We start from the raw sequence: 288,358 nt of genomic DNA on the forward strand, positions 1-288,358 counted from the left end.
CTCCTTTCTTCTGAGCGGCAGCCAGAGATCACTTGTTGGTTCACAAGAATAAGCAGGGTTAGTCTGAATTGCAGGAAAAAAAAAAAAACTCAAAAACAACTGATGAGACTAGAATCTAGTAACAGGTATACCACAGTTTTTGAAACATAATTTTTCTCTCTCCAGTCTCCCATTTTTACTAAAGACAAATCATGGTAAGACTAATATGCTTTGTTCTCACTCATAGGTGGGAATTGATCAATGAGAACACTTGGACACAGGGTGGGGAACATCACACACCAGGGCCTGTCATGGGGTAGGGGGAGGGAGGAGGGATAGCATTAGGAGATATACCTAATGTAAATGACGAGTTAACGGGTGCAGCACACCAACATGGCACATGTATAAATATGTAACGAACCTGCACGTTGTGCACATGTACCCTAGAACGTAAAGTATAAAAAAAAAAAGACCGATATGCTTTATTATGCTTGGCCTGATTATTTGTATACAGTACAGCAAGAATAATTATTTTTCACATAGGCTTTTTCAATTGGCTTTGATGGAACTCTGTTTCATAAGGAATCTCAGAAAAGACTTTTTTTTCAAAGCCAAGCCCAGCCATGGGTTTGTACCCTCAAATACCTATGAGTTGGGTAACTTCCTCTCCTCTTGAGGTCCCAAGGTAACCTGAGGTTCCTGGGCCTGTAGGAAAGTGACATTCTTTACCTATCACACGTCAGGAACCCTCTACAGGGACTGTGTAGACAAGGTATGCGGCCAGTTTTCCCAAGGGACTTTTATTGGCTCTGTAAGTCAAGTTAGATTCCTTAAAGGAAAACACACAATTTCAGTCAAAGCCTTGGTAAAATAACCAGTTTCTCCAATTGCATCCTGTTGCAAAAGAAAACATTCTTATTGCACTTATGCAAATAATTATATTTCCATAAGTTAAGGATATTCAAATAGTCTTCAAATTCTGGAAAAATCAGGTAGAGAGAAGCAAATATGCTCCAAATTTTGTTCATGGGAGTATACTTTATTCAATTGCTAAAAGCTGCCAATAGCTCAAAAGTTCTCTTGACTCTGAAAAACAAAACCAAGGATTACAATATTTTAAGCAAAAAGTAAAAAAAAAAAAACTTCAGCCTTGTACTGGTTCAGTCCATGAATATTCATGAACATTCCAGCTCTCCATGAAAGTCCTGAAAGTTTTTCCTCTATTCTAATGTCACAATCTCCAAAGTTATCAGAAACCTGCATTCAAGAGCACCTGTCAAAGTCCTATAGCTGACTATAAACTATCTTTTGAAGAGAATCTAAAAAAGACAATAACTGTCTGTGGATGACAAAAAGTCCTCGGACAGCCATTATTAAAACCACAACTGACTAGAAATTTTGGTTACTTCTGTGGCATAAAACAGTTTTACGTAACAATGATAATTATTAATAACATAGACTAAGTCATATCAGAATTATAGGAGTTTCCCATAATTTTGGAACACATACCAGTAACATATTTATACAATACAACCCAAAGAAAGCCAAACACCATTTCATATTTAACAATGTTTCCTGTATGATTTTTATACCAAATAAGCCACATGTCATTTTTGGACAGGGACCCCCTAATATCTAAAAGATTAATTACATCAGAAAAAGTCACAATTTACAATTTGATTTTGGAAAGTTTCTCAAATATCAAATCCTAGGTTACCAAAAGTCACTCATTTAGCCAAAATGGGAGCTCAAAAAAAAAATTTTTTTTTTGAGATGGAGTTTCACTCTTGTGAATCAAGCGATTCTCCTGCCTCAGCCTCCTGAATAGCTGGGATTACAGGTGTCTGCCACTATGCCTGGCTAATTTTTGTATTTTTGGTAGAGATGGGTTTCACCATGTTGGCCAGGTTGGTCTTGAACTCCTGACGTCAGGTGATCTGCCTGCCTTGGCCTCCCAAAGTGCTGGGATTACAGGCCTGAGCCACTGCGCCGGGCCACAAAAATTTTTAAAAGACAAAAACGTTTACTCATCAATAGAGGGAAGACTTAACTTTCCAAACAATCTGTCTCTTTCCTTTCTTTTTTTCTACAGTTTATTCAAAAGAGTAGACAAAAAACTTTCATTTTTTAAAATATTACATGAAAATCTTGTTCGAGAGAGAGCCAAATTTACCCTTGCCTCAGTGCACTATTGATGTCAAACCTAATTCTTAATAAAACCTTACAAACAAATCTGTCCAATCTTAATCATTATGACCATAACGCTAAGATTCTTATAAACCTTTTCTAATCCTTTACAATTTTTGTGACAGAGCAGACCAGTGTTGTAAGAAAAAATCTGTTGTGCTTTTATTCCAATGTTCAGTTTATGAAAAAACTAAATAATACTCCTTTAACTTTTAGCTAATATGTTCACATACAGAATTTCTTTTACAAGATTAATTTTTCACAAACATTCCACAACTTGCCCAAACCTTCAGCTTTTTCCTATCTAACCTAAAACAATCCTTTAACCTTTTAATCTAGGCAAAAAATCCACATTCCCATGATTTCTTATATAATCTTTACCGAAAACACATTTCACTTTCCTTACACAACTTGCATGTAAAACTGTTTTTATTTCCCAAAGATTACTTAAGTTATGTGAACTAAAAGGCATTACACTTCTTACTTTTCTGATGAAATGTTTGGTTTAAGCACTTATTATTTTTTAAGCCAATTAATTGGAGCTCTTGTATATATAAACATCACATGCGCAACACATATAAATAGAAGAAGATCTAGAAGTTGTAAGATTTTTCATTTGCCAGTGTTTCTTAATTGAATTACTGGCTTCAGGGGTGGAACAGGGACAGGAAAACAGGCAGTTTCTACAGCCTAATAAGCAGGCATAGCTGGAAGGCAAAACAGATCCCCCAAAATTAAGGGTCCCATTTTATACCAGATCTTGGATCTCAAAAAAGAGAAATGCTTTGGAAAAAGACGGTACAATGATTTTACTGTGCATTTCATTGCAAAGCAATCTAAAGCCAATCAGCCTATTCTGTGATTAGCCCATCCCTCATAGGAGTCTTATCTCTGGGTGTGTGGGGGCTGGGGAGACACATCTGCATACCTTCCAGGTGGCCAAGAACATGCTTCTCCAATCCAAACACCAAAGAGTCAAGTATTCGCCTATAACTGCCATTAGCCTTTCCTAAAATATATTTCCTACCTAGTCATTATACACAAAGTAGTTTTTGATACTCCCAAGAGTCAAAACATCAGATTATGCAACGCAAAACAGAACAGAACCTAAGATTTCGAGAGGGATCTATCCACTTTCAATTCCTGAGTTCTCTGAGGAAAACAGGTTTTTCCCAATACTGGGTCTGTGGCGTCTCCTCTGATTCTCCCAAGGAATCCCAGGCTGTTAGAACTTGAATATCCACTTTTAATTAAGCGGACTTTTCACCATAGCACTCCTTTTTTTTTTTTAAGTCCTTTTAAATCTCTTACTACCACCTTTAGCTACGCCAAACTGCCAATATTTCTGGCTTTTAAACTTTATCACAAATAATCTCACAGGTGAAACCCATAAGCCTTAACTATTAAGCTACAGCATTGGGACATTTCCATTGCACTTCCCAGAAGGAGCCTAGAGCAGCCAATTTTGAGCTTGCAAAGGCATAAATTTTGGGAATAACTATGACATGAACCCCCAAATTCCTGTTCCCTGGATGGTGGAGACCAAGAGAAAGTACCGCCACATGGTTACAAGGTCAAGCTCCCAAGGACATTTTTCAACATGTGGTCTCTGGGCAAGATGAAAGAGTGAACAGTTAACCTAACAGCAAAGTTAGAAAAGAGAAAGAAGAGAAACACAACTAGGAAACAGCTGTCCTGAGGTTGTCATAAGAACCAACTCAGATCAAGTATATGAAACTTCTTCAAAAACTATTTCTTGAAATGACACAAATGCATCACATGTAGTACAGAGGCAACTAGAATTTTAAAATAGGGCTGGGCCTGGAAAGTGATACCGTAAATCAATGAATAATGAATCAAACACAATGACAGAATAAGGGTGAAAGCCTGGATAGGAGAGAGCCTGCTTGCCTCAATAGCATGCCTAAAGAAGGAATCGCAGGACAATGGTAAGTTTTATCAGAAATGGAAATTAGAGAAAGGCCACTTTGGGAGGAAAGTGTTGACTGCCCTGCTGAGCTCTGCCACAGGGGGGAGGGGTCTGACCTTTGCAGCCTAGCTGTTCAGTGCTTGTGGCAAAAATATCCACATGAGGGTGACAAAGACTCTCTGTGACCAAACAGTCAAGCTCCCCTGAGCCTTCTTTTTATCTAGGCCTTGTCCTTGAACCCTGTCTTTGGCCTGCCTAGTCCAGCTTTAGCAAGAATTCTGCTAAGTTAATTCAGAGCGAACACTCCACCCTCTATATCGGATCAAGTTTCTCCTCCCTTATCTCTGACATGTAAGTCCTTGACCTGCATTCAGCAAGAATCCCATTAAACCAATTTACAAGAATCCCCTCTACCCCTGATGTCTCCTCCTAGTGATTTTTCATCATGGACCCCCTCACCCTGCCCACTGGTTAGAAATCCCTGAATTCAAAGTTGAGCCTGATTGCTCCTCTATTGCCGTAATCTTGACACCTACTACAATGCAAATCTGAACAAGTTTCTACACTTTCCCTGCTTCCCACTACCCCCCGGGAACCCTGAGATCCTGCTTCTGCCTCCCACTCTGTATTCAGGCTCAAGTTTACTGATAAAGTAGGCTCAATCTTTTTTTTTTTTTTGTTTGTTTTTTTGAGGCAGAGTCTCGCTCCCACTCTTCGCCCAGGCTGGAGTACGATGGCATGATCTCGGCTCACTGCAACCTCTGCCTCCTGGGTTCAAATGATTCTCCTGCCTCAGTCTCCTGAGTAGCTGGGATTACAGGCACCCACCACCATGCCTGGCTAATTTTTGTATTTTTAGTAGAGATGGGGTTTCTCCATGCTGGCCAGGCTGGTCTCAAACTCCTGATCTCAGGTGATCCACTGGCCTTGGCCTCCCAAAGTGCTGGGATTACAGGTGTGAGCCACTGTGCCTGGCCAGGTTCAATCTTTATAAGCACCCTGTGATCTCTGTTTCTGAGCTTTTAAAATAATATCTTTTCCTTGTCTGACAAACATTGTTTTCCTTCTAATTAATATATTCACTTCTCCCAGGCCCTGCCAGACTTTTAAAATCCAGGTTATATGCCCTTCTTCTGTGATTCCATGGTACCCTGTACCTCTTCTATCACTATGCCTATCAATCTCTATAATTCATTTTGTCTGCATAATTAAATTTCCCAAATTTTTATTATTAGATCATAAATGAGGAAGAGAAGGTATTTATTTTTATTGTACTGCCGTCATGTTGTTTCACATATGGAAAATGTCTAAAACATTGGGAATTACAATTGAACTTGCGATTTGGGTGGGGACACAGATTGAAACTATATCAGACATCTATAAGGGCTTCAGTTTTATAGCTCAGATAGTTTTCTTCATAGAGTCACAGGCAGGGTTACTAAATGTTAAGGATAAATTGAATTAGGTCATTGAACTGGACTACAATCTATTTTGAAGCTGTCTGTTTAGAATCATACTAGGTTTGCAGTTCTGTTTAAATTCTGTCTTACCTAAGCAAGACAGAACACATAATTTATAATATAAAATAAGGCAGCTCCTGACCAGCTGTTATGTATTTTTACAGAAGAGCTGGCAAATGTAAGCATAAATTGCAGTAAGATATGCAAAATAAGGACTGGATGGCAAGTGGGGGAATGGGTTAGAAGTGAAACAGCCTATGAGAGACACTTCCCTAGAGATATTTCCCATCTTAGTATGTGAAAGCTTTATAGATAGATCCTAATAAGTATAATTTTTCTTAATGGAACTTGGTTCTTAGATTCCATCATGCATCATTTTAAAAAATCAAAATGGAATCATCTCAAGATTAAAACAAGTATATTAATTCAACAAGGCTTATTTCATTGTATTCAAAAATATACTGTAGTTCCAGCTACTCAGAAGGCTGCGGCAGAAGGACTGAGACCAGGAGCTGGAGGCTGTAGTGCACTATGATCAGGCCTGTGAATAGACACTGCACTCCAGCTGGGCAACATGGTAAGGCCCTTTCTCTAAAAATGATACATACATATACATATACACGTATACACACACACACCCCAGGTATATATATTTGATAATCTGTTGTATTTTCACATTTTTCTTTTATTATGATTTTCTTAACTAGAGATTTTATATTTCAAGGAAGGAATGGCATGATGAAATCAATAGGATCTGGCTGGTCTTTCTGTTTCTTCATTGTTACCAGATCCTAAATCTTTCCCCTTATCTGGCTCAGGATTCAAGTGTACAGCAGATAATTCCATTCCCATCAAGGTACTGACTGAGATAAAAAAAAAAAAAGGTCACCCCTGAAAGCCCACCTGCCTCACATTATGAATTCCTCACTGGCAAACAATACTCCCCATTGTCTTTGCTTCATTCATAGCTCACAGTGTCAAACCTGTTAGAGCCTGGAAGCAGCTGCCCAAACTCACTTAGAAAGAATGAGGAGAAATAAGAAAAAGGGAAAACTGAAGTTAGAAGGAGATTCAACGTATCAAAGTGTCGTTTTATGTTTTTGAGTGTAAGAATACTCAATATTTTTATGGGTGTGAATTTACTTTCTGTTAAAAAATGATAAAACCTACCATTTATTAGGTACTTTCTCTACATGCTAGAAGCTAATATACACGTTCAGTTAGGTACTTTCTCTACATGATAGACCTTAATATACAAATTCAGTATACACTTAATATACACATATATACCCAGTTTGATTCTGGACCTCAGCTTTGTTGAAAAGCTGAGGTCCAGAATCAAACCGGGATCCCCTCCATTTCTAAAGCCCAAGTTCTTTCATCTAAGATATGCTGCCTCAGAGAAAGCAAAGCCCCAAAGACAATCTCATTTGAGATTTTATCAGCTTGTTTAGTTAAAAAAAGAAAAGGAAGAGCAAAAAAGGAACGCATGTATGAAATGAGTCTGTCCAGGGTATCCAAAGATCACGAGGGGCCAATATTTGCCATTGGAGGGGCTGTTGCTTCCTCTCCGCCTCCATGCTTCCCTGAGCTGCACCTCTAGGTGAAACTTCAGCGTGCTGCGCGGTGGTGCGAAGGTGAGGGCAGCGCGCAGAGGAAGTACACGGGGACTGCAGGGGACCAGAGACGTGAGATAGTCCTTAAAATACATACCTAATCTGTCCTCGTCACTTTCCTCTGCCACCACCCTATACAACTACTCGGTAATAACCCTGTAATTCTCCACTCTCCAATCTGTCCTCCCCAAACCCTTCTCCGCAACTCCTCAGAGGGTCATCGGGTGGAGTCCTTCCCCCTTCTGAACCTTCCGTGGCTGCTCACCGCTCCGAGGACCAAGTTAAACATCCTTTAGGTTGTTTAGCTGCACGTCCTGGCCCCTACTCTGTACACTAGCTTCTACATCTGGCGGTGCACCCACCTGTTCACTGCGCTCCAGCCACCTGGCCCTTTCCTCCTTCAGCTTCTTTGCACAACTTGTCTGTTTTGGCTCCTGTTTTAATCTCAGCTTTGATGCCACTTAGGCCTTTCCTAGCTGATTCCCGCCCTCACCCCCGTTACCCGCCATCTAATTACAGCTCTCTAAATGTGCTTCAACAGCACCTTTCATGTCACTGATTGCAATTTGCATTGAATACTTGCTTGATTATTTTTAATGTCTGCAAGTGCCACATGGATTTAGCCCTACTCCTGACAAGCACACTGCTGAACTGAGTAACTTTTGAATGAATGAATGAATGAATGAATGAGTGAATGAATGAGTGAAGGTCCTACTTGGCACCGTCATCATCCTAACATCAAAATATTTCGAGTCCCTCTGTGTTGCTATCCCTGGCATGCCCATCCCCGCGGGCTGGCAAAACCCTGGAGGGGGCAGCCTCCCAAGGCACCGCCGCGGGCTCAGCCCCTCCAGGAAGGACTCCCGCACCATGCGGCGAGGGGCGGGTCCGGCGGCGAGGTGTCCTGCTGCCTAGCAGGTTCACGTGTACTGGCGCAGGTGGGGGAGGAAGGGAAGGAAAGAGCGCAGCAGGGAGCGCCAGATACTTGGAGGGGAGCGCGGGCGGCGCCTGGCTTGCCTCCGGCCTCGCCGTCGGTCACTGCCTGGGAACGCGACTTCCTCCTCTGGGGGCCGACGTGCGGGGCGGGGCGGGGCCGGGCGGGAGACGCCCCCGCAGGGCTGGGCTCAAAGCCGCCCCAATGGGATTCGGTGCGGGGCAGCGACTGCGCCCCGTCCTGGCGCCGCGCTCGTCCGCGGAGGAGGCGGCCCGGCCCTGGCAGCTGCGGCTCGGGGTCCGTCGAGGGGAGGCCGAGCCTGCCAAGCTGGCGCCCAGCGGGGTCATCGTGCCCGGCGCCCGCGGCGGCGGCGCGCTGGCGCAGGCTGCCGGGCCGGGCCTCCTGGCCCTGCTGCTCGCGGTCTCCGCCCCTCTCCGGCTGCAGGCGGAGGAGCTGGGTGAGTGGAGCGCGTCCAGCTGGCGGCGGGACCCGGGGCGCTGGGGGCGGGCTGAGGGCTGCGGCGTGGGCCGGGCCTGGGGCCACGGAGCGCGGGAGGAAGTCGGGCTCGCCGCCTGCCACCCGCGGAGTCCGGCTCTACCCGCGGGGCTAGGGGTGAAGTAGGTTACTGCATTCCGTGTCGCTCCCCCACCAAACTCCTTCCTTCCCCCAAAACCAGAGAATTAACCTGGCGTCTCTGCACTTTGTCTCCGCCGCCCCCCAGCCCATTTCACTTAGTTTCCAGACTTCCTGACTCTGCTGGCCCCGTGAGAAGTGACCTGACCCCGAGGGTCGCCTTAGGGGACAGCCGTGTGCAGGGCCGGTTCTCTCCAGCCGCCTTTTGACAAAGCTGCTCCTCGGCCGGCGCTGGGCCCTGCCCTCCTTGCCGCCGCTCCTCCCGCGCGGAGTTGGAATCCCGGCGTGTGCGTTCGGGGCTCGTGCGGAATGGCCGGGGCACGTTTGCCGAGGTTGGCCTTGGACGCGGGCGAGCAGGAGGTGCTGCCACCTCCTCCCGAGTGTCCTGCTGGCGCCGCAAGTTGGAATCGTGTGGCTTCCTGTGTATTTGAGCGGGTAGACTCTCAACCAGGCTGCTTTTTCTCTGGAGCTGGTCTTTGACTTGGAGTTAGACCTAATTAACCCACAATCGAGTTTACCCTCTGCCTGTCCAGCAGATTAAAGCAGCAATCCCCTTTACCAGCCCTGGGTGTCCCTATTTCATTCGTCCTCATTAATTAGTGCTTTTTTTTTTTTTTTTTTTAATAGCAAGGGCCAGCTTTCTGCAGAGTTGTTTCAGTGTTTCCTCTCCTCCCTTGCTCCTGGCCCTATATGCCTGAGCTTATTTAATGGCGCTGAGTCTATCCGGAGTACTTTGACAGCTCCCCCAACCACCATGCTTTCTGGTGAAACAGGAATCAAAACTAAAATCAATGCTGGCATTTTTTTTCACTGAACTATGCCTCCATTCTGAAACATTGATACTCGAGATGTTGGTGGTGGTTCCTAAGTTTATATTACATACCAATTTGTTTAAAAAAACAAAATCCCCAAAACCCTGAAGTTATTTTGTCTGGTACTGTAGCACAATACTAGGCAGATTGTAAAATTGTAATAAATACGTAAGATTTTGTTAAATGCGTAGGACTTTTATAATGGATGTTTTAAATATTTTTACTTTTTTCTCAACTCACTGTTTGAAGGTGCACCTTTAATACTATACGTCTGTGAGAATCAGTCCATCAGTATGTTCCTGTACTAATCTGGCCAAAGCTGTCACTTATCTTTCCCAATAAAGATTTAGATTTTGTATGGTCATCTAGGCTGTTAACTGGGCACTTTGTGAGAGCAGCTCTCTAGGAACAAGTGTGATTGCTTAGATTCTTTTTAAAAAACTATTGTCATTATTATTATTTTTGAGACAGGGTCTCACTCTGTCGCCCAGGCTGCATTGCAGTGGCACAATCTCAGCTCACTGCAGCCTCAACCTCCTGGGCTCAAGCAATCCTCCCACCTTAGCCTCCTGAGTAGCTGAGACTACAGGTGCATCCCACCACACCTGGCTAATTTTTGTATATTTTGTAGAGACAGGGTTTAGGCATATTACGCAGGCTGGTTTTGAACTCCTGAGCTCAGGTGATCCGCCCACCCCGGCCTCCCAGAGTGCTGGGACTACAGGCATGTGTGGTTGCTTAGATTCTTAGTGGGCTTCAAATCTTTATAATTTTATAATGTTAGGGTTGTGATAAAATGCTACCATCTGTGTTATAGGCAATTTCGTATTAGACTTTTATTTATTGTGTGGTTTTAGGAAACAAATGTCATAACCGGAATGTTTATAAGCCTAATCAGTACAATTAATTAAATTTTTTTGTCAGAGTCTGGTGACCCCATAAAGCTATACTGGGTCCTTTGTAGGGCAATTGCTTGCCTATCTGGTGTTTTTCTTGAATTAAATTTTTAAAAAAGTATCCACCCCTCCCGTTGTTTGCAGCCAGCCAGGTCCCAGGCATTTGGATTTAGTGGCCAGAGCTTGGGATTATTTCGGCTCCTTATGCCCTGTTCTTCTGGATCCACTTAACTAAAGGTACATATTTACATAGATTGTTTCACATAATTTTGACCTTTCATACTAAGACATCAAGTTGATCATTAGTTTTTATTCCACTTGTATAAATTCATAGGTTTGGATTTAGTCCAGATTTATTACCTTGATTTACGTTTTTGTAGAATAAAATACCCTTCATTTGTGTAATGAATTTTTGCAACCTAAAACTCCCTGCTTCTCTCTCCACCACAAGATTTGCAAATGGTTATTAGCTAAAGCTTTCCCCCTTGTGATTTAAGTGAAGAATCAAAATGAGCGCTTGATCTCTGAGGAAACTTCTAAGTGTAGATTCAAATCTTGCATACTTAAAAATTGCTTCAAAACCCTCTGCCCAACTCTCAATTTGTTATTTAGAAGGTCTGCTGTTAAATCATCTGTCATTTATTTTGGGTTACACATAGGATCAGCTGATAGATGAAGTTTTAGGCGAGTGGCTTTTTTAAAAGTCAGCACAAGTTTATTCTGCCACCTTCTGTACGAGTGTGTGCACTCATCCTTCTCTTGTCTCATCTGAACAGCCAGCCTTGTAGACTGTAAGATCCTGAGGGCAGAGACTGGGACTATATAGTCTTTGTCTTCCTAGTATCTGACAAAGGTACCCAGTGTTCCCTGAGTTGAACTGAACAATCTCTTTGTGTTTAGGATATATTTTCAAATTACTTCCTAACTAGTGGAAACCAAGTAATAAAGAGCCTACTGACATTCTTTATAAAGGTGTACATCTGCTGCTTCTACTAATTAATTTTGTTTATCAAGCCCAGCTCTCTTGGCATGCATATTTCTATATGTAAGGATGCCTTTTAAATGAAAATACAGCAGAAAGAAGGGAACATGCCAGCAGAACAATATGTACAATATCTTTTGGCTCTAGTAGATATAATTTGTAACACTCAGAAACAGTAAGTTGTATATTAATATTTCAGAGAAGAAAGAGGTTATGTTAAAAAATTCATTAAACAAATCAAATGATATGTTTAAAGCAGAACTTGAACTCTGAATAATGTCCCAAACTGCTTCTATTAACTTTACATGTTACAATTTGAACTCTTTAACCTTGTGGAACTGACACAGACTTGAAAATCATTTGTAAAAACCACAACTTGGAAATTAGTAAGGCATCTGACATTTATGAGGAATTATGTCTTATTTTTAACACACATGGGGGCATTAATTTAATTGCAGCATTTAGCAAAGGTTTTAGTTGTGTTAAAGCAGGAAAAAAAAGTTTGTTCTGGGAAATACACCCCATAGCGTTTACACCTATTTCTACGTGTGTCTTAAAGCATAAAGTCAACTCTGTACATATTAGGGCAATTAGTTGTTTTTCTTCATTAAAACAAATCAATAAATGTTAGCTATCTTAGTATTCATTAATGTTTATTACTATTGATTTGACAAATATTGAGGCCTCTTTGTTCTGTCTCCTCCACTGCCTCTCCGACCTCATTCCCTAAAATGCTCCCCCATACTCAGGCCTCTCTAGCCGTTTGGTTTTTTTGCTATTTCTCCAAAATGACAGGCACTGTTCTACCTCAGAACCTTTGCACATGCTGTTCTCTGCCTGGAATAGTCTTGCCCCAAATATCCACAAAGCTTGCTCCTCCTTCAGTGTTTGTTTAGATGTTGCCCTCTCAGGGAGAACTTTCCTAACCACTTGAAACCCTCTCTTCATTCCCAGAACTCCATATTCCCCTTCTTAGCTTTCAGTTTTCTCTAGAGCAGGGAACCCTAAGCCCTGGGCTGCAGACTGGTACCTGTCAGTGGCCCGTTAGGAGCTGGGCCACACAGCAGGATGTGAGCAACAGGTGATGGAGCATTACCGCCTGAGCTCGCCTTCTATCAGATCAGCTGGGCATTAGATTCTCATTGGAGCTTGAACTCTATTGAGAACTGCATGTTTGAGGCATCTAGGTTGCCACGCTCCTTATGAGAATCTAATGCCTGATGATCTGAGGTGGAGCAGTTTCATCTGGAAACCATCCCCCTCTAACCCAGCCCCATACACGGAAAAATTGTCCTTCATGAAACCGGTCCCTGTTGCCAAAACGGTTGGGGACCACTGCTCTGGAGCACTTACCCTCTTCCAACAAAGTGTATAATTTACACTTTAAATTGTCTGCCTTCCTCCTACTAGATTATAAGGTCCATGAGTTTTGTGCCTTGAACAGTGGCCATATTGGGAGCTCAATAGGGGATGGGTGCTTAGGGAGGATGAGGTGAGAAGGCAGTGAAAACACAATTCCTGCCCTGTAAGACTCAACCTCACTCTAGTTAAGAAATCAAAACTGGCCAGAGGTGGCTCACACCTGTAATCCCAGCACTTTGGGAGGTTGAGGCAGGCAGATCACTTGAGCTCAGGAGTTTGAGACAGCCTGAGCAACATGGCGAAAACCCATCTATAGCGAAAATACAATAAAACTAGCCAGGTGTGGTGGTGTCCTGTGGACCTGGCTACTCGGGATGCTGAGGTGGGAGGGTCTTTTGAGCCTGGGAGAGAGTGGTTGCAGTGAGCTGAGATTGGGTCACTGTACTCCAGCCTGGGCGACAGAGCAAGACCCAGTCTCAAATAAAAAAAGAAAATTAAAACCTGGACATGGCAAAGTAATGAAATTGTATGTCTAATCCAATGTTGAATGTAAAAGTCTGAAAGTATGTATGTAAAATAGAGAAATTCATTCTAGCATATTAGAAATTTGGCATTGAGGGTGAAGGGAAAAATATAGCCAGAATTTCAGATTATTTTTTTCATTAGACTGAGGAATAGTTTTGCCTTTTTGCAAACTGAGGAGTCACGTGGATGTCATCTTCCAGATGTTCATTGTCTGCTTTGTACGTTAAAAAAATAGTTGTTTGCCTTACTGGGTGAGGGAGACTTAGTTTATGGGAAAAATAAAACAAACGCACGTGATGACTTCTTACCCGACGTGGAAATAGAGTCGTGACTGTGAGCCCTGGTATGCTGAACCTAGAACCAACTGCCAAACTTGCCTTTCAGTGGGATTTGAAGAGGAGGGGTTTTGGGGGATTGTGGGGTAAGCATTGGAGGATTCCCTAAGATCCATGAAAGCAGAGATGAATCTCAGCCTCTTCTTTCACCACCCAGTACGGTGCCTGGCACATAGCAGGTTCCAGATAACTACTAGTTCCTGAGTCAGCATATGAATGCTGTGGTTGAGGTTTGAAAGAATTGAAAGGAGGGTAATATTCATGTTATTTTAAACAGAAATTGTATATATGACTATTGTGGAGCGTTGGGAAACACTGCAGGTATTTAAGAAAATAACTAGGCTGGGCAGGGCGGCTAACTCCTGTAATCCCAGCAGTTTGGGAGGCCGAGGTGGACAGATCACTTGAGTCCAGGAGTTCCAGACCAGCCTGGGCAACATGGCGAAACCCCCGTCTCTACAAAAAATACAAAAATTTGCCAGGCGTGGTGGCACACGCCTGTAGTCCCAGCTACTCGGGAAGCTGAGGTGGGAGGATCCCTTGAACCCAGGAGGCAGCTGTTGCAGTGAGCTGTGATGGTGCCACCGTACTCCAGCCTGGGCAACAGAGTGAGACCTTGTCTCAAAAAGAAAATAACTAAATTCAACTCTGAAAAGAACCGGGAATCTCTGAGACGCTTTTACAGGCAACAGCAGGAAAACTGCCATGAGTGAGGGGCCGGCAGTCTTGAGATTAGAGGGGGGAGCAAATGATCCACTGATTTAGACCAGGGATCCCCTATGGTCTGCTAATGCTTACACATTTAGGGTATCAGGGGCCTACTTCACCTCAAAGATCATTTGGGGACAGTGTCTAGGCATTTGTGACATTAGCACTGTGTTAAGTCATATTGTCGTGTATGACTTTACTGCCATTTCTACTTGATTTATTAATCTGGTTCTTATTAGCTATTTCTTCAGGAGCTACATGCTGTGTAATAATATACCCAATATTTACAGAAATGTCTTGTGTCTTGTGTATAATTATATATGATTGTATTAGTTTGTTCCGTGTTGCTATAAGGGAATATCTGAGGCTGGGAAATTTATAAAGAAAATAGGTGTATTTGGCTCAAGTTTCTGCAGGCTGTACAGGCATAGCATAAGCATCTGCTCGGCCTCTGGTGAGGGCCTCAGGAAGCTTGCAATCATGACAGAAGGTGAAGGAGAAGCATGTGCATCACACAGTGAGAGACAGAGAAAGAGAGATGCTCTTAACCATCCAGCTCTTGTGTGAAGTAATAGCAAGAACTCACTCATCAGCAAGGGGATGGAGCCAAGCCATTCATGAGGGATCTGTCCCTATGATCCAATACCTCTCACCAGGCCCCACCTCCAGCATTGGGGATCATATTCCAACATGAGATCTGGAGGGGACAAAACATCCAAATCATATCAACAATAATTTTAGGCCAGGTAGATTTTTTTGTAGGAAAAGCTGCAAAGGATAATACTGAAATAAGGTAACAGCTTAAATAGCTCTGTGTTACCCCCATACCACCCCCCTTTTAAAAATAGAGTTGTGCTTGAGCTTCTTTTTTAAAAAACAAAAAAGAATAAATTTCTCTTAGGTTGGAGCTTTCTTCCCTACCTTCCCTAATGCTTACAACAGAAGCAGAACAGTTGTGAAACAAAGTAGGATGTCAATAAATAACATTGTCCTGATATATCATAATCATGGAAAATGTTACACATAGAACCATTGAGGACATGTTTTGATTCTATATATTTTTATGTAAACGCGCACACACACACACACACACACACCCCTATAGCAAATATAGGTGTGTACACACACGTTTACTATTTTTATTAAATATTGTGTAGACACAAAATTATAGACTATAAATAAAGGTATAAAGAACAACAATAAAACTAATACCTGGGTTCCCCCCTCTGCTACCTAGTCTGTGTGTGCTTTTATATTCTGCTTTTTTAAACCTATGTTTTATTAAAAGTTTTTTATTATATTACTTGGAAAAATTCCATATTTATATTTATTTTAGAATGTGCCTTGAAGTAAACCAAAAACTTATTTCTAAGTCATTTATTTGCTACTGAGAAATATCTAATGGGAAAGTGGAATTTTTGTCCAGGCTAACTTATAATTGATGTGTCTTATCAATGTTTTTGTTTTATATTATTCAAATTACTCTCTCTTACTAATGGAGTCAAATAATTTGCCTATTCATACTTTATTTGAGAAAAGTACATAAGTTTAAATATACTAAGTATCAGAAAGGTAAGGTGTATTTTTTTAATCCTTCTTTGGTGAGATTCTTAATTTGTATTGAATGGATCAGGCTTGTTCATTATTAGACTATTTGGAGTTTATTGAGACTCACGTTAGTTTTTATAGTCAGCATCTTCAAACTCATTATAACCGCTATTGTAGCCTTTTTATTCAGTGTTCAACATATTTACATTTACTGAAAAAGAATAGTCTTTGTTTTCTTTCATCACAAAATTAAAATCCTTGAAAACTAATAATATATATATAGCTCCCTTTTTGCATTTGAGCATGTTTAGTGGTTGTGCTTAAAGGCTGTGTGTAAATGATTTTTATGAAGCACGGTATTCTTGAAAAACAAAGGAAACAAAAACTTTCTTTCACTATTATTTCTGACAAAAAAACAAGACAAAAAGATATTAAAAGTGTGATGTCCAGTTAAATTTGAATTACCAAGGCATAAAATTTCCTACAGGGAAAATAGATAAACATCTATGCGTTTGTTGCCTAACTTTTAAATGGCTGAGTGGTTTTAATTCAGCCTTTTTATTGCTTTTCACAAAAGCAAGTTTACCTCATATTAAAATGTGGTTGATTTCAGCCCAAAAGAGAAAACTGTAGAGGCTTAATGACCCATGGGACCACTGGAACATGAGATTCATATATTGAATTGCTTCCATTCTGAGGATTTTAGAATGGAGGCTGCTTGTTTTGAGAATAAAATGAACCAAGGTTTGCCCCCACCCCGCCCACCATTTTTTTGGGATCCCTGGAAAGCTCCTGCTTTGCCAAGAGACTAAAATAGGAGATGGCCTATTGCAGACAGAAAAATGGCCCTGTACCTACTGTCGCTGCCAGCTCAGAAGGGTCTACAAGTCTTTTGAGACTTCAAAATCTATTAATAAACTAAAAATTTATTAAGGATTTCTTGACTTTTTTCCTATTTCATTTGAATCTCTAAATATTTTCTTACATAGCCACAATGTTATGAGCACACCTAAGAACACTAATAGTTTTTCTTTAACATCATCTAATACTCAAGTCATATTCAAATTTCCCAAGCTATCCTAAACATGTCTTTTAACCTTTGGTTTGTACAAACAAGGATCCAAATAAGGTCTACATATTAGTTATTATGTCTCTTTAGTCACTTTTAATCTATCACTGACCCCCACCCACATACTTTTTCTTTTCCTGCGAGGAAACCAGGTTCAGTTGTTCTGTGCCACAGCTCACGTCCTAAAGTGTACTCACCGCTTCGGAGTAGTTTATCTTTTACTTGGTGCACTATACCTGTATTTCTGTATAAGCCCGAAATTTGACCTAAAGACTCGATTAGATTCAGACTCAGTGTTTTTGGTAAAAGTACTCAAAGGTGCTATGTACTTCTAATTGTGTCACAATAGGACGCATATGTTATTATTGTTGTGATTATTGCTCTACTTTTAGTGATGCTCAGAATCACCAGTGACTTTAGGAAGTGATACATTGATCTCTCCATTATAAAACCGCTGTTTCTCTATGACTTACAAGTAATCTTTGGAATGTTAGTTTCTTACTCAGTAAAAGTATTTCCTCGTCAACAATTCACTGTATGGTTTAAGCATCCAATTACTGTTGTTGCTTGTCCAGTCTGATTTTTCATATAGACAAATTTTAAACTTCTATCTTCGTATGTATTTTGAATCGTTGTATGTTTTTTACATCGAATTTAATCCCAACAATTCTGAGAGCTATTGAGGGAACTGAGATTCAGAGAAACAATTATTTACCCAAGACACATTTACTTTGTGTGCCCAAAGTGGGACCCAAGCACATATCTTACAATTGTGAATGCCTTGAAATGGTTTCCTGCCCTTTGTCTCCAAGGATACCCATCATATGTTCCTATCCAGGGGAGAAAAAGTTAGAAAAGAAGTCATGGGGGAACACAGTTTGAGGGGGTTACTTATGCAATTAAGCCTGAAATTCATAGTCTTTGGTTTATATTTGAGGTGATCACATTTGCCATAGAAATATTAAGATTTTTTAAAGTCCTAACTGGTAGCTAACCATTGCTTTTATAGCATTGCAATACATCCAGCAGTGCAGAATATGGAATGTGCAAAAGCAGTACAATTATCAGGACTGGACTGTGATATGAGTTTTATGAGGTTTATTTTTTCTCTCAACTCTCATGTTTCATACCTTATTAGATGTATGATAAGATACCATCTGTCACCCCACTGAGATTTGCTATTTTCTTGTCAGTAAACATTGATTGCTTGTTCCGTGGATATGGTGCATAAACCTACGCTTGCACAAACCTTCCCATCCTATTTCTTTGTTTATTTTCCACAGTATGCTGAAGTAATTCCTGAATTGACACTTTTATCCAGGTTTCAGAAATGCCATTTTGGCTTAACTATAGATCCTGGAACTTATTGTTGCCTGTCCTAGACTTATAAATGAAATCTGGAGTGAAAATAAGCATCAGATACAGATGTGTTCTAATTTTAGGAATAGATACTAAAATTAAACCATACAAAATTTTTATCTTGAGGATTTTCTTTCACTTTAAAAAATATTCATGGCAATATCCCTCATAATAATAAGGGCTTTTTAAGCCTGTTGCTACTCAGAATATATCTTACAGGATCCAATAGAATGGTCACTAATAAGAGCTTTTTGGAAATGTAGAATTTCCAGACCCTGCATTTTGACAAGATCCCCAGGTGATTAGTTTGCATACTGAAGTGTGAGAAGCAGCACTTTAATACACTGACATCTTCTTTTACAAAGCATCTTTCAGGAGCTAAGCAAAGTGAACAACCTTTGTTGGAAGTGAAATAGGCACCTGTCATTAGACCTTTCCCTTAATAGTCTAGTAAAGAGTACTTCGATCATTAAAAAAGGGGGATGACAGAACTTCGCATATCATAGTTTTTACAAAAAAAAAAACAACTCCTAATTAAACATGACTATATTTCTCATGTTAATTTTGAGACAAAAAGAGTATGACTACAAAAAACTAAATATCAGTTATGCTGCTCAGCAGTAATGTGAGGTTGGGCAGTGTCTTAAATATCGCTCCCTCAGTTCTGTCAACTCTAAAATGGGTGACTTAGGCAGTAGTGGCATTAGAGCACGTGATTCCATTCCATCGTCTTTGAAGTCAGACTAGCTTCAGGTTAGGATCTGATCCCAGCCCAGCCACGTGGGCTGAGTTATGCTGCATCTCAGAGCCTTGACTCCTTCACACACAGAATAGAGATAATAAGAGGGATGTGTGGTGAAGAAAGAGTATTGTGGGCTTCAGTTTTGTTGTATAGGAGATGTCCTATCTTATAAGCTACTGGGTATACACTTTGATGTTTGTGAAATTACTCTTTGTATATGTGTATCTCTATATATGTGTGTGTATATATGTGAAATAATTTGTAATCAATTTTTAAAAACTATCATTATCAGATATGGTTGTCACGAAGGCTAAATAAGGTAATATAAAGTCCTTAGAACACTGTATCTGCTACTTTTTACAATGAATGTTTAGTAAATGCTAGTTTTTAGTAAGGGCCCTTTCATAATTTTATTTTTTTCCTTTCCCAATAACTTTTTGGCTCTCAATTTTTAAAAAACTATTATCTGTGAAAGTGAAAGCTCACATCTATGCGCAAAGGAGAAATGTTTACAGTTTTAATTTATAAAACTCAGTTTAACTTTGTCTTTACTTGGTAATATTGGATTTTCTGGACTCCAGAGAGAAAAGTCGGTATCAGTATTACACTTTATCTGAATATTGGCATTATGCATGTTTAACATGAAACCAAGGTGAGAGAAAGCTAGCACGTTCTAGTGGCAGGAAAGATTTCTTGACTTATCTTCAACTGAAGCAGTGGCAGCTTGGATATTACATCAGCATCCTGACATTATTAACAAAGGTCAGCAGCCTCTTTTCTCTGACTTCCTTATTCTAGGCGTCTATTCAACAGAGATAAAACAGTTGTCTTAGAATTGTTTTACTGTACAGACAAGTTTTTTTTTCTTAAAAGTCTTCTTTGAAATTAAGAAACTTATCTTAACCAATGTGTCCAATTTGTTGTAGATGCCCACAAAGCAATTGTAACTTAATAACAACAGTGAGAAAAGTCTTGCTTTGGAATCAAGTCACATTATATAATTTCAGTATCATTTTTAGAACTCCAGAGGCCAAAGTCCACTTCTCCACATAACATCTTTAATCCCAGAAGCCCTATCATGGGATCTCTCTGTGTGTCCCACTTGTGAGAGTCTAACCCAGGAGTTCACCAGTAGTATGTCTCACATCCCAGGAGATGCCCCAAGAGGAAAGAGTTTTCTGGGAAATGCTGTAAACTGCAACACGCATCAGAGCTTCACTATGCACTGTAAGGGCTTTGAGATGTTCTGTGGTAAAGAAAAAGGTGGGATTCTGCAAGCTTACTGACCTTGCAGCTCTTTTGAGGAGGTTCAAAGCATAACCTCCTGGTAAACCGCCCAGACTAGTACCACAGTGTCTACTTCAGGACATGCTGACATAGCAGTAAGTGGGCATTAGATAAATACTGGGAAATGCATTCTAATTAGACTTTCTCAGCCGATTAAAGCACACACACACAGCCTTATTCATCTTCACCACACCCAGTTATGGTTGGTAATTTTACAGATGAGGAAAATTGATACACACTAAATGGGGGATTTCTTAGGATCATACAGCCAATGGGTGATGGAATTTGGACAAAGTCAGCTAATTCAAAGCAATATTTTTGATACTTTAATAATGTGTAGAATTTTAAGATAAAAATAGTAGCAGTTAATATATTGAATTTTTACTATATGGTTGCCTCTTTGCTTGATACTTTGTTTTTATTAGCATTCTCCCGTTTAATGCTCATGAAATTAGGCACTATTGTTGTCTTTGTATTACAGATGATGGAATTCAGTTTTACCTTAGAGAGGTAAAAAGACTCACCCAAGGCCACAAAGCCAGTGTTAGGCAGGGCTGTGCCAGAATCAAGGTTGTAACCATTATGCTCTGTCACCTCCCAAGTTTATGGAAATAATTTATGAATTAGGAAATGATAGGTGTGTCAACTGTCCTCCCCCACATCCACAAGCCTTCTAATAATCTTTTGCTTTTCAGCAGAAGTCTCAAGACTGGAGAGTGACCAAGAACTGCAGTGTTCACTGATTTTATGTATAGCACATTAAAGAATAGCATTGGCTAGATTTTGAGATTTTTTTCCATTGGCAGCAAATTATGAATCTTTTAAATATCTTAACATGGTAATTATTGATGTCTTTGGACACTGATGGAAGTAATCCCACGTTATATAGGGAATCATAGAGGAATCATAGGATCTCTTGAAATGATTTGGTTCATTTTCATACATTCAGACTGATTTATTTTAAGTGGTACTTTTAGCTGATAGGAATGTTGAAAGTTTCCACAGAGAGACTTTTGACATATTCCTTGTGTTTCCTTTTATTTTACTTTCAAATGTTTCATCTGCTGAGTCAACAGCATTATCATCCTTATTAGATCACTAGTCATATCATTAGCATCTATTTTATATGTGGTGAGAATAAAGTTGAGAGAGATTGTCCAACAGTTTTATAAAACATGGTCATGTGTTTCTAGTCGATAGCTGTAACTTCTTTCAGCATATTATTATCATCAGTATTCCTTTCAGAAAAACTAAAGATTTTGAATATTTTGTTTTATCATTACAAGTTCTGTTTTGCCTTTGTTCATTCTCACATAGCAACTGAGGCCCTTTTACTCCTGTTTTTCTTTTGCTTCTGGCAGCCTGCAAGGTAAAAAGCTAAGCACAATTGAAGAAGAGCAAAGTTGCTAAGAGAATAAGGCTGAGAGTGGAATTAATGATATCCTGGAAAATCGGTTTGCCTTACCATCAGACAAAACTGTAATAATTGCAGGCTCTCCTTTGTGGTTGAAAAGATTGTAGTCATCAAGAGCTCACTTGATCTTAGACATGGGAAGAAATTTTCTCACACCCACACATGGATGATTGTATATGTGTTGAGACCTGTTGTAACTTGAATATTAGAAGAGCAAGGATACAACTAATGAAATCACGTTTCTAGAAATGGTTTTACTCTTGTGATATTTTAGAGCACTCTTTCCCAAGTTGCAGGTTAGGACCCATTAATAGGTAATGAAATCACTTCAATAGACACAACCAGTATGCTTTAACAAAGACAAAAATGAAACTGAATAGAATAGGAAATAATCACAATGCATTACATATAATAAAGTAATTGTATCATTTAACTTCTGTTCATTGTTTATACATGTGTATGCATATGTGATTACTTGGGGTGTGATAAAAAAATCTGTGTTCTAACTATAGGCCATAATAATAATTTAAAAAAAGCTTGAGGTTTCTGTCTTGCTCTAAGGACTAGTTAATAATCAATCTAAAAAGTATATTTGATTAGCCGGGCTTGTTGCTGCATGCCTGTAATCCCAGCTAATCGGGAGGCTGAGGCAGGAGAATTGCTTGAACCTAGGAGGCGGAGGTTGCAGTAAGCCGAGATCGCGCCACTGCACTCCAGCCTGGGTGACAGAACAAGACTCCATCTCAAAAAAAGAATTAAAAAAAAAGTATATTTGCACTATTCATTTTACTCCACCCAGATCATTTTCCAACAAGTGCAATTCAGTTACAAGTTTTCTTCTAAAGTCTAATCATGCTTTCTAGTATTGCAGAACTTAGTCCATACCAGGTATATCTTATTTTGCTTTTCTTTTAGTGGAACATGATTTCTTATCAAAGGGAAATAGCCTTTTAAGGAAGTTATTGTTTTCCTTTCGTAGTGGATGGAATTCAAGTAGACTAAATAAAGGATTGGCTTGTGTATACAAGCATCTAGGATTTGTTCTAAGCTTATTTAGAAAGTAGCTTGTATATCGACAACTCCTGAATAGCTAATGTTAAAGGCTAAAAGGTAGAGACCTATCCATTAATTTCAGGCATTTGGAGAATAGATACTGAGTCCATATCTCTGTTTTTGTAAGTGTCAAGAATTTACTTGTTAATACATCTTTCTTCTCTTGACTGTGGACTTCTTGAAGTGAGAACTACAGTGTACTAAGTTCCTAGTTGTTTGTTTCCTGAATTTTTAATGACAGTCCGAGACTTCTTCCTATCTGTGTTATGAGGCTGATGTTGAAAGTAGCCTTTAGTGTTACAAAGAATATTAGGTGAATTTGGTAGTTTCAATTATATTATTTTTCTCCTTTATATGTATTCATATTGTAGAATGTTTAGAAGAAAACTGTATAAATAAAATGAAAATCACTTGTAAACTTATACCATAGAAGTAAACACTTTAAATATTGCACATCTATGTGTGTACAATATATTCTGTATTAAAGTGTTTTCATGTTAAATATTCTTCTAAAACATGAGTAACTTCCTTAACATCACACTGCTTGGAGATATCAGTTTGGCTATTCTTTTCTAATTTAGATTGTTTCCAGATGTTCAGAATTAAAATCTGTGTACTTAAATTCTGTACATAGATCACTTTGGGAGTTCTGAAATATTCATGAATACTGGCACCTTTTTCCAGAATCTAAGCTTCATGCATCTAGTTTTGTTCTTGTAAATTGTTTTGAGGAAGTGGTGGTCAGTGTCACAAACCAGCTGTGGCTCCAAACAGACACCAGGATTTAGGCCCATTACAGAGAGACCACCCTGGAAATATTCTACAGTCAAGAGGAGCTTTCAGTCTAGAAGAGGAGGAAGTGATACTTAGTTTAGTCATCATGTGCTTTGGCAAGAAATTACAGTCGAAAGGAAGGAACAGATAAACATTGTGTAGTAGCCACTTTGAAGAGTGGTCAAATTCCCTATGGCAAAACTTCCTCCTCCCCTCCTCATTCCCCATTCCCCCTGTTTTGATGTTAGATAGGTGGCACTTTACTGTGTTACTCCCCGCCTATCCTCCCCACAACATTACTTGGAGTTTAATCATAAGATCGTGGTTTTATTTTTTTCCCTTAAAGATGGATCTTTATTTCTTTTAATTTTTAATATTCTTAGAACTGTGAGCCCTCATCATCCAGCTATAGCAACCATCAACATTTCTCCATATTTTTTCATTTATTCTGCATCTCCTCTTTTTTGCCAGGTATTTTAAGGCAAATCCCAGACCTTATGTCATTTCAGCCCTACATATGTCAATAGGCATCCCTCAAAAAAATGGCATTTTCTTATGTAGCCTCAATGCCATTGTCTCACCTAATAAAATTAATAATTATCTGAAATTATTTAATATCCCAATTATCTATTTAAGAGATTTTATAAGGTTGGTTTTTCAAATCAGGTTTCAAGCAAGTCTCACTTGTTATGGCACATAAGTGTCTTTTAAATCTAAAATAAACACTTTTTTGTGTATGCCCCTTCATTTAATTCATTGCTGAAGAAAGTAGGTCAACTGTATTTCACAGAGATCTTTTTATTGCAGATCTGTTTAAATGCTTTAATTAAAAGAATTTTAGGCTAGGTGCAGTGGCACACACCTGTAATCCCAGCATTTGGGAGGCCAAGGCAAGAGGATCACTTGAGCCTAGGAGTTCCAGACCAGCCTGGGCAACATAGTGTGGCCTCCATCTCTACCAACAACAACAAAAAAAAAATCAGCCAGGTGTGGTGGTGTGGGCCTGTAGTTGCAGCTACTTGGGAGGCTGATGTGGGAAGATTGCTGGAGCCTCAGAGGTCGAGGGTGCAGTGAGCTGTGATCGTGCCACTGTATTCCAGCCTGGGTGACAGAATGAGACCCTGTCTCAAAAAGAAAAAGAAAAAAAAAATTAAGAGAAAAAGCATACAGGATAACAAAATGCAAAGAGTATAAAAAAGTACAAAATAGAAAAAGTAAAAGCCTCCTCACTTCCATCCCCACCCAGACAAACTTGATTGACATTATTTTTTCAATTCTTTAGTTAACCTTTTTATTTTCAGATCATTGTAGATCACATGCAATTGGAAGAACTAATACAGAGAGATATTGTATACCTTTTACCTAGTTTCCCTCAATTATAACATCTTTGCAAACTACAATACCATATCACAACCAGGATACTGACATTGATACATGAGACAAAGAAGATAAACTGATAGTTTTTAAAGTAACTTTTGTCTTCTTTGTCAGTGATTGTTAATTAGAGAGTCAGGCTATGAGAGGTAGGCTACCTGAGTGTCAGAATGAGGTAATAAGAATAATGCTTCTCCTCATCTCTACTAAAAATACAAAATTAGTTGGGTGTGGTAGTGCATGCCTGTAATTGCAGCTACTCAGGAGGCTGAGGCAGGACAATCGCTTGAACCTGGGAGGCGGAGGTTGCGGTGAGCTGAGATCACGCCACTGCACTCCAGCCTAGGCAAGAAAAGCGAAAGTCCGTCTCAAAAATAAATAATACTTGTCTATTTTCATGTGTATACATCTGCCTTCTTCAACACATGACATTGTAGGCGTTTTCTCTCCCTAGCAGTTTTTCATTTTACCCTTCGGTATCTTTCTACTTAATCCTTTGAAATCACCCAAACTGTGGAAGCACAAGAGAGTGAAAATTCCTGATGTAGTTAATACCCATGGAATAAACTTATTATATTAGTCTTGCCACAGAAAACTCCATAGTCTACTTCCATAGGTTAGAGTGATATTAGAACTTTTGATGACAGTTTGCTTTTTAATAAATTAGTACTCAGCACTTCCTTTGCAATTCAGGTTCTTTGGCAGAACAAAGACTCATGGAGTTTTGTTCTGATAGTTAATGGAAGAGAGAAATTTCCCCAAGGAGGTACAGATCCCCAGGCAAAGTAACGATGGGAATGTTGACGATTTGAACTTGCCTGCATTGTGCCAGCATTGCTGGGTGAAAGAAGTTTCCTCTTGGGCCTTAGAGTGGAAGTGGTCGGAAAGAAATACAATTAAAGGGCTGAATAAAAGTGATACCCTGACCGGGTGCGGTGGCTCACGCCTGTAATCCCAGCACTTTGGGAGGCTGAGGTGGGTGGATCATGAGGTCAGGAGATCGAGACCATCCTGGCTAACACGGTGAAACCCCATCTCTACTAAAAATACAAAAAATCAGCCGGACGTAAATGCACCTGTCGTCCCACCTACTCGGGAGGCTGAGGCAGGAGAATCGCTTGAACCCAGGAGGCAGAGGTTGCAGTGAGCTGAGATCCTGCCACTGCACTCCAGCCTGGGCGACAGAGCGAGACTTCGTCTCAAAAAAAAAAAGTGACACCCTAAGATTTTCCTTTGCTGACACATGTCACTTTAAAAAAATAAAATTTAGAATATGATAGTCACATGTAGGTTGACTCATATAATTGCTCCTTATTTTATATTTAACTGTGTTTTCTGAAAAAAAAAATGTTTTTCTCTTCCTCTTCTTTTATGAAAGGAGAATTTCATAGTCCTAAGAAAAGTGACATTTAAATATTTGACCAGGAGATTTCTTGGTGGCTTGGAGAGGTTGTGTTGTGTTTATATTTAGATGCATATTTGTTTGTACTAATTACCGTAGGATTGCTTTATGAGGGTGCTCAAAATAAATGCTTACAAAGGTAGGGCAGGTAACAGAAATGAGTAACAAGGACCTGGTGAAGAACTAGGATGTTTGGCTCCTTTCAAGGGACAGCCACTGTATCACTAGCCCTGTGAGAATGCCTGATCATGTGGTTGTCAACGTCTTTCAGTTGTTGTTGTTGTTGTTGTTGTTGAGATGGAATCTCACTCTGTTGCCCAGGCTGGAGTGCAGTGGCAGGATCTCAGCTCACTGCAACCTCTGCCTCCTGGGTTCAAGTGATTCTCCTGCCTCAGCTTCCCGAGTAGCTGAGATTACAGGCTCGCGCTACCATGCCCACCTAATTTTTGTATTTTTAGTAGACACAGGGTTTCACCATGTTGGTCAGGCTGGTCTCGAACTCCTGACTTCAGGTGATCCGCCCGCCTTGGCCTCCCAAAATGCTGGGATTAGAGGCATGAGCCACTGCTCCCAGTTTGTCCTTCAGTTTTAAAGAGAAACTATAAATTGGATTTTTTATTAAAGCCCTTTAAAGCCGACAAATCAGATTTTAAATCAAAACCCTGTGCACTGTGTGCTCCTGCACACTGTGCTTCTCTCTAGTATCATTTTCATTTAATTCTTGGCAATTTTGTGTTTACCAACTGCCAGGGAGCCCAAGGAATTTAGTTGTCACCTCAAACTTAACCAACCTTACAACCTTTGTCCCCAAACCTCCTCCCTCTCTGGACTCTTTCTGCTGTCTATATTGGCCTCTGTGTTGCAATCATTTCTCGACTGAACAAGGCCTTGGTGTTTTCTCTCCTTTGTTCTTCCCACTATAGTTCCCCCAAACCTGAATCTGTTGATTTTGTCTGAAGAATTTGCCTGTTTTCTGTTCCCTTCCTTCCTGTTCCAGCTACCCCCATTGCTAGCCTGCCTACTGCTCCTGTGATCCAGATTCTGTCCCCATTCTAGTTCCTGTAGCATGGTCCAGCCAGGTTGATCATCTTTTTCTAATACCTCTTTCGTTATCTTCCTACTCAAAAAATTCTATGTGTCCTTGTTGCCTACCACGTAAATTTCACTAATTCTGCCTAGATCTCAGGGCTTCATGGTAGTTTTATCTTGGCTGTCTGAAGCTCCCCCCGGCACTCCTTAACCCATGGGTCCATTAAAGCCAACTCTATTTCCCCAATTCAGCCCCCTGTCAGGGGCTGCCAGGAATCTTGTGGGAGTTTCTGGATAATGGGTAGATCCTTTCCCTAGGTCTTGGCTGTTGAGATGATGTAGATTCTAGAGTTTTCAAATCTTTTTCTTTTTTTTTTTTTTAATAAACCTCTATTACCATTTGGCCCTGACACCTCAAGGCAAGAAGGAAGTGGAATAAAGGAAGACTCCTCAATCCAACTCTAACTGGGAAAGAGGCTGGGAGGGAAGAGGGCTGCTTTGAGGTCCTCAGATTCACAGTATACCCAAGTTGAGGCTTCTCCATCAGAGACTTTGGGATGGAGAGGCCTTCTTTTACTACCTTTGAGAGTTCCTTCTTCAACAGCTTTCTGCTTCTCTCCCTCCAGCTGAGACCAGAAATTTTTGCTTTGTTTATGTGAAGCTGTACTAACCATAGACATTTTGCAATCTGAATGCAACGTATGCTCATTCTCCTTGCAGCCCACCCAGTTGTGCATGTCCTTAGATAGTTGTGTGATTGACTAAGTCACTTTAATCAACCAGAGCAACTTGTAGGTTAATAGGTAAACTTCCCTATTCAGAAAAGTCTTCAGATAATTTCTTGTTTTGATGAAATGCTGGTAATTCGCTGAAACATTCTTTCTTGCCTCTCTCCTTTGCATTTTGTTTAGACCCCTGATGTATATATAACACATAGCACCTAGAATTATAGTTATTTGAATGTGTGACTATTTGCCATTTTACTCTGAGTTCTATGAGACAGCAAGTGCTGCTTTTGTGTTTCCAGCTTTTAATACCATGTCTGGTTATGAAAAGCACTCAACATAGTAGATCCTTGACATTTTCTGATTGTACATCCCAAGTCTATGGAGAACCTTAGAATCTGTGACTGTCATTAACTAAGACATACATTTCAAATGATTATTAGGTTCAGTCCCCAGCTAAGTGACTTGTAGCTAAACAAAGTTGTGTCAGCTTAAGCCTCAGATTCTAACAGGAGCATTTTCTATACATTATCTCATTTAATCAGCACAACCACCTTCTAAAGTGAGTAATATTTTTTCTCCATTTTGAATTATTACATGACATTGACTTTGGGAGTGGCTTGGCAAATGCATGCAAGGCCTGCTGAGCAAGTTTGGATGGGTGAATAGATAGATGATTAGAAAAAATAATGATTAAATGATTTGTTTCCTAAGGGCTTTCCGTTCTAATATGTGAAACATTTTGGTCAACAAGAAGATAAAACTGGAAAACAAGAGATGAAATAACCTGAAACAATAGATATTGTTTAATAATTCAATCTTCTTCTTTTGTTTTTTGGTTTTCCTTCTCCCCCAAAACAGTAAAATATGTAACTTGGCGATTGTATTGGACTCTCAGTCCTCAGTAAGAATTAATTACCCCTTCTTCTTTTATTCCTCCCTTCTTTTTTTTTTTTACCAGGTGATGGCTGTGGACACCTAGTGACTTATCAGGATAGTGGCACAATGACATCTAAGAATTATCCTGGGACCTACCCCAATCACACTGTTTGCGAAAAGACAATTACAGTACCAAAGGGGAAAAGACTGATTCTGAGGTTGGGAGATTTGGATATCGAATCCCAGACCTGTGCTTCTGACTATCTTCTCTTCACCAGCTCTTCAGATCAATATGGTAAGAAAAGAGAACTAGGTTTCTCTGAGCATCAAAATTTTCGATATTTTCAGAGAAGGGCAAGTGGTGTGTTAATTAATGCTATATCCTGAGAAGATTAGAAGAGAAACTTGCTTGTGTAAACTCTGGGGGTAACTTAGAAGGATACATTTGCTTCATAAGCTGAAACAGCAAAAGACATCTAAGGAGATGTGAGCCTTGTGTGTGTGTCTCAGAACCTTTGTTAGAGTTTCAGTGCTGCTGGGAAGAGAATTAGAGATACGTGACATTTGGTAAACCATCTACAGTTCATTATTCATTTGACAAATATTTATTGAATAGAACAGTGACTATGTTTCAGGTACTCTGTCAGGAACTGGGATGTAACAGTGAAAAAACAAAGTTCCTCTATGAAACTTGCATCTGCGGGGAGAGGAAGGCAGAAAATAAGCAAATGCGTCTGTAGTGTGAGAGATGGTGAGAAAGAAAAGGAATAATGAAAACGAAGGCATCCAAAGGTGAGGTAGAGCCTGTTTGAGTGTTTTTGTGCCACTTCAAATGGGATGGTAGGGAGGCATCATCAGTAAGTGGACATTTGAGCAGAGACCCAAAACGAGGTAAGGGAATGGACTGTTCTGGTATGACTGAGGTCAGAATTTTCTGGGGAAGAAAACAGCAAGTGCAAAGGTCAGTTTCCTAAATAGCCTTTGAAATTTAGTGTTTTATGCTTTGAGATGTGCTGTTAGCGCACTGGAACCTGAAATCAGAGTAACAATGACCCTTTGATCCTAAGCGCAAGGAAATAGCTCGGGTTGGACAATTTGAAAACGATAACAAAATCTTAACATACATTTTTTGAGTATAGAGATTTTCTGAAATTCTCTGTGCACACAACTTTAAAAATGATATAGGTTTTAGGTAAAATCCTGTCTGCCTGCTAGCTCTACTGATAATTTCTCAAACACACACAGCCTTCTCACCTGTCTTGACCTTTGCACCCAGAGTTGCTTCCTCACTCCTGCTGCCTCTTCCTACAGTTTAGAAGCCCAGATCAGCCCTGAGACGATTCAGAAACCTAAACTAGCTCCCATGGGATAAAAAGATCTAAGATTGTTTTTTAATCCCTAGGAGCATTGTCTATTTAATGATGGTTGAGTTACTCCGACAAAGTCAAGATGGTAGTTTCCATATAATTGTTGGTAACTTTTTAACTGTAGTTTGACTCAAATGGGCAGGATGACACTTCCAGGGATGCTGAAGGCCCCTGAGAACACTTATTGTTCCATTACCTCTGGTAATCTAATGTGTATTAACTTATGGAGGCATTTGTCAGGAAGACCCTCATTAGCCAGGAGATTTCTTTGAGATTCTGAGGAGGGGGTGAGTGTCAGAGCTGCAGTGTGAAAAGTGATGCAAAGTGCTGCAGGGCCGGAAGCAGCTTTTCCACACGGGTCTCTTGGGGGAAGCATGTGCCTTGCCCGGAAGATGAGCATTTCATTCCACCTGCTGACATAACAGTGGAGGAATCATTTTGTTGCATAAGACTGTCATGTCAGAGGCTAAAGTGAGAGCAACTAAGGGAAGCAAATCCTCCCAAAGCAGGATGTGGCTTTCCCACACCAGGGAGTTTCCTCCACCATCTTTGAGGTATATTCATAAATATACACAAAGGCAGAAAAGGTCAGGGGCGGTGGCTTATGCCTGTAATCCTAACACTGGGAGGCATAGGAGGAATGACCACTTGAGCTCAGGAGTTCAAGCGATCCAGCCTGGGCACCACAGTGAGACCCCCATCTCTACATTATAAGAGAAAAAAGGCAGAAAAGAATGGAATTAACTACGCATCTCAAGCTAGCTTGCAAGGTGATCATGGTCTGCCTCAGGGTGTTATCCTCCCCATTTCTAGATTCTTGAGCTGTCAAGCTTATATGCATCACTAAAAGATGAATAATGAATTGCAATTCATTTGCAGCAATAAAGCCAATTAATTTTTCTCCTTGAATTTTTTTCTGTATAAATTGAACGTTTGTCTTTTGAAAATAAAATGTATGCTCATCTTTATTATTATTATCATTCATTATTATAGAAATAAACATATTTAGTGCCTATTGTATGCCAGGCACCTGCTTGGCTCTTACATGTATTTTCTAGAATCCCCTAATCACCTTCCAAGGTAAATATTATCAGTGCCTTTCCACAGATAGGGAAACCGAGGCATGGTGTGATTAGGTGAACATGCCCAAGATCCCAAGAGTGTACAATTAGGGGTGAAAGAGTGATTTATATCTGTGTCTCTGTAGCTGCAAGATACCTACTCCCACTGCTGTTGTCTCCTGGTTAAAACCACATTGCACTATCATCCTTCCCGGGTGGACTGGCCCATTATTACATTATACAGCAATTTCGTCTAAAACACAAGAAGTAGGTAGTATTTTTGATTGAGGATGTGCTTAAGATAAACTATGTAATGATGCTCAGAATTTCTGTTGTGGCTACCTTAAAGATTTCCTTTGACCAAAAACACTAACCAGACCTATATTTTAACTTAGTTAAATAAACTCCTGGTCTGTTTGAACATCCTCCAGGAATGCAGAAGGAGGAGGAGACAGAAGTTCTTTGTCTTTCAGTGGCTGGCGCTCAGAGAGTGGACATTCCTGTGCAGCTGTTGCCCAGCTTCCTGGAAGGGTGGAAGGGTGGGAGGCATCTCTGCAAGCTGATGTGGCCACAGGATCTGGCATGGCTGCAGAGGCAAGGCCCTAGTGCCCTTGCAGGGTCCCAAGGATCCAGAGCTATATTGCCTGAAGCAGTAAAAGAAGGGAATGTCTGCTGAAATTCAGCAGGGAGAGAATGCATGTTCTGGAATACCACCTTTAATTCCAAAATATGGTGGCTTCTAATGATTATATGTGTGGCTGAAACAGAAGAATCGTTTTAGTTTATCCTGCCCGATATTTTTTATTAACCAACTAATTGTTAAAACCCACTGCCAAAGGATTTTAAAACTTAAAACTATCAGAATTTGAATATGGAGTTAATGTTTTGAAAAAGAATAATGTTTTCTGGCATTAATGTTTGCAATGTCTGCCAAGAGTGGACATACTTGGAATGTGATTACATTAACCATTGTGAATATGCTAAAGTTGTATAGTGTTCATCATTATGCAGTTAATTTTTAATGGTTCCCCACCGTGTCAATTTTGTTTTAAATATTTGGTTTATATACTTTGGGTATTTTGATAATTCACATTCTTGCTAACAAAAATGCATTGTAAACAAGTGTAAACACCCACAACAACTTTCACAGTAATCCAGCAAAATATGCACTTGATCTCACTATTTCCTAATACAGACAAAATGGGATTATTCTTCTTCTGTTTGTCATGTATTATAATTACGGCTGATCTTTCAGATTCAAGAATCCATTAGAAGAATGTACTTGTACGCCTATGGCTGAATTAAGACACTGAGATATGTGTGCTATTAATATTATCCTGGCCAAAACAAAACAAAAAATCTTTAAGAAGTATCATACTTTTCTTAGTAGACTTCATTTTCACTATAGCTAAGGGAATTCTAGGTTTTTGTTTAACAGACCAAAGTAACTGAGACTCCCTTTGAAAAAATGCTAATATCCCTTTTCCAGTCTGTGATCCAGTTCAGGATCATAAAGCAGTTAATTGTCCTGACTTCTCAGTCTTCCTTTATCTTTTGAGAATACTGACCAGTTATTTTACAGAATGTCTGTCAATTGAGTTGATTTGATGTTTCCTCATGATTGAATTCAGATTATATATTCTGCGCAGACATAATACTACCACATTTTAAAGTAATATTTAAAAGGCTTGCTTATAACAGTTTCTAACGTTAGAAATTATGAGGTCATGTGTCCCTTCAAGAATGAGAACTAAATCTGCATTACATTTCTTTGCTTCCCTCTTGACTATTTGATTAAATGACTCTTCTTTTTTTCAGTCAAAACTGCATTGATTTTTAGGTTATTTCAAGCTGAAGTGTCTTCCTGGAGCAGTTCTTTGTTCTTCAAAGAGGCCTATGTAATATGAAACTTTGAAAGGACTCAAATATAAGGTGTTGCCTTTTTGTAGAAGACAATTTTGGAGAAATTTGGGCACATGAGATAATAGAAAGTTGATTAAGGTAACCTACCCAGGCTGTTCTAGGATTGAACACACTTTGAAACCTGGACTTTGGAGATTCAGACAAGTGGTTTATTAAATAACATCTCTTTAAATTTAAACATATTGTGTAAGACATTTAAGATGACTGCCTTGGTCTTGTTCTCAGTTCCCCCTCCCTCATTTTACATATATGTGGTAAAATAACAGGAGGTTAGTTATATAAAACACTGAAATATCTTACACTTTGAGGAAAAATAGCTGCTGATTCAGGCATTGTGTCACACTAATACACACAAATTTAAAATATTAACTATATAATGTTTATTTATAACATCGAAGAGGGAAGGCTTTGCATTCATACTGAAGATACTACTCTTAACTTTACAGCTCTTTAGTGACCGTGTAACCTTGACTTGCCCTCTGGGTAAATTCCATTTCCAGTCTTGCTGACCAGAATGGACTTAGAGATTTGAATTCATTCAGAGGTTTGTTTCCCCCACCTCCGCCTGTAGGGACCTCAGAGGAGGTCATTTCTGTTTTCCTGGTCTTTCAAGAAGGTTGGGTCCGAGTTTTCCCTTGAAAGGTGACCTCCACACTGGATGGAGTTTGGGGTGGTTCCGGGACTGCCTGAAGAGCTGTTGGAGCAGTCTTGGCAGGAACCAGACACTGGCCAGTCTTCATAGGCATCTCAGGGTCTCAAAGGAGGTTGTTCTGATGGAGACTTCTAGACTTTACCACCTGGATCAGTGTAGATCAATAAAACCAGGCTAGCCTTGAAAATGGGTTGAAACTTTTGTTGCTGCCTAGATATTACACGTGTGTTTAAGAGCAAAAACTCTGTAATTAGACTCCCTTGCCTCAAATTCCTGCCTACTCACAGGTGTGAGCCACTGCGCCTGGCCCTGACTGCTTATTTCTAAATTGCTTGACCTTGAGCAAATTATTTAAACTTTATGTGTCTCTATTCCCTCATATTTAAAATGGGCAGGCCAGGTGCGACATCTCATACCTGTAATCTCAGCACTTTGAGAGGCTGAGGCGGACGAATCACTTGAGCTTAGGAGTTTGAGACTAGGCTGGACAACATGGCAATCCCCCGTCTCTACAAAAAATACAAAGATTACCTGGGCGTGGTGATACATGCCCGTAGTCCCAGCTACTTGGGAGGTTGAGGCAAGAGGATCACTTGAATTCAGACGGTCAAGGCTACAGTGAGCCATGTCATGCCACAACACTCCAACCTGAGTGACAGACGGAGACACTGTCTCAAAATAAAATAAAACAAAATGGGCAAAATAATAGTATCTACCACATATAGGTGACTGGCACACTTACATATGACTTTAAAGGATGATACCTGGTACACAGTAAGCAGTTAGTAAACGTTAGCCATTATTTTTCCTCCTCCTCCCCTATCCTCTGCCCCTCTACTCTTCCCCTCCCTCTTCCCAGCCCCCTCTTCTTCTTCCTCCTCCTGAGGTGTCTTGCATACTGTCAATATTGTTTGTCTAAGATGTGCCCTTGTTCCCCTCGTAATATCCTGAGCACTCTGTTCACCAGGCAGAGGCTGAGCTCCAGCAGCACACCCTACCCTACTCCTCCTGGTGGATTCCTGGTAATCCAAGAGTTTGCCCAAATCATGCCAAGCTGGTGGCAAGGGTTCACTGAGCCAGAACTAGCTCCATATACAGATTTTCTCCAGCCTCATGGGATGAACAGAGAACACATATTCTCCAAGCCACAGTATATTCAGTTTGGTTGTTTTATTTACTTCACTGCCACTGCCAGTCTGCATCGTCTTTGCATCTTTTTCTCCTTGAAGAACCTCTTGATTTTTCTCCTCTCGCCTTTCACCAGTCTCAATTCCTTCCAGGCCATCTAATGTTGTGTAATTAAAAATAGTTGCAATAATTTCTTTCCTTAGTTCAAAAATTGTTAATTGTGCCCCACTGTCCACAGAAACTTGCTAGCTTAGCGTTGACGCATCGTCTTGCTTTCTTCTTCACTCATTTCTAGCCTCATCTCTGAGTCCTTCATCTCCATGCCGTTTCCCAAATGCATCATACAGTTTCATGGCCTAGTACATTTTTACAGTCACTGATGTTATTCCTTCCATGTCCCCCTCTTTTTCTTCTTTTCCTGCTTTTTCTGTCCCTTCTAACACACACACACACACACACACACGTAAAAGTAAACCCTTCAAGTTTCAAATTCAGGGCTGCCTACCCTAGAACCTTTTCTGATGTTCATCAGTTTGTCCCTTTTCTGTGCGCGTGTTCTCTTTCTAAAGTTTCAGCAGAGCATCAGTTTCGGGTTGTGATAATTATTTTAGCTTCTCTGTCAGATACGGGGTGCCCTGAGCCAGGAATTACGTTTATTCATCCTCTTTTATTCACCTAATATTTAGTATAGTCTTACAATTGCAGATGTTCAGTCAGTGTTTAAGGACTGAGATTATAAGTAGCTTGGTTTTGGCAAACATACTTAAAAATCTGGATTTTTACAAAAGATAAATTGGTGTGTCATTATTCACACTGTAGGGAAATTTACACTAAGATTCCTCTGTGAACATTCCCTCTGCATTTAAAGAAAGCTTTGGTTTACATAAAATTTTAAAACTATGCCTATTATGTGGAAAAGACCATGTAATAATGTGGAAGGTGCCTGTGAGTGAGCATTCAACTATGTGCAATGCACTGGGCTTAGTACCTTAGCGTTACTAACTCATTTAACCCTTATAACAGCCCTGTGAGACAGGTCCTGTTACCAACCTTTACACATAAAGAAACTGAAGCTCAAAAAAGGCCAACTAACATGCTTATAAGATCACTTAGCGGGACCTGGGATTCAAGTCTGGGCATTTGAGGCCCTGCTCTTCAGCACTGCACCATCCGATTCAGTGTTTGTGTTGAAAGCCATCTGTTCCTGTGGCTTGTGCATAGGAAGACCTGAGGTGTAGTTCTTGTTTGTCACTTGCTGGAAGAAATGGAAACTTCTCCAGGCCTCTCTGCAGGAGTATCCGGAGAATAAAGTGGGAGTCTGAGAAATCACTTACGTAGAGTTCCAGTATAAGTTTAAAGTTCAAAAAATGTTTCTTAGTCAAAATGCTAAGAGGAGGCATGGTGGCCAGTGATAGAAAGAAACTCTTTACTATAGGATCCTAATTGTAGTCAGTTAAATTGGTTGTGTTCTGCATAATGATTTACACCAGGAAGTTCAAAAATTGTTCTCCTACGTTTTCTGTACTTCCACTTCCAATCACAATATTTTTTTAAGCATTGTCAGTGACTTAGAAGTACAATCATGTGAAGTCAACCGTTAATGTTTATGTAACACTAGGAACGAGAGAAATAGGAATAGTTGGAAATAATACTAAGTGGTTAGACTCATAATCACAACAGGTGTCTGCATGTCATTTTTTAGAATGATACATATCTGACATATTGCAATGAGATCTAATAATTATATCTCATCTGTTGAAGTTTTTTAAATCCCAAAGAGGGAAAAGCACAAGATTGACAGTCTCTGTTTTACAAATGGTTTGTATGTCTCTCAGACATATTATGAAGTAGAATGAAAAATTTTTATGGCTTTTAAAGATAAAACAAATAGACTTCAAAGAAATTTCCAGCTCACAGAGAGCTGTTTTGGGCTGCAAACACCCTAGAAGTGCGTCCTCCTCTATGGTTGAGGCTACTTTGGTGGAAATTATTGAGAAGGACTTTTTCTTTGTTTGTTTTGTTTTGCCTTTTATGCCAAGATAGAATTCAGAAAGAATCTTGAACATATAAAACGTTATATCAGCCAGAATGCTTTACTCTAGGTATTTTTTTAACACAACCATAAGCCTCAAGGAGAAAAAGCTATTGGGTTCCTCCTCCTCTTTCCCCATAAATATTTCCCTGGAGACTCACTGTGATTCAGTTTCAGTAATTGCCATCTTTCATTGGGAGAGAAGTAATGGCTTAAGTGGGTAGTGAACTCCCAGTGTTGACACACTTCTTGACCTGGGTCCTGTAGCCCCAAGGAAAGCCACACCTTTGTCTAAGAATCCGCCTGCTTCATTTATCATCTGTCACTGATTTTTGTGTGGGAATGAGCGACAAAAATTCTCCAGGGATACCACTTACTGTTACATGACTATGCTTTTAATGGCACAGTCCAGGAGTATCCCTTTTTTATGCTAATTTCTCTCCTTTTCAAATAAAATGGCCTTGAAAATTCTGTAATGTTGTACAATGACCCTACTGCAATTAGCAAGCAAGGACAAATCTGCGATTTGACTGCATCAAAAACAAATCGAAAATGGACACAAATCTAATGGTGTTTGCAGCTTCAGCATTTCTGGAGATTGTTTTATCAGCATACCTCTGAGCACAGATCTGGGCCACAAGGAGTACCACTCGCCTGGCAGCCAAATTTCCATGTGGCTGGCTCCACCCACATGTACTCCCAAGGAGGGTCACTTAGGTCAATCAGGCATGTTCTTATCTGTCATAAGAAAGAATGATGTGCTTCAGATGATGCTCCAGAAGGTTAATGAGGGTTTTTTGGAGGTTTTGTGTTGTTGTTGTCGATTTATGACAGACCTTTCAGGAGTTAGGTTTTTATTTGATCTCTCAGTGGTTTTTACCACTGACAGTATGGTAGTTAAAAAAAAATCAGAAATAATACTACTAAGGGAAAGAGGTTTCTTTGTTTCTCTAATGACATGCATACTATTTTTTAAACACGTCCCTTTTATATATAAAACAATAAATTAGTTTTATCAGTTTTAAGATCAAAACCTTATACCCATCTCAAGTGACCTGGAACAAACAACTTTTAACCAAACCATCATTGTCTTGTAATTCCTGGAGTCTTGGGCACACAGTCCAGGAGAATAGAGAAGTGCTATACATTGCTTACAAATTGTCAGATTGCCAGAGAATCAAGAGGATTTCAGACTTGGCTTGTAGCAGACAGTTTATTCTTCCTTATTGGACAGCTTTCTTTTATTCACACATGGAAAGATAAAGGGTTTCCCTTGCAGCTACTAATGAAATAGTAGCCCCAAACAGGGAATGTGCTGAGAGGAACTGGCCTACTGTGCTCAAAGAAGGCAACTCCTACAGTTCCTGGCCCTTTATTCCCTTTGTCCAAGGAATCAGCCCATTGTCTGCTGGAGTCTCATGTCTGGTGCCAAATGCCACAGTGCTGTTCCATTTGGTATCTCTGATAGCTCTTCCCACAATACAGGGCCGCCAGTTACATTCCACAAAAGATAAAAGTTTTTCTTTTTTCCTGATTTTTCTGCCTACTTGATTAACTGCTGTGCCCCAGTGTGATGGGAATTTGTGACTGCAAAGTAAGATGGAACCTGCCTTGCAGACAGGGATAGATAGAAGTGAGACAATGTAGGAAGTTAGGTGGCAAGTCCAAGTGCTATAAAACACGTAGCACTGCTGGTTCTGAAGCAAACATCCATGCAAAACTGTGCGTCCTATTTTTAGGGAGGGGTTGGATTTCAGTCTGACTGAATTGAAGTATGTTTGCCAATCTAAGAACACTGCCTGAGCCCAAGAATATAACCACAATCAAAGTTAGAAGTCACTGAGCTCTCATGTGGGTATCCAATGAAATTGTCTTTGTAAACATTTAAATGTAGGTGTTGATCCTTTTTAAAAGTCAGGAGACCTTTGGGGAGTACCAACAGTGAAGTATATCACGTGGGCAGGGGTGAGTGGAGAAGGATTTTCTTTCATAAGACAAGAGATTATCCTTGAAGGAGTCTGGCGGAGCACTGAGGACATTGCTTAGGACAGACTCCCAGGGTCTTTCCATGGTTTCCCATTAATTATTTTTCCCTCTCACTGCTATCATATTTTTCCATTTTTCTCTCTTGCCTTTTAACTCTAGGAATGTAATTATTAACTTCTAGTCTATGAAAGGAATTTTCATCTGTCAGACCTTGAGACAGGCAATAATTTGGATGCTTTGCCATAGGCAATACTACGGCCAGTATTCAACTGTTATCCCCCACCCTGAATTAAAACTCATTCTTGCCATTCTGATGTTTGTGATTATGATGAAATGATCAAAATAACTCTTCAGACCAGGCACTGTGGCCTATGTTTGTAATCCCAGCACTGTGAGGAGGCTGACACGGGAGGATTGCTTAAAGCCAGGAGCTTGAGACCAACCTGGGCAACATAGTGAGACCTCATCTCTACAGAAAAAACCAAAAAATTAGCTGGACATGGTGGCACACACCTGTAATCCAGCTTCTTGGAAGGCTGAGGTGGAAGGATTGTTTGAGCCCAGGAGGAGCCGTGATCACACCACTGCACTCCAACGTTGGTGACAGAGAAAGATCCTGTCTCAAAAAAAAAGAAAAAAATCCTCTCAATGATGATATTTATATAGAGAGAGTATCTCCTACCCCTCTAGTTACAATTTTGCAGCACAGTAATAAAAATATGAAGGGGATTGATGTCTGTGTGGTAAGGGTAATTAAAGGGGTATGTGTTTACATTTTCCTTCTTTGATCTGCGAAATAGTTACATGCCTATCATAACTGGGAGGATGAAACCAAATTAGAGTTTTACTCTATTTATATGTTTTTGGTCTAGGAAATCATATATATTGCACAACAACTTAGTATGATGGTATACACTCTTATTTGTGTAAAATATGTATACTTTTTGCAACTTTTCCTTTCAACTGTTTCATAAAATCTAAAAAAAAAAACTAAACAAGTTCTCACTGATAATCAATTTAGACTTGCTTACCTTACAGTTTGTGGGGTTTTTTTGTTTGTTTGTTTGTTTTTTTGAGATGGAGTCTTGTTCTGTCACCCAGGCTGGAATGCAGTGGTGGGATCGTGGCTCACTGCAACCTCCACCCCCCAGGTTCAAGCAATTCTCCTGTCTCAGCCTCCTGAGTAGCTGGGATTACAGGCACCCACCACCATGCTCGGCTAATTTTTTTTTGTATTTTTAGTAAAGATGGGGTTTCACCACGTTGACCAGGCTAGTCTTGAACTCCTGACCTCCTGACTCCGCTCACCTTGGTCTCCCACAGTGCTGGGATTACAGGCGTGAGCCACTGTGCCTGGCCACCTACAGCTTTCATTAGAACTCATTGGAATGCTATAGAAATTTAAGGAGAGATTACTATCATCATCACCGTTTGGGGAGGGGTGTATTAGTGGGTTAATATAAAAAATGTGATTTGAAAACATTCTAACTTATTAAAAGCAACAAGTTACTAGTTACGTCACAATATTCATCCTTAGGTTTACAAAGCAAGTGTCTTCACCCCTCTTATCTGTGCAAAGAACAGAGGAATTTCAAACATCTAAAACAAACAGAATTAGTTGGAAAAGGCAAGTATAGCAATCTGACTCACCTTAACTTTGCAAAAATGCTTATCATTCTACTTATTTAGTCGGAATTGCCTTTCTGCTGTGCTTGTGAGCAAGAGTAAAGTTTATAAAAATCCGTATTATTCATTACACAAATTTTTTTCTTGCTTCTTTATACTTCGCTTCCTGACTTCTCCATAGTATTTAAAAGTCACAAGATTAAAAATATTTTATGAATCTCTTAGTTGGATTTGGCTTTTAGAAACTGTTGTAAAAAGAGCATTTCAGTTAATTCAAGCAGTTTTTGGGAGGCTGTCACCTGCCAGGTACTATGCAGTCTGTTGGAGATAAAGGGATGGATATAAAAGTTCCTTGCACTATGGAACACAGTCTGAAGAGAAAATAGGTATTACTTATTTTTTAATATATTCATTTTTAACAAGCACTTATATAGCTCTTACTATGTGCTAGGTACTATTCTAAGTAATTTGAAAGTATTGGCCAGGCACGGTGGCTCATGCCTGTAATCCCAGCACTTTGGGAGGCTGAGGCGGGCAGATCACGAGGTCAGGAGATCAAGACTATCCTGGCTAACACGGTGAAACCCCATCTCTAATAAAAAAAAAAATACATAAAAAATCAGCCAGGCATGGTGGCGGGCGCCTGTAGTCCCAGCTACTCAGGAGGCTGAGGCAGGAGAATGGTGTGAACCCGGGAGGCGGAGCTTGTAGTGAGCCACGATCGTGCCACTGCACTCTAGCCTGGGGACAGAGCGGGACTCCATCTCAAAAAAACAACAACAACAAAAAGAAAGTATTAACTCATGTAAGTAATTGCATATTACTTACATGAGTGTTTCTAAAGAGGGAAGTGAACATTTTTTATTTAGATTTCACTATAATTTATTAATAGGAAATACTAGAAATTTGGCATGTGAGGGTAAGCATATAGCATTTCTTTCTTATTCTGTCACATGTTCAGTATGTGAAACTTGGAACAGAGAGAAATTGGATCCTTTATACCAGAAGGGCAATGCTTAGTTGTGTCATGATCGTCTGACTCTTTAGCATGTGTATTAGTCCATTTTCATGCTGCTGATAAGGACATACCTGAGACTGGGCAATTTACAAAAGGTTTAATTGGACTTACAGTTCCATGTAGCTGGGGATGCCTCAAATCATGGTGGAAGGCAAAAGGCATGTCTCACATGGTGGCAGACAAGAGAAAAGAGCTTGTGCTGGGAACTCCTTTTTTTAAAACCATCAGATCTCATGAGACTTATTCACTATCATGAGAACAGCATGGGAAAGACCTTCCTCCATGATTCAGTTACCTCCCACCGGGTCCCTCCCACAACACATGGGAATTCAAGATGAGATTTGGGTGGGGACACCCAAACCATATCATTTCGACCCTGGCCCCTCCCAAGTCTCATGTCCTCATATTTCAAAACCAATCATGCCTTCCCAACCGTCCCCCAAAGTCTTAACTCATTTCAGCATTAACTCAAAAGTCCACAGTCCAAATCTCATCTGAGACAAGGCAAGTCCCTTCTGCCTATGAGCCTGTAAAATCAAAAGCCAGTTAGTTACTTCCTAGATACAATGTGGGTACTGGCATTGGGTAAATACAGCCATTCCAAATGGGAGAAATTAGCCAAAGGGGCTGAGGCCCCATGAAAGTCTGAAATCCAGTGGGGCAGTCAAATTTTAAAGCTCCAAAATGATCTCCTTTGACTCCATGTCTCACATGCAGGTCATGCTGATGCAAGAGGTGAGTTCCCATCCTTGGGCAGCTCCACCCCTGTGGCTTTTCAGGGTACAGCCTCCCTCCCCACTGCTTCCACAGGTTGACATTGAGTGTCTGCAGCTTTTTCAGGTGCAATGGATCTACCATTCCGGGGTCTGGTGGCCCCCTTCTCACAGCTGCACAGGATGGTGCCCCAGTAGGTACTCTGTGTGGGGGCTCTGACCCCACATTTCCCTTCTGCACTGCCCAAGCAGAGGTTCTCTATGAGGGCCTCTGCAGCAAACATCTGCCTGGGCATCCAGACATTTCCATACATCTTCTGAAATCTAGGTGGAGGTTCCCAAACCCCAATTCTTGACTTCCATGCACCCGCAGGCTCAACACCACATGGAAGCTGCCAAAGCTTGGGGCTTGCACCCTCTGAAGTCATGGCCCGAGTTCTACGTTGTCCCCTTCCAGCCATAGCTGGAGCAGCTGAGACACAAGACACCAAGTTCCCAGGCTGCACATAGCACAGGGACGCTAGGCCTGGCCCAGGAAACCACTTTTTCCTCCTAGGCCTCTGGGTCTGTGATGGGAGAGTTTGCCTTGAAGACCTCTGACATGCCCTGGAGACATTTTCCACATTGTCTTGGGGATTAACATTCGGTTCTTCATTGCTTATGTAAATTTCTGCAGCTGGCTTGAATTTCTCCTCAGAAAATGGGATATTCTTTTCAATCGCACTGTCAGGCTGCAAATTTTCTGAACTTTTATGCTCTGCTTCCCTTATAAAACTGAATGCCTTTAACAGCACCCAAGTTATCTCTTGAATGCTTTCCTATTTAGAAATGTTTTTCACGTGATACCCTAAATCATCTCTTTCAAGTTCAAAGTTACACAAATCTCTAGGGCAGGGGCAAAATGCCACCAGTCTCTTTGCTAAAACATAACAAGAGTCACCTTTGCTCCAGTTCCCAACAAGTTCTTCATTTACATCTGAGACCACCTCAGCCTGGACATTATTGTCCATATCGCTATCAGCATTTTGGGGAAAACCATTCAACAAACCTCTAGGAAGTTCCAAGCTTTCCCACATTTTCCTGTCTTCTTAGCCCTCCAAACTGTTCCAACCTCTGCCTGTTACCCAGTTCCAAAGTCATGTCCACATCTTCGGGTATCTTTTCAGCAGTGCCCCACTCTACCGGCACCAACTTACTGTGTTAGTCCTTTTTTATGCTGCTGATAAGGACATACCTGAGACTGGGCAATTTACAAAAGAAAGGTTTAATTGGACTTGCAGTCCCACATGGCTAGGAAAGCCTCAAATCATGGTGGAAGGCAAAAGGCATGTCTCACATGGTGGCAGACAAGAGAAACGAGCTTGTGCAGGGGAACTCCTTTTTTAAAAAACCATGAGATCTCATGAGACTTATTCACTATCATGAGAACAGCATGGGAAACACCTTCCCCCATGATTCAATTACCTCCCACTAGGTCCTTCCCACAACACATGGGAATTCGAGATGAGATTTAGGTGGGGACACAGCAAAACCATATCAAGCAGTTTTGTCCCTATTGGTTCTGGTTAATATAACCCCGGTTTTATTCATATTGACTTGGAGCAGTCTTTTTCTTTGATTCTTCTTCCTTGATCATGATTGTTGTTGCCACTGACTATTTCCATACTGTTTTGAGAGAAGTTAATAAATAATACCTCTCTTCAAAATTTGCTAATCCCCATTTCATAGAGATTGTCTTGCGTATGTTACTTCAAAATGACAATTTAAAAGCTAAACTTTAGTTTGAGTAGTCTTAGGAAGAGTTTTTGTTATTTTAAGCTCCAAATGTAATTTTGCCCTTTGAAAGTTCATTGAGATCCCTATTGCTTTTCAAGCAACTTATTTTAGAAACAATGTTTTACCCTTAATTGTCTAATTTTGTACTATAATATTTCAAAATGTTTTAGAGGTTTTTCTGCTTTTGTACACATTTTATAAATCAAAATGAATTTTGGGGATTAACCAGAAGTTACTGTGAAGGAAAATCAATGTGTATGCTGCATGTGAATACAATTCTTACCATGCTTTGCAAAGTCTTTTAACCTTAAAACTTCCCTGAAAAAAAAATGATTTTTTTAGTTTATTTGAACAAATTTAGGAGGCCCCTAGAATAACATTTTTGTAATAAAATTTTCTTTACTACCTAATGTGTTTGACCTTTGTCTTCTTTTTACAAAAAACAAAAGCTATCTCTTGGGTTGCTCACAGTTAACTAGTTCCAGCCTATTGCTTGTCTACAGTAAGCCACTTTCCCCCTTGGCTTAGTTCACAATCAGTCAGAAATTATCAGTCTGAGCGTCAAGCTAAATTTCAGTTGGTAAAGATTATGATCATACATATGTATTGTCTAGTAAATTTGGCCTTTCAAGGAAAAAATGCCATATACCAATCATTCGTGCTAGTATAAATTTTGAAATGTGCCACAAGTGTGCTTTGTTTTTAGGTCCATACTGTGGAAGTATGACTGTTCCCAAAGAACTCTTGTTGAACACAAGTGAAGTAACCGTCCGCTTTGAGAGTGGATCCCACATTTCTGGCCGGGGTTTTTTGCTGACCTATGCAAGCAGCGACCATCCAGGTATAACAGAAGAATCAACACAAATCTCTAAACGTTATCTAAGAATTCCTCTTGCCACTTATCCCCATCCCTGGACATAATTATGGACTCAGATACAGAATTAAGATATGAGGAAGAAGAGGAACATTGTATCTTTGTAAATGGTTAGGTCTGAACTGAATCATATTGTGACACAGGTGTGTCCAATCTTTTGGCTTCCCTGGGCCACATTAGAAGAAGAATTGTCTTGGGGCCACACATAAAATACACTAACAATAGCTGATGAGCTAAAAAAAAAAAAAAATTGCAAAAAAAATTTATAATTATGTTTTACAAAACTTTAGGAATTTGTGTTGGGCTGCATCCAAGGCCATCCTGGGCTGCATATGGCCCAAGGGACATGGGTTGGACAAGCTTATTAGCATGTTAGATTGATCAGTTGACTTATATGGGATAGGATTCATCTCATTTTTCCTAAAAACCTTGGATAGCACACCTTTGTGTTCCCCTCCTGACCCTTCGAAGTCCTCACTATTCTCTGGAGCCCTCCCCCATCCTCCTTCCTAGCTCAGGGGCAAGGCTTTTCACCAGTGAGCCCCTCCCCAACACACACCAGTACACCAGCACGGGAGGCATGCACAGTGTGTGCAGGATGAGGAAGTCAGTGTCACACAGTGTAATAAATGTAAAGCTGAAACTCATATGGGAGAGAAGGGAAGGGAAACACGAACACTGATGAGAGAGAGAAGCATGGGCTCCTGTCCTGGGCTCTTGTGCTTCAGAGTAATTACTGTGCAGCCCATACCATGTCTGGCTATGGTCGTAGAGGTTTCTGCTCTCAGTCCTCTCTGGCAGAAAAGCCCTGGGAATGAGGTGCGCCATTCATTTTCCTCTTAGCCAATCAGCTCTGACTAATCACAGCAGATGCCTGCATGGCCAGTGTTCACCATATACTGCTCCCAAAGAACTATTACAGTAAGTGTGCAATATTTTGGAAACCATCTTATGTTGATCTAAATGCATCAAGATCCACTGTATCTTAGCCTTTATTGCTGAATATTACTTTGGTTCTGTAAATTACTCCAGAGAGCACCTTCTTTTTTAAAATGCTTTGTCCTGGTTGATGAAAGCTTATGTGCTGTAGGTTTTCTTGGTAAAGATGTGCTTCTCTGTCATCAGATGCCACTGGCTAAATTGTTGAATTAAAATGTTTGTGGGAACCTTCCCTATGAACTATGTTGGGCTTTTGAAATTATTTTCTTCCTGCCAGGACACTATACACCTGGTCTTTGTAGGCACATAGTGGATAGCAACTAGAGTATTGTTTTTTTCTGTTAACTACAGATTCTGCTATCATTTACTAGATGATTATGTTGAAAAACTATCATTGGTGGCAGAAAAAAGAAATGAAAGGAACTCATTAAATACTGGAGACAGTGATTCTCAGTGTTTATTTTTAAAAGGAAAATTCTGATAACTACATAGTGAATAAATGCTTTTTTAAAACTCTCTTTTATTTTAAAAGAAAGCTTTGCAGCATGAGTGTCCTAGTTTTTATTCATTCTATTAATTGCAATTATCTTTATTTATGACAGATTTAATAACGTGTTTGGAACGAGCTAGCCATTATTTGAAGACAGAATACAGGTAAATATAGGTATCCTAACTGTGTTGCAGTCGTGTATTGCTGAACATTTTGTTTTCCTTCACGTTAAACCAGATACATTTGTACTTAAAGCTCTTTTTACCATTCATGTTGTAACTAATGAGGAATATCTGAAATAGTTTCTTATATAGCAGGAAGTCAGCAAACATTTTCTGTCAAGGGGTAGATAATAAATATTTCAGGTTTTCCAGGCCATACAATCTCTGTTGCATTTATTCATGTAATCTCTGTTGCTCTTGTAGCAAAAAAGCAGCCATAGACTCTATGTATACACTAACAGACATGCTGTGTTTCAATAAAACTGTATTTACCAAAACATCAGTAGGGCGGATTTGGCTCACAGGCCATAGTTTGCTGACCCCTGAGTTCCACTATAGGGCCAATGAATCATTACCAAGTCTAGACTGTACTTTTTTTCCTGGCTGGTATTTGGGAGTGACTTTTAAAATTCTTTCATTTGGGAGGAGGTGCATTTTGTCTTTACCACTAGAGAAAAACCTACTGCAAATAAGAAGATGAAAGTTTTCAACCCAGCTTTAACTGGAAAAACTACTTAGCCACTTTGATGTACATTTCCTCATCTATCAAGTAAACAGTCTAAAGCAGAATTTCTTAGCCTTGGCACTATTGATATTTTGGGTCAATAATTCTTTATATTGCAGGGCTGTCCTGTGCGTTGTTAGATATTTAGCAGCATCCCTGGACTCTATGTCCTAGATGTCAGTTGTGATAACCAAGAATGTCTCCAGACATTGCCAAATGTCTCATGGTGGGCAGAATCGCCCCCAGTGGAGAACCGCTAGTCTAGAGATCATTGTCAACAACACTAACAAAAACTATGACTGTTTTTTTTTCTCTCTTTTTATGAAAGAGGGTCTTGCTCTCTTGCCCAGGCTGGAGTGCAGTGGTACAATTATAGCTCACTATAGCCTCAAACTCCAGGGCTCAAAGTATGCTCCTGCCTCAGCCTCCAAAGTAGCTGGGACAACAGATGTGCACCATCATACCTGGCTAATTTTTAAATTTTTTTAGAAATGGGTGTCTTTCTATATTGTCCAAGCTGATCTCTAACTTCTGGACTCAGCTTCCCAAAGTGCTGGGATTACAGGTGTGAATCATGGCACCCAGCTATGACTCTCTAGAGTGCTTTCCTAGTGCCCAGTATAGCTCTCTGCACTTAGCACAGAGTAAGTAGCTCTTGTGAACATTTCAACATGTCTGCAAGGAAGGTTCTGTTACATCCTAAAAACCAAAGTACAAACCAGTTAAGACTTGCTGAGGGCTACACACCTCATAAGTGTAGCCAGGAAGTCAGGCTTAAGAGCCCGTGGTCCTATCTCAGACATTTGGACATTCTAATGAATGAAATTATTTTATGTGCAGAAACAACTCTAGTGTTAACTAATATTATGTCTAATAGGGGGAAAAATGAAAATGAGCAATAATTAAATATTGCTTTTAAAGTTACTGTTCATCCAATATACACATATGCCAGTATTATCTATTCTAGCTATACCTCTACAGTCCCAGTTGGTGATAGGGCCTCTGGACATCAAATGGTCATTTCCTGTTCTCCTAAAGAAAGGGAATATATCCAAGCTTACAGGGTGTCATTATGGTGCCAGATTATCTCAGCTTTAGCCCAGCCATTTTGTAGTGTTTAGATTAAAGATAAGGCCTGGTGACTAATAAAGGTCCACAAGCCCTCATCCATAATTATGAAGTATAGAAAGTTTTGAAAGCCTTTTGTAACTCATTTGGTGGTGATTCTTGATTAATGTGACCTTAAATTCGTTTGACAGCAAAATTGGACTAGATTAACATGTCTTTACATATGTTATTTAATATGACTATTAAGGCATTTGACACAAGTATTTTAATGTTTTTTATTAATGTGTGCAGACCCCACCAGCATATTACATCATATACATCATTAGAACTGTTTTACTTTTCTAGAATCCAAGAAATTCTGAATTCTGAAATACAGCTGATTGTAAGGGAATTGGCTCCAGGGAATTGTTACCCTGTAATGGGAATTCCCATTATTTTTATTTCTTAATTCCATGAGTACTGCTGCAATGCAGGGACTCCAAAAGGTCAATGGGAAAAAATTATAGAATATTTATTTGGATAGTTTTGATAATTAGTTGTTACATATATAATTTGCCAAGTCAGCAAGAGGACACTGAGAGGAAATGAAATAAAAACAAATTCTATTCTGGAATCTGTTTGGGCTGGTACATTCTTTTTAAACAAACCAAGTAAACATTATGTAAAGTGGTGTATATATAGAAGTAAGGGCACATGGCATGCATCTTCAAAGCTGACAACATTTTTATAATACTTTGGCTTCCTTTTTGTGTGTTTTTTATAGATGTTTATAGCTGTCATCATATCTTGTTGGTATGTTGACACTTGAAGGGACTCGAGATGAAGAAACAATCTAAGAGAGATTATATGCAATATCAGGATCTCACTGCTAGCTAGGTAGTGCCGGAGCCTGTGTCACTCTGCTCCTAGCACTGACACCCTTCAGCTGCACCACATGCTATGACATGTTTCTGGAAAGTTTCTTGAAAGATGACTGTTAAGTAAATTGAATCCTATTTTTTTTTTTTTTTTTTTTTTGAGATGGAGTTTTGCTCTTGGTCCCCAGGCTGGAGTACAGTGGCATGATCTAGTCTCACTGCAAACTCCGCCTCCCAGGTTCAACCGATTCTCCTGCCTCAGCCTCACAAGCAGCTGGGATTACAGGCGTCTGCCACCACACCAGGCTAATTATTTTTGTATTTTTAGTAGAGACGGGGTTTCACCATGTTGGCCAGTCTGGTCTCGAACTCCTGACCTCAGGTTATCCACCCGCCTTGGCCTCCCAAAGTGCTGAGATTACAGGCGTGAGTCACTGTGCCCGGCCTTGGAATCCTGATTTTAAAATATATCCTTTTTCTCTGATTACAAAAGTATTTCATAACTAATGTAGACCAGACCATCTAATACGGTAGCCACTAGCCACGGGTGGCTGATGAGCACTTGAACTGTGGTGAGTGCAAATTGAGGTGTGTTGTATAAAATGCACCCCAGATTTTGGAAGTTAACAAAAGAGAAAATATCTTATTGGTATTTATTTCTGTTTATTACATTTAGAAATGATAAAATTTGAACATGCTGGATTAAATAGAATATATTATTAATTTTGCATATTTCTTTTTACTTTTTAAAAATGTGACTACTAGAATATTTAAATTTGTATATGTGGCTCCCATTCTATTTCTATCAGACAGTGCTAATATAATGGCAATATTACAGTATGTATAACACAGAAAGTGAAAGTTCCTCACAGTCCTACTCCCAGAGAGAATCTAGGGATATTCTTCTTTGTCTTTTTTATCCATAGAAAACAAAACTGTTACATATTTTAAACATTTCTTACAGAAACAAGATTATATAATGTTTAGAAATGTTCCTATTTCTGAAAAATATTTATTGGAAGTCTTAGAAACAAGTAAAACGCATTAGGGAAGCTCACTGTTTAATAGACTTTATGGTGAATCCTTATATAAAACAAATAATTATTGTGTAAAAGTTGCCTTCAGATGAACATTGTAGATCAATCTGTATTTTCACAAATCAGGTTTCTAATTTGCCATTAAAGCAAGATATTATATGGAGGCCAGAAAATACTTTAAAAATTTAAGTACAGTTTAATTTTTTTGGTTGTGTAATTTAATAAAATATAAATTATTTATTTTTCTTTTTCCAGCAAATTCTGCCCAGCTGGTTGTAGAGACGTAGCAGGAGACATTTCTGGGAATATGGTAGATGGATATAGAGATGTAAGTAATTGAGGGTAATGGCAGAGAATGAATTAAAAGGAGTAAGTGCTTTACTCTGCCTAAATTAATTACTGAGTAATTAAATGAGATATAAAATGAGATATAAAACTCTCGACAGATGCATGAGTCTCTCTCCTCTGAGAATAAATGAAATAAGTATAAAAACCAAGGTTACCCATGCATTCACTCCTATTTCTAGCATTTCCAGCTAAGCTTACTATAAATGAAATGAAAAACAAAACTTCACTATCTGAGAGTATTATTCCATCCACTTTTTGCAAGAGGTTATAGATTTGCATCCTTTTTGTCATGGTTTATTTCTTTAACATTCCAACTGGTTCCTGTAATACAGCAAAGAACATGAATATTCATATCATAGAATAGTGACATTGTGTCTGGGGCCAGTGAAGCCATCCACCCTGCTCTTATTCCCCTCTCTCTTTGCAAACCAAGTTCTTATGTCCAGTAAGACTACCTGGGTTCTGTAGTAATACATTGTTCCTGCATGTCCTATCTCAGATACATAATCCTCCACTTGTTTCTATTTACAGATTTCTGTCCTGGAAATCTAGTATCTGATTTTTTTAAAATTTACATTGCTATTTGAAGTAGTTGGGTTTATAGCCTAGTTTTTGGGAAGTACCTGAGTTATTAGAAATCTATAGCAAAAACCTATTGTTGTGAAACTGTTCTTAAAGTTATTAACGTGTATTTTTATGCCTGTGGGAAAACAACCTTTATCTACTTGTTCTAGGTGATTGATAAATCCTCTGTGGCATGAGGAAAACGTTTGACTGTGATTTTTTCTTTTAGCACATTCTGATTCTGGGAACAGCAGATTTTGTTGTTATTTTGCCTTTCGTTCCCCTTTTCTGTATTTTTATTTACAAGATTGACACAGGATACTCATTTGACCTATAAATTGACTCTTAAAATGTTTTACACGGTTTCAGTTTGAAGATTTACTTGGCTCAGGCAATTCTTAAATGACTACAGGGAATTAAGAGAAATAAAAAGTTGACATTTTTTCCCAGCAATAGAAAGTTTTTATTTATTATTTTCCTGTTCTATGCAAGAAATGTAAGAATTATGTACAATAAGGGAAATAGCATAGTTTTTTCTTACTGTAGATGTTTATCTTACCTCCTTCTGACAGAGCTATATTTTTTAGCGTAACAGGTAAATGGTTTCCTGCATGGTAGATGGGAGTACATGATCCCTAAGTGCTGGCAAACAGGTTTCCTATTTGACTCACTAACTGATTGTGCACTATTCGCTTTTAGAATGATTTTATCTGCAAGGAAGTTTTGTGTTTTGAAAACTACTCTCTTCAAAGAACTCGGATTAGTGCCTTTTTTGTATATGTCAATGTCATGGATGTATTAGATATTTATTGCTGCATAATAATATCACCATAAACGTAGAGGCTTAAAGTGGCACATATTTATTATCTCATTTTCTGTGGGTTAGGAGATTGGACATGGTTTAGCTGGGTTCTCTGCTTCAGGGTCTTATAAGGGTGCAACAAAGGTGTCAGCTGGGTCTGCAATCTCATTGGAGGCTCAGCTGGGGAAGGATCTGCTTCTAAGCTCATGTGGTGTTGACAGCATTCAGTTACTTGTGGGTTATTGGAATGAGGGCCTCGGTTTCTTCCTGGATTTTGGCTGGAGGCCATCCTCAGTTCTTGCCATGTAGACCTTCCCAACGTGGCCACTTGCATCCTCAAAGCAAACAAGAGAGAGTCTTTGAGCAAAGGGATCTCCTCCCAAGATAGATTACACTCTTATATAATGTTATCATGGGAGTGGTATCCCATCACTTTTGCGGTATTCTTATAGACTTAGAAGAAAATCTCAGCCCCCACCCACACTCGGGGATTCAGAGGGATTCCACAAGAGGGGATACAGGGGGCAGGGATCATGGGGGTTATCTTAGAGTCTGCCTCCACAGTGCCTTCATCTTGAGAAATGTGTTCAGTTGTAGCAAGTCTTTTCAGAAGAATCTTTGCAAAACCAAAGCATATCCTGTAGGTCAGGATAACAGAATATGTAAAATAAATAACTAGAGGAGCTGTTGAAGAAGGAGGTACCCTGTCTCAGGGAAGAATATGTTGTCTTACAGAGCTATTATAGAAAAGGCATTGGTTTATTCTGTGTTGCTCCAAAAGGCAGAACTGGGATCAGTGGATATAAGTTATAGGGCTGCCAATTTCAGCTGCATATAAGGAATAATTGAACAATGCAAAATGGGATAGGCTGTCTCGAGAAACAGTGATTTCCTAGTCACTGGAAATGTCAGGTGTAGATGTTAAAACCATTTGTCAGGGATAGACTGTCTTTGTGTGGGAAGGGTGCTGCGGGGTGGAGACGGGGGTGGTCTGTCAAGAGGTGTGAGGGGAGAACTTTAAAGTCCTTTTTGAATTTTTGAGATTCTGTAGTTCTGTCTCCTACTGACAAATTAAGGCATCCAAATTGGTGTATGTTTCCAATGCCAGTGAAGGAATATGGGCTTCTCTTAAGATCTGCCTCACCTGCCCCCAGAACAGTTTTTCTCTTGGCACCTTCTCCCCAGCCTGCTAACTAAACCATCTGTTTTTAAACAGAACACATCACTTAATTAATTTGTTTCAGCAATTCTCCTCTCCCCAAAATGTTCAAGAAGTACTGTAAAATAGAGACAGTAAACATGTAGTGCGCTGCAGTTTAGGAGAAGGGGAGAAACTGGGCCTCTTGTACACACCCAGAAAAAGCCAGAAGGAAATACATTATAATGGCAAGTGATTATCTCTGGGTAATGACAATATGAGTGATTTTTTTTCATTATTTCCAACATTTCTATAAAGAACGCACATTTTATGAAGAAAACATTATTGATATGCTAATTAGGAGGACTGTAACAGCACAGAAATAATTCATATGATGGAAAGGGACATACATTTGATAATTTAACATTTTGCTATCATTCCACCAACATTTTTAAGCATGTGGTTTATTCTACCTTACTGGTTTTGGTTCATGTTTTATTAAATGCAAACTAAAATGTTTACTTTTTTATTACACTTCCTTTTAAAACATTGTCAACACTGTTTTAGTACAAGTTGATTTTTCCTAAAGGAAGAGTTAAGAAAATTCTGGGATGATTTGATAGTTGCTTGAAAGTTTTTTAGCCTTAGTTCACACTAATCTGTTTGGCCATCATTTGTGGCTTAGTGAACTTCAGAAATGTTTATTATAGATAATGCCATCCACCTGCAATTGCCTGAGCCATGAAGGTATTCTCTTCAGCTGGCCATTGCATTCCCTTTCCTAAAGAATTATTACATTTACATTATTCTGTTTAAGTATATTTTGTTTAAGATAATTTACTAATTAAAACCATTTGTTAGGGACAGCTGAACGTCTTAGAATCAAGTAAAATGCATTAGGGAAGCTCGTTGTTTTTTGTTTGTTTGTTTGTTGAGACGGAGTCTCGTTCTGTCGCCCAGGCTGGAGTGCAGTGGTGTGATCTTGGCTCACTGCAAGCTCCACTTCCTGGGTTCACGCCATTCTCCTGCCTCAGCCTCCCGAGTAGCTGGGACTACAGGCGCCCGCCACCACGCCCGGCTAATTTTTTGTATTTTTAGTAGAGACGGGGTTTCACCGTGTTAGCCAGGATGGTCTCGATCTCCTGACCTTGTATCCACCTGCCTTGGCCTCCCAAAGTGCTGGGATTACAGGTGTGAGCCACTGTGCCTAGCCAGGAAGCTCATTGTTTAATAGACTTTATGGTGAATCCTTATATAAAACAAATAATTATTGTGTAAAAGTTGCCTTCAGATGAACATTGTAGATCAATCTATATTTTCACAAATCAGGTTTCTAATTTGCCATTAAAGCAAGATATTATATGAAGGGCAGAAAATACTTTAAAAATTTAAGTACAGTTTAATATTTTTTGGTTGTGTAATTTAGTAAAATATAAATTATTTTTCTTTTCCAGCAAATTCTGCCCAGCTGGTTGTAGAGACGTTCTGCTCTACAGAGCAGAATGTGCATAGGCTAGGTACATATGCTAGGTAATATGTACCCATGTAAATAGGCTAGGTAATATGGCTTTCCAATATTTACATTTCAGTGAGACTTAGACTTCAAAATAGCTGGAAAATAAACGTATAAATGGTACCATCTGTTCAAAAGAGAATTTTCAAAAATCAGGTTCAATAAATGTGAATTTTAAAAATCAATACCAAAAAAGTGACAAATAAACATCAATTTCCTTTAAGTTGGATGGATGAGGGAGTGACTATTTGAAAGAAAATAATCCTGGAAAATGTTGGTAATTTTATCATCATAATATGATAGACTTGATGGGTAGTCTTTTGGAGATGTATCCTATAGCCTACAATTAATATTAAAAGAAATGGCAAATACCGCAATTACTTTTGCATCAACCTATTATGGAAAGCCATAGCTGCAATTAAATAAAAATTTTATAAAAAGGGTATTCACCATTGAATTCCTTCAATACTGGGTACTGTGAGAAATGAGAATATTTGTTGGCCAATGATACTGTTAGATCCTGTTGCTCGTTGGCCTGTGAACCTGTCATCTTACAGCCAAAGAGGCCCTGGGACATGCCAAGTCCAGTGAGAGCTCTCAATAGGCAGTGTTCCTAGAATGAAGACCAGTGATCCCAAGGACAGTGGGAATAGCTGCTCAGCAGACCACTGAACTGATTTGGTTTTCATTCAGGGGTTTAGCGAGGGAGACAGGCCTGCATGGGTCCTATAAAAGGTGCACTGGGTACCCTTTAGAATCACAAGGTGACAGACCTTCAGAAAAGACACTAGACCAGCAGTCCCCAACCTTTTCCACAGACGGGGTGGGGGATGGTTTCAGGATGAAAGTGTTCCACCTCAGATCACCAGGAATTAGATTCTCATAAGGAGCACACAGCCTAGATTCCTCACATGCGCAGCTGTCGTAAGATTTGCACCCCTGTGAGAATCTAATGCCTTTTCTGATCTGACAGGAGGTAGAGCTCAGGCCGTAATGTGTGCTCGCCCACCGCTCATCTCCTGCTGTGTGGCCCAGTTCCTAACAGGCCACTGACCAGTACCAGTCCACAGCCTGGGGGCTTGGGGACCCATGCACTAGACAACATCCAGTCCAGGCTTGTCATTGTCCAGAGGAATGGGAAGTCAGATCAAGAGCAGTGGAATGACTTGCATATACTTTGTGGAGTTAGAGGCAAAGCCAGGATGACAAGATAAGTTGCTAAATTTAAATTCAGGACTTTTCCTCTTCAACTGGCTTCTCCATTTTGTTTGGACCCAAGAGTCCAAACTGATGATAAGAAAGCTTTTTAATGAGGCTGGGCGCGGTGGCTCACGCCTGTAATCACAGCACTTTGGGAGGCCAAGGTGGGTGGATCACGAGGTCAGGAGATCGATTCTGTCTTGGCTAACACGGTGAAACCCGGTCTCTACTAAAAATATTTAAAAAATTAGCTGGGTGTGGTGGCAGGCGCCTGTGGTCCCAGCTGCTCGGGAGGCTGAGGCAGGAGAATGGCGTGAACCCAGGAGGCGGAGCTTGCAGTGAACTGAAATTGCGCCACTGCACTCCCGCCTGGGCGACAGAGCGAGACTCCATCTCAAAAAAAAAAAAAAAAGCTTTTTAATGAAAGAAAATTCAGGAACAATATACAGAAAATTCAGGAAAGATAAAAATGCAACCTGCATTCTTATTAAAGAGTACGATCTTTTTCTCTTCTAATTTTAATTCTTTTTTTCCTCCAAAATTAGGGGGGTAGTATTTGCATCTCTATTTCAGCATTCTCATTTTTTTCTTTCTGTCGTGAAATCTTTCCTCTCTTTTGTTATGATAGCAGTTGTTGCAAAACTGACTCACTTTGCCAAACCTAATCTAGTTTGGGAAATATGAACTCTCTAAATTGAAGATCACAAAGTTCTCAACTTTATTGCAACTGTATTGCAAAATATTATTTGTCTCATTAGTCCTTACACTGTTGTAACTTAAGTCTAAGGGAACTTTTCCATTGTAAATAAGGTAAGCAGCATTGTCATTAACAAAAAGAGAAATTCTTGAGTCCAGTTATTGAGACACAATTTCATGAGCTGCCTTTCTATGTTGGCATTAATAGTCATGAAGAAGTGGAGCATAGCTAAGGTTTATTTAGGAAATTATGTTTCTTATCCCCTCACTCCTGGGTCTGAGTGCCTTATCACCCTTCCACAGAGGTCTGCACTTGGGGACCTACAGGCCTGGGCACCCCATAGAAAGTTCTAGTCTTTTCTGTAGCCCCACTTCCTGACAGAGCCGATTCCAATCCCACAACTGCCTGTAAATCAGAGCCAGTCTGCTGCTCCTGCTGCATCTGTCAGAACAGCCAGCAGCCTGCTGACACCTCACACTGAATATCGCAGGGCTGAGCTGGCACTGGCTTTTTGATGCCTCCTGAGGGGATTCAGGAAGTGAGATGGAGGCTGTCAGCCCTGAGTTGCTCATCATCCCTCTAGGAACTTCGTTAAGCTTTCTGTTCCATTTAATGTTCTGTGGCTGTCATTACCATTGTGGTTTTGGTACCTTGATAAATCTCTAATTTAAAAATGAACATGTGGAATTGAAAATTCAGCTTCTTAAATGATAACTTGGCATGTGTGTCTAACAGCCTAAGTATAAGAAACTGGATCTGTTATCAATTTCTGCTTAACAAGCCACTCCAAAACTTAGTGGCTTAAAGTAGCAGACATTTTATTTGCTGATGAGTTTGAGGGTGAGCAATTTGTCTCCACCCACACTGGATTGGATTAGTAAGCTCCCTTAGCCTGGAATCACTCTCGTGGCAGCCATGATATGGCAGGTTAACTGGGGCTCAAGAGTCTAAGGTGGCTTCACTCACATATGTAGCAGTTGGCTAGGCCCTGTTATCTGCAGCAGAACAAAGCAAGCCACATAGTCCAGAGTCAGTGAGCGAGGTGACCACTCCAGGGCATGGCCATTGGAAGGCTTTATTCACTGGGGCCACTACTATAAATTAACCACAGAAACAAAACAGAAAACTCCAATTATATTTTAACTGTGTTCTTTTAAGTTCTGCATAATGATGTTGCTGTGTTTCAGACCTCTTTATTGTGCAAAGCTGCCATCCATGCAGGAATAATTGCTGATGAACTGGGTGGCCAGATCAGTGTGCTTCAGCGCAAAGGGATCAGTCGATATGAAGGGATTCTGGCCAATGGTGTGCTTTCAAGGGAGTAAGTACTTTTTTTCAGTACCGTTTGTTCTGAGTAGAAGGTAATCCTGAAGGATAATTAACCAGCTCACAACTTTGAAAAGACAGCAGGGATGTGATAGCAAGGGTTTGTCAACTGGAAAAATATGCATGAGTGCTTAGAGCAGCATTTCTGGTCTCTGCATGGATGATAAATGTAGCAATCAGAAAGCTCACTGGTTATGCTGACATGTAAATTAAAATGGCGCACTCTGAAGCCCTGGGGCAGAGGAGTGTTTTTACTCTCAGGTGCTTTTGTGGGAGAAGATAAAGGCTTAATCCTTTTTGGGTTTTTACAACTTCTGTAAATTACTGGTTGTCTCCAATATTACCATCATCTGAAACCCTTACAGAACCACTGAGCTCCCTAGAAGACTCCTAGAGACAATCGTTTAGTGATGAGTTTGGGAAGTGAAGAAAGATGGCCTTTGTTAACACTGTTTAAAAATATGGCCTTTGTTAACGTTATATTCTTCGTTTGTTTTTATCCTGTGCTCTTTTAGCTTCATGAGAAAAAAAAAAATGTGTTAAGTGCTTTAAATGGTTCAACTTAAGCTTTTCTTTTTTTTTTTTTTTTTTTTTGAGACGGAGTCTCGCTCTGTCGCCCAGGCTGGAGTGCAGTGGCGCAATCTCGGCTCACTGCAAGCTCCGCCTCCCGGGTTCACGCCATTCTCCTGCCTCAGCCTCTCTGAGTAGCTGGGACTACAGGCGCCCGCCACCACGCCCGGCTAATTTTTCGTATTTTTAGTAGAGACGAGGTTTCACTGTGGTCTCGATCTCCTGACCTCATGATCTGCCCGCCTCGGCCTCCCAAAGTGCTGGGATTACAAGCGTGAGCCACCGCGCCTGGCCTCAACTTAAGCTTTTCATATTTTCAGATTTCCTCAGCCACTAGAAGGTGTAAAACTAGAGCTATGTAGAACTCAGTGTCAGCCTACCCTGTGGTCCAGACGTCCACACATATAAACAGGCAGCTCAGAATGGCCAAGTGGGAGACACTCCTGGAGTGGAAACCTAGTGAGAGAAAAGTGCTCCTCAAGCCACTGTATTTCTCTCTCTCATTCTCTCCTTCTGCCTTCTGCAACTCTGTTTTTTGGACAGGTTTTCACATGGCCTGGGTTCCAAGAATAAGGCACAAGACAGAGGTTTTAGGCATTTTGGGATCCAGAAGTGGGGAAAAAAATGTCAGGACCTATATATTCTATCACTCATTAATCTGTATGACATTCTTCCCCTGCCCCTGCTATTTTGTCCTAGCCCCCTCTTGCATCAGAAAGAACATGGTCATATTTTGCTGTTCCATTTTCACAATGGATGGTGGGCCATCTTATCTTGGATAGGTTCTCAAGTTAGTCAACATAGATATGGTGACTCTGATGTTATTTTGATAATTGTATAGTAGTATTTTCCTTCCCCCTCCTACTTTTTATTTAAGTGTATTATAGTTAGCAATGTCATAGGTCAAATAGGTATCCTGACAACAAGTTATAACATTGCTTTTATTGGAAAATGTGTCTTAAGTTCTGAAGAACCAACTTATGAACTCACATATAAACTTTGGGACTAACACCCATTTTGTGATTGAGGTTGTTGGCCCATGTTCATAGGCAGTGGCATTTAGAAGCAGTAACTGAAGTTAAGGGAGAGGTGGTTAGGTCATCTTCACGAAGGAGGTGAATCTTGTGTTTGATGGAAGGCAGGAACGATGCTTAGAGGGAGTACGAGGGTAGAGTCAAGACTGAGGAGCAATGTTAGAGAGGGGTGGTGGTGGCCATCGGCACACCATGCTCACGGCCAGGAGGCTGGCTGGTGGGTGTCTGTGGAGAAAAGGCAGAGCCTCTCACTGGCAACTCTGAGTTCAGGGGTCGGGGTGGGGGTAACTAGAGAAGATGTTCCAACATAACTCTTTCATAAGCAATGCAAGTAGTACTGTACGTAATCCACAAAAGACTTCCATCCACCAAGGACAGCAGTGCATGCCGTGCACTTGGACATGCAGGCTTACCTCATGATATTTGTGTTTTCTGCCTACCATGACCCTCCCATTTCCTTTCCCCTTCTGGATAGATTTTTAGCTATGAGAGGACACAAAGTGTTTTTTTCATATTACCTGAACATTCAAAGACAAATTAGTCTCTAAATTTGTGCCAAGGTTTAAGATCCAAAAGTTTAGTAACAGTATGCTATTAGAAATTAAAATCTTTACTCAAATGAATAAAATTATACATATATACACACACATACGTATAACATTTTTCACATAAATATTTGCCACATTTTCAGAACATTAAATTTTATTTTAAAGTTTACATACTGATTTATAGTAAAAGGGATCACTTATGCACAGTAAACCTTTAAATGCCAACTTGACCTTGACTTTTGAGAATGTATTCCTTTTTATGTTTTTTGATGGTTTCTTCTGTTGATACGAGGGTGCTACTTCAGGAAGATAACAGGCTCTAGCCTGAATGTGTTAGGTGCTACCACCTCCAAACAGGAACAAAGAACTTCCCTTTGGCTTTCAATCTGTTTTTTGGAATCATTTGTCTGTATTTGTATACATTTGAATGCTCCTTTTGTAGGAAAACAGGATAACAAAAAGTTTAACTTGGATTTTGTCTTACTTTTGAACAAACATTATTAAAACTATTGAATAAATTAGACTGTGTTCTCAGTTAACTTCTGCTACATCAACTGGACTTAATATATACATATATAATATATTTTATATAATTTGAAAAGTATATATTATATATTTTATATAATTTGACATTAAACTTCCATGCAAAAAGTAGAGTACAGAAATCTAAACCGTTAGTGAATTAGAAAGGGTTTTGCTTCATATTCCATATAGTTGTTTGTACTAATTGTCTGATTTTTATTTTGGGGGGAGTAGATAGAAAGTTCAGAATTATATCAAGATCTCTTCTTATTTCTAGATCTGTGATTTTGCACCGAGCAAATAGTTAACTGTATGTTCACACAGCCTCTTCCACTCATTTAGATTTGAAATCTTCAGGGAGCAGTTGTTTTTGTCTGTGTTGTTTTACTCTTGGGGAAACACTGTACATGCGGTCATTGAACTTATGTTCCCACACATGATTGTTTGGCATTCAGGAAAAACCAGAGAAGGAAGTATTGCAGCTGAGGAAGGAGTCCCTAAAGTAAATATCCAGGGCTCTTCTGGGGTTCATCTCCGGTCAGGTCATTTCCTTGATTTGAAGAGACCAGAATGGTATCAGGAAGAGGGACTGACCTCATACAGAGGACGATGGTGCTAACCATCAGAAGCGAAAACCTTCTTTCTGTTTCCATCAGATTATTCTTGATTGCTTCTGTAGCCCTCTGGGAAAGCTCCTTATTCATGTAATCTGATTGAATTCATTCACTCTAATGTGTGAATGCTTCAGAACCCTAACCTCCCTAGGGTGTTTTTATTTTCAAAAGAGTAGGCTTATTAACCTGTAGAATTCTTTAAGTGGTCTGTAGTTAATTCCTTCAATGGAATGAAATGGAAAAACATTTTCCAGTTGATAACAGAGGAAAGCCAGGCAGAGAGCTGTTAGAAGCAGAGCTTTTCCTGGTTTCTTCTCAGGATTAACTCCAAAGTTATCCTCTCCATACTTTTTGGTCAACAACAAAACTGTTTCATGGCAATGGGAGTGAGCTTAGTTTCTTAGGGTTGCCGCAGCATTATTTAGGCTTATTTGAGCCACATTTCAAATTTAACAGCATAGGAACATTAGAGAAAATGGAAAAAGAGACAAAAGAGAGGCTCTACATAAATCTTAATACAATTTTAATATGATTAGCGCCTTTCTTTAAGTGTCAGGAGAGTTGAGTTCTCATCCAAGCTTTTTTTGCTAACTGTGAACTTAGGCAAGTCCCAGGACCCATGTGGGTCTGAGTTTTCTCACGTAAGTAATGATTGGTGCCTGCATTATATTCAGTGCAGAGATCATAGAAGAACCTATATGTGGAATACCAGGGTTTATGGAGTCTGCCAAGCATAGACAATGTGAAAGAGAAAATCTATTCTAGAGAGTTTTACTACCCATTACTTCTAAAAAGAGCTTTTGATGGGAAGGTACTTAAACTCTTGGCCAGAATACTTTGGGGTTCTTTGTGGATTTCATGTTTTAGTACTCTCTGTGTCCATTATTCCCATCTATAATTCAGAATTAAACATTTAAAATAATAAGCAGCACTCTGAGATTGTAAAATAGTTGTAAAAAGTTGGACACAACAGGGGCATCTACCTTTTGGTGTTTACCTCTAGTATCTAATACTGTGCACATAAAGCTAATGTTGAGGCCCCCAAATTTTCCATTCGTTCTCTGTATTTTTCATACCACTGACTTTGTGAGGGATTATTTTAAAGGTTGATCTGGTCTTCAAAGATAGATAAGGACATTCCTGTGGCCTTAGGAATCTCTTCTGCACTGAAGGAGACAACTGCAGAATGAGGCTGATGCGATCATTTCTCCTGTGATAGCGATAGAAGCGGCAGTAAGGCCAGCTCACTGACATGCTGTGTGTTTTCTCCAGCTGTACCTTGTCATCCAGAAGCAGGAGCTGGTTCAAGGCTTGGTGCTGGTTGCTACAGTAGGTTAGGAGTGTGGCCGTGGAGAGACAGGGCAGAGACTGTCCCCAGAGTAACACTGCTGAAACATCCTCAATGAGAGTCGAAAGATCTGTGGGGAAGGCAGGTGGAAATGAGTGGGACACTTTAAGGTGACTACTGAAACAAAGGGAGATTTCAGGGCAGTAATCTTTCCTGTCTTCATCATCTTGCAATAATTAATTGAGATGTAAGTTTATTCCTGAGACTGTGTATCTATACATTCCTTTCCGATAAATTCAGCATGGTGGAAATAGCACGGGATTCAGATTCAAAAGCAGCATCTCAGAGTCCCAGCCCCTTTCCTAGCCCCTTGTCACTTATATGAATTTAGGGAAGTTGCTTACCTTCCGTGGGCCTAAGTTTCCTGTTCTATAATATACTGATGATGAGGATAATAGCAGTAGGTTTGCAGGGGTGTTGTGAGGATCATGTAAGGAAGCACAGGTGGGAAAGCTCTGTGAGCCCTGGGATGTAGCTATATTAGTCACTAAGATCTACGTAAGCAACTCACCTTCTCATGTTTGTCTTTATTGTTTCAGTGGTTCCCTGTCAGACAAGCGATTTCTGTTTACCTCCAATGGTAAGGATCATGCTTTCCTTAAGAATTTGATATTTTCGGTGGCTCATGCCTGTAATCCCAGCACTTTGGGAGGCCGAGGCAGGCGGATCACGAGGTCAGGAGATCGAGACCATCCTGGCTAACACAGTGAAACCCCGTCTCTACTAAAAATACAAAAAATTAGCTGGGCGTGGTGAGGGGGCGCCTGTAGTCCCAGCTACTCGGGAGGCTGAGGCAGGAGAATGGCGTGAACCTGGGAAGCAGAGCTTGCAGTGAGCTGAGATTGTGCCACTGCACTCCAGCCTGGGTGACAGAGCGAGACTCCATCTCAAAAAAAAAGAATTTGACATTTTAAAAGTCTTCGGTAGTAGTTTATTCCTCCGTACCTTCAGATTATATAGTTTAAAAGGTTGGGTTTTTTTTTCTTTTTTCTCAGGTTACATAGCACCTTTTTTTTTTTTTTTTTTTTTTTAAGGAGGCAGAGTCTCATGTTGCCCAGGCTGGTCTCAAACTCCTGGGCTTACGCGATCTTGCTTCAGCCACCCACACCAAATCTTCTTGACTTAGCCATCCACAGGATAATAAGCCTAATTAACATTAAGCAGAAAATATGTTTCTTTATAATCTAAACTCTCTCAAACTTTTGCCAAAAAGAATAAAAAGTGAAATATTTGTTTTAAAATAAATCCCTTTATCTTAGATTTTAAGAGAAAAAGCTTTCAAATATTGCAATTTTTGGCTTGTTATTATTTTGAATAAAGTTACTGAAAATGAGTATATAAAATAAAGGCATTTTAGCTTCTCCATCATGGAATGTATTCTATGTAAATATTCTCCCTTAGCATAAACCATTTCAAGGAAAACACTACAAATATTTCTTCTTTGCCTTTATTTGCTGCCTTCACATTGGTATATTGGGCATAGTATAGTTAAGGTCCTTTGGATGAATATTGGGTACAACTTACTGATGTTCAGAGGACTTAGACACATCTGCTTTTCAAGTATGTGGAAAAAATGGGGTTCCCCTCTGATTCTAAATCTTTTAAAGTGAGAAGGAACACAGCATTTTAAACCTTTAACACAGATTGCACTTTGTTGAAATCAGGATGAATTTAGAAAGTTAGAAAATGAAATCTACAGTGGGAACGAAGAGATGTCACTTATAAAGGATGTGACTTGGTCTATTAAAAAGAAAAGCAGTAACGGCTTCAAGGCATGGTAGTACAAATGAGTGAAATGCAAGTCAGGACCATTTAAAAGCTGGTAATTAAACACTTGATTCCATATCAGAATAAAAGTCAATCAGTTGAATATTTCTAGGTGAGATGTGGTACTACTTTTTTTTTTTGCTGTTATTTTATGTCTGTATCTAAAATATCTTACTGCACTCTTTTTTCAGGTTGCAGCAGATCCTTGAGTTTGGAACCTGACGGGCAAATCAGAGCTTCTTCCTCATGGCAGTCAGTCAATGAGAGTGGAGACCAAGTTCACTGGTCTCCTGGCCAAGCTCGACTTCAGGACCAAGGCCCATCATGGGCTTCGGGTGACAGTAGCAACAACCACAAATCACGAGAGTGGCTGGAGATCGATTTGGGGGAGAAAAAGAAAATAACAGGTGCAGAAAATAACACAAGTGCAAAGTGCAGGAGTAGTTTCATGACTGTAAATGACTCGCAGTTGAGAATATGCTTATTGTTTACATAGGTGCCTCTCTACCTACCTCCAAGTTCTTGAAATATTCGAAAATGTAACAAATCTTTACAATCTTTCTGTGAAAAGAATCTGTATGCAAGTTGTAAATATGGATATATGGATTAGAGAGATAATTCTTCAATGGTGAAATCTTTATATGGTGTATTGTTAGTGTGAAAACATTAATCTATGAAGAGATTTTTAAATGCAACTAATATAAGTTGGCTTGTGAGATGATTTGAGGTTTCAGATGAGGGAGAAAAAAATGAAACTTGAAATTATAATAGATGTTATATTTAACAAACTTTTAAAAATAGCTTGTAAATATTATTTTCTTACAAGGAATTAGGACCACAGGATCTACACAGTCGAACTTCAACTTTTATGTTAAGAGTTTTGTGATGAACTTCAAAAACAATAATTCTAAGTGGAAGACCTATAAAGGAATTGTGAATAATGAAGAAAAGGTAAGAGGTAACCCTAGAGGCAAGAGAACTCAGTAGGAGAACAGGCCTCTATATATTTTCGTCAGTGTGTTTACATTAAATATCTTATTAATAAAAGACAGTGAGGCCAGGCATGGTGGTTCATGCCTGTAATCCCCAAGCTTTGGGAGGCCAAGGCAGGAGGATCATTTGAGACCATCCTGGGCAACATAGCAAGACCCCACCATTACAAAAAAAAATTTTTTTTTAATTACCCAAATGTGGTGGTGCACACTTGTAGTCCTAGATACTTGGAAGGCTGAGGCAGGAAGATCACTTGAGACCAGGAGTTCAAGGTTACAGTGAATTATGATTGTGCTATTGCACTACAGCCTGGGCAACAGAGTAAGAGCCTGTCTCTAAAATAAAATAAAATTTTTAAAAAGATGATGATGGGCTGGTCGCGCTGGCTCACACTTATAATCTCAGCACTTTGGGAGGCTAAGGCAGGTGGATCACCTGAGGTCAGGAGTTCGAGACCAGCCTGGCCAACATAGTGAAACTCCATCTCTACTAAAAATACAAAAACTAGCCGGGCGTGGTGGCTGGTGCCTATAATCCCAGCTACTTGGGAGGCTGAGGCAGGAGAATCGTTTGAACCTGGGAGGCGGAGGTTGCAGTGAGCCGAGATTGCACCATTGCACTCCAGCCTGGGTGACAAGAGCGAGATTCCATCTCAAAAAAAAAAAAAAAAAGATGGGGCTTTCTTGGCATCCAAGAATAAGAAATGTGTCAATAAAAACCTTGAGAGATCTTTGTGATTTAATTCTTTTCTACTTCAGGAATGAAATACTTGTGATTTTCTTGGAAAGTGAAAATTGGCCGTTTGAAATGGCTGTTTCAGTATAAGTATGGTGGATGTTTGAATTGGACATTTGTCTTGGGATCCTGTTAGTGGCAATGAGAATTCGGAAGGAAGTTGCAAAAGTGAGAGAGCTGAAGCCTTGTGCTCTTGAAGTTGCTTGTTTGTAGCACCAGTTGAATGTAGAAATATTAAGGTCAAATAATACAACAAGGCATTTTTAGCTTCTTTATCCAAAATGAAATTTAAATCAGTAAACAGATGAGCAGCACCACCTTAGTTAGATAAATTGGCCCTTGTTTGCAAAGCCTCATATAGTCAATATCAAGAGTGTCTAGAAAAATGCAACAGACATAGAATCCTTGCCTTGGTTTCATATAACCAGGTATAAGTGGGATGATAAACAGCTAAAAACTCGCTAATAGAATCTTAAGGTAAAAATAACTTCCTTCTGTAGGTGTTTCAGGGTAACTCTAACTTTCGGGACCCAGTGCAAAACAATTTCATCCCTCCCATCGTGGCCAGATATGTGCGGGTTGTCCCCCAGACATGGCACCAGAGGATAGCCTTGAAGGTGGAGCTCATTGGTTGCCAGATTACACAAGGTAGGGCTCAGGGCAAGCCAGTGAGTTACTCAAGTTTGGTCATATTTTTTTTTTTTTGCCTATCATTGTTACTAATGTGGTTTTCCCGATGTTCCTCCCCTCTCAGGTAATGATTCATTGGTGTGGCGCAAGACAAGTCAAAGCACCAGTGTTTCAACTAAGAAAGAAGATGAGACAATCACAAGGCCCGTCCCCTCGGAAGAAACATCCACAGGTAGAGCAGTGATTGTTTTGTGGTTTCCTAAGGAGCATAACTGGTAACCCACCCAATATCAGTAACTTCAACAAAATTTCTTTTTCTCTGTCATATAAATACTGGAGGCAGATGATCCAGTGGTATTGGCACATATGTAAAATGATGTATGTTTACAGCTTTTCATTGCGGTATTATAAATAGAAAAAAATTAGGAATTAACTTATGTGCCCTTCAAACACTAGGTACATATTTTGTGGAAAAATAAAATATTAGCACATCCATGCAGTGGAACACTCTGCAGCCATACAAAAAAAAATTGGTAATATAGAAATTGGTAATATAGAAAGCTCTCGCTTCCTTCCTTCCTTCCTTCCTTCCTTCCTTCCTTCCTTCCTTCCTTCCTTCCTTCCTTCTTTCTTTCCTTCTCTTCTCTTTCCTTTTCTTTTCTTCTCTTTTCTTTTCTTCTCTTTTCTTTTCTTTTCTTTACTTTTCTTTTCTTTTCTTTTCTTTTCTTTCCCTCTGTGGCCCAGGCTCCAATCTACTCAGCTCGCTGCTGCCCGCGCCGCGGACTGCCTGGGACTGCCACCGCACGCCACCGCTGCCTGCTTTTTCTCGTTTGGCTGCAGGCGCGCGGTCGCCATGTTGGCCACGCTGCTCGCCAGCTCCTGACGCCGAGTGCTCTGCCCGCCTCAGCCTCCCGAGCCCCTGCCCGGCCACCGCCCCGTCTGGGACGTGGGGAGCGCCTCTGCCCGGCCGCCCCGTCCGGGAAGAAGTGAGGAGCGCCTCTGCCCGGCCGCCCCGTCTGGGAAGAGGTGAGGGGTACCTCTGCCCGGCCGCCCCGTCTGGGAAGTGAGGAGCACCTCTGCCCGGCCGCCCCGTCTGGGAAGTGAGGAGCGCCTCCGCCTGGCCGCCCCATCCGGGAAGAAGTGAGGAGCGCCTCCGCCCGGCCGCCCCGTCCGGGAAGAAGTGAGGAGCGCCTCCGCCCGGCCGCCCCGTCCGGGAAGAAGTGAGGAGCGCCTCTGCCCGGCGCCGCGGGGGGGGGCCTCGCCGGCCCGTCGGGGGGAGGAGCTGGGCGCGGGGGGGAGGCCTCTGCCGGCCGCCCGTCTGGGAAGTGAGGAGCGCCTCTGCCCGGCCGTCGCGCCCGCCGCCCCGTCTGGGAAGTGAGGAGCGCCTCTGCCCGGCCCCCCGTCAGTGAGGAGCGCCCTGCCCGGCCCCACCGTCTGGGAAGTGAGGAGCGCCCTGCCGGCCACCGTCTGGAAGTGAGGAGCGCCCTGCCCGGCCACCCCGTCTGGGAAGTGAGGAGCGCCCTGCCCGGCCACCCACCGTCTGGGAAGTGAGGAGCGCCTCCCGGCCACCCCGTCTGGAAGTGAGGGCGCCTGCCGGCCCCCCGTCTGGGAAGTGAGGAGGCCTCGCCCGGCCCCCGCTGGGAAGTGGGAGCGCCTCTGCCCGGCCACCCATCGTCTGGGAAGTGAGGAGCGCCTCTGCCCGGCCACCCATCGTCTGGGAAGTGAGGAGCGCCTCTGCCCGGCCCCCTCGGGGAGTGGGAGCGCCTCTGCCGGCCGCCCCGTCGGGGAAGTGAGGAGCGCCTCTGCCCGGCCGCCCCGTCCGGGAAGAAGTGAGGAGCGCCTCGCCCGGCCGCCCCGTCGGGAAGTGAGGAGCGCCTCTGCCCGGCCGCCCCGTCTGGGAAGTGAGGAGCGCCTCTGCCCGGCCGCCCCGTCTGGGAAGTGAGGAGCGCCTCTGCCCGGCCGCCCCGTCTGGGAAGTGAGGAGCGCCTCGCCCGGCCCCCCGTCTGGGAAGTGAGGAGCGCCTCTGCCCGGCCACCCATTGTCTGGGAAGTGAGGGGCGCCTCTGCCCGGCCACCTATCGTCTGGGAAGAAGTGAGGAGCTCTCTGCCCGGCCGCCCCGTCTGGGAAGTGAGGAGCGCCTCTGCCCGGCGCCCCGTGTCTGGGAAGAAGTGAGGAGCGCCTCTGCCCGGCTGCTCCGTCTGGGAGGTCTACAATGGAGGCCAGAAGCAATGTGGGGGCTGGACGTGGTGGCTCACGCCTGTGGTCCCGGCACTCTGGGGGGCGAGGCGGGTTGATCACTTAGGGCTAGGAGTTCGAGACCAGGCTGGCCAACTTGGCGAAACATGAAAAATACAACAGACAAACCAACCAACCAACTCAGTGACAACAAAACAGGTCTACCCTGGAGTCATACTCTAATTTTTTCTATTTTCCTCCCTTTCTGATCCTTTATCCCACTTTCTTTTTCTTCCTCTTCTTTCTCCCTCTTCTTTGTCAAATAGAGGATTGAGTTATTATCACTGATCCACATAAAGTCCCTCTCTACCTTATTTTAACTCCCACCCCCCATTTCTATTCCCCGACTTCCCATGTGTAACCTTCCTAATATGTTTGATACGCATCTTTTTGTTTGTATGTATTTTTAGAAAATGTTTATTGTTTTTGTGTGCAAAAAAAAATTAATTAAAAAAAATATATATATATACCAAAAAAAAAAAAAAAAAAAAAGAAAGCTCTCTGAGATATAGTGGCAACTTTAAAAAAATAAGCAAAATACAGAACTATCAAAGTAGCACGCCACCTTTTCTGCAAAAAGGAGAAATAAAGAATAAATATTCATTCCAGTATCTCTAGAAAAATTTCAAGAAACATAATGCGGCTTTCTGTGAAGGAGGAACAGAGGTAAGAGGGACACATTCCATTCCATACTTTTGTATACTTTTTGCATTTTGAACATGTAAGTGTATAATCTATTCAAATAACATTAAAAGTACATTTTTTCAGAATATAAAATAATTTGCATATCAATTTTATAAGAATTTGGAAAGATTAGAAAAACACAAATAAGAAAACAAAAATTAGTCATAAATCAGTGTCCACAATCACCAAATCTCACTGTTTCTAGTCAACTATATTTATATTTCTAACTTTAAGACAAAAATGGTAGCATATCATATTATTCTGTTCTGTAGCATATATTTTTCATTTAACATTGTATTATGTGCATTTTCCAATGTTATTGGAAGGTTGAAAACCCCAATTATTAATGTCTTTATAGTATTTTTTCACATGGATAAACCATTATTTACTTGACCATTCCCCTGCTGTTGGATGCTTAAGTTGTTTGATTTTCCCCAAATTTTCACTCTTAAAAATAACACCGCTGCCGGGCCCATTGGCTCACACCTGCAATCCTAGCACTTTGGGAGGCTGAGGCGGGCAGATTGCCTGAGCTCAGGAGTTCGAGACCAGCCTGGGCAACATGGTGAAACCCCATCTCTAATGAAATACAAAAAATTAGCTGGGTGTGGCAGCATGCGCCTGTAGTCCCAGCTACTCGGGAGACTGAGGCAAGAGAATTGCTTGAACCCAGAAGGTGAAGGTTGCCCAAGCTGAGATCACACCACTGCACTCCAGCCTGGGTGACAGAGTGAGACTCCATCTCTAAAAAAAAAAAAAAGAAAAAAAATAATAATAACACTTCTGTTACTTATACACAAATTTTGTTTTCATCTAAGTCCCTTTTCCCCTTCTTCATGAATTGTGTTTTTCCACTCTTAAGCATCCCTTTGTTTTCTTCCAAGGGATCATAGAAGAGAAAGATGAAGGGCAAATATTTTTCCTTTACTTTGTGTATTTTCTACAAACTTGGGGCCTGCCTTGGTGGCTCTCAAAGTGTCCTTTTTTTAGAGCAGAAAGAGTTGCAGGAAAACATGATGTGGTGTTTCATGCAGCATAGTGGAAATGCTGTTTGAGGTCATCAGCTTGCACTTCCTCTCAGTCCGCAGCCCCAGAGCTCTGTAACGAGGATCCCAGTTTTCCAGGCTATTGCTATGGTACAGGTCCAAACCCACCTGCCATCTGGGGAAACGCGTTGCTTGAGCCAAAGTAGGAGCTCCACACTGTGCTTAAATCATTTACCTGTCTCAATAGTTCTCACCTGAGGGGTGGGGGAGGGGTTAAACTCCCCCCTCATTTCAGATTTTTGGAGTTTAATATGGGCTAAGCAACAAGCCCAGTGTACCTGTTAGTCCCTGAGGAACATTGGAAACTGTCTCTGGGGGGCTGGGGGAGAAATTTTATTTTCCCAAACTTTAGCCAGGATTTTGAATCCTTTCTTTTTGCTTTCCAATATCAGTAAATGCCTAACATGTATTCATTTTCCCCCTATATTAAATACTTAAAGACTTTTCAATTCCATGTTCAGTTTTAAATCATGAAAAGTGGTTGTTGGTCATTTATGTTGTAACGTGATGGCTTTCCCTCTTCTTTAGGAATAAACATTACAACGGTGGCTATTCCATTGGTGCTCCTTGTTGTCCTGGTGTTTGCTGGAATGGGGATCTTTGCAGCCTTTAGAAAGTATGGTGACTTTACATGTTTAAATTTCTTCTCTAATTACGCAAACAATAAAAAACCAAAAAGTTTATTCTTCAGAAATGCATATGTACAAAAGCAGCATGACTTCTTTCAAAATAAAATGTTAACTTATATTTTGCAAACAAGTTAGATAAAAGTAGAAATGATCAAGTATTACGTTATTAATCTGTTTTTATAGACAGGGTCTCCCTGTGTCTCCCAGGCTGGAGTGCAGTGGTGACATTGCTCAAACTCCTGGGCTCAAGCAAACCCCCTGCCTCAACCTCCTGAGTAGTTAGGATTTCAAGCATGTGCCACCATGCCCAGCTAATTTTTTTATGTTTTGTAAAGATGGGATCTTGCTTTCTCACCCAGGCTGATCTCAAACTTCTGGTCTCATTTGATCCTCCCAAAGCACTGGGATTACAGGCATGAGCCACTGCACCCCACCATGTATTACTTTATAAGCAGTTCTTGTCATTTAGAGACCTTTGGTAAAGACTTAACCTTTGAGTATTGTAGAAGTATCCTGAAATTGATATATTGCTTTAGAAGTATTTGTGCTTCTCCTCCCTGAAGAGTAAAAGGAATATTAAATAGGCTGCTTGGGGTATCACCAAGCTGCCCTGTAACTCAGCCTCCCCAAGCCTGTTTCCTTATATATAAAATATAGTTTACCCAGATGAGTTCTGAATCTCTTCCAGAACCCTAAGATCTACGTTTATTTTAACAAATGTTAGATGTTGGATCTAAACAAAAAATGGAAAGTATTCTGAAGTTTTCTCTTTTTATATTTTAAGCAACTTCAGAATCTATAATGTGTATATTAGTACAAATAGAATGAAGAATAGTTTCTGCCATCATGAGAGAAGGTACAAAAGTTTCTGGTTCAGGTAGATATTCATAAGTTAAAGCATGCCTTAGTGTAATGTGCTTGTATGAAATGCTTTTAAAGACACCCACAGTTTTGGACTGGAGTATAGTAGAGATGAAGTGAGACCATGTGGTCATAAGGAATTGCTTCAGGATAACTGCATGAGCTAGTGATAAACTAAGTAAGGCACTGATTTCTAATATGCAAAACAAGATTAGTATATATTCTTCTAGTGAAATCTTGTGACTTTTCTTGTAAATGAGATAAATTTATAGATAATTCTACATATTTGTATGATTTTCTAAAGCACATGGCAGCTGCCATCTCATTTAATTCTCACATCAACCCTATGAGGTAAGTACTATTATGATCCTTATTTTATATAGGGAGAGAGAGGCAGATACATTGGCTTATAAATATTCAGTAGAACTTTTTGTCTTGATAGGAAGAAGAAGAAAGGAAGTCCATATGGATCAGCAGAGGCTCAGAAAACAGGTTGGTTGAAAACTCTATCTACAATTTTATCTGTCTTTGAGGAAGGGACAGGATCTGCTGATTGAAAGCATAAGGAGGCCAGTGGCCCACATTTATTTGATTAAAAGACATAAGCCCTGTAGCCTTTAAAGTAGAATATCTATAAGGAAGGAATTTATTGTGTCCTGTCTCTTTATTTTAATGGCCACTTTACTTTTGTTCAATGTCATCCCCTATCATTTGTCAACATCCTTTTTTTCTTGGCCACTGGAGTTTAGGCCACGACACTGTCTGCCATCAAGGAGATATGACAAAAGCCTTATCAGTGAACTGAAGTAGGCCCGTGTTGTTAGCATCTGCAGGCCTGTGCTGTACTTTCCACCCTGAGAAAGTGAGAAAAAGACCAGGCAGGGCTGGTGTGCAGGTTTCAGATAATCCTGCACACCAGCCCTGTCTGGTCTTTTTCTCACTTTCCCAGACACAGGCGCCCAAGCAATGAGTTAGCCATGGTCCAGAGAGAGAGAGCAGTGGGGCAGGACCCCTCAGAAAGCTCAGGGACCATTTGAGACTCCACCTCCCCAGGGTCTAAACACCAGCTGCAGTGTCTCCTCTGCATCACAGATGCCATGCCAGTGCAGACTGTGGGAGACCATACCCAGATGATCTCACAAAGGGAGAATCTGGGACCTGATGAGGGCAAAATACCTTTTAAAGGCACAGTGGAAAGCATGGTTGGAGTAGTGTTTGCTGTTGTGGTTAATGACCTTGGCGTGCTGTTCTTAGCACACACACCTGAGGAGGACATTTATCACTGTCAGCTGTCAGAGGCAGCCTGACCTCTGACTCATCAAGGAACATGTTCTGGAGGACGCGCATTACATCTCTGACATATTCGTTTGTTCTATGTTACCTTTTTTCCAGACTGTTGGAAGCAGATTAAATATCCCTTTGCCAGACATCAGTCAGCTGAGTTTACCATCAGCTATGATAATGAGAAGGAGATGACACAAAAGTTAGATCTCATCACAAGTGATATGGCAGGTAAGGGTCATATTTCTAGGACTGTGCTGTTAGATTGGAGGTGCTGCTTGTGGGGGAGGGAGACAGGAGAGAAATAAGGCAAAATCCTTTTCTATTTAGATAGGGTCCAGTAAATCTGAAATGTGTTTTTTCTGCATTCTGCACAGAATTACAAACTGACACTGAGATATTACTTAAAAGCCCTATTCAGCCAGTCTTTTCACCTGCAGGGGATATAGTGACATCCATAGTGATAGCCCTGATGTACTACTTGTATCTGGAAGCCCGGAATCTATTTTTGTTACCAAAGCTTTGATTAAGGCACTGGTAAAGAGGGACTAGAAGGAGGAATTAAATACAGTTCCTGCCCTGAGGAAGGTGAGATAGGAAATAAAGGAACTCTCTCAGTATGAGAAGGGCCTCAGTGTCCCTGACAAGCCACATCAAGAGTCGAGCTTCCCAAACCATCTATGGGGAAATGCTTTTTGTTTCTTTTTTTAAAATTTCTACTCCGTCATGAATGAGTACACTGTAAAATGCAATATAAAATACTAGTAATAAGGAAATTTTAAAGATACAAAATACAAAGCTCTAATTTTTTATTATTAGATTCAACAGGCATAAAATTACTCTAAGAGTAATAAAGAATAACTAAGAGTAGTTTCTTGACACTTAATCTCAATTTCTGCACCTGTCTCTATGGCACTGCTAAAAACAGTTCTCAGATACATAGGACTCTGTGGGGCATGCTCTGAGTAGCACTGCGCTCTGGCTTCTCCCTCCTCACATGCAGCCTGAGGACCCGCAGTATAGGCATCACCTGGGGGCTTGTTAGAAAGGGAGGCCATAGAACTGGAAGCTCCCAGGTGACGCATGTGCACATCAGTGACTGGGAGTTGTCAGTGTAAGGGTTGGTTGAGCCACTTTGTGGACAAGGAGAGCATCCTCTGCAACCAAAATCCATCCTCTTGTTCCTTGGAAGTGACATGAAGGGAGAACCTATTTTCTGTTCTCTTATGCCGTTCATTCTCCTTCAGCTTCTAATTCAGTCTCTCCTCCTTCTTCCCTGAATGGTCCTTCTCAGGCTCCTTAAATGTGCAATGACCCGGGTTCTGTCTCACCCCCACTCACCACAGTCTCTCCCCTAAACAGTCCCACACCCTCCCCAACTTCCAGCAGTGCCCTTCCCTGCATGTTTGTCCATGCTGCTTCTCACACCCAGACTTCCCTCTCAGTCCCCAGTCCATAATTCTCAGCAGCCTGCTGGACGCCTCCACCTACAGATGTCACCCGTTCCTCAGCACCATCAGGAAGAATCGAATCCATTGTTCCTAACCCTCACCACACGTGGTCTGTGCATTCCTTGTCTAATGGCTTCTCGACTGCACATCCTAGCCTCATCCAGGCTTACCCTCTGGAAAGGGTCCTTGCCTCCCGTCTTTCCTCACACCCCACCTCTCATTGGTAACAAATTCCTGATTCCTGTCCCAAAGGGTCACTTTTCCTCCTTCCTAGTTTGTGACCTCTATGTGCATTTCTCTTTGCTTTTTTACCTCTCACTTTTTGATCTTTTCTTCTTCAGTCAACCTCCACAGTTACCTCTGAAAGTGCCAGTCTGTTGTTTCCCATAGAATTAAACCAGACTTCCTAGCAAGACAATCAACGCTTTTCCATGTTCTAACGCGTGGCTAACAGCATATACTCAGGATGTGCATTTGAATCCTACTCCATTGTCCCATTGTGTGACCTAGGAAAAGTTAGTCTCTCTCTGCCTTGGTTTCCCATTTGTAAAATGGAGTAACAGTCCCTACCTCAGGGGATTTTTTTTGAAGATTATTAACATCTTGCTGTTGGAATAGCGCCTGGCAAAGAGTAGGAGCTCTAGAAATGTGAGCTCCTGGCATCATCCTCACTGTCACCACTAGGCCCTGACCTATTGCTTTGGTCCTCATATCCTATTAAACAAACTACTCTGTGTCCCTCATACTCTGGCCATATCAAACTCTATTTTCGGGGCTGTTTTTTTCTCCATTTCCACACTGTGTGACTTCCACTTCCATAGCTTCTCCAGAGCCAGTTTCAGAGCCACTTCCTCCCTGAAGTATTTCCCCATGCCCCAGGACGTCGTCATCGCCCCCATCTCTGAGAAGACCCTGCGAGGCTTCCTGAGCAGGCGGTGCGGTTGTGTACTGCCTGTGGATGGCTTCTGTGGCTTTCACATCAGGGTTTTCCGCAGTGCCTGGGACACCTGAGGGCACTCGGGGGGAGAGTCAGTCACCACAGCCTGAAGCAGAGTATCCCCGTCTGCCACTGACAGGCCGGCCCGTGTGTGGTGCCCGCTAGCTGCCATCTGTCTTGTGGTTTCAGATTACCAGCAGCCCCTCATGCTTGGCACCGGGACAGTCACGAGGAAGGGCTCCACCTTCCGGCCCATGGACACGGACGCCGAGGAGGCAGGGGTGAGCACCGACGCTGGCGGCCACTATGACTGCCCACAGCGGGCCGGCCGCCACGAGTACGCGCTGCCCCTGGCACCCCCGGAGCCCGAGTACGCCACGCCCATCGTGGAGCGGCACCTGCTGCGCGCCCACACGTTCTCCGCGCAGAGCGGCTACCGCGTCCCGGGGCCCCAGCCCGGCCACAAACACTCCCTCTCCTCGGGCGGCTTCTCCCCCGTAGCGGGTGTGGGCGCCCAGAACGGAGACTATCAAAGGCCACACAGCGCACAGCCTGCGGACAGGGGCTACGACCGGCCCAAAGCTGCCAGCGCCTTCACCACCGAAAGCGGGCACCCTGACTCTCAGAAGCCCCCAACGCATCCCGGGACGAGTGACAGCTATTCTGCCCCCAGAGACTGCCTCACACCCCTCAACCAGACGGCCATGACTGCCCTTTTGTGAACACAATGTGAAAGAAGCCTGCTGTGGTACTGAGCGTCGGGCTGTCGCAAGGCACTGGAAGAAGGGAGCCTGTTGGTCCAGAGTGTGTGTGTATCGGTGTGTGTGTACACTTGCGTGTGTGTATGTGTGATCCAGTAGGATCCTAGAGACAACCTGTCATACTGTTTACAAAATTGTGCAGCTGGTTTCGTGCTGACCCTTAGGGTGCGTCTATTGGGTTTCGTTGAGCTAGAAAAATGAAAATTTTCAGATGGCGTTTTCATTCCTCTGACTGTGATATTGAGCTGCTTTGGTGTTAAAGGTGTAATCTGTACAGAGTTGTATTTAACAATAATAAAAGTAATAAGTTTGCTCTATCAGATTTTAGTTCTGCACAGACGTTAAGTGGGAAAATGCAGCTGTTGCAAAACGTATATAAATAGTAGGTTCATTTTTTTCAGTATATTATCTGATACTGTGTTAGCAGCAGGTCTGCTTCAACCTAATCTTGTTGTTATTGAGTCATTTCCTCTCCTTTGATAACTAGAACTAAAAGCATTTTTAACATTCTTCTCCTGGAAGAAATGAATTACTTGACGCATGAAAAGCACACCAGGGTGGTTGTTTATTTAGCAATTATGACTGTAGATTTAGAAACAAGCAAAGAAACAACACCTCAGCAGCTGCCCGTTTCCTTAGTCTCCACTTCAGAGGAGGATTCGGAGAGGTTGGCCCAGCTCCCGTGACCATGAAGGTGGCACAGGAATTACAGTGTGAATGGCTGTGTCAGATGTTTTCGTACCTCAGATTAAAAATATTGCTGAAGTCAGATGCCACACTTTTCATGACTTTCTTCAGAAGTAGCACATTTTCGTGACTTCCATTGTCCTCTGAAAAACAAAGTTATTTGGAACATGTTCATACAAAAGTGACTCTGACCAAGTCTAAATCGAGCTTCTCTACTGAGATGAAACTGTTGGAAACTGATCTCATTTTATAAGAAATGATTTCCCCCTCAAGGAGGTGTCCGTAATTCCAGAACAGTCCAGACCTCAGCTGTACCTCATGTTCAGTAGTTTTTATTTGGGTTTTTTTTGTGAGTTAACTATGGGAGATTTTACCTCTTTTGCCAAAGAGGAAAGTGTGTGTGTGTTTTTTTAATAGAAAATATGGACCAAAAATTTTTTTCCCTGAAGAATGTATTATAACCCTATTTGTATGGTTATTACATCCTGTGAAATGTATATATGTTAAAATAATGGGGGGTGCTGGAAGGTCATGGCAGACTAGCTGCTGGTTAGTGTGGAGGGGAAATGGTTTACTTTGTGGAGTTTACATGGTTTTATGTGCACACTAATTGTAATAAACTATGCCAAACCAAACTGCCCCTGACTCTCACTGGTCAGTCCTGCTCACTGGGGTGTTAGAGGCACTCAAGGCTCAGCCTCCATAAAAAGGCAGGTGCCACAGTGGAAAGAGCAAGAGCTTGGTGCCAGATTAGGCCAGACTCCAATCTACCACAGAAGAGAAGTCTGGCTGCTTATATAATGATGAGACTCAGTTTCCTCATGCTTGAAAATGGTGTTGTCGTGTTTTCTTCCTCCAAAACTTACTGATAAAAATTAGTTGAAACATTTATCAAAGTGTTGTCTATAGTAGGTCGTTTTTTCTAATGTAAGCCTTCAGTGGGCTGTTTACAGGATTTTAATACTGGAATATTAGACCATAAGTATGGGCTTAGATCTACAGCCCTTCTTTACAATAGAGCTGTCTTCATCTATCACGGTTCGTCTGCGGTGCTAGTGATCTAATCATGACCAGTGGGAGAACAGGACTTTTTTTTTGGATGATCACTTCCTCAGGGTAGACTCTGTAGAACAGGTTGGATGAGTGGAAAGGTCTGATAAACCCTAGGCAGCTAAACCTAAACTAGAGGATAAGGGCAGAAAAATATTACATCCTTCTTTTTTGGTGTTTTGCAATATCAGCACATATGATAAGGCGTGAATGAGACAATTCTAATTGTCTGATTTATGTTATCAAATCCTACTGGAAGGCAAAGATTGTATTCTGCCACTTCTTACATTTGTGGTTGAAACACATTCGCTATGACAAGCAAGACTACACTTATACAGGCTCCTGAAGCTTTGCTCTGGGTTTTATTATTGTTATTTAAATTTTCATTAACATTTATCATCAGCCTAGAAAATAGAAAGGATGTGAAAGATTGTTTTGTGTTATTTTGTACTGCTTTGGATTCTTAACATGAAATCACATTTATAGGCGCAACTGTATATACCATGAATAGCTACGAGGCCTTTCCCCACTGACCAGTCACAGCAGTCCAAGTGTGGCCACCAGGTTGACCTCACTATTCCTAAAATGCTTATCTTGCATTCATGCACGTACCAAATAGTTATTGAGGTTCTGAGAGCAGTGTTTACCCTGTACTTTCTTGAGATGAAAGAGAGGATGCCTAGTCTCTCCCCCAGATATGAGAGCAGTTGAATCCTTCCAATGAGAAGCTAGGGTGAATACAAACACCCCAACCTGCAAGTATTTCCTGCCCAAAACAGCCCATGCAGTCACCCCATGCCATGTTGCACACCCACCCACACTGCTGTGTTCACATCCCACTACAGATCCCCTGTCTCCCACTGATCTCGCTCCCAGCCTCTCCTTGTTCTGGGATAAATTCTTCTAGAGGCTTTAAAGATTTGTAGTTAGTCTTTGGTATTCTGCAATTTTACTACTATGTGTTGAGCTATGAATTTGTTTCTGTTCACATTGCTCAGGACTTATGCCTCTTGAATCTTAGGATTTATCAGCTATGAAAATGATCAGCCCTCTTTTTTGGTTTATTTTCTCCTGGAAATCCTATTGGTTGCTCATTAGAGCTTCTCATCCTATCTTTGATTCTGATACCTGAGTATTTCCATTATTTATTTTTTATTTGTTTATTTTTTTAGACGGAGTCTGGCTCTGTCGCCCAGGCTGGACTGCGATGGCACTGTCTCAGCTCACTGCAAGCTCCACCTCCCAGGTTCACGCCATTCTGCTGCCTCAGCCTCCCGAGTAGCTAGGACTACAGGCGCCCGCCATGATGCCCAGCTAATTTTTTGTATTTTTAGTAGAGACGGGGTTTCACCGTGTTAGCCAGGATGGTCTCGATCTCCTGACCTCGTGATCCACCCGCCTCGGCCTCCCAAAGTGCTGGGATTATAGGCTTGAGCCACCGCGCCCAGCTTCCCTTTATTTCTTAAGAGATTAGCTAGGCCTTCTGAAGAATTCTGATTTATTTGGTCTGACATTCCTAGGAATTCATAATAGACAGGTTTTCTTGTTATTTAGTCTGCCATCTTGCTGGAATGATGCCTCCCCAACAGGAACTCTTGTTTTTTTATTTATTTATTAAATTTTTTTTATTTTAATAAAATAAATAAATTTTATTTATTTATTTATTAAATTTATTAAAATAGCAGGCCAGGCACGGTGTCTCACACATCCCAGCACTTTAAGAGTCTGAGGTAGGTTGATAGCTTGAGCCCAGGAGTTCGGGGCCAACCTGGGCAATGTAGTGAGACCTCCTCTCTACCAAAAAATTTAAATTAGCCAGTTGTAGTGGTGCAAGCCTGTAGTCCTAGTTACTGGGGAAGCGGGAGGATCACTTGAGCCCAGAAGGTGGAGGTTGCAGTAAGCCAAGATCACGCCACTGCACTCCAGCCTGGGCAACAGAGCAAGACTATGTTTTTGTTGTTGTTGTTGTTTTGTTTTAAAAAAAAAAAAAAAGAAAAAAGAAAATAGCACAGGTTTAGAACCGTATAGAACTTGAGTTTAACTGGAGATTTAATCTTTGTAACTATGTGATTGCAAGCATATTACTGGTGCTTTCTAAATCTACTTCTTTATTCCCAGAGTGGAAATTATTATAAAAGGGCTGTTGTGCAGACTGTATTATAGTGTTTTGTAGACATTAGATGATCAATCAATATTAGCTCATTTTCTCTCTGCCCAATCTGAAGTCATCCAACACCATTTGCCTTAGAGTCCTTTTTATTTTTCAAGTGGAGGCTGCCTGTCCTCCCAACCAATGCACTTAACTGAGGCACACACCCTCCTTCCAACAGACCACTTTCACGTCCTTTTTTACTTTTTCACCGCCATTCAAAGCTCTCCCTTTTTTCTCACCTAGCTCTACCACCTTTTCCTTTTTGCTGTGACACCTAATATCTTCCAGGCCACTTTTTTCCATTCATTGAGGACATTCACCTAGTTCTAGGTCTTCTTCATTCCTCCTTTGTAATCATGCTAGAGAATGAAGTGCCCAACATGGTCATTTTTATGGTTTCTTGACTTCCACTCTAGTAACCTCCTTTCCATTTAAACCACTCCCACACATGTCCACATTCTTGTCATCAGCAAGAACCCCAGCACTGTAAACCTAATCTCCAGCAATTCTCTCTCAGCTCAAAACCCCGAGTTCTTCAGCTTTCCACCTACTTAGTCACTGATCTCATTTAGATGCCAAACCCCTAGATCCCATCATTTTCCTCTAGTTGTTAATCCTTTTAGGTTGCATTTCCTTCCCTATCCATCATTGAACTGTTTTGTCTCAGCATTTTCACTCCATTTCTTTCCAGGAGCCCCAAACCATGAGACCCCAACAACATAATTCCCCTTGAGAATACCATCTCTTCATCTTCATCACAGCAGCAGGGGAACATTGCAAAACTATTCACACTGTGGCTGTTACAAAAGCTCGGTTTCCAATTTACTGGGAGCCCATCACTCCTCAACGCTTTTATTTGTCTTTGATCCCTTTTTCCATACCCCTCAGCAATTATTCCAAAGCAGTGCCACTTTTCACACTCTTCCTTACTCTGATCTTGCCACTTCCTTCACCTAAAAATGAAAGTTATTAAAATCAGAACTAACAACTTCCTGCTGATTCCTCTTCTCACAAAACCTGTATCCACTTCATTCCTTTCCTCCTTCCTTCCTGTGTCAATGGAAAAAGTGTTATAAACCTTCACCTGTGATCTTAAATCCCACTGCCTTCCCCTTATCTCTTTGCTCCTATTATCCCTTTTTCCTTTATCTTCTTCCTTTTATTGGAGGTGTCCACCTCAGCCTTTAAACTTCCTCAAATCTCTCCCAAGTATAAAGAATTCTCCCTTAATATCCCAAGCCCTTCTAATTACCTGTTGTCTTTCTTCGAAGAGTGATCTCTTCTTGGAATTTTTGTATGCCTTATTTCCCATTCATTCTTTTTCTAATGTAGTTTTTAGTCAGTTATATGGGTACACAAAACATAGTATCCCTTTCCATTTGTTCAAGCCCCTTTTGCATCCTTTCAGGGGATTTTAAAGGGTGCTCACATAAGTACTGCACATTTTTTGGTTAATTTATACTTAGGTGTTTTTTGTTGTTGCTGCCATTGTAAATTGTCCCCACCTCCTCTTTTATGTATCAAGAACCAGTATGGCCTAGGGGTAAAAAGCATGGATTCTGGGGCTTAGGCTGCTTGGGCTGAAATTCTGCCTTAGTTGTGACCAAGAAGGACTTACTTTCTATGACTCCATTTCTTTATTTCTAAATGGAGATAATAATGGTATATACCTTAGAGGGTTGTGGTGAAGATTACAAGGATTAATGTATATAAAACCCTTGCAACAGTGTCTGACCCATGATAAGTGCCACGTGGTGTTAGCTATTATATGCAGTCTTCCTGTTTGATTTCTATGACTAATTTGTACGCTGCTCCTTTACTAAATGTCCTTATTATTCCTAGTAGCTTTTAGTTGATTCTCTTAGGTTTTTCTGGAATTTGATCACTTTTGCAAATAGTGCTAGTGCTATCTCCTTTCCAATATTTATGTGTACATTTAATTCTATTGGCAATACTTCCAGTACCATATTAAATACTTCTAGTAGCTCCCACCTTAGCATGATGCTGGCTTTTAGGCAGAGATAGATTTATTATGTTGAGGTAAACCTTATTATGTTAAGAAAGCATCTATTTATTCCTTTTTTTTTCCCCTCACAAGGAATGTGCTTAATTTTGACCAAAGCCTTTTCAGCATCTATGGAAAATATGATTTTCCTCCATAGGACTCCTCCCTAGAGCCAGTCAGATGATTAGTTACATAATTAGATGTCCCAATGTTAAACATCTGGTTATAGTATATGAATCCATTACTGTATTAAATTTGCATGGATAGGATTTTACTTAGGATTTTTACGTTAATATTCATTTGTGGGCCAGGCACAGTGGCTCACGCCTGTAATCTCAGCACTTTGGGAGGCTGAGGCGGGCAGATCATGAGGTCAAGAGATCGAGACTGTCCTGGCCAACATGGTGAAACCCTGTCTCTACTAAAAATATAAAAATTAGCTGGGCGTGGTGGCCTGTGCCTGTAGTCCCAGCTACTCGGCAGGCTGAGGCAGGAGAATCGCTTGAGCCTGGGAGGCGGAGGTGCAGTGAGCCGAGATCCAGTCACTGCACTCCAGCCTGGCAACAGAGCGAGACTCAGTTGCAAAAAAAGAAAAAAAATCTTTTGTGAATCAGGGCTTTTCTTTCTTTGTGGCAATCTTGATCAGATATTATTAGCCTGACAGAAACAATTTAGAATTTTTATTCCGTTTTTTGATTCTCTTGCTAGGCGTTAGAATTAGCTGTTGTTTAGAAGTTTAGTAGCATTGCCCTGTGAAATCATATATTTTGGTAATTTGTGGGGAGAGCACTTTGACAATTTCTTCTATTTTTCCTATGGAAATTGGTTTGTTTAGATTTTAAAACTTCCTTGGGAACAGTTTTGGTAAATTACATTTTCCTAGAAAAGTTCTCAAATTTATTCCTATAGAATTGAAAAAAGTAGTCCATTATTATCCTTTTAGTTTTCTCTTTTATGGGTATTTCTCTGTTATTTTTTGTTTTGTATATTTGCATTTACTCCCTTTTTTCATGACTAGTTTAGTCAGCAGTTTGCCTTTTTCCTCTGAAAAATCAGGGTTTTTTTTTTTGCAGTTACTTCTACTGTTTCAGAAGCCAACAACTCATTTGTTACTACCTTAGGCAGAGGTTAAAAATGCCCTCAACCATGGTGAACATGACAGTAGAGGGAACCTAGTGAGCATGACACATCCTCAAATGTCACAAAAGGACACAAATATCCTTGTTGCAGTATTGCTTCCTAAAGAATATGGGGACAGTATGCACACAAGCAAGAGATAACTTATTCTGTACGTATTTGGTGGGTACAGGGGAATGCTATAGTCTTGACGATCTAGAATTCTACTATGTAACTCTAGGAGTTCTCTCATTCTATAGTCACTCCACTACAGCCAAACAGTTTCTTGTGAAATTCAAACCCAGCGCAATCATCATTTTTGGAAATCAAAATTGTATCAAGCCAAGGGTCCATCAAACCTTGCACCTTTTAAGAAAAATTTTTAAAAATTCTACTGCAGTTGGCAAGCATGGAAAAAATAAAAATAACTGTTGGAACAGGAAGACTGAAAGCTGACAATTTTATCTATATTTCCCCTTTCCTTGTTTGTGGCCTATTAAAGTAGAATTAAGAGAGGGATTTGAGTCTTGGCTCAGACACTTAACTAGCTGTGTGACCCTGGAAAAATCAGCCTTCAATTTGTTGATCTTCATAGGAGTATTTTATTTGATGACTTTCAAAAAGCCTTACACCGCTAATAAAAGTAAAATTAATAATGCATCTGGAATCTGCTGCCCCCTGCTGGCAATTTACCAAATTGCAAATTCTACCTTTCCAACGCATAGACTCCAAGTTTTAGTGTCAGCCTATATTTTATCTAATTTTCCTTGTTATAGTCCATTACCTATCTTCCTTTTTTAAAATATATTTTTATTTTTGTAGGTTTAGGGGGTAGAAGTGCAGGTTTCGTACATGCATATATTGTGTAGTGGTGGAGTTTGGGCTTTTAGTGTAACCACCTGAATACTGAACATTATACCCAAGAGGTAATTTTTCAACCCTTGCCCTCCTCCCACCCTCCTATCTTCTGTAGTCTCCAACGTCCATTATTCCACTCTATATAAGTCCATGTGTACCCTTTATTTAGCTCCCAGTTATAAGTGAGAACATGTGGTATTAAACTTTGTTTCTGAGTTAGTTCACTTAAGATAATGGTCTTCAGTTCCATCCATGTTGCTGCAAGACATGATTTCATTCTTTTTTTTCATGGCTGAATAGTATTCAATGGTATATATTTACCACATTTTCTTTATCCAGTCATCCATTGATGGACACTTAGGTTGATTCCATACATATCTTTGCTATTGTGAATAGTGCTGTGATAAACATACGAGTGCCAGTATCTTTTCAATATAATTTCTTTCTTTGGGTATATGCCCAGTAGTGGGATTGCTGGATCAAATGGTAGTTCTATTTTTAGTTCTTTGAGAAATCTCTATACTGTTTTCCATAAAGGTTGTACTAATTTACATTCCCACCAACAGTGTAAGTGCTCCCTTTACTCTGTAGCCTCCCCAACATCTGTTTCTTGACTTTTTAATAATGGCCATTCCGATTCGTGTAAGATGGTATTACTTCATTGTGGTTTTAATTTGCATTTCTCTGATTAGTGATGTTGAACATTTTTTTCATGTTTATCATCCACTTGTATGTTTTCTTTTGAAAAATCTGTTTTTTGCTCACTTTTTATCTTCTTACTTAGATGCCAGAGGTATTTCTTTACAACCAAATGCCCTCTTAAAACTTTAAATCAAGCTTGTTGTTCAAATCTTCCTTCTTTCCTAATTTCCCTGAAAGTTTTGTTGCAATCTCCCACTATGATGATAGATTTAACATTGTAGCAAATTGATTCTTTAAGAATTTAAGTAACCTTTATCCCTAATGATTTTTTTCTTAAAGTCCGTTTTTAAAAAATGTAACTGTATCCATGTTCTTTTGGAGAAAGTATGCCCAGTGTATATTCTTTCTCCTTTCACTTTCAAATTTTTTATGTCCTTATGTTTTAGGTATGTTCCTTTTAAACAACATATTGCTGGATTTTTTCCAATTTAAATCAAATGTTTTCCAATTTCAGTTCTTTCTTTTAATGAGTTTAGACCCTGATCAAGCACTCTCAAAATTCAACTCTAGACTGGGTGAGGTGGCTCATGCCTGTAATCCCAGCACTTTGGGAGGCGGGTGGATCACCTGAGGTCAGAAAGTTCAAGACCAGCCTGGCCAACGTGGTGAAACCTCATCTCTACTAAAAATACAAAAATTAGCCGGGTGTGGTGGCAGGCACCTGTAATCCCAGCTACTTGTGAGGCTGAGGCAGAAGAATCACTTGAACTCAGAAGGTGGAAGTTGCAGTGAGCCAAGATTGCACCATTGCACTCCAGCCTGGGCTACAAGGGTGAAACTCCGTCTCAAAAAAAAAAAAAAAAAAATACAAAATACAAAATTCAATTCTAGGAGTACTCCTTTGGCTTTTGCCAGAATATGCTAGCTAATTCTTACACTTTTTGTGTAGTTTCTTCTCTCCTTTATCAGGCTCAGCACATCTCCCATCCTGGCTTTACTAGGATTTAGCCCTAGTTACAGGCCTGGCAGCAGACTAGGTAGGGGCAGGCATTGCCTTAGGGATGTGGTTGGTAGCAGCCTCTGTAACATCTTGGAGCATAGACAAGGTACAAGGTCTTATTAGAGAAGCATGGGCTACTTCTTAAGACCAACGGTCCAGTAGAGACTGCAAAGCCTCTCAGGTGCATCCATCCAGATCTCCCCATGGTTCTAGGTTTTCCTCACCAGGGCCTTGACTTTCACAAAATAGAAGGGGTTTGGCTGAACATCCAAGTGTCTGAAACTCAGCAACTCTAACACTTAGGTGTTCAGCCTGAAGCTCAGCTGTTTCAATCCCTCCATTGTAGGAGGTAAGACCTCCTTGGGAGCCACCCCACCCCATCCATTTCTGTAGGTCATCAATACAATCCTGCTGTAACCGGCCAACTCTGCTATTCTTGTAGATGTTGTTCTCCCCACATTTTTCAAATGTCTGCATCATTGACCCTCCTGGAGAGTTCTCCTCTCCATAAGCTACTATCTGTGTCCCAATTCTCCAAAACTCCCCCCAAGTTGAGTGGTTTGCTAGGACTCATCAGACTAAGCAAAAAGTTTTATTCACACTTATGATTTATTACAGAGAATACAAAGCAAAATGAGGAAAGGGAAAAGGCATATGGGCAAAGTCCCAAGAAAATCAGGTACAAGCTCCAAGATTCATTTCCCAATGGAGTCACACAGGACATGCTTAATTCCTCTAGCAATAACATGTAACAATACATCAAGTGTTGTCCACCTAGGAAGCTTGCCTGACTGAACCTAGGAGTCAAGGTTTTAGGGGAGTCAGTGTAGGTAACCTCTGCGTAGCATGTACCAAAATTCTAGATTCCCAGAGGAAAGTAAGTGTTCAACAAAAACCCTATTGTTTGTACAAATATTTCAGGCACACTAAACCACACTTACCAGCAAGGGGATAATGGGAATACTCCTGATATCCAAGTTGCTGGATGCTAGCCAAGTTCCAACCTTGCAAGCAGACCTAAAGCCAACAGGTTCAGGCCTGTTCTGTTAACTCTTTTCTGCACACCATTTGTGAAATAGCCACTAAGCCATGATTTTGTGCCAAGGACTAGATAAACCATACTTACCAACCAGACGTCATTGTCTTTACCCTTTGGGTGGGTTCCTAATGCCCATCTTATTACCTGTTTCCTCAAATCTCACTCATGGTCACTTGTGTTAGTCTAGCCTCTCTAAGAAGCAGACACCAACACCAAAAAGGGATCTGCTGTGCCATGGATTTATTAAGGGCAATGCCAGTGAGGAAAAACAGGTAGGGAGCTGGAGCTGATGGGAGGCTGGAAGGCAATGAGATCACAATGGAGTGAAGACCCAAGGTGAATGAAAGGAGGAAGGAAGGTTGGGTGAAAGCAACTTGGACTACAATGTAATCCTAAGGGAGTTTGGCAAGACCATCATGGAGTGCTCCAGCTAAAGTTGAGGAGTCATCATATAATATCCCTGTCATAATCAGTCATTGACTGGCAGCAGCGTGGAGAAGCATAGCCTCACCATGTACACAGGGATGGATTTCAGACCACAGCAGCTGGGCCTTCAGTAAGCTATGCTCCCTCCTGCACGAGAACTGACAGATGCATTCTCATGGCTGCCGCCATGGTGGTTATAGCTCTCAAAACACACCTGAAAAAGGTTCATTATTAAATATTCAGCGCCAACAGTATATGGTAATTTGCAATACTTTTAAAGTTTTTTTTTTAAGGTTACAGTTATAAAACCACCTAAAATAAAATACTGATTAACAATGAAAATGCAAGTTCTCTTTAAAATTTCATAAACTGACCAAAAAAAAATTCATAAATTGACCAATATCCTATGGGGTTGTATTCTGAGGAAAAGACTTCTTTTCAAATCACTTGGTGAATTGGGAGCTTAAATCAACACATAGAAAGCATATATGTATTAGCACTAAATCAAGGTTAGTCAGTGACAAAAATGTGTTTCTAATGTTCATAACATTTCTAAATGTTCATAATTCAAGTAATTCATTTACAAGTATTTTCCAAATATTATTTTACATATAACTTAGGAACTTCTAAATTATATATACTTAGATGTCAAAATGGAAGAATATCCTTTTAAATAGTATCTTAAAAACAGGATTGATTTTCTAACTTTTATCAATGTTTTCCTCATAGATAACAACAGCTGGCGATATTTATAACACAAAATTAAGCCAAGTCCTTTGCACAGACTTTATGACATGTTGGTACAAATAATAGAAGTACTAGAAATAAATAATAAGCCAAAATATTTAATGTCAAGGAAACAAAATGTTTATTTAAAAAAATGAGATCAATATCACTTTAATGTAGAAGATGCCATCTTTATTTACAGGCTAATAAAAAAATATTAAACTCAACTAGATATACTACAGTATCATAAATGTAATAGATTTGAGGCCAACCATAAGTGTAAGACTGGATAGATGGAATAGGGATTACATAATCAGGTTGTCAAATACTGTGCATCTTACACATGAATCACATTAAACCTTTTTGTTTCTAAACATGAAAACAGCATAAGTCCACTGTGGTGGGGAGAAAAACAGCACCACAGACAAGTTGTGCTAACTTTCGATAGCTGTTGACTTGTAATTATCAAGACTCACAAAATTTTCATCTTTCTCAAATTTATTTTAACAAGTCTCACCACCAAAATGTTGCTTTTCCATCATATTCATAATAGAGATACTGTAGAAGAGAATTTTAGAGGTTAAGTGTAAATATATACACGCACACATACAACCCTCACTTTCTATTAAAACATTTTCTCAACCATTCTGTTTGTGTATACATGTGTGTATTTCTCCTTCTGTCCCTTTCTCGATGAAATGGCTTTGCAACATTTCCCTCCTTACTTGTTTGGTTTTGTCCTAGAAGTTTCAGGAACATATGAATTTCTTTCCTATAAATGTGAAAATACTAAAATTCGTTCTCAGTCCTTTGGAACTAATACCTAATTCTTAGTTCATCCCCAAAAACCATACATTCTAAAATGAACTTTTAACTAGTTACTTTCTAACACCGGACAGGAAGCTCACAGTAGCATCTGAGCAACGATGCTCTCCCGTAGGCTTACAAACCACAGTGAAGCAGGAATGAAAAGGAAACTGACCTGTGGAGTTTTAAACTACCTGGAAACTTTTCATTCTATTTATCAGTCCTTAAAAGGAATTTATATCATAACAATCTCATACAATTCTTCAAATTACACAGTGACCTCATAAAAATTCCAACTTGAAGTTTTTAAAAACCACCTCTTCATATGCTTATTCGGTAGTTCTTGAAAATCAAAGGGTTATAGCTTACATTTCCTAAGGATTCAGTCATAGCCGATAAAGGATGTTCTCTGAAAGAAATGCCATGGCCATTCCATCCCAGGCTGTTTTAAGAAGATAAGAATAACATGGTTTCATGTCACAGCAAAAAGGTTTTCGGGTCTGCTACAATGGACAATTTTTTTGACTAAATAAATACGGTGGCTAAAATCCAGTTTGCAGATCTCATGTCATGCATGGAAGGTATGTGTTTGGCATAGGGGATTCATAAGGAAAAAATAAGTTGTTTTTTTTTCTTTTAAGAGGCCTACCCTGTCAAGAGCAAACAATAACATGTGACTTGCTTATTCATTTGTACAATTAAATACCAGCTTTTGCTCAGAGACAATGCTATAAAGTATTTTAATGTCAGTAACAATATACACTATGAAGTGCACTTCTATTACAAATTAACATGGTGATATACAGATGAACACCACCACCCAAAACAAACCATAAATGAGCAACAGTTAAAACATTAAATTTATAAATAGCAAAACTACAAAATAAAGTATATACATTTCATAGATTTACCCTTGAACAAATATATAGTGTATCTGGGAAAGACAAAAAAAAATGTGTTTTATCACATAACATCTGAATACCAGAAATGAAGATACTCATAATACTCTAAACGCCTTGTAGGCTTTCTCTCACTTAATATTCCTTTAACTGTACATCCTTTAAAACAGTGATATTAGCAAAACTATCACCTCTTTAATGCAATGTTTTGACTTTGCCTAGCAGGTTACAATGACCTGAAGAATATTAAATCAGAGAGGAGGCACTCCATGTTTAATCATGGGACAAGAGACCTAATAAATTTATAAACCTGCATATGAAGAGAGCTTCAGTCAAACATAAACTGACATGAAAACCCAACCAAAACAATTACTGTATCAAAATATCTTTATCTCATCTTGCCCACCTTTCAGATGATTGGAAATCATTTACTTAGAAAACTGACGTTTGATTTGAATGAATGTACTGTGTTTCATGACATAGTAATAAATCTGAACTTTTACTACCAGAAAAATTTATCTTTAAGTGCCAGGACGATCACAAGACAAACTTTATGAACAACTCAAAATGTATAAAACTGTCTTTTGTGGACCCCAGAAAACAAGCATTTGAGACTCAACATGAATGGATAAATGCTCCAGTACTGTGCACACAGATCAACATAATTGAGAACAGATGTTTTACACTCATCTGCATTTCTTTTAAAAAACAAAAAAAGTAAAATGTTTAGTAACTTTTGAGAATCTATTTCTAGTGCAGCATTGATTGATAAATGACTGCTTAAAGAAAACTATTTTGTACTGCATTGAATAAAGCTGAAATGCAAACTCATTACAATAAATGATCATTAATAATTGGTTTAGATTTCAGGATGCACAATAAATTTTTTTACGTCTAAAGCCTTTCTTTCAGTTACAAAAATTAAGTCAAGCATATATTTCTACAATTCATTGAGTCAAGCTCTGTCTTCTGAAACACCACAGTTAACATTCTAGAATATAAAATATGAATTCACTTACTCTCTGTATTTTAAAGGGTACTCCTTATAAAATTCCAGTTAGCACTGTCCTCCTACTAAAGGGAAAAGGAAGCAAATAAAACACTAGGGTTTCATTTGGTACTTAAGAGCCCAGTAATACCCCTTTGGGAAACACATGCTTTGGTGCTTACAAGTTCAAGAAAATCAAAATTGCTTTACATGCAATAGCTAATTATGGTCTACCACAGAAAACAGGGTGTTTTATGCATTTAGAATTGTTCACATGAAGCCCTGAGGTACCAGCCTTTCATTTAGGCAACAAACAGCCTCCCCAGATTTTGTAGTCTTTGTCACCATCTTCCCCAGTGCCCCAAATTCAGAATAGTCTGATTAACAATCTTGTCTGGAGATATGGTCAATTTAATAAGATTTTTTATGATACAGACTGTGCAGATCATCTAATTTTGAAGCACCATCATCTAGTGGAGTTTCACTTGCAGTGCCCAGGTCTCCATTTTCATGTGTGTCAGTTACTGCCTTCTTATTAAATCCTGAAAGAAAGGAGAAAAAAAAAGCAGATACTTTCTGGTTTAAAAAGTTAGTTTTGGCCAGGTGCAGTGGCTCACACCTGTAATCCCAGCACTTTCAGAGGCCGAGGTGGGTGGATAACCTGAGGTTAGGGGTTCGAGACCAGCCTGGCCAACGTGGTGAAACCCCATCTCTATTAAAAATACAAAAATTAGACGGGCATGGTGGCACATGCCTATAATCCCAGCTATTTGGGAGACTGAGGCAGGAGAATCACTTGAAACCAGGAAGAGGAGGGTGCAGTGAGCTGAGATTGTACCACTGCACTCCAGCCTGGGCGACAGAGTGAAACTCTGTCTCAATTAAAAAAATTAAAAAAAAAAAAAAAGTCGTGTAAGTTTATTGAGTGAAAAACAAAGGAATGCCCACTGTAATTAACTTTAGTAATCTGAGGCAAAAACAATGCCTTATATTAATCAAATCAGTAATTCCTAACAGGGGAATTCTTCCCCCTTATGGCAGGTATCGAATATTATACAGATTTAAAAATACTATATTGGACTTATCTAAAAATTGTATTAAGTTTCCTATCAAGTTTTCTTTTCCTTTTTTTTTTCTTTTTTCTGAGATAGGGTCTCACTGTATTGCCCAGGCTGGATTGCAGTGGCATGATTACAGCTCACTGCTGCCTTGACCTCCTAGGCTCAAGCAATCCTCCCACCTCAGCCTCCTGAGTAGCTGGAGCTACAAGCATGTGCCACCATGTCCAGCTATATTTTAAGAATTTTTTTGAAGAGACAGGGTTCACTATGTTGCCCAGGTTGGTAACTCCTGGCCTCAAGCGATCCTCCTGCCTTGGCCTCTCAAAGTGCTGGAATTACAGGCATGAGCCACCATCAAGTTGTCTGTAAGACTTAGAAGTAATATATATAATTGTAAACTTCAGTCAATTCTACTTATATAAATATCTACTGAACTGTGAATTATATTTTTATTTTTCATTGTTGCTTTCATATTATATTAACGTCAGTTAACTGAGGCATATACTAGTTAGTTCCTTAAAATGTAATTTGTTGGCAAGATGACGTCTAGCTAAAATTTATAATGAATTCTGATCATCTATAAAATAAATAATAGGCTTATAAATAAATAAGTGTTGACTATTATCACCTATTTATTGAGCTATAAAGTATAGATGTGTGTGAAACAATAACCAATAGATACTTTTTTTAAGTGAGTCAGTTAAAAGTAATATATACACACAAATTTTTAGTTATTTGAGTCACATTTTAAGTGTCTGCAATTTGCATAAGTGACAGAGAAGCCTTCTAGCCACAGTTACAAAAAAAGGAAGAGACAGGCCTTCTAATCCCGACAGAAAACAACAAGAAGTGTGAAATACAATGAAACCATATGGAAAGCAGCCCAACAGTGTGAGGTTTTGACATATTGCCACAATAGTTTTGCTCAAGATGCACAGTGAAAACAGTAACTGCTACTGCTATCTTTGTGCAGACAGTTTACAACACACAAGTTTATCAAAAGTGCAACAGTTTATCAGTTCACCATAAAACTCCACGCCAGGAATTCAACATTTTGGTCTCAGGAGGCCTTTATACTAAGCATTGAGGACTTCAAGAAGCTTCTATTTATGTGGATTATAGCTACTGATGTTTCCCATATTAGTAAGTAAAACTGAAAAATCTAAAAAAAAATTCATTTATTTGTTAAAAATGACAATAAATCCAGAATGTTAATATAAATAACATTTGTCTAATGACAAATAACTATGTTCCAAACAAAAAAATTCTAGTTAGAAGAGTAGCATTATTTTACAATTTTACAAATCTCTTCAATGGCTTTATAGATGATAGCTGTATTTTCATATATCTGCTTTCATTCAATCTGTTACAAGTATATGAAGAAAGTTCAGACTCACACAGATATGTAGTTGCTAAACGGAAGAGTATTTTAATAGCCTTTTCAGATAACTGTCAGTATTGTTCTCTGATATTATACAAAAATTTGACAATGTGGAATTTGAAACCTTATCAGTGAACTTTTCACACTCTGTTATATTAAAATCCATGTGCCTATCTTGCATTTTGAATGGATCTTTTACCCATGCAAAATTTTATAACATCATTTACTGGTGATTTGAAAAATATTGGACCATGAAGTTATGTAGCAATTCCAAAAGTTGACACATTTCACTTCACTGTATCAAAAAATCACATTCATTAATATCATCATCAATCTCATCAGAAAAGCTTAAGTGTTAGGAAGCTGTCAAGCTCATGGTGATCAATGTATGTTTTACAAAGTTCTAACTTTCACTTGAGAGCTCACATTTTATCACTGGCAATAAATATTATCAGTTGTCTTTCTTGAAGTGATGGACTTTGTTCATTTTTAAGAAAATGGCTTCCAAATAGTCCTAAAACCCATACTTTGTTAGTCATTCTTTCAAGTAAAAATTGTCTTCCATGAAGAAAAATGGCTAGTTCAGTCACTTATGTACTTTCCCTTGAGACCAGCATCTTTGTTCAGTATGCAGAGTAATGCTGCATACTTCCCATCTCATCACATATGCATACTTCCCATCTCATCACAAAGAATATTAAAAACACAGGTACTCAAAGGTCAATATTTAAAAATTAACTGTTACTGCCATTTCATCAAAGATATTTTTAAGCAAAATTGGTATCTTCTTCTTCTTCTTTTACTATGAATGGATGGCAAGGAAGAAAACAATGATTACTAGTACAGTTACTCGTATTAGCAACACTGCCTTGATTAGTGCTAAGGCACCAGCAGTTTTACCCCAACTGCTTTTGCATCAACCCAATACCATCAGTGCAAATACCAACATAGCAAAAAAAGACAAATGGTGTCTTAGTATTATTTTGAAAAGCTTTGACCTCATGAACTCTGCTAAAATATCTCAGAGACCCTCAGAGATCCACAGATCACAATTTGAGGACCACTGCCCTATGTAAAAGGAAGTGCTAGAGTTTTTCCTTAAAATATGTGTAAATGATAGCAAAGGAACTAAACCAAACATCCCCAAGATAATATAAGTTGATTCTAATAGCAATCATAAGGTTGACAGTATACTTCATACTTACTCATAATTAGCTTAAAATTAATTGTGAGCGATGAATTTGCATCAAGACAGAGAGACAATGTAGTCTACAAGATAGATCTACTGAAAATAGTATGTTGGTCTTTGTTTCAGAGTCTAGAAAAAATTTTATTTATTTTTCAAGGATCACTTGCAGTAGAGTAACTGGTAATGTACTTGTCTTAACAGTCCAAGATGAATATAGAATAACATATATGGTAAATAAACTGTTAGCAAGTGTACAATAAAACAATAAACAAGGGGAAAGCTCTTCATTCCTTTGATTTCCTCACAATTAAAACAGTTTTACTGAAGAAATTCTGAGGGCTTCACATTTTAAACATTTAATAATAATGAATATGTTAATAATTTTTAGAGTGATTTTTACCTTGTAATACTTTGATTTCCCCACTTGTGTCTTTGCAACTAGCACCAGGGTTACCACCTCCTTCTAACTCATCAAGGTACAAACGGTAACGATGTCCACTCTCATCTTCATACTCTACGTTTTCATCATCAGAATCCACTTCAGGAGCCACATAAACTACTTCGAATTCAATCTCTCCTCTCTAAAACAGGAAATGAAAATGAGAAAGTCAAGTTATTGTAATTGTAATTTAAAAAGGATTTCCAAATTCTTTGTGGGAAGGCTTAGGGGTAGAGAGATCTAAGAGATAGCTGATTTCCAGAAAACAAATAATAAAATTCTAGAATCTAAAGAGGTAGTGAGGCCATCATGTCTAGATCAGCCTCGTGAATCCTCTCTATAGTTCCTTTAAACATTATAGTAGCTCTTTCTATGGACCATAATCTTTTTCCTAATAGATCTAAAATTTAAGAGGATGCTTAATTATTAAATTTACAGCATTTTGGAACAAGTATTCAGTTTTAAAGTTATTTGCTATTTTGTACTGCACACAGCAATTCAGCAAATACATCTAAATAGTCAGATATTAAATAAGGATATCATACGAACCTTTCCTTAACTAATTCAAGAAACCCCTACAAAATGATTTTTGTACACTGCCATAAGGACATCATATAAATCTCTCCTTAACTAATTCAAGAAACTCCCACAAAATGATTTTTTGTTTCTTATTCAATAGGTCTTGAGTAAGAACTTACACTGAGTACCAGACACAGACATAGTGTTAATCAAGGTATTCTGTCTCGTACTAATAGTAATTACTATATTTATATATTTACTATAAATTATAGCCTTCAATCCTCAGAATAATGCTATTATAGTCTCCTTTACATGAATGAGAAAGCTGAGTGAGTCCTGGAGAAAGCAGATAACTTTCCCTACATAATGAACAAGAATAAAGAAAAACAAAAGTTTGACTCTGAAGTCCTTAATCTTTATATTATGCTAGACTAACTCTGTAATATTTGTACTGTCATTCTTTAACAATGAAACATTCAAGTAAAAAGTTACAGATCATGCCAGGCACAGTGGCTTACACCTGTAATCCCAGCACTTTGGGAGGCTGAGGCAGGTGGATTGCTTGAGCTCAGGAATTTGAGACCAGCCTGGGCAACATGGCAAAACCCATCTCTACAAAAAAAAAAAAAAAAATTAGCTGGCCATGGTGGCAGGCATCTGTAGTCTTAGCTACTTGGGGGGCTGAGGTTGGAGGATCTGTTTGAGCCTGGGAGGTTGAGGCTGCAGTGATCCGTGATTGTGCCACTGCACTCCAGCCTGGGTGACAGAGTGAGATCCTGGCTCCAAAAAAGAAAAAAAAAGTTACAGATCATTTTATGTTAAAAAAAAAATTCCAAGATATAATTGTCATTTAATAAGAGACTCCAACCACTACATATAAGTGTGGTGTTGGCAATTCTGAAAATTATGGCTTGCCTTTGCTCAAAAGAAAACACACCATTTTTGACTGCTACTCACTAAGTTAGTCTCTTTGGGGCTCTTCTTTCCCAGCAGTTTGTTATACCTCAGAATTTTAATATGTGCTTAGTTAGCATTTCCTTAAAACTTATGACTGCCCATTGATAGCTCCTTCACCAGTTATCCCACTCTTTTGCTACTGGATGACAGTCAAGATGGATTGATAAAACACTAACTTAAGAGAATAGCGTAGCATTCTTAGATCTCTCTTGTCAGCTAATGCTTTAAAAATACCATTTTGCAGAAAGAGACAGATGATGCAGTGGTCTTCAGCAAAGTTTTAGATGACAGAATTAGATATATGAGTAGCTGTCGTGGAGACACAGATTTCAGGCTTAATATGAGAAAAAGCTTTCTAAAAATCAGTACTGTATAACAATGGAATGGACTGGTTGATATCTGCAAGTCTTCCCTGTAATATAATTATTGAAGTAGTGATGTTGCAAAGATTTATGCATCATATAGAATTGAACCAATGAACTATATTCACTTTCAACTCTGAGATTCAATTCTACAGAGGCATACCACACTGATAATCCAAGAAACATCTCAATGTACTACCAATGCCTCTAATTCCCTCAACTCTATTCTTGAAAGAAATAAACAAAATAAAACAACATTTTAAGTACAACTGTATGACAAATATGACTCCTGAATATGAATCTCAATTCTATAATTTATTTGCTCGGCAACTTTGAGTAAATCCTTTCATCTCTAAGAACTTTAGTTTACTCATTTGAAGAAAGAGGGTTGGGCTAGATAGTTTCTATGTGTGATTTCAATTTTAATATTCCATGACTAAAATCAATCTACTTCTAGCACTGTCTTTTCTGTAATACCTTATATATAGTGTTCTAGCATTAAAGATGTTGTTTTTTCAGTCTCAGGTCCTGTTCTGAGTACTTTATATGTATTAACATACTTAATCCTCATAGCTTTCTTTCAATCCCTCCCACACAGGTGAGGACACTGAGGGAGAGAGGACTTAAGTAACTTGCTCAAAGTTATGAAGTAAACAAAATGGAATGGTCCATTTTCAGTAAATCTGACTGAATGTCATCTATAAAAGCATTAAATCAAAGGAAACAAGAACTATGTGTAAACACTTTACTACTTTAGAAACTTCATAGGGAAGTATACAGTGTTCAATAGATTCATAACCAATTGATAGATCCAGTTCTAATTATATGAAGGGAATTTACCTGCTGAGAAAGAATGGTTACAGCTTCTTTATGCTTTGTGTCCCTTAGGTTAACTCCGTTGACTGCCAAAATAGCATCCCCAACGTGCAGCCCTCCGCATCTATCAGCAGGTTGCCCAGGATGGATCTCAGAGATGAGGATTGGAACACCATGTTCTTTCCCACCCTAACAACGACAACAAAGGGGAGTAAATTAAAGTATTCTTTGTAAGGTACAGTTACCAATTAATCTAGAGATAAAATATTTTCTTAAAAATATATTTCATTAAACACCTATGCTGGCTCTATAAATGCTGGGTAAAATTTTATTTGCTACTTAAGTAATGGTAAAAATTATCAAAGAGTATTGAACAGAAATTCGCTAAATTCTTAAATTAAAAAAAACTTAAATTAGCTGGGCGTGGTGGCGGGCGCCTGTAGTCCCAGCTACTTGGAGAGGCTGAGGCAGGAGAATGGCGTGAACCCAGGCAGCGGAGCTTGCAGTGAGCCGACATTGCGCCACTGCACTCCAGCCTGGGCGACAGAGCGAGACTCCGTCTCAAAAAAAAACAAAAAAAAACAAAAACAAAACAAAAAAAACTTATGTGTTAGTACTCCATAGTACTATTACATTTTATCAGGTCTAAATCACCACGAATGACAAGACCAATTATTTTAGGTGCCACAAAAATAATTTTAAGATTATAAGATAAATTTCAATTTCAGAGAAGTTAAAATATGAAAATATATGCAATGTAGAATTGAAAAAATGCAGTATGTGGTACCTATCACTCTCTAGCTTATATCATTGTTGCCTGTGTGTGGGTGTGTGTGTGTGTCTTATTTGTCCTGCTAAAATGTATGCTCTTCGAAGGCAGCACATTAAAAAAGGTAAGTATTCAAGAAATTAGATTAGATGAGCTTTTTATTATAAGAAACATTTCTACATTAAGCAATACTAAAAAAACAAATGAACTTGCTCAGTGCCTAAGTATTACCAAATGAAAATTAAAGCCACCTTATTCATTAAAGCACTGAGACTACAACAAAATGACTCCTAAAGGCATCGAATTTAAAAAAAGAATATATAACATTTGGACCCAAGAGCCAGTGAAATCTGACAGCTAATAAATGAGACAAGAGAAAGATACACGTACTCCGAGAGAGAACAATACAATCTGAAGCCATTTAACATAGAAGAAAACAGCCATATCTATTCCCAAGGGCCCCTAGAGGCATCACAGTATATGGCACAGAACTATTAAGTGAGTCATAATAAAAATGTTAAACTATGCTTACTAAAGGTACACTTAATAGTTGCTAGGAATATTTATTTCTTAAAAAAGTATTTACACAAAAGCAAACATTTATCCCCATGGGGATAAATTTTAGTTATTTAAAAAATATATCCAGAATATTCTGTTCCCCAGTGATGTCCAACAAAGGAGCATGATTATACTAGAAAACTGTAGAAAAGGATACTGGAAGCACTACTTCTTACTGTAATTGAAATGCCAAGGCCTTCGTGATCTTCCTTAAGGAGGAGAACTTTTCTAATTGGACCAACACCTTGGCTTTTCTTTAGGGAATCTTGATCCTTATTCGGAGGAAAAAAGAAGAAAAAGTAGTATCATATAAATAACATACCACATAGAGTAAACTCATACTATATAACTTGCTTTTAGAAATCTGTATTAACTTCCTGGAATGGATAAACAGTATAGGGTTAAGAAAGTAACAGATAAAATGGAAAAATGAAAATAGCTATTCTGTTGATGCAAAATTTATAGATGATGTTCTCACCCTTTTGCCAATAATGTTTAAAATATTGATACATTTCATTTTAAATTGTAGGGCATTATAAAAGAAATTATTTCCAGGAATTAATTGAGGAACAAATATCCTCAAAAAATAAAAGTGTCTATCTTCACTGGATATCTTTAAGATATACATTCATTTTAGCTGAGTTGTAGAGTTGAAAAACAAATTTCCAATTGGACCATTAATTACTTACACATTCCTTGGTGCTCTGGAGTCTACCTCTTAAATAAAGGGCCTTGATCCACTAATAATCTTCTCTCTGGTACCCTTACTCGTTCTGTCTCTACTAAGCTGTTTTCCTACTCAGCAGATAAATGAATCACAAGCCTCTTCCAGTTTTAAAATACTGATCATGTGCAAAGGCAAAACAAAACAAAAAACCTTTCAATCCTTCACTATCTTCCTTAGCAACTATCATCCTCCCCCTTTCCTTAACCTCCACACGAAGTTCATCCTCATCATATCTACTTCCTTGCCACTCACATTCAGTCCTCTGGTCTCTGTAATTAGAGTTTTGCCCCTACATGCACAACTGGAATTTTCTTTTCTGTGGTCACCAGTAATCAATATTGTTACACACAATTAACACTTTTTGTCACTACCCTACTTCAAACTTGCAGAAAGTTGATACTGTTCACCAACCCCTCCTTGAAACCCACTCTTTCAGTTGGTTTTTATTACACTACTTTCCTAGATGGCCTGTATCTGACAGCTCCATCCCAGGCTCCTTCCTTTAGTGATCCTTTTCCTTCTCCCACTCCATAAGTTTCTATCCTTGGCCTCCTATTCTTTTTACTACATATATACTTTATATGTACATATATACTTGGAACTGGCTTAATCAATTCCAAGGTTTCAAGTATAATAGAAGGATAGTTTCCCTAATATTTCTTCAAATCAGATTTCTCTCCTGAAATCCAGAGTCATATATCCAACTGGATGTATCTTGGACATCCCATTGTCACCTCAAACACTACTTGTCTAAAACTGATCTCATCATCTTTTCCCCAAATCCTTCCTTTTCTTCTATTACCCTTCCCAGTGAATGCCAGATCTCACTCAGTTGCTCAAACTAAAAGCCCAGACTCTTCTTTTTCACTAATTAACCAAAAGCAGTTAGTCACCAATCAAGCCCTCCTGATTATAATCCTCTCAAATCTGTCCTTCTTCTCAAATGCCACTTCTCCTGTCCTCATCACTTTCTCCTTGGATGACCATAGTATCTTTCTAATATATCTCCTTGACTCCAACTTGGTCCTCTTCACTATACCATAATAACTATTAAAAAATGTAAATTTTATGAAGTCTGCCATTTTATTTAAAACTTCCATGATTATCAGGTTAAAGTTAAAATTCCTCTATTTAGTATAAAATAATTTCTATAATCCAGCCACTACCTAAAACCCCAACCTCATATTTAGCTAATTTAACAAGCATGCTTTTATCACTCAGACACATCTGATACAAACTACTTTGTCTTCCTCCTAACCGCTCCATTTCCCAAATCTACTGGACCTAGAAGTTAATGGGGACCACGAGTGCCCTAGAAAACAATGGCATAAGTGCTTATCGCTATCCCCACTTCTCTTCCACCAACTCTATGTACATACCAATTCTTCTTACAAAAATCTTTGCAGAGGCAACAAACTATTTTACTATTTAAGGCCATACATTAGCTGGTACTAAGATATGTGAACCCCTGGGAGACATGCTTTCATATATTAAGGTCTATATTATCAAGCAGCTGTTATGATAAAATTCAATAAAGATTTATCCAGATATAAGCTTTTATATAATGGTGGCCACAGAAGCAGACAACTGGCTACAGATCTCAAATTCCATCTTAATCCAAGACCAAACAGGTGTAAATGTTAGTTCAGAATCTACATTTGGATTCAGTTACTAAAAGTTCCCTTAAAGAACTACCCCAAAATATTTGCCAAATTATCAATATGACCGCACACTCTAAGCTAAGATTAAAACAAATTTAAGCATGCCCAATCATGATCCAGGAAAAACTGGAAATATGATCCAACATACTAGCAATATGCATTTGCTAACAATCGCTCATTGTCTGCAGCACTCTCAGGGCATTAGTAAGTCTGTGAAGAGCTACTGAAATTTCTATGGGTGTTGAAACTTCATCTACTTTGAATAAGTTGAATCCCATTTTCACTTTTAAATAAAGGTGTCAAACAATAATAGAATAAAGGAAAGAATGGAAAGCAATTGTGATTAAAGAAAGAAAGAAGAGGCTGGGTGGGAAGCAGCAGCAAAGCAAACATACATGGCCTGGTGGTGCTTGCATTGGTCGTTTCAAGTCATTACGTCCTCTGCAGGCTCGGATCACAGTTTTGTGACGATGCAAATGTATTTCAGCTTCTAATTGGTTCCAAAGCTTATCATGTGCAGGTCCCTTCATATCTCGTCCTAGCAATTGTATTTGTTGGACCCTTAATATTGGGAAAAAAGTACAGTGATTTTTCATTATATTCACTATAGTGAGAATTCAGGAAAATTGTTGAACATAAGTAGCTTTTGCATGAATCCCAAATTAGTGATAAAACTAATACTCAGGAACTTCTTCATGTCTTTCAGATATAAAAAAAATATGAAAACTCTGAAAAGAACACGTATCTTCAAGAGAAAAACCAGTAAAAAAATTTTTTAAAGGAATTAATGTGAACTCCTTTAGTCATATACTTAATTCAAATAAATCTAAAAAAAAATTTATGAGATTAATGTCAATCTGTTTTATGTCTTTGCATGCAAAGTCATTGAACTCAGATACTATTAAATGTTAGCTTTTAGATGAGATTAATGGACAAAAATATTTCTTCTAATTAGAGTTTCTTTTCACAAAATGATTATTTTAAATGTGGTTAAAAGTTACTGGAACCAGCCAGGGCAACATGGCAAAACCTTAAAAACAATTAACCAGGCATGGTGGTGTGCCTGTGGTCTCAGCTACTTGGAAGGCTGAGGTGGGAGGATCACTTGAGCCTGAAAGGTGGACGCTGTAGTGAGCCAACATTGCACCACTGCACTCCAACCTGAGTGACAGAGTGAGACCCCATCTCACAAAATTTAAAAAAAAAAAAGTTACTAGAAAATTTGTACTTTAAGATGAAATAAATTATTTTTTCTTTGTTCCATGTTTTTAATGTGACATTAAAAGAATATGCACAAAATGATTTAGTACTAATGATAAGTCACCAAAGTTTGTTAATAATTTACTTAATAAATACAAGCAGAATTCTGTGTATGATTACGATAAAATCATTGTCATTAACTAAATACCAACACTTTTTTTGAAGGGCAAGAAAGACTGAGTTTCAGTGATCATAAAAAGAATTCCTTATGGAAGTTCTGCTATGCATGTGAATATTGGCTGTACTGGTCTCAAGGCACAAAACAGTTGAAAAGTGCTGCTCTACAGAGTTGTTAGCATTTCACAGTAAGATACTATCAGTGTTTGTGTGTGTAAACTAAACATATTTAGTATGGATAAATAGATCTGCAATACATAATGCTGTCAGTATTAATTTAACAACAGTAAGTTAAAACCAACTGTAAAATAATTCTGAGGAAAAAGATTAATGCTTCATTTACCATAAGAAAAAAGAGTCGGCCAGGTGCGGTGGCTCAGGCCTGTAATCCCAGCACTTTGGGAGGCCAAGGTGGATGGATCACAAGGCCAGGAGTTTGAGACCAGCCTGGCCAACACCGTGAAACCCCATCTCTACTAAAAATACAAAATTTAGCTGGCCGTGGTGGCAGGCACCTGTAATCCCAGCTACTCAGGAGGCTGAGGTAGGAGAATCGCTTGAACCCAGGAGGCAGAGGTTGCAGTGAGCAGAGATCATGCCACTGCACTCCAGCCTGGGCAACAGAGCAAGACTTCCATCTCAAAAAAATTAAAAAAAAAAGGAAAGAAATAAGAGTCAACCTCATTAAATATCCAATTTGTCACTTAAGAGTACAATAATACCCATTTTTTACACACCTTCCTGCCAGTTCCTTATCCAAGTACTTGGCAGCTAGTCTCGCCCCATATACTTCAGCCTGGAGAACAGCTATATGTCTACGAAGGGCTTCATTCTCTTTTCTCAACAATTTCACTTCAGCTTCAAGTTGTGCTTCTTTCATTTTTTCTTTTTTGTTTGCCTCAAGCTCTCTTTCCTATGTAATTTTTAAAAGCATATAATTTTATGAAAATAAAAACTCGTTAGCACTAGACCACGTTCCTGAAAATGCACAAAAGCCTACAGTTCAACAATGTATCATCTCTATAAAATCGAACACAAAATCTGGATCTAGTTCTTTTGAACTAGTACCATAACATCTTGGAACTACTTCTAGATAAAATAATTGCACGCCATGGGTTACCCTGATATGGAGTACAGTAAGAAAAGTAGTCTACTCTAAGCTCATGTTATCACATATTAGTAAAAGTGGCTTCAATGGATAGTTGAATCTGCTATTTACTTCTAAAACTGACTTAGAAAACTGGACTAATATAAAAATAATCATTTTGGTGGTTGTTCCCAAACATTTAATTAACTTTAATGCAACAAGTCTATAAAGTAGACTTGTCAGAACTTGCATATACACTTTATAGCTAATTTATCTTGGAGGACCACAAGAAACTTATAACATACACAAAACTATATGGCCAGATAAAACCCTTTTGAGAGTTAAATAAGGACCCCAATAGACATTTTAACTGTTATTTACAGATCAAAAAAACCACCTAAACACTGAAAACTTGCATTTATCCTGAGCAGAACTGCTTTTACAGAATCCACAAATCCTATGAAAACATGGCATTTGTTCACGATATATGGAAGACATTATTCCCTATAGCACCTTTGTCCCTTTTGTGAGGACGTAAATAAAAACCTACCTTAGCACCAGAGAAATTGTTTCTCTTGAGGAAATGATGAATAGTATTGTTTCTATTGTATGGGCACTGATTATTTTACATAATTATTTCCCTTTTTATTCTGGATATTGAGAAGCTACGAAACAAATTTAAGCAAATTTTCAGCAATTCATGGAATATATTTTGGAACTAATTTAATGTGTCTCCTTTGGTCTACTGTTCTGAACAACATCAAAATAGATATATTTGAATACTAGTCAATAAATACCATAATCCTAAAAAAAATATATTTACATATACACACACACACACATACAAGCTAAAACTAATGACAACTACCAAATGCTAGATATATTTATCACTTCTTTGATTAAAAATATTTGTTATATATATGACAAACAGATGAAAGATTAGCAGACTCTTTCAATTTCTGGGAAAAAAAAAGATTAGAACGTAATTTCTAGATACTGGTTTTAAAGGATTCGAAAAACTCAATCTAGAATCCTCCTTTTAATATAATTTTGGAATTATTAAAATCTTTATTTCAGAACCTATGTCCTAAAAAGGCAAGTATCTGTTTCAAAAGAAACCAGTTTGGAGATACGAACAAAAATGTTTCTTACGACATTTTAAAGTTGATGCAACTTTTGAAAAAGCATTCCTAGAAGACCAAGATTTCTTTGCTTATGGGCTAAATAAACTTTATGTTGACGATTACCTACTTTCAATTACTTTAATGAGCTATTTATACTACATTAATGAAATGTGGGAGACGTACTAAGCTACTACTCACTGGGGTTTTAATGATTCAAATCCCTAATGAATCTGACCAACTCTTGGGCCTGAAATTAACAGAAGTAAGCAAGAATAAGACGAAGAAAACTGAAGTTAACCATTTCTAGATTTCCAGAAAAAAATTTTCTTGGTTCTTAGTTAACCTGTTTGTTACTAGGTAACACCCAAGATGTTCATTTTACATTTAGATACCAAAGATTATATCTTCAAAAGAGGTAAAGCCATAAGACAAATTGGAACTTGATTAGGTTAGGGTAATGAGAAAAATATTAAAAATGTACTGTTATTTTCTAAAATAACTTCTGCTAAAGCATTTCAAAATTCAATTGTTTCAAAGGCTACATGATTATTCTCAAGACTCTTGAAAAGTTGTAACACATGCAGTAGATGAAGAAGAAACCAACATGCACATTCTTTTCTGGAAATAATTTCAAATAGAAACTTAAGGGGGTTAAAAACTAAGCCTGCTTGATATATCTTCAATACCCTGAAGTGGGAAAACCAATTGCTCTTTGAAGTAGAGGTATGAGCAAGTTACAAGGCTCAAAAATTGTCAAAAATTGACAGGCTCTGCAAATAATGGCTATAAATCACTAACAAAAGAAAAATGTTTAACAACATGCAGTGAGAAAAGAGCAATGGGCCATCCACTGAACTTTTCAGGTACTGGAACATTAAAAAATTGCCATCATTAATGCTATTTTCAAATACAATGAGTGACAACATATAGTATGCAAATAAAACACTAAGAACACTTCAGCGTGACATATTAAAGCAAAACAGAAACAATATACTTACCAGCTCCTCCACAGAGGGGCCAGACTTCAGATATAAGAAAAAAGTTTTATAATTAGAAAAAGATCAAACAAATGATTTTATTTAGTGGTATAATCATTATAAGGAAAAATCCCAAATGTTGAATATCATTTGGGTAAAGTTCATTAGAACAAATATATTTGCAATCTATAAACAATAGTAACTGTAATAGGATTAGATTAAAATTTTTTGTTTTATCAAAATTAGTCAACATAACTGGTACAGTGTTCTTTTCATCATACTCTTTCAAATTCTCATGTTAAAACTTCAGGTAAATTCTTTTCTAGAGAAAATTTAGATTGTTTCTGAATGTTAATGTCAAATAGCTCGAAGAAGCAGTTATGAGCTTTTATTTCAGTTAAATAAAACCCTTCTAACACAGATTCACAGACTTTGAAAACTTAAGAGTTTAACTTAAAATTATTTTCATGAATTTTAACACATCAGTACTAGGAACTAATTAACCAAATGAAATTAACTGAAAACAAGTAAAACTTATAAATGTATTACTCTCATTATATCATCAACATCATTTCATGTCCTGCCTCTGCCAAGCAATAGCTGTCTTATTTATTGCTGTGTCCCATATAAGAACAAAATATCTGCTATCTCTTACACACTCAAAACATATGTGGTACACAGTGGCAGGAAAAATGCTTACAATATATTAAGAGCAAAAGAAAAGAATGTGCTACTGGTTGGTACCCAATTCCACTTCTTACTTCTTCCTTATTAACAGACTCCGGTTTTACTGGAAGTGGCCATATGGCCAATAGGAGACTGACATGCAGCTGGGGATGGTCAATGAAATGCTGGCAAAAATTACCGAGAAAGATTTAATAATAAGTTCTTTAAAGAAGGCTAACACAATGGAGAAGCATCTTTTTGCCCTTTCCTTAGATTAATCCTTCTTCCTGCCTGAAATGCAGACATGAAGAAATCCTGAGGATGGAAACCATGAGCTAAAAATGGCAAAGCACAGTGATGGAAGGAACCTGGATCTCTAATATCTGTGGAGCTGCCGTTATCAACTCTAGACTGCCGGTCTCAGATTTCATTTCAGAGGAAAATAAGCACTATTCAAGAATAATCCCAATGTTACTTGGGATTTCTGTTATATACAACTGAATTTAATTCAACTGATACAGTAGGGCAAAAAAAAATCTTACATGTTATAATCACAAGTATCTTTTAAACATATTTATACATATATTTTAAATAGGAAAATTCTATCAGTTGATTGTTGATATCACTGGTTATCTATAGATGATGAGATTGTAGATTACCATAATGATCATAAACTTTATATTTCTTATATTTTCTAAATTTCCCACAATAAGCACATATATTTTATAATTTAAAAGTCTCATTCAAAATTGTCCTCTACACCCTGTAAAATACATGCAAGGGCATGTCACTCTCTAAACTACTTACCAATTTTGCCTTAATGGTACCAGAGTCAACACTTTGACCAGTTTTAGCATGAAGCTGAAGCTGAATAGAGTGCAGCTGTAAAAGTTGATCATGTACTTCTTTCTCCAAAACAACTTTCTCTGCTTGGGTTTCTGTCAGTTCAGATTTCAGATCCACCAACTGTGCCTTATAAAGAAAACAACAGAAGAAATTAAGGATGCTTAATTTTCTCTTTCTTTTGACTAATAATTGTTATTCAGGAATGACAACAGAGAGACTACCTTTGAAATAAATACATAAACATTAGAATAATATTATCTAAGATACAAGACATCCATCTAAACTGACAGAAAATCAATAGTATAAGTCAGATATTTCGGTAGCAAGAGAAATCTACTATAAGCTGTATCTTCTAATAATACAGAATGCTACTTCCATTTTACTTTGCTTACTTTAAGAAACCTTTTTACTGTTTCACCTTTATCTTCAAAGCTTATGAAAACACAAAACTATGAGGTGGTTCACCATGTGGTAGAGACAATGTGTGCCGCAGTGGATCACTAACATTAACAGTATTAGAGAAGATGTCAGTAAGTGAGTTGTGTTCTGTCTTCAATCCAACGAATACTAGCCCAAATCATCCCAATCATTATCTAGTAAAGTTATTTTAGGTGCTAAGGTATCAACTTCTGAGACTATGGTAAGCCTAAAGATCAGAGTTAACTGTAAGTCTTCAGCTTTAGCATAGCAGAGCTACTCATCAGGACCACTTACCAATTCAGTTTGAAGTTTTCATTTTTGCACAATTGATATATTGTTTTACAACTGTGCACAGGATGTGTCCCTTGTGTTTTTGGTTTTCCCAGCTAGCCAGTAGATTAAAGATCAAGACATGCCTTTGTTTCCTATTCAACTCAACATAATTTTGCTAAGCATCTAAGGGCCCAGAACTATGCCAGCAAAATGAGAAAAAAAATTGTGGATAATATTTTTAAAAATCATAGATCATAATTTATGCCCTTGACAAGTTTTCATATCAACTGGGTTAATAAATACACATGTGGACCAACAAAAATAAGTGGCAAGTTATATATATAGAGAGAACTGACCCAGTCCCAAGGAATTCAAACTAAAGGAAGGCTTAAAGAAAGGAAATAAGAAAAAGATTCATACTGAAAGTGAGTTTAGAAGGGCTTTGAAGGAAAACAACAACATGGACAAAATAGAAGCAGTAATGAAATACAGACATGGGAGGACTAGCAAAGGCAAAGTGGCAGAGAGATTAGAAGCCTCTCTGAGTATAGATAGGAATCAGATAATTGGAATATGTCTCTATATCCCAATTGCACCAACCAGTGCTTAGTGCATAAAAGATGCTCAAATTTAAGTATCTGTAAAGTTGAAATAAATTCTAATACTAGCCCTGTGATTCTAGATAAAACATTCTGTTTCAAGTTTCCCCAGTTTAAAACAGTGATAAAATCCATGGCTTTGACTATTCTCATAAGATTATTAATCTTACATACAAAAGAACTTATTAGAGTAGGAAAATGTTATTATTGAGAAGACTAAACTACCTCAAGGGATGGTATACTGACAGACTGGATATGACCCAATAGGAGAAATGAAGCTGAATACAATGAATGGCTTTGGATGATAAACTAAAACTGATATTCACTCCAATAGGAAATCATTCTATGCCCTAAGTGACATTTTTTTGTTTTTATTTTTAATAACACCTTTACTGAGATATAATTTAACATCATAAAATTCACTCTTTTAAAATATATAATATAGTGGTTTTTAGTATATTCATGAAGTTGTACAACCATAGTTACTATGTAATTTTGAAGCATTTTCTCTCAATGGCATTTTAGCAACATTACTAAGGAAGTGAAGACAAGGACACAGTACAACGTCCTATTTGTAGCTTATCAAATGACATGTTATCATGGTAACTTTGTAAATGAAAATAAAGGATTTTACAATGCTGAAAAGAAATTGTTAGCAATACTTAGTTACACTGTGATCTAGTACAGTGGATGTGCAATGGAAGATTAGGTCAAGAATAATGCAAGTATTTCAAGTTTTGAGAATAATGAAGCCATTGATGGAAATAGTAAGATTAGGATGACAGCTTATACAGACATGAGAGAGAGAAAAAGATAAATTTAAGTTTTAGGCATGCTGATTTTGTGTCAACCATGATATAATCAACAGGAAATATTCCACAGAATGTAGGAAATAAAGAAAATAAATAAGTGAAAAGGTGGGATCTGGATTAACACTAGGAGCACAGAGATGCGAATTCATACCATATGAGTTACAGGGAGAACAGGGTATCAAGGACTGGGATGGCCCAAGAGGTAGAAGAAAAGAACCAGCATGCTATAAATTAACCAAGATGTGGCATAATATAAATAGTGGGCTGCCTCTTGCTTTTTTACTTCCTGGAGATCACTCCCTATTAATAAAGCTTCTTCATTCCTTATTTTTAATAACTTTTTAATTCATATATAAACTTATATCAGGGAAGTACACAAGTAACACATTACAAAAAATACCTATTTAACTATCACTCCGATCTCAAAAAAAAAAAAGGGCAGTGCTAGTTCCCCAGGATCCTTCTTTTGACCCCCTCCAATCACTACCTCCACCTTCATCCACAAAGGTAACCATCAGAGTATACACTGACTTCTAACACCATAAATAGTTTTGCCAGTTTTTGAATGTTTGAGTATGCTTATAAGATTTGTTCATAGCTTGTTTTGCATAGCTGCACTTCATCTTCAGCAATACTGTATTCACTAAATAAATATATAACATTACTATTTTTCATTCATTCTATTTCCGTCAACTTAATTCTACTTCTCATTCTATTTCATTCTACTTTGGATGGGCATTTGTGTTGTTTTGAATTTTTGACATTAAAATGATGTTGCTATGAATCTATCTTTTGATACATATTGCATGTATTTCTCTTGAGTATATATCTAGGAGGGAAGCTTCTGGGTTACAGAGTATGTACGTTAGACTTCAGGAGAAGAGGTCAAACACTTTTCCAAATGATTGTAGCAACCGACATACCCACCATGTATAAGAACTCTGAGAGCTTCATATCCTTGCCTTCACTTGGCATTGTCAGTATTTTTCATTTTAGCAATTCTGGTAGGGATGCAGTGGTATTTTGTTGTGGTTTTAATTAAAATTTCCTCATTGCTAATAAGGTTTAACTGCCTTTTCATATGTTTACTGACCATTTGAATACCCTCTTTTGTGAAGTACCTGTGTTAGTCTCTTGCCTATTTTTCTAGAGTTGTCCATATTTTTCCTACTGTTTTGTAAGTTCTCTCTCTCTCTCACTCTCTCCCTCCCTCCCTCTGCCTCCCTCCCTACACACACACACACACACACACACACACACACACAACACACACAGTGATAGAGGCAGGAGGCAGAGAAATTCTAGGCAGACAGGGGTGTGTCCTCGGCAACACCCCATCTTCGAGCCTAAAAGCTGAAGCCCAAAGTGAGAACTTCCATCCCTGTGTGCCCGCTCTCTCCCGACTGGTTCTTTCTGAATAAGGTCTTTTTACCAATCAACTGTTGTCTTTTCTAAAACTACCTATGGCCTGCCCTGCCGCCTATCCTGTGCCAATAAAGACCCCAGACTCAGCCAGTAGAGAGGAGAAGCAGCTGGACTTCGGGCACAGGCAGCATGACTTCAGAGATGGTAGCTGGACATCGGAGAGAGGCAACTTGACTTCAGGGGAGAGCGACATGCCCTTCCCATCCCCTTTCCAGCTCCCCTCTCTGCTGAGAGCCACTTTCATCACTCCATAAAATTCTCTGCATTCACCATCCTTCAATTCATGGATGAAGGATGGTCAATGCAGAGAATTTTATGGAGTGAATGAAAGTGGCTCTCAGCATGAATTCACATTACCTCATTCTTCTTGGGCACCAGACAAGAATTCAGGACCCACCAAGTGCAGGTACCCAAAAAGGCTATCACACTGGCCCTCTGCCCTTACTGGTGGAGGGCAGCTGCCCCACAAAAGGCAAAAGGTGCAGTGAGCTGATAATACACTTCTGTCCAGCAGAGCTAAGAGAACCTTGTAACATGCCCTCTGGAGCCTTGGGATCACAGGCACCCGGACCTGGATGCTGCCAAAGGGCCTGCATGGAGTTTGCTCCTGCAGGTACTAAAGCAGCTAGCCAGTTCCTACACCTGCTTGCCTACACACTCCCTCCCATGAGGGGTGGAGTGCAGCGGACCCAAGTGAACCAAGTTTGCTCCTGCCAGTGCCAAAGTGGCCAGCCAGTTCTCACACTTGTTTGCTCGTGTGCTCCCTCCTGCCAGGAGTTGAGCAGGGTGGGCTGAGTAAACAGGGCACCCCTGTTGTGAGTACCGTGAAGGGGTCAAGAAAATATCCTGCATCAATATGAACTCCTTTATTGCGTATGAGTTACAGATACCTTCTCCCATCCTGTGGCTTCTTTTCACTTTATAAATGTGTATTTCAGTGAACAGAGTGCTTAATTTTAATGCAGCTCATTATGTTAATAGTTTCCTTCCCAACAGTAAATGCTTTTTTGGCATGAGTTCTACCTCATCTGTTATCAAGTTTGCAACTCCTGGTTTCATTTTATTTGCAATTTACTCAGTATAATTTTGTCTGATCTTTTATTTTTAGCCTTTCATCCTATTTGTCATGTTATATTTGTATATAACATAACACACATGTAAAGTCTTCATTGCTGTCTCTGGTGGCTTTTAAAATGTACCTTTTTTAAATCTTCTGGAAGCTCTGTATCTTTCTTCTAATGACTACTGTGACTTCATATCCTAATTTCCTCTTTTGACTGTATTTTAAGGTATTATCTTTAAGGTATTATCCCTTCATGAGCACTCATGAAATTAGCTAGTTAACATCTCACTTCCCTCACTCTTCTCAAACATTTAACAAAGTGTTATCCTTCTATTTCCAGCTAATAACTATGAGCGATCATCAAGCTTATTTCACATTTTCAGAATACTCTTCTCCCATTTTGAGAATTGAAAACAAAATCTATATTGCAGCACATATAGCATTCAATATTATTCCATCATCTTTAACTCCAATAGTCTTTGTTCTGCTATTAAATATATTCTATGCTCAGTACCAGACTTTAATCAAAGCTACTCCAATGATTTCACCTCATTCCCAGTAATAGATTTATCAGAAAGGTTTCTTTGGATGAGTGGGAAAACAACCACAACCTCAAAGTGTTTTTCCTATTCTCTCATTCCACAATAATCATCACAGAAATTTCTGTGACCAAATGTGGGGGATTTCACCCCACCAACAAACAAGCAATCAATTTTGCAGCAGACATCAGTTGGGTGTCCTCCAATTCAATTTTGACACTATCTACCTGGAGATACTGTCAGATCCCACAGATTGAGGGCTCTGTCCCACAAGACTGCCCCATTCTTTTCAGACACTAGTTGCAAGCCTATGCTTCCAGAACTTCTGACTGAATGGCTTTAAGTTGGGGTTCCTACATTTCCCTTTTTAGGTTCAATTAGTTTGCTGCAGCAGCTCACAGAACTCATGGAAGCACATTTACCATTTTATTATGAAGGATGTTACAAAGGATACTGATAAAGCGATGCACAGGATAAGGACTGGGGTAAGGGACACAGAGCCTCCATGCCTTCCCTGGGGGCACCAGCCTCCACGAACTTCCATGTGTTCATCTATCCAGAAGCTTTCCTAACCCTGTCCTTTTAGGTTTTTATGGAGGCTTCACTACACAGGTGATATAGTTTGGATGCCTGTCCCCTCCAAATCTCATGTTGAAATGTGATTCCCAATGTTAGAGATGGGGCCTGGTGAGAAGTGACTGGATGGATCATGGGGCAAATTCCTCATGAATGGTTTAGCACCATCCCCTTGGTGGTAACTGAATTCTCACTCAGTTCATATAAGATCTGGTTGTTGGAAAGTCTGTGACCTCCCCCACCTTACTCTTCCTTCTTTTCTTGCATGTGATCCATCTGCTCCCGCCTTCACCTTTCACTATGACTGTAGGCTCACTGAGGACCTCACCAGAAGATGCTGGCATCATGCTGCCTGTACAGCCTGCAGAACTGTGAGTCAATTAAAATTTTTATAAATTATCCCTGTTTGATATTTCTTTATAGTGACACAAAAACAAATTAACACAAGAGGCATAACTGGTTAAAACACTGGCTACTGGTGATCAACTTAATTCTAAGCCTCCTTCACTCTCTGGAGGCCGGGCACCAAAATCAAAGTAATTTTTTTATTCACAGTTTCCTATTAATCCACTTGCCTAAACTTTAATCCTCTACCTATATTATTTTCTAAGAATACACAACAACTGCACAATTTTCATTTTAAATATAAGCAGGTTCTTATTTTTTTAACTGTCTTATGGATAAATACTCCAATTATTTTACCTTAAGCACCCCTCAAAAGCCTCATGTTTTGAAGGAGGAGCAAACTAAGCCAAGAAATTTGTGAACATCAAGTTGCACAGCAGGAAAATTGGATGCAGCTCATCATAACTTTTAGCATGCCATGGCGCTCTTTTGATAAAGTTTTAGAAGGTCCAAGCTAACAACCTAAAACATCTTTATTTTACACATGAAGAAACTGAAACCTAAGAGATTATGTGAGATGCCCCAAATTACAAATTGCATGGTATTAAAACTCAGACCTCCTCCTGACATCCTTTGTAATTCTGGCAATAATAGAAAAAATGGGGAAGATGTAGTCCATGAGCTCCAAATGAGAGCATATTCCCCAAATATCAGAACTAGACAAAGCTTTAACTAAACAGGAGATTCTGAACCCCATACACACACCCCATACCCATACACATGCACAAAGACAGGCACTGGTACTGGTGAGCATACACAGGTATGAATACACAGACACACCTGCAGGCATGCAAACAGGAACAGATGCAGGTACAGATAAGCAAGCAAACAAAGCACACATTCCCCAAGTTGTTTAGGAATTACAAAGAAAATAGTTGACTCCACATGGCAATTTAACTATAATGAACTATAGCACAAAAAGCTGCTGATAAAGATGTAAATATTATGTCACATAATTCCTTCTACACCTTTTGTTTTAAAGTATGTGTACAAAAAGTAATCACTTCACCTTTTAAATATCTGTATTCTCTTTATGTTTTAAAATGTAATTTAGGATGAAAGTACAGATTGGAATTTAAATCTCTAGCAATTATACCATTTAGTGCCAATATCCCAAATTTATCATAGACATCCATCTACTTTTGAAAGGGCTTTAAACCTCATATAGTCAAGAAAACAAAAATGTAAAAAATAAAAATCATATAGAGATGGCAAGATAACACTATAAAAAATACTAATGTATTAGTTATTGAATACTATATTAAGTTTAATATAGTAAATTGAGCTTCTAATTAATAAGAGAATCTTTACAGATTATATAAATCCCCTTTTCTCAGAGGAAGCAATTCCATTTTATCTGGCCAAACTGTCTTTTTTCCTGGAACTAAACTTTTAAAAGAATGCATCACAGAGATTCTTTTTCTTTTTTTTTTTTTTGAGATGGAGTCTCGCTGTGTCACCCAAGCTGGAGTGCAGTGGCGTGATCTCGGCTCACTGCGAGCTCCACCTCCCAGGTTCACGCCATTCTCCTGCCTCAGCCTCCCGAGTTAGCTCGGACTACAAGTGCCCACCACCACACCCGGCTAATTCTTTATATTTTTAGTAGAGAAGGGGTTTCACTGTATTAGCCAGAATGGTCTCGATCTCCTGACCTCGTGATCTGCCCGCCTCAGCCTCCCAAAGTGCTAGGAACAGAGATTCTTACATAAAAGATCCTAAGCTACCTGACAGACAACAGAGGCAGAACCATTCTTCATAAGATCTTTTCTCTTGTGACAAAAGTCAAGAAGAAAATGTAACTAACGAAAGCCATTTTGATCCATTCCTTTTCTTGTACACCTTCAAAATATCATTTAATTTAACTCATTCACTTTATTATAAAAAATCTCCCTCTATTTTTTCTTTCTTCTATGTGCCTGAGGTGGTCAAAATCACAAAATCTAATGAGTCTTACTCTAAAACACAAGACTATGACCAAACAGAAAATATATTCAAAGGTCAAATTGAAAACCTCTGCCATCCCTCAAGATAGGAAATAATACTCCTCCATACTTCGAGTCAGCTCTTGAAGCAGTCATCTGGTCTATGAAAGTTCTGTGAGAAAGCTGTATCTGTTCAGTCTATTTTTTTTCTATCCAACCATAATGACCACTAAGTTCATCTGCCATTAGTTCTCCCCAAAAAATAACATTCTACAGTCTAGACAAGCAAATGTAATCCTCATAATATACTCTGAGAGATGCACTTTTTATCCAGATACGACAACTGAAGTACAGAGAGGTTAGGTAACTTCACCATGGTCATTAAAAAGCCAGTAAACCAGGCATATATAACTACTAGAGAAGCTAAGACAGGAGGATCACTTGAGCCCAGAGCTTGAGGCCAGTCTGGGCAACACAGCAAAACCCCCATTTCTTAAAAAAACCAACCCCCCAAACAGTAATATATATATATATAAACTATAAACTGTAATGAGCTGTATGAAAGAAACTAAAAAAATTAGCAAAGTGGGAGTGTATGGTATTCTTCTGGGAAGAGTTTTGATTATTACTAAAGCAGCAGGTCCCAAGGTCTATGGGACGTTTTCAGGGGATCTGAAAGGTCAAAACTATTTTCATTATAATAAAACATTATTTGTCTTTTTCACTATGTTGACATACTGAAGGTACAAAAGTAATGATAAGTAAAATGTTGGGATTTTAGTACAAGTCAATGCGGTGGCACCAAACTCCATCAGTAGTCATTGTAGTCTTTACTGCTATGCACTTGTAGTTTTTGTCACTGTTGATGTTTTGTTTTAGTTTGTTTTTTTGAGACAAGGTCTCACTGTGTTGTCCACGCTGGGCTGCAGTGGCATGATCACAGCTCACTGGGGCCTTGGAACTCCTGAGTAGAAATAATCCTCCCACCTCAGCCTCCTGGGTAGCTAGGACTACATGAGCACATGGTCATTTTTAAATTTTTTTGTATTTTTTGTATTTATTCAAAAATAGGTCTCACTATGTTGCTCAGGCTAGTCTTGAACTCCTAGTCTAAAGTGATGCTCTCACCTTGGCCTCTGTATTAGTCTTCACTGCTATAAAGAAATACCTGGGACTGGGTAATTTATAAATATTATAATTATAAACAAAAGAGGTTTAAATGCCTCATGGTTCCACAAGCTGTACAGGAAGCATGGCTGGGGAGGTCTCAGCAAACTTTTTTTTTTGAGACATTGTCTCACTCTTGTCACCCAGGCCAGGCTGGAGTGCAGTGGCATGATCTTGGCTCACTGCAACCTCCACTTCCCAGGTTCAAGAGATTCTCCTGCCTCAGCCTCCTGAGTAGCTGGGATTACCATTGCCCACCACCATGCCCAGCTAATTTTTGTATTTTTAGTAGAGATGGGGTTTCATCATGTTGGCCAGACTGGTTTTGAACTCCTGACCTCAAGTGATCTGCCCGCCTCAGCCTCCCAAAGTGCTAGGATTACAGGCGTGAGTTACCGTCTGTTAAGCCAGGAATTTAAAGGTGTGAAAAAATATAAAATAATGCTATTCTTCTAAAACATTTTTTGGTTTTAGAAAATATAATTACGTTTTAATTTAAAATCACTTATATTAACATGTAATGAGTTTATTGTAGTTATTTTTAAATGATGTAATAAAGTTTTCTCAGTTTAATTTCTAATACAATAAATTCTACATTTATACTTTTTTTATATTTTATATTTTTATATATTTATACATATAACCCACATTTAAAAAAATAAAAAAAGAGCTCTTTGGGGTTCTCGAAATTTGTAAGAATGCAAAGGGGTCCAGAAACCAAAAAGTTTGAGGACCTTAACGTAGACCTTCTGAAAAAAGGCTCATGTGGCTACACCATATAGAGTAGGGGTAGGCAATCTTTTGGCTTCCCTGGGCCACAATGGGAGAATTGTCTTGGGCCACACACAAAATACACTAACACTAATGATAGCTGTGAGCTAAAATTAAAAAGAAAAAACAAATCACGCAAAAAAAATCTCATAATGTTTTAAGAAAGTGTACGAATTTGTGTTGGGCTGCACCCAAAGCTGTTCTGGGCTACATGCAGCCCACAGGCTGCGGGTTAGACAAGCTTGATATAGAGTAAGAGGAAAGAATGGTAAGATACATCATAGGAGGGATACCCAAATGTCAGAACATGCAGAGCCTGTCTGCCAAAATTAAGAGTTTGAATTTTATTCAAAAAGCAATTGATGAATTTATGTTTTCTTATTTTTTATTTATTTATTTTTTTGAGATGGAGTTTCGCTCTTGTTGCCCAGGCTGGAGTGCAACGGTGCAATCTCGGCTCACTGCAACCTCCACCTCCCGGGTTCAAGTGATTCTCCTGCCTCAGCCTCCCCAGGAGCTGGGATTACAGGCATGTACCACCATTCCTGGCAAATATTTTATTTTTAGTAGAGATGGGGTTTCACCATGTTGGTCAGGCTGGTCTCGAACTCTTGACCTCAGGTGATAACGCCCACCTCAGCCTCCCAAAGTGCTGGGATTACAGGCGTGAGCCACTTCGCCCAGCCCTAATGTTTTTTTAAAAGGCAGCTATATGTAATATGAGAGACAACATGAATGAACTGGGTTGGGGGATGTGAAATGGAAACCAGTTGATAAATCTGACAAGTAATTTGCCGTAAACCTCAAATGAAGATCCAATCAATAAAAAATGTTTCCATTTTAATTTCAAAGCACTCAGTTGCTCCATGATCAAACTGGAGATGGGGTGGGGAAGAGAATCAACCTACTCAATATTTTAGGAATATCACAAGTACTAAATCCATACTCAATATTCTTATTTAATGATGTTTAAAGTTATTTCCAATCAGTTTCAATTTTTTCCCAAAATAAGATACCATGAAATATTAACTCACAAATTATATGCTTGTGAATTACATACCAGGGGAATAAATGAACCTGAAGATCAGTCTTTCAGCAATGGAGCAGGCACTGTATACATGAATATAGAGTCAACAAGACAGATGCCATCCTAGCTCTCATGAAGTTTATATTACAGAATGATTGTGGGTAATCTTTTAAGATTTATAGCAGAACACCAGATGTGTTTCAAAAAATTCATTCATTCAAATAAACATTGAGTACTCACTGTGTACTACAATCTGGGGACAAAAAGATGAATAAGACATGGATTCTAGAAGTTCTCTATTAGGAAAAGATAAGAATGTATTTCCAGACTGGGCATGGTGGCTCACACCTTAATCCCAGCACTTTGGGAGCCCAAGGCGGGTGGATTGCTTGAGCTTAGGAGATCGAGACCAGCCTGGGCAACATAGTGAGACCCTGTCTCTACAAAAATTACAAAGAATTAGCTGGGTGTGGTGGTATATGGCTGTAGTTCCAGCTACTCAGGAGGCTGAGGTCAGAGGATCACTTAAGCCCGGAAGGTCGAGGCTGCAGTAAGTCATGATCGTGTCACTACACTCCAGCCTGGGCAACAGAGTGGGACCCTGTCTCAAAAAAAAAAAAAAAGATAAAAAGATTACATTTCTAATTGTGAGGCAAAGTGAGGTAAGCACTATTTGAAAGACGTGTGATGTACCAATTCAAAAAGAGGTAAGGGGAGGTAGTCAGAAAGAAGTTCTCTGAGCTTTGAATGGAGATCTGCTAATACAGGGTGTGGAAAGGGAAAGGTGAGATATGAAAACACCTGACAGGTGAAATAGGGAATAACTAGATCAAAATGGCTAGTATTTAACACATCAGTTCCAAATTTTTTTTTTTTTTTTTTTTTTTTTTGGAGAAGGAGTCTCACTCCGTTGCCCAGGCTGGAGTGCAGTGGCATGATCCCAGCTCAGTGCAACCTCCACCTCCCAGGTTCAAGTGATTCTCCTGCCTCAGCCTCCCGAGTAGCTGGGATTACAGGCATGCACCACCACACCCAGCTAATTTTGTATATTTAGTAGAAATGGGGTTTCACCATGTTAGCCAGGCTGATCTCGAACTCCTGAACTCAGGTGATCTGCCCACCTCGGTCTCCCAAAGTGCTGGGATTACAGGCGTGAGCCACTGCACCCGGCCCCAAATTTCCAATTTTAAAAAGGGGCCAAATACCAATTCTGTAATCCATATATAAACCAATCTGATATCTATACCAAAGGAATTACTCAGCAATGTGGTTTGGGAGCACGGAAGCAAAGAATACAAAAAACAAACAAAAAGCTCCTAGAAACCAAAATAAGTTCACAAAAAGATAATGCTACCTTCTAAATCAGCTTCACAAAGCATTTGATGGTTCAAACTATTTCCCCTAAAACATGGTTCTGACCTTCAAACAGCTTACATTCTAGAGGTAGAAAGATGTGGTAACAGCTAATTATAGTATAATGTAACAAATCTAGCAGTACAAATAAGTTCAAGGGCTTAGGGCAGCCTCTGCCTATAAAGAGCAGAGAGGAGTGGAGTAAGGAAAGCCCTCACTGAGACAGTGACGTTAAGTGGAGTCTTGAAAGATGAGTGTGTGTTTGATACTGTAGACAAAGGGTACAGAGATGGCATTATCCACCAAAGCCTATGTGAAAGTACAGGTGCCATAAAAGAGCAAGGCCTATTTACAGAACTAGAAATAGACCAGTTTTATTGAGGCAAAAGCAGCTAAGAAGGGGTGATAAGAGATAAGGAGAGACAGACAGGCATACTGATCACCCGGCCAAATAATTTGAATTTTAGAGAGATACAGAAAGAAGAATGACAGAATTAGGTTTGTCTTTTTAAATACAAACCATTAATATGAATCACTCTAGAATGATCAGGCAACAAAAGGATGGTCTGGAGGGAATAATGATTAGGAGACTATGTTAGGAATATGCAAGAAGAATAAGGACCTTAATTATGCAGAATATCCTAATCTTATCTCATTATCTTTCCCAGACCTGCTCCTCCTTTTCCTGTATTCCTTACTTCAGTAAATAGTAATGTGTTAACTTCCTAGGGCTGTTACAAAAAATTAGCACAAGGCTGGGCACGGTGGCTCATTCCTGTAATCCCAGACTTTGGCAGGCCGAGGTGGGAGGATCACTTGAAGTCAGGAGTTTGAGACGAGCCTGGCCAACATGGTGAAACCCTGTCTCTACTAAAAATATAGAAATTAGCCAGGCATGCTGGCTGGCGCCTGTAATCCCAGCTACTCGGGAGGCTGAGGCAGGAGAATTGCTTGAACCTAGGAGGCAGAGGTTGCACTGAGCCGAGATTGTGCCACTGCGCTCCAGCCTGGGCAACAGAGTGAGACTCTGCGAAAAAAAAAAAATTACCACAAACGTGGTGGCTTAAAACAACGTAAATTTATTCTTTCACATTTCAGGATGCCACAAGTTTGAAATAAGGTATTGACAGGGCTGGCTCTTTCTGGAGATCCTGTGCCTCTCTCCTAGCTTTCGGTGCTGTTGGCAATCACTGGCATCCCTCGGCTTGTAGATACATCACTCCAATCTCTGCTTCTATCATCACATAGCCTTCTTCTCTGTGTCTGTGTGTGGCCTTTTCTGTCTCCTATCAGCACACTTTCATTGGATTTAGGGCCCCCTCTAATCCACTATAATCTTACCTCCATCTTTACATAATTACACCTGCAAAGACCCTCTTTCTAAATAAGGTCACATCCTGAGGTTTTGGGGGTGGGTATGAATTTTGGAGGGATACGATTCAACCCACTACAGATACTGATCAATCATTTCCCAAACAGAAATGTGGTGTTATCCTTAACTCTTTCTCTTATCTTCTGCATCTACATAATTATCAAATCCTGTCAATTCTCCTTCCTTAGTCTTCAATTTATCTCCTTTTCATCAGCCCCACTACCACTTTCACTTCAATAACACACTTGTCTGTATAACAAACTCCTTTGCTATAACATTGAATAAACCTAGTTATTACTCTCATTACTGTGCCTGTACCTAAACAGATATACATTGCTAGAGAAAGTCACACAACAGTACAGACCGGTTGCACCATAATTTATGGTAACTAACCCCAAGCCAGTCCTCAACAATGCCTGGCAGTCCTGTTTCCCTGGCCAACTGGCTCTCCCACTCTTCCATAACTATTTCAAACCTCTTCTGCTAGCCTCATGCTCTTACTCTCACCTACTTTAAGCAACTGACCTGGGCTCTTATTTTACAGAAAAAAAAAAAGCCATCAAACAGAAACTTCCACAACCTCCTACTGTCCGCTCTCATTCTCTCCCGCTTCTAAGTAGCTGTTATTACAGAATCTTACTAATATTAATTACCCCACTCTTTTCCTATATTTGGCTTTTCTCTCAAGTAGATGCTTCTCACAGACTTATGTTTTATTTGTTTTTATTTAAAAACAAAATGAAAACAAAACCTCCCTTGTACCCTACAATCTTACTTCTTGCTATCTATTCAGCCACACTCTCTTTCTGTCTGCTTTTCTCTCCACCTCCTCCATCCCCCATCAGACATAAATAATGTGTTTGTGCAGAGACTGATTTCTCTAGCTCCGTAGCCTCAGGCCTCTTACTTAATCCCTGTAAAGGTAGAGTAACTATTCTAATAAACCTGTTTCACAGGACTGTTGTGAGAATTGGATGAATCAGTCTATGTAAAAGACTCAGAAGAGAGGTTGGCCCATGGTTATTGATCAAAATAAAATGTTGGCAATATTGCTATTGCTAATAATGTAACACATTCATCTATCTATTCAGGCAACCAGCTGCACAAGATTGTCACTTGTATTTATCCTGAACTCCCTCATCCCTCTGTTCCAATCCATCTCTAGATTTTTTTTATTTTTACCTCTCCAGTTTCTCTTGTTCTGAATACTTTCTCCTACCTCTATTATCTTACTCCACACTATCATAATCTCACATAAACAGAAACCTTCTAAACAATTTTCTGCATTCATTCATGTCATTCTCCCCAACTTTCTCCATACCATAGCCAGAGTGAACTATTCTAACTTCATATCTGAGGCTACGAACTGGTTTAAAAGACCTCCCACGATTATGATAAAGCCCCAAATATTTTTGCATGGCCTATAAAGTCATGTAGAAATAGTCCCTCCCTGTCTGTTCAAACTTATCTTGCATCTTGCTTCTTTTGCCCTCTTCTCTTGTAACACATACCAACTGTCTTTCAAATCTTCAAATGCACTATGCTCTTGCCCATCACAGGTGCTTTTCACTTCCCATTCCCTCTACTGCAATGCTGAATGGCATTCCTATTTCTCTTAGCTTCATTCATTCCTATTCACACATAATTCCTTTATGTCTTAGCTCAATAACTTCCTCAGGGAAGCCTTCTCTGACATCCCCAAATAGGGTCTCATTTACTCTTATGTACCTTTCACAGTATTCATCAAAGTTGCAATTTCCCATTTACATGATTATTCTCCCAACAAATTCCTCCAATATAATCCAAACTCCATAAAAGCCATGACTACATCCCTTTTTTGCTCTCCATTGTATCTCAAGTGCCCAATACAGCATCTGGCACATAATTCGTGTTCATAAGTGCATACTGGATCAATATTAAACTTCAGCTTCAATGTTGCAAAACAGCCTGTTTAAAAACAGGACAGACTTAAAGCAGCAAAGGGACAAGCATATCACCAGTTCATTATCAATGTGGCTCTAGATCAAAGTTAAAAGTTTCTCTACTGATGGCTATGAACAGTAAATCACTTCAAAGAGATACTAACGGAGCAACTGCTGACGGAAAGGAGGATGTGACAGGTGTATTGTGCTGTTAGTTAAAAAAAGGAGTAATAGGCAGAACGCTATTTCAAGGCAGAGGTGAGTTTTTTAAAGTATTGGTTCACAACCTTTATTCTATTCCACACACCTACTACTGCTACTATTACTATTCCTACTGTAAACCTAAAAGGAAAAGGCTGAGGCACAAAATATACTTTAGTTTACCTGAGCCAAAATGAGGACAGCTACCCAACACATATTTCCCAGATGCCTGGGGAGTGCTGTGGCACCTGAGTTACACGCAGATTTTAAAGGGAAAAAGGAACAAGGCAGATACAAAGTTGCTTGATAAGAATTCTCATTGGTTTACAATCACTGATTAGTGACTGGCTATTCATTGTTGCACTATAAGGTATGACTTATGGTGTCCAGCATACGGTATTTTATGGCTACTTGGCGTCAGTTAGTCTAAATCCTACATAGAAGGTGGCTTCAAGAGATAATTAGGTCAAAAAGGAGTGCCATAACTGCGGTTTCATTCCAGTGCCTCTCTGGGCCTCACAATAGAAAAGAACTCAGTTGTGTTTTATTTTGTTTGTTTGGGTTTTGTTTTGTTTCATTTTGTTTTTTCAGTAGGTTTCTGGGGAACAGGTGGTGTTTGGTTACGTGAATAAGTTATTTAGTGGTGATTTCTGAGATTCTGGTGCACCCATCACCTGAGCAGTGTACACTGTATCCAATGTGTCATCTTTTATCCCTCATCCCCTTCCCACCCTTTACTCCAGATCCCCAAAGTCCATTGTATCATTCACATGCCTTTGCATCCTCCTAGCTTAGCTCCCATGTATGAGTGAGAACATACATTTGGTTTTCCATTCCTGAGTTACTTCATTTAGAATAATGGTCTCCAATCAATTCCACACAGGTTGCTGCAAGTGCCACTATTTCATTCCTTTTTATGGCTGAGTAGTATTCCATGGCGTCTGTAGATATACACACCATATTTTTTTAAGCCACTCATTGATTGATGGGCATTTGGGCTGGTTCCATATTTTTGCAATTGTGAATTGTGCTAGTATAAACGTGTTTGCAAGTATCTTTTTCATATAATGACTTCTTTTCCTCTGGGTAAATACCCAGGAGTAGGGTTGCTAGATCAAATGGTAGATCTACTTTTAGTTCTTTGAGGAATCTCCACACTGTTTTCCATAGTGGTTGTACTAGTTTACATTCCCACCAACAGTGTAAAAGTGTTCCCTTTTCACCACATCCACGCCAACATCTATTATTTTTTTATTTTTTTGATTATGGCCATTCTTGCAGGAGCAAGGTAGTATTGCATTGTAGTTTTGATTTGCATTCCCCTGATCATTAGTGATGTTGAGCATTTTTTCATGTTTGTTGGCCATTTGTATACCTTCTTTAGAGAATCATCTATTCATGTCCCTAGCCCTCTTTTTTGATGGGATTGTTTGTTTTTTTCTTGATTTGTTTGAGTTCCTTGTAGATTCTGGATATTAGTCCTTTGTCAGATGTACAGATTGTGAAGATTTTCTCCCATTCTGTGGGTTGTCTGTTTACTCTGCTAATTATTTCTTTTGCTGTGCACAAAGTTTTTAGTTTAATTAAGTCCCATCTATTTATCTTTGTTTTTGTTGTATTTGCTTTTGGGTTCTTAGTCATGAAGTCTTTGCCTAAGCCAATATCTAAAAGGGTTTTTCCAATGTTATCTTCTAGAATTTTTATGTTTTCAGGTCTTAGATTTAAGTCTTTGATCCATCTTGAGTTGATTTTTATATATGGTAAGAGAGGAGGATCCAGTTTCATTTTTCTACATGTGGCTTGCCAATTGTCCCAGCACCATTTGTTGAATAGGGTGTCCTTTCCTCACTTTATGTTTTTGTTTGCTTTGTCAAAGATCAGTTGGCTGTTAGTATTTGGCTTTATTTCTGGGTTCTCTATTCTGTTTCATTTGTCTGTATGTCTGTTTTTATACCAGTATCATGCTGTTTTGGTAACTTTGGCCTTATAGTATAAAGTCGGGTAACCTAACGCCTCCAGATTTGTTTTTTTTGCTTAGTCTTGCTTTGGCTATGTGGGCTCTTTTTGGTTCCATACGAATTTTAGGATTGTTTTTTCTAGTTCTGTGAAGAATGATGGTGGTATTTTGATGGGAATTGCATTGCATTTGTAGATTGCTTTTGGCGGTATGGTCATTTTCACAATATTGATTCTACCCATTCATGAGCATGGGATGTGTTTCCATTTGTTTGTGTCACCTATGATTTCTTTCAGCAGTGTTTTATAGTTTTCTTTGTATAGGTCTTTCCCTCCTCAGTTAAGTATATTCCAAAGTATTTTAATTTTTTTGTAGGTCTTATAATAGTGGCTGAGTTCTTGATTTGATTCTCAGTTTGGTCAGTGTTGGTATATAGGAGGGCTACTGACTTGTGTACATTAATTTTGTATCCTGAAACTTTGCTGAATTCATTTACCAGTTCTAGGAGCTTTATGGATGAATCCTTAGGGTTTTCTAGGTATACTATCATGTCATCAGCAAACAGCAATAGTCTAACTTCCTCTTTAACCATTTGGATGTCCTTTATTTCTTTCTCTTGTCTGATTGCTCTGGCTAGGACTTCTAGTACTACATTGAATAGAAGTGGTGAAAGTGGGCACATTCTTCAGATAAAAAGTCTCTTTTCTTTTTTTTTCCTTCCACAGTGCTACTACTATTCCAATCAATGCCTGTGATTCCAGCATAGCCATGATCAAGTGGCTCACGACAGCAAAAACTCACAAGCACGTGGAAAGTGTGAGAGATGTGAGCAATTTGAAATGGCACCACCTCAAAATATACTGATATTCTCTGCTATTCCATTCTCCTCAGATATGACTCTTCCCAAATATTGCTATGGCAAAAAGCAGTCACATGGATATCATTTGTATTTAATTTTAAGATGTAACCTATGTTCTCAAAAAACAAAAAATAGAACATATACACTAGGGATATATGCTCCCTAAAATCAGTATGTTGAACAATATGTGCACTCTCATGTTTATTGCAACACTATTCACAATAGCCAAGATATGGAAGCAACCTATATTTCCACAACAGATGAACAGATTAAAAAAAAAAAAAAAGTGGTATATATACACAAAGGAATACTACTCAGCCATAAAAAAGAATGAAATCCTGCATTCAAGACCACATGGATGAGCCTGGAGGACATTAAGTAAAATAAGCAAGGCACAGAAAGATATATAATGGATGTTCTCACTCAAATGTAGAAGCTAAAAAAATTGATCTACCAGGCATGGTGGCCCACACCTGTAATACCAGCATTTTGAGAGGTTGAGGCAGGAGGATCTCTTGAGCCCATGAGTTCAAGACCAGCCTAAGCAACATAGTAAAACCCCATCTCTACAAAAAAAAAAAAAAAAAAAAAAGAAAGAAAGAAAAATTAGGAGCTCATGCCTGTAGTCCTAGCTACTTGGGAGGCTGAAGCAGCAGGATCAACTGAGCTGGCAGTTGGAGGCCACAGTGAGCTATGATTGCACCACTGCACTCCAGCCTGGGTAACAGAGTGAGGCCCTCTCAAAAAAAGAAAAAAAAAAGTTGATCTCGTTGATCTCATAGAAGTAGAGAATAGAACAGTGGTTACTATAAGTTGGGAAGGGTGAGGCAGGTAGGAAGATGTTGGTTAACACAGTGGTCGCCAACCTTTTTGGCATCAGGGACTGGTTTTGTGGAAGACAATTTTTCCACAGGGCAGCGTGGGGATGGTTTCAACAAAAGACATGAGACTCTCATAAGAAGTAGGCAACCAAGATACTTCACATGTGCAGTTCACAACAGGAACAGGATTTGTGCTCCTATGAGAATCTAGTGCCACCACTGATTTGACAGGAGCCAGAGCTCAGGCTGTAATGCTCTCTCGCCCACTGCTCACCTCCTGCTATTCAGCCAGTTCCTAAGAAGCCACGGACCAGTACTGGTCCACAGCCTGGGGTAACAAAATTATAGCTGAATAGGAGGAAAAAGTTCTAGTATTCTACAGCACCGTAAGATGATTACAGTTAATAGTAGCTTAATGTGTATATTCAAACAGCTAGAAGAGCAGGTTCTGAATTGTTTCTAACATGAATAAGAGTGAGGTGATGGATATGCTAATTATCCTAATTTGATCATTATTGATTATGTGTATCCAAATACCACACTGTGCCCCCTAAACAGGTACGATTATTATGTCAATTAAAAATAAAAAAGAATAGCCTTAATAGCCTATTCAAGTAAAAAAGTAACCTATGATTTTTTTGCAGCAAAATTTAATGTTTTACTAATATAGTGTTTAATGTTAACTACATTATAAATTACCCAAATTGGAGGTATCTGTTTCTTCATTATATAAAAATATTTTATTACAGTAATATGATTTAAGGTATTAACCTCTGAAACCACTGAATGTCACGTTTGTCATATCAAACCATTAAGTGGTCTCAAATATCTCTTAATGTCCATATAATTAAAACAATAGAACAAATTCAATCCTTTTACTAAAAAGTAAAAAGGGGCAAGAAAATATGGAAATTGTTTCAAGATTTCAAACAATATATGGAGCAACCACTGAAATTCTGTAGATGGAACAGCAGCAAGTCTACTTTAAAAGGCACTGCTGACAATGAACTTCTTTCCACAGCAATACACAATTGATTCCATGAAAACGGCAGAAGCTGCTAAACGTGTACAAATTAACATCAAAGACAAATAAGTCGACTGTAACTGAAAAAACACAAACGAATGAACAAACAAACAAAAATCATTAGGATTTTTCCCCTCCCCATTTTCCTAAGATCTTTAAATCAAGAGTTTCAAGCATGTTTAAAAAACATGCTCACACTGTGATATGCTAGCATTTCTTATTTTGAGAAATAATGCAACCTCCTAAACCAGGACATAAAGTCAGAATGTGTGATTTTAATTTCTGAAAAAAGAACATGCGTAATTTATTATAATTCTGAATACTCATCTAAAATATTTAAAGACAAAAAAATGGAACACAACCTCCTACTCAGAAAATTATCCTTCCTCCCAATTTCTATTTTTATATCTGACATAAAAAAAAAATCCCTGTTTAAAGTTTCCTTAGGTCATTTTAAAAATAAATAAAATATTGTTTCATTTTTAAAAAGTTAATGCCCAGTTGATACTGCAGTTGTAAATGATACGAAATTTCTCATGTGATGTTTTAGTCCACTTTCTGTCTCTTATAACAGAATACCAGAAACTAGATAATTTATAAAGAAAAGGAATTTATTTCTTACAGTTACGGAGACAGAGAAGTCCAAGGTCGAGGGGCCAGATCTCGAGAAATCGAGAGCCTTCTTGCTGGCAGGGGATCTGTGCAGAGTATGGAGGCAGCATAGGGTGTCACATGGCAAGGAGGCTGAGCATGCTAACATGCTTACTCAGGTCTCTCCTCCTCTTCTTATGAACCACCAGTTCTACACTCCTATGATAACTCATTCATCCATTAATCCAATAACAAATCAATCTATAAGTGGATTAATCCATTCATAAGAACAGAGTACTCATGATCCAATCTCCTCTTAAAGGCCCCACATTGGAGATTCAATACTGTCACACTGGGGATTAAGTTTCCCATACATGAAATTTGGGGGACACATTCAAATTATACCATGTGGTAAAAGCTACTCTTGATCTTTGTTGTTTAAAGCTAGAGAACTAATGGCCAGGCACAGTAGCTCATGTCTATAATCAAAGCACTTTGGGAGGCCGAGGCAGGAGGATCACTTGAGGCCAGGAATTCAAGACCAACCTGGGCAACAAAGCACTCTATCTCTTTTTTTAAAAAGATATAATAAGATAAAATAAGATGAAATAAAGCTAAAGTACTATTTCCAGAAAACATTAAATGCAATTTCACTATCTGAGAAAAATAGCTTTGCTGTGGAAATTACTACCAATAAAGACATCGAGAGATGTTTTCATTTACCTACAGTAAGAAGTGATTACTTTCATATTAGCACTTTCTAATCTTTTCAAAAAGGATAGAGGAAATTAACAGTTCTCACAGTGGAGAAGAGCCACAATTCTTGGATATGTAAATCTATGTTAATCAAAGATTAATTATGCCACATATTTCATGGCTAATAGGAGAGAAAGAATGCTGACCACTAGGCAAGGAGAGGATGTTTATCTGACATTCATATTGATATAGATACAATGGGCACTCTCAATGACAACGAGTAATGATGATTTCTTAGGAAAGCATGTTCAGAGTTTTGCGCATCACTGATTATCCCATTTTTATCTATTATACTTTTTGAAAAGACCCATTTTCTTAAATTGCCTAGTTAGAAAGTACTCTTTATGCAATAATGTTAATCTATCTTGATTTCTAAATATTTTAATAATGCCCTTTTTAAATTTTCTGCACAATATGATAGTTTTTTTTGTTTTTTTGAACCACAGCCACTCCACCCTCACCCACACTCAGGATCAGAGATTAAAGCAAATGATTCTTTATACTCTCTCAAAAATAAATTCTGACTTTGGAAAATTACACAGTAATGTACAAGCATATAAAAACTCAATGTCAGAAGTAACTTCAATAATTGCAGGGAGGTCTCTGGAGCTATCTGCCTGTAACTTAAGGACCAACTATGGATGTAAACCGAGACAATGATACTATCGTTATGCACCACGAAATTTTCCTAAGAGCTTTGATCAGATTCCCCTAAATAGTTTATGCATGTCTCTGTATGCAATCATAGGCGCTGACCTGGAATAATTAAAATGAAAATAATCAGGGCTGTATCTGTCTTAACATATACAAATTCGGTTTATCAATGTGAAAGTAGATCTGCAAAACTCAATTGTCAAAAGGTGGCCTACGGTATTTTCATGACAGAGAATCTTTGTTAGGTTTGTTAATGTAACATGTGCAAGGGAGGCTGGTGTATGTAATTAGTTTCCTCCTCAGAGAGATGCTAGGAAGGTGGACGACAGTACTCCGGGAAGTCACACGTCGGTCTAGGGCCCTTTTTGTCCCCCACCCTCACCTCACTCCTGTCCTTCGCACACACAGACATGCAATCTCCCATCACATTTGAAGCCCTGGTGGGCAGTTTTCTAGGGTCGTTTCACTGGAGCGTCAAATGGGATCTGACGCCACCGGGCAGCCTGGGGTTGGATGCCATAGCGACCAGCACCCACGGCTCACCTCCAGCTTGTGGTTGATTTGAGACACAGACTGGGCTTTGTGGCAAAGCTGTGCAAAGCAGGAGCTCAGGCTGGTCATCTTCTGCCGCCCCTCATAAGTGATGTCCGCCTGGTCTGGATCGATCTCGCCCAGGAGCAGATCCACATCCACAAAAGCCTTGTCGAACTCCTTCTCCAGCACCTCCAGCCACCGGAACATGGATACCCCGCCGGGGGCCCCCACGGAGCAGGAGGCGCCCCCTGGGCCCCCTCCGGCTGCTGCTGGGCATGGACTGCCCGCCGACATGGCGCCGTCAAGGGCCTCTCCCGACTGGTGAAGACCCTCGCCGCCCCCCGCGCACGAAGGGAACTGCTGGGACTGAGGGGACCTCCGCGCGCGCGCGCACGCTCCGTCACCTCCCTTCACCTCGCGCCGTTAACGCCAGCAACACAGCCACAGAACCGCAGGAGTAACGAGGCTGAAGCTGAGGCGGCAGCGGCAGCGACACACGGAAGACTCGGTCCGTCCCACCTCCCAGCCTGCTCCCGCTGCGCATGCGTAGCGAAGAGCTGGGCGGACGCAGCCAGGAGGGACAAAATAGGCGGGGACAGGATGCGACCTTGGCCTATGAAAGGCCTCAGCTTGGGACCGGCCTGTCAGCGGCCATATTAACAACTGGCAAACTACGGCATGAATCCCTGAGAAACGGAGGCGCGTGGTTTCTGCATCCTGGTTGGAAAGACCCGAGAATGAGAAAGGTGTCCACGTCGCAGAAAGGAAGGATTTCCGCCGGTTTGACTTAACAGTTAGCGGGAGGCGTTCCAAAATCCTCCCAGAAAGTTGCTGCGGTGGCATCTAGGGTCAGGGAGGGGAGAGCAAGGAAGGGCGGTGTGAGCATGCGCAATAGCCACGTTTTATCTTTTCGATTCCAGTTCCTGGATAGGATGGAGTGGGTGTACACACTGGCTGTTCTTGGTAAACCAGACCCCAAATTCCAGGTGTGGACTGCCTAAAGCTGCGCTTTGAAGCGGCTGACCAGATTTTGCGGAATTAATAGAAGACTTTTTGTCTTGTGATTAAGAGTCAGGTAGACCTGGGTTCAATTCTTACCTCTGTCACATACTACCTGTGTCACCTTACATATATTAGTTAACCTCGAAACCAAGTTTCCAAACTGAACTCAGTTGTAAGGTAAAACGCTTAGCGTCACTTCTTGGCACACGGTATTCCTCTTAATACACCATAGGTCACACATTTCAAAAGCAACTACAGTAGTGCTTCACTTAAGATGGGGATATGTTCTTAGGAATGTGTCCTTAGGTTAATCATCCCTAAGGGAACATCGTAGAGTGTATTTAAACACAAACCTAGATAGTATAGCCTACTACACACCCAGGCTATATGATGTAGCCTATTGCTCTTAGGCTGTAAACCTGTACAGCATGTTGCCATTCTGAATACGGTAGGCAATTATAACACAGTGGTAACTATTTGTGTACTTAAACATATCTAAACATAGAAAGGTACAGTCATATACTCTTATAGGATCACCATAGTTTATGTGATCCATTCATGGCTGAAGCCTTGTTATTTGGCACATAACTGCACCTTAAAAGGTCTATGTATTTGAAAACTGGTAGTGTCCCCACACGTGACATTTCAGAAAATCAAAATTGTGAACTCATATATTTACAAATATATTGAATGCAGAACTCTGTTGCGACATGAAGACACAAAAATGAATGAGACATGACCCTTACTCAAGATAGGCTAGTGAGGCTACTAACTCTCAACTATAACTTTAACTTGAATTTTTCAGTGCCTTTAAAAGTATCCAGCAACTCCTCTCTTTACATTCTGCCTACTTCCACTTCAAGTGTAGACAGTCCTAGAAAGGGAAAGAGAAACCTGTGTGATTAGAGTAGGCAGGTGGAAACTCCTGCATTACCTAGAAGCCTATTTAGCTGAATGCAGTCTGCTGTTACCTGTTCTTGGGACAGACCCTTCCAGTTAATCACCACCCAAAGCCTGCACTGTGTGCCCTTCGCCGATGCAAGGCAACTGAGGAGCAAGAAATCACAATTTTATTTTTGCAGTCTTTGTACTGCAGGGCAGACTGGTTAGCATGAAGCAATAAAGTCCTTTGGCTTGAGCAAACTTAGCTAATCAAAATGGATCATGAGATCCTGACCTTAGACTTAAGTAGAGACCTTCATACAGGTTTTAGTACACAATAGATAATGTAAAACTAAAATTTTCATCTTTCCCCATTCCCTTCCAAAATTAGCTTTATTTTCATCTACAATATTTGCAAAAACATCATTGCTACAGCTATCAAGCTCCCAGCCACTTTATCTACACATAATGCAGTTAGCAATCATTTTCAGGAACGCAAAGTAAATAATTTAAAATTAGCAGGGCAGGGGGAGAATACATTGAACCACAATTATAATAGCTTTCAATTATTGAGTCCTTACTATGTGTTAGGCATTATGCTATTTTCTTTACTTCTTTGATCCTTACAAAATCCTGTGAGGTAGGTATGATCATGTCTTTTATTGTTGTTGTTGTTGTTGTTGAGACAGGATCTTGCTCCGTCGCCCATGCTGCAGTGCAGTGGCACGATCACAGCTCACTGCAGCCTCACTTTGTTGACCAGGCTGGTCTGGAACTCCTGGACTCAAACAATCCTCCTGCCTAGGCCTCCAAAAGTGCTGGGATTACAGGTGTGAGCCACCACACCCAGTAATCACTTTTTAACAGATAAAGTCACAGACAGCTTAAGTGTCTTGGTAAGGTCACAAAACTAGAAAGTGATTGAGGTAGTATGTCAATCTAGGTGTCTTTTTCTCCTAAGTTGTTGCTGTTAACCATGGAATACAGAAGAATGAAGGAATCTATTTCTTCTTGTATAAGTTAGCAGTATAATAAACTAGCAAGTCAGTTCCAAAAGTTCTTTTTAATTTCTTCCTAGTTAGAAACCATATACAAATCTATTAACATATAAGAAATATTACCAAAAAATTGTAATAACTCATTTTCTATTACTTGTAACTCTATATGAACCACACTTGAGTATAAATTTCATTTCTTTAAAAAATCAACTTCAAGCTACATTGTGTGGGTGCAGCTGAGCGACATTTTAAGTGTTTATATGTTTCCAGTGCTCTAATGGTTTGTGGGTACCCCCATTTTCAAGATTGCAGAACCCAGCTTCATATCTATTACAACCTTTACAACTTCAACAAGTCATAGACTCATGTGTGTCTCAGACGAGTTTCATGTCATGTTGTCCCTTCTCATTACCATAGTATGTAGACATAATCTTTTGCCCACCTTGATTGAGGTTATGCAAATCTGCAAGTCACAGCAGCACATGGATGTGAAAAGGAGGGCTTATCATCAGGGCTTGATGTTCAAGTGCTGCCATCTGTTGTCGGTGTACTCTATCTGCACTTACTACCTTATCCTTACCTACTCTGGAATTTGAGATTGTATGTAATGTCAATACTTGAGCGATTTGTTTTTCCACAGATATTAAAGTCTTGATACTTCTATTTGCAGTTGGATTGGCAGAAGCTTCCAATAACTGTTTCATGAATCATGCTTATGTGATTTTTAAAAAATATAAATTAAATGTGACACTCTTGTTTTAGGAACTTATCCCTACAGAGTTTTGTCACAAGGCTTTACTAAAAATAAATTGAGTGGAGACTGAGGAAATTGGGGAAAGAGAGACGATGCTAAGGATTTCTTTGATAGGTACTGGTAATTAACTGTGGGGTCAGTGTATAGTTTAAATATTTATGGAGCATCATTGATTGCAAGGGCACTGTAATAAAAGGGTGTATAAGACCCACCTTGGACTGGAAAGGGCGATTATCACTTATTGAACTTTACTGTGTTCCAGGCCCTGTACTAAACTTCACATGTTTCATTTAGTTTCCAGTAACCTTACCAAGAGAAGGGGTGAAGTATATGCTGTTAGTGGCTATAACAAGTTGTATGTATGGTGAATAAAGAAAGTAAAAATCCACTAGCATTTTACTTAATCAATGTAGGAAAGGTTTGGAGTGTTGTATTCATACATATTATTTATATTTATTAAATTTATTATTCATATTTACTAACAGTTTTGAAATTTTCAGATACATATGCTAAAGAAGTAAGTTTAGGAATCCAAGGGGATTTGTTAGCCTTATTCTCCTGATTATTTCTCTTATATAAACAAAGGGATCTGGGTGTGGCGGTGTGCACCTGTAGTCACAGCTACTTGAGAGAGGTGGGAGGATTTCTTGAATCTAGGAGTTTGAGACCCTCCTGGGCAACATGAGATCATGTCTCAAAAACAAACAAAAAACAGGACAACTGTTTGCTCTCTTGTTTTTAAAACTTGAGAATTTTGGTGCAGTGATTTGGAATTAGCTCAGACACCTCCTTTTCCAGGAAGCCTTCCTTCTTTCTCCTCATATGATGCCATGGGCTCCATCCCCAATTAGTTTCCTGTAAATATCTTTTACAGGCTTTATCATATTATTTTGGAGCTTGTTGGACTGTGAGTTCCTTGGCAACAATAACTGTGTCTTACTTACCTTTGTATCCCAGGTCCTAACACAGGACCTAGAATGTGGTAGGAATGCCGTAACTATTTGTGCGATAACTTCAATAATGAAGTATTCGAGCATTCTACCTAGGAAACTCTAAAAACAGTCACTTCACTTTTCAAGACATACTTGTGATACATGCTAGAGAGCATAGCTAAATATTAATATATTTTTATATTGCCTCAGAGATTAGGATATCTATAAATTACATATTAGTCTTTCTTTTCCAGACCTAAAGATAAAGTTTTATTTTACAATGATCTGGCTTATTTGACTAATAAATCCATTATAATTTAGGCTTCAAGGATTCTTTTGCTTATTCCATTGTTGAAATTTACTAGATACTACCTTTTGTGTAGTATATTCAACCTAAAACCAAAACATAATAAATTTTTAAAAAACCCTTTCTATTATATTTTTATTTCCTTACACTATCAAAGATAGACTATAACTGCTTTTCCCCTTTTCCCCGATGTACATTCTTCATCTGCCACTTCCCACAGCTCCAGGTTTGCTTTAGCCTTGTCTGAAACCACCGTTTATCAACAGTAGTATCAGAGTTTCCTACTCATGTTTTCTTCTTCTTTCATCCACTCTCAAGTCTCTGTTTATTTCTCAAGTGTCAGACTTTATGGATCAAACATACTTTCCTTCATCACCCTCTGTTATTTATGTTTTTTATAAATTAGTCTACTAAGGGCCTCCCAAACAGTTGTATTCCAAATACCCTTCAACAATAATTATTTTTTCGAGTTTTGACTGAAAAGTGTAAGTTATCTAATTAGAAATTTCAGCAGGGTGCCGTGGCTCATGCCTGTAATCCCAGCACTTTGGGAGTTTGAGGCGGGCAGATCACCTGAGGTCAGGAGTTCGAGACCACCCTAGCCAACATGGTAAAACCCCGTCTGTACTAAAAATACAAAAATGAGCCGGGCCTGGTGGCACGCACCTGTAATCCCAGCTACCCAGGAGGCTGAGGCAAGAGAATCACTTGAACCTGGGAGGCGGAGGTTGCAGGGAGCTGAGATCGCACCATTGCAATCCAGTCTGGGCAATGAGAGCGAAACTCCATCTCAAAAAAAAAAAGAAAATGAAAAAGAAACTAAAAGTCAGAAAAGTGTAGTGAAACTATTACACAAAAAGCTCTGTCACAACAACTGTTGGAGATAGTATTTGTTTTGTCCCCAGATGATTGTAACTCACTTAGAATTTGTTTGGCTTTTGTGGCCATGGTGAGCAGAGGGAGTTAGGATGAAAAGACTTCTATAGTGAAAATTTGTCACTACACATGGGATACTCTCCATATTTGAGCTCCCTTCCTCTAGGGAATTTCCCATTTTATGTTACGTGGTGAGAGAGAGAATCCTTCTTCCATAATGAGCTGAAAATATCAGATGGTCACTTTCCTGACTCTGTAACAGGTAGATCACAGGGATGTGACCTAGACTCAGCTAACTAGAATTATACACCTGAAATTTTTAACGTGGAGATAGTGAGGCAGGATTGGGAGAATTCCTTTTGGTAGGGATTGGAGAGGGAGTGGAGATAGCAGTTTCAGCAGCAGCCATGCTAGTGATGGTGCTGTGCTAGATTCAAGTTCGTGGTAGAGGCTGGTGCACTCGTGTTCTGTAGTGGCAGCAGGAATGATGTCCTCACTCAACTGAGGTGCAGTTTTGCAATTTTGCTTGTGATTCTGACTATGCAGCCTTCCTTTATTCTTGGCCATTTCCAATTCACATTCTCCAGGCATTCTTATACTTCACTGTGCTACCCAATTTTCTTTCAGTAATTCTTTTTCTGCTTTAATTGGCCAGAATTTGTTTCTGTTGCTTGCAATCCATAACTTAAACTGATACACCAACTATTATTTGTTGAGATCCTACTTTTTGCCCATCAACTTGATAAACTTTAGTTTGCTTCATCTATTCGTTTCTGTAAAGTGGAAATTATTTCCCCCATTTTATCTTGTAGAAGAACAAAAATGAGGCTTAGAGAAGTTAAGTAGTAGAAGAATTTAATTTTCTGTGTTACTTTAAACGTATGCTGTTTATGCAACGTGCTTCAGGGGCAAATATATTTAAAAATAATCATATACATAATTTGTTTAATCTTTAAATGTCTTTTATCAGAGACAGGGGTTTTCTTTTTTTTTTTTTTTTTTGTTTTTGAGACGGAGTCTCACTGTCTTCCATGCTGGAGTGCAGTGGCGCGATCTCGGCTCACTGCAAGCTCCGCCTCCCGTGTTCACGCCATTCTCCTGCCTCAGCCTCCAGAGTAGCTGGGACTACAGGTGCCCTCCACCTCGCCCTGGCTAATTTTTTGTATTTTCAGTAGAGATGGGGTTTCACTGTGTTAGCCAGGATGGTCTTCATCTCCTGACCTCGTGATCCACCCACCTCAGCCCCCCAAAGTGCTGGGATTACAGGCGTGAGCCACCGCGCCCGGCCAGGAGTTTTCATTTTTTACAAGTCTTCTGTTTAGCTCCTGGCCAATTGGTTTTATTGCAGGAATAATGAGCTGATGCTTGTAATCCAGATCAGGGAGAATTTGGGTTAGTTCATTTCCTTTTTGGAATTCAGTTTCCTATGTACAGTGGAAAAATGTGGTGTTGATTAGATTATGTCTAAAGTTCCTTCCCGTGCTGACATCCTATGAAAGTAATAAAAATGATCAACACATCAAAAACAAAGTTAAATACTCCTTCCTTTTTTTTTTTGTTTTTTTGAGACTGAGTCTCACTGTGTCACCCAGGTCTCACTGTGTCACCCAGGCTGGAGTGTAGTGGCACAATCTCGACTCACTGCAACTTTTGCCTCCTGGGTTCAAGCAATTCTCCTTGCCTCAGCCTCCTGAGTAGCTGGGATTACAGGTGTGTGCCACCAGGCTCGGCTAATTGTATTTTTAGCAGAGATAGGGCTTTGCCATGTTGGCCAGACTGGTCTCGAAATCCTGACCTCAGGTAATCTGCCTGCCTCAGCCTCCCAAAGTGCTGGGATTACAGGCGTGAGTACCTGGCACGGCCAAATTCTCCTCCTAACTACAATAGAAGTTTCCGCATATTTATTTATCCTGGTATGATATGCCTTCTATGGTAATTCTCAAAATACTACATGCAAGATATTAGGTAACTTCAGCGTTTAGGCCAATTATTTCTTGCCCTTTGCTTTTAATAAATCAGGGAAGGCCAATGTCCATTTCATAGAGGTACATATTTGTATGTACTGCAGCATTTTTAAAGATGGCACTATTGGCAGTTTGGACTCCATAATTCTTCACTGTGGGGGCTATCCTGTGCATTGTAGCCCCCACAGTGAAGCAGCATCCCTGGCCATTACCCACTAGAGGCCGATAACACTGCCCCTCTCCCCTGTGTTTTAATGATAATCAAAAATAATGTTTCCAGCCGAGAACATGGTGGCACCCCTGTAGTCTCAGTTACTCTGAAGGAGTGAAGTTGGGGAGGTGGAGATTGCAGTGAGACAAGATTACATCACTGCACTGCAGCCTGGGCAACACAGAATCTATCTCAAATAAAACAAAACAGAAAAGTTTCCAGAGGGAGAGGGAAAATAAGATAAAGCAAGAGAGGGATATCCTGGCTACTTGGGAGGCTGAAGCATGAGAATGGCTTGAACCTGGGAGGCAGAGGTTGCAGTGAGCCAAGATTGTGTCACTGCACTCCAGCCTGGGCAAACAGAGTGAGACTCCATCTTAAAAAAATAAAAATAAAAATAAAAAATAAAATGAGAGGGAATATCCAGCCTAGAGAATCTGAACAAACAATCTACTCCAATCCAAATTCAAATACAGATTGCTATCTTTCTTGTGTTGAAAGACTAAACCTAGATTCTGAGCTCTATTTTGAACACAGTTGCTGGGCATGTCGTTGAGTTGCCATACTTGAGAGGCACCCTTGTTCCTTCACTTGGTTTCCCCTTACCCAAAGGAGTCAAGTAATAACAATCATGTAAGGTGTTGTTAAAATCTTTGGAAAAAAGTACTGCATTCTTCACACTTAGCCTCAGGGACCCACAAGCTCCAGAGATAAAAACACCAGAGCTTTATATACTTATGGTGCTTAGTCAATGTGTGAAAACTCCAAAAGTTGGCAGAAAATGAACTAGAAGCTGAGCAATGGTGGCAGCTCCTGTATTGCTCCTAGCATAATAAAGATGAGACAGGCTTGCCATCTCCAGAAGAGGAACAACAAAACATGTCTGTCCTTTAAGCATAAAGGTTGTACCTTTGTTTTATATTTTCTCTGCAGTCTGTAAGTATCAACAAGACTTTGCCTCCTATCAAAAAAAAAAAAATTTGACTTTTCAGCTTAACCTAAATAAATAGGTATGTTCTGGGAAAAGACAGATCTTTTATTCTTCAAGACATTCTGAAACTTTTTATGATCAAAGTTATTTACATTTATAATGGTAAAATCAAAAAACAACTTAAAACTCCAATAGTTAGAAAGTAGTTAAATTATAGACAATACTTTTGATGGACTATTATTTAGACATTTAAGTTTTTATTTATAGAAACTGAAATAATATGGAAAAATATAATAGTGAAAAGAGTAAAATGTAAAGTTATTTATGAGTATGTTTACAACCGGAGAAAATAAAACTCTTCACAGTGTAAAATATTATAAATAATGCCAGAATTGCAGTAAAGGTATAGAAATGCCATGAAAAAGAAGAAAAAAATTATATAGTATAATTTCAAGGCTCAAAGAAAGGAGTCCTATGGTCACCAACAAAGGATGAAGAAGGGAACTCATCACTGTGCTGCATAACAGAAAAATTTGCTGTTATCAATGGCAGATGAGAGGACAGGATTTTGCAGGCATTTTATTTCAAGTAACTGGATATGAATTTACCTTTATAGTAATGCAGAAACATGTGCAATAAGTATTACTTTTTCTCTTTTCAAAGCCTAAGCATAGAAAAGAAGAAACTGGAAATGCAATGTTTGGCTTTGGGATGTGACTCAAGGTGACAATTCTTCCCTTCTTGCTGTTTTTTTTTTCTCCAAATTTTCTTTCATTGAGCATTACTTTGTTAGAAATTCTAAAAATCAAAAAAATTCTATTACTCAACAAAAGAAACAACAAAGTGTTCTGAAAGTCAGAATAGTTACCAAAATCTCTTTACCATTCCTTATCTGTGATAGTTAAAGAAAACAGAGGAAAAACAATTATTAAAAAGAATACAAAAGTCTTTGGAGAAAAGCACACAGAAATCCTTACTCTGGAAATAAAATAAATTGATTATTTGATCAAAGAAATTTTTAGCTTCTGTGAAAGGAAAATATCCTGGGCCCCCAAAATCACTAAGCTAAAGGGAAAAGTCAAGCTGAGAACTGCTTAGGGCAAACCTGCCTCCTATTCAAAGTCACCCCTCTGCTCACTAAGATAAATGCCTATCTGACTGCCTCCTTCGGAGAGGCTAATCAGAAACTCAAAAGAATGCAAACATTTGTCTCTTATCTACCTATGACCTGGAAGCCCCCTCCCTGCTTCAAGTTGTCCCACCTTTCCAGACCAAACCAATGTTCATCTTACATATGTCGATTGATGGCTCATATCTTCCTAAAATGTATAAAACCAAACTGTGCTCTGACCACCTTAGGCACATGTCATCAGGACCTCCTGAGGCTGCATCATGGGCATGTGTCCTCAACCTTGGCAAAATAAACTTTCTAAATTAACTGAGACCTGTCTCAGAATTTGGGGGTTCACATTTTGGTAACCACAGAGGGATTCTGAGTGTAGGTGTCCCTCACCTTTGACAAATCACCTATGGGTGCTTGGTACCAGCAATCCTTATGGCTCAAACCAATAGAACAATTTGCTGAGGCCTGGAAGCCTCCCCTCCAGAGAATCCCTGATCTCCCAAAATTTGGTTGAGAACTAGTTTATTTTGCTGTACAACTTTTTTTTTTGTTTTTTTTTTTGGAGTTTTACTTGTTTCCAACACAAGGAAGGCAAGTTTTTCTGCTTCCATGACAGTGGTAGGCAGTGTTATATATAAAGTTTTGGTGCTGCAAAAGAAATAGCACTGGAATGTAAAATTTTCTTTTAATTCTCAGCAAGGCAAAGTACTTCTATAGAAGGGTGCACCCTGACAGTTGGAGCAATGGTGAGTGCACACCTAGACAAGGGAGGGGAAGGGGTTCTTATCCCTGATGCACGTGGCCCCTGCTGCTGTGTCGTTCCCCTATTGGCTAGGGTTAGACAGCACTAGCTAAGCTAATTCTGATTGGCTGGCTAATTTAAAGAGAATGAGGGAGTGAGTGCTTTGGTGGGAGTCAGGGCAGAGCTGGTAGCAGGTAATTGGAATGAGTTAGGGTGGAGCAGGTGATTGGAATGAGTTAGGGTGGAGCAGGCGATCAGAATGAGTCAGGGTGGAGTAGGTAATTGAAAAATGTTGCTTTACGAGGAAGTTAAGTTTAAAAGTAGAAGGCAAAGAATTGAACATACTGACATATTAATTATTTGAAAAGAAATTTAAAACTCATATCTAACAGCAGGTAACTCCTTTGGGGAGTTTGAGCTTGCTTCCAACAGGGAAGAAGAGGTTTTCTTTCCCTGCTTCTAGGATGGTAGAGAGCAGTCTTCAGCTTGAGACCCAATCCTAGATAAGTAAGTGAATTGCGGTTTGTCTTGGCTAAAGTTAAGATTAACAACCAGCTGTTCTTAATTTCTCCTTACCATTAGAGTGCTCAGTAACTATATAAGTTGGGTGATCATTTGTTTTGCTTAACTTTTTTATTTGCTGCTGTTTGTTTCTGTTTTTGTTGTTGTTTTGGTCTTTTTACCACTGGGTTTGATCAGCTCTATCTGACCTGATCAAATCTGAAGGAAGTTCCAAATTACAGGGAATGAGGCCTCTGAAGTGGCTAAATTCCTACCAAAAAAAAAAAAAAAAAAAATGGTGGTGTGGTGGCGGGTGGGGGGGAATGGCCAGCAAAAGGGAAAAAAAGAGGAAAGATTTTTCATTTTGACTACCAAGGGGCTTTATTTACATAACAAGGCCACCTTTTTACTAGCCAGACCAAACTGAAAGAGCAATGGCTATACTTCTGAAATTGCAGCAATTTGTCCTTGTTGAAATATGGTAATGAGATTTTAAAACATCTTTTTAAAGCAACTCGATGGTTAAAAGTCAGCTTAATTAAAAGCTAACATCCAAGATGTATGTGTGTGTGTGTGTGTGTGTGTGCATATGTGTGTGTGCATATGTGTGTGTCCGTATTTAAAAGGCCTTCATGTTTTTGTTTTGTTTTTCTCCTAAAACCATGTCTTTTTTTGAGCAAAAGTTTTTTTTTTCTTTCTCAGTTGACTGAATTCTGTTTTCTTCATTTACTTCTGCTGTCTCTCCTTTCTCTTGCACCCTCTGCCGCATGAGGGACTTAAAATAGTTTATAATAGCCTGGGGCTCCTTAAAGAAAATGAAGCCACCAGACTCCCTTTGGGGGAGAAACCTGTTTTTCCTTATGGGGAATGTATTTAATTACGGGGATATATTCTCCTCCAGGGGCGGTCTCCAGTCTTCTCTCAGGAGGGAGCGCGCTCTTCTGCCTCACTGCAGTGGCCTCAGGGATGAGAAATTGAGACCCACCCAGTGTGACGAATAAACTCGGACTCTCGGCAATGCAGAGAAAAAAAAGGAACTGGCCAGCAACCTAGCCACGTACGTCTCAGTTCTTAAACTGCTTAATTTTATATTGTGTTAACTGTTTTTTTCTTATTTTTGACTAAAATAATTACAAGATAAGTTACTCTTGGGTTTTAAAGCAAGAGTGTGGTTTAGACACTTAAAAGTGTCTTTAAAAATTTTTTTTCAAGTGTAAAAGCATCACATGGTCTAACCTCATAATAATTTTCCCTTTTTGAAGATTTACAATTCAGTGTGGGCTCTGCCCAGAGCTTGGAGATCCATAGATAGTCCCTATTTAAGTAAAATTGGTCTCCTTATACAATCCTATGATAGATTTCTATAATTTTATGTTTGATTTGGCATTCACCTTTAATCTTCCTGTAGCACCACCAAACTTACTCTTTCTGTACCTTATGATGTAAATTTTGCTATTTGAGTTTCACCTGAGTTGTTTACTTTAATATGCAAATTTAAGGCTATTTAACTGACTACTGCCTAGGGTTGTGAAACAGGTTATCAAGAATCTGAAAGTCTCAGGGAAAAACAAAAGGTTTTTATAAATCTATAAAATGTACTTCTATCGGCATGCCTAATACATTTAGGTATTTATGCATTGCAAACACAATGTTTCACTACTGATATAAAAGAGCTCTAATTAATTGGCTTAAGAAAATAAAAACACTTGAATCAGATACTTTATCAGGAAAAAAGAAAAGACTAGTCAAATGCTTTTTCATTTACATAAGCAAAATCTTTAGTTAAATAAGCTAGCTTTAAAATTATTGGTAAAGTAATATTAGAAATGTCTGAAGAATTGCCAGCATACATTTTTGTTTGCATTTATTAATCAAGCAATTTCATACTTATCCCTGCCAAATACTACAAGGTGTCAAAATTGGGCATAGGGGTTATGAAACTATAAACCCAGCCCAAGACAGAATGATCTTTGCTTGTGTAATTTTTAATAAATAAGCATTGATATTGGTTTAATAAAGATAGCTACATCTTGAATTTAGTAAGATTACCATAAATTCTAATCTTGCAGCTTTAGCCGGTCTAGTCCACAGATGTAAAAAGTAAAGCAGAGGTTCCTCTTCAAAGACTTTCCTCCCCATTTAATTAGGAATAAATAGTGACTTATCTTCGACGCAAAATGTATTCAAAGACCTGTGCTAACATTCTTAAATATCTGCTAGCCATGATAAAGAAATCAATACACTTTATGTTCTTAGCTGCCACAATGTAGCCTAAATATTTGCCCTGACATACTTATACTGGTCCAAGCAAGCATTAAGTCATAGCCTATTCCTCTTCCTTATTTGAAGGTGTTTTTACCTTTCTCAGCATTCCACAAGTTATTTCTTCCTTCCTTTGTTCCCCTCTACCTTTGCCTCTTTTAAAAAGTTCTAAGTTGCTAGCCAATCGGGACAAATACAGAATGTAAGGTCCCGTTCCAGCCAGTGGAAACTGGACACAGCAGTAGGGTGGACATGTCAGGTTAAAAATAACCCTGTCTCCTTTGTTCGGTGTGCTTTCATGGCAAAACTGCTGGTGAGTGTACCATTTCTACAGAAAGTATAAAAATGGCCTTGCTGAGTAAATTAAATTTATGTTCAAGTGCTATTTCTTTATAGCACTGGGAACAAGCATTTCAAGCAATTTGGTGGCAATCCATACGGGGATATATTCTCCTCCAGGGGTGGTCTCCAGTCCTCTCTCATGAGGGAGCATGCTCTTCTGCCTCATTGCAGTGTCCTCAGGGATGAGAAATTGAGACACACCCAGTGTGACGAATAAACTCGGACTCTCAGCAACGCAGAGAAAAAAAAAGAAAGAAACTGGCCAGCAACCTAGCCACATACCATGGCGACAACTCTGTGCACAGACCAAGGAAGGAGAAGCCACAGGGGCCGGTAAAGTATTTCCTTGGTGGTCAGGACTAAGGAAAAAGCCACAGGACTGTAAAGCATTCCTTGGTTAGGACATACCAGGGAGACAGAAACCACAGGGGTGGTAAGCATTCCTTAGTTAGGACTAGGGAAAGAAAGCTGCAGCAGGGCGGTGAAGTATTCCTTAGTCGGGATGTCTTGCAGGTTAAAAAGAGGTGAGAAATACCCAGGGGGGCAGGGCTTGAACCTCAGAAAGAGGTGAGAAATCCCCCTGGGGGGGCTGAAACTCAGAAACAGGTGAGAAATCCCTGTGTGGGGGGTTGAACCTCAGAAAGAGGTGAGAAAGCCATGTGGAGGGGTTGAACCTCAGAAAGAGGTGAGAAATCCCCATGGCGGGGGTAGAACCTCAGAAAGAGGTGAAAAATCCCCATGAGGGGGGTTGGAACCTCAGAAAGAGGTGAGAAGTCCCCATTGGTGGGAGTTGAACCTCAGAAAGAGGTGAGAAATCCCCACGAGGGGGTTGAAACTCAGAAAGAGGTGAGAAATCCCCATGGGGGGGGTTGAACCTCAGAAAGAGGTGAGAAATACCCATGAGGGGGGATGGAACCTCAGAAAGAGGTGAGAAGTCCCCATTGGTGGGGGTTGAACCTCAGAAAGAGGTGAGAAGTCCCCATTGGTGGGGGTTGAACCTCAGAAAGAGGTGAGAAATCCCCACGAGGGGGGTTGAACCTCAGAAAGAGGTGAGAAATCCCCGTGAGGGGGGCTTGAACCTCAGAAAGAGGTGAGAAATCCCCGTGAGGGGGGCTTGAACCTCAGAAAGAGGTGAGAAATCCCCACGAGGTGGGCTGAACCTCAGAAAGAGGTGAGAAATCCCCACGAGGGGGCTTGAACCTCAGAAAGAGGTGAGAAATCCCCGTGAGGGGGGCTTGAACCTCAGAAAGAGGTGAGAAATCCCCACGAGGGGGTTTGAACCTCAGAAAGAGGTGAGAAATCCCTGTGAGGGGGACTTGAACCTCAGAAAGAGGTGAGAAATCCCTGTGAGGGGGACTTGAACCTCAGAAAGAGGTGAGAAATCCCTGTGAGGGGGGCTTGAACCTCAGAAAGAGGTGAAAAATCCCCATGGGGGGCGGGGGTTGAACCTAAGAAAGAGGTGAGAAATCCCCATGAGCGGGGGTTGAACCTCATACAAACCTTCCGTAGTAAGAAAAATATTCAGAACCCCCCTTTCCTGTCTTCTCGGGGGAAGAAACAGTAGCTCCACTCCCGCTGGTCCCTCCCCTGGGGGAAGGGGAAAGAGAGGGGAAAACAGCAGCATAGGTCGCTGGCAAAGACAAAGGAAAGACCAGCAGAGAGGAAAAAGAAACTAGGAGAGGAAGTCAGAGAGAAAGAAAGCAAAAACAGCAAGCACAGCGCCAAACAGCCAGGCAGGCACACCAAGAGTTAGGTCCCACTCCCCAGCCTGGCTCTATGTGAAAAAGAGGGCAGGGACCAGTGCCAGGGGGAGAGCACAGGAGGTGAAAGGGGCATAATTCTTGCAATTTGTGGCAGGCATCTGCCAAGCCTCTGGGCCGGTGACTGCCCGGGGCCCGGACTGCAGCTGTGCAAATCCTACCCAGCCCGAGAAACGAAGTAAGAAGAAAGGAAAAAAGCAAAAAGGGGAATCGGGGAAAAAAATAGGAGAAACAGATGGCAACATGTGCACAGGGGTGGGGCCCATGCTGTGGCCTGGCCCCGCTGGTGGCAGGAGTGGGAGAACTCGGGAGGGGAAAGGGAAACGGGATGACAGAAAGAGAGAGGAAAATAGAGTGCAAATGATAGAGAAATCCAGGGAAAGAGTAAGACAGAAACTGGAAAAGACAGAAATCAAAGGAAGACACAGAGGGTGAAACTAGGAAAAGAAATAGTGTAAAAGGAAGGCAGAAAGTTAAGACATGTTGAAGATTGTCTGTGAAAGTCATAAGAAAAGCTATAAAAGGGAATTTATGCAAGAGATATTGTATAATTTAAAAATAATTAGGCCTCCTTGATGTAAAATTATTTTTAAAAACCCAGATTATGTACAAGGTATGTAAGAAAGATAAAATATACTTTTAATAACAAGATTATAAGGAGGCATAAAAATATGGATTTTTACCTACATTAAAAGGTTTAAAAATTTTTGTTTTAAAGGCTTAAGCAAGTTTTAAAATGTTAATTGTAAAGGACATTATTTGTGTTAACATATTGGCTAAAGTTAAAGGGGTATCATCCAGTTTTTCTGTGAACTGGACATTAACATGAAAGCACAATAAATTTTTCTTAAAGCACTAAACTGCTCTTTAACAAAAATTATAAAAAGTTAAAAAGAGTCTACAAAAGTCTTACCTTATAGTCAGACATTATAAGTGGCTAAATAATGACAATAAGATTTTATGAAAATTAAGTTTCACATTAATAGCACATTAATATAAAGGTAAAATTTAACTTATCTGGCATAAAATCATACAAAAAAATTGTCAAATATAAAATGGTGTTTAGCTTTCCTTCTTTTTTTTTTTTTTTTTTTGAATCAGAGTCTCACTCTGTCACCCAGTCTGGAGTGCAGTGGTGTGATCTCAGCTCACTGCAAGCTCCACCTCCCCGGTTCACACCACTCTCCTGCCTCAGCCTCCCGAGTAGCTGGAACTACAGGTGCCTGCCACCATGCCTGGCTATTTTTTTTTTTTTTTTTGTATTTTTATTAGAGACGGGGTTTCACCGTGTTAGCCAGGATGGTCTCGATGTCCTGACTTCATGATCCACACACCTCAGCCTCCCAAAGTGCTGGGATTACAGGTGTGGGCCACCGCACCCAGCCCAGTATTTAGCTTTCTTAAGTCCCAAAAGGCAGCCAGGTAAGTCACCAGGCCCCTCAACCCCAAGGCCACAGCGTGCAGGGGCGGTGAAGGCCACAAGAAGGCCAAGACATTAAAAGGGGGCAGGGCCGCAGCATCCCCTGGGTGGTGCTGAGCAGGAATGGAGTAGGAGGCATCACCATGGGGCCTCAAGTCCCAGGATATGCAGCAGAAATTATATACTTAATTTATCTTCCACTTTCCCTTCCCTTGAAACTAAAAGTCTTTTAGCACAGGTACCACCCCTAGAAATTCCAGTACACAAGCACCAGCCTGAAAACCAAGTCCTTATCTAAAGAAAGAAAAACCTCGAGCCACCTTGGGAAGAACCCTATTTTATGCTGTTAACCACTGAGACTGCCATCCGCACAGCCGAGAGAAAAATTGACCCACCATACTCAAGTCAAGAAAACATCTTCCTCTCAGAATCATGCATTACTGTACTAGGATCAGGCCCTAAGTTAAAGAAAGTTTAACTTTCATATACCTTCTATATTGCTTCCTTTCCTTTCCTTATTCTGTCACTAGTTCCTTTGTTATTAATGTAACTAAATCTGACACACCTTAGACCATTGCCTTTAATGCTTGCTCTGTCATACCTTGTGGAAATGTAAAAGATCAACAACAGCTAGCCTTTTCACACAAATATTTATGTCCCAGCCTTCTAATTGACACAGTTTCCCCTAGCACTCATTGTTGAAATGACCTAAAGCCAAGACGCTGATTTTCTGCTCCTACAGCCTGGCAACCTTGTAGTAAATGGGACTCCATCCTTTAAACTACTCAGGAGCAAAGTTCGACTTCCACGAAAAAGATTTGTGCAGATCTAAAACCCCTCATCTATTTCACTAAAACGACTACCCCTTGTAACTGTCAGCCTTATCAATGTAACCCTGTCCTTCTCTGTATCACCACCTCCACCTTAACTAACTCTAGACCTGCCCTTAGTCACTTCTATGGTATGGGGATTGACATAAATGGAAAAGACCCCCTAGTATTTTTAAAATACGCATTATTCCCCCATCTTCCCCTTCTTCAGTAGCCTCAGTTCTAGATCCCACACTGCGTGCCCCTACATCTAATAAAACTAGGGTGTCTATTGTAAAAATAATAGATCTAAGAGAGACCTTAGCTATCAAGACGAAATATCAAGATGCAAATGCCTGGCTGGAATGGGTTAAATACTGTGTTCACACTTTAAATAAAAGCGATTATTACGCTTGTATGCACGGTAGGCCAGAGGCCCAGATTATCCCCTTTCCACTCAGATGGTCTCCTTGTCAACCAGATATGGACTGTATGGTGGGTCTTTTTCAGAATCCCACTGTTTGGGATAATCCATCATGCTGAGCTCTGTGCAATTTCCTGAAATACAACACCCTGCGGGTCAGCTCCTGAGGGCAATCCAGCTTCCGCCTCTAAATGCCAAGTTTACTTCATGCATCTCATGGCAGGGGGAAAATTTGGTGTTCCTTGGAAGCATAAAATGATGCAAGGAGCTCAAGCCTTTCTAAGAGCTTGCCCATCCATCTATGCTTAGCCATCCCCAAGCAAATGTATGGTGGTACTGTGGAGGACATTTGCTGGACATTCTGCCAAATAATTGGAGCAGTACTTGGGCTCTAATCCAATTGGCTATCCCCTTCACCCTGGCATTTCATCAATCTAAAAAGGTAAAAACAAAACACTGCAGGCCAAAGGAAATTTCTTATGAGTCCTTTAATCCTCAGGTTTACATAAATGCTATTAAGGTCCTGTGAGAAGTGCCAAATAAGTTTAAAGCACAAAATCAAATAGCTGCAGAATTTAAATCCATGTTGTTCCAGTAGGTAAATAAAAAAAAATTAGACTACATAAACTATATCTATTACAATCAGCAATGATTCATAAATTACACTGGGGATGCCATCAAAGAGATAGCTAAGCAATTAGGACCTACTAGTCAGATGGCCTAGAAAAATAGAATAGCTTTAAATATAATATTAGCAAAAAAAGTTCTTTGTGTCATAATTAAAACTCAATATTGTACCTTTGTTCCTAATAATGCTGCCCCTGATGGAACTATAACAAAAGTGCTACAAGGATTAACAGCCCTATTTGATAAACTTGCCAAAAAGTCTAAAATAACCCTTTTTCTAAAATAATGAAACATTGGTTCAGTGGATAAAATGAAATTTTAACATCAGTTCTCACCTTGTTTGCTCTTGTTATTGGTGTACTTATTCTTGTAGGCTGTTACATTATTCACTGCCTTCGAAATTTTATACAAAAACTTGTCTCTACCACTCTTACAGAGTTGACTCCTAACTCTCCTTCACCCTATTTGGAAAAAGTACTTCTCTTAGAAGGACAAACAAAGCAATTAAGTCAAAACATATTAAAGAAGCTTGAAGAGGAATTATAAAATAAAAAGAGGGGGAATTGTAAAAAGTAAAGTAGAGGTTCCTCTTCAAAGACTTTCCTCCCCATTTAATTAGGAATAAATAGTAACTTATCTTCAACACAAAATGTATTCAAAGACCTGTGTTAACATTCTTAAATATCTGCTAGCCGTGATAAAAAAATCAATACACTTTATGTCCTTAGCTCCCACAATTTAGCCTAAATATTTGCCCTAGCATGCTTATACTGGTCCAAGCAAGCATTAGGTCATAGCCTATTCCTCTTCCTTATTTGAAGGTGTTTTTACCTTTCTCAGCACTCCACAAGTTACTTCCTCCTTCCTTTGTTCTCCTCTACCTTTACTTCTTTTAAAAAGTTCTAAGTTGCTAGCCAATCAGGACAAATACAAAGTGTAAGGTCCCGTTCTAGCCAGTGGAAACCAGACACAGCAGTAGGGTGGACATGTCAGGTTATAAATAACCCTGCCTCCTTTGTTCCTTGTACTTTTTTGGCAAAACTGCTAGCGAGTGTATCCTTTCTGCAGAAAGTATAAAAATGGCCTTGCTGAGTAAATTAAATTTATGTTCAAGTGCTATTTGTTTACGGCACATGGGAACAAGCATTTCAAACAATTGTAAGGTTTGTTTTGGGGAAAAACTGTTATTGTGTTTGTTTCAAAGCTAAACTGTAAACTAAGTTTCTCCTGTTAAAGCAAACTAAATATGGCCTGAGAAGGGACTCTGTACTTCTATATATGAGTCCTGGATGAACTGCAACCTAGTTTAATAGGTAGACAATATTGAAAACCTAACTTAGGAGTATGTGCCTGTAATAATAGCTGAGTCTTAGCCAATCCCAGCAGCCATACTTCAACCATTCATACACTGCTGAGTATTCAAACTGTGTTCAAATAAGGCAAATGCCAACCTGTAACTGATCCAGCCATTCTGTACCTCACTTCCGATTTCTGTATGTCATTTCCCATTTCTGTACAACATTTCCCATTTTTGTGAGGTTACTTTTGGTAAAGTTTAAAAGGCAGAAATATCAGCTGTTTGGCCTGGCTAAAGTTAGGCAATAAGAAATTTTAAAAGGATTTTGTTAAAGAGTGCTATGGTTAAAAGTCAGCTTAATTAAAAGTGAATATTGAAGCTCTAAGAGCCTGGGACTCCTTGGGAAGAACAGAAGAAACCAGAGACCCTTTCCTGGCCCTGTTCTTTCAAGGACTCCACCCTAAAGCCAGTAATCCAATTAAGAAACTTTAAAACTGGCAAATGAAAAGTCTTAAAACTACTGTAGTAATCTTCTTCTGCCTGTGTAGTTATATATGTGTTGTGTGTGTAATGTTTATATATAAGAGCTCTAATTAATTGGCTTAAATCAAAGTGCTTATATAAAATATTTTGGAAGAAAAATAAAAACTGTAATGCCTTTTAGTTCATGTAACTTTAGAAATCTTTGGGAAATAAACACAGCTTTAAACATTATTAATAAAATAAATACATTTAGTCTAAATCATGCAGGTCAGATATTAGGTTTGCTTAATGCTTTAAGGCCATAAATTGCTTCGACTTTTGGAAATTGCTCAATTTCTTTTGGAGGCATTAAATTCTAAATAAGGCCTGGGGATATGTGGTATTAGCCTTACCCCCTAGCTATGCAAAGACAGTTATAAAGAAAAATGTTTTATATAAGAAATAATATTGTATGGTAAATTCATGTCCTAAAGTAAAATGACGGTTGTTTAAAAGAAGGGATGTTTAGGACAAGTCAGAAAGTCCAAGTATGTCGTAGATGTTCTATTTAAGTCGCAAAGGGATTTGTAAAAGAAAATTTATGCACCAAAAGTGAAAGTTGCTAAGAATTACCATTATAACATGTAATTAAGACTACTGAAAAAAATAGGTTTACATGCAAGGTGTGTGAGGAGAATGAAATGTGTTTTTGGTATGAGACTAGAAGAAGGCAGGGAATGTACAATTTTGTCTAGAGAGTTAAAGGACTATTTTAAATTAAATAAGATAAAGCTAAAGGTCTAAATGAGTTTTGGAAGGTTTGTAAAAATGAACCTTGTGAAAGTAATGATATGTGTGAACATATTGACTAAATTTAAAGGAGTACTATACGGTTTTTCCAAAAATTGAACATCAAATAAAAGCAAAACATGGTTTTCTTAAAGCACTAATCTGCTGTTTAACAAAAATTTGTAAAGAGTTATAAAAGGTTCATAAAAATCTTGCCTTATGGTCAAACTGATTAATCTTGGATAGATTTATCTATGATGTTTTATTAAAAATTGGTGCTGATATTAATAGCAATTAATGCAAGGGTGAAATTTGGCCTTCTCACTTGAACAAGATTTTCATGTAATATTAAAAAATAATAAAAGATATTTGTTTGCTTTTTTTTTTTGAGATGGAGTCTCACTCTGTCATCCAGATTGGAGTGCAGTGGTATGATCTCAGCTCACTGCAAGCTCTGCCTCCCAGGTTCAAGCCATTCTCCTGCCTCAGCCACCCAAGTAGCTGGGACTACAGGCACCCAACACCACGCCCAGCTAATTTTTTGTATTTTTATTAGAGAAGGGATTTCACCATGTTAGCCAGGATGGTCTTGATCTCCTGACCTCGTGATCTGCCCTCCTTGACCTCCCAAAGTGCTGGGATTACAGGTTGTTTGCCTTTTAAATACACTACCAAAAAAAGAAAAAGAAGAAAAAGAAGGGAAAGGCAAAGACAGATTGTTTGGAAAGCTAAGTCTTCCCTCCATTAATGAGTAAAGGTTTTGACTTTCTAAAAATTTTGAGTCATCATTTTGGCTAAATGAGTAACTTGGGGTGACCTGGAATTCTAGTTAACAATATCAAGTGTTTTAAACCTTTAACATATTTAATAGGCTTCCCAAAATCAAATCTTAGCTTCAAAATGGTCTTCTTTGGGTTCTGTTTTTTGTAGCCTGAACAATGTTTTCTTAAAGGTCTCAAGGACATGTTTCCTTCTAGCATAATATTCTGTGTAGTAGAGAAGGTCTTTTCTTTTGCTTTTTGGTAACTGGCCTAATAAATTTTACATTTTATCAAAATAATTCCTATGCCATTATTATTGAGTTAGGTTTGCTTGGGAAAAACTGAGATTTAAAAAAAATTAATTAAGGTTATTAGATTCTTGAATCTTCCTGTCATCTCAGACCTGGTAGAAGATGCCAATCAAAATTAACTGCATTAAAGCCTCATCTTTAATTAACTGCATTAAAGCCTCAAAATTATCTGCATTCCTGAGACACAGGGTCAGAAGTTAAAGTTATTCAACTCCTCAAGACCCAGGAACAATCATGGAAGAGGGGGGCATGTGAGATTGTAAGGGCCCATTTTGAGAGATAAATTATTTTTCTATAAACTAATCATTAATGTCAAAGGCACACTGATGCAAGACCAGCATATGAGCCCCTGTGTCAGATTAACAAGGTTTTCATGAAACATTAGATGACTCCTTAATAGAGGCTACAAAGGTTATAAAGACTTATGGGAGTTATAACTTAAAATCAAGATGAAATTTTATAGATTGTTTATAAAATTTTGGAAAACAAATTTAATTGACTTCGTGCTGTTTTATTAGGGCTTATTGTTTGGAAAATTAATCTCTCTCAAAGAACGAATGTTTTTGCCTTTTTTTTTTTTTTTGAAATCCTTGAGTTATCACTTTGGTTAAATGAATGACTTATTTTACAATGACCTGTAATCCTATTTTGTAATATCGAGTGTTTTAAACCTTTGGTAATTGACAAACTTTCCAAAATCAAATTATAAATTATGTCTCTTTCTGACCTAATTAATCCTTTAAGATGTTATTAATAAGTTCCCTAAACTCCAAAAATGACATATTTCACTTATTTGGTATAAAAATTACACAAGAAGCATTATCAAATATAAAATGGTGTTTGATTTTCTTTGGGTTGTATTTGATGAGATATTTGGCTTATTTGGTATAAAAATTATACAGGAGGCATTGTCAAATATAAAATGGTGTTCGATTTTCTTTGGGCTGTATTTGTATAACTGTGTTATTGGTATGTGTTCTAAAATTATGAGAATTCCTATAATTTTGATGTGACTTAATGAATGTTATCAGTAATAATTATAATTTTTATGTTAAATTATTGTGTGCCACAGAGGTAACAAATTTCCTTGTCAATTGTGTCTCTGAGTGTGGCTGCCCTGAAACTTTTTGCCATCCGTGGACAATTACTGTCTTGTTTTGGTCCTCTTTAGAAGATGGTTTTATAGTCCTCTATAAACTCTAACAGGTGCTCTTAAATGCAGGTTTCTGATAACTTTCAAGATTGTGACATCAGAATAGAGGAAAAACTTTCAGGGCTCATGGAGAGCTGAAATGTTCATGAATATCAAGCAGAATAGGAATCAACTTCATGGACTAAACTAGTAGAAGCCTGAAGTCATGGTGATCCTTTGTTTTGCTCTTCAGAGTCAACAACTTGTAAGCTATTTACAAATTTTAACAATTGAGTAAAGTATACTCCTATGAACAAAATTTGGAGCATATTTGTTTCTCTCTACCTTATTTCTACAGAATATGGAAACTATTTGTGAGTATTCTTAACTTGTGACAATACAATTAGTAGCATAAGTGCAATAACAATCTGTTTTCATGCGTAACAGGACACAATTGGAGAAATGGTTATTTTACCAAGGCTTTTACAGGAATGGTGTGTTTTCCATTTAGGAATCAAACTTATTAAGCCAATAAAACTCCTTGGAAAAACTGTCTGCTTACCTTTGTCTACACAGTTCCTGTACAGGATTCCTGACCTATGGTAAGTAAGGAACGTACTTTCTGACAAGTCCAGGACCCCAGGTTTATCTTGGAACCTCAAGAGGAGAGGAATTCACCCAAATCATAGGTATTTAATGGTATAAATACATGACTGGGCTTGGCTTATTCCTTCTGTGGAATAAAGTTCCACCAAAACGAATTTAAGAGCCTATTTAGGCCAGGCATGGTGGCTCACACCCTTAAACCTAGCACTTTGGGAGGGTGAGGTGGGTGGATCACTTGAGGTCAGGAGTTTAACACCAGCCTGGCCAACATAGCGAAAGCCCATCTTTACTAAAAATACAAAAAAAAAAAAAAAAAATTAGGTGTAATCCCAGCTACTTAGGACACTGAGGCAGGAGAATCACTTGAACCCAGGAAATGAAGGCTGTGTTGAGCCAAGATCGCACCACTGCACTGCAGCCTGGGTGACAGTGTGAGACTGCATCTCAAAAGAAAAAAAAACAGTTATGTAAAAATTAATTATTCTTGCTGCACTGTATACAAATAATTAGGCCAAATGTAATAAAGCAAATTAGTCCTACTATGGTTTCTCTTTAGCAAAAATGGGAAACTGGAGAGAGAATAATTAGGTTTCAAAAACTGTAGTATATCTGTTGTTAGATTCTAGTCTTTCCTAATGCTTTTCAATTTTTATTATTTTCTACAGTTTGGATCAAATTCTAATTTTTCTTGGCTAGAAGACTTTAAAATAATGTTTTCATTTTTTTACCTTTTTTCCCATTTTTCCTAATTCAGAGTCACTGAAAACTAAGCTGTGCTTTTGTAAAGCCCTGCGAAATGAAGCTAGACAGCTTAAACTTCAGAAGAAAATAACAGAAACCTATTTACATACATAAGCCACTTTTATACCTGCCTACTGATGTATGGACTTCAGAGTAATGTGGCCTATATTGATTTTCCAGGGTGTTCTTTGTTTGTTGTTATTTTTCTCCCTTCCTCCTCCTATTTTCCTTTCATAGTACATGACACTTCACAACCTTCTAAAAATGAACTTTCCTAATAACTCAAGACCCACCTGTCTAGGAATAAAACATCCTAGCCATGAGAGATCACATGAAACCTGAGACCAGAGATTCATTTTCTTCTAAAATGCTTTCTCCAAAAGATTTTAACACATTAAAAGGAGGGAAATGTGAAAGGAAAATATCTTGTGGGACTGAATATCTTAGTGATTTGGCCCCCCAAATCACTAAGCTAAAGGGAAAAGTCAATCTGGGAACTGCTTAGGGCAAACCTGCCTCCAATTCTATTCAAAATCACCCCTCTGTTCACTGAAAGAAATGCATATCTGATTGCTTTCTCTGGAGAGGCAATCAGAAATTCAAAAGGATGCAACCATTTGTCTCTTATCTACCTTTGACCTGGAGGTCCCCTCCCCACCTTTCCAGACCAAATCAATGTTCATCATACATATGTTGATTGATGTCTCACATCTCCCTAAAATGTCTAAAACCAAACTGCTCTGACCACCACTCAGGACTTCCTGAGGCTGTGCCACAGGCATGTGTTCTCAACCTTGGCAAAATAAACTTTCTAAATTAACTGGGACCTGTCTCAGATTTTCAGAGTTCACATTTCAAATGACAATTATAGCAGAGAAGCAAGGTTGAAGAGGAGACTGAAGGATCTTTTCAATATTAAGAGTTTCATTAGAGCAAACTGCTGAGGCCTGCTGGCATTAGGAAATTAAGTTCTTCATTTGTGGATAGAGATCTTCTTTATATAATTTTTTGCATAGAATGCTTTCAAAACCCTCAGGAGGTATGCTCAGAGCAAGACAAAGAAGCCACATCAAAGGAGTGCCTAGACAAGTGAAGCTTTCCCCTCTGTAGTCAGCGAGGTTTCACATCTGACAACTTTCTCTGAAGTAGCTAGAGGCCCTTTCTATCATTATTAAAAATAGATTAAAATAATCCACCCATGTTGAGGTTTTGTTCTCTGAATGAGCAATATTTTTGAGTGACAAAGTTGTTTTCCAAATATTATATTTGGGTGGATCAAGTGATAAATGAGTAAGTTATCTGTGCCTCTAAGTATCTTGCCATTGTACCACCATTGTTTTATTTAGCAATAAAATGTTACTGAAACAGCAGTAACAAATAGAAAACCTTCCTATTTTCCCTTACTAGTTAATGTGAGAAGACAACACCTCCTTGTTTCAGTCCCACAAAAATGGTTTTAATATAGGGTCACACAAAATTCAAAGGTTTTATGGCCCATTATAAAACAGCTCTTTGTCTTTGCCCACTAATTCCCTAGTGTCACATTTAACAAAACAAGGAAACTACAGATAATACAAGTGTTTGCAGATTAGCTTTCAAAACCATAAATAACATAGGGTTTTGCTCACCTACAAATATTAAGGCAGCTTATCAATGTTTAAGCCCCTTCCTCTTTATAATTGTTGCTAATGTTTTAACCCAAATTGAGAAAATTTTTTTTTACTGCCTAAGATCTTACATTGACAGAGTACACATTCATAAGATTTTATTATCATATTTCATGGTATAAAGAGACATCACCTGAACACCTACCTACATCTGAGATCACCTGTTTTGGAAGATGCATCTGCTTTATGCTTTCTTTATTTTTCTCTCTCTTAGCAATCCTAACTAAGGTTTTAATCCTAACTGTCCTGGAAGATGTAACTGTGATTCTATGCAGTCGGCGCAATGCTACAGACTAACAGAGGTACCATCAAGTATTCCTTCTACCATCAAGAGGCTGTACATCAGCCACAGAAAAATTCATCACCTCCAGGTAATTATGCCATACGGCACTCAAATTGTTGCAATCTTACTTTGTGAGACAGTATGAGGGGCAAGTGTGGGGTTGTTAAATTTATTTTAAATAATCATACCTTACATGTGCTAGTTATCAAAATAGGGTAGTTGAACTAGCTACCTGCTTGCTCTGTACTATTGAGATGGGTATATGCCTCTGGATGTTTATTTTTAGGAAAACAACAACAAAAGTCAGAATCTACAGTTAATGATACTCTATTTTAATTTTTATTCAAAATATTAAAAACTATGTTGCTGCAAAGTAAAAACAACTCTTGCTTAACAAAAAATATACTGCTACTTTATGTCCCCAGGATTAAGAATAAATCCTTTCAGGGGAAAATGTAGTTTTGTTTATTCCATGGATGGAAGATGATACTTAGAGCATCATCAGACTACCAAAGTGAACCCAGTGTATCAGAAGAATTCACACAAACCCTATGTATCAGTCAGGTACCAGTGTCTTTGTGGAAACCTATACAGAGGAAATACATTTTTTTTGTTTTGCCAAGTTCCTCACAGTTCTCATTCTATGTGCTTTTAATTATGACTTATTTTTATGCCCACTTATCCAGAGGGCACTGAAAAGAGTGCTATGGATTTGTCTGACTTATATAATATAAATGAACTTTTATTTTTGATCTCTGCTATTTTGAAAGTTATCAAGAGACTAGAGTTCTCATCCCAGTTTCCCCCCTAATTAGAGATATGACTATCTTAGGTTGGCTGTTAAAAAAATCTCTGGGAAGCACCTTTATGAAGTGAGAAGGCTAGATTAGATAGGTGATCCCAGGCCCCTTCCAGATGGAAAATTCTATGGCTCTCTAATTTTCCCTTTACTATTCACTGCTTCTCCCTCAAAGATCCAAATCCTAAGCTAAAGAAATGCCTCTCTGTGAGCCAGGTGCAGAGAGGCAGCAAGTGAGTGTACCTTACCTTCAAACAGAGACACCATCCCTTTAATTTGGTTAAGAAATGTTCATATGAGTGTCCCATAAACATATAGTTTTAAATATGTGGCATGGTATTTAGATCCTGGCTCAATAAACACAATTTTCTTGTCTCCGTCTGTTTGCTTTCCTCTTCTAACCCTGTTGTGTCTAATGCCAGATAGCCAGTCTGACCCCATTAAGTGTAAATGTTCAAGCAAGACACCTGGTTAAAGGGTAAGCTATTTAAATATTTGCTCTGAGGACTTGATATGCTTATTGAGCAGAATGTCAACTAATCCTAGTAATGATTATACACTGGTACTTTGTAGCCAATAAGATAAAATTATGCCTCTTATTAAATTCAGTTATTGGATGAGTCAGTTTGTCATTGGTTTAGTTTCATTGAATAGCAGCATTGCCACTTCCCTGACTTTAAGCTAGGTAATTATTTCTTGGAAGGACTGTTCACAACACAAACATAATAAAAGACAGGATTGTTTTGTTAAGGAAAAGGAAAGTTCTTTTTGTTGATGAAAGTTCTGACCAATGATACTTCTCTTTTAAAAATACTTAGGTTTTAAGTGACCATATCTCACTTGCATAGGTTTTAAGTGACCATATCTCACTTGCATTTGGTAAATATGATGTACATTCTGTTTATTGGGTTTGAATTTACAGAATCATTCAGTATCTTCCAAAACTTTGGTAGAGTGTTGGGTTGCATACTCAATTCCTGCCATCCTCATTCTCAATGAATAGCTGGCCTCCCATTTTATTGACAAATCATGACAAAACTTGATCTCCCTCAGTCCCTGCTCACTGTGTACAAATTTGTCTCCATCCACTTTTGCAAACTCTTTTCTCCAGAGAGGACATGTCTCTCCTTGTATTCAAGGCCCTTGATTCCATCCTTCACACCTACCTCTCTCCAGACCTTGCTCTCTTATCTTTCTGCACCCACATATATTCAGCTGCTCTTTCTTTACTAGCTGCTCTTTACCTGCCTTGACCTCCAGAGTGCTGGGATTACAGTCTTGAGCTACTACACCTGACTTAATTTATCTATTTTTCTTTTGTCATGCATTTGGTGTCATATCTAAGCTAGCTTTACCTAATCCAAGTTCATGAAAATGTAATGCCTATATTTTATTCTAAGAGTTTTACAGTTTTAGTTGGTACATTTAGGTCTATGATCCATTTTGAGTTAATTTTTGGGTACGGCATAACAAAGGAATTCAGCTTCATTCTTTTGTTCCCTCTGTCCTGTTCTGTTGCTATTCACTAACTCAGACTTTAGTCTCAAGCCATGATGAACTGCTTAACTGTGTTGAGTGAAAGACACAATGAATAGCTGATTACATGAGGTACCAAATGGACAATGTGCTAGGTGACCCAAGTCACTCCTATTTAGAGGATTGTAGGTTTGGTTCATACTTTGTGTCCACATGTGTAAAAAATCATTAAGTTTACTTCACTATTGCCATTCAAATGGATAAGCCAAAGTGATATATTCTCTTCACAGGTAGAAGACAAATGGGAATGTAGTTATGGTAGCAGTCAGTTAAAATGATTGTACTTTACATCTTTTGTGGAAGAGAAGAAGCTTATTGAAATTCTTCATAAGAAATATATAAACAAGGATTATTACTGAATGGGGGGATTATGGGTTATTTTATACTCTCTATATATTTTCCAGAATTAAAAAATTGTTTGTAGAGAAAAAATGTTGCTTTGATGATCAGGAAAAAATCCAACATTGTTTTACAAACTCATTCCTGGCTTGGTTCACACAGGTCTGAAACCATCACTTTGTGTGTGTGTCAGTTTCGTTGTACATTGGATCTATAAGGAGCCAGAAAAGGGTGTGTTCCCTTTACTACTTGGAGCAGGGTCTGCCTAGGATTGAAACCAGAAACAAAGCCTTTCCTGGGGAAGCTAGCAGGAGCTATCCTGTGCTCTACTTCAGTTTACTGGCCTTGCTTTTTAAGCAATATTGGAAAAGCTGCCTGTAGCCCCAAGGTTAGCTCTAGGGCAAAAGCATTTCTTTCCACATATCTTGTGTGCAGCCCTGCTTAAGCCATGGAAATGGAAAAATGGGTCTGGCAGAATTTTTTTCCCTTTGTCAGCTCTGTAAACCCAACTGAAAAGTTGAAAGTCAGCAGGAGTCTTCCTCATTGTTATGTGGCACCATAATTCTATTTTCTTCAGCTAAAGGATGTTATAGCAGTAAGGCTAAAAATATATGCACTGGGGTAAGATAAACCTGGGTTAGTAGCCCAACTTTTCCACTAGAAAAGGATATACTTGGCTGGTTATTCCACTTTCTTGAGCCTTAGTTTCCCTCTCTGAAAATGGAATAATTATGTTTATGCATAGGGCTTTGTAAAAATTAAATATAGTAAATATTTCTAAAATTATAGCCATTTTAATTAATAATTAAGTGTAATCTCTATTGACGCTGACCAAAAAAAAGAAGGAAAGAAAGAAAATGCTTTCTATGCTTAATAATAGTGATTTAAGAATATGAAGTCTATTTAGCCCAGTCTGTATACTTTATAAATAGAAATCAAGACAAATTGAAGCTTTGACACCATCCCTTGTCCATTCCCAAAATAAATTGCCCATTCTGATCCATGTCATCTCTGAGACTTATTGCATAGTTAGTAATCATTTTTTGTTTATAGTCACTCAGATATAAGTAGAAATATAATACCCAGTTCTTTTTGGGGGATCTCAACAGTCCAAGACATAAAGATATGTCTAGAGACATTTCTGACTTTATATAAAAGATAAGCCTACAAAAAGGCATTTCAGAATGGAGTGTAAAGAACACTGAGTCTTCAGCAGGTTATTTAACTTTTTTGGGCCTGAAATTCTTTATTCCTGAAATGGGAGATTTAGATTAGATAATCCCTAAAATCTCTGCTTTTTTAAAGCTCTGTGATTTGTGTCTAGATCTTGAGCCTCTTTTGAAAAACATTAATTACAGGCCAAATGCAATAGAAAATGCTTTAGAAAATGGTGTAGCTAAGGAAGAAAGGGGTTTGCAGTTCAACAGACCTTGCTGAAATTCTGAATTCTTTCACATTAAGTTCTCCTAGTCTCCTCATCTAGAAGCCAGTGTTGATAATAGTAAACTTGCTGGGTTATTAGGAGATTGGTGATATATAAAAAAGCACTTGGCACTCATAGATACTCAATTAATGCAAGAATAAAATCTATCATTATTGGGACTAGGACTATTCAATATAACTGATAAATCATTAAGAAAATATAAAATGTTAGCAGCAATATGTAACCCAAGGCAACTGCTGAAACCATTATGATTAAAAATATTCATTCATGGAAATTTTAACTGGAGAGTCTCCCCTAATGGAGTAACTTATTAGAGATGTTTAAAAATACACGATAATTCACATCACATATCCTCCCAGAATATAAGTACCTATAATAAATATATGATGCCAAATTAACTCACCTTGAAGGTGTTAATCATGTACTGGCATTATAAAAGTGCTCAACTGCATAATTAAGTCAAATATTTAAAAACTGTGGATAGTAAGACACGTGAAATTGTATACTGAAAACTGCAGCTTCATTGAATTCTAAGGCAGACTGAAAATTTTGTGAAGATTTATCAACCTGAAGAAAACATGGAACAATTCCTTTTTCTGCTTAAACATAACCTTACTCCTAGCACCAAATAAAGATAATTACAACATTGAGAAAAAGATGCGGGTATTAAGCTCAGAGGTTGGCAGGCACGTAGAGAGACAAGGGAATTTGCAAAACACGAAGAAAGTATATCAGATTTGGCAAATATCTAAATTCTAGAGGAAGAGTGGCATTAGGTCTGGGATATATGCATGAATGAACTCTTTGCTCTACAGAGACAGAGGGAGATAACATGTATCACATTTGTCTCTTTATGAATTTTTTTCATTGGTGAAGTGAAAATTGGGTATAGGAAACAGGTAGGCTCATTTTCCAAAATAAAATATAGTTGAAAGTGTTTTCAGTAAGCACATCCTAGTGATAACAGACTGGGACATTTACATTTTTGTAATTTTTAATGCCTTTTTAAAAGGTGTGATTCATAATGTTAAACAATGCAAAATGTAGCTAATGAAAATCCTTTGTAATCTTACCCTCTAGATTTAGAAACTACTAACAATTTGGTGAAAGATTTCCAGATTGTTTCAATTTATGGCTAATATGAGATGATACAACAAAGACCATCCTAGTGCATGAATCATTTTGCAGTTTGTAAGTATCTCTGCCTATAAGTAAATTTGCTGGGTCAGAGAATATGCAGTAAAAGTTGGCCAATAAAATGTGTCTATCGATGCTGCGTGAAAGTGCTTAGAATATTTTTCATACCTTACAATGATGTTATCAATCATAAATAAAAATATTCAGGATCTGAGTTTCAACCCTTTTCCAAGAGATAATTTAAAATAGAATCTGAAGAGAAATCTGAAGTATTATTAGTATTGTAATGACAGTGTATATGGTATTTTTTAAACAATATTAATTTATTGCTTTTTCTTCCCCTTCCCTGCCTCCACATTTTTTGTAGCTGTCTGACTTCACCCGAATGTTGGCTTTAGAAGATTCTGTTCTGCTGGCCAGTGTAACAGAGTCAGCAGAAAATGACACCTTCAAAACTCTGAGTACTTTGAAGACCTTAGAACTCTGGATAAATAAGTTAAGATGAGTCCCTAGTTCTCTCCCAGCCAGTCTTGAAGTGTTAAAACTAAATGATAACTCAATAAATGTCCTACATGGATCCGATTTTGAAAGACTGAAGAAATTAAAAATCCTCGAACATAAAAACAACCTGATCTCTTCCCTCTCTCCCAGCACTTTCTCCTCCCTTGTCAGTTTGCAAAGTTTGATGTTGGATGGTAACAATATGGAGGCCATAGCTGGACCCCTGATACTTCCCCATCTGACACATATGAGCCTGGAGAATAATAAGCTACATCTTATACAATAGCTTCTTTACTTCTCTGTAGTCTTTGCAATTTCTCAGTTTCAGTGGTAACTTTCTGACTAAAGTTCCTATCAATCTACCCAAATCATTGCTATTTTTAGAGATGGAAAGAAACCAGCTCAGAATGGTAAGGTTTTGAGACACAAGACACTTGGAGAATCTTTCCCATCTTTACCTGTCAGAAGACTTACTCTCTTCCATCAATGGGGCACAGTTCCTTACCAATATAACTGCTCTTGATCTGTCCCAAAACCAGCTCCAAATGTTGCCCTTCAGACTACCAGTAAAGCTACAAAAACTTGATTGTAGCAATAACCTGATTCAGAGAGTTACAGCGCAAGACTTCCAGGACCTCCAAGACTTGAAACATTTGATTCTGGACAACAACATTGTGAGTTTCTTCGAAGCTGGAGCCCTGCAGAGGTGTTCTCAGCTCTCCAACCTGGCCCTGGGGCAGAGCCCGCTGTCATCCATACCCCTACGGTGAATGAGTATTTTCATTTATTGTAGCTACCGTAAAAATTTTCTGAAGATTTGGACAATTCAGCACATCATATAAGCAAGAGAATTAGAGCAAACGTGAATTATCTGATCAAGGCTACACAAGGATTTAGGGATAGAAGTTTTAAACAGAGGTGTGGAATCTCCAGCCCTCAAACTCACTCCTGCACTAACTTTATCTATCTTGTCTATGGGACAATGTGTCCAGAATTGGTTCCTTCTGGTGAGTTCTTGGTCTTGCTAACTTCAATAATAAAGCCGCAGACCCTTGCAGTGAGTGTTACAGGTCTCAAAGATGGTGCGTCTGGAGTTTGTTCCTTCAGATGTTCAGATGTGTCCAGAGTTTCTTCCTTCTGGTGGGTTCATGGTCTTGCTGACTTCAGGAGTGAAGCTGCAGACCTTCACAGTGAGTGTTATAGCTCATAAAGGTAGCGTGGACCCAAAGAGTGAGCAGCAGCAAGATTTATTGCAAGCGAAAGAACAAAGCTTCCACAGCGTAGAAAGACACCCAAGCCAGTTGCTGCTGCTGGCTAGGGTGGCCAGCTTTTACTTCCTTATTTGGCCCCACCCACATTCTGCTGATTGGTCCATTTTACAGAGTGCTGATTGTTCAATTTTACAGAGTGCTGATTGATCCATTTTTACAGAGTGCTGATTGGTGCATTTACAAACCTTTAGCTAGACACAGAGCGCTGATTGGTGCGTTTTTACAGAGTGCTGATTGGTGCATTTACAAACCTTTAGCTAGACACAGAGCGCTGATTGGTGTGTTTACAATCCTTTAGCTAGACAGAAAAGTTCTCCAAGTCCCCACCCAACCCAGAAGCCCAGCTGGCTTCACCTCTCAACAAGACACCAACAGGTGATATCTCTAGTAGCAAACATAATATGAAGACACTGTAAAGATTGTGTATCAGTTTCATACTGTATATTGCCTGGATAATCAACAGTCAGTAGGCCTGAGCTTAGCTGCTAGCAAAACAAGGACACCAGGAAAAAATAAGGGGGAAAATATAGTAAGATATTTATAATTTAAAATGCATTGAAGTAGTAGTTATTGGGGGAAAATTAAAACTTTACAATGTAACATTGTATTTATTTTGAATTACTTATTGGGGAGCCTCATATTCTTTTCAGTGCTGTGACCTTTAAAGAGCTTAAGCTGGCTTTGGTTATTTCTCTGTGTGTCTGTCTGTATGAGTGGGTGAGTCCACCAGGTTGGTCTTACCTTCTGGTTTTGGTTATCCCTTCAGTTCTCTCTCTCTCTCTCTGTCTCCCTCACTCTCTCTCTCTCTCTCTCTCACACACACACACACACACACACACAAGCACGCCCTCACACTTGGACAATCTCTTCCCGAATATCCCTCCCTTTATACCCAAACTGCTGCACCTGTTCCCCCTAACAACTCATAATTTATAACTAATGCAACATGTGTTTATATTAATTGATCCTATTTCTTTAAACTTTATGTTCTACATTTTAAAATAGATAAATTTTTAAAATGTAGGATGAATCACTATTATTCTCTTTAAAATGATACTATGTTTGTCTATCAGTGGATTCTTTTTTTCCTTTCAGCACTTTATTGAAAAAATAAAAGGCTTCTTGCCCTGGCTATTAGCATTACCAAATTTCTCATAATTAATATACCAACTTCTGGTTTCTGTAGAATCCTATGGTACTCTATTTACCTAATTTTATTGTGTCTTATATATATTTTTCAGACAGGGTCTCACTCTGTCACCCAGGCTGGAGTGCAGTGGGGTGATGATGGTTCACTGCAGCCTCAACCTCCTGAGCTAACGCAGGCCTCTCCCCTCAGCCTCCTGAGTAGTTGAGACTACAGGCATGCACCATATCTGGCTAATTAAAATAATTTTTTTTAGAGATGAGTTCTTGCTACTGCCCAGGCTGGTCTCAAACTCCTGGGAGCAAGTGATCCTCCCACCTCAGCCTCTCAAAGTGCTGGGATTATAGGCATGAGCCACTAATTATAGTCCCAGCCTATAATAATTTTTTATCAATAAAAAAGGGAAAATTATCTTTGATATGTAGAGATGTTACTTTTTCTAGTTGAAAAGGGGATTTTTAAATTACATAGTATGGTAACTGTACTCAGTGTAAAACATCAAAAAGTGATGTTTCCAAGAGAAATCAATATTTCAAAATATATTTTGAAGGTGATTTCAAAGTAATTAATTTCTTTTACTGCATAAGCATGAATACACAATTGCTTTAATTTAATCAATATCTTTTGAGCACTTACCATGTGCCAGGTATTTTACCAGACACTTGGGATACATCAGTGTAATAAAAGAGATAAAACTTCCAGTTGTATACAGTTTAAAATCTAGCAGGGGAAGACTAATAACAAACATAATACATAAGTAAAATATATAGTATTCAGACTATATTAGCTATTATAGCTTACAACAAAAAAGGGCATGATTATCAGGTTCAAGAGTGTAGTGGGTGAGGTGGCTGGTTGCAATTTTAAATAAGGTAAGAAAGGTAACCCTCATGAAAACATAACTTTTGATCAAAGACTGGAAGAAGGTGAGGGATTTAGCTGCGAAGCTATTTGGGAGAAAGTTTTCTAGAGAGAACAGCCGATTCAAAGGCCCTAAGGTGAAAACACACTTGCAGTGCCTCAAGATTCTACTACTTTTTATTTAAATAACTTCTTGACTGTGTTACAAGCCTTATTATTTATTTATTTATTTATTTTGAGATGCAGTCTCGCTCTGTCGCCCAGGCTGGAGTGCAGTGGCTGGATCTCGGCTGGCTGCAAGCTCCGCCTCCTGGGTTCACGCCATTCTCCTGCCTCAGCCTCCTGAGTAGCTGGGACTACAGGCGCCCGTCACCATGCCTGGCTAATTTTGTTTTTGTATTTTTAGTAGAGACGGGGTTTTACCATGTTAGCCAGGATGGTTTCCATCTCCTGACCTCGTGATCCTCCCGCCTCGGCCTCCCAAAGTGCGGGAATTATAGGCGTAAGCCACCGTGCCCGGCCACAGGCCTTATTTTTTAATTACTGACTGCCCCAACTCCAAGGGAAAAATATAGTGTATAAAATAAAAACTCATACAACAGGTTAGACAGTAACTATATCATGTAAAAGATGTGACAGCAGGCTATGACAGCCATGAGCAATATTGTGAACTTGGTGGGTTTTTCTACTCAAGTGACTTTTAGAAAGCATTTTGTTGAGTAATCCTGCTAAGTCTTTAGAGTGGGAAAAGTAGCTTAATTATTTACTCTTGTCAGAGTATTTGTGTTTTAACAAGTGAGTACAGAAAGCACAGTGTTTTACCCCGTGGAATGTATAGTGGAATTGCAAGCATGAGCTAGCCATAGTTCTCAAATCTGGCTTCACATTAGAATTATATGGAGAAATATTTTTAAAAAGCATAATTATACCTAGGCCTCACTTCAAACCAATTAAATCAGATGCCCCTGGACTCAGGCATCACTACTTTTGAAAAGCTCCCCAGATGAATTTAATATGCAGCTAGGGTCAAGAGCTACTTTGCAAGGACAATGGGGCCAGTAACAAGAGGTGGGAGTGGGCTTTTCCTGTGAGGCTTAAATTAAGCAACACAACTGTCTGCTCTGTCAAAGTACTTGGCCAGCTGTGATAGCAAAGTTCTTTGCTTTGAAATACCCCTATCAACACTGCCTCCACACCTCAGCCCTGTTTTGTTTTGATTGACAAGTGGGAAAGACCCAGAAAGGTTTCCCTGTGGTTTTCCTCTCATTAAAAGTTAAAATATGGTTGAGCACAGTAGTTCATGCCTGTAATCCCAGCACTTTGGGAGGCTGAGGCCAGCAGATCACTTCAGCCGAGTGTTCAAAACCAGCCTGGGCAACATAGTGAGATCCCATCTCTACAAAAGTTTTTTAAAAAATTGGTTGGGTGTGGTGGTGCATGCCTGTGGTCCCAGCTACCCAGGAGGCTGAGGGAGGAGAATTACTTGAGCCCCGGAGGTTGAGGCTGCAGTGAGCCATGATTGTGCCACTGCACTCCAGCCTGGGTGACAAAGCAAGACCCTGTTTACAAAAAAAAAAAAAAAAAGTTAAAACTTGAAACATGATAATATCTATTCCTTATATTTTAATTTAAAAATTTTTATTTATGGCCTTTAAACATTACAACTTTTAAAAATTTGCATACTTCTTCTTCATACACACTATCTATAATATACAATTCAGTTTTCTACAAGTAAACTATTAACACAGGCAACCTGCTACTATCACCAACGATATTTCAGCATATCTTTTCTTTTGCCTACCATCCTCCATTCTACATTTCATCAAGAAAATAGTAGTATATGGTTTTAGGTACACATATATTCAAAGACCTACTACATTTGCCTCATTACACTAATTGAGATAGAAAATAATACCTAACATTTGTTAAGTGCTTACTAAAACCAGCAGTGAACTTAGATACATACAATAATTCTGTGAAGGTAGGTACACTGGTTTACCTAATAATTTACAGACTAGGGCGTTACGGCTTAGAGGCATTCAGAAACTTGGTCCACGTCATAGTCAGAATTTAAACACAGTAGTTTAACTCCAGAGCCAGGGAAGTTTAGCCACTGCATAGTCCTGCCTCTAGGATTTACTCTACTGTCAATAAAATAACTATACTACTTCAAATGCCCAGGAACTGGACTTCAATTGTTGCTGCTTCAGATTTCATCAATTTGCAGCTTAGTGAATAAATATAAATTAGATTATCTCTTTTTATCCACTCTTCAGATAATTGAAATCTAGAATGGCTTCTTACAATCTAATGCAGATAGCGTTTTATCTTACACCCAACGTCTATCTACTGCAAAATGGGCTGTGCCCCATTTTACTCTAAAAAGCAATAGCTACCCAAAGAACATGATAGCATTTCTAGAAAATTGTTTATTTTAAAATCAGAGCTACTTTAAAATATAAATCAGACTTATAAAGACAAATTATATCAAAGCAATAAGTGGCTGTCAGAAAGTCACAAAACCAGGATAAATAGCGATTTCTCTTACAATGTCATTTTGGTGATGACTTCTATACAAACAAGACAGGAAAAAAAAGGCAAGCTAAGAACAGGCACAATTTTTGGATACACATCCAAGAACTGGATAATTGTATTCGTTTCCTAGAAAACTTGGCTTGCTCATTTTCATTCTCTAACATTGGTTATGGGACTTCTGTGTATTGAATGGTTCATCTGTAGGGTGGAAAATTAGGATCTTTAAGAAGCAAAATGACTTACCTAAAACCACACAGTGGTAAACAGAATGGCTTAAGTTAGAACATAAGTCTTAATACATTGGGACTTTTTGACACCTGTTTACTCTAGCGATCTTTCCCAGTTAGGCTTCATTGTCCTCTGCAATGGGAACGAAGTCTTGCTTACTACACAATCCAACAATAGTCTATTTTTCCTTGGCAGGGGGGAACCTATACATAAGAGATTTTCTGTATACCATTTAGAAATTAACCTTAGATAAGCTGGTGTGTGCACAAAATTATATTTTCTTGGAGATTAACTTTGAATTGAATTTAATTATCAAACTGTTAGAAGGCATAAAGTGATTTTCCCTGGTAAATTAATCTACTTTATTAGGTTAACTTTATTCTATCTAAGAAGAAGACACTTTAAATGATTGAGTATTTTTACTCAAAAAGCGTAAGTACTTATGTATACATATTACTGTATAGGATATGATTACAAATATAAAACGACAAATTTAGTTTAAAAAAGAAAACCCCGAAGGCAAAATGTAGGCTAAGGGCTAAAAACCCAAAATACTGACCTTTTGGGATAAAATTCATGTAATAATAATAATACTATAACAAGCAAAAGGTAATATTGGCATAGAATATGGCTAAACTTATTTGTTTTCTCTTTTTGATATAACACTTCTATAACTGGGACTGCCACAATAAACTACACTGAATACTAAAATTCCTGAATATATATCCAGTATGTTCACTTTGTATGATAATAGCATTCAGGTGGTATTTCAATTTGAAGGGCTTTTTTTCCCTATTACACTTTCAGATGTTTTGTATTTCATAAAAAGGAAAGCACTTACTACAAAGTTTCTGTGTAGGAAAAAGATTTTCACGTTCACCGTTGTGATTCTTTTCTTTTCTTTTTTTTTTTTTTTTTTTGAGACGGAGTCTCGCTCTGTCGCCCAGGCTGGAGTGCGGTGGCACAATCTCGGCTCACTGCAAGCTCTGCCTCCTGGGTTCACGCCATTCTCCTGCCTCAGCCTCTCCGAGTAGCTGGGACTACAGGCGCCCGCCACCATGCCCGGCTGATTTTTTGTATTTTTTAGTAGAGACGGGGTTTCACCGTGGTCTCGATCTCCTGACCTCGTGATCCGCCCGCCTCGGCCTCCCAAAGTGCTGGGATTACAAGCGTGAGCCACCACGCCCGGCCTTCTTTTCTATTTTTTAATCAACAGGCATGAGCATGACATTTTTCAAATTGGTATTCAGTTTTAAAAAACCTGCATTTTCTTCCTGATTATAAAGCAATAGCTGTTCAAACTTGAAAACTTAATATGCTGAAAAATTAAAAAATCATCCAGAATTGTTCAACCAGAGCCTTTGTCTAGACATAAGCACATAATTTGTTTTTACATATTTGGGATCATTCGATTTTGTATTCTATTTTTTCCACTTAACATAATTTTTTTCTCTCTCTCTCTTCCTCTTTTCTGTTTTTTTCCCAAGTATCACTATAAACCCATGGATTTTAATTTATTTGGTATGTTTTGATCACTTACAGTTGCTAGTCTCTTTTGGTGCCCAAATTGTCACAAATGTGGCTAATGGGAGCCCCTCCAAGGTAGTTCCTCTGTTCATGAGACATGACTCCACTAATCTTTTTTTTTTTTTTTTTAGTTGTGGTAAAATACACATAAGGTAAAATTTATCTTTAAGTGTACATTTCAGTGATGTTAAGTATGGTCACATTCTTGTGCAACCAACCTACAGAAGTTTCTATCTTACAAAACTACAACTCTATACCTATTACAAAACTCTCCATATTCCCCTCCTCCTAGCCCCTGACAACCACCATTCTACTTTCTAATTTTAGGTTTCTATGAATGTGACTATTCTAGATATTTCACATAAGTGGACTCATACAGTATTTGTCTTTGTGATTGGCTTCTTTCATGTAGCATAATATAATATCTTCAAGGTTTATGTATGCTGTAGCATGTGTCAAATTTTCCTTCCTTTTTAAGGGTGAATAATACTCCATTTTATGTATAGACCACATTTGGTTTATTTATTTGTCTGTAAATGGACACTTGGGTTTCTTATACCTTTTGGCTATTGTGAAGAATGCTGCTATGAACATGGAGGTACAAATATCTCTTCAAGACTCTGCTTTAAGTTCTTTTGGATATATAGCCAGAAGTGGAATTGCTAAACTATATGCTAATTCTATTTTTAGTTTTTTAAAAATAAAAAATTATTATTTTCACAGCAGCTGCACCATTTTACATTCCCACCAACGGTGCAAAAGGCTTCCAATTTCCCCACATCCTTGCCAATACTTTTTATTTCCATTATTTTGACAGTAGCCATCCCAATGGGTGTTCCATTAATCCTTAAACATTTTATCACATTCTGGCTGAGAAACTCTATGGGTTTTTTTCCCTAGACATAGAATCAGTCATTTCTCCAAGAAGCTCTGGTTCTTTCCAGTAAAGATTGGAATTCAGCAGCTAAGATCTGTGTGCTTGGTGTTCTCATGTCATTGGGGTAGCATTGCTACTAGAATGTAATATTGTTTCTAGGTCCCTTCAGCAAACAAGAGCTAGAAAATATATTTTTTAAAATTATGAATTCACATTGACATTTTCAATTCATATTTAACATCAGAGAGGGTTTTTTAAAAATATTTTCCTCTTTTTCTCTTACAATGAAAGTATAGTTTCCTAATGACATGAATATATTTACTTATTTGTTTTGCTGGATAATATTCATAAAAAATTTCAAACTTTCATTATTAACATTAATATTAACAATAAACATACTAAGAGAAATTTCGAGATCTTTTTGTCCTTAGAATCTAAGGCTTAAATATATCCACTAAGTATGTTCAGTCAGAGTAATTTTTCTTTTCTCTGTATGACTATGTTACAAATATAAACATTTGATTAATTAATTAGATATGCTTGTTCCTGTTTGTGTTCAGTTTTTGGACTTGATTTTGTTTTTGTGAACATGTAAAACATTAACATGGTTGAAAAGTTAAAATCACATGGAACCAAACACTTCCTATATGTAACCATTTTTATTGATTTCTGATTTATCATTCTCCTCCAGTTGCCCCAAATAAGTAAACGTGTATATGTAATTCTTATTTCCCCCTTTCTTACACAAAAACTAGTGTACTATATGTACTGCTTTGTTTCTTGCTTTTTTTCTCTTTAACAGTACTTTCTGGAAATCACTTCATGGTAATTCATAGAGACCAGCCTCTTTTTTTTATTATTTTATTTTTTTAAGGCTGCATAGTAGTTCTTTACTAATATACTGGGTTGCTTCCAACATTTTGCTGTTATAAATAATATAATAAATGCCACATATACTGTTTATATGTGTAAAGTCTTATCTTCAGGGTGTATTCCTAGAAGTGAGATTGCTGGTCTAAAGGATAAATATGTATTTTTTTGTTAGGTTTGGCTAAATTTTTCTCCATAGGGGCTGTGCCATTTTAGACTCCCATTAGCAATATGTGAGAATATCTGTTTCTTCACAGCTTTGTTCACAGACCAGATTGCTAAGGCTTAGAATTTTTACCAATCTGATAAGTGTTAAGTGGCATCTCTGAGTAGCTTTAATTTAATTTCTGTTCTGCATAAAGTTGAAGACTTCAGGGCCCTTTGCTTTGCTTTTTATGTGAACTTCCATTTGTTTTTTTGCCCATTTTTCTGTTTTATTTTATAATCTTTTCTTCTCAATTTTAAGGGCTTTTTGTATATTAAGAAGATTAATTCTTTGTTTGATATGAAGTGCAGACATCATACTTATCCCCAGTTTATCATTTGTCTTTTGATTTTGCCTGTCTTTTGCTACACACAACTTCTTTTAAAATCTTTTTAATGTTGATATTTTATCAATTTTTTATAGCTCCTAGATTTTTTTAGTCATAGTTACAAAAGCTTTTTCATATAACTGTTATTTTAAAAATTATTTTAAAACATCAGGCCAGGCGCGGTGACTCACACCTGTAATCCCAGCACTTTTGGAGGCCAAGGTCAGTGGATTGTTTGAGTCCAGGAGTTCCAGACTAGCCTGGGCCACATGATGAAACCCTGTCTCTACCAAAAATAGAAAAAATTAGCCCGGTGTGGTGGTGTGTGCCTGTGGTCCCAGCTACTCAGGAGGCTGAGGTAGAAGGATCACTTGAGCTGGTGAGCCAGAGGTTGCAGTGAGCTGAGATCTCAGTACTGCACTCCAGTCTGGGCTACAGAGACAGACCCTGCATTAAAAAAAAAATCAAAACCCATGATTTTTCTAATCACATAATAGTCCATCATCTCATCATTTAAAATCATTGAGCATTAGTCTTTTTTTTGCTGTTATAAGTATCAAATATGTGACAAACATCTTTATCAATAAATATTCACTTTTTCTATTATTTCCTAGGTCAAAAGGCATGATATTAATTAAATTTGATACATATTACTAAATTGTTTCCTAAACGATACCAATTTACACTTCTTTTTTTTTTTGAGACGGAGTCTTGCTCTGTCGCCCAGGCTGGAGTGCAGTGGCGCAATCTCGGCTCACTGCAAGCTCCACCTCCCGGGTTCATGCCATTCTCCTGCCTCAGCCTCTCCGAGTAGCTGGGACTACAGGCGCCCGCCACCACGCCCGGCTAATTTTTTGTATTTTTAGTAGAGACGGGGTTTCACCGTGGTCTCGATCTCCTGACCTGGTGATCCGCCCGCCTCAGCCTCCCAAAGTGCTGGGATTACAAGTGTGAGCCACTGCGCCCGGCCTACCAATTTACACTTCTACCAACAGATTTTACTATACCCACAGCAGCAGTGTTTTAAAATTAAAGCCATGTTTTAATTTGCTATATTAAAACATTTCATTTTTTAATTTGCCTTTTATATTCATGAAGAACAACACTTTTTCATACTTTTATTTGACACTTTTACTGCTTCTTCTGTAAATTATTGATTAATGGCCTTTGCCACCTTAGAAATTGGGAACTTAGTGTTTTTCTTATCAATTTGTTTGAGTGATCTCATTTCACAAGAAAAAAAACTAAAGAGTTTATGAATAGGAGCCAGAAAAATCAGAGGGTTAGAACATAAGCTCTATGAGACAAAGTTAAAGATCCATAGAATAACACTGAGATTTGTGCTTATAATTAATTTTCTCAAATAAATCTTGTTTCCTAGCTTGAGAAGAGACAGAGCTGTATGAAAAGGCAATGCTGCCCAGTTACTGTTGCCCTGATAGTTGTGGAATGATGGGCATGGCCTCCTCTCACATCCTGTTTCTATGCTTTGCAGGCTCCCAGGGACCTTAACCAGGCAATGCCATCCAGAATATTGCTGAACGGGAGCTCAAGGACTTCAAGCAGCTTCATGTTCTAAACCTGAGGAACAATAAGATCTCTGCCTTAGACCTAAAAGCCTTAGAGGGTCTGCCTTGCCTCAGGCACCTGTACCTGGATGGAAATCCCTGGAATTGCACCTGCAGTCTCCTAAAAGTGAGAGAAGTCCTGATGGCCAAGGACACAGATGTAAGGGGAGGACAATGTGCAGCACCAGCTGAACAGCAAGGGAAGAGCTGGATGTCTTCCAAGAATATCATGAGGCAATGTGAGCATCACTTTCATCTGACTGAGAAAAGCAAAGAGACCAAAAAGAAATCAAAACCTGAAGACCCCTCCAGCATCAGAATCAACATGGATGATGGATGATTATGACTGTGAAATAGATTAAGTATGAACTTTGCTCAGTTTAGAAAGTGTTTTTTAATGTTCAGTCTCTTAAGTAGAAATGTGCTATACACTTAGATATGCAAGACTCTGTTTTGTAGTGGTTCTTATTTTTGTTTGGAGAATGTTTTAAGAATGAGGGTTAAGATGAGATGGGGGAAGAAAACAGAAAAGAACAATGATAAGAAGATGTAAGATTCCTTCCATTTTAAAAGTAATTTGTGCATCTGTCAAGATGGCCGAATAGGAACAGCTTCAGTCTGCAGCTTCCAGCAAGATCAATACAGAAGGTGGGTGATTTCTGTATTTCCAACTGAGGTACCTGGCTCATCTCACTGGGACTGGTTAGACAGTGGGTGTAGCCCATGGAGGACAAGCCAAAGGAGGGTGGGGTGTCACCTCTCCCAGGAAGTACAAGGGGCCAGGGAAATCCCTCCCCAAGCCAAGGGAAGCTGTGAGGGACTGTACCATGAAAGACAGTGCATTCCAGCCCAAATATTATGCTCTGCCCACAGTCTTTGCAACCCGCAGACTGGAAGATAGGGCCCTGGAGTTCAAGCATGAAACTGGGTGGCTGTTTTGACAGACACCGAGCTAGCTGCAGGAGTTTTTTTTTTTTTTCATACACCAGTGGCACCTGGAACTCCAGTGAGACAGAACCATTCGCTTCCCTGGAAAGGGTGCTGAAGCCAGGGAGCCAAGTGGTCTAGCTCAGCTGATCCCACCCCCAGAAAACCCAGCAAGCTAAGATTCACTGGCTTGAAATTCTTGCTTGCCAGCACAGCAGTCTGAAGTCGACCTGGGACATGGGAGCTTGGTGGGGGGAGGGGCGTCCCCCATTACTGAGACTTGAGAAGGTGGTTTTCACCTCACAATGTAAACAAAGCTGCCAGGAAATTCAAAGTGGCAAAGTTGCTGTAGCCAGACTGCCTCTCTAGATTCCTCCTCTCTGGGAGGGGATCTCTGAAAGAAAGGCAGCAGCCCCAGTCAGGGACTTATAGATAAAACTCACGTCTCCCTGGGACAGAGCAAATGGGGGAAGGGGTGGCTATGGGTGCAGCTTCAGCAGACTAAAACGTTCCTGCCTGCCATCTCTGAAGACAGCAGCATATCTCCCAGCACAGTGCTCGAATTCTGCTAAGGGACAGACTGCCTCCCCAAGTGGGTCCCTGACCCCATGCCTCCTGACTGGGAGACACCTCCCAGCAGGGAGAGCTCTGGCTGGCATCTGGTGGGTGCCCCTCTGGGATGAAGCTTCCAGAGCAAGGAACAAGCAGCAATCTTTGCTGTTCTGCAGTCTCCGCTGGTGATACCCAGGCAAACAGGATCTGGAGTGGACCTCCAGTGAACTCCAGCAGACCTGCAGCAGAGGAGCCTGACCATTAGAAGGAAAACTAACAAACAGAAAGGAATAGCATCAACATTAACAAAAAGGAGGCACACAAAAACCCCATCAGAATGTCAACAACATCAAAGAACAAAGGCAGATAAATCCATGAAGATGAGGAAAAACCAGTGCAAAAAGGCTGAAAATTCAAAAAACCAAAACGCCTCTTCTCCTCCAAAGGATCCCAACTCCTTGCCAACAAGGAAAGAAAACTGGATGGAGAATGAGTTTGACGAATTGACAGAAGTAGGCATCAGAAAGTGGGTAATAACACCTCCAAGCTAAAGGAGCATGTTCTAACCCAATGCAAGGAAGCTAAGAACCTTGAAAAAAGGTTAGAGGAATTGCTGACTAGAATAACCAGCTTAGAGAAGAACATAAATGACCTGATGGAGCTGAAAAACACAGCATGAGAACTTCATGAAGCATACACAGTATCAACAGCTGAATCAATCAAGTGGAAGAAAGGATATCAGAGATTGAAGATCAACTTAATGAAATGAAGCATGAAGACAAGATTAGAGAAAAAAGAATGAAAAGGAACAAACAAAATCTTCAAGAAATATGGGACTATGTGAAAAGACCAAACCTACGATTTATTGGTGTACCTGAAAGTGATGGGGAGAATGGAACCAAGTTGGAAAACACACTTCAGGATATTATCCAGGAGAATTTCCCAAACCTAGCAAGACAGGTCAACATTGAAATTCAGGAAATACAGAGAACACCACAAAAATACTCCTTGAGAAGAGCAACCCCAAGACACAGAATCATCAGATTCACCAAGGTTGAAATGAAGGAAAAGATGTTAAGGGCAGCCAGAGATAAAAATAGGGTTACCTACAAAGGGAAGCCCATCAGACTAAGAGTGGATCTCTCTGCAGAAACCCTGCAAGTCAGAAAAGGGTGAGGATGAATATTCAACATTGTTAAAGAAAAGAATTTACAACCCAGAATTTCATATCTGCCAAACTAAGCTTCATAAGTGAAGGAGAAATAAAATCCTTTACAGACAAGCAAATCCTGAGGGATTTTGTCACCACCAGGCCTGCCTTACAAGAGCTCCTGAAGGAAGCACTAAATATTGAAAGGAACAACCGGTACCAGCCACTGCAAAAACATACCGAATTGTAAAGACCTCAACACTATGAAGAAACTGGATCAAAAATGGGTAAAATAACCAGCTAGCATCATAATGTCAGGATCAAATTCACACATAATAATATTATCCTCAAATGGAAATGGGCTAAATGCCCCAATTAAAAGGCACAGACTGGCAAACTGGATAAAGAGTCAAGACCCATCGGTGTGCTGTATTCCAGAGACCCATCTCACATGCAAAGACACATATAGGCTCAAACTAAAGGGATGGAGGAATATTTACCAAGCAAATGGAAACAAACAAAAAAAAGCAGAGGTTGCAATGTCAGTCTCTGAGAAAACAGACTTTAAACCAACAAAGATCAAAAAAGACAAGGGGGTTACATAATGGTAAATGGATCAATGCACCCAATACAGGAGCACCCAGATTCATAAAGCAAGTTCTTAGAGACCTACAAAGAGACTTAGACTCCTACACAATAATAGTGGGAGACTTTAACACCCCACTGTCAATATTAGACAGCTCAACAAGACAGAAAATTAACAAGGATATTCAGGACTTGAACTCAGCTCTAGACCAAGCAGACCTAATAGACATCTACTGAACTCTCCACCCCAAATCAACAGAATATACATTCTCCTCAGCACCACATCACACTTATTCTAAAATTGACCACATAATTGGAAGTAAAACATTCCTCAGCAAATGCAAATGAACAGCAATCATAACAAACAGTCCCTCAGACAACAGTGCCATCAAATTAGAACTCAGGATTAAGAAACTCATTAAAAACGGGACAACTACATGGAAACTGAAAAACCTGCTCCTGAATGACTACTGGGTAAATAATGAAATTAAGGCAGACATAAATAAGTTATTTGAAACCAATGAGAACAAAGACACAATGTACCAGAATCTCTAGGACACAGCTAAAGAAGTGTTTAAAGGGAAATTTGTAGCACTAATGCCCACAGGAGAAAGCTGGAAAGATCTAAAATTGACACCCTACAATTAAAAGAACTACAGAAGCAAGAGCAAACAAAATCAAAAGCTAGCAGAAGACAAGAAATAACTAAGAGCAGAACTGAAGGAGATAGAGACACAAAAAACTCTCCAAAAAATCAGTGAATCCAGGGGCTGGTTTTTTGAAAAGATTAACAAAATAGACCACTAACCAGACTAATAAAGAAGAAAAGAGAGAAGAATCAAATAGACACAACAAAAAATGATAAAGGGGATATCACCACTGATCCCAAAGAAATACAAACTACCATCACAAAATACTATAAACACCTCTACACAAATGTTCTAGAAAATCTAGAAGAAATGGATACATTTCTGGACACATACACCCTCCCAAGTCTAAACCAGGAAGAAGTCGAATCCCTGAATAGATCAATAACAAGTTTGGAAATTGAGGCCATAGTTAATAGCTTACCAACCAAAAAAAGCCCAGGAACAGATGGATTTACAGCCGAATTTTACCAGAGGTACAAAGAGGAGCTGATACCATTCCTTCTGAAACTATTCCAAACAACAGAAAAAGAGGGACTCTTCCCTAACTCATTTTATGAGGCCAGCATCATCCTGATACCATAACCTGGCAGAGACACAACAAAAGAAAATTTCAGGCCAATATCCCTGATGAACATCAATGCAAAAATCCTCAATAAAATACTGGCAAATTGAATCCAGCAGCACATCAAAAAGCTTATTCACCACAATCAAGTCAGCTTCATCCCTGGGATGCAAGACTGGTTCAACATACACAAATCAATAAATGTAATCCATCACATGAACAGAACCAATTACAAAAACCACATGTTTATCTCAATAGATGCAGAAAAGGCCTTCGATAAAATTCAACATCGCTTCATGCTAAAAACTATCAATAAACTAGGTATTGATGGAACGTATCTCAAAATAGTAAGAGCTATTTATGACAAACCCACAGCGAATATCATACTGAATGGGCAAAAGCTGGAAGCATTCCCTTTGAAAACATGCACAAGACAAGGATGCCCTCTCTCACCACTCCTATTTGACATAGTATTGGAAGTTCTTGGCCAGCGCAATCAGGCAAGAGAAAGAAATGAAGGGTATTCAAATAGGAAGAGAGGAAGTCAAATTGTCTCTGTTTGCAGATGACATGATTATATATTTACATCATCTCAGTCCAAAATCTCCTTAAACTGATAAACTTCAGCAGAGTCTGAGGATATAAAATCAATGTGCAAAAATCACAAGCATCCCTATACACTAATAATAGACAAACATGGAACAAAATCATGAGCTAACTCCCATTCACAATTGCTACAAAAAGAATAAAATACCTAGGAATACATCTTACAAGGGATATGGTGGACCTCTTCAAGGAGCACCACAAACCACTGCTCAAGGAAATAAGAGAGGACACAAACAAGTGGAAAAACATTCCATGCTCATGGATAGGAAGAATCAATATTGTGAAAATGGCCATACTGCCCAAAGTAATTTATAGATTCAATGCTATCTCCATCAGGCTACCATTCACTTTCTTCACAGAATTAGAAAAAACTACTTTAAATTTCATATGGAACCAAAAAAGAGCATATATAGCCAAGACAATCCTAAGCAAAAAGAACAAAGCTGGAGGCATCACGCTACCTGACTTCAAACTAGACTACAAGGTTCCAGTAACAAAAAGAGCATGGTACTGGTACCCAAAACAGATATATAGACTAATGGAACAGAATGGAGGCCTCAGAAATAACTCCACCCATCTACAACCATCTGATCTTTGACAAACCTGACAAAAGCAATGGGGAAAGGATTCCCTATTTAATAAATGGTGTTGGGAAGACTGGCTAGCCATATACAGAAAACTGAAACTGGACCCCTTCCTTACACCTTCTACAAAAATTAACTGAAGATGGATTAAAGACTTAAGACTTAAAACAATAAAAACCTTAGAAGAAAACCTAGGCAAAGCCATTTAGAACATAGGCATGGGCAAAGACTTCATGTCTAAAACATCAAAAGCAATGGCAACAAAAGCCAAAATTGACAAATAGGGTCTAATTAAACTAAAGAGCTTCCACACAGCAAAATAAACTTCATCAGACTGAACAGGCAATCTACAGAATGGGAGAACATTTTTGCAATCTATATATTTGACAAAGGGCTAATATACAGAATCTACAAAGAACTTAAACAAATTTACAAGAAAAAAGGAAACTACCCCATCAAAAAGTGGGCAAAGGATATGAACAGATACTTCTCAAAAGAAGACATTTATGCAGCCAACAATCATATGAAAAAAAGCTCATCATCACTGGTCATTAGAGAAATGCACATCAAAACTGCCATGAGGTACCATCTGATGCCAGTTAGAATGATGATCATTAAAAAGTCAGGAATCGACAGATGCTGGAGAGGATGTGGAGAAATAGGAACACTTTTACACTGTTGCTGGGAGTGTAAATTAGTTCAACCATTGTGGAAGAGAGTGTGGCAATTCCTCAAGGATCTAGAATCAGAAATACCATTTGACCCAGCAATCCCATTACTGGGTATATACCCAAGGGATTATAAATCATTCTACTATAAAGACACATGCACACATATATTTATTGCAGCACTATTCACAATATCAAAGACTTGGAACCAACCCAAATGCCCATCAATGATAGACTGGTTAAAGAAAATGTGGCACATGTACACCATGGAATACTATGCAGCCATAAAAAAGGATGAGTTCATGTCCTTTACAGAGACATGGATAAAGCTGGAAACCATCATTCTCAGCAAACTAACACAGGAACAGAAAACCAAACACCACATATTCTCACTCATAAGTGGGAATTGAACAATGAGAACACATGGACACAGGGAGGGGGACATTACACACTGGGGCCCGTCAGCGGGTGGGGGCAAGGGAAGGGATAGTATTAGCAGAAATATCTAACGTAGGTGATGGGTTGATGGGTGCAGTAAATCACCATGGCACATGTATACCTATGTAACCTACATGTTCCGCACATGTATCCCAGAACTTGAAGTATAATAAAAAATAAATAAAAATAAATTATGAAAAAATAGAGAAAAAAAGTAATTTGTCCTTGATAGTGAAAACTAGGTGTATTAGTGAGGGTTCTCTAAAGGGACAGGACTAATAGGATATATGTATATACAAAGAGGAGTTTATTAAGGATAATTGGCTCACAGGATCACAAGGTAAAGTCCCATGATAGGCTGTCTGCAAGCTGATGAGCAAGGAAGCGAGTCTGAGCCCCAAAACCTCAAAAGTAGGGAAGCCGACAGTGCAGCCTTCAGTCTGTGGCCAAAGTCCTGAGAGCCCCTGGCAAACCACTAGTGTATGTCCAAAAGTCCAAAAGCCGAAGAGCCTGGAGTTCTGACGTACAAGGGCAGGAAGTGTCCAGCACAGGAGAAAGATAAAGGCTGGAAGATTCAGCAAGTCTGCGCTTTCCACTTTCCTCTGCCTGCTTTATTCTAGCTGTGCTGGCAGCTGACTAGATGGTGCCCACCCAGACTGAAGGTAGGTCTGCCTCTCCTAGTCCACTGAATCAAATGTTAATTTCCTTTGGCAACACCCTCACAGACACACCCAGGAACAATACTTTGCATCCCTCCATCCAATCAAGTTGATGTTTAATATTAACCATCACACTTGGTGAACCACAATGCTAAATAGAATCATCATATGGATAACTTCCTGGAAATAGAGTAGCTGATTTTATCAAATAAGAAAAATAATTTTTGCATATGACGCTGGTGCTATTGGCATACACTACAGGCTTTTGGTTGCAAGCAATAAAAACAGACTCTAACTGACTTAAGCATGAAAGAAGTTATTGAAAGGACTTGGGATAGCTCACAGAATCAAAGGAAAAGATGAGGATCTTGAAAGGACAGAGATCAAAGCTGCTCCAGGGCCCCAGGCAGAAATATATCATGGAAGAGACCCTCAGTTTCTTCAGGGCTCTCCTCTTGGCAGAATGCAGCACCTCCAACTATTATCATTGTTAGCTCCCTCCTCTCAACATTCATATCCTCAGAGGGAAAGATTAATTGGCTTAGTTTGAGTCACACGTTTGCCAGGCTAAGGAACAGTAGGTCTTGTTTGACAGTCTTACTCAGACCAAAATGAAACCAGAAAGGGAAATGCAAACAGGCACCTTCAATACTACGGATATCCCAACAATGGCCTTCCTGAAGATTTGTGCTCCGAGTTCTATGCAGTTCTCACTGAGGTGACCACAATCCCCATCCTGCCTTTCTTTTGATTAAATGTATGCTTTTGACAGTTGCCTGTTTGGGAATGGCCAAAGAATAATTTTGTTCTGTGAATCCACTTCTGAATACAGTCTACTTGCAAATAAATCTGAAACCATATCCAAATTAGGTCCTATAAGATTTATCTGTTGCAGTACATTACAACATTTTTCTGTTAAAATATCCCCAGTGAGAAAGTAAATAATAGAGAATGAATGGATGAGAAAAGATGTCCACCAGAAGCCAAACCTTTTTTCAGAATGTCATGTTTTAACTTACCGTTTTATTCACATTTTGCATTACTTACTTTATATTTTCCTTTCTCAAAATCTTTATAAAATTGACCCTCTTGGCAGGGCGCGGTGGCTCACGCCTGTAATCCCAGCACTTTGGGAGGCCGAGGCAGGCAGATCACGAGGTCAGGAGATAGAGACCACGGTGAAACCCCGTCTCTACTAAAAATACAAAATTTGGCCGGGCGTGGTGGTGGGCGCCTGTAGTCCCAGCTACTCAGGAGGCTGAGGCAGGAGAATGGCGTGAACCCAGGAGGCAAAGCTTGCAGTGAGCTGAGATCGCACCACTGCACTCCAGCCTGGGAGATAGAGCGAGACTCCGTCTCAAAAAAAAAAAAAACAAAATTGACTCTCTTGCAGAAAAGCCCTATTTGTAGTGGGGTTTTTCTTTCTCCTTGGCACACTGACATGTATCCCAAGTATATAAAGCACAGAAGTACAGAAATAAAGGAACTCTTACATGATTTTTCTTATTATTGTGTGGGACTTCAACTCATGTGCTAGACCTACAGTTCTCTCTAAGGAAGACTAATAATGCATGATGAGTAATAATTTATACCCACTGACATTTCCTGGATATTTATCATTAGAATTCCCGAGCTGTGAGGGCCTTGAGAAGGAATCTAGCCTTCTACAGATAAAGGAGCTCGGGCTCATAGAGGTGAAGTAACTGTCATATTCACACCTACAGGAAGAGGCAGAGCTAGAACTCGATTGTACCTGAGTTTTCTTACTTCCGTCCAGCACTCTTTTGACTACAACATTTGCAGCCATATAAGATTCACTCCGTACATTCTACTCACAAACAGTATCTAGAATAGTCATATGTCCAATAAAGTATCTGCAGTCATCTGTTCTGGTGGCCATAACTAAATGCATAGACTGGGTACTTAAACAACAAATTAATTTTGTCACAGTTCTGGAGGTTGGAATTCCAAGATTAAGGTGTCGTCAGGGTTGGTTTCTGGTGAGGCCTCTACTCCCAGTCTCTTATCTGGGCACACAGGGAAAAAGAGCATGCAGTGCATTTTGGTTTCTCTTCTTCTTCTTATAAGGACACCCAGATTAGGGCCTCACCCTTATAACATTATTTAGCTTTACTTACCCTCCTAAAGGCCCTATCTCCACGTACAGTCATATTGGGGGTTAGGGCTTCAACATATGGATTTTGGAGGGACCCAATTTACTTAATAATAGAATTTATATCTATCCATCCATCCATTCATCTGTTCTTCATTGAGTTGATCAATTAATTCACTAGAAAAGAGAAAAAAAGGTGGGGAGAAGGATAAAGTAGAAAAGGATAAGCAAATTTTTTAAAGCCTAATTATCAGCCACTTATGTAGAATATTTTTTTCTAATTAGATAATTACCTATCAATCTTGGAAAGCAGCTGGAGACCAGGATTGGGATGCAGGGCAGGTGACATTTAGAAGGAAGAATGAAATACAGAATATGAGATGTTGTATCAAGGCCCTGGATGGTAGGTGTAGGTTGAGTGTCACTTGAGTTGGAGAAAGGAGAGTCATTTTGGGCACTGAGAAAAGGGACTACTTGGGGGTAGATAGGTAGAGGGAAGATAAACTTCCAAAGACTAGTTTTTCTTGATACCTATCAGTGTTTGTTTCTTCATCTGTAAACTAAGGATTACAGCAATATCTCCTAGAGTTATTTTCTTGAATAAAACTTATATAAAAAAAGACATTTTTTCTATCTGCTCCCCATAATTTGCAAATCTGCTCCTCTCTCCCAATGGAGACATTGCTCAATATCCCAGATGCCAGTCATATGGTCACATGTAACTGGTTCCCCCCAGGGTTATGCAGTGGACAGCATGTGTCTATGCTGAAGGCCCTTGTCTTTTCTCCCTGGACCCCAAACATTGCAAATTACAGTTGCTTAGCCCTGCCAAGAGTCAGAACTGAGCCATTGCCTGGCCATATGCCTCCTGTGGGCTGCTCCCTTGGTAATACAAATTCTGGTTAGAGCCTTTAAGTTGGCCCCTGTAAGGGCTTGCTTATTCTTAGATAGATTAATCTCCCATTTAGCCTTGGGTTAGTGGGTGAGAATGTCATCCCAGTTTGGAACCTAAGAAGCAAGAGCTGAAATAAATGAAAAGGAGCTAGTGCTTTTTTCTGGCATACACACAGTCTCACTGGAAATTACTGCTTTGATCAGAGCTGATATTTTCACTAAACAGCATTCTTAGTATCTACTCAGAATTGCTCAAAATTTATCAACTTTAAAGAGTTCCTTTGGACACTTTAAAAATTTCTGCTATGCAGCATATACAATAGCAGGAAATGCTGTAGACTTATCTACCTCTGATGTGGGCTTTCTGCTAATTCCTTTGCAAAGGGGCTCAAAAGTCTTCTCCAAATCTGCTTGGTTGCACCTGTGAGTCTCCTCCCTTACTTCAGACAGAGGATGTTCATGGATGTCTTGGCTGTAGAAGGGTAAGTTAACTTCAAGGCTGATGGTCAGAAAACTCTCCTTCCTTACAAAGAATTGTTTCTTCTCTATAGGTGTTTACTATCTCCCCTCAGCAAATAATGCTGGTGTTGAGGCTACAGCTGAAGAGTTTGGTCTCATTATAAAATAGCCATTAATGTAGGGGAAAGGAGGTTAGAAGGGTCTGATGGCATTTAGCTCTTTCGTGATTTTTATCTGTAGGTTATATGAGTTTCACGAACACTAAGAAACTGAATAATAATTTTTTTTTGAGATGGAATCTTGCACTGTTGCCCAAGCTGGTGTGCAGTGGTGCGATCTTGTCTCACTGCAACTTCCGCCTCCTGGGTTCAAGTGATTCTCTAGACTCAGCCTCCCAATTAGCTAGTGTTACAGGTGCTCGCCACCATGCTCAGCTAATTTTGTATTTTTAGTAGAGATGGAGTTTCACCACATTGGCCCGGCTGGTCTCGAACTCTTGACCTAGTGATTCGCCTGCCTCTGCCTCCCAAAGTGCTGGGATTACAGAATAATAATTTTCTAAAACTCTCTTTGTCATGCGTCATGGCTCAGTTTTGTCACCCATCATTTTAGTTAATTTGATATTTTGCTCTTAGCTAAATTTACTTAGCCAAATATGCATACAAATGAAATAACTGCCATCTTTACAAGTCACCCAGAAACTCAATGTTTTTGCATCACATACCATAATTGATGGGGAATTAAATTGGATTCTTGCTGGCATATCAGTCTGAAGCCCCAGGGAATGGTAAAAGTGCCCAAAGCACAGGTTTGTGAGAATAAACCTTGTGGAACTGGTGTCGTTCCAGTTAATAAAAATGGATTATCTTAATGGTTTGATTCAGGGGTCTTACTAGCATAGTCTCAGCCCTAGGATTGCCTTTATTCTAGGTGGTATCTGTTTTTGACAGGACAGAGGTGGTGTAATGGATTTCCCCATCTTTCTCTAAGGCAAGATATTGTTTTAATATTCTCTATGGGTTTCCACAAGACACATAAAGGATTTTGTTTAATATCTATTTTCAACATTCAAAACAGTCACTGACAATTGCCTTCAGAGTGGGAGTGTTCTTAACCCAATCAATCTCCATATTAGAAAAATACTTAGTATATAGTCCTTTTGCTCAATCTATTCTCTTCCACACCACACAACCCCACAACTGCCACAACCTCCCTCACCCTGGATTAAATCACTGTTATTCAGGCCTATAGTACTAATTTCTTACTTAGAATTTATCAACGACTTTTTTTTTCCCTCAATTCCCAATGTCACTGAAAATTGTCTAAATAGGCAATAAATTTCCATGCATTGTATGAAAAGTAGCTCATGATTCACCTGGTAATGTAATGAAATTCCAAATTGTTTCTGCCCCATCCTAACTGACCAATGTACTTTGTAATCTCCCCCACCCTTAAGAAGGTTCTTTGTAATTCTCCCCACCCTTGAGAATGTACTTTGTGAGATCCACACCCTGCCTGCAAAACATTGCTCCTAACTCCACCACTTATCCCAAAACCTGTAAGAACTAATGATAATTCCACCACCCTTTGCTGACTCTCTTTTTGGACTCAGCCTGCCTGCACCCAGGTGAAATAAACAGCCTTGTTGCTCACACAAAGCCTGTTTGGTGGTCTCTTCACATGGACATGTGAGACACTGGGTTTAAACTATTCTCCTGATTCAGTCTCCCAAGTAGCTGGGATTACAAACTCTCGGCACCTTACCCAGCCAATTTATTTTTATTTTTTTTGTAGAAATGGGGACTTGCTAGGTTGCCTAGGCTGGTCCTGAACTTTTGGCCTTAAGAGATCCTCCCACCTCAGTCTCACAAAGTGCTGGGATTACAGGTGTGAGCCACCATGCTCAGCCTATTTTCAATTGTAATTAATCCCACCTGATAATTTTACAAAGATTACTTCCTCCAAATGTTGTATTGACTCACACTCAAACTCTTAACAGCAGTGTTGTGGTTTCCTGGTTATGGGCAGTCATCAGCATCTATGCGCAGTCTTTACTTTTTGCCAATCCGATGGGTGAAAATAATAGTATCTTATTAATTCATTTTTTACTTTCCTGACCACTAGTAAGATTGAACAGGTTTTTATATATTTGTTAGCCTTTGCATCTCCTCTTTTGTTAATTACCTATTCATATACTTTGCCCATTAAGCAATCGAGCTCTTCATCTTTTCTAAAAATCAATTTGTAAGGTTTATTTTATGGTAGGGATATTATCTTTATTTCATCGGATATATTAATAGCATTTTAACCCAAAATATTTTCCAAAATGGCTTGCATTATGATGTCTTTCATCTTACAGAAAAAGTTATCCTGGCTGGGTGAGGAGGCTCACACCTGTAATCCCAGCACTTTGGGAGGCCAAAGCCTGGGATCACCTGAGGTCAGGGGTTCAAGACCAGCCTGCCCAACATAGTGAAACCCCCTCTCTACTAAAAATACAAAAAATTAGTTGGGCGTGGTAGCGAGTGTCTCATGTGTCCATGTGAAGAGATCACCAAACAGGCTTTGTGTGAGCAACATGGCTGTTTATTTCACCTGGGTGCAGGCGGGCTGAGTCCGAAAAAGGAGTCAGCAAAGGGTGATGGGATTATCATTGGTTCTTACAGGTTTTGGGATAGGCAGTGGAGTTAAAAGCAACGTTTTGGGGGCAGGGGGTGGATCCCACAAAGTATATTCTCAAAGGTGGGGAGCATTACAAAGAAACTTCTTAAGGGTCAGGGAGATTATAAAGAACATTGATCAGTTAGGGTGGGGCAGAAACAAATCACAATGGTGGAATGTCATCAGTTAAGCTATTTTCCCTTCTGTGATCTTCAGTTGCTTCAGGCCATCTGGATGTATACGTGCAGGTCACAGGGGATATGATGGCTTAGCTTGGGCTCAGAGGCCTGACATTCCTGTCTTCTTATATTAATAAGAAAAATAAAACAAAATAGTGGTAAAGTGTTGGGGTGGCGAAAATTTTTGGGGGTGGTATGGAGAGATAATGGGCGATGTTTCTCTGGGCTGCTTCGAGTGGGATTGGGGCAGCATGGGAACCTACAGTGGAAGAGAGTTAACTGAAGAAGGATTTTGGGATAAGGGGTGACATTATGGGGTTGTTAGGAGCATTTGTGGTATAGAATTATTGGTGATGGCCTGGATGCGGTTTTGTATGAATTGAGAAACTAAACGAAAGACATAAGGTCTGAATAAGAGAAGGAGAAAAGCAAGTATTAAAGGACTAAGAATTGGGAGGACTCAGGACACGTAATTAGAGTGTCCAAGGAGCCCAAGGGGGGGTAGCGTAATTACTTGTTTGGTTAGCAAGGTTTTGGGCTCTATCCTTGAGTTTTTTTATGTTGTCATATACCAGGCCAGATTTATTTAGGTAAAACCAACACTCTTCATTTAAAAATATACAGAGTCCCCCCACCTTTTTTTCTTTTATTTTTTTTTTAACAGTGAGTAAGTCAGGACCTCGGTGATTTTAGAGGAAAGAGAAATGCAAAGCCAGCAACTGTTTGTTAAAGAAAGATTAGAAATGGCTGGGAGAGAATGAGATTGATAGTGTGGTAGAGATAGCTGGAGAGAGGTAGAGGATGACATAAGAACGGGAATGAGAATAAGAGTAAGTATAAAAGTAAAGAATAGGACTTCATCAGGGTGCAAGTATTGGAGGGTACCTTGCCACTGAAGATCTTCTATCCACATAAAAGATAGAACTTAAGGGTGGCAGTTGAGGTAAAACCAGGCACCACTAAATACCAAGAGCCTGAGAAACTGCTTGGGTGATTTGACTAATAAAGGCTGGTCTGTTATTAGACTGTATACAGGTGGGAAGGCCAAACTGAGGAATTATGTCTGACAGAAGGGAAGAAATGACTGCAGTGGCCTTCTCAGACCCTGTGGGAAAGGTCTCTATCCATCTAGTGAAAGTGTCTACCCAGACCAAGAGGTATTTTAGTTTTCTGACTCGGGGCATGTGAGTAAAGTGAATTTGCCAGTTCTGGGCAGGGGCAAATCCCCGAGCTTGATGTGTAGGGAAGGGAGGGGGCCTGAACAATCCCTGAGGGGTAGTAGAATAGCAGATGGAATACTGAGAAGTGATTTCCTTGAGGATAGATTTCCAGGATGGAAAGGAAATGAGAGGTTCTAAGAGACAGGCTAGTGGCTTGTAACCTACATGGAAGAGGTTATGAAATGATGACAGAATAGAATGGACCTGTGAGGCTGGAAGGAGATATTTTCCTTTGTCTAAGAACCATTTGCCTTGTGTGGGAAGAGATTGATAGGTGGAAGTTTCAGCGGGGAAGAGTAGATGGGAGTGACCGATGAGAAGGAGAAAAACTGACCATGAGGGACAGAAGTTGGAATTCTAGCTGCTTCTTTAGCTACCTTATCAGCATAAGCATTGCCCTGAGTGATGGGATCTGATGCTTTTTGGTGGCCCTTGCAGTGTATGACTCCAACTTCTTTTGGAAGTAAAGCAGCCTTGAGAAGAGCTTTTATTAAAGAGGCATTAATGATGGAGGACCCTTGCATAGTAAGGAAACCTCTTTCAGCCCATATAACAGCATGGTGGTGCAGGATATGGGGTCAGTATAAATATTGATGTGTAGTCCATTTGCAAGAGTGAGGGCCCGAGTTAAGGCAATGAGTTCGGCTTGCTGAGAGGTAGTGGAGGCGGGCAGAGCAGTACCTTCAATGATAGATATGGAAGATACTATAGCATAGCCTACCTTTGCTGGTTAGTGGCGATTAGGCCTGGTGGAACTGCCATCAATAAACCAAGTGTGATCAGGGTGAGGAACAGGAAAGAAGGAAATATGGGGAAATGGAGTGAATGCCAAGTGTATCAGAGAGATACAGTCATGGGGGTCAGGTGTGGTATCAGGAATAATGTGGGAGGCCAGATTGAAGTCCGGGCCAGGAACAGTGGTAACTGTGGGAGACTCAACAAAGAGTGAATACAGCTGAAGGAGCTGGGGAACAGAAAGTATATGCATCAGGTGTGAGGAAGAAAATAGATTTTGGAAGTTATGTGTGCTGTAGAGAGTGAGTTGAGCATAGTTTGTGATTTTGAGGGCCTCTAAAACTATTAGGGCAGTGGCAGCTGCTGCACGGAGACATGATGGCCAGCCTAAAACAGTAAGGTCAAGTTGTTTGGACAAAAAGGCTACAGGGCGCAGTCCTGGTCCTTGAGTAAGAATTCCGACTGCACAGCCCTGCACTTCGGCTGTGTGTAATGAAAAGTGTTGGGATGAGTCAGGGAAAGCTAGTGTGGGGGCAGTCTCTAAAGCTGTCTTCAAGGAATGGAAAGAGGAGTGGGGAAAGGATTTAGGATCTATGGGGTCAGCTGGGTTTCCTTTTGTGAGTTTATATAATGGTTTTCTTAGGATGGCAAAACCAGGTATCCAAAGGCGAAAGTATCCAACCATGCCTAGGAAGGAAAGGAGTTGTTTTGTAGAAGGTGTTGGGGTTTGAGAGATCAGTCGGACGTGATCCGCAGGGAGAGCACGTGTATTTTTTTGAAGAATTATGCCAAGGTAGGTAACAGATGGAGAAGAAATTTGAGCTTTGGAGTGGGATACTGGATATCCTTTGGAGAATAAATGTTGAAGGAGCAGGAGGGTGTCTTGTTGAGAAGATTCAAAGGAGGGGCTACAAAGTAGAAGGTCATCAATATATAGAATAAGGTGAGAAGCAGAGGGGTGGAAAGAAAGTAAATCATGGGAAAGAGCTTGGATGAAGTAATGAGGGCTGTCCCTGAAGCCTCATGGCAGCACAGCCCAGGTAAGCTGCTGGGAGTGATGGGTGTCAGGGTCAGTCTAGGTAAAAGCAAAGAGAGGCTGGGACAAGGGGTGCAGGGGAAAAAAGCATCTTTAAGATCAAGAACGGAATAGTGAGTTGTGGAGGAAGGTATTGAGGACAAAAGAGTGTAAGGGTTGGGCACTACAGGGTGGATAGGCAAAACAATTTGGTTGATAAGGCGCAGATCCTGAACTAACCTGTAAGACTTGTCTGGTTTTTGGACAGGTAAAATGGGGGAATTGTAAGGAGAGTTTACAGGTTTTAGAAGCCCATGCTGTAACAGGCGAGTGATAACAAGCTTTAATCCTTTTACAGCATGCTGTGGGATGGGATATTGGCATTGAGCAGGGTAAGGGTGATTAGGTTTTAATGAGATGGTAAGGGGTGCATGATTGGTTGCCAAGGAGGGAGTAGAGGAGTCCTATACTTGTGGATTAAGGTGGGGAGATACAAGGAGAGGATGTGAAGGAGGCCTTGATCTGGGGGAAAAGGTGGCAATGAGGTATGGCTGTAGCCCAGGAATAGTCGGGGAAGCAGATAATTTAGTTAAAATGTCTCAACCTAATAAGGGAGTTGGGCAGATGGGGATAACTAAAAAGGAGTGTATAAAAGAATATTGTCCAAGTTGGCACCTGAGTTGGGGAGTTTTAAGAGGTTTAGAAGCCTGGTCGTCAATACTCTCAACAGTTATGGAGGCAAGGGAAACAGGCCCTTGAAAATAAGGTAATGTGGAGTGAGTAGCCTCCATATTGATTAAGAAGGGGACGGACTTACCCTCCACTGTAAGAGTTACCCAAAGCTCGGTGTCCATGATGGTCCAAGGGGCTTCTGAGGTGATCAGGCAGAGTCAGTCTTCAGCCACTAAGCCAAGAAGATCTGGGAAGGAGTCAATCAGAGCCTTGGGCCAGTTGGACAGTCCAATTTCCAGTGGGGTCCCACACAGATGGGACATGGCTTAGGAGGAATCCTGGGCTGTGGGCATTCCTTGGCCCAGTGGCCAGATTTCTGGCACTTGAAGCAAGATCCTGGGGGAGGCAGTTCTGGAGGAACCCTTGGCAGCTGCAGTTCAGGTGTTTGGAGTTCTTGTGTGCTGGAGATGTGGCCAGGGTTTGTCTCATAGTGGAGGCAAGGAATTGCAACTCAGAAATACATTGCTACTTGGCTGCCTCTACTCGTTACTGTACACCTTGAAGATGAGGTTAATTAAGTCCTGTTGTGGGTTTGAGGGCTGGAATCTAATTTTTGGAGCTTTTTCTAATGTCGGGAGCAGATTGGGTAATAAAATGCATATTGAGACTAAGACAGCCTTTTGATCTTTCCGGGTCTAGGGCTGTAAAGCATCTCAGGGTTGCTGCCAAATGGGCCAGGAACTGGGCTGGGTTTTTATATTCGATGAAAAAGAGCCTAAATGCTAACTGATTGGGGAGAGGTCGGATAAAGAAAAAGGAGCATTAACTTTGACTATGCCTTTAGCTCCAGCCATCTTTTTAAGAGGAAATTGCTGGGCAGGCGGGGGAGGGCTAGTTGCGGAACGAAACTGTAAGCCGGACTGGGTGTGAGGAGGGGAGATGATAAAAGGATTATAGGGTGGGGGAGCAGAGGCTGAGGAAGAATTGGGACCTGGCTCAGCCTGGTGAGGAGAAGCCTGGGGAGAAGGGGAGAGGTCAGATGAGTCCGTAGAAAAGAAGGATTCAAAGGACTCAGAACTTGGAGTGGAGACTGAAGGAACAGACAGGAGAGAAAGAAGAAAGATTTGGGACAAGTCTCATTGGGAGCAGAGACTAGGGAGGGACCAATGTGTAAAATAATGCTTGGATGTCAGGCACTTCCAACCATTTGCCCATTTTTCAACAAAAATTATCTAGATCTTGTAGGATAGACAAATCCAAAGTGCCATTCTCTGGCCACTTGGAACTATTGTTGAGTTTGTATTGGGGCCAAGCAGTATTGCAGAAGAAAATAAGACACTTAGATTTTAGGTCAGCCGAGAGTTGAAGAGGGTTTAAGTTCTTGAGAACACAGACTAAGGGAGAAGAAGGAGGAATGGAGGGTGGAAGGTTGCCCATAGTGAAGGAGGCAAGTTTAAAGAGAAGGGTAGAGACATGGAGAAGGGGGGTGGGGAGCAGCCCTGGGCTGCAATGTGGGTAAGCAGCCAAAGCAGGTGTCCCCACAATTGACTTGCCACCAAGGGAACATGGGTGAATGATCAAGGCAGGCATCCCTGCAGAGATCAGACACCAATGGAACGTGAGTGAATAATCAGAGAGGCATCCCGCAATGATTAAACACCAAGAGATGGCTGCCTTCCCGAGTCCGTGACCGGCACCAGAGTTTTGGGTCCACGGATAAAATGTGTCTCCTTTGTCTCTACCAGAAAATGAAAGGAATTGAAATTAAGATAAGGGAGAGATTGAAGGGTGGCGCCAAGATTGAAAGGAGAAAGAGGTTGAGGGAGAGTGAGAGAGGTTGGAGAAGAGAGTAAAAAGAGGCCGCTTACCTGATTTAAAATCAGTGAGATTTTCCTTGGGCTGGTTGGTCTGAGGACCTGAGGTCGTAGGTGGATCTCTTCACTGAGTGAGGGTGAGGGCAGGGGACTGGTCTCCCAAAGGAGTCCCACTGACTCGGGTCTTCAGCACCAAATGTTTCATGTGTCCATGTGAAGAGATCACCAAACAGACTTTGTGTGAGCAACATGGCTGTTTATTTCAACCGGGTGCTGGTGGGCTGAGTCCGAAAAAGGAGTCAGCAAAGGGTGGTGGGATTATCATTGGTTCTTATAGGTTTTGGGATAGGTGGTGGAGTTAAGCGCAATGTTTTGGGGGCAGGGGGTGGATCTCACAAAGTACATTCTCAAGGGTGGGGAGAATTACAAAGAACCTTCTTAAGGGTGGGGGAGATTATAAAGAACATTATCAGTTAGGGTGAGACAGAAACAAATCACAATGGTGGAATGTCATCAGTTAAGCTATTTTCACTTCTGTGATCTTCAGTTGCTTCAGGCCATCTGGATGTATACGTGCAGGTCACTGGGGATATGACGGCTTAGCTTGGGCTCAGAGGCCTGACAGCGGGTGCCTGTAATCCCAGCTACTTGGGAGGCTGAGGCAGGAGAATCACTTGAACCTGGGAGGTGGAGGTTGCAGTGAGCCAAGATCGCGCCACTGCACTCCAGCCTGGGCAACAAGAGTGAAACTCCATCTCAAAGGAAAAAAAAAAGTTATCCTGTAGTAGGATGAGCTGCAGACAAAACTCTTCAGACGGGCATCCGGCCTGGGGAAAAGCGGAGCAGGTCTGCGAGGCTAAGTGTCCCTGTGGTGCACCTCGTGGCGAGAATCCGGAGGAGGAGGAGACTGCAGGATAGGCCCAGGAAAACGAAGAGATGGAGCAGCCAACGCAGAATGGAGAGGAAGACCGCCCTTTGGGAGGAGGTGAAGGCCACCAGCCTGCAGGAAATCGACGGGGACAGGCTCGCCGACTTGCCCCTAATTTTCGACGGGCCATACCCAATAGGCAGATCAATGATGGGATGGGTGGAGATGGAGATGATATGGAAATATTCATGGAGGAGATGAGAAAAATCAGAAGAAAACTTAGGGAGCTGCAGTTGAGGAATTCTCTGCGTATCCTTATGGGGGAGCTCTCTAATCACCATGACCATCATGATGAATTTTTGCCTTATGACTTGAGTCCTGCCATTTATCATGAGATTAATACTGTGATTCCCGCTGTTTTCTTTTTCCTTGCATTTTCCTAATATGCCTTTACTGATCCGTTTGCTGTGAACCCTATGTTATTTTCATGTGTCAAGTGGGTCTTGTGTTGCCAGCTTCTATTTGAAGATTGCCTTTGCACACATTCTAAGTTTCTGTCAGCAGTAGTTTCACCCATTTGCATGGAAAAATTTAAAGCTAACAAAGCAATTTAAAAAGCAAAAAAAAAAAAAAAAAAAAAAAAAAAACTCTTCAGACACCAAGTTAAAGAAGGAGGGGGTTTATTCAGCCAGTAGCATTGGCAAGACGCCTGTCTCAAGAGCTGAGCTCCCCGAGTGAGCAATTCCTGTCCCTTATAAGGGCTCACAACTCTAAGGGGGTCCACGTGAGAGGGTTGTGATCGATTCAGCAAGCAGCGGGTACGTGGCATGCACCAGTAATCAGATGGGAACAGAACAGGACAGAGATTTTCACAATGCTTTTCCATAAAATGTCTGGAATCTATAGATAACGTAACTGGTTAGGTCAGGGGTCGATCTTTAACTACCAGGCCCAGGGCGCGGCGCCGGGCTGTCTGCCTGTGGATTTCATTTCTGCCTTTTAGTTTTTACTTCTTCTTTCTTTGAAGGCAGAAATTGGGCATAAGACAATATGAGGGGTGGTTTCCTCCCTTAATCCTTCAGATAATCAAATTAGTCAATCTTTTATATATAGAGCATATACTGTAAATACATAGATACAAACAGTAAAATATATTTGTGTGTGTATATACATTTAGTGTGCATTTATGTGTGTTTATTTAGATCTGAGTTTCTAACCTATCTCATTTGCCTTCTCTCTGAATAACTTCTTTTAACATTCTTTGTAAGGCAAATCTACTGGAAACAAACACCCTCAATTTTTGTCTGTCTGAAAAAGTTTTCTTTTTCCTTCACTTTTGAAGTATAATTTTGCAGGGTACAGAGTTCTAGGTTGGTGGAATATATATATATATATATATATATATATATATATATATACACACTAAATGTATATACATACACATATGTATCAATGTGTATATATAAGAATATATGTATATATGTGACCAATGTTTCAGTATTCTATGTTACTTAGAAGTTATTGATGCAACTTATATCAATTAATCAGTTAACTAGCCTGATTTCATATTATTCCAGGTCTTAAAGTTAATTAAAGATTTTGGAAATTCTATTTAAGATGATACATTACAGGTCATAATTAATGTTGATATAAAAAGTTTCTCAGAATGTTTATAGTTCTAAACTGTTGTGTTTATAATTTTATATTTTTCCTAATTTAAAACATTATATGGGGGTAAATGTATCTGATCAGTAACTCAGTGCAAAAATTCAGGAAGTTTATACTGACTAGTTTCTTTATGTGAAGATAAATCCAGGGAATGAACTTAGAAATTTTTTTAAAAACCCAAACTATCAAGCCAGTGTGATTTACCTAAGGATTTTGGATTGTTAAATAAAAATGCTTGTGACCCAGTAGTTTTTTGTCAAAAGGGGATTTCACCCCCTAAAAAACTAGCACATATTAATAGTTTCTTATTATTTGGGAGTTCTAGGAATATTAGAGGTATATAATACTTTTCAGCCTCTAAAGCTAATAAGAATAAAGTTCCTTTTACTGAAGAGACTTTATAATCTAAATCAGGTGTTGGCAAACTTTTTATGGGTACGACCCAATATATATATATTTTAGACTTTGTTGGCCTTGAGTTCTCTGTTGTTACTGCTGAACTCTGCCATAAACTGCTGTATTCGTAAATGAATGGATGTGGCTGTGTTCCAATAAAACTTTACAAAAACAGGTACCTTACAACCACATTACCAATAGTACATATACAGCAGTTCCTTTTACCCAGCACATCATGTCTGGCTATCAACAAAAAATTGCAAGGCATGCTAACATGCAAAAAATACAGTTTGAAAAAGAGCATGAATCAGAATCAGACCCAGATATGGCACAGATGTTGAAATTATCAGACCAGGAATTTAAAACAACTGTGATTAATATCCTAAGGACTCTAACGGATAAAGTAGACAGCATGCAAAAATAGGCAATGTAAGCAGAGATGGAAATTCTAAGAAAGAATCAAAAAGAAATGTTAGAGATCAAAATTCCTGTAACAGAAATGAAGAATGCCTTTGATGGGCTCATTAGTAGACTGCACACAGTTGAGGAAAAATATCTCTGAGCTTGAGGGTATACCACTAGAAATTCCAAAACAGAAAAGCAAAGACAGAAAAGATTGAGGAGAAAAATAAACAGGATATCTAAGAACTGTTGGGACAATTAAAAATTATGTAACTATGTTAAATGAAGATTCCAGAAAAGAAAAAAAAAGGAAAAAAAACATTTGAAGCAATAACAACTGAGAATTTCCCCCAGAGTAATATCAGATACCAAACTACAGGGTCAGAAAGCTCATAGAATACCAAGCAGGATAAATGCCCCCAAAACTACACCTAGGCATATCATATTCAAACTTCAAAAAGTCAAAGATAAGGAAAAAGTCTTGAAAGAAGTCAGAGAGAAAAAACACTTATGAAGGAGCAAATATAAGAATTACATCCAGCTTCTCAGAAACTATGCAAACAAGAAAAGAGTAAAGTGAAATATATTAGTGTTGAAAGAAAAAACCCCACCAATCTAGAACTCTGTAGCCTGCAAAATTATACTTCAAAAGTGAAGGAAAAAGAAAACTTTCTCAGACAGACAAAAATTGAGGGTGTTTGTTGCCGGCAGACTTGCTTTATAAGACATGTTAAAAAAAAGTTCTTCAGAGAGAAGGCAAACTGGATAGGTTAGAAGCTCAGATCTAAATAAAGAAACAAAGAGCAATAAAGAATAAATAAGTGAAGGTAAAATAAATGAATTTATTTTTCTAATTCTTAATTGATCTAACAGATAACAGTGTGTTCAAAATGGTAACTTCAACAATGTATTCAATTATGTGAGCATATATATTTGACTATGTATGCATAGATATTATATATGTATGTACGCATATGTATAAGTGAAATGAATCATAGGAATTATAAAAGGAAATAGGAAGAAGGAATAAGGATTATTTTGTTATTATAAGGTACTTGTACTACCCATGAAGAAGTATAGTGTTATTTGAAAGTGGACTTGGATTATTTATAAATATATATTGCAAACTCTAGGGCAACCACTAAAAACAGTAAAAAAAAAAAAAAAAGAGGTATGACTGGTATGCTAACAGAGTATATGGAATCATATAAAAGGCTCAATTTAAACCATAAGAGACAGAAAAAAAGTGGAAGACACGAATAGAAATAAAAAACAAGTACAGCAAATAGAAAAAAGTAACAAATACAGTAAATATTAATTCAGCTATATCAGTAATCACTTTAAACATTAATGGTCTAAATACACTAATTAAAAATTAGATAATTTGTTCCTCAGTTGGGTCAGTTAAAAAAAAACAGAGATTGTCAAAGTGAATCTAAAAACAAGATCCAATGATATGCTTTCCATAAACCCCCACTTTAAATGTAAATATACATAAATTAAAAGTAAAAAGATGGATAAAGATATACCAGGCTAATACTAACCAAAAGAAAGCAAGAGTACCTATATTAATTTCAGACAGAGGAGACTTCTGAGCAAGGAAACTTGTCAGTAAGAAAGAGAAGCACTGTATAATGATAAGGTCAATTCTTCAAGAAGATAGAAAAATCCTTATTATGTATGTACCTAACAAAAGAATTGTTTTGTTGTTTCAGGAGAGGAGAGGGAAGAACAAAGAGGACTTTGTCTTGCAACTTGGACACCAGCTTAGCCACAGTAGAATAGAGCACTAGGCAGAGTCGTGAGGCCTCATTCCAGGCCCTAGCTCCCAGATGACATTTCTAGATATATCCAGGGCCAGAGGGAACCTGCTTCCTAGAAGGAAAGGATACAGTGCTGGCAGAATTTATTACCTGTTGACTAAAGAGCCCTTGGAACCTGAGTCAATTAAATTTATTTCCTTTATAAATTACCCAGTCTCAGGCATGTCTTTATTAGCAGTGTGAGAACAGACTAATAGAGTAAACTGGCACTGAGAGTGGGGTGCTGCTATAAAGATACCCGAAAATGTGGAAGCGACTTTGGAACTGGGTAACAGACAGAGGATAGAACAGTTTGGAGGGCTCAGAAGAGGACAGGAAGATGTGGGAAAATTTGGAACTTCCTAGAGGCTTGTTGAATGGCTTTGACCCAAATGCTGATAGTGACATGGATAATAAAGTCCAGGCTGAGATGGTCTCAGATGGAGATGAGGAGTTTGTTGGGAGCTGGACATGTGGCATTTTGCCCCTACCCTAGAGATCTGTGGAACTATGAACTTGAGAAACATGATTTAGGGTATCTGGTAGAAGAAATTTCTAAGTGGCAGAGTGTTCAAGAGGAAGCTGAGCCTAAAAGTTCGAAACGTTTGCAGCCCAACAATGCAGTCAGTAGAAAAGAAAAACCCATTTTCTGGGGAGAAATTCAAGCTGGCTGCAGAAATTTGCATAAGTAACAAGGAGCCAAATGCTAATGACCAAGACAAGGTGAGGGGGCGGAAGTGTCTTCAGGGCATGTCAGAGAACTTCACAGCAGCCCCTCCCATCACAGGCCAGGAGGCTTAGGAGGAAAAAATAGTTTCCTAGTCCTGGTCCAGGTCCAGGGCCCCTCTGCTCTGTGCAACCTCTGGACTTGGTGCTCCATGTCTCAGCCGTTCCAGCCCATGGCTAAAAGGGGCCAAGGTAAGAGGCTGTTACTTCAGAGGGTACAAGCCCCAAGCCTTGGCAGCTTCCACGTGGTGTTGGTACTGCAGTGTGCAGAAAACAAGAATTGAGGTTTGGGGACCTCAGCCTAGATTTTAGAGGATGTATGGAAATGCCTGAATGTCCAGGCAGAGGTGTGCTGCAGGGGCAGGGCCCTTATGGAGAACCTTTGCTAGGGCAGTGTGAAAGGGAAATGTGGGGTTGGAGCCCCCATACAGAGTTCCCACTGGGCACTGCCTGGTGGACATGTGAGAAGAGGGCCATCGTCCTCCAGACTACAGAATGGTAGATCCACTGACAGCTTGTACCATGCACCTGAAAAGCTGCAGACACTCAACACCAGTCCATGAAAGTAGCCAGGAGCAGGGCTGTACCCTGCAAAGCCACAGAGGTGGAGCTGCCCAAGGCCATGGGAGCCAACCTCTTCCATCAGTGTGGCCTGGATATGAAACATAGAGTCAAAGGTGATCATTTTGGAACTTTAAGGTTTAACGACTGTTCTATTGGATTCCGGTCTTGCATAGGGCTTGTACCCCTTCGTTTTGGCCAATTTCTCCCATTTGGAATGGGTGTGGGTACCCATTGCCTGTACCCCTATTGTATCTAGAAGTAATTAACTTGCTTTTGATCTTACAGGCTCATAGGCAGAAGGGGCCTTGTCTCAGATGAGACTTGGGACTGTGGACTTTTGAGTTAATGCTGAAATGAGTTAGACTTTGGGAGACTGTTGGGAAGGCATGATTGGTTTTGAAATGTGAGGACATGAGACTTGAGAGGGGCTTGGGTGGAATGATATGGTTTGGCTGTGTACCCACCCAAATCTCACCTTGTACTGTAATAATCCTCATGTGTCAAGAGCAGGGCTAGGTAAAAATAATTGAATTATGGCAATGATTTCCCCCATAATATTCTTTTGGTAGTGATTAAGTCTCACAAGATCTATGTTTATAAATGGGAGTTCCCCGGCGCAAGCTCTCTTACCTGCCACCATTTAAGATGTGACTTTGCTCTTCATTCACCTTGTGCCATGATTATGAGGCCTCCCCGGCCATGTGGAACTGTGAGTCAACTAAACCTCTTTCCTTTATAAATTACCCAGTCTCAGGTATGTCTTTATTAGCAGCGTGAGAACAGACTAATACAACTACCAAAAGCACAATCTGTGAAAAAAAAATTGGTAAGTTTGACTCTATTAAAATTTAAACTTCTGTTCTGCAAAAGATACTATCAAGAGAATGAGAAGACCAGCCACAGACTGGGAGAAAATACTTGCAAAAGACATATCTGATAAAGGACTATTATCCGAAATGTACAAAGAACTCTTAAAACTCAACAATGAAAAAACAAACAACCTCATTTTAAAATGGGGTTTTAACAGAACTGAATAGACACCTCATCAAAGAAGATGGACAGATGGCAAATAAGCATACAGAAAGATGCCAACATCATAAGTCATTAGGGAATTGCAAATTCAAACAATGAAATACTGCTATACACCTACTAGAACAGCCAAAATTCAAAACACTAACAACCGAAATCCAAAACACTAACAACACAAAATGCTGGCAAGGATGTGGAACGATATGAACTCATTTGTTGCTGGTGGAAATGTAAAATAGTATAGACACTTTGGAAGACATTTTCGCAGTTTCTTGCAAAACTGAACACACTCTTGCTGTATGATTCAGCAATTGTGGTCCTTGGTATTTTTTTTTCTTTTTTTTTTTTCAGTGATGGGGTCTCACTCTGTCACCGAGGCAGGAGTCCAGTGGTGTGATCTCAGCTCACTGCAACCTCAACCTCCTGGGCTCAAGCAGCCCTCCCACCTCAGCCTCCCAAGTAGCTGGGACCACAGGCACATGCCACCATGTCCAGCTAATTTTTTGTATTTTTGGTAGAGTCAGGTTTTCACCATGTTGCCCAGGCTGGTCTCAAATTCCTGAGCTCAAGCGCTCAGTCTGCTTTGGCCTCCCAAAGTGCTGGGATTATAGGAGTCAGCCATGCCTGGCCTTCTTCTTGGTACTTATCCAAATAAGTTGAAAACCTATATCTACACAAAACCTGCACACTGATATTTATAGCAGTTTGATTTATAATTGCTAAAACTTGGAAGCCACCAAGTTGTCTTTCAGTAGGTGAACAGATAAGTTCTGTGGTACATCAGCAATGGAATGTGGTACATCCAGCAATGGGATACTATTCAGCACTAAAAAGAAATGAGGTATGAAATCATGAAAAGACATGGACAAGCTTAAATGCATATTAGTAAGTGAAATAAGGCAATAAGAAAAGGCTATATACCATGTGATTCCAACTGTGTAACATTCTGGAAAAGGTAAAACTATGGAGACAGTAAAAGTAGCAGTGGTTGTGAGGATTAAGATAATGTAAAGCATTTTGTAAACTGAAAAGTAAATGAAATACCGTCCCCATAATGTTTTGGGGCTTAAGAGTCTGAGGCTGGATAACTCTTTCTGTATTTTTCTGTACTTCGTAAAATTTTGGGTGGAAGGTTAAATGGTATTTAAGAAATCCAAACATTATATTCAGAACCCCTAAGTTCCTAAATGTGCCACATTTACTGCTTTTTTGAAATGACAAAAGACGAAAATCTTTAGAAGAGAGAGGACTCCATAAACTTAAGATTCCAAGTCTGTCCAGAGCAAGACATCCAGTGTGGCTTTCCTGTTATTCCAGAATTGTGGCTGAGAACAAAAGGCACTGAGTCCACCTCCTTCTAAGTACAGTGAAGCAGCCTGAAGTTGACAGCAACCACCAAATGCAAAGCAGGTTCACTGTGCACTGGTTACTGGTTCAGCCCACTGCATTTTGGACTGCACTTTTCCTATATCCAGTGTCCAGTGACGCAGAACACTCACACACAAGTTACATGAAGTGGGTTTATTACTTACAGACAGGCAGCAAGGGACAACAGAAGCATAAGTCAGGCAGCAAGGGACAACAGAAGCATAAGTCATAATGACCATATCTCCCAATGCTGAGGAAAACTTCTTAGGGAGGATGGCGTCTCATCTGCTCGTGCACCGCTTGCACCGCAACTAAGGGACACCAGAAAGCAATTTGCTCTCAGTTTTTACCACAGGGCAATGGGATGTGCTGGGCTAGTACTAGTTGAAGGACATCCTATTTCTGGAAGAGACTGGAACAGAGCCTGGGCTGTTCTGGCCAGTTCCTTCTTGTCTATAGTATATTGCATTCCAATACATTCTACAGTTATTCTCGAGAACTACAGTTCTCTGGTTCAAGGCCACCCAGAGAACTGTTAGGTATGAGACCCTCCATCCCTAGCCTACTGACAGCTGACAGAGAAGAAAAGTGGGTACTGCCGCCCCACCACACTTTAGGAGGCTGAATATCCTGGGAGCTAGGGGACCTGCTACTAGGAGGAAACTCTAGGAGGAAAACAAGGAAACAAATGGCTGGGGAGAGACGCCAGGATCTGCATGTGGGTGTGTCAGATGGACATGTGGCTAGAATCCTTTTGCTTAAGTTTGCAATTCAAAGAAATACAGGGGCCGGACGCGGTGGCTCAACGCCTGTAATCCCAGCACTTTGGGAAATCAAGGCGGGCGGATCACCTGAGGTCAGGAGTTCAAGACCAACATGGTGAAACCCCGTATCTACTAAAAACACACAAAAAATTAGCTGGGTGTAGTGGCGGGCACCTGTAGTCCCAGCTACTCGGGAGGCTGAGGCAGGAGAATGGCATGAACCCGGGAGGCAGAGCCTGCAGTGAGCTGAGATCGCGCCACTGCACTCCAGCCTGGGCGACTGAGCGAGACTCCGTTTCAAAAAAAAAAAAGGAAAAAAGAAATACAGAAGATAGAGCCTGTCTGTGCCTGCACACCTGAGAGCAGGCCGCGGGAACATGAGATTGATGTCTTTCATCTTGTCAGAACCGATAGACATTGGCGCAAAGAAGTGAGTATGTTAGAGAAATGTGGCAAGGTAGTCAGCATGGGGGGTGGGGTGGGGTCTGCAGAATACATGACTAAATCTCAATGGGACACTGGCGTTTAGGGAGCTTCCTTAACAAGCATCATGTAGCGGCATAAACTGCAGCAATGGGCAGTGAGGAAGAAGACTGTAGGCTTCCCTGATCATGGCCTTTCGCCTCCCCTTCTTTGTCCATCATCAGAGGAGCTACTGCAGAGGAGACCCGGAGAGAAAGAAGTGTGTGAAGGGTGTGCCTGGTGCCCAGCCCTCAGTTCTTCAGGCTGCACTGCCAAAGGCAGGAAAATTGCACTGCGAAAGGGAGATGGACATGAGATTCAACTTTTAAAGTAAAGTTAAATGAGTCTTAGAAACCAAAATGAGACTAGTTGAAAAAGTGACAATGTTAGAAAAATTAAGTCACATAGCCAAGACGTGAACAGATGTTTCCCAGGGGGAAAGAGGCTTTAGCGAACAAAGAATAGGTAGATATTACAAAAATGCAACTGTTTACACACACACGTGTGTAAATGTATGTATACGTGTGTGTATGTGTATGTGTACAGCTGCATTTTTGTAATACCTCCCTAATCTTTATATATGTACTTATATAAATACAAATAATGTAACTATTATTATTGCACACACACATATATATGATGATAGAGGATGTGGCATGTAGGATGAACCTTGAGAAATGGGTTGGAATGTGGGCAATACCAAGTTGGCAATCAGGAGTTCAGGAGAAGAGCTTGAACAAAAAGGGCAAAGACAGTACAGACTTACCGCGGGGAAGTACAAAACCATTCTAGAGGACCACTTCGAAGTCCAGACGGACAGACACATTAGGGTGTTAAAGGGGATGATAAGGCTTGGATGGGCAGTTTACTTCAAATAGTGGCGGTGATTGAAGTCAGGCACAATGTCTATTTTTCTCCCCACTCTAAACCTAACCCACAGCGTTTGGTCAAAGTCTTGCCGAATAAATGAAAAAAAAAAACAAACAAACAAAAACAAGAATGAAGTGACTAGACTGCCAAGCTGTAGAGCCTCTCTTTTATGTACTAAGCAATGTACAGCCAGGAAAGGATACCTTAGACGAGAATGACATGGGTAGAGGGGTGTTTCAGGAACATGGCTAAAGAGCCTCGCTCTCAGCCTCAGCTGGGCGGTTGAATAAAGGACAGTAGCAGAACCACTCCAGCCTTTGAGGACACTTTTGGAAACCCTGGTGGATTCCCAGCATCAACACTTACTGAGGGCTGCTTTCCATTCCTAGGTTCTTTCCGGCATTTGTAATTTCCACTTAGGACACTTCTACTCCTCAGAAACCGTTTCTGTCGGGGCCGTGAGAGGAGACAGTATAAGACGTTCTGGACCCAAGGGACGCCGTACCCTGGAAGCGCCCATCGCATTGAAGACCCCGTGTGCCTTGCTGGGGTCCCATTCAGAAAGTCCAGGGTCGTTCGCTCATCGCCCTCCACACGACCAGGGGGCGCCCGCGGTATCGGCCCGGCTAGTTCGCAGGAGTGCGCCTTCCCTCACTGCGCCCGGCTGGGCCATATTCTCGGACCCAGAAGCCGCGTCAGAATTCCACGCTGGCCAATCAGAACTGCCCATGTACAACTGGGGGCGGGGCTGCCAAGGGAGGAGGAAGATGGCGGCGGGGGCGAGGTGAGGTGTTGGCAGTGGAAAGGGGTTCGGGCTCGGGGGGCGGGGGGACGCGGAGCGATGGCCCGCGCCGGCCGCAGGGGCGGATAAAAAGCCGTCGCGCCGCGGGAGTGGGCGGGAGGGAGAGGGGGTGCTCGAGGGCCACAAGAGTATGACGGGGCTGTACGAGCTGGTGTGGCGGGTGCTGCACGCGCTGCTCTGTCTGCACCGCACGCTCACCTCCTGGCTCCGCGTTCGGTTCGGCACCTGGAACTGGATCTGGCGGCGCTGCTGCCGCGCCGCCTCTGCCGCGGTCCTAGCGCCGCTCGGCTTCACGCTCCGCAAGCCCCCGGCAGTCGGCAGGAACCGCCGTCACCACCGTCACCCGCGCGGAGGGTAGTGCCTGGCCGCCGCCCACCACCGGATGCGCTAGCGAGCTGAAGGCCCTTCCCTGGAGAAGCTGCCTGTGCGCATGGGCCTGTTGATCACCGAGGTGGAGCAGGAACTCAGCTTCTCGGACATCGCGAGCCTCGTGGTGTGGTGTATGGCCGTGGGCATCTCCTACATTAGCATCTACGACCACCAAGGTGAGGCCCGGTGCGGTGGTGGGGGGTGGCCGAGGCATCTTGGACCGCTGGACCGCTCGTCTGGCGGGTGGTGCCCAGGGCGCGAGTTGCCGCGGCCTCTCTGCAAATCACAGCGCTAGCGCTTTCGAGGAAGGGAGATCAGCTGTATTGAACACCTACTACGTCTCTGGATTTGACTCAGTCGCTTTTTAACGTTTTAAAAATATCCCTTGGCCGGGCGTGGTGGCTCATGCCTGTAATCCCAGCACTTTGGGAGGCCGAGGCGTGCGGATCACCTGAGGTCGGGAGTTCGAGACCAGCCTGACCAACATGGAGAAACCTTGTCTCTACTAAAAATACAAAATTAGTCGGGCGTGGTGGCACATGCCTGTAATCCCAGCTACTAGGGAGGCTGAGGCAGGAGAATCGCTGGAAGCCGGGAGGTGGAGGTTGCGGTGACCCGAGATCGCGCCATTGCACTCCAGCCTGGGCAACGAGAGCGAAACTCAGTCTTAAATAAATAATCTCTTATTCGTTATAATACCGCAGTAATGTAGATGGTGTTTGTATATCTTTGCCAAGGTTTAAAAACATTAACTGATTTGCCCAAGGCCACAAGATCGTAATGGGGCCACAAAGATCGGAATTTTAGCCATTCTGTGCTTTTTCACAGTCTTTGCCTTTGGTTACCACACTGTTTCTTTTAAGAGAGCTCCAGGCGTGAGGCTATAGAGGACTTAGGCATGGGCTGTGTGATAGGTACTGCAAATGGGAGCGGTGGGGATCAGGTGGTATTTGAACTGGGTTTATGAAAAATATGTGAGAGATTGGATGGGCAGAAAAGAAAATGGTCCCTTTCTCTCTTGGAAGCCTGGGATGGTTTGTGATCCTTCATCATCAGTGCCTAACACAGTACTTGATAGAATTGTCCTCTCATACGTTTTGATTGAGGGAACGAATTTCACCATAGAGAGTTTTTGTAAGTACAAAGATTCAGTACTTATTGGGTAGGTACAAACCTAAAGCACTGTGCTAGGCATATTCCTTGGAATCTTGCATTTAATTCCATGGACTCTCAGGCTTGTTAGGAGGTAGGCACACGCTCACATATTTGACATGGTTAATAACAAGAAGTGTTGAGAGTAAAATTACTATTGTGAGAAGAAAGGAGAGAAATTGTGAATGAAGGAACTTGAGAAGTTCATGCAGTGGAGGTGGGATTTAAGCAGGACCTTGAAGAATAGTTAGGAGATAAGTTGAGGAAGACTCAGGTTTGGGATGTCAGGTTTGAGTTTCAATCAGATCTTGAAAGCACTGGAATTTCTTTAAAGATAAAGATGTGAGAAGAATGATTTAGGAGTATTGGTATGAAGGGAAGAAAACGAAAGTTTTATTCTCTGTTCAATAAATTACCTGTGTGCTCTAGAGAAGCATAAATCTTTGTCAGATAGGTAAATTTAAGTGCAGGGTTTTGTCAGAGAGGGTAGGCATATGCCAGACAGTAACGCTTACAGGGTGATATCTGATTGCCCTATCATCTTTCCTGCAGCCCGCAAGGAACATGATGACGCAGTAGCCTGTCGTCACCAAATGATGATTTGCCCTGTAGGGTAAAGTTTGATATATTCAGGGACTGACATTTATGGAACTTGCTAAAGAACTCAGCAGACCAATAGAAATCATGAGACTGTTAGGAGATGACACAATCCATGCCTAACCAATGCAACCAGTTTTGCTTGGGGAAAAAAATAAGTGAAGCAAAAGTAGACATCAAAGACATTAAGCACTGTGATAGGTGGGTTGATGTACAGCCAGGTGATTCTTTTAAAGCAAGTATCTTTATCTTCCAGTAGGGAAGGAAAATATATAGCTAAATTGTTTGACTTGATGACCGTGCCTACTAGTACAGACTTAATGTTGCCACATTTCCTTGTTCGGGCAAGTCCTGTGTTTAAATTGCTGATGTGATTCAGAAGTATCCTGTGTCATAGTTGCTAAAAGAAAAATGATTAGTAATTAAAAGGAAGAAGTAAGCTAAGCCAAGTTTTGGCTGAGAACTGAAAGGCACCTTAAGGAGCATTTTCAGTGAAAGGGCTTACAGGATTTTGTGTCCTAACTGTAAAAGCAGTTTTTTGGTTTGTTTTTTTAAAGGAATAAGAAATATTCCTGAAATAAGAGACCTTCAATTAGTCCATTCTTGGTTTTGATTCGTTCATGCATTCATTTACAGGTGACAGTTGGGGTCTGTTAAGTACCAGATACTCTCCCAGACATGGGAATGCAGCAGTGTACTCATGGAACTTAGATTTCAGTGGGAGTCTGGCAAATAATATACGTGGGTAAATATGTGGTAATGTAAGTGCAATGAGGAAAAGTAAAGCAGAGAAGGGAAGATAGGAATGTTGAAAGTCAGTGGTGTAGGAAGGGTTACATTTTAAATAGGGAGGCCAAGGAAAGGCTCTTTGAATATAGACTTGAAAATATAGGCCATGTGGATATGTAAGAATCACTCAGAGGGAGTATAGACATGTAAGCTTTATTTAGTGTTTCTTTTTCAGTGTTTTTTTTTTTGAGAAGGAGTCTCGCTCTGTCATCCAGGCGGAGTGCAGTGGTGTAATCTAGGCTCACTGTAACTTCTGTCTTCCAGATTCAAGTTCTCCTGTCTCAGCTTCCCCGAGTAGATGGGACGACAGGTGCTGCGCGCCACCACGCCCTGCTAATTTTTGTATTTTTAGTAGAGACAGGGTTTTGCCATATTGGCCAGGCTGGTCTCGAACTCCTGACCTCAGGTGATCCGCCGGCCTCAGCCTCCCAAAGTGCTGGGATTACAGGTGTGAGCCACCTTGCCTGGCCATATTCAGTGTTTCTAAATAAATGTCTATTTAAGCTTATTTCTAGATAGATATTTAACATATGAAAAATCCTATTGAATACTCATAAATGCCACTGGGATACAAGAAGTACAAGAAATGGTGTCTCTTAAGGAGTTTCCACTCAAGGATGTCCATTAAAAATTAACACAAGCTAATATAGAAATGCTAAGTGAATGGCAGATACTTTATTTAAGGAGAAAAAATGGAAAATTTCCCAGGTTACCTCCATATTTGTCTGTTAAGGAAGGGAGCAACACCTGAGCTGGACCTAGTCAAAAAGATAGAATTGGGATTGGCGTGAATAGTGTTCTCTGTGTGTGTGAATGGGGATTTCCCTAATGGCAGCATTCCCATTAGACTAGCTTCAGTAATAGCATTGAGTAGGGTGTTGGGAGCAGTAGGTTAATTTATGTAATGAACAGTTGGGAAATGAGGTAGGATGAAGTCTTGGACAGCTATTCTGGTTATCTACTGCTTTGTAGAAATCTACCCAAAGCATAGTGTTTTAAAACAACAGTTTATGTATTGTCTTAATTCAGTTGGGCAGTTTTTCCTTTGGGTCACTCGTAAGCTTTCATTCAGATAGAGTCTGGGACCTAAAGGTTTCTCCTTATGTCTGGTGCCTGGTTTTCCATGGCTGAAATAGATGGGGCAGGTTGGTCATCTGGCTTCACATGGTCTGGAGGTTGGCTTCAGGGTAACCAGTTAAGTAACTTCCCCCAGAATGAATGTTTCCAGAGACTTGGCCAAAGGCTGAAGCTGAAAGATGTCTTAGGACCTAACCTAGGAAATCATGCAGTGTTATTTTTGCTGTGTTCTCTTGGTCAGAGAAGTCTCATGTTTGTTCTGCATCAAGAAAGTGGAGAAATGGACTTCACCTCTCAATGAGAAAATGGCTTGTGTAGAAAGGTTGGGTGAGGATTTGAAGGGAGATGGATGGGCAGCCACTTTGAAGACAAGCTTACCACCTTACATTTTGTTCTGTCCTACACCCCTTTGCCCTCAAATTTGTACTTACATTCGTTCTAATTATGGTTGGATCTAGATAATAATATTTAATCCTTAGACTAAAAGGTCTATTATATTGACCTTGATTTGACTGCCAGCAAACTGATCTTTTTGTTTTTCACTGCCTACAATATTTCTTGATTATAATAGAGTCTGCAAGTAATTCTTTCATCTTTCAAAAATTCGAGTTGTTCTCTCAGGACAGTGATCAGGAATGTTTTGAGTTCAGAATTCTAGTGAGATTTGGCTGTTCTATCTATATGATTATAATTTAAGAAATGACCATAACTGGGATGGTACAAGAACCAGGGGTTGGGGTAAGTGGATTTTATTGTTCTAGCCTTAGCAGTGTTGTTTGCCTGTGTCTCACATGCAAGTACACTTGGCTCCAAGTTATCTGGATATGTATTGTTATCTTAAGTGACAGAACTTGTTCTTATTTCCTGACTTTATTGTGCCTTGCTGGGAACCTTGCTGTTGGTCGGTATTTTTCAAAACCTGTCTGTGGACCATCTGTGAATTAGTCATTGGGGATGCTTATAAAAAATACAGATTCAACACACTTAGTAATCAAACTTAATGAGGGAACTGGGACCTGGGCATCTCTTTGTTTTTGTCAAGCTACCTATATGATACTTCTGCACACTGGAGTTTAACGCTAACGCAGATCAAAGGATACTCTGCTACTTGCCTTACATTAGATTATTTATATTTCATGTTGCTTTTCATGATTGAGGATAATTTGGGGTAAGCCTTAGGATTATTTGCTGTAAATTGGAATGATCCAGAATAAGGCATTGCCTTCTGTGTGAGAATTCAACAGTAAGACGACAAAATTTTTTTTGTGCTGTTCTTTCTAGTGTTATTTCCTTAGTTTATTTAAATCGAAGCTAGGTTGCTTTTGAAATGGTTTTTGGGTATAGGTTTCTCACAGTAACATTTTAAAAGTCTGCCCAGTGTATCCCACCTTTTCAACCTATTTCTCAATGCTTTGCGTACCTTTTACTACGTCTGTATTTAGATTATTTAATGTTTCGTCTTCCTGGAATTCCCTCTTTTCCTTTTTCTGGCAAATGGCTGTATACCTACCAAGAGGCTATTGTTCATCTTTTCTGAGTCAATCCTAAATATCACCTTGTATATTTTTGCCTTTCTTGAGTATTCACTCCATTCCCTATCTTACTGTATCTCTGAATCTCCTCAGAACTTCAAACCTCTCTAAAGGTACTTCTGTTCTCTGCTTTGTGTAGTCATATTTATATGTATATGTGCACAAACTTTCTTACTCGATTATAAGCTCCACAGATGCTATCCATCCTTCTCATTTTTGCTTTTCTTACAGAGTGTATCTTGGTGTTATGCATGTAATGAATAGTTAATGTGTGTTCCTTGAATTCAAAGAAGGGCTGCATTTCCTGTAGATAAGAATAATGAACTGAGTTGCACTTTCTGCTTCCCAACACAATACCCAGAAGCCTTAAAGTAATGGAGGAAAATGAACATAGTTTACCTTAGTTTACTTAGTTGGCACAGTGACACAGATACTATTGAGAAGTATGATTTTCTTAAATTTAGTCTCCTTATGTTGAAATACAGAGGTGCCGGAAATGTTGAAAGTCTAAATATAAATGTGATTACATTTGACATACTGAATAGTGCAACCTAGTGTTTATCTTCCCTCACGTGGAAACTCATGTAAGGGAGCATTCTGTTCTTAATCTCTACTTTTGTGTAGTTGACTTCTTGTACAGAGTTTCACAATTATCTTAACATCCTTACAATTGTGAAAAAAAGTTTCACAATTACCTTAACAGGTAGCTAGGCAAAGGGCTAGCTACCTGTCAAAAGACTGTTGATTCTTTTTTTTTTTTTTTGAGATGGAGTCTGGCTCTGTCGCCCAGGCTGGAGTGCAGTGGTGCAATCTCGGCTCACTGCGACCTCTGCCTCCAGGGTTCAAGCTGTTCTCCTGCCTCAGCCTCCTGAGTAACTGGGATTACGGGCATATGCCACCATGCCCACCTAATTTTTTGTATTTTTAGTAGAGATGGGGTTTCACCATGTTGGCCAGGCTGGTCTTGAACTCCTGACCTCAAGATCCACCTGCCTCAGCCTCCCAAAGTGCTGGGATTACAGGTGTGAGCCACCATGCCCAGCCTGTTGATTCTTGTAAGTCCATCCTAACTATCATCTCTGAAGTAGCCTCTCTAAACTATTCCATCCCCAGTCTTACTCTGTCTTTGAAAAATTCTATCTGCTTTTGTTAACTTTTTAAATGACCTTATTCTCTATGTACCCTTTTGTTTAACTATAGTACTGGATCAGTGTATTAAAGTAAACCTTTGCTGAGTGTGGTGGCTCATGCCTGTAATCCCAGCAGTTTAGGAGGCTGACATGGGAGGATTGCTTGAGCCCAGGAATTTAAGACCAGCCTGGGGAATATAGTGAGACCCCATCTCTGAAAAATAAAAATAAAAAATGAGCTAGACATGGTGTGTGCCTGTAGTCCCAACTACTTAGGAGGCTGAGGTGGGAGGATTACTTGAGTCCTGGAGGTTGGGGCTGTAGTGAACCATGATTGTACCACTGTACTCTAGCCGGGGTGAAAAAGTGAGACCCTGTCTCAGTCAATCAATCAATACATCAAACCTATATCTTAATAAAATAATTATCCTTGGTTGAACTTTTAGTCTGTACTGGATACTATAGAAAAGTGCCTTAAGTCGTTAGCAGTTTTACAGATAAAGAAACTGAGAATTAAAAAGCCAGGTTCCAAATCTAGTAAAGAGCAGATCTAGAATTTGAACCAGATTTTTATTCTAGAGCTTTTGTGCTTAACCATTACATTATTTTGATTTCCAGTGGTAAGAGAATGTGACGACAATAGTCACTTTTAGTGCTGTTTCTGATCTTTTGGGTCATCTTCAAGCCTTGGTAAACAGGCACTTATCTACAGGTCATAGAAATTATTTGTAAAAGATATTTAAAGACTAATAGAAATTTCTTCATCCCACTAGTATACATGTTCATCCTTTGAATTATAGGACACATTTTTTAAAAAACCAGCTAAAAATTTAATGTTATGGTGCTCCAGGTTTGTGTTACGCTGTTAGTTTGTCAGGTGAGCAGATTCTGTAAATATATTCTCATTTTAAAAATGTCCAACAAGATGCCAAAAAAACCCACATGGATTGTTCATTTTACGTATCTCTTGTGCTGACAAGCTAGGACTTAAATCCAGCCCTCATTTTGTTATATACTTTGTCACCATTACAGATACCTGTTCTCCTACTACAGCACTGCAGTATAATTTTCTGCAGTATAATTGTTGTTCTGTGAGGTGTCCTGAAGGGCTCTCTCCTGAAATAAAATAGCTTTTAATGGCCTATGTATTTTGTTATGATTTATTTTCTTATGACTACTTCAGTCATGTAAAATTTTAATGGTAGATTTTTTTCATTTTAAATAATTGCTCCATAAATATATGTTTTCTCTGAAGATTGCTCTCTAGTCATTTTATAATTGAGTTGTTAGAGGTAACTTAGGTGACTAGTTTAAAAAGAAAAAGAGGGAGGCCAATTTTTAGAACTGGCGTTTATTTATAAATAGAGATTACTTTAATTCCATAACCAGTGAAGTGCTTAATAATGAGGAGAGATTGTTTCAGTGCTTATCTCATTTTTTCTCGTTTGTTCTTGTGAGTACTTGCTATTATTTCTTAAGTCTGTTTCTGTAGAAGGGAATAAATAATCACAGTAAAAATTCCAGTTTCAGATTTAAAAGAGATAGTAAATGTATTTTAAAAGTCTCATTTTATAGACTTGATTATACATTTCACATACCTTTTAAAATAATCAGTATTTGAGGAATGCAGATAAGATTTGCTGATGGAATACTTGTCTAATTAAACTCCTTGTGACTTGGTTCCCTTAATTTAAAAAAAGTATGCATGTCATGACTTTATTATTCAGTTAAGGTGTAAGACTGAATACAGTATGTAACCTAATAGGTAGATTAGGCAAATTAACTTCTACTCTACTCTGCTTTCTTCTTCTTTTTTTTTTTTTTTGAGACGGAGTCTCGCTCTGTCGCCCAGGCTGGAGTGCAGTGGCGCAATGTCGGCTCACTGCAAGCTCCGCCTCGCAGGTTCACGCCATTCTCCTGCCTCAGCCTCTCTGAGTAGCTGGGACTACAGGCGCCCGCCACCACGCCCGGCTAATTTTTTTGTATTTTTAGTAGAGACGGGGTTTCACTGTGGTCTCGATCTCCTTACCTCGTGATCCGCCCGCCTCGGCCTCCCAAAGTGCTGGGATTACAAGCGTGAGCCACCATGCCCAGCCTTCTGCTTTCTTCTAGTCCATATGTCTGGCTTCTCCTCTGTTGTACTTCCAAATGTTGTGGTGTCCTAGAGTTTGGAGCTGTATGTATGCCTTTGTCTTTCTGTTATTCACTTTGTTGCAACTACTCAACTCTGCTAGTGTAGCCAAAAATGGCCATAAGCAAATGTGGCTATTTTCCATACCAGTAGTTTGCTGACCCCTGTCCCTCAGATAATCTCCCCATGGCCTTAAATGTCATGTGTGTGCTGACACTCAGGTTTGGGCTGGAAATACAGTCCCGATATCTCCCATAATTCCAGACTTCTGTATCTAACTCCTTGCCTAAAATCATTTATTAGGTCAATCCTATGCCTTATATGTCTAAAACAGTACTTTTGAGACCTAATCCTTGTTTTAGTCTCCATTGTGGCCACCCAAGTTTAAATTACCATTGTTCTTTCACCTGGATTACTGTAGTAGCCTCCTAATTGATCTCCATTTTTCTATCCTGGTCCCTGCATAATCCATTCTTCACCTACAAGCGAGGTGATCTTTTTTTGATGGCATCATTCGGACTGAATAAAATCCTCCAACAACTTCTCGTTGTAGTTGGAATGCTTTAGAAATTCATTACCAAGGCCCACAGGCCCCTTCATGTTATGGCCACTGCTGCCATTTCTGGTCTCCATATGATACTCTTCTTTCCTCGAATGTGATGAGAAACCTGACTGCTGAGAGAGAATATGCAATAGAGTGATTCCTATAATAGCAATCACCTGGGGAAGTATTGATTTTTATATTTTAAGAACTGAAAAAAAACAGCAAAAAACTTTTTGTTTAATACAGTTGTTAAAATAATCATGAGACTAGCACCAAGGAAGGATACATATTATACAAGTAAAAAAAGCAGGATGCAAAATTGCATAATCGCATACACTAGGATTACATATGCATGTAGACAAAGACTAGAAAATATTGAGAAGTAGAAATAGTTGTGTTACAATGGTAAGGTTAGGGACATTCCAGTAGTTATGGGGAAGGTTAGGGAACATTCCCTTATTATCTAAACATTGAACATCTTATGTTTTAAGACTAGAATTTAAAACAAATGTTTCTTAGAATCTAAAATGAAGTCTTCATTTGGCCCCCAAAATGCATACCTGCTGTTTATTAAGAAATAACAAAAGCATGGTAGTCTTTCTGAGGTATAACTTTGCTAGAATAATTTTCTTCTTTCATGGAAGTTGAAGATTTTGTGGTTTTACTTTTATTTTTTTCAACTTTTATTGTAGATTCAAAGGATATGTGTGCAGGTTCCTTACTTTGGAAATTGAAGATTTTCTTGTGTGTGTTTTGTCATAAATGGCTATTTGATATATCTTTGCTTTCTTTCTTTTTTTTTTTAGAGACAGGGTCTTACTTTGTTGCCCATGCTGGAGTGCAGTGGTGCGATAATAGTTAACTGCAGCCTTGAGCTGCTAGGCTCAAATGACCCTCCTGCCTCAGCCTCCTGAGTAGGTAGTACTACAGGTAGTACTACAGTCACAAGCCACCATGCCTGGCTAATTCTTTTATAAAGACAGGGTCTTGCTACATTGCTCAGGCTAGTCTCAAATTCCTGGCCTCAAGTGATCCTCCCATCTCAGCCTCCCAAAGTGTTTGGGATTATAGGCATGAGCCACAATGCCCAGCCCATTTAACTTTTTTCTTTATATTTCGTATAGTTTACATTTGGGAAATTGAGAGTACATGAAATATAATTTTAAAGCAACAAAACATAAAAATCTTTAAGCCATTATTGCAAAAACTTATTTTAGATTCCCAAGTCACTCCTGAAGAATTCAAATATCTGTTTGCCCCATGAAACCTCCTTAAAAGCCTTTTAAAAAAGAGCTCTGGAGTCAGGAGAATCACTTGAACCCAGGAGGTGGAGGTTGCAGTGAGCCGAGATCGTGCCATTGCACTCCAGCCTGGGTGAGAGAGTGATACTCCGTCTCATTAAAAAAAAAAAATAGCCAGGCACCGTGGCTCACGCCTGTAATCCCAGCACTTTGGGAGGCCGAGGCAGGCGGATCACGAGGTCAGTAGATAAGACCATCCTGGCTAACACGGTGAAACCCCGTCTCTACTAAAAATACAAAAAATTAGCCGGGCGTGGTGGCGGGTGCCTGTAGTCCCAGCTACTCGAGAGGCTGAAGCAGGAGAATGGCGTGAACCCAGGAGAAGAGCTTGCTGTGAGCCGAGATTGCACCACTGCACTCCAGCCTGGGCAACAGAGCAAGATTCTGTCTAAAAAAAAAAAAAGCTCTAGTCCTAGTTTTTTCAAAAAATACTACTCATTTATTAAAATATAGGTTGTATTTATTTTATAAAATTCAACTTTTTTGGAGGGGAATTCAAAATTTAGTTGTACAGTGGAGTTTAGTATTGTTCCTTTATCAGAGTTAGAAATAGTAACTGAAGGCCGGGCGCGGTGGCTCACGCTTGTAATCCCAGCACTTTGGGAGGCCGAGGCGGGCGGATCACAAGGTCAGGAGATCGAGACCACGGTGAAACCCCGTCTCTACTAAAAATACAAAAAAATCAGCCGGGCGTGGTGGCGGGCGCCTGTAGTCTCAGCTACTCGGAGAGGCTGAGGCAGGAGAATGGCGTGAACCCGGGAGGCGGAGCTTGCAGTGAGATTGTGCCACTGCACCCCAGCCTGGGCGACAGAGCGAGACTCCGTCTCAAAAAAAAAAAAAAAAAAAAAAAAGAAATAGTAACTGAACTGAATAATTAGAGGGATACCTGGATTTCAGGCCAAATTCTTAGATGCTTGGCCAAAGACAATTGCTTGACCTTTCTGGATCTTTTTCCTCACCTGTAAAAGGTTGGAATAAAGTGATTCTTGAGGCGCAATAGTATATAATTCTATAAAATACTGTTTTCTTAAAAATTTGAGTATTTTCAAGTGTTTTCCCTAAATCAGTTATTTCTGAATGAATATGGCCTTAGCTTCCTTTTACATAAAATAACTTTTGTAATAGTTTCTTTATCATTTTGGCTTTAGTTTGGATTCTAGAAGGGAAACAGGATGAATTATAATATGAGAAAAAGAATCTGTACATATACTATGATATTACTAGAGGAATTGCCTGTTTTAGTCAAAGCCAACCTTATATCTTGTATTTCTTGTGTATCATGTGAAGTTTGTGTGTGTGTGTGTGTGTGTGTGTGTGTGTGTGTGTGTAGACACTGAATCCTGAAGCAAATTGTAAGCTGTAATATTGCTTGTAAGTATAATCACATTTCTGGGTGGGGCCAAGTTATGAGTTGTTAGGAATCATTTTGCCCATAGTGTCTTGTCTACACTCTTAGCAGTTCTCAGAAACCATACCTTTAAATTTCATTTCTGCATCCAAATCAGCCAAGACAAAGATTCTGTTCCAATAACTGTATGAAAGTCTTTATAAGAGACATTTTGTAACTGTGTCTCTCTGTAATATTCTTTCCTTTTAGTGGAACTTCTGCCTGTGTGCAATAAGGAAGTGTCTGCTTTTCTTGTGGGATGTTCCTGGAAACCGAAGAAAAATTCCATTCAGTGACATGTTCCTTTTTGTTTCGTTATTGTTAAGCGGCACTTTGTACATTGGTAATTCAGTTGATTAAATAAACATTGAACTGCTATATGGAAAATATGGGAAAAGAGATGAGTAAGACACACGTTCACAAATAAGACTACAGTTGAGAGAAGGGTGGAGAGATTTAAGCTATAATAAAAAGTAGAATATTCGTTTATTAACAAGTTTAAATGAGTGTATGTGGAGGGGTTGAGAGTGAGGGTAAGTCAGAGGAGGAATGGGGCACATCTGGCTGGGGAATTGGGAAAGGCCTCTTGAAGGTAAATGACATTTCAGCTGGCCTGTGAAGAATTAGGAGAATTTAACAGGCATGGACTTGATGAAGTGGCATAAAGGATGGAGGTTGGAGTCACTCCATGTGTTTTTGAGGAACATAGGCAATTCTGATTTGTGGGGATAAAGTATTACTGGGAAGTGGAAAACTTCATTTGATTTCTGTTCAACAAGCATGGAAGCATAGGCTGGAATGTTAATGTTGGGCTGAGCAGTTTGTTCTTAATACACTAGGCATTTTAGGAACCGTTTAAGATACTGAAGTTGGAATGTGCCAGGATTGAATAATCTGGTGGTGAAGCTAGCAGTACTTAATAGAAGGGGGCAGGAACACCCACAGAAGTTGCTTATAATATTATAAGGAAGTAGGCTGGGCCGGTTGCTGATGCCTGTAATCCCAGCACTTTTTGAGGCCTGAGAAGGAAGGATCACTTGAGGGCCAGGAGTTAGAGACCAGCCTGGTCAACAAAGCAAAACCCTGTCTCTACAAAAATGAAAAATAAAAAAATTAGCTGGGCACAGTGGTGTGCACCTGTAGTCCCAGCTACTCAGGAGGCTGAGGCAGGGGAATCACTTGAGCCTAGAGGCTGGAGGCTGCAGTCAGCTATGATAGCCCCACTGCACTCAGCCTGGATGACAGGGTGAGACCCTGTTTCTTAAAAATAGGTATGTGTATATATAATAAAGAACAGCACAATGGCTTGGAACAGTGTGGGCAATGGACAGAAAGGAATATGGATATAGGAAACATTGCTGTAAAAGAGTATGTGGGCTTAGCATAATTAGTAGGGCTTTGGGGGGTGATAATGGTAGAGTAGAGAGGATGCCTGGGTGACTGGGCAGATACTGATGCCTTTTTTAGAAATAGTGCGTCAAGAAGGAGGACTTTTTTTTTTTTAATTATAAACCACTTTATAGCAGTTACGATTTTATATCACCTGCTGTCCTACTACCCCTGTACATTTACTGTTCTCATTTTGCTTGTCCCCTTCCAGTCTTGTTCTTAAATGCATGTAAGTTATACACTTAAAGTCCTGCTCCTTTTAATTTAATTTCTAACCTTGATGTCATATAAGTGTTCTGAGAGCTAGCTTTATTAGATAAGCCGCCAAGGTTTGGCTTTGTTCACTCTCGGATGCCTACAGAACTTCAAGGTAGAATTAGATGTTTGAATGAACTAGAAATGTTAGGAACCAAATGATCCTGTTTCTACTTACAATTTTAATGTTTTGTTCATCATGGATACTTTGGCATTTTAATTTTTAAAGATACTGCATTGTTATTCGTTATCTTAATTACTGAGTTTTTTTGGCACCCCCTTAAATTTTTGCACCCCAAATTTTACCTCACTTATTTTTGTCTGGGGTTTTTTTGTTTTCAAGTCTTGTGAGTGACTAGAATCAGAAAAGAATGAGCACATGGACAGAAAAAGAGGGCTGAGACAGGAACCCTGAGGAATAATCTTTATTTAGGGTGAAAAGAGGAGGATTCAGTGGAAAGTGAGAATGGGCCATTCAAGGAGCCAGGTTACTTGTTGAATCAGGAAGAGAACATTGAGACAAGTTGGGATAAAGGTAGAATTTTGAGAAGGAAGCATGGTGGTCATTAATGGTAGTGCTTCAGAGAAGTTGAGGAGGGAAGAATAAAGATTGAGGAGAGGTAGTGAATATTCTGATGATAAGATTGTCATCCATTGCTTTGAAGAGGGCAAGAGTTCCTGAAAAGATTTACCATTTTAATCTGGAGGCTAAGGTAAATATGAACAAATTGGTGAGAACTGAAGGCTAGGTTTTTAAAAAGAGTATCAAAGGAGGGGATTGGTGTGATGTGAATAGACAAAGCAGGCTTTCCTAGTATTACCCAACACTATTAAAATGAATAAATCTTAGTTTTTATGGGAAAGGGAGTCATTTACCATTTGATTTTTAATAAACTTATATGTCCTGGCTGGAGTGTTATGGAGATTTTACATTTTTTTTTTTTTGTCTGTTTTAAAGAAAAGAGTCTTTCTCTGTTGCTCAAGTGGAGTGTAGTGGCATGATCATAGCTCACTGCAGCCTTGAACTCCTGGGCTCAAGCGATTCTCCCACCTAGGCCTCCTGAATAGCTGGGACTAAGAGCATGTGCCACCATGTCCAGCTAATTAAAAAACATTTTTTTTTGTAGAGACAAGGTCTTGCTATGTTGCCCAGGCCAGCCTCTAATTCCTGGCCTCAAGTGTTCCTCCTGCCTTGGCCTCCCAAAGTGCTGGGATTACAGGTGAGAGCCACTGGCACCCAGCCCATTGTTAAATTAAGAAATTTTTGAAATTAATATGACTTCCATAATTTATACATATAATACAGACCAAAATGTGGTCTAACTTGTATAGATGGTTGGAAATCTTGTAAAATTTATAAGCTGGCATCATATATTTTGTATGCTGTTTCAGAATATATGCTTTTTATATACATGTGAATTTTATGATTGATTTGGGGATATGATTATATCCTACACTTCTGCATTACTCCACAGGTATTACTGTTCTAAAGATTGCCATTCAAATAGCTCCTGATATTAATCACCTTCCTTTAAAAATTTTGCTAATATTTAGTGATAAATTTTTTGCTTAATCTTGTTCTAGATATGGCTGTTTCAAAATGTTCACTTTTATATTTCCACGCTTAGAGTCTTATGATTGTGGGCTTTCGTAATAATTGTGGGCATTCATATGTAGTGCCATCTTAGCCTTCTACTTTTCTCTATATATACCTACTTATATTTGAAATCTTATTAATCGTTATTCTTGTGTATATGGCTGTCCCACGTTAAGGAGGATGACTCTCAAGTGTATATATATCTATGTCGCAGTTTCTGAGCTCCCATATTCTTTCAGCAGACATTTATTTACTGTTTGCTCTGTGCCAGGTACTGTGGTTGGCCCTGGTGAGCAAAACAGATAAGATCCCTACTCACATTGGTGCTTATATGACCTCTTTTGAACTCCTTCTGTGTCATTTCTCTTAATCACTTATATAGTAATCCTCACCTAAATTTTCTATCATCAGCTGTCTAAAACCGAACTTACCCTTTCCTTCAAACCAGTTCTCTTTGTGGAATTTTCAACTTTTAAAAATGTTATCGGCCAGGTGCGGTGGCTCACGCCTGTAATCCTAGCACTTTGGGAGGCCAAGGCGGGCGGATCACGAGGTCCGGAGGTCAAAACCATCCTGGCTAACACAGTAAAACCCCATCTCTCCTAAAAAAATACAAAAAATGAGCCGGGCATGGTGGCGCATGCCTGTGGTCCCAGCCACTCAGGAGGCTGAGGCAGGAGAATCCCATGAACCCAGGAGGCAGAGGTTGCAGTGAGCCGAGATTGCGCCTCTGCACTCCAGTCTGGGTGACAGAGTGAGACTCTGTCTCAAAAAAAAAAAAAAAAAGATTATCATTTTCTGCTACCTAGGATAAAAGCCATGGAATTTTCTACATTCACTTCTAAGTCAGTCATATACCATATTCTCTCAATTCTTCCTTTGTGGTAAATCCTTTTTCCCCTCATCGCCTCAACAAATTATGTATGGACTAATAAAGTGGTCTGCTGCTTGCCCTTCTGTATGCTGTTGCCAGATTAATTCTTCTAAAGATGCAAATTTTTACGTATTCCCATTATTGCTCAGAAATTGTTGCTTATCCATTTGATAGGCAGAATGAGATAAAAACTAGGAGTATCCTCTTACCAGTTTTTTCACATCCTTTGCATCAGCAGTATTGGTCTGTTTTTTTAACATTCCAAACTCATGCTTTTTCTTAAGCATTTTTTCCCACCTGATATCTTCTCTAGTTTCTTCTGTTTAACCTTCTGAGTTCATCTCAGCTCAAATCTTATAAAGCCTTCCTCACCAAAGGAGACTACTTTTGTAACTACTGTTACACATACACTTCTGGCTTGGCATTTGTATACAGTATATTCAGCAGGTTCTGTGCCATAGAGATATATATATATAAAAGTTGGAAATTCTACAAAGAGAACTGGTTTGAAGGAAAGGATTTAAGCAGCTTTATATGTATATATTTATTATATATATGTGTATATATTAGCCTGTGTTCTCTCTCCCAGTTATTTTGTTAAACTACTTTAAAGTCACATCTGACTGAGAGTGCAGAGTAGGAACATTTGATAAAGATTAAAAAGGCAATGGCTACTAGAAAGCTGCCTCTGCAAATTGTCAAAGACTTGTTCCTTTTTTTTAGTTAGAGCTCTTACTAGTTTTACATTAAATGTATGTCACATATTTCCTTTGTCTTTCTCATCTTTCTCAATAACATGGCAGTAGTTAACAGTGTTAACTTTTCCCTGCATAGAGGACCAATTATTGTTTTATGTATTTTATTTCTGTGCTTTGTTTTAATTTACTAAATTGTTTTTCTGTTCTCTACTTTTTACGTAATCCTTATTACTTCCTCTTACGATTTAAAAAACTAATCAAATTGAGGCAAGAGTATTTAATACAAGTAGTAAATCTGCAGAAAATGTACATTAGACTGTGAGTGAGGAACATAACAGGCTCTAGACCACTGCTGCAATTTATAATTGCTTGGAGAAGAACCTTAAAGAGTTTAGGCCTCAGTTTCTGAATCCATAAAGATTTTAAGTAAGTGATCTCTTAAAATTCCTAAGTCTAAATTTCTGTCATATTCACATGCCACTACTTAAGTAGTTACCTCTGTTCTTTTTTTTGCTGGAAGCCAGACTCTTGTATTAACAAAGTTTTGTTGTCATGTCTTCCTTTTAGATTCTAGTTTAGGACTAGTCATTACAGCTTTGTTTGAGATTTGTTTAGTTCTGGATCTAGTGTTGTTTTCATAGCAATCATTCACTTGAAGAGGAAAAATTAACCTAGTTGTGTTTTACTTGCCTTTTTCTTTTTTAAAGGTATTTTCAAAAGAAATAATTCCAGATTGATGGATGAAATTTTAAAACAACAGCAAGAACTTCTGGGCCTAGATTGTTCAAAATACTCACCAGAATTTCCAAGTAGTAATGACAAAGATGATCAAGGTAAGCATGAATGTATAATTGAACATGTAACATATGAAGATGTGTGTTTTGTGTTTCATGGCAATTTCTGTTACTCTGTCATTTATTCATTCACGTTACTCTGTTACTCTTTATTGTCAAAATCTTTAATCATCAGATTTAGACTTTCCCGTCTTAATCTTGGTAAAAAGTGAACACATGGTAAGGATCTTATTTAACCAGGCAAATTTTTTAACTGGTTCCACAGAGAATCCATAGAATGGACACATTTGTAGAGATATTGAAATGAATATATAAATAGAGGTACAACTGGTTGTTCTATGGGGTGAGGAAAGAAATTGAATCTTTGCTGGACAAGAAAGAATTTGCATGTCTATAGATAAGAATTTTGCAGTGTTATCTGAGAATCCCATCAGTTGTAAGATAGCTCCTATAGAAGTAGAATTGATAAAGGTGTGTATGCTATAGGCAATGCATATTCCACTCTAACAGTTTTTTCTTAGTCTTTTTCTTTTATTCTGTGTTACTGCTAACGATATCGCAATTATAGAGGAAATTTTAGATGCGTGAAAATTTGTTAGCTAGCCTATAAAGTTTCTGTTTTCTAGAGGATGTAGTCACAATGTATAGTCATTCTGAACACTTTGAAAAGAAGGCAGTGTATAAATATATACATGGATGTGATTTGGGATATATGGATCCTTTCAGAGGAGAATAGCTAAGTATGTTTTGATATTGAAATTGAAGGGCTTAAACAATTCTTGTTTACTGTAAGAACTGTATGTTTATTTTGGTTTAACCTTGTATTTCTTAAACTGATTTTGAAATATACCCGGAAGAGAGCGTTTTTAAAATACATTGTTTGTTTTTTCTTCCAGTTTTAAATTGCCATTTGGCAGTGAAGGTGCTGTCTCCGGAAGATGGAAAAGCAGATATTGTAAGAGCTGCTCAGGACTTTTGCCAGTTAGTAGCCCAGAAGCAAAAGAGACCCACAGATTTGGATGTAGATACGTTAGGCAGTTTACTTAGTAAGTTTTTTTTATATATATACACATATATATGTATATGTATGTGTGTGTGTTTAGTTTTGTCACACAAGGATACAGTATGAAAGAAAATATTTGTTTGTTTCACACCATAAAGCCTGATTCTTTTGTTGTTAATACCTGTTAAATTTCTGAAATTTAAAGACCTATATGAAAATGGTTTCGAGACAATAAGATTTGTAGCCACTCACTTGCATGAGGATTTAATGGTAAAGGAGACGACCTTTGAGGATCTTTTTTGTAGTGGTGAATATTCTTGAAAATAGGACTTCTGCTTGTTAGCCTTCCTCTCCCTCTTCATAGTTTGAACTTTCCCATAACTTTGAACTTAATCTTTTTATGAGGTGATCCCAGGAATATAATCTTACTGTTACCGTGATTCCTTTTTAATTATTCTTTCTATTATGCTATACCAAATATACAACTGTATTTGTCATGTTATAGCAAATATAACTTTTTTTCTTGAGCTGTTTAAAAAAGCATTTGGTTTGCATATTCTCTCTAGAGAATTCCCTCTAGGACCTTTTTGCCGTAATGTCATGGTCCTTCTTGCTTACTAGCATTAGCCTTGATCCTTTTGAACAAAGACAATCTCTCTAGTAAATTCATGTTCATTAATAGCTTCTATAGGCATACAGTTTTAGACATTCATTCATTTTTTATTACTTAGAATATCCATTTACTTATTAATCATGCATTTTCAGGCTGGATGGGGTGGCTCACACTTGTAATCCCAGCACTTTGGGAGGCAGGTGGATCGCTTGAGCACAGGAGTTTGAGACCAACTTGTGCAACACAGCAAAACCCCATCTCTACAAAACATAAAAAATTAGCCAGGCTTGGTGGCTCACGCCTGTGGTCCCAGCTACTCAGGAGGCTGAAGCAGGAGTATAGTTTGAGTTCGAGAGGCAGAGGTTGCAGTGAGCCAAGATCGCATCAGTACACTCTAGCCTGGGTGACGGAGTGAGACCCTGTCTCAAAAAAAAAAGAAAAGAAAAAGAAATGCATTTTCTATCTTATTTACTTAACTCTCCATTCTTTGTTTCTTCCACTTTGACATGTGTCCGTCACAGAGCAAAGTCCATCTCCCACTTGGTTTCGTTAACTTCCTACTTTTGTTGACTACTTGCTTCTTACCCTACCCTGTCATTGCCTAATTATGTTCAGGCTCAGTGAGTAGTAGACCATTATGGGGCCTCTCTGCTCAGATGTTACTGGGATGTTGACTGTTTCCTGCACCCTCTGAGGCCCTAATAAGAGAATAATTTCATAAGGACATTGTAAAAGTTGATGGAGATCCAAAGATGACCTTCAGGTAGTCCATGGGAAAGCGCTAATGTTTATTAAGCCCAGGTATTGCCTTCAGGCATTGTAGGCTTAGGATAAATGAAAATATACACAATTCTTAACTCATGAATTTGACAGAAGCAAGCATTCTGAATACCATCACCCCCAAAGTTCCTTTGTGACTGCATTTAGTCACCACTCCTGCCCCCTAAACCAGCAACCACTGGTCTGGTTTCTGACTGTACTTTTGCTTTTTCTATAAATTTTATATAAAAGGAGTCATACAATATATAGTCTTTTATGTCTTGCTTTGTTTACTTACCGTAATATTTTTGAGGTTCATCTAGGTAAAATGCATTAGTTACTCATTATTTTTTATTGGTGAGTAGTATTTTCTAGATATACCACATTTTGCTTATGCATTCATCGGTTAATGCACATTTGGTTTGTTTCCAGTTTTTGAATAATGCTGTATGTCCATTTGTGTACAAGTTTTTGTGTGGATGTTTGTGTGTTTTCAAGAATTCAGAAAGTCAGAATTCTATCAGATAAATTTAACAAAGAGAGTGAACTAATCAAAAAGAATCAAGCAGAAATTCTGGAGTTGAAAATGCAGTTGACATACTGAAAATGCAGTTGACATACTGAAAATGCATCAGAGTCTCTTAATAGCAGAATTGATCAAGCAGAAGAAAGTTACAGCCTTGAAGATAAGCTATTTACAAATACAGAGAGGAGACAAAAGAATGAAACACACCTACAACATCTAGGAAAAAGCCTCTTGAGGGCAAATCTGAGTTATTGGCCTTAAAGAGGAGATACAGAGAGAGAACGAGATGGGTTACATTTATTCAAACCTAGAGAACTTCCCAAACCTAGAGAAAAATATCAGCATTCAACTACAGGAAGATTATAGAACACCAAGCAGATTTAACCGAAAGATGACTACTTCAAGGCATTTAATAATCAAACTACCAAAGGTCAAGGATTAAAAAAAAAAAAAAGGATCCTAAAAGCAACAAGAGAAAAGAAACAACATACAATAGAGGTTCAATATATCTGGCAGCAGACTTTTCAGTAGAAACCTTACAGGCTGGGAGAGAGTGGCATAACATATTTTTAAAAGTGCTGAAGGAAAGAAACTTTTACCCTAGAATAATAGTATATCCAGTGAAAATATCCTTCAAACACAAAGAAGAAACAGACTTTCCCAGACAAACAAAAGCTAAGAGATTTTATCAGCACCACACTTGCCCTGCAAGAAATGCTAAGGGGAATTGTTTAATCGAAAGGAAAAGATGTTAACGAGCAATAAATTGTCTGAAGGTACAACTCTCACTGGTAATAGTAAGTACACAGAATATTACAGAACTGTAACTGTGGTGTGTAAAACTGTCAAGTAAAAAGACTAAAAGATGACCCAGTCAATAATAATAACTAAAACAACTTTTCAAGACATAGTACAATAAGATACAAATAAAAACAACAGAAAGTTTTAAAATGGGGAGATGAATGTAAAGTGTACAGTTTTTATTAGTTTTCATTTTGTTTATTTGTTTATACAAGCAGTGTGGTAATCAGCTTAAAATAATGGGTTATAAGATAGTATTTGCAAGCCTCATGGTAACCTCCAATCAAAAAACTTACAAGAGATACACAAAAAATAAAAAGCAAGAAATTAAGTCATACCACCAGAGAAAATCACCTTTCCTAAAAGGACAGGAAGGAAGTAAAGAAGGAAGAGAAGACCACAAAACAACCAGAAAACAAACAACAAAATGGCAGGAGTAAGTCCTTATCAATAATAACATTGAATGTAAGCAGACTAAACTCTTCAAAAGACATACAGTGGGCGGATGGATGAAAAACAAGACTCAATGATCTGTTGCCTACAAGAAACACACTTCACCTATAAAGACACACAGACTGAAAATAAAGGGATAGAAAAAGCTATTTTATGCCAATGGAAACCCAAAAAGAGCAGGAGTTACTATGCTTATATCAGACAAAAGATATTTCCAGACAAAAACTCTAAGAAGAGACCAAGAAGTTCACTATCTAGTGATAAAGGGGTCATTTTAGCAAGAGGATATAACAATTGTAAATACATATGCACCCAACATTGGAGAACCCGGATATATAAAGCTAATATTAAAAGAGCTAAAGAGAGAGAGAGACCCGAATACAATAATAGCTGGAGACTTCAACACCCCACTTTCAACACTGGACAGATAGAGACAGAAAATCAACAAGAAACATTGAACTTAATCTTCACTGTAGACCAAATGGATCTAATAGATATTTACAGAACATTTTATCCAATGGCTGCAGAATATACATTCTCCTTGTCAGCGCATGAAACATTCGCAAGGAGAGACCATATGTTAGGCCACAAAACAAGTCTAAAACATTCACAAAAATTGAAATAATATCAAGCATCTTCTCTGACCACAATGGAATAAAACTAGAAATCAATAAGAGGAATTTTGGAAACTATACAAACACCTGGAAACTAATCAATATGCTCCTGGATTACCAGTGGGTCAATGAAAAAAGAAGGAAATAGAAAAATTTATTGAAACAAATAATAAAAATACAACATACCAAAACCTGTGGGATGCAGCAAAGCAGTACTAACAGGGAAGTTTAAAGATCAGAGTAGAAATGAATGAATTTGAAATGAAAAAGTGTATACAAAAGATCAAAAATTTGGTGGTGTTTTAGAAAAGATAAAATTGAGAAATCTTTAGTTAGACCAAGGAAAAAAACCAGAAGACCCAAATAAATAAAATCAGAGATGGAAAGGAGATATTGCAACTGATGTTACAGAAATTCAAAGGATCATTAGTGGCTGCTATGAGTAACTATATGCCAATCAATTGGAAAATCTAGAAGAAATAGATAAATTCCTAGACCTACAACCCACCAAGATTGAAACATGAAGAAATCCAAATCTCGAAGAGACCAATAATAAGTGATGAGGTTGAAGCTGAAGTAATAAAAAGTCTTAGAGCAGTGGAAACCTCAGGACTTGATGGCTTCATTGCTGGATTCTACCAAACATTTAAAGAAGAACTAATACCAATTCTACTCAAACTATTCTGCACAATAGAAAGGAGGGAATGCCTACAGATTCATTCTGTGAATCTAGTATTACCATGTTATCCAAACCAGACAAAGACACATCAAAAAAGAAAACTACAAGCCAGTATCACTGATAAATGTTCATGAAGAAATCCTCCACAAAATAATGGCAAACCAAATTCAACAATATATTAAAAAGATCATGACCAAGTGGGATTTATCCCAGGGATGCAAGGATGGTCGAACATACACAAATCAATGAGAATGATATATTGACAGTATAAAAGATAAAAATCATGATCATTTCAATTGGTAAGAAGCATTTGATAAAATTAAACACTTGCATGATAAAAACACTAAAAAATCTGGGTATAGGAACATACTACAACATAATAAAAGCCATATATGATGGACCCATAGCCACTATCTTTCTGAATGGGGAAAAACTGAAAGCCTTTCCTCCAATATCTGGAACACAAGGATGCCCACTTTCACCACTGTTATTTAGCATAGCACTGGCGGTCCTAGCTAGAGCAATCAGACCAGAAAAAGAAGGAAAAGGCATCCACATTGGAAAGGAAGAAGTCCTTTTTTGCAGATGATCTGATCTCAAATTTGGAAAAACCTAAAGATTCCACCAGACAACTATTAGAACAGATAAACACATTCAGTAAAGTTGCAGGATACAAAACCAATGTACAAAAATCAGGAGCATTTCTATATGTCAATAGTGAACAATCTGAAAAAGAAACCAAGAACAATCACATTTATAATAGGTACAAATAAAATTAAATATCTAGGAATTAACCAAAGAAGTGAAAGATCTCTACAATGAATACTGTGAAACATTGATGAGAGAAATTAAGGAGGACAGCCAAAAAATGTAAGCCTATTTCCTGTTCATGGATTGGAAGAAGAATCAATATTGTTAAAATGTCCATACTCCCCAAAGCAATCTGCAGTCAATGCAACTTCTATCACAATATCAATGACATTCTTCACAGAACTAGAAAAAACAATCCGAAAATTTATATGGAATCACAAAAAGACCCAGAATAGCCAAAGCTATTCTAAGCAAAAAGAACAAAACTGGAGGAATCACGTTACCTGACTTCCAGTTATACTACAGAGCTATACTTATAGTTACCAAAACAGCATGGTACTGGCATAGAAACAGACACAGACTAATGGCAGAGAATAGACAATCTAGAGACAAATGCATACATCTCCAGTGAACTCATTTTTTGACAAAGGTGCCCAGAACATACAATGGGAAAAACCAGTATCTTCAGTAAATGGTACAGGGAAAACTGGATATCCATATGCAAAAGAATGAAACTAGAACCCTATCTCTTGCCATATACAAAAATCAAATCAAAATGCATTAAAGACTTAAATCTAAGATCTCAAACTAAGCAACTACTACAAGAAAACATTGGGGAAGCTCTCTAGGACATTGGACTGGGCCAAACCCTGCAAGCACAGACAACCAAAGCAAAAATGAACAAATGAGATCACATCAAGTTAAAAAGCTCCTGCACAGCAAAGGAAACAGTCAGCAAAGTGAAAAGACAACACAGAGAATGGGAGAAAATATTTGCAAACTACTCATCTGACAAGGGATTAATAACTAGAATACATAAGGAGCTTAAGCAAATCTATAGGAAAAAGATCTAATCTGATTTTTTAAATGGGCAAAAGATCTGAATAGATATTTCTCAAAAGAATACATACAGATAGCAAATAGGTATATGTGAAGATGCTCAATATCACTGATCATTGGAGAAATGCAAATTAGACCTACAATAACATATTATCGTAAAAATGGCTTTTTTCTAAACAGGTAATAACAAATGCTAACGAGGATGTGGAGAAAGGGAATCCTTGTACACTGTTGGTGGGAATGTAATTGGTACAACCAGTGTGGAGAACAGTTTGGAGGTTTCTCAAAAAACTAAACATTGAGCTACCACATGATCCAGTAATCCCACTGCTAGGTATATACCAAAAAGAAAAGAATCTGAACTCCTATGTTTATTGCAGCACTGTTCACAATAGCCAAGATTTGGAAGCAACTGAAGTGTCCATCAGCAGATGAATCGATAAAATGTACATATGGACCACAGAGTAGTATTCAGCCATAAAAAGAACAAGATCCTGTCATTTGCAGCAACACGGATGAAACTGGAGGTTATTATGTTAAATGAAATAAGCCTGTCACAGAAAGACAACCATCACATGTTCTCACCTGTGGGAGCTAAAAATTAAAACAATTGAACTCATGGAGATAGAGAGTAGAAGATGGTTGCTAGAGGCTGGGAAAGGTAATGGGGGAGTGAGCCGGCGGGGAAGTGAGGCTGGCTACTGTGTACAAAAAAAAATTGAATAAGATTTTTTTTTTTTTCAAAGTTGTGTCTATTCAGGGTCCTTTGCATTTTTCTACAAATTTTGGGATTGGCTTTTTAATTTAAAAAAACTCTGCTGGGGTTTTGATATGGATTGAGTTGAATCTATAGCTCAATTTGGGGAAAGTTGCCATCTTCACAATATTGAGTCTTCCAGTTCATGAACATAGTATATTTCTCCATTTATTTGGGTTCTAATTTTCTTTTTTTTTTTTGAGATGGAGTCTTGCTCTGTCACCCAGGCTGGAGTGCAGTGGCGTGATCTCAGCTCACTGCAGACTCCGCCTCCTGGGTTTACACCATTCTCCTGCCTCAGCCTCCCGAGTAGCTGGGACTACAGGTGCCCACCACCACGCCTGGCTAATTTTTTGCATTTTTAGTAGAGATGAGGTTTCACTGTGTTAGCCAGGATGGTATTGATCTCCTGACCTCGTGATCCACCTGCCTCAGCCTCCCAAAGTGCTGGGATTACAGGCGTGAGCCACCACATCTGGCTGGGTTCTAATTTTCTTAAATAATATTTTGCAATTTCAGGTATAGAATTTCTACTTTTGTCAAATTTACTCCTAGGTATTCTTTTTGATGCTGTTGTTAATGGAATTATGTTCTTAATTTTCAGGTTGTTTGTTAATACTTAGAAATATACTTGTTTTTTAATACTGATTTTATATCTTGCAACCTTGCTAAGATACAAGTTCACCTAATCTAGTAGCTCTTTTTATAGAGACTTAGGATTTTCTAAATACAGGATCATGTTGTCTATAAATAAAGATTACTCCTGCTGTCTCTGCTCAGGTTATTTTTTTATTTTATATTTTAGTCTGGCGTATGTCTACATAACTTAGTGGTTAGCCAGTGATTTCTACAATGGTTATGCTTAGATACCTTAAATTTGTAAGGCTTCCATGATCTCTGGTATTGGAAACTGAATTTAAAGTTGCCACCAGTTCTCAAGTTTCATTGGCTTTTGATTTTCACTGGACTTTTCTTTCTGCCCTGTCCCCTACCCTGCTTCCCCTCCTAGTATGTATGTTATTTCCCAGTCGGCCATGGATATGTGAGAGTTTATCTGGGCCCTTATTTCCTGGATCTGACTGTTAAATTTCTTGCCATTGTATTAACTGGGGCTAAAACCTCAGGCAAGTAAAGCTGTGAGTTTTCCTATTTGTTCTCTTTTGAATTTCCCACCTTTAACTGTCAAACCATGGATTTTCATTGTTCCTTTTCCTTCTTGCCTACACCCTCCAGTTCCAAATTGAGTCCATATCTTTTGGCAGCAAGTAGCAAATCATCTAATTTTTGCTGTCAGAGCTATACTGGTAAAATGTAAGTTCTCTCCAGTTGATTGGGGTGGGCATTGGGAGCAGTCCCAGGCAAGAAGGCCATAGACCTTTGCCATTCTTACTGAAAGCTCTAGCTTTTTTTGTTGTTTTCTTTAAGAATAATTGTCCGCCTTTGGTCAGTATCTAGTGTTCTTGAATGGTTGGTTTTGTCCAATTTAACACGTTTTTTATAGAGAAGATTTGCCACCCTCTTTACATCACTATTGGTTTAGAGTTCCTTCTTGTCATTTTTTATGGAAGATAATTTATTGCTTCTTAGGTGATACAGGAATGTGTGTTCCTCTGCTTGGCCCATTCACTCTACCAGTATGGACTTTTAAAAGGACTTTGTTAGGGAAATAATTTTTTCAATATTACTGCTGGACAGGACTGCCTAATCCAGTCTCCTTATTTGACAAATGAAGGAATTTAGCACTGGAGAGATTGTATAACAGACAAGTTAGTGGCAAAACTGAGGATATTAACAACTATTGGATTAGTCTCTTGGATTATAGTATCTTTTTTCTATTCTCTTCAAATTTTATTTTTAAGCTATTGAAATACCCTTAACCTTTTTTTCCCCAAGTCAGGTCTCATATGGAAACCAGTTCATGAAAGTGATAAAAATTGACCTTGCCCTTGTTGAAGCAGGTGCTTGGTCTCCTTTTCCTCTCTGAGGCTGCTCTGGCTCTGGGGAGACTGAAGACATTTGTAGTGTATGGCTAGGAATTGGTCTTTTTGGGTTCATAGCTGTAAAATGAGGTGCATGAGGGAAGGAAGGAGAATAGATACTTTTTAAATTTCCTTTTCATCTCTGAAGTTATTCGATTCTGTGGCCAGAATCAAGCAGTCATGGCTTTAGAACTGTAGTACCTTTCCCAGGATTCCAAGAGAACACCTACATTGAGTCTTAAAAGATATATGTGATTTTGGGGGCACCTATTGGGTATAGTGTGGGAGGTGGGTTACCCTTTCTTATCAGGTAATCAATCCAGTTAAACCGACTTTTGAGAAAACTTCCACATTTGGAATGAGCATAGGTATTAAAGTATGTATTACAGAGTTGGGGGTGGGGCATGGAGACATACAGATAAAACTTCTGAAGAAAACAGGTAGTTTAAGAAACCAATTTGATTAATACATTTTGCCCTTGATCTGTGTGTTTCTGTGTGTGTGTGTGTGTGTGTGTGTGCACATGCAGTGCATGTTAAGTTCATGTGTATTTATTTATTTCCAAGGTTCAAATGGTTGTCCTGATCCTGATTTAGTATTGAAGTTCGGTCCTGTGGACAGCACATTAGGCTTTCTTCCCTGGCACATCAGATTGACTGAGATTGTGTAAGTAATTAAAAGCGTACTGACTTTGTTTAGATTCAGCAAGTGTTTCTTGAGCTCAGCACCGTACTAGATCTGGTGGGGATTTCCAAAGAATTATAATACTGGATCCTTTACCTCAGTTATTTCACAGTACCACTGGTAAAATAAAGTCATACATAAATGAGTTAGACACAAGAGAGTGTATAGTTGTGCAGATGTTTGGTGTTGCCACTAATTACCTTAGGAGATCAGGAGTCAGAGATAACTGTAAAGGGTGTGGCTTGATCCGCAGATATATAAAATGGGTACAGTTTTCTTATTTAGAGAAAAGGCGAAAAGGGGGGAAAAAGAAAACCTGGGGTGTGTTTTAAAGAAATAAGGAACTAGCCACACCGGAGCAGACAGTGTTAGGCAGTAGTATGAGATGAAATCAAATAGTTCAGAGGTGTCAAGGCTCAGAAATCTTTAAATGCCAGCATAGGAATGTGTATAGTGGTAGGCAGGCAATAGGAAACGTGTTGAGCCTGTATATTATGTGGGAATAGTGATTTTGGAAGATTTGTTTAGCAGCTTATGCACTAGAGTGGATTGGATTTGGGAAGGGATGAGATTAAAAAGACAAGTGAAGAGGCCATAACTATAATTTAAGGGAGAATACATTGAAGAGAATGAAATTGCTTATTTAGAACAGTTTAAGCAAACTTTTTCTGTAAAGGGCCAGATAGTAAATATTTTAGGCTTTTCAGGCCGTATAGTCACTTGCAACTGCTCCTGTCTATTGCAGTGCTATAGCTAAACAACCATGGATGATATGTAAACAAGCGTGACCGTGTTCTGATAAAATTTTGTTTACAAAAACAAGTATCAGGCTCCTGGGCTGTATTTGCTGACCCGTAATTTAGAATAAAGGAGAGACATAGTAGCCTTAAAATATATTTAAATGCTGGGTCTTGGAGAATACTACAAATTCTCTCTCATGACAAGTATTTACCAAGTATAATCGCAGGCATAGCACTTTACTAATTGTGATAAAATTAGAGAAGAGATGAAATGACTCCTAAATTTTTAAGCTTAAGTGACTATGATATTATTGAGAGGAAACCAGAAAGTGAAGGGAATATTCATTTTTGAAGGGAAGATGCAGATGATTTTGAGGCCATAGTCTATTTGGATGGATACACTTAGTGTAGAACAGATAAAGATGTAGAATTGATGCTTGAGTGAGAAGTCAAGGCTAAAGATGTATGTTTGGGGATCATCATAACCTAGGAAGTAGTTGAACCTATGAGAATATAGAGTATCTCTCCAGGGTGTATGAAGGGGTCTTTTAAGCTTGCGGGCAGGAGGGACAAAGTATGAAAAAGAGAAGAGAACATGTAGCATGTTAGAGCTGGAAAGGACTCTAAATCATCTGGTCCCACCTTCTCATTTTATAGATAAGGAAAATAGGGAAGAGAAGACATTGTTCAAGCTTGTCACAAAGTGAATTAGAACCCAGATCTCCAGACTCAGAGTTTCTTTATGGTGGGAGTATGTTTCTCTTACCTGGTTTTCTCCAAGGGTTTTCAAGTCATTTCAGGTGGTCTCCAAGTATGGCAGCAGTGACGCCGTGTACAGTTGGGAGTGGTTTGGAGGGAAGAACAGAAGGATTTTGGTTTGAATCTTGACTGTGCAGCTCAATAACGTGACTTTGGAAAGTCATTTAAACTTCTTTATATTTGTACAAAGGGCATGTTAATGTGGAGTTGAGAATTTAAATCTGATAATGGACAAGATACGAAGCACATAACAGGCTCTTCCTTTGACCTATGTACATGTCTATGATAGCTATATCACATTATACTGAGGTTTGCTTTGTATTTGTGTACCCTCTACGAGACTGAGCACTATGATGGCAGGGAAAATGTGTTAATCATAATACAGAGAAGGGAAGGGTGGAGTTCTGACAGAACAGACTGAGAAATAGCAACAGAGCTTCTGAGGCATCGAGGGGTAGTGGCACTATATTTATTGAAGAGTCGTAGGAGATGAGGTTGATTGAAGGGGTAAGATGAGGAAGACTTAGGAAAGTTGAGAGTTTGAGGACATTTGAAGCAAGCTTTAGCAAGAATGCATTAAATTTGTTCTTTGAGCATATTATTTCAGAGGCGTGAATAAGACTTAAGATTGATAGAGATTATTAAGAGATGATGAGGAATTAGAAGTGGGTGACTTATTTCAGAACTTCTGGCAGTCTGAGGAAGAATAAAGAAAAGTATAGCTAAAGACGGGCAGGAGTCCTTTCAAGGTAGGTTTGTTCACTCTTTTTTTGTGGTGCCTGTGACTATAGGACTCTGACTGTGACTCTTCTATTCTGACCAGGTGTTTGACCATGATACTATTTGGAATTCCTAGATTATATTTGGAATTCCCACATTATAAAGCTACATAAATTATAGATGTTTTTCATGTTACTTACTGAAAATTAATAGTTACTTCTAATACATAAAAGGGAACCCTCTGATTATGTATTCAGTCTATCTTTAAAGTGCTTATTTTCACACTGTAATTGCCCTTGAATAATTGGAAATGGTGGAGATAAGTGTTGATTTCTAGGTTGCTCACAACATGGCTACAATATTTCATCATGTTTGGATGCTGTGTGGCTCTGCCCAACCTTAAGCATGGCTTACCTAAACTAAGTAATATTGGCTTTACTCTGACCAGGAGAAATTCTTTAATGGATTTGAATGAGATCCTTTATACATAGATCTCTAGCTTTGCATTAATCTGAGCTTGCGCTTTAACAAGTTATGAATCTCTCATTACTAGTTGCTTTTCTTGTGGAAAAAGAGGCATATTAATTTTTTACTTGAACTCTTTCACAATGAGCTGAACAATCTTAGTAGAAATTGTTTGGCATATTCTGCTTATAATTTACCCTCAGAGCAGAGGGAATACCTATCTTCAGTGAACACTCGTCAATAAACAGTGAGTGCCATACCCCTCGGTGCCTCAGAGGCTCTCTGCTATTTCCCAGTCCGTTCTGTCAGGGCCCCACCCTTTCAGTCTACATATTATGATTAAGACATTTTCCGTGCCTGTCATGGTGCTGTCTGGTGGAGGGTAATTTGGTGTATTCTATTCTTAACCTCTTTTTGGTCCTTATCTTCTGGTTCCCCCTACATTACAGTGTATATCTAATTGCTTTTTTCCCCCATGTTTTCTTTTCAGCTCTTTGCCTTCCCACCTAAACATCAGTTATGAGGACTTTTTCTCTGCCCTTCGTCAATATGCAGCCTGTGAACAGCGTCTGGGAAAGTAGTGGTCATTGGTTGCATAATTTGATTTGAGGCTTGTGGAGGAAAGGACCCAAGTGACTCTGATGTTTACAAAGCACCTATGAAACCCTGTACACACCTAGTTCATAATCCTCATAATTTATCAACAAACACAAAAAAGTGTCTTACTTGAGAGTGAGTGTGTGTGTGCGTGTGCACACATGTGCACGTTTGTATGTATGGAAATAAACATAAATGGGGACGTATTGGAGAAGGAAATACATAGACCTACAACTTTGAGCAAATAGCAGCGATGTTTTAGGAACTGAAATGTCACACTTAAAGTCTTCAGCCCAGCTACTTCCCTATTTTTGTGGGGAGAAGAGGGCCTGATTAGAACTGTTCTGGTTGTGTTTGGCGGGAGGGGAATAATTTTTGTTCAGTCCTTCTTAGTGACCAAACTTTAATTTTTAAGAATAATATATTGACTTACTGAACTGAAGCATTCTGAGTTGAAAGGAGCTCTAGAGGAGTGGAGTTCTGTGTTGCTCACATGTTAAAATCTTGCTCACCTTCAGAGCAGAGGGAATACCTATCTTCAGATATCCGTCCATTTTCATCTCTTAATTGTAGTCAAACAGTGTGACTTGAGAGTGTTGCTCTGGTGTCTGTATTCTGGGTTCTGAAGATTATTTGAAAAATAACTCACTACATTGAAATGCAGACTTTTAAAAATTTAAATATTGGATTAGGCAGTCAAAAAAACCAAGCAAGCATAAAAGGTCAATAAGTTGTAATCGTGATAGTGAAGGTGGAAAACTTATTATAAATGGAAAGAAAGTTTTGATTTCCTTTATTGTTTGATGGGCAGTATGCCATATTATACCCAAAGTTCGTTTAAAAAATATTTCCATCAACTATTTTTATTTAAAATAAACATTTGAGGGAAGTTACCAAGGCATATTTTTTCCTCAAAAGTAACCTGTTCCTCTTTGGAATAGCACATTTTAGGGGCATGGTTAATACCTGAGATTTTTACTCAGTAAATCCTGACGGTTACTGTGTGTAAAATATCTTTAGGATTGAAGGCCTCTGTGGGGAATAAAATATTACCAAAGTCTATAAAAATAAATTTTACATGTTCTCTTTTATGACAGAGCAGCACTGGTTCTGTTATTTTTAAAATGAATAATTGATTTCTTGATAGGTGTTTAATATTTCTTCCCTTACTGCTGATTCTTAGATAGAAACCATTCTTTATATTTGATAAACTGTTTTCAGAAAACCCTTATCAACAAGTATACAATACTTATCTAAAACTATACATTTAGAATGGTGCAGTTTAATACTAGATCTCAGAAGTTTGAAAAATAGCAAAGAAGACTGGATTTGGAAAGCGTGGTCTACAATTGCTTGTCAAATTCTGAAGCTATGAAGAATAAATGTTTCAACTTTGGATTATGAAACCCCATTTATGATTTTTTAAATACACTTGAAATAAAAATGATTAAACTAAATTTTGGTCCAGTGACATTACTTTGCACTGCATAATCCATTATACGTTGTACGACTTTTTTTTTTGTTTTAATTTATTACTGAGAGTTTTGTGTGAAGCTACAGCATATCTAATCAGAGAATTTCTGATTCCTTATACTGTGATTATGTTATATTGAGGCATTTGTAGTGCAGCTTAAGACTGAATTTATGCCTTTTGTAAACATGATAGGTATAAATGTCTTATAAACGTTCTGGAGTATGTATAGCTTTAATGAATGAAATTTAATGGACCTGATTAAAATGAAGGGATTTAATCTTTGTTAAGTTAGTCAAATAAATTACCTACTGGAATGTAGCCCAAGCCAGTAAAGGTTTAATATTTGCATTTTCATGCTTTTATTTTCTCCTTCCATTCATAACTATATACTTGAAAGTACATCTGTAGCCTATGATTTGAGTCTCTTGAAGTTCTAGGAAGAGGCAAACTACAAACTACTAGGATTATGATTTCAGATATAGTCATTCCAGAACCTTCTCTTTATGAGTTCACCTGCTAGTACAATCTCCACAACTTGAATGGCATTGGTTGTTCCTGCCAAAAGCATCACAAGTTGTACATCATCAAGGCTCCCTTTGCACTCCCAAGAAGAACTGGTAATTTTAAACAAAAGTATGTCTTTATTTGTATTGGAAAATATTGTCTTTAAATTGTTTCTTGTTGACACTCCCCACAATGGAAAAATTACCGAATTAAACCTGTTTTATGGATGGCAGCTTGGAGCATAGCAAGAAGTTGGAGGATTTGAATTCCATTCCTAGTTCTCATTGTGTTTTGTTTCTTAAAACTATAATAATCGGTTACTGTTATAAAGTTTAAAAGGTGGTTTTAATGTGAATAGCAAATTCTGGTATATCATGACTAATGCTTAAGAATGCCTGTCTTTGAGAGGAAGGTGTTATAATATTAATGAACAGTGCCAAATACACTGTGCATATCTGCAATTTAATCTTTGAATGTATGTTACTGGATTAGCTCCCTTCTCCTGTGTGATGGTACCATGCATAGAGTCAATCAAATCCTTGTGATGTTTTGTATGGACTTTGACAACATGTAAATAATGTGTAAAGCCAGTTTTTATGATTAAGGAATCAAATTTATTGAATTTTATTATTGAAAGTTGAAACTTAACATGTATGAACAAAAACCAATAAAAGAATATACTCTTTTCATTGACTATAGTATTATGTGAATGCTACATTTATTCTGAACACTTAGGGGCTGCAAAAATGTAATAAGAAATGCATATGACTAGATAGCAATACTGTTTTTTTTAGGTGGTATGCTCTTGATTGAAATATATTCTCACTTTTACCAGGTTAAACATTTGAAATCTTACAATGTTACTTGCTTTTTGATAGATAATAGTGAAATAAATTCAGCTTTGCCATTGCTAGAGTTGTCAAAATTCCACAGTAATTAAAATTTGAATTTTCACCAAATATGAAATTTCCAAATTAAAAACGTATATGTGTACCCTTTTAAAAAGGACTTTGATAGTTCTTGTCAAATGAGAAAATTTAAAGGTAAGAGTTACGGTTTGTCTTATGCTGCATAGACTATTCACCTCCTAACTTGAAGGTCTAATCATAAGACAATTTTTTTTTGCGCATAATTTTCATCTAAAATTAAGTTTACCAAAGGTAAATAACTGCTTACTAGAAACTTCCTTTAGAAAAAATTACTATAAAGTTCAGGACCGTTTGAAATAAAACCCAGGAAACAAGATTAATGTGAGCAGTTCTCCAAGATCCTAACTGGTAGGACATAAACTATGATACAATGGATAGGAAAAGGTAGTGCAAAAAGAATTTCTTAAGATTTAAAAAATACACTTTTCATTATAGGAAAAAGAAGATTCAGAGAAACAAAGGAATGTAACATTATTGATTACATTTTTGGTGATCACCGAGAATTTTTTGTACTTATATTTTAAAAAATGTATTCTACTGTAACAAGTTAATAAAGAGATTTTTTTAAAAAACTATAAACTAGAAATTGAGAGTCTTGCATTCTCTTTTGTATTTGATTATTGTGTCTGGATTAAATTACAATAGAACATAAAAATAAAATGTTTTAAAAAATAGTCCACATTCAGTTATTCTTAATATTTAATGTTGGCCCAAATTCTTCAAATAATTTTATGCTCATCTCTTCTCTCCCTCATCTAGGGATTCAAGGACCGTTAAGTTAATTTTAGCATGACGTATCCAGATGATTGCAACAAATAAAATTAAATGTACTCTGAGGTCAAACTATTAGCAATATCTGCTATTGACTGTTTATAGTCCCCTTTATAGTCATTAGTATTAGTAATTTAAGTTGCTGTTACGAGGACAAGAAAAATGGCTTGGAAAAGGCAATCCTGGAAAAAAATGAAAAATTCAGAATATGGATAAATGCTAACAGCATAGTTCTATCCTTGAATAATGTTTCCATTCCAATAAAGATTTGTTTCAATTGCTATATCTTATGGATTTGGTTCTATGAGTGCTTTATTTTAATAAATGTGTATTTTTCAGTGTTAATTATCAGTAACAGCTATACTTAATAACTGCCTTAAATTTCTTCTTTTTTTTTAGAGATGAGATCTCACTATATTGCCCAGGCTAGGCTTGAATTTGGTCTCAAGTGATCGTCCCACTTCAGCTTCATGAGTAGCTGGGCTGACAGGTTGTGTGCCACCACGCCAGGCAAATTTTTTATTTTACTTGAAATAGAAGTAGATATAGGTAATGATAATAGTAACCAACTGTTGTCACCATGTATTTTAATTAGATTTCAGACAATTAGAAAATGGGACATCCAGAAAAATGTGGAAGCTACTTACCTGGGGATGTTTGACATGGCATTCATTTTTCTAGTGCAGTGGTTCTCACCTGGAGTGATTTTGCCCCCCAGTGGACATTTGACAACTGGAGACATTTTTGTCACAACTCAGGAGGTATACTAGTGGTATCAAGTGGGACGAGGCCAAGGATGCTGCTAAACATGCTGCAATACACAGGACAGCCCTTGCAACAAAGAATTAGCCTCAAATGTCAGTAGTGCTAAGTCTCAGAATCTTTGGTCTAGTGTGATTTCTATAATTTTGTCACTTAATTTGTGGGAAGGTGGGGTGGTACTGGATGTTGCCTAAAATTTATCCTATAGGTTAATTTTTTAAAACATCAGATTTATTTAGAATTCATTCTAGATCCTAGAGATAAAATATATGTGCATATTTTAATTGTATGAAATGATATATTAACATTTGCCCACTCATTAATTATATTCATTATGTTCACATTTATCTTTGACATTTGACCTACCAGTTTTCCAAAGTCTATTGGTTTGTTGTCTTAAGTTTATTTGAAAGAAAATGTGTTCTTTGACAGATAGTAATGTTTTATCTGTGTACAAAGTTATGAGAAATCTCATGCTTCAGATAACCCATTGTGTAAACATTAAATTAGTAGTTTCTCCCATTCATTCTGTAGGTAATTGTGATTTCCACAGTTTAATGAGACAGGGTCTCACTCTGTCAACCAGGCTGGAGTGCAGTGGTGCAATCTCTGACCCCCAGGCTCCCACCTTGGCCTTCTGAGTAGCTGGGACCACAGGTGCACATTATCAGGGGAACCTGCCCCCGATAATTCTTCATGGGTTCTTTTCTATTTTCCCTAAGTGTCAGCTGGTCTGAGAAAGGGAAAGAGTACAAAAGAGAGAAATTTTAAAGCTGGGTGTCTGGGGGAGACATCACATGTCGACAGGTTCCGTGATGCCCCCCAAGCTGCAAAACCAGCAAGTTTTTATTAGTGATTTTCAAAAGGGGAGGGAGTGTACGAATAGGGTGTGGGTCACAGAGGTTACCATGCTTCACAAGGTAATAAAATATCACAAGGCAAATGGAGGCAGGGTGAGATCACAGGACTGGGGCGAAATTAAAATTGCCAGTGAAGTTTCTGGCACGCATTGTCATTGATAACATCTTATCAGGAGACAGGGTTTGAGAGTAGACAACGGTCTGACCAAAATTTATTAGGCAGGAATTTCCTCATCTTAATAAGCCTGGGAGCACTATGGGAGACTGGGGCTTATTTCATCCCTTATCTACAACTGTAAAAGACACATCCTTAGAGTGGCCATTTTAGAGGCCTATCCCTAGGAACACATTTTCTTTCTCAAGGATGTTCCTTGCTGAGAAAAAGAATTCAGTGATATTTCTCCTATTTGCTTTTGAAAGGAGAAATATGGCTCTGTTCCGCCTGGCTCTCAGGCAGCCAGACCTAATGGTTATCTCCCTTGTTCCCTGAACATCGCTGTTATCCTGTTCTTTTTTCACGGTGCCCAGATTTCATATTGTTTAAACAATTTGTGCAGTTAATGCAATCACCACAGGGTCCTGAGGCGACATACACCCTCAGCTTACGAAGATGACGGGATTAAGAGATTAAAGACAGGCATAGGAAATCACAAGGGTATTGATTGGGGAAGAGATAAATGTCCATGAAATCTTCACAATTTATGTTCAGAGATTGCAGTAAAGATAGGCGTAAGAAATTATAAAATACTAATTTGGGGAACTAATAAATGTCCATGAAATCTTCACAACTTATGTTCTTCTGCCATGGCTTCAGCTGGTCCCTCTGTTCGGGGTCCCTGACTTCCTGCAAGACAACACCATGCCTGGCTATTTTTTTTTTTTTTTTGTAGTTTTGGAAGAGACAGGGTCTCGCCATGTTGCCCAGGCTGGTCTCAAGCAGTCTGCCTGCCTCAGCTTCCCAAAGTGTTGGGATTACATGCGTGAGCCACTGCGCCAGGCCAAAAATGATCTTTAAAATGTGTGTTTGTAACACAACTATGGCTTGTTTTTGAGGTCACATCTCCAAGAACAGACTAAATCACTGTTAAATTTCTTTACCTGTTGTTTTTAAATAATTCATCTGGTGGTCTTTTTTTAGCCTTCTGAAAGCACAACATTGATTGAGATGGTTTCAACCTTCTGTGATTTCCACAAATAAGTAATTAGAGTGTTTTTTTATAAAGGAATTTTGCTTGCCCTGGAGATAGATGACTTTTCTAGGGGTTAATAAGAGGGAAATAAACCTGCTATTGTTCAGGTACGTACGAGATGTAAATGTATATGAGAAACTAGTCCTCATAACTGTCATTGACTGGAGTGTGCAGGGGACACCAAATGTAAAGACTCCAGGAGATTAATAGGAAAGTACAGAAAATGTCCAGGCAAATGATTTCATTAAATATTAATTTATGAGTTACTTGGAAGCTGAAAGCTATCTATACATGAGTATGCAGAATATCAAATTGGTTGCAAATCCAAACTCTATCAGATATACTATAAGGTATTAGATGCCTATAGATGTTAAGACCAGCTACAATGCTCATAGCATATCAGTTGGTGATGCCTTTAAAGGAAATAATCAGTTTCCCTACTGCCTACTCTTCTGAGCACTGGAAGAAAAAAGCAAAGTTAACAAAATGAGCCTGTGTGCTTCAGAATTTGGATTTTTGTCAATTAAAAGGAGAAATAAGTATTACACATAAAACAGCACTACTTAGTTACTAAAATGGTGATTATGTCCAAGAATTCTCTATTTTAAAAAAATCTAATGTCCAAAAAGATGAACTTAGCTCTTGGTAGTTAAGCATGCTGCAAGGAGGCCTTCTCTAACTCATGTTAACATCATTTTTTCCTACCCCCAAATTCCCTGCCCTGTGTGAAGAAAAAAAAAGTTTATTCCTTTTACTCCTTATCACAAGTAATAAGTAAGTTTACTCCCTATCACAAGCAAGCCTCACATTGTACCTCTGATACTATTTCTTCCTCTTTTCAGGATTTTTTTTTTTCCCTTCCAGTCTCTGTGCTATATTCTTCCCCTCAGCTACAGGTATTTTAGGTTTTTAACCTTTCTAATTCCTCGAGTCATGGCATCTCTCCTTTTCCCGCCACTGTTAAACGTCTTGAAAGCCTTTACCTATCTCCTTGTTTCCTCAGAATTCCTGATCCTCTTACCCTGCTCCCATATTACTTATCACTTTCTAACATATTATTGTATTTACTTATTAAGCTTATTTTTTAATAGCCTGCCTCTTACTAGAATGTGAGCTCAAACTCAGGGCAGGAATTTAAAAAAAAATTGATTGAATTGACACATAAAACTTTGGTATTTGTATTGAATACAACATGATGTTTTGATATATGTGTACATGTAGAATGGCTAAATTGAGCTAACTAATGTGCATTAACTCACTTTTTTTGTGATGAGAACATTTATAATCTATTCTCAGTGATTTTCAAGATGACAATACATTCTTATGAACTATAGTCACCATGTTGTACAATAGATCTCTTAAACCTATTTGTCCTGTTTAACTGAAATTTTGTATTCTTTGACCAACAGCTCCCTAACTGCCTCCATCCACTTTCCCACACCCAGCCCCTGATACTTACGAGTCTACTTCTTATGAGTTCAACTTTTTTAGATTCGACATGTAAGTAAGATCATTTGGTATTTGTCTTTCTTTGCTTGGTTGGTTTCATTTAACATGATGTTTTTTAGGTTCATCCATGTTGTTCCAAATACCAGGATTTTTGTCTTTCTAAAGGCAAATGGTATTGCATTATGTATATATACCACATTTTCTTTATCTGTTCATCCATTGAACATTTAGGTTGATTCCATGTCTTGGCTATTGTGAATAATGCCGCAATTAACATGGAATGCATATGTCTCTGACATACTGATTTCATTGCATTTGGATAAATACCCAGCAGTGGGATTGCTGGATCATGGTAGTTATATTTTTATTTTTATTTTTTTGTTTTTGGAGACAGAATCTCACTCTGTTGCCCAGGCTGGAGTGCAGTGGCGTGATCTCAGCTCACTGAAACCTCCACCTCCTGGGTTCAAGCAATTCTTCCAAGTAGCTGGGATTACAGGCACCCGCCACCATGCCTGGCTAATTTTTTGTAGAGATGGGGTTTTGAAATGTTGGCCAGGCTGGTCTCGAACTCCTCACCTTGGCCTCCCAAAGTGCTGGGATTACAGGTGTGAGCCACCATGCCCAGCCCTATTTTTAATTTTTTAAGGAACCCTCACTGTTTTCTATACTAATTTACCTTCCCTTAACAGTGTAAAAAAATTCTGTTTTCTCCACATCTGCCTCCCAACACTTTTTTTTTGATACGAACCATTCTAACAGGTGCGAAGTGATATCTCATCATGATTGTAATTTGCATTTCCCTGATGACTAGTGATGTTGACCATTTTTTCATGTACCTGTTGGCCATTCGTATGTCTTTTAAGAAATATCTATTCAGGTCTTTTGCTCACTTAAAATCCAGTTATTTGTTTTCTTGCTATTGAGATATTTGAGTTCTTTATATATTCTGGATATTAACCATTTATTCGATATATGGTTTGCAGACATTTTCTCCCATTTCATATGTTGTCTCTTCAACTCTTGATTCTATGGCTGTGCAGAAGCTTTTTAGTTTGATGTAATCTTATTTGTTTTTGCTTTTGTTGCCTATGCTTTTGGAATCATATATAAAAAAATCATTGCCCAGACCAATGCCATGAAGAGCTTTTCCCTTATGTTTTTCTCTTAATAGTTTTACAGTTTCAGGTCTTATGTTTAAGTCTTCAATCCATTTTGAATTGATTTTTGTATACGGTGGGAGATGAGGGTGTAATATTGTACACGTGGATATCCAGTTTTCCCAGCACCATTTATTAAAGATTGTTCCATCTCCATTGTGTGTCCTTGACACTTTTGTCTAAAATTAACCAACCATAAGTGTATGGATTTATTTCTGGGCTCTTTGTTCTGTTCCATTGGCCTATGTGTCTGTTTTTATGCTGGTACCATGCTGTTTTGATCACTATATATAACTTTGTAGAGTATTTTGAAGTTGGTAATGTTATGTCTCCAACTTTGTTCTTTTTGCTCAGAATTTCATTGGCTTTTCACAGTCTTTGTGGTTCCATATGAATTTTAGGATTTTCTTTTTCTATTTCTGTGAAAAATGTCATTGCATTGAATCTGTAGATCACTGGGAAGTGTGGACATTTTAACAATATTAATTCTTCCAATTCATGAACATGGGATAGCTTTTTGTTTATTTGTGTCATCTTCAATTTCTTTTATCAGTGTTGTGTAGTTTTCACTTTACAGGTGTCTCACCTCTTTGGTTAAATTTATTCCTAAGTATTTTTTTTTTTTAGTATTGTAAGTGGGATTTTTTTTTTTAATTAAAATTTTGCATTGGTATTCTTAAGTGAGGTAGGTCTAAAATTTTCTGTCCTTTGCAGTATAATTCAGGTTTGGAATCAATGTTATGTTTTCTTTATAAAAATTAATGGAAAGTTTTTTCCTCTTTTAGAAGTGTTTAAATAGCACTGGGAGTATTTGGTTCTTGAAGATTTGGTAGAATTCCCCTCTGAAACCATCTAGGGCCGGTGCTAGTTAGGTTAGTTTTTGATAAGTTTTTACATTTCAATTTTTACTTTCTATCTTGTCAAATTTGATAAGAGATATTTTCTGAGGAAATATCTGTTTCATCTAGGTTTTCAAATTTATTTGGAAAGATATGTATTAAGCAGTCTCTCATTTTTTAAAATATAGCATTTGTTTCAAAGTCATTTTTCCCTCTTTATTTCCTGTTTTGTGTGTTTGTGTTCTCCCTGTCATCTCTTCCCTCCCCACTTTGACTGGTTAACTAGTGACCATGTATTTTGTTGATGAATGTTTTAAGAGTCAGATTATTTATTGTTGTTTCATTTCTAAATAATTATTTGTACCTTGTTTTTATTGCATTTCCTCTTTCAGCTGTTACTATTTTTTTTTTAGCTTTTGAAATGATTATTGAATTTAGTACATTGATTCTTTAATTTTTATTGATATAAGTATATAGACTCTGAATTTTCCACTATTCACTGCTTTAATTTTATACTATACATTCTAATATATTATGTTTTAATTATGATTTTTAAAAAAGAAATTTGGCGCCAGGTGCAGTGGCTCACGCTTGTAATCCCAGCACTTTGGGAGGCCGAGGCGGGCGGATCACGAGGTCAGGAGATCGAGACCACGGTGAAACCCTGTCTCTACTAAAAATACAAAAAAATTAGCCGGGCGTGGTGGCGGGCGCCTGTAGTCCCAGCTACTCGGAGAGGCTGAGGCAGGAGAATGGCATGAACCCGGGAGGCGGAGCTTGCAGTGAGCCGAGATCGGGCCACTGCACTCCAGCCTGGGTGACAGAGCAAGACTCTGTCTCAAAAAAAAAAAAAAAAGAAATTTGGCAATTTTTTTCACTCTGATCTGAGCTGTTTGTTTAATGGATAATTGTTTTTTTTTTTTTTAATTTCCAGGGTGAAATGACATTTTTGGTTTTAAACAATTTCTAACTTTTAGTTTTACTATATTGTGACTGAAGAATGTTGGTTGTATTCTATTTTTGAATTTTTGTGACATATAGTACATTTATTTGAATGTTTCACATTGTTTGACAGAAAGATAAGATTCTCTAGCATCAGTATATTTTGGATATATATAATATTGACATTATTGGTTCTGTTTTTAGGCCTTTTATATACTTAATGTGTACTTTTTTCACTTGTCTTGGACTGATAGTGATCTCTTAGTATATTTCTGTTCATTTCTTCTTGCATCTTCTGTAGTTTCTGCTTTATGAAGGTGGCTGCTGTTATTTGGTATGTAGATATTCAAAATGATTATATCTTCATTATGATTATGTCTTAATTATGGTTATAATATGATAAACTATCTTTATTTGTCTTGTTTACTGCTTTGAGGCCTGAATTCTACTTTATCAGATATAAAGCTCACAACCTTGCTTTCCTTTTTTTTGCAATTGCCTACTCTACTTTTCCTATTCCTTTACTTTTTGGCCTTTTTTGGAAACAAGGCAAATGGGTTAGGCCTGTCTACATTTATTGATACAACTTACTGGTGAGTCTGTGCAGTAGAGAAAGTCAGCCTGAGATTTCCAAATTCATGTTAGAGCTACCACTTATTACAAATCTTTAGCAATGCTAAATATTTTACTTTTGTAAACACATTTTACAATACTGATGATCTTGTCTAACCTTCATTTTCTTAAATTTCATAAGTAAGAAATATTTGCCAGCTTTATCAAAAGAATATGACCACCCCAAGTTAATATTTTTAAAAATGTAGTTTTAAAATTTCTTAAGAGAAAATACATTTTTGAGTAGGAATATTATGCTTTTATTAAACAAGCAAGCTCAAATGGTCAGGCAGTACATTGATCAAGTCTGCTAGAACAGCATTCACTGGGAGAAAACTACCAAAGACAAGTAATATCCAGGGGATGCCATTGTCCATCCCCTCTAGAAAATGCATAGAGATTTTAGCAGGGATTGGTATTCTATTCAGAAAGAATACTTAGATTGTTGGCCTTCTAACCTGCATGACTAGGAAGGCACTGGCATCCTGCTGGTTGATCAGGGATCAGGGGGATCCTGGCCCTATCCTAATAGCTCAGGCTTTGTGGTTAGGGTGTGTGTGTAAAGGGATGGGGGTTGTTTTTTTTCCTTCCTTGTTGTAATCAGGGGCCTGGTTCCAAGTGATGTGGCAATCTGGTAGTAGGATTCACCTGCCTCTTTCCTGGCATGACCAAGACACTGAAGTCCAAGATTTGGGGTTAACTGAGAATGATTGCCTTAAGTGCTAGGCATAGTCAGTTTCTATGTAGCTTTGCAAATTCCAACTCCCTCTCTGGGAAACTAGACTCAGGCAAGTTAATAATTAACTTTCAATTTCTATTACAGAAACATCATAATGTTAATTTTTTATCTCAGAAGCAATTTATGTTTATATAAAGTAACTTACATTTTTTATATGGTTTCCATCAATAGGTAACTGTATCATGATTTCAGTCTGGTCAGTTGTGAGAAAGTTATTTTTGATTTTGTCATTTAAATTTGGATGTTGTTACTATGGGAAAATGGAAAAGTACAACTTCTCTTCAAAAAGTAGTAAGTGGTTTGGATATGAAGGTTGCTTCCCTTGAGGGGAAAATATGTTAGTGCAAATAATTTTCTGCACACGACATGCTTCTACAAAGTTGTTACACATAGTTTTTATTGTACTTCAATTTTTCTAATAAATGGCAGCAGGTAAAGCATTTTTAATATATCGTTAAGCTATAAACTGATTCACAATAGGAAATAAGACAGGAATAAACTTTAGTTGGGGTCTGGGATGGATGGATTTTTAACTCAGTTTTTCATATATTTGAAAGTAAAATATAGATAACTGAAAAAAGAGAAACATAGATTATACTCTTTCCTTTCTATGTTTTATGCCTCCTAAGTTTTCAATAATTTGTAGCATTTTAGTAAAGGAACACCTATATAGCATACTTCATATTGAAAAAGCCAGGATTCTATATTTCATCCACGTAGTATATATTTTATTCTACTTACATAAAATTTATAAACTTTTTTGAATTTTAAATATTTGATATGGATTTCGCATTTTTTTGGACAGGTAAAAACATCAAATATGTGTGGTATTTTCATTGGCATTTCCTTTTTCCTTTTTTATTGCACCATTTTCCACACCCATAACAATGACATGCTTATGGTGGATGCTTGACGAATATTAGATAAATAAATGACTGCAGTATGTCCTCCCTGAGGCAACTTTAATCCTTATTCAAATGTGTCTGCTGGAATCAAATTTGTTATCTCCTAGAAAGAATGAATTCTCTTCAATTTGGCATGACGTGATGTAACTGTTAATTTTATATGTCAACTTGACTGGGCCACAGGGTGCCCAGATACTTGGTCAAATGTTATCCTGGGTGTGTCTGTGAGGGTATTTTTGGAAGATGAACATTTGAATGGGCAGACTGAGAAAGCAGACTGACCTTCCTAATGTTCATGGATCTCATCCAGTCAGCTGAAAGTCTGCATAGAGCAAAAAGGCTGATCCTCCAGGTGAGTAAGAGGGAGCTCCTCCTGCTTGACTATCTTGATCTGGGACATTGGTTTCTTTTCTGCCTTTGAACTTGAACTGAAACATTGGCTCTTCCTGGGTCTTAAGGCTGCAGGCCTTCAGACTGGAACTTAACACCATTGCTCTCCTGTCTCCAGCTTGCCAACAGCAGATCTTAAGACTCCATAATCATGTGAACAAATTCCTTATTATAAATCAGTCTCTCTCCCTCACCCATCCCCCACAGCCTATTCATTTTGTTTCTTTGGAAAACCCTGGAAATATCTGGCTACCATTCTGTTTTCAAACATAATTAAAAGTATTAATGCTCATCATTTCCTTGAACCTAATTTCTCTTTAAACCAGTCTTATTTTACTGGGTACTTTAGTAGTATACAGGAATAGATTATGATGGTATAGTAGGTTCAGTAATGGCCATCCAGACATCAAGTCCTAATCCCTAGAATTTGTAAATGTTACCTTATTGGAAAAGGGGTCTTTGCAGATCTAATTAAGGGTCTTGAGGAAAGGGGATTACTCTGGATTATCTGGGAAGGCCTTAAGTACCATCACAAATAGTCTTAAAAGAGACAAAGGGAGATAACATGAACACACAGAGGAGAAGACATACAGATGAGAAGGAGGCGGTGTGACCATGAGGCAGAGATTGGAGTGATATAGCCACAAGCCAAAGAATACCTAATGCTGTCAGTAGCTGGAAGAAGCAAGAAACAGATTCTCCCCTAGAGTCTTAGGAAGGAATGTGGCCCTGTTCACAACTTGATTCAAAGTTCAGGCCTCCAGAACTTCAAGAGAATAAATTTTTGTGTTTTAAGCCACTAATTTGTGATGATTTGTTACAGCAGCCACAGGAAAGTAATACAGATGGAAAAACCTACAGTTACTTAGGTGATCATTAAAAATGCTATTGTAATAGAAAATAGCCTGACTGGTTTGTGTATGTGTGTGTGTTTGTGTGTGTGTGTGTGTGTGTGTGTGTGTGTGTGTGTGTGTGAAAAATGCGCAAATAACCATTGTGCTTTACTATGTAATTATTTAAATTTTACAAACTGTTGCTATTTGTCTGCATACTCTGAATTGATTCAAATTATTGTGCTGTACAGACTTTTTGAGGCTCAGTTTGGATTTCTAAGATAAATGAGGTATGGATTGCCCTCAAATATTACTGAACTACAGTCACTTGGTAAAACTTACTTTTCGGACAACTAGTCCTAAGGTGGATGCCAGTCTAATGTTACTATGTCTAACAATTCAAAGGTGTAGTGGACAATCAGTGTTTGGGTGGCTGTCCACCCTCCAAATATTCCCTCTTGTTTGGGATAGTCCACCATTGGTATAATCTTCATGGAAGATAGGATACTACCCCTAAATATAGTAGCTAAAATGTTTTTCTTTTCCTCTTCCCTCTCCTGGAGCCAGGAGTTGGTCATGGGATCAGGGCTCAGTTAATCAAACACTCCCACCCAGAACTTTGCATCTTTAGTGACCAACGTATCCATAGGAGGAGTTAGGCAGGATTCATGGTGGCGGGGCAGCTATTTCTGCTCTTCAGCGCTGCCTTTGTTGGCCCATATTCCAAGTTTGGTTTGCCAGCATCTCATCAATAATGTGAGCTCTCAACATTCTTCCAATAAATTCCCTTTTTACTTGAAAGAACCAGTGTTTGTTCTGTTACTTTCAGTTGAAAGGCTTATAAAAGCCATAATGGTTCTTGGTATCCATCTTAGTTCATAATAGTTTCTTAGCAGTTCAAGGTTTATTAATCCAACAGAATTTCTGACTCAGAGATGGTAAAAGTGAAACATCTTGTATAGCCTTAAACTTATAGGTGTTGATTATCTTTTCAAGCTATACCAGATTGTAAAAAGTAATTGAAACATGTAAGCAGCTTTGTCACAAGCTAGCTAGTGTCTTTGCATCATTATAACACCAAAGGTAACAAATTCTGCTTGAAACTTAAGATGAAATGGAGCCGGGCGCGGTGGCTCATGCCTGTAATCCCAGCACTCTGGGAGGCCGAGGCAGGTGGATCACAAGGTCAGGAGATCGAGACCATCCTGGCTAACACGGTGAAACCCTGTCTCTACTAAAAAATACAAAAAATTAGCTGGGCGTGATGGTGGGTGCCTGTAGTCTCAGCTACTTGGGAGGCTGAGGCAGGAGAATGGCATGAACTCGGGAGGCGGAGCTTGCAGTGAGCCGAGATCGTGCCACTGCACTCCAGCCTGGGTGACAGAGCGAGACTCCGTCTCAAAAACAAAAAAAAAAAGAAACTTAAGATGAACTGATATGATATTTTTTGTTGCATGCATAATGTGACATATACAGGAAATTATATAATAGATAAACTTATTATTGAAGCTTTACTTCATGCCAGACATTAAGCATTTAGACATTTATTTAATCCTCATAACAATCTTATGAGGAAGGTACCATTAAAATTCCCATTTTGCAGATAAGGAAATGGGGGCATTTGCAAAATCAAAAATAAAAGGCAGCCGGTAATTTGTTACTCTGTAGTGCTTTTAACTTCATCGTGATTAGTAAGTCAGTTCTGTAAGACTCTGCCTTCTTAAGTGCAGCCAGGTCCAGACAGCTCAGCCACTGCAACTTCATGTATCCTTTATCTGCTGCTTAAGTATGGATCTCAAAATAGCACCACATACAGATGGTGCAGCTGGCCTAGCAGATGTAGAGTGAAGCTATCTGCAAAATTTCGCAAATGAATCTGTAGTTTAATATGTTACAGATATATAAAAATAATAAGAGTGCACTATTTTAATGTATAATTTTTTAAGGAACACCTTCCTCATCTAGAGAATCATTTGGGATTATTTAAGGCAAGCTCAATTTTATAGCTCAGCTGAAAACCATAAGGAGAATCTCAATACAGAAGTGTACACCAAAAATGACTTTTAAAGAAGTCAGTATGGGTTAGGTTTCATAATCAAGCTGGCACAAATAGCTTTTTAGGCATTTCTGCCCTAGTACCATCCTTTGACCTAGTGATATTTTACCTCTTTGCTATGGCAGGCTAAAGGCATCATATAGGTAGAAAGGATTGTCTGAAGCATAATTCTGTGTTTCTGGGATTCTCCTGTTTCTTCAGTATTATATGTATCTGCCTTGATCTCCTTTGTTCTTTGATTTTCTGTTCATTCTCATATTGCCTCTTACCCCCTTCTCCTGGCCCCAGCTTTCCCTTGGCAGCTTATCCCATTAGGTGTCTTTCAGCTATCTAGTGCTGCATAATGGAGTACCCCAAAATTTACTGGCTTAAAACAACAGCTGTTTTTATTATTTCTCACTATTCTGTGAGTCAGGAATTAAAAGAGGGAAGAGCAGAGATGACTAATGTCTGCCCCATATCATGTCTACTAGAATGTCCAAAATGGTTTCCTCACTTCCATGTCTGGTACCTGCACTAACTAGCCTCTAATGGTAGGAGCTGGCTTGAGTGATTCTGCTGAGGTCATATATTTAGGGTCTTCGGTCTAACTCTTGGCTGGGTTCCTCAATTCTTCGTGCAATCTAATGACCTCTCCCTCTCCACATGGTGTCTCCATAGGGCTTCTATATGTGGTGTCAACAATGGGGTAACCAGACTTCTTATGTAGCAGCTCAGGACTTTCAAGAGTACAAAAGCAGAAGCTGCCAGGGCTTCTGCCTTATTCTGTTGGTCAAAAGAGGTCATTGGGCCAGGTGAAATTCAAGGGGAGGAGACTATAAAAGGACAACTTTGGGAGTCACCAAAGAACCAGGGTACCACGTCGTGTAATGGCAGCATCACAACCATGTTTGTGTTCAAACATTGTGTGCATGTACATAATGGACATTTGATAAAAGCATTTTCTCCATTCTCCTTGCATTAGGCTAGATCCTTAGTTCAGTCACCTATACACAGATGTAAAAATAATTATCTTGCCTATCATGGTTATTACTGCTTCTTTGGGTTAGGTCAGATTTGTAATAATTTTGGTCAGGGTTTAACACAGAATTTTGAGAGCAGTGAGTTATGCCTTATCTTCAAAATAAAGGTAAGACCAGAACAAAGTGAGAGTATATTTTTGAGTAAAAGAATTGGGAGATCCTATGGGTTGATTCTTTTTTATTTTATTTTTGAGATGGAGTTTTGCTCTTGTTGCCCAGGCTGGATTGCAATGGCACAATCTTGGCTCACTGCAACCTCTGCCTCCCGGATTCAAGTGATTCTCCTGCCTCAGCCTCCCATGTAGCTGAGATTACAGGCATGTGCCACCACGCCTGGCTAATTTTGTATTTTTAGTAGAGATGGGGTTTCTTTATGTTGGACAGGCTGGTCTGGAAGTCCCGACCTCAGGTGATCTTCTCGCCTTGGCCTCCCGAAGTGCTGGGATTAGAGGTGTGAGCCACTGTGCCCGGCCGGGTTGATTCTTTTAAAATCAACATTCTTGGTATATAACATGTAATATAATTTAAGGTATAACTAACCTAAATATAATCCATGAATCTTGTGTTTTTTTCCTCTGAGTTTTGACAATTTCATATACTTGTGTAAACATTATTCAAAACAAGACATAAGTCATTTCTATCACCTCAGAAGGTGTTTTCATGCCCCTTTCCAGGTGGCTTCTTCTCACACCTAGAAACAATCTTTGTTCTCATTTCAACTACCACTGATTAGCTTTTCTAGTTCTTGAATTTCATGTAAATGGTATACACTACGCAACCTCTTGTGTTTGGATTTGTTCACTTACGGTGTTTTTGAAATTCTTCTGTTAAGTTCAGTGTATTCATAGTTTATTCGCTTTACTAATGAGTTTTCGATTGTATGGCTATAGCAAATTTTGTTTTTCCATGTGCCTGTTTCCACAGGCATTTTGTTAACTTCCAGTTTTAGGCTACTTTAAATAAATTTTTGCATAAAAGCTTGCTGGGATATTTGTAAGAATTGCATTAACTCTACAGATCAATTTGGAGAAAATAAAAGTCATCGAGGCGGCTCTCGTGGAGGCAGCTAGTGCGAGGCTGGGGAGCGCTGAGCCGCGCGTCGTGCCCTGCACTGCCCAGACTAGCGAACAATAGAGTCAGGATGGCTAAAGGTGACCCCGAGAAACCAAAGGGCAAAACGTCCGCTTATGCCTTCTTTGTGCAGACGTGCAGAGAAGAACATAAGAAAAAAAACCCAGAGGTCCCTGTCAATTTTGCGGAATTTTTCAAGAAGTGCTCTGAGAGGTGGATGACGAGGTCCGGGAAAGAGAAATCTAAATTTGATGACATGGCAAAGGCAGATAAAGTGTGCTATGATCGGGAAATGAAGGATTATGGACCAGCTAAGGGAGGCAAGAAGAAGAAGGATCCTAATGCTCCCAAAAGGCCACCGTCTGGATTCTTCCTGTTCTGTCCAGAATTCCGCCCCAAGATCAAATCCACAAACCCCGGCGTCTCTATTGGAGACATGGCAAAAAAGCTGGGTGAGATGTGGAATAATTTAAATGACAGTGAAAAGCAGCCTTACATCACTAAGGCAGCAAAGCTGAAGGAGAAGTATGAGAAGGATGTTGCTGACTGTAAGTCAAAAGGAAAGTTTGATGGTGCAAAGGGTCCTGCTAAAGTTGCCTGGAAAAAAGTGGAAGAGGAAGATGAAGAAGAGGCGGAGGAGGAGGATGAATAAAGAAACTGTTTATCTGTCTCCTTGTGAATACTTAGAGTAGGGGAGCGCCATAATTGACACATCTCTTATTTGAGAAGTGTCTGTTGCCCTCACTAGGTTTAATTACAAAATTTGATCACGATCGTATTGTAGTCTCTCAAAGTGCTCTAGAAATTGTCAGTGGTTTACATGAAGTGGCCATAGGTGTCTGGAGCACCCTGAAACTGTATCAAAGTTGTACATATTTCCAAACATTTTTAAAATGAAAAGGCACTCTTTGTGTTCTCCTCACTCTGTGCACTTTGCTGTTGTGCCAAATTGTAAAGACCATCAAGGCTAGGAAGAAACTGTATCAACTAACGAGCAAAATAACCAACTAACATCATAATGACAGGATCAAATTCACACATAACAATATTAACTTTAAATGTAAATGGGCTAAATGCTCCAATTAAAAGACACAGACTGGCAAACTGGATAAGGAGTCAAGACCCATCAGTGTGCTGTATTCAGGAAACCCATCTCACGTGCAGAGACACACATAGACTCAAAATAAAGGGATGGAGGAAGATCTATCAAGCAAATGGAAAACAAAAAAAGATGGGTTGCAATCCTAGTCTCTGATAAAATAGACTTTAAACCAACAAAGATCAAAAGAGACAAAGAAGGCCATTACATAATGGTAAAGGGATCAATTCAACAAGAAGAGCTAACTATCCTAAATATATATGCACCCAACACAGGAGCACCCAGATTCATAAAGCAAGTCCTGAGTGACCTACAAAGGGACTTAAACTCCCACACAATAATAATGGGAGATTTTAACACCCCACTGTCAACATTAGACAGATCGATGAGACAGAAAGTTAACAAGGATATCCAGGAATTGAACTCAGCTCTGCACAAAGTGGACCTAATAGACATCTACAGAACTCTCCACCCCAAATCAACAGAACATACATTTTTTTCAGCACCACACCACACCTATTCCAAAATTGACCACATAGTTGGAAGTAAAGCTATCCTCAGCAAATGTAAAAGAACAGAAATTATAACAAACTGTCTCTCAGACCACAGTGCAATCAAACTGGAACTCAGGATTAAGAAACTCACTCAAAACCGCTGAACTACATGGAAACTGAACAACCTGCTCCTGAATGACTACTGGGTACATAATGAAATGAAGGCAGAAATAAAGATGTTCTCTGAAACCAACAAGAACAAAGACACAATATACCAGAATCTCTGGGACACATTCAAAGCAGTGTGTAGAGGGAAATTTATAGCACTAAATGCCCACAAGAGAAAGCAGGAAGGATCCAAAATTGACACCCTAACATCACAATTAAAAGAACTAGAAAAGCAAGAGCAAACACATTCAAAAGCTAGCAGAAGGCTAGAAATAACTAAAATCAGAGAAGAACTGAAGGAAATAGAGACACAAAAAACCCTTCAAAAAATTAATGAATCCAGGAGCTGGTTTTTTTGAAAATATCAACAAAATTGATAGACTGCTAGCAAGACTAATAAAGAATAAAAGAGAGAAGAATCAAATAGATGTAATAAAAAATGAAAAAGGGGTTATCACCACTGATCCCACAGAAATACAATCTACCATCAGAGAATACTACAAACACTTCTACGCAAATAAACTAGAAAATCTAGAAGAAATGGATAAATTCCTCAACAAATACACCCTCCCAAGACTAAACCAGGAAGAAGTTGAATCTCTGAATAGACCAATAACAGGTTCTGAAATTGTGGCAATAATCAATAGCTTACCAACCAAAAAGAGTCCAGGACCTGATGGATTCACAGCCAAATTCTACCAGAGGTACAAGGAGGAACTGGTACCATTCCTTCTGAAACTATTCCAATCAATAGAAAAAGACAGAATCCTCCCTAACACATTTTATGAAGCCAGCATCGTCCTGATACCAAAGCGTGGCAGGGACATAACCAAAAAAGAGAATTTCAGACCAATATCCTTGATGAACATTGATGCAAAAATCCTCAATAAAATACTGGCAAACCGAATCCAGCAGCACATCAAAAAGCTTATCCACCATGATCAAGTGGGCTTCATCCCTGGGATGCAAGGCTGGTTCAACATACGCAAATCAATAAATGTAATCCAGCATATAAACAGAACCAAAGACAAAAACCACATGATTATCTCAATAGATGCAGAAAAGGCCTTTGACAAAATTCAACAACGCTTCATGCTAAAAACTCTCAATAAATTAGGTATTGATGGGACGTATCTCAAAATAATAAGAGCTATCTATGACAAACCCACAGCCAGTATCATACTGAATGGGCAAAAACTGGAAGCATTCCCTTTGAAAACTGACACAAGACAGGGATGCCCTCTCTCACCACTCCTATTCAACATAGTGTTGGAAGTTCTGGCCAGGGCAATCAGGCAGGAGAAGGAAATAAAGGGTATTCAATTAGGAAAAGAGGAAGTCAAATTGTCCCTGTTTGCAGATGACATGATTGTATATCTAGAAAACCCCATTGTCTCAGCCCAAAATCTCCTTAAGCTGATTAGCAACTTCAGCAAAGTCTCAGGATACAAAATCAATGTGCAAAAATCACAAGCATTCTTGTACACCAATCACAGACAAACAGAGAGCCAAATCATGAGTGAACTCCCATTCACAGTTGCTTCAAAGAGAATAAAATACCTAGGAATCCAACTTACAAGGGATGTGAAGGACCTCTTCAAGGAGAACTACAAACCACTGCTCAATGAAATCAAACAGGATACAAACAAATGGAAGAACATTCCATGCTCATGGATAGGAAGAATCAATATCATGAAAATGGCCATACTGCCCAAAGTAATTTATAGATTCAGTGCCATCCCCATCAAGCTACCAATGACTTTCTTCACAGAATTGGAAAAAACTACTTTAAAGTTCATATGGAACCAAAAAAGAGCCCACATCTCCAAGTCAATCCTAAGCCAAAAGAACAAAGCTGGAGGCATCACGCTACCTGACTTCAAACTATACTACAAGGCTACAGTAACCAAAACAGCATGGTACTGGTACCACAACAGAGACGTAGATTAATGGAACAGAACAGAACCCTCAGAAATAATGCCACATATCTACAACTATCTGATCTTTGACAAACCTGACAAAAACAAGAAATGGGGAAAGGATTCCCTATTTAATAAATGGTGCTGGGAAAACTGGCTAGCCATATGTAGAAAGCTGAAACTGGATCCCTTCCTTACACCTTATACAAAAATTAATTCAAGATGGATTAAAGACTTACATGTTAGACCTAAAACCATAAAAACCCTAGAAGAAAGCCTAGGCAATACCATTCAGGACATAGGCGTGGGCAAGGACTTCATGTCTAAAACACCAAAAGCAATGGTGACAAAAGCCAAAACTGACAAATGGGATCTAATTAAACTAAAGAGCTTCTGCACAGCAAAAGAAACTACCATCAGAGTGAACAGGCAACCTACAGAATGGGAGAAAATTTTTGCAACCTACTCATCTGACAAAGGGCTAATACCCAGAATCTACAATGAACTCAAACAAATTTACAAGAAAAAAACAAACAACCCCATCAAAAAGTGGGCGAAGGACATGAACAGACACTTCTCAAAAGAAGACATTTATGCAGCCAAAAAACACATGCAAAAATGCTCATCATCACTGGCCATCAGAGAAATGCAAATCAAAACCACAATGAGATACCATCTCACACCAGTTAGAATGGCCATCATTAAAAAGTCAGGAAACAACAGGTGCTGGAGAGGATTTGGAGAAATAGAAACACTTTTACACCGTTGGTTGGACTGTAAACTAGTTCAACCATTGTGGAATTCAGTGTGGCGATTCCTCAGGGATCTAGAACTAGAAATACCATTTGACCCAGCCATCCCATTACTGGGTATATTAATCATGCTGCTATAAAGACACATGGACTATAAATCATGCTGCTATAAAGACACAAGCACACATATGTTTGTTGTGGCACTATTCACAATAGCAAAGACTTGGAGCCAACCCAAATGTCCAACAACGACAGACTGGATTAAGAAAATGTGGCACATATACACCATGGAATACTATGCAGCCATAAAAAATGATGAGTTCATGTCCTTTTTAGGGACATGGATGAAACTGGAAAACATCATTCTCAGTAAACTATTGCAAGGACAAAAAACCAAACACCGCATGTTCTCACTCATAGGTAGGAATTGAACAATGAGAACTCATGGACACAGGAAGGGGAACATCACACTCCGGGGACTGTTGTGGGTTGGGGGGAGGGGGGAGGGACAGCATTAAGAGATATACCTAATGCTAAATGAGGAGTTAGTGGGTGCAGCAAACTAACACGGCACATGGATACATATGTAACAAACCTACACATTGTGCACATGTACCCTAAAATCTAAAGTATAATAATAATAATAAAAGAAAATAAAAGTCATCAATTCTGAGTCTTTCAAACAACATAGAATGGTTTATATGTCTAGGGTTTCATTTTTCTCAGCTATGTTTTGTGTTTTATACTGTAGCAGTTTCCATATTTCTCATGTTTATTTTTAGATACTTGATGTTTCTTGATATCCTGTCACATGGCTAATTTCACACATTAGTTGAGTAGTCATTTTTTAGATGTCATAGTTTCTTTGAATGCAATCATGCCACTTGTAACTAAGGATCATTTAGCTTCTTCCTCTCCTGTCTTCATGCTGCTTATTTCTTTTTCTTGTCTTGTCTTTCTTTCTAGCTAGGACTTCCAGTACAATGTTGGAGATAGTACATATCCTTGCCCTTTTGCCAAGGATAAGGGAAATATTGTAATATTTCACCATTAAAATATGATGTTGGCTGTTTATCAGATTTCTTGTTTCCTGTGAGTTTTTATTTTTAAAATCATGAATGGGTATTGTCTTTTATCACTTTTCTATTTTCTCTATCTATGGAAATGATTGTATGACTTTTCTTCTTTACTATTTTAATATGATGAATTACATTGATTTTTTTTAACTGTTAAACCAATGTTACATTCCTAGGATAAACTCCACTTGTTTGTGATGTGTTATAGTTTTAATTGCTGGATTTGGCTTGCTAATTTTTGTTAAGGAGTTTTAAAATATTTGTTCAGGAGGTATATTGGTCTGTGCTTCTATTGCACTGTATTTACTTCTAGTAGGAAGGTTATGCTGCCTTGCTTCATAAAACAAGTTGGAAAGTGTTTCTATAAAAGAGTAATAACTCTTATAAAACAGTTTAAGACAGGCATTATTTCTTCCTTAAATGTCTGATGGCATTCATTGGTGAAGCCATCTGGACCTCGAGTTTTCTTTGTGGTAATGGTTTTGATTACAAATTCAATTTCTTTCATGGATATAGGTTTACTAAGGATATTTGCTGTCTCTTGAATGAGCTTTGGCAGCTTGTGTTTTTCGCCTTGCTTGTTGGATTTTGTTGGCATAAAGTTGTTTATAATACCTTTTATCATTCTTCTAATATCTATCAGATCATAGTGATATCCTCTTTTATTTGTGAAACTGATAATTTATGTTTCCTTGTTTGTAATCTTTGGCCCTTGTGTTAGTTAGAAATGTGTGGCTTAATTTCCTAATGTTTGGGAATTTTCTGGGTATTGTATTGTTATTCATTTGTAATTTCATACTTGTGTGGTCAGAGAATTACTCTATCATTTTTATTATTTGAAATTCATTGAGACTTTTTTTCTGGCTTGACACATGGTGTATCTTGGTGTATGTTCCATGTGGACTTAAACAGATTGGATATTCTGCAGTTGTTGGATATTATGTTCTATAAATGACACGTCCAGTAGTATTATTTAAATCTATGTGTTTGTTGATTTTTGTCTCTGCTTTCTTTAAGTAGTGAGGGAAGGGCATTAAAATTTCCAACTACAATTGTGTATTTGTTGATTTCTTTAGTTTTGACAATTTTGACTCATGCATTTTTAGGTTCCGTTATGAGGTGATTACATATGTAGTATTGTCATATCTTCTTAATAATTGTCCCTTTTATCATTACCAAATATCCCACTTTATAGTAATACTTCTTGTCTCAAAGTCTGCTTGGTCTGATATAACACAGTCACAAACACTTTCTTATGCTTAATGTTTGCATAGTACAGCTTCTTGCGTGTTTTACAACTTTAATGTGTTTCTTTGCTATATTTTTTGGTATTGCTTATTTATCAAATCTAATAAACTGTCTTTTAACTGGAATGTTTAGTCCATTTTTACTTGATATAGTTGAGTTTAATTCTACCATCTTGCTACTTTAAAAAATTATTTATTTTTTGTTTACCTCTTTCTCCATTCTTGCCATCTTAGGTATTTTCAATATTTAATTGCTTTTCTCCTCTATTATATTTTCAGATATTTTATAGTTAAATCATTTTATTCAGAAAGAAACTAAAATTTATCTTTATTTTGAATAGACTTTATTTTTTAAAGCAGCTTTAGGTTCACAGCAAAAATGAGCAGAAAGAACAGAGAGTTCCTGTGTTAGTCTGTTTTGCATTGCTATAAAAGAATACCTGAGGCTAAGAAATTTGGAAAGAAGAGAGGTTTATTTAGCTTATGATTCTGTAGGCTATACAAGAAGCGTAGTGTCAGTATCTGCTTCTGGTGAGGCATTAGGAAGCTTACAATCATGGCAGAAGGCAAAGGAGAAGCCAGCGGGTGACATGTTGAGAGAGGGAGCAAGAAAGAGAGGGAGGAGGTGCCAGACCCTTTTTAAACAACCGGATCTAATGTTAACTCATTACCACAGGGAGGGCACTTAGTCATTGATGAGTCATTTACTGTCACCATACTTTTGTCTTTTCTAAAATGTCATGTAGTTGGAATCATGTAGTATGTAGACTTTTCAGATTGGCTTCTTTTACTTAATAATATGCATTTATGTTTCCTCCACGTCTTTTCATGGCTTCATAGCTAAGGTTTTTTTTTTTTTTTAGCACTGGATAATTGGATAATATTCTGCAATATTATCCACCACCATGACCCAAGCACCTCCCACTAGGCCCACCTCCAACATTGGAGGTCACATTTTAATATGAGATTTGGAGGGGACAGAACATCCAAACCTTATCAGTTCTCCTTTACCCCCATACTTCCTCACTCACACAACCTCCCCAATATCAACATTATCAACATCCCACACCAAAGTGGTACATTTATTACAATCATGGAACCTATAGTGACACAACGTTTACACCCAAAGTCCATAGTTTAGTTTTCCCTCTTGGAGATATACATTCTATGGATTTTGACAAATGTATAATGACATGTATCCACCATTATAATATCATACAGAGTATTTTCACTGCCTAAAAATCACCTATGCTTCACTTAGTGATTCTGATCTCTTTTTTTTTTTTTTTTTTTTTGAGACGGAGTCTCACTCTGTGCCAGGCTTGAGTGCAGTAGGGTGATCTCGGCTCACTGCAACCTCTGCCTCCCAGGTTCAAGCAATTCTCCTGCCTCAGCCTCCCGAGTAGCTGGGACTACAGGCACGTGCCAGCATGCCCACCTAATTTTTGTATTTTTAATAGAGACAAGGTTTCACCATGTTGGCCAGGAGGTCTTGGTCTCTTGACCTCGTGATCCACCTGCCGCGGCCTCCCAAAGTGCTGGAATTACAGGCATGAGCCACTGCGCCCAGCCTCTTCTCCATTTTAGTATTTCTATACTTTTGTCTTTTCCAAAATGTCATATAGTTGGAATCATGCAGTATGTAGTCTTTTCAGATTGGCTTCTTTTACTTAGTAATATGCATTTATGTTTCCTCCATGTCTTTTCATGGCTTCATAGCTAACTTTTGTTTAGCACTGGATAATTGGATAATATTCTGTTGTCTGAATATACCACAGTTTATTTATTTATTCACCTACCATCTTAGGTGGCTAGGGCTGCCATAACAAAATAACACAAGCTGCATGGCTTAAACAACAGAAATCTATTTTCTCAACATTAAGGAGGCTGGAAGTTCAAGATCAAGGTCCAGCAGGTCCTGTTTCTGGTGAGGACTTTCTCCTTGGCTTGCAGATAGCCACCTTCTCACTGCATCCTCACTGGCCTTTTCTCTGAGTTCATGTGGAGTGGCCAGGGAGAGATCTCTTCTTCTTATAAAGCCACCAATTGTGTTGGACCACATTTAACCTTAGTTACCTCCTAAAGGCTCAATCTCCAAATACAGTCACATTTGGGATTAGGGCTTTAATATGTGAATTTGGAGAGGGGAGTAGAAACAATTCAATCCATAGAATCTATCGAAGGGCATCTTGGTTGCTTCCAAGTTTTGGCAATGCCATAAACACCTGTATGCAAGATTTTTGTGGACATAAATTTTCAACTCCTTTGGGTAAATACCACTGAGTGTGACTGCTGGATTATGTGGTAAGAGTATATTTAAGAAACTGCCAAACTGTCTTCCAAACTGACTGTACAATTTTGCATTCTCACCAGCAATGAAAGTTCCTGTTGTACCACATCTTCACCAGCATTATTATCAATGTTCTGGATTTTGGCCATTCTAATAGTTGTGTAGTGGTATCTCATTTTTTAATTTGAATTTCTGTAATGATATGTGATGGGGAGCATCTTTTCATATGCTTATTTGCCATCTGTCTTTATCATCTTTGGTGAGAAGTCTGTTCAGGACTTTTGCCCATTTTTTAATTGGGAAATTGTGTTTTAATGCAAGATTTAATTTTATAGACTAGTACAGTTTTAAAACAACCTGTGAATCTAGACATTTAAAAAGCATTGGAACAATTTGTGAAATTTATAAATACAGTCCTTAGAGTTCTGAAGAATTTGACACTTTTTTGTGTCTGCAAAGTTTTTATTTTTTAGGTCATTCAAATCCACATGAAAATAGGCTTTGGCTAAGGTAAATCCACTTTCTATATAAATATGAGATTCTCAGGTATTTTGGTTTTTGAGGAATAATAACACACATATTGAGGGAAAACAAGAGGGCATCATTTTCTTATATCTTTAAGAGCAAGGCAACATTGCCCAGAATGCTGTTCCACCTCTGCTTATCCCATTCCACCACTTGCATTCTTTGGCTTGGACTATGTCACACATCTTCTCAAAGCAGTCACAGAAAGGAGAATAATGTCTTCATAATTGGCTTAGACGAATAAGGACCTAGTCTTGGGCTTAGAGATGGGGCTATCCTCCTCTGAATTATATGGCCACGTGAAAGAGGTGGCTGTCTGAAGAAAATCAAAGTACTATTGTTAAAGAGACATGTTGGTGGTGAACAACAATGTTGGCTAAACCCCGTTTCCACAAATAAGTTTACTTACTCTGACCTTGGAAGCTAAAAAATCTGGTACTGAGGGAGAGTTGCCACACAAGGGATATGTACCAATCTGAGGGAGAGAATCATGTAGCAAAAAAATAAGATGGAGAGCATGGGGGCAGTGAACCCCAGGTAGAGACGGGCTTAGGAGGGGATTCAGGCAGAAATAGGGGTCATGAAGCTGATCCCAAAGGAAGGAAAGCAAACTGCAAAGGCCAGCTTGGCTGGCTACAAATTTTGCCTTGGGCCATCAAACTCACATGTTTGTGTAACTCATAAATAGACCAAAAGCTCTAGGCAATTACAGCACAGTTATAAGTTGAGGGTAAGGACAATGAGCTGCTTCTTAAAATAATTAAGTCGGGGGGATCTCACCTCTCTTGACATTTATGGGGTCTTATTTACTGCACAAAGGCATTGCATATGTATGTGGAGGTGAAGAGCAGGATCAGCTATATAATTTGCAAGGCCCAGTGCAAAATGAAAATTCAGAGCCCCTTGTTAAAAAAATTATTAAGAATTTCAAACCACTCAGTGCCTCTTCAGACTGTACAGAGAGCAATCTTCCCTCTAGAAATGACTTTATGGCTGTATAATTTGTGTAGTTGTACAAGGTTCCCATGCTTAGAAAGGCCTCACATTTTGTTTAATCATTAAACATTATGGTTTCTAGCTGCAGTTTCTAGCTGCAATTCTACAACTGAAGGCAAGTTATTTTTTTTCAGATCTCAGTTTGCTCATTTCTTAGAATTGATCTATACTAGTAGTTTTCAAACCTTTTATTTGAAAGCAGTAGAACCCCCTTTACATCAAAATTTTTACTTGGAGTCTGCCGTGGTCTGAATATTTTTGTCTTCCCAAGATTTATGTTGAACCATAATTTCCAATGTGATACTGTAAGGAGGTGGAACCTTTGGGAGGTGATTTGGTCATCAGGGTGGGACCCTTATGAATGGGATTAGTGCCCTCACAGGGGCTGAAGAAACCATAATTTTTCCACCATGTGAGGATGTAGTAAAGTAGAAAGTGGATCCTCACCAGACACAAAATCTGCCATGACCTAGATCTTTCCCAGTCCCGAGTTCTATAAGAAGTAAATTTCTGTGGTTTAAGCCACCCAATTTATGAAACTTTGTTATAGCAGCCTCGATGGACTGAATACAGGATGGAATGATTACAGTCCTAAATATAAAACAGATAAAAGAGAAGGTATCTAATTAAAATCTCCTCTCTAATAGAAGGAGCCCATGAAATTCCACAGAATAATTTGATAACACTCCATTGTGGTCAAGTTTGCCAACTACAGCCCTCAGGTCAGAAGCCCTCAGCTGCTAGCTGTTTTTGTACGTAAGTTTTATTGGAACATAGCCATGCTCATTTGTTTACATGTCATTTCTGGCTGCTTCTGCTCTACAGAGTTAGAGTTGAGTAGTCTTGACAGAGTCCACATGGCTGGCAAAGCCTAAAATATCTACTTGCAGGTCCTTAACAGAAAAAGTTTACCACTTCTTGATCTAGATTATTTATGCTGATGACACTGGGAGGATGGCAAGAACAAGACAAGGCACAAAGGTTCCCAGGCTTGGAGAATGGGCAGGCTAACAAGGCAGGGAGTTAGATATCAGCTAACAATCAAGAGACCAATGTGGGGCTGGTGTGTGTCACATGGATCCAGACCCTGAAATAAGATAGAAACCTAATTACCAAGACAGAGACACAAGGCTAAAATGAGAAAAGCAGCAAGTTTGCCCACATGCCAACTTAACTGAAGTATGGATTAGTCCTGAGATTTCTCCCCAGAGTGGTTTAGATTCCAGAGCCCTGCAGGGAAATAGAGTTGGAGAATAAAGAACTACTGGGACAGGGAACAGGTGGGTCCTCATCAAGGTTATAGAGATGAGAAGATAATGGCCCCTGGAAGGGTATGAGAGTGCAAACATAAAACACTCATGTCAGTAATAAATCAAATATAGAGAATAAATAGGCCAGGTGTGGTGACTCGTGCCTGTAATTCCATCACTTTGGGAGGCCGAGGTGGGCTGATCACCTGAGGTCAGGAGTTTGAGACCAGCCTGGCCATGGCAAAACCCGTCTCTACTAAAAATACAAAACTTAGCCAGGTGTGATGGCGCACCTGTAATCCCAGCTACTTAGGAGACTGAGGCAGGAGAATCACTTGAACCCAGGAGATGGAGGTTGTAGTGAGCTGAGATCATGCCACTGCACTCCAGCCTGGGCAACAGAGCAAGGCTCTGTCTCAAAGATGATAGATAGATAGATAGATGATAGATAGATAGATAGATAGATAGATAGATAGATAGATAGATAGATAGATGATAGATAGATGATAGATAGAGTAGGAAAAACCCAGAGAGAACACAGTAATAACTAAAACAAAATAGACGTTTCCTAAACATCTTTGATAGGTACTATAAAAATGAATGAGATTATGTACATGTACAAGGAAGTCTTTGACTTCAAGGATTATACATAGAAGTCAGAAAATACAATACACTGGAATATAATCCTGTGTATTTGAGGCTCCCTGTGGTAGTTTTAAAGTAGAGATCCCAAGGTACTTCCCCAGACCTACTGAATCAGAGTCTCTGTGACTGGGACTTGGGGAAAGTAATGGGCTGAACTGTGTATTGTGTCCCCCACAAATTCCCATGTTGAAGCTCTCAACTCTAGTACCTCAGAATGTGACTGTATGTGAACACAGGGATGTTTAAATAAGTGATTAAGTTAAAATGAGGCTGTTAGGGTGTGCCTTAATCCAATCTGACTATTGTCCTTGTCAGAAGAGGAAATATGGACACACAGAGAGACACCAGGGATGCACATGCCCAGGGGGATGACCATGTGAGGGCAGAGCAAGGTGGCCACCTATAAGCCAAGGAAAAAAGCGTCAGAAGAAACAAAATCTGTTGAAACTTTAATCCTGGATTTCTAGCCTCCAGAACTGTGAGAAAATAAATTTCTGTTGTTTAAGCCATCCAGTCTCTGGTATTATTATGGTGGCCCTACCACATGAATAGATCATGTATGATATTTGAGTATCTACACAGGTAATTCCGACACTCACACTGAGTTGACAACCACTTGGTTAGAGTTAAGATGCAGACCCAGGAGGAAGATAAGGAAAAGGTGCTGAAGAATGGATAGAGGAAATGTTGCCTTATAAATATAAAAGAGATGAGCTTTGTGTTGCCTATGAGGTTCCCCATACCTGTTACTTTGGTTGTCAGCCCTGAAGCAGCTGTGGTTGTGCTGTCCACATAAAACTCTTCATTTGCCAGGTGGATCATTCCTGTAATCCCAGCACTTTGGGAGGCTGAGGTGGGCGGATCACCTGAGGTCAGGGGTTCGAGACCAGCCTGGCCAACATGGTGAAACCTCGTCTCTACTAAAAATACAAAAATTAGCCAGGCGCACTAGCAGGTACCTGTAATCCCAGCTACTCAGGAGGCTGAGGCAGGAGAATCACTTGAACCTGGGAGGCGGAGGTTGCAGTGAGCCAAGACCGCGCCATTGCACTCCAGCCTAGGCGACAAGAGCGACTCTTCATCTAAAAAAAAAAAAAAAAAAAAGCTCTTTATTTACCATCTTAGTGCTGCTTCTGTTGTTTTGAGTTGAATCAGGTCAGTCTTCATCTTGTTCTTGGTAAGTTTTGCCCCCAGTCAATGGGAAGCTAGCACATTTTCCTATCATGTACTCTTTGTTGCCTCCCTCTCCTGTTATCATGTTGGAAACTGTGCAAGAGACAGAAACCAAGAACTAAGGCTTTTCTTACCACTAAACAAACTATTTTTAAACTAGACAAAATAAGGGCCATTTCTTCGGGGGTAGAGTCATCTCGTTGCTATTTATGGCTTGTTGTTATAAATCCAATTTCTCAAAAAGAGTTCCAGCATTAGCAGATTTTAATGAAGTAGTTATTAAGCATATTTGGCCTGATGAACGCAAATTTATTTCCTAATGATTTTTGTCTGACTGAAAATAGCAAGTCTTGAATATGTTAGTCTGTGCAGAGAATGTTAATGTTTTCTTAATTTTTCCCAGTGATATTGAATCAAAATGGCTTTTGGCAAATCAGTCAACTGAAGCAATAGCTAAGGACACCAAACTCCTGTCTCTTATTACTTAACATGATATATATTCAACTAAAATTACAGTATCCCATTTTCTTAGTGCTTTGAATGGAAAAGTTCCAGAATGTAACCATTTGATTTAAAACTCCTAGCACTTTTTAAAACAAGGTATCATATCCTTTTAAAGGTTAGATTTCAGGGAATAATGTCAGCAAGATATCAGAGTAGGAGATGCCAGCCTTCATCCTCCCACAAAAAAATAATAATTAGACAGCTATCCACAAGTGAAAATAGCTCTGGAGAGCTCAGGCATCAATTTGAAAAGCTGCAGCAACACAGCAAAGCAACAACAACAACAAAAAAACCAGAATAATTGCACAAAAGGCAGAGGAACAACAGTTTCATTTTGCCTGCACCATCTCATCTCCTGAGGCTGTCACTGCTCAATGCTAAGAGGGAACTACCCAGTGCACAACTTGTCCTTACAAGGAAAAGAAGAGCAGAATGAATGACCAACTTCCCCAGTCTTTTGGGGGCATTGCCCTAAGGATCTGCTTTGGTTTCACCTCACCCAGATCTCTGGGGACACCAACATAGCTGAGACATCTGGAGAGGACTAAAAACTTAACATGACATATATTCAACTAAAAAACAAAGAAGGCTGGAGGCTATCAGTGTCAGCCATATGGTGGATGCTATTGTCACCTCCCCATGGCTTGATCCTCAACTCTCACCACTGAGGACCTCAACAGCTCTTGTGGTGGTTCACAGCATCCCCCCGCCCACAAGCCAGCTCCACTGAGGACCCCCTGGTGTTCAACATTGTGGATCCAAGCGGTCTGCTCCACAGGGGATGCCAAAAGCTTTTGCCTTTGAGATCTACAGATTTTTGTCTTTGCAGACTCCAGCTGTCTGGGCTGCCACCTTTTTCTCCCCTTCCCAGAGCTTTCTTTCCACCATGGGTGCCCCATCTCCACACACAGCATGGCCACTGCATGCACATGCTTGCAGATGACTTGGGTTCCTGCATCAAGCCATGACATGCAATGCTGTACGTATGCCCACGGGTGATCCTGCAGGCATGTGTGTTTACATAGCTGACACTGACCCCACTGCCAACCTTCACTACTCTTCAGTCACCTGCAGCTAGCCATCAGCTCTGGTCCCCACAGCAGTGTACCTGCACCAGCTAGCCCCAACTCCCTCACCACCAGGCACACGTCTTCAGCTGTTCCTTGCAGTCGAGCTCATGCATACTGGCAGGCCCAACTGCTGCAGCCACACTTGCATGTACAGCTGGTCCCTGCAGCCACACATGTGTAAACTTCAAGCCCCGATGTCCACCACTGTTTGCCCTTGTCCCTTGCTACTGAAGCCAGAGGCACTGCTGAGGACCCTAACAGCTTTTTTACTCACTGTGGATCCCCTGCAGTTCTTATCAATAAGGGTTTTGCTGCTGCTGACATCATGGACCACAGCTTTCTGAGCTGATAAGACTCTACACCACCCCCACACAAGACCCAAAGCTACTTTATGCTCCCACATTTGATATCTGGTGACACAGTATGCTCACCCCACTGATAAACATCTTTTCTTACCACAGCCAGTCAATTAAATCTGGAAAAGGTCTTCAAAGGCACAGATACCTGCCTGTTTACCTATATATCAAACCTGCACAAACAAGGATCACAAGGAACCAGGGAAACAAGACACTGACCAAGAAACAAATAATTGTTCTAAAGAAGCTCAGCAGGTTACAAGAGAACATAGATAAATGATTTAATGAAATCAGGAAAACAATATTAGAACAAAATGAGATATTGAAAAAAGAGATAGAAAACAGAAAAAGAGAGAACCAAACAGAAATTTTGAAGCTGAAGAATACAGTGACCAAACTAGAGAATGTAATAGAAAGTTTCAATAGCAGACTCAATCAAGCCAAAGAATCAGAACTTGAAGACATGTCATTTTAAATTATCAAGGCATAAAAGAAAAAATGAAAAAGAATAAAAGGGAATGAAGAAAGCCTATGAGATTTTTGAGACCCCATCAAAAGAGCTAGCATTTGCATTACATAATCCTTTAGAAGGAGAAGAGAGGGAAAAGGACAGGAAACTATTTAAAGAAATAATGGCTGAAAATTTTCCAAGTTTGGGAAGAGATATGGAAATCCAAGCACATGAAGCTCAATGGTGGTCCCCAAAGACTTCAGTGAAACATATTTTAATCAAACTATCAAAAGCAAAGACAAAAGAGAGAAATTTGAAAGCAACAAGAGAAAAGAGGCTCATCAAACACAAGAAAATTTCTATGAGGCCATCAGCAGAAACCTCGCAGGCCAGGAGAACATGGAATGATATATTCAGAGTGCCGGAAAGACCCTTTGCCAAACAACAATAGTTTACCTGGCAAAGCTATTCTTCATAAATGAAGGATAGATAAAAATTTCCTCAGAGAAACAAAAGTTGAGGGAGCTCATCATCATTAGACCTGCCTTAAAAGAAATGCTAAAGAGAGTTCTTCAACCTGAAATGAAATAATGCTAATTAGTAATGTAAAAGCATATGAAAATATAAAACTCACTTGGAAAGATAATTATGTAGTCAAATTCAGAATACTCCAGTGCTGTAATAATGGTGTGTAAATCACTTATAACTCTAGTACAAAGATTAAAAGTCAAGGTATTAAAAACTATATCTATAATAATTTATTAATGGGTTCATAATATAAGAAGTTATAAATTAAAAACATAAAATTGGGCAGAGCTTGTATAGTGGTCAAAGTTGTTATTAGATTAAAATAGCCTGTTGTAACTATTAGATGTTTTATGTAAGCCTAACAGTAACCACAAAAGAAGTACCTATATTAGATACACAAAAGATAAAGAGAAAGCAATCAAAGCATACCACTACATAAAATAAATAAATCACAAAGATAACAGAAGAGGAAGAAAGGAATAAAGAACCTACCAAACAGTCAGAAAACAATTAACAAAATGGCAATAATAAGTTCTTACCTCTCAATAATTATGTTAAATGTAAATAGACTACATTCTCTATTCAAAAGACATAGAGTGGCTGAGTAGATTAAACACACACACACACACACACACACACACACACACACACACACGACCCATCTATATGCTGCCTACAAAAGACTGACTTCAGCTTTAAAGACACACATAGATTGAAAGGAAATAAATGAAAGAAAGACTTTCCATGCAAATGGAAACTAGAAAAGAGCAGGGGTAGCTATACCTATATCATACAAAATAGACCCTAAGTCAAAAACTATAAAAGAAACAGTCATTATATAATGACAAATGAGTCAATTTATCAAGAGGATATATCAATTGTAAATATATGGGCACATAGCATTGGAACACCTTAATATACAAAACACATATGAACAGCTCTACAGAGAGAATTAGACCACAAAAAAATTGTAGAGAAAAGTAATACTCCACTTTCAACAATGGATCCATAGTCCAGACAGAAAATAGTAACATTGGACTTGAACACTATAGACAAATAAACCTAACAGACATAAACAGAATATTCCACTCAACATGGTAGAATATTTTCCTCAATTGCACATGGAACAGTTTCCATAAACGATCACACGCTAGGCCACAAAACAAGTCTTTACGAATTTAAGAAGATTGGATTTATATCATGTATCTTTTCTGACCACAATGGTATGAAACAAGAAATCAACAACATGAAGAAATTTAAAAATTCACAATATGTGGAAATTAAACAACACCTCCCGAACAACGAATGGTCAAAGAAGAAATCAAAAGGAAAATTAAAAAAAATCTTGAGACAAATGAAAATGGAAACACAACAGACCAAAACTTATGGGATACAGAAAAAGGCATTCTAAGAAGAAAGTTTATAGCAACAAGGACCTACATTAAGAAAAAAGGAAGATGGGCTGGCCTGGTGGCTCACACATGTAATCTCAGTGCTATGGAAGGCCAAGATGGGAAGATTGCTTGAGGCCAGGAGTTTGAGATCAGCCTGGGCAACATAGTGAGACTCAACCTCTACAAAAAATAAATTAGGCAGGTGTGGTAGCATGTACCTGTAGTCCTAGCTACGGGAGAGGCTGAGGTGGGAGCATCACTTGAGCCCAGGGTTTCAAGGCTGCTATGAGCCATGATCATGCCATTGCACTCCAGCCTGGGAAATAGGACAGCAAGTCCCTGTCTCTCAAAAAAAATTTTTTAAAGAAGATAAAAGAAAGATCTTGAACATAAGGAAACAGAATAAAACTAAACAAAGCCTGAAGCTTAAAAAGGAAGAATAAAATAAAGGATAATTAAAATCAGAGTAGAAATAAATAAAACATAGACTAGAAAAACAATAGAAAAATAATCAGTGAAACTGGGTTGGTTTTTCGGAAAGGTAAACAAAATGGACAAACCTTTAGCTAGACTAACAAAAAAAATAGAGCATACTCAAATACAATTAGAAAGAAAAGAGGAAACGGCTGATATCACACAAAGAAAGGATCATAAGAGACTACTATGAATAATTACATTCCAACAATTGGATAAACTAGAAAAAATGGATGAATTCCTAGAAACATACGACCTACTGAGACTTAAGAAATAGAAAAATCTGAACTGAACAATAATAAGAAAATTCAATCAGTAATCAAGTCTTCCAACAAATAAAAGTCCAGGATCAAATGCTTTCACTCGTGAATTCTACTAAAAGTTTAAAGAAAAATTAATGGAAATCCTTCTTAAAGTCTTCCAAAAGTTGAAGAGGAAATAATATTTTTAAACTCATTTTATGAGGTAAACATTATCCTGATACCAAAGCTGACAGGGACATTACTGGAAAATAAAATTATGGGCCAATATCCCGACAGACAAAAATGCATAAACCCTCAAGAAAATACAAAAACCTTAATTCCACAGCACATTCAAATGATAATACACCATGATCAAATGGTGTTTATTTGTGGTATGCAACAGTGGTTCAACATATGCAAGTCAAATGTGATACACCAAATTAACAAAACGAATTAAAAAATGATTATTTCAATAGATACAACAAAATTATCTGACAAAATTCAATATTTTTTCATGATAAGAACTTCCAACAAATTAGATATAGAAGAGATGTATTTTAACACAATAAAGGCCATATATAACAAGTCTGCAGCTAATGTCATACTCAATGGTGAAAAGCTGAAAGCTTTTACTCTAAGATCAAGAAAAAAACAAGGATGCCCCCTCTCACCACTTCCATTGAACACAATATTGTAAGTTCTAGTCAGAGCCATTAGGCCAGAAAAAGAAAGGGCATCCAAATCAGAAAAGATATAAAACTGTATGTGTTTACAGATGACATGATCTTATATGTAGAAATCTCTAAAGATTCTATGAAAAACTATGAGAACTGCTACAGAAATTCAGTAAAGTTGCAAGACAGAAAATCAACATACAAAAATCAGTTTTATTTCTACACATTAACAATGATCTAGCTGAAAAAGATATTAAGAAACAATCTTATTTACAATAGCATAAAAAAGAATACTTAGAAATAAATTTAACCAATGAGGTGAAAGATCTGTACACTAAAAATTATAAAACACTGATTAAAAAATGAAGAAGACATAAATATATGGAAAGATATTATTTGTTCATTGAGCAGAAGAATTAATATTCTAAAAATATCCACACTATACAAAGTGATCTACAGATTCAGTGCAATCACAATCAAAATTCCAGTGATATTTTTTATAGAAATAGAGAAAACAATCCTAAAATTTATACAGAACCACAAAATATCCTGAATAGCCAAAGAAATCTTGAGCAAGAACCACAATGCTGGAGGCAGCACACTTCTTGATTTTAAATTATATTACAAAGGAATAGAAATCAAAACAATATGGTACCAGTATAAAAACAGACATATAGACCAATAGAACAAAATTAGCCCTGGAATAAACCCACACATATATAGTCAACTGATTTTTGATAAAGGTGCCACGAACACACAACGGGGAAAAGATAGTCTGTCCAATAAATGATGTGGGGAAACCGGATATTCATATGCAAAAAAATGAAATTGGATCCTTATCTTACTTCATGCACAAAAATCAACTCAAAATGGATTAAAGACTTAAAGATAAATACTGGAACCATAAAACTCTTAGAAGAAACAAAGGGGAAAACTATGACACACATCATAGCAATAAATTTTTGGATTTGACATCATATGCACAGGCAGCAGAGGTGAAAAAGTTAAAAATGGATTACAGAAAACTAAATACTTCTGCATAGCAAAGAAAATAATCTACAACATATAAAGGAAACCTATGAAACAGGAAAAAATATTTGTAAACCATATGACTGATAAGGAGTTTATATTCAAAATATATGAGAAATTCATGCAGGTGGCTGGCAAGATGGCTGAATATGAACAGCTCCAGTCTGCAGCACCCAGTGAGATCAATGCAGAAGGCAGGTGATTTCTGCATTTCCAACGGAGGTACCCAGCTCATCAGTTGGACTGGTTAGACAGTGGGAGTAGCCCATGGAGGGTGAGCTGAAGCAGGGTGGGGCGTCATTTCACCTGGGAAGTACAAGGGGTTGGGGAGCTCCCTCCCCTAGCCAAGGGAAGCAGCGATGGACTGTGCCATGAGGGACAGTGCACTCTGGCTCAGATACCATGCTTTTCCCATGGTCTTCACAACCCGCAAACCAGGAGATTCCCTCAGGTGCCTACACTACCAGGGCCCTGGGTTTCAAGCAAAAAACTGGGTGGCCGTTTGGGCAGACACCAAGCTAGCTGCAGGAGTTTTTGTTTCATACCCCAGTGGCACCTGGAATGCCAGTGAGACAGAACCGTTTACTCCCCTGGAAAGAGGGCTAAAGCCAGGGAGCCAAGTGGTCTAGTTCAGTGGACCCCACCCCTAAAGAGCCCAGCAAGCTAAGATCCACTGGCTTAAAATTCTCTCTGCCAGCACAGCAGTCTGAAGTCAACCTGAAATTGTCCAGCTTGGTTGGGGGAGGGGCATCTGCCATTACAGAGGCTTGAGGCAGTTTTTCTCTCACAGCATAAACAAAGCAACCAGGAAGTTCAAACTGGGCAGAGCCCACTGCAGCTCAGCAAAGCCACTGTAGCCAGACTGCCTCTCTAGATTCCTCCTCTCTCAGCACGGTATCTCAGAAAGGAAGGCAGCAGCCCCAGTCAGGGGCTTATAGATAAAACTCCCAGCTCCCTGGGACAGAGCACCTGGGGGAAGGAGCGGCTGTAGGCAAAGCTTCAGCAGACTTAGGCGTTCTTGCATGCTGGCCCTGAAGAGAGCAGTGGATCTCCCAGCACAGCACTTGAGCTCTGCTAAGGGATGGACTTCCTCAAGTGGGTCCCTGACCTCCATGCCTCCTGACTGGGAGACACCTCCCAGCAGGGGTTGACAGACACCTCATACAGGAGAGCTCTGGCTGGCATCTGGCAGGTGCCCCTCAGGGACGAAGCTTCCAGAGGAAGGTACAGGCAGCAATCTTTGCTGTTCTGCAGCCTCTGCTGGTGATACCCAGGCAAAGAGGGTCTGAAGTGGACCTCCAGCAAACTCCCGCAGCAGAGGAGTCTGACTTTTAGAAGGAAAAGTAACAAATAGTAAGGAGTAGCATCAATACCAACAAAAAGGATGTGCACACAGAAACCCCACCCGAAGGTTACCAACATCAAAGACCATAGGTAGATAAGTCCACGAAGATAAGGAAAAACCAATGCCAAAAGGCTGAAAATTCCAAAAGCCAGAATGCCTCTTCTCCTCCAAAGGATCCCAACTCCTCACCAGCAAGGGAACAAAATTGGATGGAGAATGAGTTTGATGAATTGACAGAAGTAGGCCTCAGAAGGTGGGTAATAAACTCCTCTGAGCTAAAGGAGCATGTTCTAACCCAATGCAAGGAAGCTAATAACCTTGAAAAACGGTTAGAGGAATTGCTAACTAGAATAACCAGTTTAGAGAAGAACATAAATGACCTGATGGGGCTGAAAAGCACAGCACAAGAACTTGGTGAAGCATACACAAGTATCAATAGCTGATCAAGTGGAAGAAAGGATACCAGAGATTGAAGATCAACTTAATGAAATAAAGCATGAAGACAAGATTAGAGAAAAAAGAATGAAAAGGAAATGAACAAAGCCTACAAGAAATATGGAACTTGTAAAAAGACCAAACCTACATTTGATTGGTGTACCTGAAAGTGACGAGGAGAATAGAACCAAGTTGGAAAACACTCTTTAGGATATTATCCAGGAGAACTTCCCCAACCTAGCAAGACAGGCCAACATTCAAATTCAGGAAATACAGAGAACACCACAAAGATACTCCTCGAGGAGAGCAACCCCAAGACACATAATCGTCTGATTCACCAAGGTTGAATGAAGGAAAAAATGTTAAGGGCAGCCAGAGAGAAAGGTCAAGTTACCCAGAAAGGGAACCCATTAGACTAAGAGTGGATCCCTCTGCAGAAACCCTACAAGCCAGAAGAGAGTGGGGACCAATATTCAACATTCTTAAAGAAAATAATTTTCAACCCAGAATTTCATATCCAGCCAAACTAAGCTTCATAAGCTAAGGAGAAATAAAATCCTTTACAGACAAGCAAATGCTGAGAGATTTTGTCACCACCAGGCCTGCCTTACAAGAGCTCCCAAAGAAAGCACTAAATACGGAAAGAAACAACCAGTACCAGCCACTGCAAAAACATACCAAATTCTAAAGACCTTCGACACTATGAAGAAACTGCATCAACTAACATGCAAAGTAACCAGCTAACATCATGATGACGGGATCAAATTCACACATAACAATATTAACCTTAAATGTAATGGGATAAATGCCCAGTTAAAAGACACAGACTGGAAAATTGGATAAAGTGTCAAGACCCATCAGTGTTCTGTATTCAGGAGACACATCTGACATGCAAAGACACACATAGGCTCAAAATAAAGGGATGGAGGAATATTTGCCAAGCAAATGGAAAGCAAAACAAAGCAGGGGTTGCAATCCTAGTCTCTGACAAAACAGACGTTAAACCAAAAAAGAGCAAAAAAGACAAAGAAGGGCATGACATAATGGTAAAAGGACCAAGGCAACAAAAAGAGCTAACTATCTTAAATATATATGCACCTAACACAGGAGCATCCAGATTCATAGAGCAAGTTCTTAGAGACCTACAGAAAGACTTAGACTCCCACACAATAAGAGTGGCAGTCTTTAACATTACACTGTTCATATTAGACAGATCAACGAGACAGAAAATTGACAAGGATATTCAGGACTTGAACTCAGCTCTGGACCAAGCAGACCTAATAGACATCTACAGAACACTTCACCCCAAATCAAAATATACATTCTTCTCAGCACCACATCACACTTATTCTAAAACTGATGACATAATTGGAAGTAAAACACTCCTCAGCAAATGCAAAAGAATGGAAATCATAACAGTCTCTCAGACCACAGTGCAAGCAAATTAGAACTAAGGATTAAGAAACTCTCAAAACCACACAACTACATGGAAGCTGAACAACCTGCTCTTGAATGACTACTAGGTAAATAACATAATTAAGGCAGAAATAAATAAGTTCTTTGAAACCAATGAGAACGAAGACACAACGTACCAGAATCTCTGGGACAGATTTAAAAGTGTGTAGAGGGAAATTTATAGCACTAAATGCCCACATGAGGAAGTGAGAAAGATCTAAAATCGACACCCTAACATCAAAACTAAAAGAACTAGAGAAGCAAGAGCAAACAAATTCAAAAACTATCAGAAGACAAGAAATAACTAAGATCAGAGCAGAACTAAGGGAGATACAGACACGAAAAATCCTTAAAAAAAATCAATGAATTCAGGAGCTGGTTTTTTGAAAAGATTGACAAAGTAGATAGACCACTAGCCAGACGAATAAAGAAGAAAAGAAAGAAGAATCAAATAGACCCAATAGAAAATGATAAAGAGGATATCACCACTGATCCCACAGAAATACAAACTTCCATCAGATAATACTATAAATACCTCTACACAAATATACTAGAAAATCTAGAAGAAATGGATGAATTCCTGGACACATAAACCCTCCCAAGTCTAAACCAGGAAGAAGTTGAATCCTTGAATAGGCCAATAACAAGTTCTGAAATGGAGGCAGTAATTATTAGCTTACTACCAAAAAAGCCCCAGAACAGATGGATTCACAGCCGAATTCTACCCAAGGTACAAAGAGGAGCTGGTACCATTCCTTCAGAAACTATTCCAAATAACAGAAAAAGAGAGACTCCTCCCTAACTCATTTTATGAGGCCAGCATCATCCTGATACCAAAACCTGGCAGAGACAGAAAAAAAAAAAAAGAAAATTTCAGGCCAATATCCCTGATGAATATTGATGCGAAAATCCTCAATAAAATACTCGCAAACAGAATCCAGCAACACATCAAAAAGCTTATCCACCATGATCAAGTTGGCTTCACCCCTGGGATGCAAGTCTGGTTCAACATACACAAATCAATAAACATAATCCATCACATAAACAGAACCAATGACAAAAACCACATGCTTATCTCAGTAGAGGCAGAAAAGGCCTTCAATAAAATTCAACACCCCTTCATGATAAAAACTCTCAATAAACTATTGATGGAACATATCTCAAAATAATAAGAGCTATTTATGACAAACCCACAGCCAGTATCACACTGAATGGGCAAAAGCTGGAAGTATTCCCTTTGAAAACTGGCACAAGACAAGGATGACCTCTGTCACCACTCCTATTCAATATAGTATTGGAAGTTCTGGCCAGGGCAATCAGGCAAGAGAAAGAAATAAAGCGTATTCAAATAAGAAGAGAGGCAGTCCAATTGTCTCTGTTTGCAGATGACATGACTGTATATTTACAAGAGATGTGAAGGACCTCTTCAAGGAGAACTACAAACCCTGCTGCTCAAGGAAATAAGAGAGGACACAAACAAATGGAAAAACATTCCATGCTCATGGATAGGAAGCATCAATATCATGAAAATGGCCATACTGCCCGAAGTAATTTATAGATTCAATGCTTTCCCCATCAGCTAGCATTCACTTTCTTCACATAATTAGAAAGAAACTTTTCCTGGCCCATATAGCCAAGACAATCCTAAGCAAAAAGAACAAAGCTGGAGGCATCACACTACCTGACTTCAAACTATACTACAAGTCTACAGTAACCAAAACAGCATGGTACTGCTACCAAAACAGATATATAGACCAATGGAACAGAACAGAGTCCTCAGAAATAACACCACACATCTACAACCATTTGATCTTTGACAAACCTGACAAAAACAAGCAATGGGGAAAGGATAATAAATGGTGTTGGAAAAACTGGCTAGCTATATGCAGAAAACTGAAACTGGACCCCTTCCTTACACCTTATACAAAAATTAACTCAAGATGGATTAAAGACTTAAATGTAAGACCTAAACCCATAAAAACCCCAGAAGAAAACTTAGGCAATACCATTAGGACATAGGCATGGGCAAAGACTTCATGACAAAAACTCCAAAAGCAATGGCAACAAAAGCCAAAATCAACAAATGGGATCTAATTAAACTAAAGAGCTTCTGCACAGCAAAAAAAAAAAAAAAAAAAAAAAACTATCGTCAGAGTGAACAGGCAACCTACAGAAGGGGAGAAAAATTTTTGCAATTTATCCATCTGACAAAGGGCTAATATCCAGAATCTACAATGAACTTAAACAAATTTACAAGAAAAAAACAACCCCATCAAAAAGTGGGTGAAGGATATGAACAGACACTTCTTGAAAGAAGGCATTTATGTGGCCAACAATGATAAGAACAAAAGTTCATCATCACTGGTCATTGGAAAAATGCAAATCAATACCACAATGAAGTAACATCTCATGCCAGTTTGAATGGCGATCGTTAAAAAGTCAGGAAACAACAGATGCTAGAGAGGATGTAGAGAAATAGGAATGCCTTTGCACTGTTGGTGGGAGTATAAATTAGTTCAACCATTGTGGAAGACAGTGTGGCAATTCCTTAAGGATCTAGAACTAGATATGCCATTTGACATAGCAGTCCCATTACGGGGTATATACGCAAAGGATTAGAAATCATTCTACTATAAAGATACATGCACATGTATGTTTATTGTGCACAGTTCACAATAACAAAGACTTAGAACTAACCCAAATGCCCACCAATGATAGAATGGATAAAGAAAATATGGCACATATACACCATGGAATAATATGCAGCCATAAAAAAGGATGAGTTCATGTCCTTTGCATGGACATGGATGCAGCTGGAAACCATCATGCTGAGCAAACTATCACAAGGACAGAAAACCAAACACCGCATGTTCTCACTCATAGGTGGGAATTGAACAATGAGAACATGTGGACACAGGGAGGGGAACATCACACACTGGGGCTTGTCGGGGGGTTGGGGGTTAGGGGAGGGATAGCATTAGGAGAAATACCTAATGTGGATGACAGGTTGATGGGTGTAGCAAATCACCATGGCATGTTTATACCTATGTTAACAAACCTGCCCATTCTGCACATGTATTCTAGAACCTAAAGTATAATAATAATTTAAAAAACAAATTCGTGCAATATAATAGCAAAAAGAAAACATAATTATAATCTGATTTAAAATTGGGCCATGGACCTGACTAAACAGATATTTTTCCATAGAGTACATTAAAATTGGCAAAGTGTGTATGAAAACATGCTTAACACCACCATGTTTTAGGGAAATGCAAATTGAAACCACAGTGAGCTATCACATCACATCTGTTAGGACAGCTGTTAGAAAAAAAGATCATTTTTGTGAAGATGTGGACAAACCCTTGTACATCGTTGAGAATGTAAATTGACACTGCCATTATATAAAACAATATGGAGGCTCCTCAAAAAATTAAAAATAGAACTGCCATATGACCCAACAATTTCATTTCTGAGTATATATCAAAAGACATAAAATCAGTATCTCAAAGGGATATTAGTACTCCTATGTTCAGTGCAGCATTATTTTCATTAGTCAAGAAATGGAAACAATCTGTCCTACAACAGATGAATGGATAAAGAAAATATAGAGTCGTAGTAGCTGGGTGTGGTGACTTGTGCCTGTAATCCCGCTACTCAGGACATTGAAGCAGAAAGATCACTTGAGGCCAGGAGTTTGAGATTAGGAGTTTGAGACTCCTATCTCAAAATATAAACAGAAAGAAGGGAAGGGAAGGGGAGAGGAGGGGAGGCAAGGGGAGGGGAGGGGAGGGGAGGGGGAAACATGGTATGTGGACACAATGGAATATTATTCAGCCTTAAAAAAAGAAAGGTGATTGGCCGGGCACAGTGGCTCATACCTATAATCCCAGCACTTTGGGAGGCTGAGGATCACTTGAGGTCAGGAGTTCGAGACCAGCCTGGCCAATGTGGTGAAACTCCATCTCTACTAAAAATACAAAAATTAGCTGGGTGTGGTGATGGGCGCCTGTAATCCAGCTACCTGGGAGGCTGAGGCAGGAGAATCACTTGAACCTGGGAGGAAGAGGTTGCAGTGAGCTGATATCAGGCCACTGTACTCCAGTCTGGGCAATAGAGTAAGAATCCATCTTATAAAAAAAAAAAAGGAGATCATTTTATTTGCCACGACATGAATAGACGTGGAACACTTTATGCTAAGTGAAATAAGCCAGACACAAAAGAGCAAATATTGCATGGTTTTATTTTTGTAGTGTCTTAAAAAAGTCAAACTCATAGTAATAGAGGACAGAATGGTGGTTATCAGAGGTTATGGGTAAGGGAAGAAGAAGAGATGTTGGTCAAAGAATATAAACTTCCAGTAACAAGTTAACTGAGTTTGGGAGGCCTAATGTACAAGATGGTGACTATAGTAAATGTATTGTACACTTGTAATTTGCAAAGAAAGTAAACCTCACATGTTATTACCACACACCACTCAAATATAAGGTGATGTGTATATTAATTCACTTGATTGTGTTAATCATTTCACACTGTATAGATATATCAAAACATCATGTTGCACACTTAAATAGGTACAATTTTTCTTCATCAATCATACCCCAGTAAAGCTTGGGGGGAAAAGACTAGATTTCAGAATGACATCAGCAAGATGGCCAAATAGTAGATCCCATGGCATCACTTGCCCAACAAACATACAACTAGAAACTATTCAAGGAAAAGAATACCACCCTGAATTCACCAGAACTCCAAAGAGAAGTGGAGAGACATCTTGATCCCACAGAAACAGGAGTAACCATGACCAATAAGATAAACCATCATTTTGGATTATGCCAATCCCTTCTCCAAGCCAGCGTAATGTGACTTACAGATAATCATCCTAAGCCCATGATTTTTGAGGTGAGTGGGGAGATTTGGAGGTGAACGTTTTATCTCTCCAATGGTCTGGAAATCTTTTCAGGGAGCCCACTCTGGTCCCATCTTGCAGGAGTCATTATGAGGCCCAGCAGAGCTGAACCAACTGGTGTGAATTGGGAACAAAGAGTTGGGTGATGATTGCAGTGACTGGTATGCAGAACTTATTTGGCTACTCTGTGCACTGATTAGTGGCAATGCCACATTGAAGACACTTCCAGATGCCATATTCCTGCATGGAGCACTATCTGCGGCAAGGCCCAAATCCCTGGCTGAAGTTTTTACAAAGCCCAGGTGCTCATGTGGAGCCTTCCTTTGGCCTGGAAAAAACTAAAGGCTTGGTATTAAGTGCTGGTGTCTGCTTAAGTTTTCCCTATAGTGAGAAACATTGAAAGGGCAGTGATTTAGTTTCAAAGCAGCATTTAAGTTCCACTGTTCATTATAAGTCTTCCTCAGACCAAGAAACAATAGCAAGGCAACACAATAGCTGAGTGCAGTGTTTTAGTTCCAGTGCTCATTATAAGTCCTCTCCAGATGTTAAGAAACCACAGGTCAACATTTAAGTCCTGATACTAAGTAGTAAAGGTCTAACACAACTAAAAAACACCTGCAAAAACTAGAAGAGGCGACTGTCTTCTCAAATATGCAGGCATCAGTGTAAAGACACAAGGACAGTGAAAGCTCAAAGAAATAGAACACTATCAAAAGAAACCAAAGCTCCAGCAATGGACCCAAAATAATTTAAGATCTATGAAATTTCAGACAGAGAATTCAATATAATTATCTTAAAGAAGTTCAGGGAGTCACAAGAAAATATGGATGGGAAACTAAATGAAATTTGGAAAACAATCCAAGAACAAAATGAGAAATTAGACAAAGAAGAAGAAACAATAAAAAGAAGTTCTAGAAATAAAGAATACAATAATTGAACTGACAATTTATTAGAGAGCTTCAACAGCTGACTTGTTCAAATAGAAGAAAAAATTAGTGAGCTTGAAGATAGAACATATGATATTGTTACCCAATCAGAGGAGTAAAAAGAAAAAAAGAATTTTAAAAAGGTGAAGATGCTTATGATAACTATAGGATGCCATCAACAGAACTAACTACAGCATAACAGAATTTCTGAAGGAGATGAGAGAAAAAACAGCCTAGTATGCATATTTAAGGAAGAAATGGCTGAAAATTACCCAAATTTAGAGAAAGACATCATGAGATGCAGGAAGCTCAGAAGTCACCAACAAATCTAACCCAAAGAGGAAATTGCCAATGCACATCATAATCAAATTAGCAAGAATCAAAGACAAAGAAAGAATTACTCAAAGCAACAAGAGAAAATAAATATTGCACATTAAATGGAGCCCCAATATGGCTGTCAGTGGATTTCTCAGGAGAAACTGCAAGCCTGGAGAGTAGAATGCCTTATTTAAAGTGCTGAAAGAAAAAATACTCTGCCAGTTAAAATACTATACCCACCAAATGAATCCTTCAAACATGAAAGAGAGAGAAAAACTTTCCCAGATAAAAGCTGATGGAATTTGTCAATATCAGACCTGTCTGACAAAAAATGCTAAAGGGAGTTCTTCAATCAGGAAGAGATGAATGCTAACATTTATCTATAATTTTCTATAACAAGAAAACATTGGAAAGTATTAAACTCACTGGCAAAAGAAAGAAAACAAATTCAGAATACTGTAATACTATGACTGAGATAAATAAAACACTTATTAATATAAGTATGAAGACTAAAAGACAAAACAAATAAAAACAATAAGTTTAAGAATTGGTTAAGAGATAGAAAATATTAAAAAATGTAAATAGAACCATCAAAAAGTCCAAATGACAGGGGTGTTTAAAGTGTAGTCTTTGGTTTTGTTACTTTTCTTTGTGATCAAAGTTAAGCTGTTATCAGTTAAAATAATCTGTTACAACTATAATAAATTTTTGTAAACCTTATGATAACCACAAAGAAAAAACCTATAATGCATATATGAGAATAAATAGCTCAGAATCAAAACATACTACCAGACAAAATTGCTTAACCACAAAAGACATCCAGAAAGGAAAAAGAAGGAAGAATCTATAAAACATCTAGAAAGCAAGAAAAAGGCATTAATAAACCATTACATATCAATAATAGTTTTGAATATAAATATATTAAATTATCCAGTTAAAGGATAGAGTGGCTAAATGGATAAAAAAATAAGATCCAACTATATGCTGTCTACAAGAAACTCACTTCACATATAAAGATGTGTACAGACTGAAAGCGAAGTGATGGAAAAAGATATTCCATAGAAATGGAATCCAAAAGAGGAGTAGTTATACTTAGGAAAAATAGACTTTAATTCAAGAATTGTTTAAAAAAAGACAAAGAAGGACAGTATATAATGACTAACGGGTCATTCAAGCAAGAGGTATATAATCATAAATATATATGCACCCAATACTGGAGCACCCAAATATATAAAACTAATGTTAATAGAATGAAAAGGAGAGATTGCCTACAATACCATAATACTAGGAGACCTCAGCACTCCACATTCAGCAATGGACTGATCATCCAGACAGAAAAGTTACAAGAAACACAAGTCAGACTGCACTGTAGACCAAATAGACCAAAAAGACATTTACAGGATTTTCCATGCAGCAACTTCAGAATATATATGCTTTTTCAACAGCATATGAAACATTCTCCAAAAAACACCACATGATAGGTCACAAAACAAGGGTTAACAAATTTTTAAGTGGTGGCCAAGATGGCTGACTAGAAGAAGCTAGTGTGCATGGCTCTCATGGAGAGGAAAGGAAGAAGCAAGTAAATACAGCATCTTCAACTGAAATACCCAGGTACATGCATTGAGACTAATCAAGGAAACATCTTGACCCATGGAGAATGGAGAAAAGTAAGGCAGGAAGACAGCCCACTTGGGAGTGACACAGAACCAGGGAAACCTCCCTGACCCAGGGAAGAGGTGAGTAAATGTGCCACCCCAGGAACCCACGTTTCTTCCACAGATCTGTGTGACCCTTGGGTCATGATATCCCCCCATAAACCCACTCCACCAAGGCCTTCAGTCTGACACACAGAGCTATGTGGAGCCTCAGCAGAGCAACTTCTCAGACACATGTGGAGATCTACGAGCCTTAGACACTCAGGCTTTCTGAGCTTCTCAGCAAAAGTAGCTGCAACTCTGGCAAAGCAGGAGGCTAGACTCCCAAACACACTCCTAGGAAAGGGCCTAAATCTAGGGGTCTGAGCAGCAACAGTCTATAGGCCCCACTTTCATGACACCTCACAGGATAAGACCCACTGGCTTGGAATTCCAGCCAGCCTCTGGTAATAGCATTACACCTCCCTGAGACAGAGCTCCCAGGGGAAGGGGATGTGTCACCACCTTTGCTCTTGGGGTGACTTTGCCATTCTAGCCTTCAGATTTTGGAAAGTCCAAGCAGAAGACAGGGGGCAGAAGTGGTCCCTCAGCAAAGCACAGCTGCTCTATGAAAATCTGGCCACACCACTTTTTTTTTTTTTTTTTTTTAGATGGAGTCTTGCTCTGTTGGCCAGGCTGGAGTGCAGTGGCACAATCTCAGCTCACTGCAAGCTCCATCTCCCAGGTTCAAGCCATTCTCCTGCCTCAGCCTCCTGAGTAGCTGGGACTACAGGTGCCCGCCACCACACCTGGCTAATTTTGTTTTTGTATTTTTAGTAGAGTCGGGATTTCACTGTGTTAGCCATGATGGTCTCGATCTCCTGATCTCATGATGTGCCCGCCTTGGCCTCCCAAAGTGTTGGAATTACAGGCATAAGCCACCATGCCTTGCCAGCCAGGCCACTTTTTAAAGTAGGTCCCTGATCCTTTTCCTTCTCACTGAGCAGGACCTCCCAACTAGGGTCTCCAGACACCCCTGTTGCTGTTTTCTGGCCAACAGAGATTTGAAACCTCTCTGGTTTGGAGCTCCCAGAGGAAAAGGTGGGCTACTATCTTTGTTATTTGGGCAACAGCCATTTCAGACTTTGGGCTGTGGCGGGTCCAAGCTGGCTGGGGGTGGAAGTGGTCCCCAAGCACCGCTTAGCTGCTCTATGAAAATGTGACCAGACTCCTCTTTTAAGCAGGTCAACAGTCCTGTTTCTCCTCACTGGGAGGACCTCCCAACCAGGGTCTACAGCAACCCCCACTGGTGGTCTCTGTACAACAGAGATTTGAAACCTCCCTGGGATGATGCCCCCAGAGGAAGGGGCAGGCCACCATCTTTGCTGTTTCAGTGACTTGGTTGTTCCAGCCTCTGGGATTTGAAGAGTCCCAGCTCACTGGGGACAAAAGCAGTGCCCCAGCACATCTCAGATGCTGTATGAAAACATGGCCAGACTGCTTTTTAAAGAGGGTCCCCAATCCTGTTTCTCCTCACTGGGTGGGAGCTCAAAACTGGACTTTCCAGCTACCTCCTACCAGTGTGTTTGGGCCAGCAACATGTTTGTACCTCAGTGGGACAGAGCTCCCAGA

General features: G+C 39.1%; 4 protein-coding genes and 2 pseudogenes across 6 annotated transcripts; 5 read left to right on the plus strand and 1 right to left on the minus strand.

The window, feature by feature from the left end:
* Positions 1-8,279: 8,279 nt before the first annotated feature.
* DCBLD1 (discoidin, CUB and LCCL domain containing 1) lies at positions 8,280-97,954 on the plus strand. Of its 2 annotated transcripts, none has more exons than XM_030809613.1 (15): positions 8,280-8,563; positions 29,097-29,309; positions 45,003-45,137; positions 46,712-46,763; positions 50,543-50,615; positions 57,737-57,870; positions 63,051-63,091; positions 64,470-64,685; positions 65,105-65,229; positions 66,507-66,654; positions 66,761-66,868; positions 71,130-71,217; positions 72,534-72,583; positions 73,484-73,603; positions 97,713-97,954. In XM_030809613.1, exons 1-15 carry the CDS (start codon positions 8,311-8,313, stop codon positions 97,715-97,717), a joined length of 1,761 nt encoding a protein of 586 aa, XP_030665473.1. In that variant the 5' UTR covers positions 8,280-8,310; the 3' UTR covers positions 97,718-97,954. The 2 variants fall into 2 exon arrangements, with proteins under 2 accessions (XP_030665473.1, XP_030665472.1); XM_030809612.1 differs by lacking the exon at positions 97,713-97,954 and adding an exon at positions 75,950-77,843 and having other exon boundaries at positions 8,350-8,563.
* GOPC (golgi associated PDZ and coiled-coil motif containing) lies at positions 88,341-131,023 on the minus strand. Of its 2 annotated transcripts, XM_003255620.2 has the most exons (9): positions 130,485-131,023; positions 107,394-107,558; positions 105,942-105,965; positions 103,470-103,645; positions 101,751-101,916; positions 99,144-99,239; positions 97,665-97,829; positions 94,948-95,128; positions 88,341-91,458 (listed from the first exon to the last, which is right to left on the minus strand). In XM_003255620.2, the coding sequence occupies exons 1-9, from the start codon at positions 130,767-130,769 to the stop codon at positions 91,328-91,330; spliced, it is 1,389 nt and encodes a 462-aa protein (XP_003255668.1). In that variant the 5' UTR covers positions 130,770-131,023; the 3' UTR covers positions 88,341-91,327. The 2 variants fall into 2 exon arrangements, with proteins under 2 accessions (XP_003255668.1, XP_003255667.1); XM_003255619.2 differs by lacking the exon at positions 105,942-105,965.
* Positions 131,024-157,281: 26,258 nt separating this feature from the next.
* LOC100607398 lies at positions 157,282-174,926 on the plus strand (annotated as a pseudogene).
* A 19,593-nt stretch (positions 174,927-194,519) lies between these two features.
* Positions 194,520-195,018, plus strand: LOC115832883 (protein BEX3-like). Its single transcript, XM_030804539.1, has one exon. It carries the CDS (start codon positions 194,644-194,646, stop codon positions 195,016-195,018), a length of 375 nt encoding a protein of 124 aa, XP_030660399.1. The 5' UTR covers positions 194,520-194,643.
* A 10,344-nt stretch (positions 195,019-205,362) lies between these two features.
* NUS1 (NUS1 dehydrodolichyl diphosphate synthase subunit) lies at positions 205,363-240,331 on the plus strand. The gene is given in 5 exon segments (XM_003255621.3): positions 205,363-205,973; positions 222,958-223,083; positions 223,941-224,090; positions 233,445-233,544; positions 236,737-240,331. Coding segments are annotated over 5 exon segments (882 nt in total). The 5' UTR covers positions 205,363-205,558; the 3' UTR covers positions 236,828-240,331.
* Positions 240,332-255,406: 15,075 nt separating this feature from the next.
* LOC115834450 lies at positions 255,407-256,003 on the plus strand (annotated as a pseudogene).
* Positions 256,004-288,358: the final 32,355 nt, after the last annotated feature.

This window comes from Nomascus leucogenys, chromosome 3 (genome assembly GCF_006542625.1).
Source record: "Nomascus leucogenys isolate Asia chromosome 3, Asia_NLE_v1, whole genome shotgun sequence".
NCBI classification, from domain to species: Eukaryota; Metazoa; Chordata; class Mammalia; order Primates; family Hylobatidae; genus Nomascus; species Nomascus leucogenys.

Bases quoted from the DNA above. Each gene is read 5' to 3' on its own strand.
- DCBLD1 (XM_030809612.1), top strand. From the start codon at position 29,141: ATGACATCTAAGAATTATCCTGGGACCTACCCCAATCACACTGTTTGC. The intron at 64,686-65,104 runs GTGCAGAAAATA...TTTTCTTACAAG, and splicing joins GGAGAAAAAGAAAATAACAG to GAATTAGGACCACAGGATCT. The intron at 73,604-75,949 runs GTAAGGGTCATA...TTGTGGTTTCAG, and splicing joins CATCACAAGTGATATGGCAG to ATTACCAGCAGCCCCTCATG.
- LOC115832883 (XM_030804539.1), top strand. From the start codon at position 194,644: ATGGAGCAGCCAACGCAGAATGGAGAGGAAGACCGCCCTTTGGGAGGA.
- GOPC (XM_003255620.2), bottom strand. From the start codon at position 130,769: ATGTCGGCGGGCAGTCCATGCCCAGCAGCAGCCGGAGGGGGCCCAGGG. The intron at 105,966-107,393 runs GTAAGTAGTTTA...TTATATCTGAAG, and splicing joins GTACCATTAAGGCAAAATTG to TCTGGCCCCTCTGTGGAGGA. The intron at 99,240-101,750 runs GTATGTTTGCTT...CCTCCGAATAAG, and splicing joins TGCAAGCACCACCAGGCCAT to GATCAAGATTCCCTAAAGAA.